This window comes from Haliotis asinina, chromosome 4 (assembly GCF_037392515.1).
Source record: "Haliotis asinina isolate JCU_RB_2024 chromosome 4, JCU_Hal_asi_v2, whole genome shotgun sequence".
Taxonomy (NCBI): domain Eukaryota; kingdom Metazoa; phylum Mollusca; class Gastropoda; order Lepetellida; family Haliotidae; genus Haliotis; species Haliotis asinina.
The window spans coordinates 81,007,284-81,221,864 of record NC_090283.1 but is presented as its reverse complement, the minus strand read 5'-3'; the positions used below and the strand labels follow the sequence as shown (position 1 = coordinate 81,221,864).

General features: G+C 40.6%; 6 protein-coding genes across 8 annotated transcripts; 3 read left to right on the top strand and 3 right to left on the bottom strand.

The window, feature by feature from the left end:
- Positions 1-8,646: 8,646 nt before the first annotated feature.
- Positions 8,647-11,638, top strand: LOC137281188 (serine/threonine-protein kinase PrkC-like). Its single transcript, XM_067812309.1, has 2 exons — positions 8,647-8,692; positions 10,752-11,638. Exons 1-2 carry the CDS (start codon positions 8,647-8,649, stop codon positions 11,636-11,638), a joined length of 933 nt encoding a protein of 310 aa, XP_067668410.1.
- Positions 11,639-17,490: 5,852 nt separating this feature from the next.
- Positions 17,491-18,824, bottom strand: LOC137281187 (uncharacterized). The gene is made up of 2 exons (XM_067812308.1): positions 18,332-18,824; positions 17,491-17,582 (listed from the first exon to the last, which is right to left on the bottom strand). The coding sequence occupies exons 1-2, from the start codon at positions 18,822-18,824 to the stop codon at positions 17,491-17,493; spliced, it is 585 nt and encodes a 194-aa protein (XP_067668409.1).
- A 13,298-nt stretch (positions 18,825-32,122) lies between these two features.
- LOC137281980 (tyrosine-protein kinase RYK-like) lies at positions 32,123-147,705 on the bottom strand. Its single transcript, XM_067813728.1, has 14 exons — positions 147,504-147,705; positions 85,431-85,561; positions 83,062-83,161; positions 81,496-81,630; positions 52,363-52,428; positions 51,962-52,118; positions 47,548-47,630; positions 44,103-44,228; positions 43,062-43,154; positions 40,819-41,021; positions 39,425-39,534; positions 34,961-35,120; positions 33,744-33,880; positions 32,123-32,378 (listed from the first exon to the last, which is right to left on the bottom strand). The coding sequence occupies exons 1-14, from the start codon at positions 147,613-147,615 to the stop codon at positions 32,267-32,269; spliced, it is 1,725 nt and encodes a 574-aa protein (XP_067669829.1). The 5' UTR covers positions 147,616-147,705; the 3' UTR covers positions 32,123-32,266.
- An 8,414-nt stretch (positions 147,706-156,119) lies between these two features.
- On the top strand, positions 156,120-167,907 carry LOC137281978 (spliceosome-associated protein CWC15 homolog). Its single transcript, XM_067813727.1, has 7 exons — positions 156,120-156,241; positions 160,021-160,167; positions 161,989-162,092; positions 163,473-163,573; positions 164,655-164,753; positions 166,535-166,650; positions 166,952-167,907. Exons 2-7 carry the CDS (start codon positions 160,037-160,039, stop codon positions 167,076-167,078), a joined length of 678 nt encoding a protein of 225 aa, XP_067669828.1. The 5' UTR covers positions 156,120-156,241; positions 160,021-160,036; the 3' UTR covers positions 167,079-167,907.
- Positions 167,908-177,325: 9,418 nt separating this feature from the next.
- Positions 177,326-182,351, bottom strand: LOC137281977 (uncharacterized). 3 transcript variants are annotated; one of them, XM_067813724.1, is made up of 6 exons: positions 182,168-182,351; positions 181,293-181,655; positions 180,202-180,522; positions 179,813-179,887; positions 179,463-179,552; positions 177,326-178,824 (listed from the first exon to the last, which is right to left on the bottom strand). In XM_067813724.1, the coding sequence occupies exons 1-6, from the start codon at positions 182,217-182,219 to the stop codon at positions 178,490-178,492; spliced, it is 1,236 nt and encodes a 411-aa protein (XP_067669825.1). In that variant the 5' UTR covers positions 182,220-182,351; the 3' UTR covers positions 177,326-178,489. The 3 variants fall into 3 exon arrangements, with proteins under 3 accessions (XP_067669825.1, XP_067669827.1, XP_067669826.1); XM_067813726.1 differs by lacking the exon at positions 182,168-182,351 and adding an exon at positions 182,039-182,087; XM_067813725.1 differs by lacking the exon at positions 179,463-179,552.
- A 261-nt stretch (positions 182,352-182,612) lies between these two features.
- On the top strand, positions 182,613-187,132 carry LOC137281976 (uncharacterized). Its single transcript, XM_067813723.1, has 6 exons — positions 182,613-182,722; positions 183,837-184,205; positions 184,766-185,065; positions 185,644-185,727; positions 185,888-185,977; positions 186,318-187,132. The coding sequence occupies exons 1-6, from the start codon at positions 182,647-182,649 to the stop codon at positions 186,455-186,457; spliced, it is 1,059 nt and encodes a 352-aa protein (XP_067669824.1). The 5' UTR covers positions 182,613-182,646; the 3' UTR covers positions 186,458-187,132.
- Positions 187,133-214,581: the final 27,449 nt, after the last annotated feature.

Here is a 214,581-nt window from a genome sequence, read left to right as displayed (position 1 = left end):
TCAAGTCAAATATAGCATCACTGTGGGAGGATTCTGGAAGACCAAATAACACTAGATCACAAAGCAATACAATTTTGTATTCACAATGGATTACAGTACTGTATTAGCCTGCATTGCATCTACCTCAATTTAGGATCAAGATAGACTTTTTATACTGCTGCTTCATAGTACCATGATTCAGTAAATTTAGGATTTTCACAACATCTCATTCACATCACCGTGAAGAACGCCTCTTTAACCAACACAGTGTTTATTATAACACAATTCCTACCAAAGTACGTTGTTTTCGAAACAAATGGAAAGTATGTGTAGTTTCTTGTGTATGTTAGTGTAGGTGGGCACCAAGATATGAAACCAACTTTTTGCAGTTGTTGGATTTGATGTCTCACAAAATGTGTACAGTACACTGTATGCCCGTCCCTGTATGGTAATATAATATACAATTTCCAACATAATCTTAAAATATAGTAAATAAATATGATTTTAAATACACTCAATAAAATGAATGGAAAACATTCAGCAAAGCACTATATACGTAGCTCACGTATCGTAACACAGTTCGCCTCGTGGATCCATGCTCCACAAACATTAATACATAACTAGTTTACATATTAAAGGTAATATGCAGCAAAATGGGTTCGTGGGATCCTGACAGTCAGGTTGAAAAGGCTCATCATCAGCTCAGGACCCTCGCCCGCTCTGCACGCAGTCCAGACAGCGAAAGGGACTTCTCCCAGGATACACTGCCTAGTCGAACCCACCAAGAACTTTCCGGAGAATATGAAGGCTCACCAACACTGCAGCTTTATGCTTTAAAAAGCTTGTCATAAGCATGTGCTCCTGGTGGAGAACCTTGACACTCTCTTTATTCTTTATTTATTCTCCAAGCTGACAGAGTTCAAAGTAGAAGTTGCAAAAATTAAATATGTAACACATTGTCACATCGTTACGAAATGTAATGTCACTCTGAAGGTTGGCTGCACAGTAGTGCTGTGTGACTCCTTTGCACAAGAGGTGAATGTACCTTACAGTCACACTGGTGAATGTTCTCTGATCTTCCGTAATCCGTCCATACTCTGGACTGCATGACCGAAGGCATAACACTAAGGAAGGACATCTCAATGTCTGACAGGTTGTGAAAACATACACGGGACCACTATTGATCAGTTCACACCACAACTGATCTCTTACAGGGAGTGAGTTATGACACTGCACGGCAACATGAACACAGGGGTAACTATATGTCAGTCCCCACTTCTCACAAAGATACACAGCTTTAGTGTCTCTGATGCTGGAACATACTTGCACCACAAACGTGGATGAGGTTCGGTATAGGTGGTCTTCCAGAGACAATGTCCATGCTGGATGGACACACAAATCTCTGTGTATCTGTGAGAACCACTGGAGATCTGTATCAACTGTTATCCTATCGGTGCAATAGGAGGAGAGGAACCTCCAAACAGCAGCTTTCACACTTTGTTTCCACGATGCCTTATGTGGAAAGATGTCAGCTGACAAGTAGTATTTAACAAGTTATACTTCTGGAGGAGTCTCATCAGATCAGGAATGAAACCTCTCGGTTGTGCACACGCACCGTGAACGAAGCACAGAAGCCTTGTCAGAAACACCTGATGCGGAAGGTAGGATGCGCTCATATTTATGAGGTTTCCGGCAAATAAGAGTTTATTTTTATCTATCTCTGCTTCCAATGGTAGTAGACCTAGGAGACCAAGATCAGTCCCTGTTCACTTTGGAAGGCCTTGTGTCGTTTTCATCACATGTCTGTAGGTTCAAGCATATTAAAATCTCTGTTTAGCGGAGAGAGTTCCACAATTCACTGCCGAAAAAGCACTGTGGTAGCGCTACTCTCTGGATCAGCTTCAGTCAAACAGTAGGAGACATAACGGATGGATTCCGCCCCTTCCTTGAAATTATGTAAGTATAGGATCTAAGCTTAGTACATGCGTCTAGTGTTCTTTTCATTGAATTAAACCCGTCAGAGAGTATAATGCCGACATGTTTGACTTGATTAACTGTTGGTAGTTCGTCAGCAACAACTTAAGATTTATTGCTAACCTGAATGTAACGCGCTCAGTCTTACTGGGCGAGAATGTGAAGTGCCACAATCTACTGTAGTTTTCTGCGATTTTAAGAAGAGAGCTGAGATTACTGGTACAGGAACTCACCAAAGCTACGTCATCGGCGTAGTATTCAAATCCATAATCAGGACATCCTTTTTCGATTCAGTGATATCCTCCAAGAGCTGATTGATACACAGCATATATGCCTAGCAGACAATACTCCACCCTGACGTACACCTTGTTGAAGAGTGAACCATCTCGACTGCATGTTACCTATCAATACACAGCCCTCCATATCATGGTACAGCTCCACGTCCACAGTTTTCCTTTAACTCCACCATCATACAACTTCTTCTGCAACCCATCATGCCACACATTGTCGGATGCTTTACAACTGTCAGGAAATACCAAATGGATATCTCTGCCTAGCTCTTGGTAGTGTTGAAATGTCTCCTGCAAGTTGAACAGAGACTTTCCTGGTAGGCCATCTTCTCTGCTGTTTGTTAGGGAAACTGTTATCCTGTCGCAGAGCTTTTAGGTGTGGATGTAAGACCATTTCAAAGACTTTCACTATTACGAGGCTTAATGAAATACCGTGATAACAGTTTTGGTCTTTCTTTGATTTGCCGCCTCCTTTATGTAGTGGCAGGATAACGCTACGCTTCCAGGCCCGTGGAATGAGACCAGATTGAATAACACACTTATGTAGACAGCTCAGGTGATGCATCAATGTTCTTCCTGCAAACGTCAGATGTTCATATACTAGTCCATCTGTTCTACCTGATTTTCCATTATTTAGCTACTTGCATATTGTCTCAACTTCGGGAAGTTTGATATGACAGGGATGAGATGTGTCAGCATAGCACAGTTTCCTTATCTCAGTAACCTGATCTCCGAAGCTGTCTGATTCATTTCAGAAGACTTTTCAAAGTCATTTATCCATTGGGATATCACATTATTTGCAGCATGTCTCATGTCTTTCGTGAATTTGTCTTTATTCATCTAGTACTCCTCGAATCATGTTCAGGGCTGGACCATGGCTGGACCTTGGAGTCAAAGACACAGACATGGCAAAGACGTGTAAAACAGCGAGCCAAGCCATCATGTCTTTCAAGATATGCTGTTTGTACCAAGGAACGGCATCCGTTGACAAGTTATGGGACAGTCTCTGTAAATGTATTGAATAATCAACATTTCATGAAGATATTTGGTTTTAGAATCACATGTTGGTGATTGCGAGTTTGAAGTGAGTGGTTCTCAGCAGCAATTACATGTTTTATTCTTATGATAGGCTATTTACACATCGCACATATCAATGTCCCTAGCATTCCTCCTCAAGGCGCTGGTATTTCTTTCCCACGATCATTGGACATCAATGTAAACGTCACATCGCACATATCAATGTCCCTAGCATTCCTCCTCAAGGCGCTGGTATTTCTTTCCCACGATCATTGGACATCAATCTAAACGTCACATCGCACATATCAATGTCCCTAGCATTCCTCCTCAAGGCGCTGGTATTTCTTTCCCACGATCATTGGACATCAATCTAAACGTCACATCGCACATATCAATGTCCCTAGCATTCCTCCTCAAGGCGCTGGTATTTCTTTCCCACGATCATTGGACATCAATCTAAACGTCACATCGCACATATCAATGTCCCTAGCATTCCTCCTCAAGGCGCTGGTATTTCTTTCCCACGATCATTGGACATCAATGTAAACGTCACATCGCACATATCAATGTCCCTAGCATTCCTCCTCAAGGCGCTGGTATTTCTTTCCCACGATCATTGGACATCAATGTAAACGTCACATCGCACATATCAATGTCCCTAGCATTCCTCCTCAAGGCGCTGGTATTTCTTTCCCACGATCATTGGACATCAATCTAAACGTCACATCGCACATATCAATGTCCCTAGCATTCCTCCTCAAGGCGCTGGTATTTCTTTCCCACGATCATTGGACATCAATCTAAACGTCACATCGCACATATCAATGTCCCTAGCATTCCTCCTCAAGGCGCTGGTATTTCTTTCCCACGATCATTGGACATCAATGTAAACGTCACATCGCACATATCAATGTCCCTAGCATTCCTCCTCAAGGCGCTGGTATTTCTTTCCCACGATCATTGGACATCAATGTAAACGTCACATCGCACATATCAATGTCCCTAGCATTCCTCCTCAAGGCGCTGGTATTTCTTTCCCACGATCATTGGACATCAATGTAAACGTCACATCGCACATATCAATGTCCCTAGCATTCCTCCTCAAGGCGCTGGTATTTCTTTCCCACGATCATTGGACATCAATGTAAACGTCACATCGCACATATCAATGTCCCTAGCATTCCTCCTCAAGGCGCTGGTATTTCTTTCCCACGATCATTGGACATCAATGTAAACGTCACATCGCACATATCAATGTCCCTAGCATTCCTCCTCAAGGCGCTGGTATTTCTTTCCCACGATCATTGGACATCAATCTAAACGTCACATCGCACATATCAATGTCCCTAGCATTCCTCCTCAAGGCGCTGGTATTTCTTTCCCACGATCATTGGACATCAATGTAAACGTCACATCGCACATATCAATGTCCCTAGCATTCCTCCTCAAGGCGCTGGTATTTCTTTCCCACGAGCATTGGACATCAATGTAAACGTCACATCGCACATATCAATGTCCCTAGCATTCCTCCTCAAGGCGCTGGTATTTCTTTCCCACGATCATTGGACATCAATGTAAACGTCACATCGCACATATCAATGTCCCTAGCATTCCTCCTCAAGGCGCTGGTATTTCTTTCCCACGATCATTGGACATCAATGTAAACGTCACATCGCACATATCAATGTCCCTAGCATTCCTCCTCAAGGCGCTGGTATTTCTTTCCCACGATCATTGGACATCAATCTAAACGTCACATCGCACATATCAATGTCCCTAGCATTCCTCCTCAAGGCGCTGGTATTTCTTTCCCACGATCATTGGACATCAATGTAAACGTCACATCGCACATATCAATGTCCCTAGCATTCCTCCTCAAGGCGCTGGTATATCTTTCCCACGATCATTGGACATCAATGTAAACGTCACATCGCACATATCAATGTCCCTAGCATTCCTCCTCAAGGCGCTGGTATTTCTTTCCCACGATCATTGGACATCAATGTAAACGTCACATCGCACATATCAATGTCCCTAGCATTCCTCCTCAAGGTGCTGGTATATCTTTCCCACGATCATTGGACATCAATCTAAACGTCACATCGCACATATCAATGTCCCTAGCATTCCTCCTCAAGGCGCTGGTATATCTTTCCCACGATCATTGGACATCAATCTAAACGTCACATCGCACATATCAATGTCCCTAGCATTCCTCCTCAAGGCGCTGGTATTTCTTTCCCACGATCATTGGACATCAATCTAAACGTCACATCGCACATATCAATGTCCCTAGCATTCCTCCTCAAGGCGCTGGTATTTCTTTCCCACGATCATTGGACATCAATCTAAACGTCACATCGCACATATCAATGTCCCTAGCATTCCTCCTCAAGGCGCTGGTATTTCTTTCCCACGATCATTGGACATCAATGTAAACGTCACATCGCACATATCAATGTCCCTAGCATTCCTCCTCAAGGCGCTGGTATTTCTTTCCCACGATCATTGGACATCAATGTAAACGTCACATCGCACATATCAATGTCCCTAGCATTCCTCCTCAAGGCGCTGGTATTTCTTTCCCACGATCATTGGACATCAATGTAAACGTCACATCGCACATATCAATGTCCCTAGCATTCCTCCTCAAGGCGCTGGTATTTCTTTCCCACGATCATTGGACATCAATCTAAACGTCACATCGCACATATCAATGTCCCTAGCATTCCTCCTCAAGGCGCTGGTATATCTTTCCCACGATCATTGGACATCAATCTAAACGTCACATCGCACATATCAATGTCCCTAGCATTCCTCCTCAAGGCGCTGGTATTTCTTTCCCACGATCATTGGACATCAATGTAAACGTCACATCGCACATATCAATGTCCCTAGCATTCCTCCTCAAGGCGCTGGTATTTCTTTCCCACGATCATTGGACATCAATCTAAACGTCACATCGCACATATCAATGTCCCTAGCATTCCTCCTCAAGGCGCTGGTATTTCTTTCCCACGATCATTGGACATCAATGTAAACGTCACATCGCACATATCAATGTCCCTAGCATTCCTCCTCAAGGCGCTGGTATTTCTTTCCCACGATCATTGGACATCAATGTAAACGTCACATCGCACATATCAATGTCCCTAGCATTCCTCCTCAAGGTGCTGGTATTTCTTTCCCACGATCATTGGACATCAATCTAAACGTCACATCGCACATATCAATGTCCCTAGCATTCCTCCTCAAGGCGCTGGTATTTCTTTCCCACGATCATTGGACATCAATCTAAACGTCACATCGCACATATCAATGTCCCTAGCATTCCTCCTCAAGGCGCTGGTATTTCTTTCCCACGATCATTGGACATCAATCTAAACGTCACATCGCACATATCAATGTCCCTAGCATTCCTCCTCAAGGCGCTGGTATTTCTTTCCCACGATCATTGGACATCAATGTAAACGTCACATCGCACATATCAATGTCCCTAGCATTCCTCCTCAAGGCGCTGGTATTTCTTTCCCACGATCATTGGACATCAATGTAAACGTCACATCGCACATATCAATGTCCCTAGCATTCCTCCTCAAGGCGCTGGTATTTCTTTCCCACGATCATTGGACATCAATCTAAACGTCACATCGCACATATCAATGTCCCTAGCATTCCTCCTCAAGGCGCTGGTATTTCTTTCCCACGATCATTGGACATCAATGTAAACGTCACATCGCACAAATCAATGTCCCTAGCATTCCTCCTCAAGGCGCTGGTATTTCTTTCCCACGATCATTGGACATCAATGTAAACGTCACATCGCACATATCAATGTCCCTAGCATTCCTCCTCAAGGCGCTGGTATTTCTTTCCCACGATCATTGGACATCAATCTAAACGTCACATCGCACATATCAATGTCCCTAGCATTCCTCCTCAAGGCGCTGGTATTTCTTTCCCACGATCATTGGACATCAATGTAAACGTCACATCGCACATATCAATGTCCCTAGCATTCCTCCTCAAGGCGCTGGTATTTCTTTCCCACGATCATTGGACATCAATGTAAACGTCACATCGCACATATCAATGTCCCTAGCATTCCTCCTCAAGGCGCTGGTATTTCTTTCCCACGATCATTGGACATCAATCTAAACGTCACATCGCACATATCAATGTCCCTAGCATTCCTCCTCAAGGCGCTGGTATTTCTTTCCCACGATCATTGGACATCAATCTAAACGTCACATCGCACATATCAATGTCCCTAGCATTCCTCCTCAAGGCGCTGGTATTTCTTTCCCACGATCATTGGACATCAATCTAAACGTCACATCGCACATATCAATGTCCCTAGCATTCCTCCTCAAGGCGCTGGTATTTCTTTCCCACGATCATTGGACATCAATCTAAACGTCACATCGCACATATCAATGTCCCTAGCATTCCTCCTCAAGGCGCTGGTATTTCTTTCCCACGATCATTGGACATCAATCTAAACGTCACATCGTATCATCAATCTCAACTCCCTGAGGAGTGTGAAACTCTTGCTGCCACTAGGCGCACCGAGTTTATTGTGGCTGTCTCATGCTAACAAGGTACCCACTTCACAGTTTGGTAGACTGGGACACATAGTCACAGCATTCTGTCCAGGTTCACTGCACGTTGATGGACCCGCAACCAGGTGTTTACACGTTTTCATGTAGCCTCCATCTGGTCATATACCAACGGATTTGTGGGTTATTTTAAGTGCACACCGGGGGTTGTGACAGCACGGAAAGAGTCTGCATACAAAGTTGACTCTAAGGTTTTTAAACCCGGTCACAGGTGGTCTCGATCCCGACACCTCAACCTCCCTGGATCACTAGCCTGGCGCTTTAGCTAGCTCGCCAGCCGCCTAACATCAGCTCGATACATGAATATTTATATATGTACATTCATAAATATTTATATATTCATGTACTACGTATACAAGTATTAATTCATCTCAGGGGAATTGTACGTCTGTACCTATTCGACTTTATGACTTCTCGATCTCAGGTAAGACTGTTGTTGATAATTCTCCTTAACCCTGATGATAAGAAAAGTAAGTGAGCGAGTTTAGCATTCAATATCACGGGGCTGGGATACCAGAAATGGGTTTCACAACATTGTACCCATGTGGGAATGATAACAAGTACATAGTTACACATATCTCCGAGTCATATTAGTGGTTGACAGCCGTGAAGAAATGAGTGCAACACGAAACTAAATTTAGTTTCACACCTTTGATTCCGTCGTCCCACTCAGATGGTTGTAATTGTGTTCTGTCCAAGGAAACCGAAAATTTTACTAATATACCAGGAACAGCATACACACTGAAAGAAGCGTTTTCTTTTCAGTGATGAAAGTGCAAGTCGTTTCCATCACCTTCTGTTTCTCCCTCGCAGGTTAGTATGTACTTTGATCAAACAGATTGATTGTTTATTTTGATCTACTATTTCACATCCACACACACTGTTTCTCCCTCGCAGGTTAGTATGTACTTTGATCAAACAGATTGATTTTTTATTTTCATCAACTATTTCACATCCACACACACTGTTTCTCCCTCGCAGGTTAGTATGTACTTTGATCAGACAGATTGATTGTTTATTTTGATCTACTATTTCACATCCACACACACTGTTTCTCCCTCGCAGGTTAGTATGTACTTTGATCAGACAGATTGATTTTTTATTTTCATCTACTATTTCACATCCACACACACTGTTTCTCCCTCGCAGGTTAGTATGTACTTTGATCAGACAGATTGATTGTTTATTTTGATCTACTATTTCACATCCACACACACTGTTTCTCCCTCGCAGGTTAGTATGTACTTTGATCAGACAGATTGATTTTTTATTTTCATCTACTATTTCACATCCACACACACTGTTTCTCCCTCGCAGGTTAGTATGTACTTTGATCAGACAGATTGATTGTTTATTTTGATCTACTATTTCACATCCACACACACTGTTTCTCCAACACCCTAACTCAATGCTGACACTTTAACAAATAACTCCGAAACTTAAAATATTTAACTTTCCAATGTGCAAGTGCATACAACAATACTCAGATATTCCTTCTAAGATCAACCCTGAACAATTGACTCACTATGTTTGAACTATGTGCCGCATCTGTAGAACTCTGAGATTGGGGGTAGAGATAGACGTCAGTAACATCCGTGGCTGTCGTAGGAAACACGCCATCGGATGATCGGAGTCCTTTGTTTCAACATCATCGTGTCGCATTCCGCAGATAGACGCTCATGGTGTCAGTCATTTGGATGGTCTGGTCTAGATTGAATTAATATCAGACCGCTCTCATAGACAACACACACACATCTTACTAGTTAAATATTCCTTGTAAAATTTCATTTCACCTTGCATGTCAACAAGCAGCCTGGTTGACTGTTCCCCCAAATACAAGATGCTTTTCAAGGCGTCTAACTGTTATTTTAGGCCATGTGTGCACGTATTCGGAATCGAATAGAAAACGTTTTCCAGATTGTGAGTCTTTGCACCAGACCCAGTAATTGTCCACGGAGTTTCATGTAAACTAATGTCGAAATAGAAGACTGTTTTAGGGTCTGCATCCCTGTTGACCCTGTTTTGGGCTGTTTTAGGCTCTGCATCCCCGTCGACCATGTTTTGGGCTGTTTTAGGCTCTCTACCCTGTCGGTCCTGTTTTGGGCTGTTTTAGGGACTCTAAGTCGACACTGTTTTGTGCTGATTTAGGCTCTGTATCCCTCAAATGTGCACAACTCAAATGGGATATGCCGCAATGACTGACTTCGGCCTAACTGGGCATTCAGTAGGATGCTTGAGAGCTCGAGGGTATACAGAAAAGCATGTTTACTCACGAAACACGAATAACTGCTGAAAATATAAGATGAGACTATAGATGACAGTTAGGTCACTCAGTCAGGTATGACCTCTGACCGTCGACTCACGTGGCATTAAACGCATGCGCTGCCTACTGGCACAAGGGGTCCTCTCAAAGACATTTTTAGCCTTATCGCATGTGTTGATCGACAGGACTGGATAATGTTAAATATAAATTAGGACATGCCGTGTCCTTCACTACTTTAATTAGCCTATGAAATTACCATATCTTAGCCGATATCGCTATCTCCCAGCCCAACCGCAACCATCGTCTGCTTCACCCGTCCTGGTTTTGTTTTTGAGACGACCTCCTCCTACCTGTTTCTTTTTATAGTGACAGTGAGATCCCATGGTCGTTACGCCCTTACGCCCGCCATAGTTTCAGCACGAAAGTTATTATTTTTTACGTCAGCTATCGTTTATAATGACGCTCAGTCTAAGTTCAGAATGGACATGTAAAAAGTAGCCTTTGTAATATTATATCATCGCACTCTAATTTGCATAAAGCCATAGTCTGTTTCAGATAAGTCCTGTTTCTGACAGAACTTTTTAACAACCCATTCTCCTTAACTTGCAGTCTCTGCCTTCAACCTTAATACGACAGTCTGTCCGAGAAAGGCAGTACCCCCATCCGTCCTGAACTTTGGTTTCCTCGATGACGGCATCCCCCGTGACCTTCATGAGTTCCCTCCGGTGTTACTGAACGTCAACAATGTACACGTGTTCGACGACAAGGCGGGTTCGGGTGCGCAAGCTGAGTTGTACACGGGGAGATTACTCCACACAGATGAGGACGTCGTCGTGAAGGTGTTCGACGGAGCCCCACTAGAATCAATAATGCATGAAGCAACTCTCATGACGTACCTGCAAGGGGTTCCCCACGTGCCTCGGTTCCATGGCTTACTGCCAATGGGTCCTGATATATTAGACCTCGGTATCGTCATGGAATATATTCCAAACGGAACGACCATGTACGATCTTCTGTTGCTAGGGATGCTCCCAGACTGTGACTGGATAAACATAGCCCAGCAACTAAGTACTGCTCTACTGGAAATGCATAAGCGATACGTACTGTTCAACGACCTGCACGACAAGAACATCGTGGTGTCGTGGCACGGACCCATGCCGATGGTGTACGTCGTTGACTTCGGGGACGCCACCTTCAGAAAAGGGAACTCCTTCATGCAGAACTTTACGCAAGGACCAGGCAATCCATTTCCATCCCCAGAGGCTCACTTCGGCATCACTACTCCCGCTAGCGACGTGTACTCACTAGGTATAATCATGGCCCATATTGCTGATTACGTAAACAACAAGTCTTTCTACACCACAATTCAGCAGTGTTTGGCAAGCGATCCCAATGATAGACTCCCGCTGTACAATCTTAACGATTTCCTAGTGGATTTGTACGAATCTACATGCATGAAGACCTCTGCCATATGGGACTATCAGCTGAGAAGCTGAGAGGCTGCATTGACATCGTTGTGACATCAATAGCTTATATGTCAGTAGTTTACATGCCATGACTTCAATACTTTATATGTCATGGCGCCAATAGTATATGTCATGACTTCAATAGTTTATATGCCATGACTTCAACAGATTATTTACCATGACGTCAATAGTTTATGCCATGGCGTCAATAGTATATGTGCCATGGCGTCAATAGTATATGTGCCATGACGTTAATAGTATATGTGCCATGACGTCAATAGTTCACATGCTATGGCTTTAATAGTTTGTATATGCCGCAACTTAAATACTGTATATGCCATGTTTCAATAGTTTATATGCCATGACTTATATTTATATTGCATTTATATTGCATTTATATTCCGCGCTCATTGCATGTTCGAAGCGCGCATTAAAAATCTAGTTCAGGTATGCTCTTTTAAACAGATGCGTTCATTACTTGTACTTTATATTTGAATGTTTCTACAAATAGTAGCTATTATGGTGATCTACCTTCGGTTGCCGGCGATCTTTAGCCTGGTTTTATATTATATTATCATAAATATTGGTATATTTTAAAGTTACATGCATGTCTGATACTTATAGTGGGATATTTTACAGCTAATCGTTAGTAGCTATTAAAATTAATACATTACCATCAATATGAGCCTCGTGTAATGACTGTATGAGTGAAACATTGGCGACGTGACTATAAATCTTAACTCTTTCAATAGTTGCCATGGCATAACTTCAATAGTTGCCATGCCATAGCTTCAATAGTTTATATGTCATGACTAGTTTGTATGCCATCGTTATGATGCGAAAAGGGGCGGTACCTACTGTGAAATGAGTCTTTGACAAAGGTTTCAGAATCTACCGAAGTGTCACTCATAAATGTAATAAAGACGATGTTACTCCTTCAACTGCAAAGTCTACTGTTCCGCTCATGACCACGCACGCACACACACATACACACACACACACATACACACACAGACACACACGCATACACACACACATACACACAGACACACACATACACACACACACGCGCGCACACACACATACACACACAGACACACACAGACACACACATTCACATACACACACATACACACACAGACACACACAGACACACACATTCACATACACACACATACACACGCACACACACATACACACACACACACACACTTGATGTAGCGACTCCGCTTATTGTGTAGGTGCGTTCTATTCTGAACTGCTCTTATACTGGGGAGATAGGAACTCTGAAGAAACAACCGCGTGTTGGGCGTTTAGTGTGAAGCGGTCTGATTTCACTGTTGTGAAGGTATACCAATTGTCTTCACAAATGTGAAAAGCTTTACACAAAATATACCCACATATTTCTAATGTCTAGGGATCGAACTACCGACCAGTGGCAACGTTTTGAGCCAAATGTGAACAGTGTTTATATGATCTGTTGATTATTTAAAGGATGCATGCGGTATACATCTGATAAACACTTTGGCGTTTCTCTTTTTTTCAAAATATACACCCCAATCAATAAATATTGACGTACTGTTACATTACTATAATAAGTACATGACGTGGTGGCAATACTGAAAACTGTTTGCCGGTTGTATCTGAGCAGATGTTTGCCACTGACAACAAAAACAGGTCAGAAGATGTGTGTGGAAAATAACCAAAGTTTATTTCTTTTTGATGCAACGTGCTCACGGTTTCTCGCACCCCAACCTGCTCAACACAAACATGTTTTGTCCGTGTCCGGAAATCTATGAAAGAAAATTGAACCCGGACGGGTTGTTTCTCAATAACATCATCTTCTATTGGCAAAATGTATGCCGTGGGTGACAGAGAAGAACCTTTCACTACAGGTACCTGTTGCTATGACAGCGGTCACCCAGTGCTGGGACTCAGAGCCGTCTTTGATGTCAAGTTCGTAATTTGTGTCATGCTCCCCGCAACGGGAAATGTTTTGTAGGTGGCCAAGGATAAGGTTGACTCCCATGAAACTCTCTTTTCTGCGTGATTTCATATGAATGCTCATCTCGTTATTGATCTCGGAATATATTAGAAGATATTTCAACACATCGGGTTTCCCACACACACACGCCATGGTTCTGGCATTATAGGCAAGGGCGCGCGTATTTAGTACAACATAAACTCGGTGTCATCAATGAAGGGTCAACCTATCTGTAACACTATTTCTTAAAAGTTGTAAAATCTTCGTTTTTCTTTGATATATATACACACAACTGAATGTTTTGCACACTTCCTCAACAATATGGAAAACTGATCAGGTCATTATTACGTTCTTTAACGTCCGATGCATTCTGTTAGAAATGGCACATTTTGTATTTGTCAATATGGAAATCACCTGTCACTTAATGTCAATGGTTTGCATGTGCAAGTTGCTCTATCATTGGTAAGTGGAGGATAATACACATAAATTAATGCTTTTTACTGTCGTTCACTGTTCAGGTACCTATGGTATTTTAAATCGCTGCTTAAAATGAGAGGTTTTTCACACGTGCTAATAGGCGTCAGGCTATAGGGTTTTTTCAGTCTGGCGGCAGGTTGCTGTCCAGCCATTGGGTCAGTGGAATATGCAGGTCAACCAGGTCGCCCCAGAGTCGCAACAGTCCGAGATAATAGGCACATGATCAATACTACGTTACGTGACAGATCCTTTGCCGCAGCAGATCTTCAGACAGAACACTTTAATGCTTACAATGTTAGGACATTCAGAATCACTGTTCGTCGACGTTAAATGGCAGTCGGACCTCGCTGTCGGCGACCTACGTCACCGGCAGGTGCGTGTGCAAGCACCACTTGCGTGGATATGTGCGCTTTAAAAATATGCTATAATAATAAACGTGAATATGCAGATATGATTAGAATTGTTAAGATGACGTATCTGTATACCACGTCCTTTGTTACTTTGGTATATTAGGCCATAGTTACAGATGCTCCCAAAGCCAATCGGATAGAGGTACCTATATTGTCATGGATATCAATATTAGACATTGATATCACAGATTCGTTCTGTTGGATATACTTGTATAAGTATTGATACAACTGCCCATATCACATAACTATGACACTTGACTCATGTTCTAAAAGACAATCAGCTCAACAATAACCCTTCCACATGCCATAGTTTGGAGGGATGGGTTCGGAGACGATATATTTCGTTATTTCCTGGTTAAGAGCAGTAAAGATATTTTACACTGACCCAAAATGTTCATGCTCTGTAAATGTCTCGACAAACCCTGTTCTGAAATACGGGACTGGGGTGTAGCCTAATAGTTAAAGCGTCCGTTTATAACGCTGAAGACCTGGGTTCGATTCCCATTTCTGGATTCCCCGCTGTGATATTGCTGGAATATTGCTAAAAGCCGACAAAACCATACTCACTCACTGTAATGAACTACACACATTGGACTCGTGCAGTCAGTTACCGACATTCGAAAGTTGTGCTTATCGTAATCTCCTCACGACAATGTTTCTGGCTTTCATTTTAAAGTTCAAAGTATATACACTTTGACTTGTTCTCTGCAAATATTTCAAACAAATATTCGACAAAATGGAAATTGTGGGTGTAAAATTGAAAACAGAAAACAGCTCACGGTCATGCGTACCGTGTGAAGTGCAGGGTAGATCTACCGGATGACGGGTGTTGCAGGCTCAAACATCAAACACACTGCAAATACCGATACCGATAGAACAACTTGTCAGTGGGTCGATATAAAACTGGCCACATAAACATCCGTTCAAGAGACATTATGAATAGTTTCCCGGGTATTATTGTCAAACGAATAGCTCAGATTTCCTGACCCAGATATTCATAGAGGTGTAGGGGTAGGATGGATGGGGGTAATAATATTGTAATTGATTGTCACAAAATGTTTTAGATTTGTTCGTTCGTTTATTATCAAAGACGTCAAGATCATTTTGTTTGAATGCATACAAGCTATTCTGATTCATCTGATTTAAAACCTGTTTATGTCACTAAAGTGTAGTCATGGTCGACTTGGACATTGTATATATCTGGCCCACACCCTCCACCATTAACCACTCGACAACAAAGAGTACCGTACCAAGTAGGTCAACCACAGTAGAGACACATGGCACGTGTTAACAATCAACAGCCTCCTACAACTTCAACTTCTGAAAAATAATCTTGCCACTAGATGCGTGTTTTAGGAGGGGTGTACAGAGTCATACAGGGCGTCAGTAACATATAAACGCTCCATAAACTCGATATGCATACACCGATATTCCATCCCATATTGTGACAAGGGGTTGAGCAGAATCAATACTGCTATGTAACAATACTGCCCAGGGTATCAGAGTTTTAGAATCTTTCTTGTTCGGGTTCATCACCAATCACAGTAGAACGGGGAACGGAGAATTCCAGAATGTGCCCTCTGTTGACTGGGGCGTGGAGTCTTCACACCGATCACGTCTTTACCAATTACTTGGGTTACGTGGACATGTACAACTTCAGATCACATGGTCCCTGGTTCGAATCCAATCACGGGCTCGGGACTGTTATGGTCAAGTCCGTGATATCGACAAGAGTATATGTTATAAGTATACCTACGTTGTAGATAAAATGACAGTGCTCTTGATATTTCATACAGGGCATTCAACGGCTCTGGACAAATTGTTACCCTCGCTGTTTATTCCTTGTAGCGATTTTAAACTCATTTCCAGTAGTTGTACTATCAGTGCGTTTATACATGATCATCTGCTCAAAACAGATGGAGTTGGACTCCTAAGTGCTATCTCTTGCGATGAAGTGCTATATGGGCGAAATACAGTCGATGCCACATTAAGGCTTTACCTCACTCACTCATACAGGGCATTCAGCAAGAGGTCTCTAGAAGTTACATGTTTATACAAAATAATGAAAAGTAAATATTCATGTCACACTCTGAACATAAGTGTTTTTGTTCTGTTTGTTTATTATTAACGCTACACTCAGCAATATTCCAGCAATGTAAACGTCGAGTCAGAACCAGACAATCCAGTGATTGACATCATGAGCATCTATCAACGATGTATACGGTGATATGTATCAACCGAGTCATCAAGTCTGACCCCCTGATGTCAGTAGTCGCTTCGTACAAGCATGATAATCAGTTCTATACCGGATCCTCTCGAATTTGTGAACATACGCTATAAACGTGGCCAAAAACACTATCACAATAAACATGCGACACAGCAAGGCGTTATTACTTCACGGGTCTCCAAGGCCTTCGTGTCAGCTGAACAGAGTCTGGAATCAGAGTATATTAAGTGGAACTTTAAATGTCACTGCATCGCATTTCAATGTGTCCATCTCTACAACGTCCTCTCAACAATCTGTCTCCCATCTTCCGCCCGTCCGCCTTGCCTCACAATAATCTGTCTCCCATCTTCCGCCCGTCCGCCTTGCCTCACAATAATCTGTCTCCCATCTTCCGCCCGTCCGCCTTGCTTCACAATAATCTGTCTGTGCTGTGTCGTGCAATCTTTGTCTCTACCTGTCCTTTTCACAACCTGCCATCTGAAAGTACATGTTACAACAATGAAATACACGCCCACATGTTCGTACAACAACGCGGTAGTAGTTCTCTTTTAATGGATGGCACTAGTCATTGAGTTAGATCGTGACATAACTTCATTCGTATAACAAATTGTCTAAGAAATGTTTGATGTAGAAAGGGGCATATATAATACTGTAGCATGATGTAGGACAACCAGCGCAGGCTTGCAGATACCATGGATAAGAGCGCCATGCTGCACATGTGAATATAACTTCTAGTTTTCACGAAGGAATTTTGAACGTTTAAAAGCAGAAAAGTCATGTTAGCTTACCAGGGCGTACTGCAGCAGGTGAGACTCCCAGTACAGGTACCCACCACGGGGACAGGACAAAACCCTCCCACACAGAACCCTCCACAAGCTGGAACATACAAGACACATGTTCACGTACGCACGCACCTACACACGCCATTCCCCAGTGTTTAATGCATGGTAGACGTTTCAGGCAAGTGTTGACACAACGAACAACATACTGAGTGCTTTCAGAAAAAAGGAAAAAAATGATGAAAAGATTGTGTTTGGAAAAATGTTTTTCAGCTGGAACTATAAAGTGTGGAGTGATTTGTCTAGTCAAAACACTTTGGGTTAAAAGTTACGACACCACTAACACCAACGTATCGACAGAACGGTACGGTTGGGTAGTCGAGTGATTACAGCCATCGGTCGTCGCGCCGAAGACAGGGATTCGATTCCCCACATGGGTACTATGTGTGAAGCCCATTACTGGTGTTACCCGCCGTGATGTTGACAGGACAAATTTATGTTATCGTAATCGAATTGCATAGATGGATGTTCATGCTGTTGATCACTGGATTGGTTGGGGCAGACCCGGTTATTTACAGCCCACAAGCCCGCACGCGTGGAAGAAACATTCCAACGTATGTCATATGTCTCCCGATTCCTGGCAATAATATCGGGTGTGGTTACACAGGGAACTAATGTACACAAGACGTGTCGGGGATGTTTGCAGTGGGATATCTCAGCATCAAAAGTGGCATGCGGTTATCTAACTACGATGCCACTCAGCCTCTAAAAATACTGTGTACATTTTCTTTCTTTTCAGAAACAGTTAGGTTCATAGTAATGTTTCTACATGGCTCGTTAACTTACTCATTCCTGTTGTTATTTCCGCTGATGTTGTTGTCGTCGTTGATTCAGTAGTTGTCGACGTTGACTCAGTAGTTGTCGACGTTGATTCCGTATTAGCCAACGTCGATTCTGCTGTCGCTCCTTCCGTTGTTGCCGATGTTGTGGTGGGCACCGTTGCCGTTGTGGGGGGTGTTGTTGTTGTTGTTGCTGCTGTCGTTGTTGTTGATGGGCATAACAACTCTCTGGCACACTTTCTGATTTCTTCTCTAATGGCGCAGGATTTCAGACAGCTAAGGGTGACTGGCGCCCGACAGTTGCACGATCTGCAGGTTTTCTCCACAGAAAAAATACTGCGACATATAGCAGATGCCGCCTTCTTCACAAAAAGTAAGAAAAACCTTTTTCGCCACGTGAATGCCGAAGATTTTGTCTGTCGCCGCCCGGCGTCGCATTCATGGATCAGCAGAAAACAGACGGCAAGAAGCAGCGCGGCAAACAAGGTGAAGGACTTCATCGTAGCCTTGTAGTTTGTAGTATCGACTGATTGTTGGACTGTACTTTCCAAAACTGGTGAAACTGCCCCTGAACAGACCTATAAATACCAGCACAGCCACCTCCAAGATTACCTGTATAGTCAGTCACCTCCAGCCAATACATGGAGCTTGTTTATTGAAAGGTATCTCCGGAAGAGAAGTGACATCAATGGTTAGAATGAAAGGGCCTTCGACAATGTGTTATTCTGATACCACGCCTACTGTACGTGGGGTCTATTTGGGTTGGGGGAAGGATTGTTCAGACACCTGTACCTGGGGTCTGTATGAGGGGTTGGTCAGATACCTGTACGTGGGTCTGTGTGAGAGATTGGTCTGACGTCAGCCTGTGGCGCATTGGCATCGATTGATCGTTGATACTGAATTTCACTGTGAATTCCTATGCAGGTTCTGTATTGATATGGATTTTGAAAATACGCTCTAGTTTATATCAGTGACAAGACGGCAATAGGGTTTAACACCGCTTTTAGGAACATCACATCATTTAACACCTCAGATCTTTAAACAAACTTCGGGTCAGCATTCATCTCAACTTAACACGAAAATCTTTGAGGTAACAGAAGCGAGTGTTTTGGGTTTTTTTAATGGTACCTCTAAAAACAGCATGGCATGAGTCATGTTTGCCTTGATTATATAGAAGCTGTCATAAGATGGGAGTCGACCTACTGAGAAGTCAGATGGATCATTTGACTGATTCGATGGTATCAAATACCGAACTACATGACCAAAGACGCAGATATCAGTCACTGGATTGTCTTGTCTGGACGCCCGTGAGTGACGCACCGGAACGTGGGGTGATTTTACGAACGTTTTGAACAATATACAGCTGTGCCGCCGTTTTATTAAAACGTTGCTCATGTACCAAGTGCTTCGGACATAACGAACCTACTTTAATGGTGTTTGTTCATCTCTTCAGATTAGTATCTTTTGAGCTTAATGGTTTCGCAAATAACCAAAATTTCGTTTTAATATTTTTGGAAAATTAATCACAAAACATCCGCCGATAATTTTGCTAAATACGGAAACCTTCTCATGGTTCTCCCGTGAAGATCCTTGTCCACAAGGCACGGGCCTTCAGCAGATACATGGTTTACTTTGGATGTTTAACGCTCCATTCAGCAATAATTCCAGCTATAAGGCGGCGGTCTGTAAATAATCGAGTCTGGACCACACAATCCAGTGATAAGAACATGAACATCGACATATGCAGTTGGAGTACGGTGACGCGTCAGTCAAGTCAGCGAACTCGACCACCAGATTACCTTTAGTTGGCGAGTAGCCGAAGACCAATTCTAAAACGGACCATCACTGGTCTGCAAATAACTGTGTCATAAGGAAGCACAGGTAGGTTGGTAACCCTGTCCCGCTGACTCGGTTGTGGAATAACAATTTCCTTGTATCGAAACTCATTTCAACGACTGGTATATCTGATCCACACTCGAATATTTAGTGTAACGTTAAACGAACTGACAAAACTAAATATTCGGGAATGTTCGATAGAGCTGTCCAGTGAAAATGGTCAAAGGAATCGAATTTCTTGGCATGACCTTTCATTACAATGATCTGATGGCAAAATGTTAACACGCCTTGATTGATGAAAAGGTGATACTGAGGAAGTTGGGGTTTGGGTGCTCTACACCGTATCACAGATCTGAACTTGATGATGGTGTTATCTGTGATTCAGTTGGTACGCCATAACAACACAACTGGATTCCACCCACCATCATAGTCGGCGGCTTTTGCTTGGTACGTCTAGGGCGACTTCTAATGAAAGTTTGTACCACGTGAGCCACTTTGTCAGACTTCTGCGCGCCGGGGCGGTCGGGTAGATTAGTGGTCAAAGCGTTCGCTCGTCACGTCTACTCCCTTCATGGTACAATGTGTGAAGCCCATTTCTGGTGTCCCCCGCAGTGATATTGCTGGAATATTGCTAAAAGAGGCGTAAAACTAAACTCACTCAGTCGCTTCCTCACTTGTAGAGAAACACGCTGGACAATGTGGTAAACAGGCAATGGCATCGGCCAGACGTTTTGTCATTCATCTGAATGTTCCCAAGGTCAGACTAAAGTCATATGGACATAGACAGTTCTCTTACACAGCTCCCCTTCTCTGGAACTCACTGCCTCTTCACATACGACAAGCCTCGTCCGTGGAATCTTTCCAGTCTCAACTGAAAACCTTCCTTTTTAAACAAGCTTATGAACTTTAACCCTTTCTTCAGATCACTCTGTCTTCTAGCGCCTAGAGAAATTGCCTTGCAGTTTGATTTGTGCGCTATACAAGAACACTTATTATTATTATGTTTTACAGATTAGAATTAAAATGCAGCAGAGAGGGTTCGGGTGATCCTGACACAGTCAGGCTGGTCAAGCTCATCATCAGCTCAGGGCCCTCGCCCCCTCTACATGCAGCCCAGACAGCGAATGGGACTTCTCCCAGGAAACACTGCCTAGTCGAACCCACCAAGAACTTTTCGGAGAATATGGAGGCTCCCCAACACTGCAGCCTTCTGCATTACCCAGATTGTCAGAAGGGCTGTGCTCCCGGTGGAGAACCCGGGCACTCTCCTCATCTGCGCCAAGAGATCAGGAGGTACCAAACCAAGGGCACCGAGAACAATGGGGAGCCTGACGACAGTGTACTTGGGATGCAAGCGAGACATTTCAAAGGCGAGGTCCGCATATTTATCATGCTTTTCCTGAATCTTGCCAATCACATTGCTGTCAAAAGGGACAGAAAATTCTATGATATAAATAATTTCATTGGTTTTATCAAAAAGGACAAGATCAGATTTGTTAGCTGGAATTCGTCTCAGGCTGTATATTGGCCTATTCCAGAGAAGCTTAAAAGCATCATTTTCCAGGACGCCCTGGACATGTTCAGGGTCGTACCATGGATGGACCTCGGAGTCAAAGCCACAGGCATGGCGGAGACGATAGTAAAAGCAGCGAGCCATGCCATCATGTCTTTTAAGATATGCTGTTTGTGCCAAGCAAGGGCATCCACTGACAAGGTGTTGGACAGTCTCTGTAAATTTATTGCAAAGACGACATTTCATATTGATATTTTCTTTGAGAATAACATTTTGGCGATTGCGAGTGGGAAGTGACTGGTCCTGAGCAGCAAAAAGGAAGCCCTCAGTTTCACATTTGAGACCAGCCGACTTCATCCAGGCGAAGGAGTCGCTTGGATTGCTGTTCTGTTCCACACACTGCATGTACACACGATGCAATGGCTTCTCAGACAGCTTCTCCAAAAAGGACCGACTCTGGGCAGAGTTGGTAAAGGACTTCACCTGGTTTACTCCCATCACTGTACCGTCCAGCAGTACATCACCGTGAGCAAAATCAACTTCAAATTTCAGATTGTGTCCAACAACCTTGGCACGCTTAAAATAGCTGTGGAATTCCTTGCTTTCATCATGAGTCTTGACGTACATCACCAGTGGATCATCCGATAAATAAATATGTGCAAAAGTGCACAATAGAATTCTATCATGAAGAGCTTCCACATTAATCAAACCCCGACCTCCAGAATTGATTGGCATGTATAAACGATTAAGAGAGGAACGAGGGTGGTGTGCTCTGTTATCAGACATGATCCTCCTGGTCAGGCGGTCAAGACTCTGGATGTCTTGTTTTGTCCAATCAACTACTCCAAAGGAATAGGAAATCCCTATCACAGCAAAGGTATTGGTGGCTTTGATCTTCTTTCGAGCATTTAACTCTGAGCTCCAGATTTTCTTTAAACGTGATTTATACTCGGCCCGAAGTTTATCTTGAATCTGGGCATTCTGGAGTTTGTCTCGAACTTGCATTCCAAGATAAGTGTATCTATTATTATTATTATTTTTTTTTTTTTTTACAGATTAGAATGAAAATGCAGCAGAGAGGGTTCGGGTGATCCTGGCACAGTCAGGCTGGTCAAGCTCATCATCAGCTCAGGGCCCTCGCCCCCTCTACACGCAGCCCAGATATTATTATTATGTTTTACAGATTAAAAATTGAAATGCAGCAGAGATGGTTCGGGTGATCCTGGCACAGTCAGGCTGGTCAAGCTCATCATCAGCTCAGGGCCCTCGCCCCCTCTACACGCAGCCCAGACAGCGAATGGGACTTCTCCCAGGAAACACTGCCTAGTCGAACCCACCAAGAACTTTTCGGAGAATATGAAGGCTCCCCAACACTGCAGCCTTCTGCATTACCCAGATTGTCAGAAGGGCTGTGCTCCCGGTGGAGAACCCGGGCACTCTCCTCATCTGCGCCAAGAGATCAGGAGGTACCAAACCAAGGGCACCGAGAACAATGGGGAGCCTGACGACAGTGTACTTGGGATGCAAGCGAGACATTTCAAAGGCGAGGTCCGCATATTTATCATGCTTTTCCTGAATCTTGCCAATCACATTGCTGTCAAAAGGGACAGAAAATTCAATGATATAAATAATTTCATTGGCTTTATCAAAAAGGACAAGATCAGGTTTGTTGGCTGGAATTCGTCTCAGGCTGTATATTGGCCTATTCCAGAGAAGTTTGTAGTTGTCATTTTCCAGGACGCCCTGGACATGCTCAGCGTCGTACCATGGATGGACCTCGGAGTCAAAGCCACAGGCATGGCGGAGACGATAATAAAAGCAGCGAGCCATGCCATCATGTCTTTTAAGATATACTGTTTGTGCCAAGGAAGGGCATCCACTAACAAGGTGTTGGACAGTCTCTGTAAATTGATTGCAAAGACGACATTTCATATTGATATTTTCTTTAAGAATCACATTCTGGCGATTGCGAGTGGGAAGTGACTGGTCCTGAGCAGCAAAAAGGAAGCCCTCAGTTTCACATTTGAGACCAGCCGACTTCATCCAGGCGAAGGAGTCGCTTGGATTGCTGTTCTGTTCCACACACTGCATATACACACGATGCAATGGCTTCTCAGACAGCTTCTCCATAAAGGTCCGACTCTGGGCAGACTTGGTGAAAGACTTCACCTGGTTTACTCCCATCACTGTACCGTCCAGCAGTACATCGCCATTAACAAAATCAACTTCAAATTTCAAATTGTGTCCAACAACCTTGGCACGCTTAAAGTAGCTGTGGAATTCCTTGCTTTCATCATGAATCTTGACGTGCATCACCAGACGATCATCTGACAAATAAATATGTGCAAAAGTACACAATAAAATTCTGTCATGAAGAGCTTCCACATTAATCAAACCCCGTCCTCCCAAATTGATTGGCATATATAAACGATTAAGAGAGGAGCGAGGGTGGTGTGCTCTGTTATCAGACATGATCCTTCTGGTCAGGCGGTCAAGATTCTGGATGTCTTGTTTTGTCCAATCAACTACTCCAAAGGAATAGGAGAGGACTGGCACAGCAAAGGTATTGGTGGCTTTGACTTTGTTTCGAGCATTTAGCTCTGAACTCCAGATTTTCTTTAAACGAGATTTATACTCGGCCCGAAGTTTATCTTGAATCTGGGCATTCTGGAGCTTGTCTCGAACTTGCATTCCAAGATAGGTGTAGGCCTGATCTTCCACAAGATGCTCAATAACTCCTCCCCCTTGTAACTTGACCGATCCATCACTAGTTACCTTGCCACGTTTCAGATGAAGAGTATTACATTTGTCGAGTCCAAATGTCATGCCAATATCATTAGAGAAGGACTCGACAAGGAGAACCTGTTCTTTCAAATTGGTCTCTCCTTTGGCAAGGAGCTCGATGTCATCCATATAGAGGAGATGAGTGAGAGGTGTTGGGGATCTGTGCTGAGGAGGTCCGGGATGGTACCCTTCCTCCCCGTTGAGCAGGAAACTCAAAGGATTTAGAGACAGACAAAAGAGCAATGGACTGAAGGAGTCCCCCTGAAATATTCCCCTTCTGATTTGAATAGATTCCGAAGTCTGCACCTCTCCTTGCGAGTACATCTCAAGTTGAGTCGACCAGCAACTCATTAAAGACTTGAGTAAATCAAGTAGTCGCTCAGGGAGGTCAATACACTGAAGAGACTTCAGAATCCATTCGTGAGGGACAGAGTCGTATGCCTTTTTGTAGTCTATCCAGCACATGGAGAGGTTGCGGTGGTATGTTTTAGCCTCTTCCAAAATCATTTTCTGTACAAGAAGTTGATCCTTGCACCCCCAACATCCCTTTCTCGCCCCCTTCTGCTCTCTGTAAATTATCTCATTGGAAGAGCAGTAACGTGACACGAGGTTTGACAAACACCCTGTGAATAATTTATATTGAGTATTTAGACATGTGATAGGGCGGAAGTTTTTGGGATCCGTCAAGTCTCCTTTTTTGGGAAGGAGTATTGTGCGACCTTTGCAGAACCATGGAGGAACATCACCTGTATCCACAAGAGAATTGAAACAGTGAAGGAGTGGTGCTTGGACACAGGGAAACAGTTTCCAATACCGGTTTCGAATGCCATCAGGCCCTGGAGCTGTATTATTATTATTATTATTATTATTATTATTATTATCTCAAACTTAAACATGTGCAGTGAGTGAGTGAGTGACTTAATATTTAACGTCACATCGGCAATACTTCAGCCATATCGTGACGACTGTTACTTCGGAAACCTAAGTCTCTATCAAATGCATGTCATCTCTGGTTCCACATCATTGTTAACGACGCAAGATGTTTCTGCATATTCCATGTTTCTGCAGATTCCACATATATGTTTTTACATATTCAATGTTCTGTAACTTTACAGGTATGTTTCTGCAGATTGTATCATTCTTGACACTCTGCATGTATGTTTCTTCAGACTGCATGTTTCTGTACACCCCACGCTTCTGCAAACCTCATGTTTCTGTACACCCTCAACATTGTATGTTTCTGCAGACTGCATGTTTCCCTAGACTTCACATGTATGCTTCTGTAGATTGCACATTTCCACACATTCTACATGTATGTTTCTGCATATTTCAGAAACAAGTTTCACACATTGTACCCACCTTAGTGATCAGGTCTTTAGTGTGATGAGCAACTGAACTGACCACTTGGTCACCCAGCAACTCCCCAAGCTATGATAGATGAGGACAGAATTGCACTGTAGTTTGTACTACCATGGCTCCATAAAGCACACAAAGCTCATCTGTGCAAAACAGAGCACATCGCTTTGACGATTGGGTGAACACAAGAAAGATAAGCAGTCATATGTTTGTATATTTTTAATTTACACAACAGTATAAATAACCTGCCACTGTACATGGATGTGAGCACTTTAGCACTGGATGGAAGCGTCTCTCTTTAGAGGCAGCGTTCTAGATGGCTGCTTACAGCAGGGATGGCCATTACAGACACCGACAGACACCAACTCCAAAACTGACACAACTCTTGGTCCCACCTTCCACACAAAAAGGTCCCCAGATATAACTTTATGCCCCTTACAATCGAAGTGAAAGAAGACACATCTCTAACAAGAAGGTACTTATGTCCTCCATGATGTGAGGAAGTCATTTGAAGTCTCCACCACGTGAAATGTACATGACAAGAAAATATAAGCCAAGAGTTGACAAGTTTGTGTTGTAAATCTCTTCCCTGCTGTAGGCAGTAGACTGACAGCAAGCCGAGGAAGCTGGCAGTAGACATATACAATTCATGCAAATAAAATACACGTCATCTGTCTCAATACTTGATTGTCGTCCCAAAGTTTGACTGGAATACTTCTTATAAACAAGAAGTTCAGATCCAGAATCAAATTAATAAAAGTGACAAAAAAAATAGTAAGACTAAGTTTCAAGAAAATTGTGAATTCTCTTCACAGTTGTGACCATTAAATGAAACATAAGTATTACGTGACTCGTTAGGTGAAAGCCTTCACATATAATTTGCATGGGACTTTGGACTATCTTCTTCTCCAACAAGAAGCCTGGATGTGACTGTAGAGAAGCTGGGAGGGTTATCATACACAATGCTGTACAGCAGATGAAAGGGTGAACATCGACAGATAGATATATATGTATATGTATGTACAGTACCCTGTGTCGAGATATGATGAATTCATTGTTTGACAACCTCAGTCAACATCTATAAGGAACCTAAAAATAGTTCTTGCTGAAATGTCGTAGCGACACCTTGCAGTAATAGTAATGAATATTTTAGAACTAAAAGAACTTGAACATAAGAAAAGTGTGATCAACAAGAAACCTGAAACATATCCTTAACAATTTCAGCTTTCATTGACAATATGTAATTGTTGCACTTACTGTGAATGGACATTAACATAGTTTGAACCCAACAAGGAGTGTTACCTGCAGACTACACAACCATACTGGGACATACTCAGTGATTGGCCATACCTCAAAAGTTGGCACACAGTTTTCAAATGTAAACTGATCAAGAGACACAAAGGAACATCTACGTTTCCAACTGTTCCTTCACTTGTGACTCAACACGAACATGACCTTTCAATAACTTACAGGCTGCTCTCATATCTTTTCTAATGCCCTGGTAATAGACAAAACCAGGATTGCAGTCTGTCCTGCTCTCTCAATCAAAGCAAACTGCCATGAGAACTTTTGATATGTTCCCTAGAACAATGCAGCATGAGCAGCCTGTGCAGGAATCATCTAAAAATAGCTACATGATGTTTGAAACCTCTGTGAAGACTAACAAATGTTGACATTGTATATTATTAAAACAATGACACAAAACTTAATGAAATACATTTTAGACAGGGTTGATGATCTCTGCTGCCCTATGCAATAAAATCACACCAACAGTTACACTGTTTCATGTATACTTGATGCATGAAACCAGCCACGCTGATCACATCTCCTGGTTTACATCCCACAAGACCAAGTCATGATCGTTCCAATTAACACAGATACCTGAATCTGAGGTGCAAGCGCCTGAACAACATAACAGAGAAAAGTACTTATTTCTTTCCGACAATGCTCATTTTGAGTGAACAAATGTAAACCAAGAAATATTAGATATGTGGCATCACCAGAATTTATTCACTGTCTGCCAGGGTTCATGTATTCACTGACTGCCAAGGTTCGTGTATTCACTGACTGCCAAGGTTCGTGTATTCACTGATCGCCAGGGTTCATGTGTTCACTCTCCGCCAGGGGTTGTGTATTCATTGACCGCCTGGGACCACCAGGGTTTATGCATTCACTGTCTGCCAGCTTTCATGCATTCCCTGACCGCCAGCGTTCGTGTATTCACTGACCACCTGGGTTCATGCATCCACTCTCCGCCAGGGGCTATGTATTCACTGACTGTCTCGGACCACCAGGGTTCATGCATTCACTGAGTGCCAGGATTCATGCATTCAGTGACTGCCAGGGTTCGTGTATTCACTGCCCACCAGGGGTCGTGTATTCACTGACCACCAGGGTTGATGTATTTCCGGACTGCCAGCATTCGACAAGTACAAGATGCTGGTCATGCATCATGCCAGGGACTACTTTGGCCATACTATATTTGGGATCAGTTGGAAACAATTGTGACACAGACTGATGAAGATACAGACAAACAAAATGTCAGACATTTTCCAAGATGGTGCATGTGGCTGAAGAAGTCTGTAATCATTTCAACTCTAACAATGGCATTCCCATCAAGCACTACATGCTAGAAGGCAAAGAGTCTTCTCTTCATCAATGTACCATCTTCTACATTACTTGTGTCAAGATGACACACGCCAGCTCATCAGCAAATTAAATGAAGTATTTTCTTTTGTCAATACTTAACATCTATTACAGAAACAAACTTGTGCATACTGTATGAAGCATGTCCATACATGTTAACTCTTCATAGCAACAAACATGAGTATACATATCTTGCATTAATAAATCCAACAAAAAATAAAAACCCTGACATTTTTTCAAAAGAAACTGCCCAGGTTTTAAATCAAACATAAATACAAATGATACAAAGTTGTGAATAGATTCTCACAATAAATGAACTAAAACATGGCTTTGTAAACAAACACAAAATTCTAAAATCTTTTAAATTTAACACATTTAGCCTCACAGGCAAAAACAAGTGTGACATTTATTTGTGATCATCCAGTTTGTTGCGTAACATATATTTTGACAAGAGACAGAATAAGTCACTGGAGCTGCTTTACCATAAGAATACAAGACACGCATGAAAACCAATCTGATTTGATTGTTTGCCAAATAACTAGCCTGTTTCAAATTTGATCAGCTGAACAGAATCTTACTACAATCTTGAACTGAACTGAAGGTAACTGTAAAGTCATTACACTGTTTCAGTCTGAAAGGAAGAGATTCAAGATTTAACTCCGGCCAAACATCAAGCATCTAACAAAAGCCTTGTCAAGATAAATGGACATAACATTGTTATCGTCCCCATGAATGTCCTTCAGTAACAAATATCTTAACCTGACCAATCTGTGTAATGAAATGTGTAAAACTCCATAAACGAAGAACAAAACAGGGATTCATATAAAATCATAAAATATACAAGATGTGCTTCTCTAACAACAGATGAAAACATCAATACTTTTCCCTGGTATTTTCATGAGGAAATTTGTTTGTTTTGTTTTGAAAGTTTTGATCTACTGGCATTTTCATGATGTACCTGTATTTTCACTATCCCCCTGGTATTTTCATGATGTACCTGTATTTTCACTATCCCCCTGGTATTTTCATGATGTACCTGTATTTTCACTATCCCCCTGGTATTTTCATGATGTACCTGTATTTTCACTATCCCCCTGGTATTTTCATGATGTACCTGTATTTTCACTATCCCCCTGGTATTTTCATGATGTACCTGTATTTTCACTATCCCCCTGGTATTTTCATGATGTACCTGTATTTTCACTATCCCCCTGGTATTTTCATGATGTACCTGTATTTTCACTATCCCCCTGGTATTTTTATGATGTACCTGTATTTTCACTATCCCCCTGGTATTTTTATGATGTACCTGTATTTTCACTATCCCCCTGGTATTTTTATGATGTACCTGTATTTTCACTATCCCCCTGGTATTTTTATGATGTACCTGTATTTTCACTATCCCCCTGGTATTTTTATGATGTACCTGTATTTTCACTATCCCCCTGGTATTTTTATGAGATATTTTGATCAAAGGAGAAGTAATCACTAACAAATTTCACAACAAAAATATTAACACAGCACTTTCAGCAGTGAAAAGGAGTTGCATAGCATGCCTGGATAATGTTGTGTTGCATAATTCGCTATTCAGTTGCCAGTGATGAGAGAGGAACAGTCACAAACGTGTCTACACTCATGAATCAACATGTCCACATGATGACAGCTGCACAAGGGGGAGTGCACTTTCTTTGGTCGGTGTGCTTGGCATGACATCTACACCCATCACAGCTCAGGGAAAATACAAGGAAACTTGGGCACAACCATATCTGTTGTCTGTTCTACATGTGCAGCATACTGTGACATGAAAACTTTGACTGAGCGTTTTCAGAAGTATCAGTTCATGAAAGACATAAGATTCTATCATAAGTTTTCAGACAACTAAAATACTATTCAAAATACATCAAAACGAATTATCTTGCCTCCACTGTCCAAATGATAACATATAATACTTTTTCAGATCATTTGTTCTTTGAAATAGATTTCAAATGTTTTTCAAATTGAGAGAAGACCAAAGAGTATATTTAAAATCTTCACCAATTCCCCGAGGTATCTCCCGTCCTACGTTTCCAAAACTAATTCATTGTGCTGAGTTAACTCCCCTGCACTTGACTCTCTACCAGCCCAGTTTGTATGAGTTGTGAGAATGTAGTACCAGCTATATTTGATTGTCAGCTAAACACAGCAACACAAGAAGCTGGGGCATTGTATGGGATTTGTTGCAACACCCTACAGCTCCTCACAACTACTTCTGTCTTTTATATACAGTCTATTGTATGATACACACATCGCTCTGATGAAACTGGTGGCTATTATACAAGGGGAATACAAACATATCTATTGGCAAATGTCCACACAGGACTTACATTGTTCCAGATTGCTTGATGACAATTGTTGAACCATTTCCATCTCAATGTCTGAAGCCATGTTACCAAAAACACACATTCCTACATTCCTGTACAACAACCAGTGTCGAATTTCAAAAACTATCCCTAACATTACAATCTTTTGTTTCAACTCTTTCCTAATGGATATATCATTTGAACAATATTGGACAATTTGTGGTTTTAAAACATTGTTCTGTTTGTCCCACCTTTACACCAGCCATCAGTGCCAGGGTGAACACATCATGGGAATAGTAGTCTCGGCATCAGAGTCATTGACGCACACACAACAATCGCGATTCAAGCTCCCCAACAATGTACTCATTCAATGTCTTCAAACGTTCCAACAGAGTCTGTTATCTCTTGAAATCAGCTCATCAGATCTAACACAAAAGCCGAACACGAAAACTCCATGTTGTTCACAAAGATCTAAGCTTTTAAGAATTACATTTCTTGAGGCAAGCACATGCATCAGTCGTCCAACATTCTGTGAAGAAATACTTCAAAAGTCATTCGACAGATACTTGTGGATGCTATCTCCACATCTTCCCAATCCTTGATGTCTCAAGGATGATTCACAGCCCACTCTGGTGCAGCTGAGAACTGATATTTCACAGTAATGTAAGCATTCACTACCTGGTGATTCCTTAGTTTATATCTACAACCTAGAACTCATCAAGTGTCTATATCAATCAGCACTTGGCCCACAGACTTGGTCTGTGTGATGACTCTTCTACTATCACTAGGCCGCATCTGTCTCTTAAAGCACTTAACACGTACATTATGTACACAACCAGTCTAAGTTCACCTCGAATTGCACTGCTCTGTTTGAAAGCTCTGAAACTTTGAGGACTCTCAGGGAATTCTGGCACCCCAAAGGCTGTCAAGAGGATTCTGGAACTTTGGAGACTGTCAAGGAATTCTGGAACTCTGGAGACTGTCAGTGACTCTTGCAAGGACGGTGGATAAAGTCACGGACACACTGTACCTCTGCTGGGTAATGGCTGCCACCTGTCTGGCTGTGGGTGATCTTACACCTTCCACAAACTACTGATGGGTGGCTGCTGGGAGACTGCTGCATAATGGCTGCACTAGTTGAGGGCAATCTCATATCTAGCCAACACTGCAGCATGGTGAGACGTCTCTCCCATTATGTTCCAGATACTCAACCTTCAGCCAGTCAGATCAAGTTGACCATTTCATCCCATGTTGGTCTCTATTGAGATGTAGTCCACAGAGGGGTCCCCAAAAACAGCCATTTCAATCTTCAAGTCTTCATTCCTTTGTCACAAAACAGACCACAAATATTCCAACCAGGTTCTGACATAGTAGAATCTCTGTTAGTAAGAAAACTGGTGAGAGCTTGAGTGTAAATCTGCCTATCACTATAGAATCATCAATGTTGTGACCCTGACCTTCACCATCATCATATGAACCTGCCGAGTGCTGTGTAGAAATCTTGTAAACAGACAAGTAGCTGGTTGAACTTCGGTCTCTCGTCAGGTGACATGGCCCAGCAGCACGCCATGACGGCAAACCTGCAGAGACAGTGAGAGAAGGATTATGGGTCAGAAGTAAAATATATATTAACTGTCAAGTCGCTAGCATTTTATATGACAGCTGATTCAATGGCGTTATATCCCAGGATCACAGTGTTATACCCCAGGATTACAATATTTTGTTCCTTGACCCTGGTCAATTCAGTGCCCCCCAACTTGAATCAAGCCATAAATCACACACAGCAAACTCAGCTTTGTATTTGTTCCCTGAGACAATCATATCATGACATATAGTACATAGTTTAGTAGGTTACATATTGATTTATATCATTGTATGTGCAAAAAAATGACAGGAAAAACTGACATCGTGATGTGTTCTGGTTGGTAAGGGGAGAACTCAAGTTCTGAAACTTGTGGGGCTGTGCTAATTGGAAACCTTCAAGTACTTACAGTTAATCACGACAGTTGTGGGGATGTGTTAACCAGAAACTTTCAAGTACTTACAATTCATCAGGACAGTAACTAGAAACCTCCAAGTACTTATAGATCATTGGGACAGTTGTGAGGCAGTGCTAACCAGAAACCTCCAGATACTTGCCATTCGTCCGGACAGTTGTGGGGTTGTGCTTACCAGAAACCTTCAGATACTCACAGTTCATCGGGGTAGTTGTGGGTTGTGCTAACTGGAAACCTTCAAGTACTTATAGATCATTGGAACAGTTACGGGGTTGTGCTAACTGGAAACCTTCAAGTACTTATAGATCATTGGAACAGTTATGGGGTTGTGCTAACTGGAAACCTTCAAGTACTTATAGATCATTGGAACAGTTATGGGGTTGTGCTAACTGGAAACCTTCAAGTACTTATAGATCATTGGAGCAGTTATGGGGTTGTGCTGACTGGAAACCTTCAGGTACTTTGTAACTCGTTGGGACAGTTGTGAGGCTGTGCTAACCGGAAACCTTCAAGTACTTATAGATCATTCATTGGAACAGTTATGGGGTTGTGCTAACTGGAAACCTTCAAGTACTTATAGATCATTGGAACAGTTACGGGGTTGTGCTAACTGGAAACCTTCAAGTACTTATAGATCATTGGAACAGTTATGGGGTTGTGCTAACTGGAAACCTTCAGGTACTTTGTAACTCGTTGGGACAGTTGTGAGGCTGTGCTAACTGGAAACCTTCAGGTACTTACAGTTCGTCTGGACAGTTGTGGGGATGTGCTAACTCGAAACCTTCAGGTACTTACAGTTAATAAGGACACTTATGGGGTTGTGCTAACTAGAAACCTTCACATACTTACAATTCGTCAGGACAATTATGGAACTGGAAACCTTCAGGTACTTACAGTTAATCAGGACAGTTGTGGCGCTGTGCTAACTAGAATCCATCAAGTACTTACAGTTCGTCGGGACAGTTGTGGGGTTGTGCTATCCGGTAGCCTTCCTGTAGATAGGCAGCCATCTCAAATGGATCTATGTCGGCATAGGGCTGTTGTCCCAAGGTCATCATCTCCCACAACGTCACACCAAATGCCCACTGAAGCAGATCCATAGATGTGTCAATGAATACTTGAAGAAGATCCATAGATATGTCAGTGAACACTGAAGCAGATCCATAGATATGTCAGTGAACACTGAAGCAGATCCATAGATATGTCAGTGAACACTGAAGCAGATCCATGGACATTTACATAAACATTTTAAGCAAATGCTTCAATGAACATTTGAAGCAGATTGATAAATACTGCAATGAACATTTCTGGCAAATCAAAGGACATTTAAATGATCATTTGAAGTAGTGAGTGAGTGCGTTTAGTTTTACGCTGCACTCAACCATATTCCAGCTATATGGTGGTTGTCTGTAAATAATCGAGTCTGGACCAGACATTCCAGTAATCAACAGCATTAGCATCGATCTGCACAATAGGAACCGATGACATTTGTCAACAAAGTCAGCGAGCCTGACGACAAGCATAGGCCTTTTTTGGCAAGCATGGGTTGCTAAAGACCTATTCTACCCCAGATTTGAACATCTGAAGTAGATTCATAGACATTTAGATGCACATGTGTAGCAAATCCGTCAATATTTCAAAGGACATTTGGACATCGATAGACATTTCAAGGACACATGAAAAGTGAATATTTTCAACTATAACTGGCACATGTGGAACAACTGATCTTGATGGCATGAAAACAAAAGAAGGATGCATCCAGTAATAGTAACAGACAACAGGGTCTCATCATGACGACATGTTGCCAATCACGTACAGCAGCAACACACTACTGAAGTAGCAAAGCACAAACCCACAGTTACCTCCCTTGCTTTGTTAAAGCAAGCAGAATAGAATCTGGTTCTATCTCCTGGCACATCTCCACAGTAATGCACCACAGAAACACTGCTATGGTAACATCCTCATCTCCACAGTTACATACCCAGTAACACTGTCATGGTAACATACACATCTCCACAGTAATGTACCCAGTAACACTGCCATGGTAACATCCACATCTCCACAGTAATGTACCCAGTAACACTGCCATGGTAACATCCACATCTCCACAGTGATGTACCCAGTAACACTGCCACGGTAACCTCCACATCTCCACTGTAACCTACCACATCGCTGGCGGGGGAAAACCTCCTCTCCAACAGCGCCTCCACAGCCAACCACTTTACCGGGCGGTTCTCGTTGTCTCCCAGACATGTGTAGTCACTGGGGAACACATCACGTGACAGGGAGTTGTCCGTCAACTTCACAACAAAGTCGCCGTCCACACTGGAAAACAACAAAATCTTGACATCAAGGATATCACTGCCTATGAACAGACATCCCTCGCAAATATCTTACATGGTGTTGTGGGCCAATTTGTCTGTGAACTCGGAATAGTCAATAGTCTGATGCATGAACACAAACATCTTGTTATGACATTCATTATATCAGGTAACTCATGTCATGTCATCCATGTCATCAAGTCATAAGAATCATACCATCACAATGTCATGACTGTTATCACGTCACAACTTTTACACCATCTTAAAACATACCGTACTGCAATCCTGAAATAAAATATATACCATCCTATTATGTGATAGTATCTATACCATCCTACCACCATGTTATAATGCTTATATCATCGAGTCATGGTGTTATAACATCTATAGCATGTTGACATGTTATAACACCCATACCATCCTGTAATCAAATTTGACATTTTAAAGTCCAGACTGATAACTTACTTTTTCTCAGCATACTACTAATTATTTCAGCTGTAAATACTCCAGTGTAAACATAATGTAGCACTTTAAGCATAAGGTGTGGAACAGGGGCATTATGAGTATGTATTTATTATTATCATTATGGTTTACAGATTAACACAGGTATGCATCAGAGAGGGTTTGGATGATCCTGACACAGTCAGGCCGGTAAGGCTCATCATCAGCTCAGGACCCTCACCCCCTCTACACGCACCCCAGACAGCAAATGGGACTTCTCCCAGGAAACACTGCCTAGATCAACCCGACAAGAACTTTCCAGAGAATATGGAGGCTCCCCAACACTGCAGCCTTCTGCATTACCCACATAGTCAGAAGGCCCGTGCTCACGGTTCAGAATCCAGGCACTCTCCTGATATGCGTCAAGAGATCAGGAGGTACCAAACCAAGGGCACCAAGAACAATGGGGAGTCTGACTTACGATGCAAGCGAGACATTTCAAAGGCGAGGTCCGCATATTTATCATGCTTTTCCTGAATCTAGCCAATCACATGTCTGTCAAAAGGGACAGAAAATTCAATGATATGAATAATTTCATTGGCTTTATCAAAAAGGACAAGATCAGGTTTGTTGGCTGGAATTCGTCTCAGGTTGTATATTGGCCTATTCCAGAGAAGCTTAAAAGCATCATTTTCCAGGACGCCCTGAACATGTTCAGGGTCGTACAATGGATGGACCTCAGAGTCAAAGCCACAGGCATGGTGGAGACAATAGTAAAAGCAGCCGCCCATGCCATCATGTCTGTTAAGATATGCTGTTTAAGCCAAAAAAGGGCATCCACTAACAAGGTGTTGGGCAGTCTCTGTAAATAAATTGCACAGTCAACATTTCATGTTCCCATTTTGATTAAGAATCACATTCTGGCGATTGCGAGTTGGAAGTGACTCAGTTTCACATTTGAGACCAACCGACTTCAAATCATCCATGCGAAGGAGTCAGTTGGATTGCTGTTCTGTTGCACACACTGCATGTACACACGATGCAGTAGCTTCTCAGACAGCTTCTCCACAAAGGATCGACTTCACCTGGTTTACTCCCATCGCTGTCCCATCCAGCAGTACATCGCCATCAACAAAATCAACTTCAAATTTCAGACTGTGTCCAACAACCTTGGCACGCTTAAAATAGCTGTGGAATTCCTTGCTTTCATCATGAGTCTTCACATGCATCACCAGAGGATCATCCGATAAATAAATATGTGCAAAAGTACACAATAAAATTCTGTCATGAAGAACTTCCACATTAATCAAACCCCGATCTCCAGAATTGATTGGCATGTATAAATGATTAAGAGAGGAACGAGGGTGGTGTGCTCTGTTATCAGACATGATCCTTCTGGTCAGGCGGTCAAGACTCTGGATGTCTTGTTATCAACTACTCAAGAGGAATAGGAGAGGGCTGGCACAGCAAAAGTATAGGTGACTTTGACCTTGTTTCGTGCATTTCGCTCCAGATTTTCTTTAAACGAGATTTATACTCGTCCCAAAGTTTATCTTACTTTTTTCATTCTGGAGCTTGTCTCGAACTTGCATTCGAAGATAGGAGTAGGCCTGTTCTTCCACAAGATGCTCAATAACACCTCCCCCTTGTAACTTGACCGATCCATCATTAGTTACCTTGCCACGTTTCAGATGAAGAGTATTACATTTGTCAAGTCCAAATGTCATGCCAATATCATTAGAAAAGGACTCGACAAGGAACCTTCCACCCGATAGAGCAGAAAACTCAAAGGATTTAGAGACACACAAAAAAGCAAAGGACTTAAGGAGTCCCTATGAAATATTCCCCTTCTGATTGGAATAGATTCCGAAGTCTGCACCTGCCCTTTCGAGTACATCTCAAGTTGAGTCGACCAGCAACTCATTAAAGACTTGAGTAAATCAAGTAGTCGCTCAGGGAGGTCAATACACTGAAGAGACTTCAGAATCCATTTGTGTGGGACAGTCATATGCCTTTTCGCAGTCAATTCAGCACATGGAGAGGTTGTGGTGATTCGTTTTAGCCTCTTCCAAAATCATTTTCTGTACAAGAAGTTGATCCTTGCACCCCCAACATCCCTTTCTCGCCTCCTTCTGCTCTCTGTAAATTATCTCACTAGACGAGCAGTAAGATGACATGAGGTTTATCAAACACCCTGTGAGTAATTTGTATTGAGTATTTAGACACGTGATAGGGCGGAAGTTTTTGGGATCAATCAAGTCTCCTTTCTTGGAGAAGTATTGTGCGACCTTTGCAGAACCATGGAGGAACATCACCTGTGTCCACAAACAGTGGAGTAATGGTGTTTGGACACAAGGGAACAGTTTCCAATACCAGTTTTGAATGCCATCAGGCCCTGGAGCTGTTTTAGATTTGGACTTTTTAATAACACTTTTCAGGCAATCTGGTGTAATGTAACAGACAAACAACCTAGTTACTTTCTCATGCATTGTATGGTCATAATCACTGACCCATGGTGCCTCCAGGTTAGTCGCTGGGTATAGACTACAACTGTTTCCAGAACCTTTCACTGGCAGCCATGGGAGGCCATGTATCATGCTCATCAACAACACTTGTTTTGAGTTGCCTGTAAAATTGCTTTTCATTATTTCTGACAAGTTTATTTTATTAGATAAATTTGTTTTTCTTTTCCCATTTTTTCTTTCTTTTCTTTCACCATATTGCCTTTTGTTGTTTTGACATGGATTCCCTGATGCTCTTAATTTCAGGCACAGCTCTATCCAGGAAATTTGTTTTCTTGTTTCTGTTAGTTTCGCTTGAAACCGGTTTTTCTTTCTCTGGCTTTCCATTACTACTGTTCTTAGTATTGGGTGATTTTTCTTTGGAAACTGTGTGAAGTTCCTCAAAGGTTCGAGCAGCAGCATAGACACAACAATTTACTTCTTGTAATGAACAGTCCGCAGAAAGTTTCATAGAAATAATGTCATTAAATAAATCAATTTCATTTTTGGGAAAAGATATATTTTTTTGTTTGATTGGCCTCCATTTTTCCAAAGGTATAACAGACATTTCATCATAAATAGAATGAAACAAAATATACACTGCATTTTCGGAAAGATCAGCAACTGAAGAAGAGGAAGTGTGATGGTCCAAAATTTCGGGGCCAGTTGCCTCTAAGGCGGAAGAGTTTGTTTTGGGAAGAGGAAAGAGGTTCACACAGACGTCAATAAGAAGTTTTGGATCTGGTGCCAGTTGAGCATGCAAAGTTTCGTGATGGGCACCAATTGTGGGTTGAACTGGTTCACGGGGCATACGATGTTTAAGCCGTCGGAGTTGGTCTCGGAGATTTTGCTCCGTCAAGCATACATGGGCATGGCATTGTCCCAATGTAGCTTATAAGCGACTTGCCAGTGATACGTGGATTATCAGGCCATCCAGTCGCCATTGCACACTCAAGTAGTGTGGATTTGAGATGTTCTGACCAAGATATTCTTGGTCAGGTTCTGTGCCTTCCCCTGGGACAAGTCCCATTTCCAGTGTGGTTGGTGTCACTACCAGAGGAAGGCTGACTGGGCTGTGGAAGTGAAAGATAGAGTTCTTCTTGATTATTATTATTATTATTTTACAGACTTCTCCCAGGAAACACTGCCTAGTCGAACCCAACAAGAACTCTCCGGAGAATATGAAGGCTCCCTAACACTGCAGCCTTCTGCATTATACCCAGATTGTCAGAAGGGCTGTGATCCCGGTGGAGAACCCGGGCATCTATACCATCCTGCCATCATGCTACGAGATGATGACACTGGACCTAATACAACTGTTGGATGGAAACCAAGGACTAAAAACATTTTTCGATCAGGTACTTACACACAGTTCCTCGTAGCTATATCTTTGTGAATTATTTTTTTCCGATGTAAGTACTGTACGCCACGTATGATTTGTATGGCCATATATACAAGCTGTTGTGTTGAGAGTGTCTGAAACAGAGAAAACAGACATGCCATGGTGAAGATAAAATTAATCAAGAGTTCACATTGACTGTGATCCCAACATGGATCTCCTTGACTCAAACTAAACAAGCAGAGATAGACAAATAACCTAACCACACAATCAGGGATCATTCTCCCCACACACACTAAACAAGATGGGTCGGGGTGGGGTGCGGGCATTTCTTTTAAGATAGGGGTCACATCCATTTAAACAGGGCATTTCCACTTAAACACGGGTCACATTCACTTAAACAGGGCATTTCCACTTAAACTGGGGCCACATCCACTTAAACAGGGCCTTTCCACTTAAACTGGGGCCACATCCACTTAAAGTAAACACCACATCCACTTAAGTCTTTGAAGGGCATTTAGAAGTGAGATACATAAGAATGAAGATTTTTATGGATATCAACTTCTTTATTATGACACTGCTACAAGTTCCATCTCCAAAAAGACATTGTGTTCTCATAACAAAGAAGTTGATATCCATAAAAATTTTCATTCTCACATCCACTTAAACAGGGCTTTTCCACTTAAACTGGGGCCACACTTAAACTGGCATTTCCACTTAAACTGGGGTCCCACCCAATGAAACAGGGGCATTTCCACTTAAACTGGGGCCACATCCACTTAAACAGGGGTATTTCCACGTAAGTAAAGGCCACATCCACTTAGACAAGGCATTTCCATTTGAACTGGGGCCACATCCATTTAACCTGCAGCCACATCCACTCAAACAGGGACATTTCCACTTAACCTGGGGCGACATACACTTAAACAGGGCATTCCACTTAAACTGGGGCCCATCCACTTAAACAGGGCATTTCCAGGTATGTAAAGGCCACATCCACTTAGACAAGGCATTTCCATTTAAACTGGGGCATTTCCACTTAAACAGGAGCTTTTCCACTTAAACAGGGAGGTTTCGACTTAAACTGCAGACACATCCACTTAAACTGGGGCATTTCCTCTTAAACTTGGGCCACATGCACTTAAACAGGGCATTTCCACTTAAACTGGGGCCACATCCACTTAAACAGGGGCATTTCCACTTAAAACAAGGGCTACTTCCACAAACACAAGGGTCAATTCTGCAAAAACAAGGGCACATCCACAGCTCAGAACTGTAGCAGCACAACATGGGGTGTGAGTGGTTATTATCTTCCAGTGAGTTCCTTCAGGCTTAATGCATGACACACGAAACCACAGACACCCCGATCCTGTATCAACTATATTATGTCATACAAGAGAGAAGGGATATGTGATACTCACATATCGGGATCCACACTCTGACATCCGACACTTCAGGAGAAACTTCTTCAGATTGCCCTCGTTAGAGTAGGGGTACACAATGAATGGCTGGCTCTCCCCCTCCACACACGCCCCGATCACAGGGTTGATGTTCGGGTGGATAAAACTCTTCAACATGCAGCTCTCTGTCAGGAACACTTGCACCTGGTCTCCTCTGGCCTGGTCTGTACAATATACAGCGTAAAACATACATCATCTTGCTTCACACATTTATGTCATGTTCTGAATGACTAAGCACTTCTCTATTATTTTCAATGTTCCCCACTTACAAGCAAGTAACATTTTCTACATACCCTGCTGGGAATGCCGAATTCCTTTTGTACTTCATGGTAGTACGTTTTTATCTTGAGTAACACTAAATCATGTACTGAAATTACTGACGTTTTGCAAGTGCAAATCGATGGAAGGGAGATAACTCTAAATCTGTTTTTCTCGTCGTTTGCAGGCAACAAAAGGTTTCTACCTTTGCTCCAAACAATTCAAAACAAGAAGACAGTCATCAATATCTCTTCATGAATACACAGGGACTTGTATCACTTAGAAACGGTGTTTGAAAGACATGTAGGTGTATACATTGTTTTGAAAAAAAATATACAGCGGAAATGGCCAATCGGATGGCCCGAGTCTGTTTGTGCGGATCTGCTCAGTTCACTTGAATGTCAAGGTCACTTATGGATTGCCGGTGATTTTGGTGAAAATGCTTGCTTACTGTCGAGAAAATGACATGTAGATGTTGCAATCCGTTTTCTGACCCGCGGAATGCCGCGGCTGATCACATCCAGCAGAACGCTGGTGCTGTCAACGTGGCAGGAATTAATAAACGAATTTAAAAGGTGAGTTTTCGCCGTATTTGGTGATCCATTATTTTGACGTGAGGTAGCTGTTTTCAGTGATTCATGGCATATAACTTTTGAAATAATGATCCGATTGTGACCGCTCATTTTGTGGCGAAATCATCTGGCTTTTGATACGTTGGCCTTGATGGGGCCTTAAAAGTTTTTTACTCGGGGACATGTAACTTTGATCGAGGAGGGGGTGGTTTCTTTGTTACATCCCTTTCCTTTCATATAGTACTAGGGTAGGGTCCATACACCTATAGTATCATATGTCTTTCGAACGCCTTGTCTAAGCGATACAAGGCTCTGTGCATGAACGTGTCTACTAGTTATGTTGATAGCAAACGTTTTGACAAAGTAGAAGGAAAGTATTGGAAATATTTTATTCAGAATTCCAAAACTACCAAAAGGCACCAGTACACAACCAGAGCAATATATGTGGCAAGTTTGGTGACGAAATATTGAAATGTCTTACAGTTCTGCTCCAGAAAGGAACAATAACACCACATTCCGTCAAAGTCAAATTTGTTGTCATGAAAATGCAGAAATCCAAAACTACTAAAAAACACCAGTACACCATCTACATGATAAGTCTGATGAAGAAATCGTGAGCAGTTTTAACGTTCTGGTCCAGAAAGGACAAATGTGCATGGATGCACCGACAGATGGTGTCCATTTTAATACCCCCCACAAGCATTTTGCGGGGGATAATTAACATTGAGGTGTTCGACAAGATAGATATGTTGTTCCCATGAAGGCCAAGTTAATCTGACACTGTGTTTTCACATCCTCTTGACCCTGTTAATCGAGATTCGGATTATAAGGACACCTTTAATCCAGATCCTGTAAGTCAAGATCCCAGACTGTATTATGTGGACTGCCAGGAACTAGGAACACATGAACTGGATCTGGATTAATGGGGGTCAGAATACAAGAGGCTGGAATGTCAGGTCTGGACTTAACAGCTGATGCTGCAATGCTGCAGTTGCGTGTAGATTCAATTCATGTGGAAAATGTGTCCATCTTGACAGCAAAGACATCATTTGCAGTTTAACCTTCAACAGCTTTACGACTGGACCTACATCTAATTTCAGAATGATCATGTGTCACGGGAAAAATGGGTATTAAATTATAATCATTAAATGTATGAAAAGGAATTTTAGATTTTTTTCATTTGAAACAGTGGAAATCTAGACTTGCCTAATATTCTCGACTTGCATGGGCTGTACTGGATGAACTTGTCTATGTGTCTGTATGACAGACTATCACCAAGATTATCATATCACCAGCGCATAACAACACTAAATATTGTTCTCAGACAGGACACTTGACATACACTTTTCTATATGTGGGAGTGAGGGCACAAACCTGTTAATGTTTTTATGTACACCTCTTGTTCCATGCTGACTTCATTCTCATCTTCTCCAATCAACGTCCCCAGGTAGATACGTCCAAAGGTACCTGAAACGTATCACGTTAAATGTGAATATATCATACATCATAGATGCACGTATATCATACATCATGAATCATTGGTAAAACAAAATGATACATTTGCATCACTCAAAAATCTATCTCTCTGATCCTGAATAGACTATTTCCAGGCTGCCGTCAGGTGGCTAAAATATTGCTGATATCTGCTGAAACATCTTGCATAATAAGTGGACATCCTGGTTAAGCCTTGACAAAGTCTCTTTCACAAGTTGCACACAATAATATTTCAAAGTGACTGCATTCTACAAAGATGTCACTCAGGACCTGTACAGAGTCAACAAGTGAGGCCCCTGCTGTAGTATTTCAGTGATTTCTTGGTACGTCTGCTTCATGTATACGGGGGGCAGGGGAGTCATACGTCCAGGATGTTTCCCTGATCAGTAAAGTCATGGAAACTCCAAGGTGCTGACTGACCAAAAATAACAAGAATCTATAACAAGTATTTGCCACCAATATGGCAATGTCCCCCGCCGCCAAAGAACAATGAAATATTGATAACATTGGCCTTGAAAATATGGTTGAGGTCACCAAAACTGACTGGTGTCTGCATAATCCCAAATGCAGGCTGTCACCAATTTTGAAGATGTTGGGTACAATAGTTCATAAGATATCACGTTTACAAGAATCTGAAAAGTGGCCAAAGATGGATGTACATACAGACGCCACTGAATACATAGTCTCCCACTCCATGTTGTTGCAGGGGACAACAAGCAAAACAACTAGGATGAAAAGAGAATATTTTGTCATGAAAGCACACTGAAGAGTAGAACTCTAGCCTTCCCCATGATAAGCCAACACTCTACCTACTACGCTACCCTGCTCTCCATAATGCTATAATACAGGAATAGACATGCAGATCCTATCTCAGGTTCTGTACTGAAGCAATAAGTGTAAACACAGGTACTGTTGACTGACCCTCCAGGAGAAGTTCCCCCAGTGCTATCCTTTTCCTCTCCACTGCAATCTCACTCAACATGGACTTGATGTCAGTTGGCTTCAGCTCTGTGACGGGTGATATACCTCGCCTAAAGTTGGGAAGACCTGCAACAAACAAGAAGAAGACAAAGTCATCAAAAATCCCCCATAATGGCAAAATATCCTCCGTGAATATGACTACATGTTATGATTATGCTAAATGTTTTGGTGTGTATGTAGGAAAGTGGAAGGAGAGCAATGAAAGGTTTTAGAAGTTCTGGTCTTGAAAGGATCACAACCACCAGTTCCCAATCCCTCTCACACTGGGAAAATAACAATAATATGTATTACTCAAAATGATGTATTTCTTCAAAATGGAGTTTTTCTCCTGATAGGCGGACATGTAGACACATGTTTGCAGTAGTGTATTGGAACAAAACCTGTGTCAACTGTATCTAGATCTAGTGGATCTAGAACTAATCCACATATCAATACCCTGGTGCTATCTGACATCAGATGTTGTCATCCACTTCAAGCTTCATTAATTGTTTGTTTTGAGTGTTGTTACTGCTGACCAACAATATTTCTGCAATACAGCTATGGTCTGTAACTGTGATCTATGCAATTAGAATACCATGATATGTGTCAATTATGGCAGCAAGTCTAACCCTTGAATCGACTCTTACAACAAGCTGAAGATCTACAGAGTTTCACTGTTCTTCAACCGTCCTTCATCAAAAACTTCCTCCACCTTTGTTCTGTTGTACTACAACTGGCAGGGGGCATTGTTCAAAGCAGGCAAAAAGGCAACTTATTTGTCAGCATGATACTACTGTTTCCATACCACTGCTGCGATGTAACTACTGGCATGTAAAGTTTTTATATATCACTACTGGCATGTAAAGTTTTTATATATCACTACTGGCATGTAAAGTTTTTATATATCACTACTGGCATGTAAAGTTTTACATCATGGCATATACAGTTTTTGAATCACTACTGGCATGGAAGGTTTTCACATCATCACTGGCATGTAAAGTTTTAATACATTACTGCTGGCACGTAAAGTTGTTTTTTTACAACACTAGTGGCTTGTAAAGTTTCATATCACTGATGGCATGCAACATTTTTACATTACTACTGACATGTAAAGTTTTTATATCACTACTGACATACACAGATTTTATGTCACTACTGACATGTAAAGTTGTATAGCACTACTGGCATGTAAAGTTTTCACATCACTACTAGCATATAAAGTTTTCACATCACTGGCATGTAATTCTTTTTATATCACTACTGGCACGTAAAGTTTTTTATGTCACTACTGGCATGTAAAGTTGTATAGCACTACTGGCATGTAAAGTTTCATATAACTACTGGCATATACAGATTTTAAATCACTATTGGCATAAAAAGTGGGTTTTTTTGTTTTTTATATCAGTACTGGCATGTAAAGTTTTTGTATCACAACAAGAATATAAAGGTCTCTTATCACTGCTGGCATGGAAAGCCTTATACTACTACTGGCATGGAAAGTCTTCATATTACTACTGGCATGGAAAGTTGTTCCTTGAGAGAGGAGGTGACCATGATAAATAGCTCAGCTAATAGACTATTTCTATTTATTTCTAGGGAATAATGAATAATTCAAATTTTTAGAAAATACTTTATATCTTGTGGGATATCATATTTAAATATTAAAAACCGTATTTCCCTTGAGTTCATATTTACATTTCAAATTTCCATCCAGAAGTGACAATAATTGCCCACATTTTTCAACCAATGAAAGTCCAGTGAGAGCAATATGCATCCGTCCACATTCACTGAGGTCTAATATCTCTGCTGGAAAACTTTCACCTTGTCTCTATTGCAAGTAACAATCATATTGATTTCAATGACAGATTGTACTGTAATTTCCCCATGTAAAATTCAACATGCCTTCTATCCTTTCTGGATGAAAATAACTGTTTCATGATGAATGTCGACATTTCCTCATCTAAAATTCACTGACAAAATTATCCCTTTAAAAAATTGAAACCCATATTCAAATGTCAGAAAGTAGATTTTTTACCACAAGACACCAAGGTGTCAGGTAGCAGGTTAGGTGCAAGGCATGCCTATCTCAATTGAAGCATGATAAAATGTCTATAGTTCTAGAATTAGAATCTCAAAATAATCCCAGTTAATAATTTATTTACTTCTCGGTACATGTATTTGCTCTTGGGCCACTGCACAAGATTTTCAGAATAATTAAATTGTAAATCTCCCATGCTACTCGATGACCCCAACACAAGATTTTCTCAACAGATCTAACCCAATAATCCCGAAACTCAAGTACATCTGATGGCAAAACTTTTAAATATTTTTATGATCACACGAAGCTTTTTGGCAGTGATAGAGTTGACGTGCAGTGGGACAAGAATGAATCTTTGATGATTAATTAAGTCAGGAGTTATCGAATACAATCGTTGCATGTGACACGCATGTCACAGAAACACACTGGAGTTTCAAAACAACTGAAAACACAGCGATGTTATTTCAAAACTAACAGAATCTGCAGTGGATGTTTAACTTGGCAACTGTTATGAAAACAAAACTGCTGAAACTTTTTGTCTGATAGTTTGGGGTAACATGTGAAGAAACTGGGATGAGGCTAAAAGAGTTGCAGTCTCAGTTCCACTTTATAACCCATGGATGGGTACCTGGAAGGAATCAGAGGCCACACATGCAACCCATAAATTAAGTCTAAAGGTTTACATACGCACTGCCAACACAAGGTAATGCTTTCAATCTCATTGTTCCTATCTATCAGCCTGTACGTGGAAGGACACAAGGGGAATATGGGATTTTGTTATCCTAATATCACATGAAAATATAACTGCCATTTTTCAAAACGAAAGGTTTTCACCTTACTTCCGATTCTTTTTTTTTTTCAATAGTATGAGGTTATTTTGCACTTAATTACTTGATAAGACACAAATGTTTGACAGTTGACACTGACAACAGAACAGATACTCCTGACAATGGCAGAGGAAGAAAGGCAACTTCTTTCTGAAGATGACCAAACAAGATTAAATCTCCAAAAGTGCCTGTAAACGAAATCCTTTCGTGCACTAGTTATGTTGGAATATGATATTTGTAAAGCCTTTCTCAAAACGACATTTGTGTTCTGACACCTCTTCTACTCCGCCACTATTAAACTATCAAACATCAAATGTTTGTTCTGCGGCAAACCAGCTGAATCCAGGACACTGTAAACAAAGTCCTGGTGTGACATATCCTGAATCAGAGCTCTGAGACACCTTTTTCCTCGTTTATCACCCCTGTGAAGAGCAGCGACAAGGCAGGTAACTCAAACACAAGACAAATGACAATGTTGGGGGGAGGGGGAGCTTCGTGACCCATGTCATCTGATGTCATGTGATGTGTCATGTGATCCTACCTGCCCCGCTTGCATTGTTTGGCGTGTCGGGGCGGAGAAACGTCTGACTTTGGGCAGTAAGAGCTTGAGAGCTGCTGCTGTCACTGTGAAAAGAAAACAGAAAATATTAGTTTCCAAACTTCAGATCAGATCAATATGCATAAATCTCAGAGATTAAACAATTCCACAATTACAAATTTGAACAGACAAACAATAAAACCAACACAACATCTCTTCATCAATATGTCATTTGGTATTTAACAAGAACAGTGAAATTAACCCTGGTTCCAGATAATTTGTTTGATTGACATTTAAGCAGTTGATGAACAATACGAAAGATATAATACTTTAAGGATAATATTAAGTCACTGTTATCCAGAAAGGATCGCACCTTTCAAATTTCCACCTTTTACATACACATGTTAGTGTTGTTAGTAGTTAGTAGATACTGACCCTTTTTCCAGATACCAAACGCTATTTTCATTTATTTCCCTATTTAAGAATAAACCTTAATAGCTTCACATCTTTTCTTAATCGATTTTACAAAGTCTATTGTGCATTACTTTTGATAAAAGCGAAGGAATGGATACTGAGATCCAGGTTTTATATTTTAACATGTATTTGTCATAAATTTGAAATCACTTGTTCAGATCACACAGTTTTTGAAATTTGACTGGGTTCTGTGTAGTTATACTGTTATGTGAGTGAGTCTGACTTTGTTCTTAGTTTAGCACACACACACCAGTGGAGCATGGTGCTCTGCCTGGAACAATAGACTCAGTGACTAGTGAATTTTACGATGCTTTTAGCAATATTCCAGCAATATCACAGTAGGGGACATCTAAAATGTGCTTCAGACATTAATGGCCATGATGGATATGACACCAGGTATTGTGCAAGATGAGCAAACACTTTAACCACTCAGCTACCCCACGGCGCCTGACAAGATCACTGCCATTTTGAAAGAGGCTGCATAAAAGACCCTGAACATTATGGGTCTACCTTGAGATTCTTCTTTTTGGGAAGGATTATGTCCTGTTATGTAAACCCGAACTGTGCTTCTCACTCTGTAGTAGTCCATCTCTCCTTATCCCAAAATAACCACATTTGAGGTTTTTGTCATGCAGGGACAGGTTTTACTTTTCGCTAGAAAGACCTCTTCCCATGTTTTACTTTTCGTTAGTAAGACCTCTTCCTAGGTTTTACTATATTCTCCTAGCTCTATATGAACATCAACATTCGAATGATATATAACTGTTTGATATCATTTGAAAAGTATCATTCACAATGACGCTCCAAGTGCAAATGTTTTCCCTAGCAAGATTGGAACTGCAACTCAGATCTGTAGCCAGACGCCCTACCACAAGGCCACTGGGCGGACAAAGGAAGTGGGGTTGAATTATATATTTATAGTTACTGTCATTAAATTGATTTTACGTCTGCTTCAGTTATTGAAATGTAGTTTCATTAAATGATCATCTACATTGTAATTACCCATCATTGACAGTATATATGTCAGAGAAAACACTTCTCAGTTTTGGTAGACAATGTAAAACCATCAGGGTCTGGAAATGTTCCTCCCCCTCCAGTTTTACATTGTCTTCCAAAACTACCAATGATCTCTTAACAGTTAAACTAACATGCTTAAATCTGACAGTGCCATGAATGAACAGACCTGATAAAGCTGGGGGTGCTGGCTTATATATGTAAAAGGTGGGCTATACAGTAGGGCTGCACGGTATTACTGGTACATCGGTATATGACAATACATTTTGCAAACGATACATATTGCAATAATATTTCTGAGAATCAATCTATTGGGTGAAGAACAGACAAAGTTTTTTGTGATTATCTTTATCTTTTAAATAAAAATTTCATTCACAGTAATTTTTTTTCTTTGTTATTCAATGAAAAAACGGAATATGTAATACCATGAATTGTATAAAAAATGATCTGTGCAAAAACTTAATTTTGAGATTGGTGTTTTCAGAACCATAAGATATATGTTTAGTTACAAATGTAGAAAATATGATTGATATGTAGAATTAGTGGTACAGCCCGTCAAACGCTTAAGTTCCTGACATATCACAATACATATTGCAATGCCGGTGCCGGAATAGCAACATATCGCAATACCGGTGCCAGAATAGCAACACATCGCCATACCTGTGCCGGAATAGCAACATATCGCAATACCAGTGCCAGAATAGCAACATATCGCAATACCGGTGCCAGAATAGCAACATATTGCAATACCGGTGCCAGAATAGCAACATATTGCAATACCAGTGCCGGAAGAGCAACATATTGCAATACCGGTGCCGGAATAGCAACATATTGCAATACCAGTGCCGGAAGAGCAACATATTGCAATACCGGTGCCGGAATAGCAACATATTGCAATACAATGAATTTGCCAAAACACAGAACTACCATGGAGGCTTGGTCAAATCATACAATTCCATTATCACATCTCAGGATTGTACAGAAGATTCTGTGTCTCATCGGGATAAAAATGGTGACAGCTGTACTATTGGTCAATGCCAGCCATTAATAGCTCTCAACTTGTGCATAAATAAAATGAAGATAGGCATTTCCCCTGGCGTTGGTAACAGTCCCGTCAAGTGCCCGATTATTTAGTTAGAAATGAAACATACACCTTTATGGATTACAACTTCTTGTTTATTACGTTGAGCAACATTTCGATGTAGATTCTCACATCATTTTCAAGCTAAATTGAGCTTGAAAATGATGTAAGAAAACGGTGTAAGAATCTACATCGAAACGTCGCTCAACATAACAAACAAGAAGTTAAACCATAAAGGTGTAAGTTTCATTTTGGACTCACCAACTTCTAGAATGCCCATTAAAGAAGTAATTATTTAGTTCCTTCCTGCCAATAAATAGCAGTTCATCCTTCGGTATAACGCTTCTGGCTTTATCCTACAGTATAACACTTCTGGCTTTATCCCGCAGAGTAATGTTTCTGACTTTATCCTACATTAAAAGCTTCAATTTTACACTACAATCTAGTGATTCAGACTTTATCCTACATTAAAAGCCTTTACACTACAACCTAATGCTTCAGACTTTATCCTACATTAAAAGCCTTTACACTACAACCTAATGCTTCAGACTTTATCCTACATTAAAAGCCTTTACACTACAACCTAATGCTTCAGACTTTATCCTACATTAAAAGCCTTTACACTACAACCTAATGCTTTATCCTACATTAAAAGCCTTTACACTACAACCTAATGCTTCAGACTTTATCCTACATCAATACATTTCTGGCTATATCCTAATGCTTCTGACTTTATCATACAGTTTAACCCTTTTGTCTTTATTCTACAATATAAAGCATCTGGTTTTATTCTACCATCTAATGCTTCTAGTTTTATGATACAGTCTAACACTTCTGGCTTTATCCTACAATTTACCGCTTCTGGTTTTATCCTACAGTCTAAAAGTTCTGGCTTCATCATACAATATATTTGCCTTTATCCCACAGTCAAATGCTTCTGAGTTTATCCTACAATGTAATGCTTCTGGCTTCATCCTACAATATAACACTTCTGGCTTCCTCCTACAAAATACCGCTTCTGGCTTCATCTTACAATATAACACTTCTGGCTTTATCCTACAGTATAACACTTCTGGCTTCTGTATTGTTTACATCGCCTTCTGTTTGCCCATATTTGACCAACCATGTTTCTGATGAGAGAGAGACAGAGTGTAGCATGCCACTTAAGTCAACCCACCAATGAAATGTTAGCTTTGCAGGGATTTCTCATAATTAAACCTTTTTGGAATATTTTCTCCATGAATTTCTAAACACTGAATGACGTTTAATTACAACACTGCTGTTTTCTCTTCAGAAATTATCACCATGCTTGTCATGAAACATTAACAAATGTGACAATTACTTTAATATTTGAATTGCAACCTTGAAGGCTTAAACATAGCATTACCATAGTAATGGATAGGAATGACAAATAGGACATTTTAAAAAAATGTAATTCATTTTTTGTTCTTGAAGGAATTGAAATGACATGCAAATCAGACATGATTTTTCTCAAATTTGATTGGATTTTCTTTACTTTCCTCAAAATATGTTGATTACCAGTTCTTCACTCATGATTTGAATTTGAAAAGATGCCCAAGGTTCAGAAACACACAAAGGAAAATAGATTTGAGAATAATGTTCTTGTTTCATTTCAGCCAAACTGTTTTTATTTAAATATTGTAATTGAAACTTGTATTTTTCTTTCTGTTGATGGTCTTTCAAACAATGTTCTATAGCAGGTTTTAATGACAGGAAATCCCCACAACATGACTACTTACAAATGATGATCCCGCCGGATGGGGGGTGTTAGTAATGACGCTATGACATCACAGACACAGAACACGCACCCAGCAGAATTTTACTTACTAATAGTTCATCCTTTTAGTGTACCTGTCATTGCTCTTCTGTGAATTAAGGTAGTAAACTGCCACTGCTAAGGCTATCAGGAGAATAATTGCGCAGGCACATCCCACAGCTATATAGAAAATATGTGTCGATGTCGTTAAGCTGCCAACTCGGTCCTCTGAAAACACAATAAAATCGTTTCTGAAGAAGTGCAAAATAGCATGTTGCTATGAAAATGAGCGGTTTGACATCTCTATGCTGAGACAGGAACTGCTTTGATCACTTGTGGTTGTCCTGTTGCACTGAACAGATTATCAACTTCCTCTTGGGAAGAACGTGCAAGAGGGAATCTCAACACCATGCATTCAGAGCTCTGGTCATTTGAAAAAAAACAAGGATGTTAAAGGGAGACAACTCCTCACCTGCTTCAACATAATCTTCTTCTCCCTGCGTGAATGGGTAGTCTCTCACATAGGCGCCATCGGTCACTGCAAGAAGAAGATGAACTCAAATACTGATGATACAAGCAACTACTGTTCTATCAATCCAAACTGTTAACTGATCAAAATATGCTGAGTACAACACAGAGTTCCTCAATCTTACTGACTATCAACCATGGCTAACCCACATAGCCGTCATCGGTCAATGCAAGAAGAAGACCAACTCAAACACTGATGATACAAGCAACTGCCCATCTATCAATCCAAACTGTTAACTGATCAAAACATACCAACATAACAGTGTTCTGTGATCTTACTATCAATCAACGGTAACCGAGTTAATGCCATGTCTTGTAAATAGTTAATGCCATGTCTAGCAAATAGTTAATGATTCCATACACAATTTTAACGCCTTATACATGTAGATTACAGAAACAACAAAACCTCCTCTTTAAAATTGTATCTTACTTACATTCAACAACGAAAATTAATTTTTGAGACTGACATCTACGCTATTTTTTTAAAAAGACAGTAGAACAAATCCATCATCCAGCATCTCCATAAATGGACATACAGAAGCCACAAACTGACTGGGACGTCAAATTAATTATAACTGTTATTCATTATACCCATTTTGACCAAAACACAGAGCAAGAAACAAGGGCAGAAAAATGTTTGTGATATATCTATCCATCATTTCCTTACAAGCATCTTGGTTATAAAGACAGTTTACTGTAATAGTATGTTTACGCAGATTCAGGAAAACACTCCTGCAAAGGCTGAACATGAAACTCAACACCATGTTTTACATAAAATTTCAATCACAAAGGATGGATGACATGCACAATGAGCAATTCCATCAGGGAGAGCTGACAATTGAAAATGGATGTTTTGTCAACTTCAACGTCAGTGTCGGTCTTCACGTCCATAACTCTTTGAGCCTGATTATGCATATATTGTAAATGAGGTGTCTTTCCATACAGAATGAACCAGGAGCATATTCAAATATAAAATTCCCTCAAGCCAGCATCAATCAATTAAATTCCTATTGAATTTAAGCATGTGGAAAATCAGTGTTTCTGCTGCTTGAACTGAAACAGATTTTTAAAATTGTGAACTATTGATTAGTGGTTCCTTTTCAAGGCTTTATAGCCATGTAGAATGAAATCAATCTAAAAACATAACCAACTATTGAAAATACCTAAATACCAACTGACGTTCCCACCAGCTGCGGGAGGAGATTATCCCGAGAGCAGCCCTGGCTACACACACAGGGAACCAGTCTCTGAGGATCTCAATCTCACAGTATATGGTTATCCAAGTCAGTGATGCAACAATAAGATGATGACAAAATTACTGTGATGACTTCCTCAATGTTCAAGTCATATGCACCACTTCAAACAGATCGATGTGCATGTCAATAAGTGACACACTGGACAATAAATAAGTCATCCAAATTGCTGTAAAACATCACACTTTGTTAAAGACCATCAGCCATCACAATTCCCTCATGTTCAAGCATGTTGAACATTTTCATGCAATCAATCAAAGTTTAAAGTAGAAAGCTGTATGAAATACTCCGTGTCTTACTTAACATTCCCATCTCATAACTGACAGAACATTCAGGTTTTACATTCACGTCTCATAACTGACAGAACATTCAGGTTTTACATTCCCATCTCATAACTGACAGAAACTTCAGGTTTTACATTCACGTCTCATAACTGACAGAAACTTCAGGTTTTACATTCCCGTCTCATAACTGACAGAACATTCAGGTTTTACATTCACGTCTCATAACTGACAGAACATTCAGGTTTTACATTCCCATCTCATAACTGACAGAACATTCAGGTTTTACATTCCCATCTCATAACTGACAGAACATTCAGGTTTTACATTCCCCTCATCTAACTGACAAAACATTCAGGTTTTACATTCATGTCTCATAACTGACAGAAACTTCAGGTTTTACATTCCCATCTCATAACTGACAGAACATTCAGGTTTTACATTCACGTCTCATAACTGACAGAACATTCAGGCTTTACATTCCCATCTCATAACTGACAGAACATTCAGGTTTTACATTCCCATCTCATAACTGACAGAACATTCAGGTTTTACATTCCCATCTCATAACTGACAGAAACTTCAGGTTTTACATTCCCATCTCATAACTGACAGAACATTCACGTTTTACATTCACGTCTCATAACTGACAGAACATTCAGGTTTTACATTCACATCTCATAACTGACAGAACCTTCAGGTTTTACATTCCAATCTCATAACTGACAAAACATTCAGGTTTTACATTCATGTCTCATAACTGACAGAACATTCAGATTTTACATTCCCATCTCATAACTGACAGAACATTCAGGTTTTACATTCATGTCTCATAACTGACAGAACATTCAGGCTTTACATTCCCATCTCATAACTGACAGAACCTTCAGGTTTTACATTCACGTCTCATAACTGACAGAACATTCAGGCTTTACATTCCCATCTCATAACTGACAGAACATTCTGGCGTTACATTCACGTCTCATAACTGACAGAACATTCAGGTTTTACATTCCCATCTCATAACTGACAGAACATTCACGTTTTACATTCACGTCTCATAACTGACAGAACACTCAGGTTTTACATTTCCCTCATCTAACTGACAAAACATTCAGGTTTTACATTCCCATCTCATAACTGACAGAACATTCAGGTTTTACATTCCCATCTCATAACTGACAGAACATTCAGGCTTTACATTCCCATCTCATAACTGACAGAACATTCAGGTTTTACATTCACGTCTCATAACTGACAGAACATTCAGGCTTTACATTCCCATCTCATAACTGACAGAACATTCACGTTTTACATTCCCGTCTCATAACTGACAGAACATTCAGGTTTTACATTCCCCTCATCTAACTGACAAAACCTTCAGGTTTTACATTCCCATCTCATAACTGACAGAACATTCAGGTTTTACATTCACGTCTCAAAACTGACAGAACATTCAGGTTTTACATTCCCATCTCATAACTGACAGAAACTTCAGGTTTTACATTCCCATCTCATAACTGACAGAACATTCACGTTTTACATTCACGTCTCATAACTGACAGAACACTCAGGTTTTACATTTCCCTCATCTAACTGACAAAACATTCAGGTTTTACATTCCCATCTCATAACTGACAGAACATTCAGGTTTTACATTCACGTCTCATAACTGACAGAACATTCAGGTTTTACATTCCCATCTCATAACTGACAGAAACTTCAGGTTTTACATTCACGTCTCATAACTGACAGAAACTTCAGGTTTTACATTCACATCTCATAACTGACAGAACATTCAGGTTTTACATTCTCCTCATCTAACTGACAAAACATTCAGGTTTTACATTCCCATCTCATAACTGACAAAACATTCAGGTTTTACATTCCCATCTCATAACTGACAGAACATTCAGGTTTTACATTCCCATCTCATAACTGACAGAACATTCAGGTTTTACATTCACGTCTCATAACTGACAGAACATTCAGGTTTTACATTCCCATCTCATAACTGACAGAACATTCAGGTTTTACATTCCCATCTCATAACTGACAGAACATTCAGGTTTTACATTCCCCTCATCTAACTGACAAAACATTCAGGTTTTACATTCCCATCTCATAACTGACAGAAACTTCAGGTTTTACATTCCCATCTCATAACTGACAGAACATTCAGGTTTTACATTCACGTCTCATAACTGACAGAACATTCAGGCTTTACATTCCCATCTCATAACTGACAGAACATTCAGGTTTTACATTCCCATCTCATAACTGACAGAACATTCAGGTTTTACATTCCCATCTCATAACTGACAGAAACTTCAGGTTTTACATTCCCATCTCATAACTGACAGAACATTCACGTTTTACATTCACGTCTCATAACTGACAGAACATTCAGGTTTTACATTCACATCTCATAACTGACAGAACCTTCAGGTTTTACATTCCAATCTCATAACTGACAAAACATTCAGGTTTTACATTCATGTCTCATAACTGACAGAACATTCAGATTTTACATTCCCATCTCATAACTGACAGAACATTCAGGTTTTACATTCATGTCTCATAACTGACAGAACATTCAGGCTTTACATTCCCATCTCATAACTGACAGAACCTTCAGGTTTTACATTCACGTCTCATAACTGACAGAACATTCAGGCTTTACATTCCCATCTCATAACTGACAGAACATTCAGGTGTTACATTCACGTCTCATAACTGACAGAACATTCAGGTTTTACATTCCCATCTCATAACTGACAGAACTTTCAGGTTTTACATTCATGTCTCATAACTGACAGAACATTCAGGCTTTACATTCCCATCTCATAACTGACAGAACCTTCAGGTTTTACATTCACGTCTCATAACTGACAGAACATTCAGGCTTTACATTCCCATCTCATAACTGACAGAACATTCAGGTGTTACATTCACGTCTCATAACTGACAGAACATTCAGGTTTTACATTCCCATCTCATAACTGACAGAACATTCAGGTGTTACATTCACGTCTCATAACTGACAGAACATTCAGGTTTTACATTCCCATCTCATAACTGACAGAACATTCAGGTTTTACATTCCCATCTCATAACTGACAGAACATTCAGGTTTTACATTCCCATCTCATAACTGACAGAACATTCAGGTTTTACATTCCCATCTCATAACTGACAGAACATTCAGGTGTTACATTCACGTCTCATAACTGACAGAACATTCAGGTTTTACATTCCCATCTCATAACTGACAGAACATTCAGGTGTTACATTCACGTCTCATAACTGACAGAACATTCAGGTGTTACATTCACGTCTCATAACTGACAGAACATTCAGGTGTTACATTCACGTCTCATAACTGACAAAACATTCAGGTGTTACATTCACGTCTCATAACTGACAAAACATTCAGGTGTTACATTCACGTCTCATAACTGACAAAACATTCAGGTGTTACATTCACGTCTCATAACTGACAAAACATTCAGGTGTTACATTCACGTCTCATAACCTACAGAAATTTCAGGTATGTCAATAACCAAAAAACTTTACATTCACGTCTCATAACCTATAGAACATTCAGGTGTTACATTCATACCTCATAACCTATAGAACATTCAGGTGTTACATTCATACCTCATAACCTATAGAACATTCAGGTGTTACATTCATACCTCATAACCTATAGAACATTCAGGTGTGTCAATAACTGAAAAAAAATTACATTCGCGTCTCATAACCAACAGAACATTCAGGTTTTATATTTATGTCTCATAACCTACAGGACTTTCAAGTGTGTCAAAAACTGAAAAACTTTACAATCACGTCTCATATCTGACAGAACATTGAGGTGTGTCAAAAACTGAACAACTTTACATTCACATCTCATAGCGAACAGAACATTGAGGCATGCCAAGAACTGAACACCAACATCTTTCAACCACCACCTCATGTGTTTGTTGCCAACCACATCTCACAGTAAGGGGCTGACTGTGGCCAGATTTGTTGTGCTGCCTACCACCCCTTCACGCAGCTTGCTGTGGGCAGTTTTCTGCACTGCTGCCTACCACCTCACAGTGTGCTGCATGATGTGGCAAGCTTGGTTACACAATTGCAGCATTTTTTAGCCATTAGATGTCCATGATGAATTTCCATGCTTAGAGGCTGACATCTCATAGATCAACTTGGCAATGGGAGTTTTAGGATGACTGTTACACTATCTGGCAGCTATAAACACCCACACTGTCACAACATCTAGCTTTGGTTTTAAAGGACCTGTGCACACTTACAGGAAACAATATCCTGTCAACCCAGCATGTATTCACTTCTTCCAGACACTTTCTGCAGCAATGTTATTTTGATAACATAACTGGTATCTGTGATCTTCACATCCCTGCCCATGAAGATCTTCAGAAACCAATGCTTGTCAGAAGAGGTGATCAACGGAATCTGCTGGTCAGAGTCACAGATTTGGTTGACACATGTCATTGTATCCCAACTGCACTGATCAATGCTCATGCTGTTGATCACTGGAGTATCTGGTCCAGGCTGGTGCCATATACAGCTTTAGAGGCTAGTGTCATATAGGTAGAATATTGCTATGTGTGGTGTAAAAACTAAACTCATTCACTCATTATGTCACTACAAATATGGATGACTGAGCACATGTTCTTACTTAGAGTGAATATAGTTTTATGCCACTTTTAGCAATATTCCAGCAATATCACGGCAGGGACACCAGCTTCACACATTATACCCTTGTGGGAAATCAAACCCGGGTGTTGAGTGTGACGAGAGAATGCTGTAACTATCAGACTACCCTTCCACCCCCTCGAGCTCTCCCTTAGGTCCAACGCAGGTGATACTGTTTAATCACAAGTACCCAATGATCACTCGTTTACAACAAATACTGAACACAAATGTGAAGTTATTCTGCTTCATTACTGTAAAAACATCATCTGTCCAACTCAAACAGTAGGCTCATCTTTATTGTCTTCCGACATCATTTTCGACCATTCTGCTAATAAATACTCCGGCGAGTCCATCCTACTGATACAATAAACCAATATTGTTTCAGCTTGTATCATTCTTCAATATCCAGCCTTTGTGCACCAGCACAGTATGCAGATGAGGACCACTTGCTTGGGCTAATGTGTAATTAAGATTTCTACAGATGCTCTCAGATAATCTTGATGTACGTTATTCATGAGATGCTAAGATTAAAATGCAATTAAAGTTGTGAAATGAAATATGAAAATATCTGTATTGGATTTTTGATTTGGGAGGGACATATTTCCACACTGAATTATGGCGGACCCACGTTTGTCTAGACATTTAAAGCAAGCTTTAATTCAACTCATCTGATAGGATAATTAAGATGTTATCAATATTAACAGCACCAAGCTGCTGAAGCTGTCAGGATGGCTACTCATTACCCGCAGTCTCAAGATGAAACCTTTCACCAGTTTCAATGTTATTCCAAACTGAGACAAAGGAACTTGACTTCTCTCTTCCTTCTACACTATAACCATAATATAAAGCAGTATGTCATACTACATAAATCATAAATTGCTAAACATCTCAATGACAAATATTGTGCAGTGTTTCATAATTCAGTGAATATTAGTGTTTCATAATTCAGTGTTTCATAATTCAGTGAATATTATGAAACAGAACCTCTAGTATAAAGTACTGCAATAGTCTTTATGAAATCCAACCTCTAACTACAAACTACAGTACTGATGTACTGTCATCAAATATCACAACTAATAAACTAAAGCACTGCCATCAAACATCACAACTAATAAACTAGAGCACTGTCATCAAACATCACAACTAATAAACTAGAGCACTGCCATCAAACATCATCATTCAGAACTATGATAGATCAGCTAAAATAAACCAAATTTTCTTTGACATCAGACAAGTCCTAGGCTGACAGGTGAGTTAAAACTACAAACCTTTTCCTACACGTGAAAAAACTGGTAAAGTCAAATTTACATAATGTTTCCTGACATCAGAGAGGAAGGAAGTTGACAGGTGAGCAAAAAACTGCCAACTGATCTCCATCCCTCCCCCCATTTCCCCCCAGACAGACAGGGGGTTTACGGGTGAACAAAAACTCCTCCCCACCCCTCCCCGAAACAGGTAGGGGTTTGAAAGTGACCTAAAACTCCTCATTGGCTCTCACCCCTCCTACAGACAAGTGTGAGGTTGACAGGTGAGCTAAAACTCCTCTTTTTCCCTACAAAGGGAACATTTCTGGCAGCAAAGAGCTGTTGTCAGTATTATCAGATGAGTTGTCAGACTCATTCAGTTGAACACAGAAGGTTTGGGCTATTAAGTACATGTGTAGAACTGACTTTGAACTTTGAAACAAAACAAAAAATAAGCAAGCTTACTCCATCCTTCACGTCAAACATGTCGACAGTTGGAGGGGAAGAAAATAGCTATCTGAAAGTTTGACTGATGGCAGAATCATACGGGGCCTTCATCACGAGTGTACTTGTTACCCCTTGCATAACATACTCCAGTGATGTCTTTGTAGGAGGTGTATTAAATAGTAGCTGCTCAAAGGGTATGTGGGTTTGTCAGTGATAGAATGATGTAAATGAGTAAGTTGATTGCCTGACAAGAGTACTGTCCTGGAAGAGGACACCATCAAGGTGTGTATGTACTGTCAACTGCACAGCTCCATGTGCTGGTCTACATGAGCTTGGCTCCATGAGCCAGACCCTATGCGCTGAAAGATTTATAGTTTGTGGAGCCCTAATCACAAATGTCCACCTCAAAACACCTACACCTCCACACAAGTTGAGTTTCCATAAGTCCTGACTGTCTGGAAAGCTAAACTATACTCCAAAGGATGGTTCCTTATACTTGCTTTCTCTTGTACTGTTGTTTCACAAAAGGACACAGTTAAGTTCTAAATTTTTAAAATGTCACACTGGCCACAGCACGAGCCCTCCTGGATTCCGCGATTCCGAGGTTGCAGAACAAACCGCAGAATTTACCTTTCCATGCAGAAAAACGTCTGGTCCATGCAAAACGCATTTTCATGCAGATTCCGTGCAGAATCTGCCACTTTTCTGCCCCGGAATTTGCTTATTTTAAAGATTGGGTGAAACCTGACCGACAGTCGAAACGAAAATTGTCAGAATGTCAGAAGTAGGATCGGTTACACATAAAACGAACTGACACATATATTCTGACAACATTTTCAAAATAATTATGAAAGATACTTTACTAATATAGCAAGTTTAGGCATGTTCCACATAAAGTTAGGTGAATTTGACACTGCAATTATGTTCTCAAAATCGATCATTTTGAAAATGGAAATTATTTCGGATTTCGTTTAAATATAAAATGGTTATTTGCATGAAACCAGAATTTGTTCATCTGCATCAAAGTTGCGAATGAGAGGAGAGAATTAACTTTCAGAGAGAGTTTAATTCTCAAACACAGAAAAAGCTGACGCTTTGTCATCAAGTTTACTCAAAATGTGAAATGTACTATCGACTTAACTTTATATCTGCGTTTGAGAATTAAACTATGAAGGTCTGTATAATGTTTTTTTTTGTTTCTTCTAAATGTTTTGACCGCAGAATGTTTTGCAGATTATTGAAAAATGGGGTGCAGAATTCGCTAAATTTTGCCGCAGAATTCTTAAAAATTTCCCGTAGAATCCAGGAGGAACTGACAGCATTTTACTTCTCCACAAATGCCTTCATTCTCGAAAAAGCCACACAACAACCCAAAATTCAGCCATGGTGCAGGCCAGACTGGAGCCACAGGAGCCATGAAGCAGGCCAGACTGGAGCCATGGAGCAGGTCAGACTGGAGCCATGAAGCAGGTCAGACTGGAGCCACAGGAGCCATGAAGCAGGCCAGACTGGAGCCATGAAGCAGGTCAGACTGGAGCCATGGAGCAGGTCAGACTGGAGTCACAGGAGCCATGGAGCAGGCCAGACTGGAGCCATGGAGCATCTCCCCCATACAGTGACAGCATCTCCCCTATATCTCTGGTCCCAGCATTATCAGCTGATCAGCAGTAATTTGAGTCTGTGGCTATAAGCTTGGCCATTTATACCACTTGCAAGATTGACAGTTACAAATTGTAGTTTGGTTACAAGTCAGAGCGGACTAAAAAACCCTGTTTAAAATTCAAATGAATCTGTCGGCCATACTTTTTACCTGCCAAGACAAGCAATATTAAAAGGCTACCTTTGGCAAGGCTGAAATAAATCACATGAAATATTAGAGGAGTTTGGCACAACTAACATCTTCAAGCCAGCCGCGCTCTTTTACATCCCTTCCGATACGGAGATTAGAATACATGTTTCTTCTCTCACACCCATTAATATTCTCCTGGTCAGGTTGGGACCAGCTGATTGGGACCATGCTACAAAGCCTCTCCCACATTTCATATCGGCCCATTGCTTAGGCAGCTCAGGAAACATGGAAAGGGCTGGCCATTCAAACAACCCCAAACAGTACTTTTCACTTTAAGGAAAATAATTTTAGGATCAAATTCCATGATAACATTTATTTCAAATATTATTTCCTTATGGCAGTGAAATAATTGCTCAAGAAAACATGATTACTACAAATTGTTCAAGTCCTGAAAGCATTCCCTTTCTCCAAGACGATCATATGATTTAGCTGACCTCTCAAATTTGCCTTGTTTGATGAGTGAGTCCTCTGTCTGTCCAAAACACACATCTGATAACCAATATTCTAAATATCTGTGACATATTGGTACAATGACTTCTAAAAGAAGAGTACATTAATTTTTCATACTGTTACCAGTCCTAATTCTACCAAAAAGGACATCAATGTCCATGTCTGTGTCCTTGGAATGTATCTTCATACGTCACGACAGTGTCTGACCCTCCCAAAGATCACAAACAAGGTAATGAGGACACATGTCTGTGTCCATGGTGTCCACATGTGTCTCGATCTGTCAGACTTGCACTGGGAACACATATCTGTGTCATTCCTTGTATGTTTTCATTTGTGAGGTATGTGTTGGACTTTGCTTGAGTTCACCAATCAATGTTGATAAGGACACATGTCAGTGTCAATCCTTGAACGTGTCTACATGTGTCTTCATTTGTGAGGTATGTGTTGGACTTTGCTTGAGTTCACCAATCAATGTTGATAAGGACACATGTCAGTGTCAATCCTTGAACGTGTCTACATGTGTCTTCATTTGTGAGGTATGTGTTGGACTTTGCTTGAGTTCACCAATCAATGTTGATAAGGACACATGTCAGTGTCAATCCTTGAACGTGTCTACATGTGTCTTCATTTGTGAGGTATGTGTTGGACTTTCCCAGAGTTGCCAATAAGGTAATGAGGACACATGCCTGTGTCATTTATTTGAATGTGTCAAGTCTGTGTCTGACTTCTGAGTTATTTAACATAGATGCCAGTATGAATAGCAAAGTGTATAAAGCCTGAAGTAGAAGAAAACATATAATCTGAGTTGAAATTTCCTTATATTTTCACCTTTCCAAACATATGCAAAAGTTTCAGGAGTGCCATTAGCTGCGGTCTCTTCCAAACTCAGACATGTTGAAGATGGGGTAATATTTCAGTGGTTGCACATAGTGATTACCCTGGATAACTTCAGGCAGATGTTCAAATCTTTGAAAAGCTAGCCACATGTGATACTGGCATAGTGAAACTTCCACTTCCTGGGTGTTGATGAGAAGCCCTGTGAAGGTTTGCTAACAGTGCATGGGTTTACTGAGGAGGAGGTTGTCGGTTATCTCTAGTGTAGAGCATGGGGCGATTACACTTGACCTGTGCTAAACATGGCTATCAAACATAGATAAACTCACAGAAAGTATAATCTGTGTGTAAACCAATAACTCCCACAATCTGTTATGGACTAAAGAGAGAACACTTTACCTAGTTCTAATGCAACAAGTCATGTTTAATTTGTGTTAACTGTTGTGCCAAGAGCAGTGAGTTCAGATCAGTTCTGGTCCAGCTCCTTGACAATAATGAACAACATGTCTCTTTAATCCAAATTCCAAGATTCTCAAACTGTGTAGTAACACATGTTTTCAGGAAACTTTTGTGAATATATATGCCGAATCTTATGAAAATGACATGATTTCTTTCTTCAGGAAACATTCAAGGTTTACAGTTTGACAATTTCATACAATGCTATTTAAAAACAAAACTGCTTCAGGCCTGTAAGTTGTAACAGGATGGTGTTCATAAATCTGAAGGATTCTTCCATACCTATACAATAAATTCAAAAACTCACAACGATTTGACGCAGGTGAATTCATTTCATTTCCAAAAGTTACAGTCTGTTACATTTTTGTCTGTCATTCAGAAGCTTTCAGTTATTGTTTTTACATGTTCGAGAACTGCATCTTGATGCTTGTAATCACATGCATTATCTTCCTTTCATCTTTAAACATCTCCCCCCTCCAGGACTTTGTCCACAACTAATTTAACATGGTCTTCTATTCTGAGAGGAATCTTTCTCAAAGAGCTCCTGGCACCGACCTCATAGCAAGGTGTGGTCCTTGGTGAGCAGTGTTGGTTTCAAGTTCTGGTCCTAGTCGCACGCCCTGCATGGAGCTACCAGACTAAATAGCTGGAGGGTATGAAAGGCAATTTGTCTAAAAAAATTGTTTTTACAAGAAATTGAATTGTAGACCACCATGTAGGTACGTTTGAAGCTGTGGAGTATGAGGCCTTGAGGCGGAGATATTGTAGGGGTGAATATAAGCAATTATACCCCCTGACAATCACAGGCCAATCAGAGGCCAATCTGTGTATGGCAGGGCCACACAGGTGAAGCATCATCATTACATCTCATCAATGGGACCTGGCAACTTACAAACACACAAAAACAGGTTCATATGGTTTAAAAACTTCAACATACTTCACAGAAAAGTTTTACAGATGGGAACTGAGGAAATCTTAACACCATGCCAAAGTATTTTTGACAAAAACAAAAACCTCTCTTTAGGGGTACAGTTTCCCGTATGCAGGCTAATATTTATATTGATTCATGTACATATTATTCACCCTTCAGCAGATATGACCAAACATTTCCAAAGAGAAAGCCTACAGAGTTTTACGGACATTATGTCTTGTGTTTTCTATCTTTTTATGGAGATGCTAACTGAAAGTAAGAGTTAGACTTTATAAAACACAAGGAGCCATATACCCTATATGTCAGACAGGAGGAAGGAGTGAATTACAATCCAGTAAGTCAAACTAAGATAAACTTATGCCATGCTGAAGCTGAACTTACAACACTAATCTCTATTAGTGCAATCTTATCATTTAACTGGAGGCTGAATGTTACATACATCACAGCTAACTTCCGCCAAACTGATTTATGTCATTGTCAAGTTCCAGGATAATTCATGCCAGAAAAGATATGATAAATTTGACATGTAATAAATTTTGAGAATTTACCCTCTACACATCTGTGGTATTAAGAACCGTATCATCCACAAAAAGTCTTACCAATCCCCTAAAACAGCAGAACACAGACAAGCCAATGGAAGGCTTTCTTCACATTTATTACTCCATGTTACGATTACTAACACTCCATAAAAATTCATACTTCAATGAAAATCAAGTCATAAAAAGATAACAGTTCTTATAATATTTCTTTGAAAAGAAGGAATGTTTTTACTTAACTGTTATCACCTTAGTAGTAAAAAAAAAATGCACCGCGCTATGAGGGAGTCGAGGTACCTTTAACACAGACCTTATCATATTGGCTTATCAGTGGCCTGTGTAGCAGATTGCTTCCTCTCTGACAAGGCATTGAGACTCAAGTCAGAGGACATCCATCACAACTTTAATGAGAGTCTGGACAAGAGAGAGAAAGATGGCCGCCACATGTTGCTGGCAGACGCTTGGAGCAGACGCAGAGAGCAGTGGGTCATATCAATAATATTTCCACACCTTACATCCCTGTATGTCTATCACTAGCAGTTCCATGTCATAAACAACACAAGGTCTGGGTCATGTGACCGTCATCATGGGACAATGACCGTTGGTGAATGTGATGTAATGTTAACCTCTGAGGAACATGGTGTCATGACAAGCATGGCACTACGTTTCTTGACATCAAATACATTCCCCCAAAAAACTGACCAAATGGGTGATCGGGCATTCAACAAGCTCAAAAAGGTATGGTAAATCATAGCCCCTACATGTCTGGCTCTAAACCCTGTGTATGTTCAATGGTCATCAGCAGTCAATGGACACATGAATACACATGGCCATGTCTAGCTAACTCACAAGGGACTTACTGGAAATTTAAACTTTCCCACACTCACCTACAAAATCAAACAGGCATGCACAAACTAGTTAATGATACATTTACATAAGTGAGAAATAAATACAGTCCCGGGAACTATTTCTCATTTCAGCAATGTGAGTCAGTGTTCAGTACTCCACGCTTAGATGTACACACCACCTGGGTAATTTAACATGATCAGTCATTGAACATTATACCACTTCACAATAAAGTAATGATGTTATTTCATCCGATTCATTTTGTTTTAACAAAGTATTTTTTCAGTTCATGGAGTCTGGCTATCATGGTGGAGCCAATTCCATGCAGCAGACGTGTGTTTGGATTTCTGCCTTGATAGTTAATCTCACAACCAAGTCTCCTTGGCCTGTTGTGTAGCATTAAATTCAGTAAATATCCTTGCATGATTTTAATGATTTCAGTCACAGCTGACTATTGCTTTAAATGAGTGTGATAAATGTTCTGTAAAGAGAACATGGGTATTCTGTGTCTCACTCATACATCAAACCCTTAAAGATGACATCTTCTGATAAAAGACAGGACAGGGCATAACAAGCTACCCTCTGATCTTGGCAGTATCTACAAGTATTTTATCACCTGTACGTTTTCTCGTTAGTGCAGGTATCTGTCTGGTTGGACGAAGCTGTACAAAGGAAACCGAAGGAGAGACTTAAGCAGGGCTCCACCAGATAACTGACTGAAGGACAACATCAACTAATACTCAGGGATAATTCACAGCTTTGACATCATCACACTGACAAGTAGACAAAAATTTCTAACAGTACAGTGTAGACAGTGGACTAACATACATTTTCCCAGAAAAATTAGTTTAGAAACCACTGTTGTCAGACAGAACTTATGGATGTCAACTTCTTCATGAATGTAACACAACATTTTGGAGTATATTCTTACTCCTTAGCCTGACGAAGGAGTTTGAATATACTCCCAAATGTAGTGTTCCTCAAATAAAGAAGTTGACATCCATAAATTCTTGCCTTTATGTGATCCTTGATATAAGTTCAGGACAAAAAAGGGTATTTAAGAAACTTCAGTCTTGCCCTAAATATGGACAGATCCTGTTTCTCACGCTTCTACTTGATTACTCTTAAATGACTTGTGTTGTTCCAACGGACAAGTAAACCCACATCCACTTGCCAAGAGCATGTCCAGTCTTCAGGGGTGTAATAAACCAATTACTGATAGAGTACTAGCACTTCATATTGGCCATCGGACTGCCGGACATGCATGCCACCTTCCCCTTTCTGCACACAGTGTAAAGAAACATGGTGAGTGGATCCCTGACTTGCCCTATAGATGCGCTGATTTACTGCAACTCACTACAAGAATCGTCTCAGTGTTTTAGTGTAGCCACAAGAAACACATGTGTTTAGGTACTGTAAGCTTCCAATTATAAGCCCATCATGTTCCCGGGGCTAATCTCCCCAACACCACGCATCTTGTTAGAAGATATGGCAGCAATATCCATAATGGCTGCTGCTGAGGAACGAACAATTTACTATTGATGTGCCATACTTTCTAAACTTCTGTCAAAAATGTCAAGAGAAGGATATTTTGTATCCTCCAATAACATTCTTGTTGGTGGTGGAACTAGAATAGCACATCTGACCTGATGGGTTTGCCTTCAAACTGATGGTATTACATTGCAAAGTGTATTTACTTTTTCAACTGCCCTTAATCTGTTGTCTGACACACAATATGTTAGAGACTGATACATGCAGGAGATACGCTCCAAGTTGAGTTTAGTTGGGTGTTATGCCACATGGGCATTACCCCTGCAATACAACCACATCATCAAGTCTGAACTTATAGACTCATACACATCCAAACATTGGTTTTCAAAAACATACCTAATCATTACGCGATTACTTACAAACAGTACAAGTCATAGCACCAAACAGGAACAGAAACATGGGGAATAACTCAACATATGAGGAGGACATCTTAGAGACATCACTCAATCACTCAAGATATGAGGAAGTCACAAAAGACAGTCACATGTTTACTCCAATGTTTACTGGTGTGGAGGACTTAGGTCTTCTGTAGATTAATACTGGTATTCGCTCATGTCTAATTCTTGAATCGTTAACAGTAAGACAAGATATTTAATGCATAGCATTCCATCAAGAAACACTAGCAATATTCTATAAACTACAAATATGAACACAGTAGTTACAAACATATAGAAATAAAGATACATAAATGATGTACATTACAACAGTTTATCATATGCAGTATCATGGCATGGAGGCAATACAAAGAATTTATTTTAAATTGTAAAAGTCATGACATATTTTAGAAGTTGTTTCAGGATTTCTACTTCAAAAAAATGTAAAAAAAATGTTCTTTTCTTGAAAGTGTAGCAAAATTTTGATCATAAAAGAACAGTTTGCAGAGGTGAATCCCTTTCTTTGCTATACTTGTTAAAAGATATCACATAGCGTTGTTCATCATCTAAGACATTGCACGTTTATTTGCTATACTTGTTAAAAGATATCATATAGCGTTGTTCATCGTCTAAGACATTGCATGTTTCTTTGCTATACTTGTTAAAAGATATCATATAGCATTGTTCATCGTCTAAGACATTGCACGTTTCTTTGCTATACTTGTAAAAGATATCATATAGCATTGTTCATCGTCTAAGACATTGCATGTTTCTTTGCTATACTTGTAAAAGATGTCATATAGTGTTGTTCATCGTCTAAGACATTGCATGTTTCTTTGCTATACTTGCAAATACTATATTGCACATTTCACAGAGAAAATGTTCTAGTGGGGTTGCAGGTTTTGAATATCTTCCACTTTCAATTGTTGAGTTTATGATTACTTAAACATAGTTTTTGAAAAATGTGACCTGTGAGCTTTGTTTTTACAATGAAATAGAAACTTCTCAAGATTCAAGGGTGGCTTGACAAATCGGCAGGTTCTTAATTTGTTATTTGATGTGGGGGATCACTGAATGAAAGCTTGGACATGTCTGAACATTTTGACTAGAGTTTATTCATGGTAGATACATTAAATTTAGTTGTGCTAATTATTTCAAAAGTTTGCTATATCTTATTAAATTTATGATACTAAATAGGGTTGTTTCTACTCTCAAAGTACACAAGAGCCTCAAAGCATCCACCAGTGACGTAGTCTAACAAATTCCTTCCCTGAAACCTGAATACACCAATCAATCAAACCTGGTAAAGATGGTGTTTGACCTGCTGTCTTTTCAAAAGACGTTAAATACTGGTACTTGTTGCTCCTTTGCCTGGTGCTCAGTATGACAGGGACCAAACCATGACTGTCCAGCTGTAAGTAGACGTTACTTAAACATGTGACAGAAACATGCACGTAGTATGAGACCTCACTAGACACCTATAAAAAACATCAGAGGTCAAGACGAGTACACACCACTGCACTGTCATGTCTGCATGTCACAAGTCAATGTAGAATGTACGAGATATTAAGCCCCTTTTAAAGTCACAAAACTTCAAGAATTTAAATAACAAATGAACTTGACTGGGGATGCCATAAGAAAGCATTTTCAAAATCTGTATGGTGTTTTGCTGATTTTAAATATTCCAGTATAATCCAGATGTGGAACACTAGAGAGTGGCTTAATACATTGTAGCCATGCGGAGACATGAAATAGGGCACATGACATGTGGACAGAAATCTTTTACCACCCCACCATCCCAAAAACACACCAGTCCTGCTGGTTGACCAGTGAGGCAACCAGCCCCTATTTTCAACTGCTTCAGGACAACAACACAAACACCTAGTGACAGTCCTAAAGCAAAGACACAAACACCTAGTGACAGTCCTAAAGCAAAGACACAAAACCTAGTGACAGTCCTAAAGCAATGACACAAACACCTAGTGACAGTCCTAAAGCAATGACACAAATACCTAGTGACAGTCCTAAAACGACACAAACACCTAGTGACAGTCCTAAAGCAAAGACACAAACACCTAGTGACAGTCCTAAAGCAATGACACAAACACCTAGTGACAGTCCTAAAGCAATGACACAAACACCTAGTGACAGTCCTAAAACAACGACACAAACACCTAGTGACAGTCCTAAAACAACGACACAAACACCTAGTGACAGTCCTAAAGCAACAACACAAACACCTAGTGACACTCCTAAAGCAAAGACACAAACACCTAGTGACAGTCCTAAAACGACTCAAACACCTAGTGACAGTCCTAAAGCAACAACACAAACACCTAGTGACAGTCCTAAAGCAATGACACAAACACCTAGTGAAAGTCCTAAAGCGACGACACAAACACCTAGTGACAGTCCTAAAGCAAAGACACAAACACCTAGTGACAGTCCTAAAGCAATGACACAAGCACCTAGTGACAGTCCTAAAGCAACGACACAAACACCTCATAATGGAACATCAACATCTCACGACAGCCGTACTTCGCCACGTCAGCCTCATGCCTGGGCTGAAGTTATTCAATAACACCCGATACTGCCACATCACATTGCAAAATTGATCCCCCATGCTTCAAATATTGCTGAATTGTCTCAAATAACCCTATGACCTGAGTTATCTGCCCCTGAACTACAAGCCAATCTGTTGTTGTCGGGGTGAGATGAGGTCATGTGATCTGTCAGATTCTGTGATGTACAAAGAGGTGGCTCCAAGGTGTGTGTTTGATCTGCAGTATCAGTGATAGGGTGGAGCACTCCCCTACTTTGATGTATTTCATATCTCCAGGAAAACAATCTATGTGGGCTTATTGGGCAGCACGGCTCACCTCAAAGATACGCACTAATGAGATCAGTCTGTACCCCTTAATTGTAATAAGGCTGAGCAATAATTAATATGGCCACTTTGATCATTTTCACACAATACCAATTTGATTTCCTTGTCACAGTTCTTATTTGAGGATATGTTTGAGAGATCTTACAGTATGCAGCCTGAATCAGACTCACACATCTTACAGTGAAAACTAATCAAACAATAACAGCAAAGGAAGTGAATTACATTTGGAATTAACAACTTCAAAGTTGTGTGATATCAATGCAATGAAGACTTGCTTCATTAATCCAAGGCTTTAAACAAGTCACCACAGACCTGAATCATATGATCAGGACCACACAAACAATATACAGCAGGAGATTATTAAGTCCATCTATGCATCTGGGGGATGAAATGGCAGCGTGACTGTTAACCTTCCAGTGCTTCACAGGCAGCTATCACTGGATTTTCCCCAGGGAGCTGAGAAGGAACTGGATAACACACAGTTTTATTGACTGAGTGAGACATAATGCAAAGCTATAAGCAGTCAGTTGGAATACGGCGCATTATGAATTGATTTATCGCTATTTATCCATACAATTCTTTTATGATAACTATCAAATAGCTTTTCCATATTGGTAAAACTATGATGGTTGATAATCCCATCTAGCCAGCTAAAATCCCCTGCAGTTAATATAGCTGGAATGTGACGCTGATGTTGTTGATGTTGTTGATGGTGCATGTACAGGGAAGGTGTTGCCAACGCACGAACCATTTGGCAACACCGTCTCTCCTGATGTTAGTACAGACGAGTCAACTTCAGGCCTCTGGTCCGGATTCAGGTCTGGTATGGGTAAACCATGGAGAGTAAGTGATAAAAAATGTTCTGCTCTTCTTGAAGGAATTTCACAACATGAAAAACATTCTATTGAAATTCTGAAGAAAGCAATACATTGTAGCCCGTGTAGGAAATGCTAGTGTTCTATTACAGAAGGTTCTATAGAATCCCGGACTGAAGTCGGCCTACATTCACAGACAAACAAACAAGACTTCAACAATAACGCTGCAATAAAGTTGATATTGGCACAGAGTGAAAGTTGTAAATACTACTTTTGCTGAGAGACCAACAACAGGGACAATATCAATAGTGTTGGTGCAAGTCAAGGATGAGGGATGAGTTTGCACCACTGGCTGCTATCGTGGTCTGCATCACAGACCCATGCTGATGGACGCACCTGATTAACATCAGCACTGTCATTCAAGTCTCTACCATGTTACATACATAATACAACACAGACACACGTATATCTGCCATGGTTGTGCCCACAGATGACATTGTTTCACTTCAAGGTTCACAACAGTCAGTGCACCTGCCTGGGATTTTCGGGTGGTCTGTTTACTGAGGGAGTGAGTAAAACTTATCAACTGACATTGATGTTTCCATTCAACTAGATTGTTATCCATCAATCATCTATATGAAGACAACCAGCTGAGTTTGTTCTCCAACAACCATCTAGGAATATAACCAGCTGACCTTGTTATCAAACAATCATTCATATGAACACAATCAGCTAACCTTGTTATCAAACAATCATCCATATGAACACAATCAGCTAACCTTGTTATCAAACAATCATTCATATGAACAAAACCAGCTGACCTTGTTATCAAACAATCATCCATATGAACACAATCAGCTAACCTTGTTATCAAACAATCATTCATATGAACAAAACCAGCTGACCTGTATATGACTAAGTAGTCCTACTTTTGTACACTTCAGTATGAATTAAGTATTACATATGACATAGAGAAATACAGTTATCTCACCTTAACATACATATGAATATATTTATCAACAAAAATAAATTCAAATGGAGCCAAGAACAATCCCTAATTTGTGGACTTCCCTGACTTGAGTTGGACTATTGGTAAGCATATTGTCTAAGGTCTGGGAAACATCAGACAACATGGAAAGTTCGCCCAGTAGATATCTCATATGGTGTATCTATTCAGCCAGATGAACTCTCCAAGAACTGGTCCACAGTGACGCTGTGCCCACAGGAACAAAGTCAAAGGTCAAATGTTTGATTGACAAGGAACTGATTGAGGAATTCTGCCTAAGGTAGCAGTTGGGGTGAATTTTGGCTCAGAAGTCATACCACACTGAAATGTAGGCTCCACTACAAACTTACATCACAGGCAGCTGCCAACTCAGCATGCAAATGGTCTCGTGATTTCTTACCAAAACATATTTTTGAAACATCTGAGGAACAAACTAGGTAAAAAATTATGAATAAAGATTCCAAACATGAGCACAATCCAAATTATGACAGTAATTCACAATATGCTACATTTATTATAACAAGGATAAAACGGATTGCAGAAGATAACCATTAAACTGCTGACAAGAATCTGAGTGGCTGAGGGAGATAAGGAACATAGATTTCCGTTGATATTAAGATACCGCTGTCTGAACAACAAGCGTTAACAATTAGTAAGGTGAAACCAAGACGAGAGGTGTGAAATGGCTAAAAACTTGGCCAGGCAATAACGTGTACATGGCATGTTTGTCAACACATCATTTATTAGGTGTCCCCACAGATGTTGGATGTTTCATCACCTACCATCACTGTTCATCTCTGTCTTCCACACACAACTATCCACACTCTGTAAATGGACACCAGTTTAACTCTATAACCTTCTTGGCACTGAAAGGTACTTGAAAAATTTCAAAAACTCTTTTTCTTCTGAATTTCAATAAAAACATGTGTATCTACTTCTACTGAAGCTTGCAGTCAAACTGAATTCCTACTTGATGTATTCAAATTTCAGTGAAATCTTGTAAGTGAAGGAAGACTGATTTTTTTTTAGTGGACATGGGTATAAGAAGGGTTAAGAGTGGGCCTACGATGAGTGGTTAATTGAATTTCACTCTGCAATTTCATGTTTGACACCGCTGTATGTTTGCCAATATCACCGAAATGGTTGCACATCCAATTAGGTGCCTAAAGATTGATTGCATAGTCTGGGAATTCAATGTCTTCAAAATTAAAGGCATTTTTTTCACGACAGTTGGTGAACCTGAATTTGTTTTTTTCCATCATGGAGTAGACTTTGTATGGCACTGACAATTTGATCCATGGAAACGGGGGTGGGGAGTTGCATAGTCTCCAAAGTGTTCAAGGAGATATTTTACATGGCCACACAAATCTGGGGAGGGCCAGGATGAAGAGTGGGTCGGTCGGCTGAGAGAGGGTCTGAACCAGGCAGGAGTGATTGGACATTGATTCACTGCACACGTACCACCCATCAATATTTCAGTACACTCAAAAACAAATCATAGATCTGAGGACAAACACTGACAAGTCCATCTCAAACAAGATAAGTTAGACAACTGGCAAATGGATAAAAACTTTGTGAAACATGAAAAGTAAAAGGTGAAAGGCATGGCTGTAGAATGGCATTAAGCAAGATGGAACGTCTCTAAAGGTGTATGCTACTGTATTTCTGTACAGTGAAGGATGTACAGAGGGAGTGAGTCGGTGAGGAAAAGTGAGTGTGTATGGATTTTTGTTGCTTTTAGCAATATGCCAGAAATATCACAGCATCTAAATCTAACAGAATCTAAATCTTCTGGACACCTCATTTACAAAAGGATACATATATATTCTGTGTATAGAGTGTGAACAATCTATTGAGAGGACTCCAAACAGAACTAGCGTTAGAAACCCGTGAGTTATTCACCCTAGGGAAAAGGCACTCATGGCAAGTCTACAGCAATCTGTCGATGCTTCCGTTCACAGTTGAATAAAACATCGTTTTGAACATAAAACTTTCCTGAACTCAAAAAATACTGCTGGCATTTTAACTGCTTGTAAAACATGCTCTAACAAATTATCTGTTTCAACAACAACACAAAAGATCATGCCTGTATTTGTGGTGAAATCTAAACTGACATTTGTAAACAGCAATTCAAATGCAGTAAAGGTAGTACTGGTTGGCTTAAATGACTTAAACTAATGCTGTGAGTCCTTCTTTAGGGAGATTACCTTGACAGTTAAAGCCCGTTCTTCCCACCGTTATGTTGTTTTATGGGAAAATGCAGACATCTATTATTTTATGCCTTTAACATGACATCCTTAAAAAACATCTGACGAATTGCCAAAGGAACATTTATCCCATAAATGTAAACCTGACATCCGAGAAAAACATACAACAATCATCAAAGGAATATTTTCACCGTAAATTTAAAACATAAAAACATACAACACAAAATTAAAAATTAATATTAAATTTGGATGCATCAGTTCATTTAATGTTGACATTTTCTGTATAACTGACGACACTTCAATAATTTTTAAAAATTTGAATATGGAGTCATTCTAAACCATGGTGACATTTATTCCCAGCTTAAATCGTTTGACTAGTTTTTAGGAAGGCACTGAACAGGCTGATGAGCACAGCTGTTGGATGAGGGGGCAAGTCTTGTGGAACCAGAGCCAGTTTGTACATTGGGCTGAGTCTGGCCCTGTCATCACATAAACTACTGCTAACGAAACACACACAAAACAAACACTCAGTCTCATCCAGCCTTCCTCTGCTGCTTACACGCTACCAAACACTGCTTCTTGAGTTTCAGGCAGCCTACAAACAGGCAAGAAACAGAAGAAGAGGTGTCCAAAAAGTTTGAAAGCAACTTTGTCAGAGGGGTCTGACAGAGGCACTGATGTGGAAACACTGAAGAACAAACAAGTCTCTGTGAGCTTCAGGATGAGGAAATAGGCAGACAGACTCAGGCAGATGGATTCCTGGCAGCCCCTCTGCAGCCACTGTCAAAACACTTCACATCACACAAACGCACAAGAGGGGAGGGGAATAACTGATTGACAGGAGAAGGATGGTTTTACAGCCTTCTTTCCACTTCTGTGGAGGGAGGAAATACTGGGTTGTAGTACGGGTTGGGGGCTGAAAACAATGGCGAGATGGGATGGCATGAGAGAAGGATGGTTCAAGAGGCATTGATTCTACATCCAAGAATAGATAAGGAATTTAAGGAATTGCTGGAGTGTGAAATGGATGGTTCTACAGAACTTATTCTAATTATGGAACAGGAGAAGGATGGTACTTTCATCTCAATTTAGATTGTAGGAAAGGGGAAGGTTGAAGATGACATGTAAAAAGACATGCTCAAGGCCCATGAAGGCTGATTTGATTCTAGAGTGGACACGTTTCATTCCAAAGAGGTGGAAGACAATGGGCCAAGAGAAAATGACAGAATGGCACCACTTTGGGGTCTGCCACTCATATCTAGAAAGTTTCACTAACAGATATTAAGAAGTTTTTGAGTTCTGCTCTGGAAATGAAACACACTTCTCACTTTTCAGAATAGGTCCAAAACGTTTCCATGGAAACCAAGAAAATAATACATCACAAAAACCCGTAAATACCAAAAGGCACCACTTCAGCTTCTGACTGATATATCTACCAAGTATTGCAGAGAAATATTGAACGGCTTTTGAGTTCTTCTCCGGAAACGAAACATACCTCTCAAATTTGAGACTATGTCCGAAACGTTTCAATGGAAAACGAGAAAATAATAAATCACAAAAACTTGTACATAGCAAAAGGCACCACTTTAGATGCTGATTGATATATCTACCAAGTTCTGCAGAAAAATATTGAACTGTTTTTGAGTTCTGTTCCGGAAACGAAGCCCACCCTACCATTTGGCCAACACCAAAATGTTCCATGGAAAAACAAAAAAAATTATAAATGCCAAAAATCTGTAAATAGCAAAATGCACAACCATAGGCTGAGATCACTATATCTATCAAGATGGGTCTAAAAATATTGAACAGTTTCTGAGTTATGCTCTGGAAACAAAATTATTATAGACGGACAGACAGACGCATTACATGCCGGGGGGGATAAAAATGAAAAATGCTATGAATGCTATGTCATATTTTGTGGAACTAGTAAATAAACTGAAGACATTTTTTCACATCATACACTACACTACTGAAAATAGACTCCCCCTTTCCCCACTGAGCACAAATAAATCCAAACACCATTCCAACATGAAACCAACTTCTATTTTTCACCGAACAGGTACTTTTTCCAGAACTGATCAGGCTTTCGTGACAACTTCCCACCAGACACTCCAGTTTCATTGGCCATGATTTGCAGCAGTAAATCATCCTGAATTGGAGTCAGAAGTCAGACTAGCAATCCGATATGAAGGCTTCAGTGACAGTAATCCTCAATCCAACTTCCTCAACAATAGACTCAGGGTAGGGAGGGGCGCAGCGATCATATGCACTGATAGAAATCTCAACAAAAAGCCACATAACATCAGATGAGGCAACGCAGACAAACAGATTACTGGGAGATTTGCAGATTAGAATTTTCCTGAAACCTGAATCATTATATCCAGGAATGCTGGCAACAGAGTCATTTATATGGTCTGCTGGCTACCTCTGTCACTGAACCTGTCTGGTTAGAGAGTATATCCTGTCACTGAGGCAGAGGAAACTGTGAGGGTTAGAGGGTATACATGGATGGTGGGAGATACTGGATGTTACCTCACCTCTATCTGAGGAATACTGCAGGGATAACTAGACCGATGCCTCCAAAAACATCAGCTTATATTTCCCAATGCTATTTCAAGGATTAATGTTTTTCATTGTCCAGATTACAGATCTAGTTTTGAATGACACTGCAAGTGCACAGTGACATTTAATACCATTTTGCTCTTGCTGTTCAGATTGTTTTTTCACTTTATCTGCCAATTTCTTGTCCATATCTTCCAACTAAATCTGTTAATCATTGTGTACTTGTCGACTTGTGAAATGCTGACCTTTGTTAAATGATGCAGCTCACAGACTTGTGATGATTCTGTCAAGAAATTACTGCACCATTTTTATGCAACTGTTATGTATAATTATTTCTGTTATAAAAGCTTCTGTCCACTTGCCTAGAGATTTATAAGCCCACTTCTCGGTACAGACATGCATTTCTCATTTATTTTAAACATGTACTGAAGGAATAATCTAAATATTTCATCTGAAAAAAAGTCTCCAAAAACATTATCACTCACTCTGCAAACATAAATGTCAGTTGAAAATGCCAGATAATTTAATGCTGCCTGGAAATACATGTTCAACTATTTATCACAGAATCAGGGCAAAGAAGTGATTTTCCCAAAGACAGACCACTAACAGAGTCCAAGTTCATACACATACATTATGAAATATATAATATAACATATACAAAAGCATTAAACATGGAATATACATATATTAAATCCGATGCAATGACTTCATAACAAATAAACATTTTCTCCTCATCTGTCTGGTATTTTTTGTTGTAAAATCCTTACCCTAACTTATATAACGTAAGCATAGAAAAATATAACAAAATCAATGATCAAAGCTGCAGAAAACTAATAACTGGATCAGAAAAGAATTAGTAAAATATTTGATTTAACCAATTCAACAGGGAGATAATAGTTTGAAGTAGGGAAGACTGTATTAAACAAGCAGACAGGTCCTCCATCATAGTGAAAGCAAGGGTCTGGTGGAAATGGTGTTCCAGCATGCTGGTCACCTGGATTTGAACCTGGATCACACAAACCAGAGACAAATGGCATCGCCATCAGGACATGAAAGTCCAACAGAGGCCAAAGCTGCCTGGAAGTGAATGATACAACACCTTGCAATCAGTGAGTGAATTTAGCTAACAGAGGCATCAATCACTGTTTCAGTCATGTTGTGTCATGAGAAGAAAGCCAAATGGATGCAGATCAGGTGTAAATCAATCATTTTATGAAAGTGTCAGCTCCATGTCAGAGGGAAGCACAAAGTTGTACAGTTTGTAACAGATCAAGGTTTACAACAAAATATAATCTGAAACCTATAATTGGCAGTTCTTGAATCATCCACATTCTATCCACAACAGGAAGGCACATCTATACCCTATTTAGCATAGATACATAACCTATCATCAGTTTCATAAAACACGACAAGACACTTTTAAACAATCCTTCAGAATCCCACCTCGATCCACCTACTACATACCATACACCAGATACACTCTAAACTTTCACTGCCTATTAATATTTACAGAAAATGCCATTAACATTTTCATGTAAAAAGTGCCTGCGTTTCCCATGAGAATCTCACAAGAAGCATTAACTGTAGAATGAATGCAAGCATACTGCAAGCACCTGTGGCCAGTCCAAGTGTTTATGTATTTGGCAATGGAAGCGTACCGCCTTCCGAAAGACAATGGCACTTCTACTATTGTTTCTTCATAAATAGCTGCCACATGGCACAACACTCCAATGCTCTCGGAAAGTCATTCTTTAAATTTGTCCAAATAAATCGACTCCAGGGAGTTGGCTCAAGGGATGTCATTTTACACAACCTACGACCCAACATCGCAAAGTTTACGTCAGCAAATTTCTGCATAAACTCGTCTGTATTGTTCTGGCAGGATGGCCAAATAGCAGTAAGTTATATAAACAAATACTTGTCTATGTAAAACAATACACATTTGATGCACATGCGTGGAAATTATTAATAGAGGTCTTTGGTAGTGGAAGATTATCGCATAAGACATGTGTTTTGGGAATGATTTCCGCTGTCTCAGCATATATGCCACTTCCTTTTCTGTGTAAGGGGTTTGGACAGACCCGATCACATTTACCCAAGAATATCAGGTGCAGATTTCAGTCTAAACACTCAGTTGAAGTCTGTGATGTGTAAGAGCAGGCACATAACATTTGTCATGCCGTGATTAATGAAGTTCAGATTATGTAACAACAGAAGGTGCCGCAGGCTGACAGATGCTGATCCCAGACCTCTACCCTCATGGTCTGTCAGACCCACCAACACCAGGCTGACAGATGCTGATCCCAGACCTCTACCCTCATGGTCTGTCAGACCCACCAACACCAGGCTGACAGATGCTGATCCCAGACCTCTACCCTCATGGTCTGTCAGACCCACCAACACCAGGCTGACAGATGCTGATCCCAGACCTCTACCCTCATGGTCTGTCAGACCCACCAACACCAGACAGACAAATGGTCACCCTGGAAATGTGTTGTGGTGCGTCAGGCCCATCAACAACATACAGACTGATGTTCACCCTGGACCTCTACCATCATGGTGTGTCAGGCCCATCAACAACATACAGACTGATGTTCACCCTGGACCTCTACCCTCATGGTCTGTCAGGCACGCCAACACCAGACAAGCAGATGTTCACCCTGTATCTCTGTCCACCAACACCAGACAGACAAATGGTCAACCTAGAACTCTGTACTCATGGTTTGTCAGGCACACCAACAACCGACAGACAGATAGTCACCCTTGAATCTGTACCATCATGGTGTGTCAGGCCCACCAACAACAGACAGACAGATAGTCACCCTTGAATCTGTACCATCATGGTGTGTCAGGCCCACCAACAACAGACAGACAGGTAGTCACCCTGGACCTCTACCATCATGGTGTGTCAGGCCCACCAACACCATACTGACAGATCTTCACCCTGGACCTCTACCATCATGGTGTGTCAGGCCCACCAACACCATACTGACAGATCTTCACCCTGGACCTCTACCCTCATGGTCTGTCAGGCCTAACAACACCAGACAGGCAGACGTTCACTCTGGACCTCTGTGTTTTTTCCAACACCATAAAAGATGTCACAAATTCGTGTTTGTATGTGCCTTGCAAGAATATCAGGTATGTTTCAGCATATGAAGAAGGCCGAAATACATAAACATTAACAGTTAATCCAGTGACTGATATCATGAGCACAGCATTTGTGTACACCAACACTATTAAGTCAAGATGTCTGACCACCTAATCTACCAACATTTGGAATTCATGACAGAATGCAAGACTGGTCAGTAAATTAGGGCACCTCTGACAAATCAACAACCAACTGGTCTAACATACAAACTCCCTGTAGGTTGATAGACTGACCTGGAACTGTTATAAGGAGTCAGTCATGAAGGACTAACGATCCATGGAAGAAAAACCTAGAAACAAACCATTCTCTCTTGTTTACAAGAACAAGAAGACAGTGATCCTGTAATTCCACAGTGTCCAACAAAACTGGAATATCAGAAATAAGTAATGTAGAGAAAAAAAACTTACCATACTAGCCTGTGTAACATTCACTCTATTCACTGGAGCTTGCTTCCCAGAAACATATGAGTATGTTTAAAAGTTAGGTATTTACAAGACCAAACGCAAAGTTACAAGACCTGGGCCTACATTTTGGAAGCTCTCTTTGTGCTAATACACTCGTAAGTTAATGTTAATGTATGAAGCCTACAACTATCTTAGAGCTACGAGAGCTTCGAAAATCTAGGCCCAGGGCTTTGGACACACAGCTAATGTAACACACTATCAGAGATGGTTGTCCTACCTTTGATGCATGTTTTCCGCCTCTTGAAGTTGAGTACTGTGAGATTAGATGCTGAGAATATGCTGATGTTCATCTGGATGATCACGTCTACCTGGGCACTCATCTCACCTGTACAGGGCAGACGAACCTGGAAAACTGGAACACAAACTGAACACTTACAGGTAGGTAGTCAGAGGGTGGTTATACAATCATGTTATTAAGATATCGATGCAACTTACATATATTGTTAGGATTATGCGTACTCTAGTACATTCAACACCCATTAGAAGACGTAGGATCCCTGCATGTTGGATGCAGAAATTTGATGAAGGACCCCCAAACTACAATCCAGTGCATCCTTATGGACACAATATTTGAAAATTATTTTATGAAAGATTTCTGAAAAATATGTAAGGTTGTCTGTTTGCCTATATCAGTGGCTTTTGACTTGCTAATGTGATGCAACAGCGGGAAATACCTTGATTTTGAGGCTTTGTATGAATAACATATAAGGCTTTTGATGGTGGGTATCATTTGAGAGCTCTAAACATCAACAATATCATTGTACCCTTGCCAAGAGTATTTTCGTTGTTGTAAGAAGTGATTTTATTGGATAAGGACTGGTTTTTCACGAAGCTTATTCCCCACAGTCTGCTATAAGGATCGTGATTGGTCAAAATTGTACATGTGACCTAAGGCAGGCAATCATATTAAAGCAATAGATATGGACTCCCAAATATGGAAACGGACTCCCGTCAAAATATGCCATGAGTCCCAAGGACTCCCATTTTTGAGGAGCTATGTCAAACCCTGCCAAAGGTCTTTGTGTAAATACTCGGCTTGGACCTCTGCAAAGTGTTACTGAGATCCCATTGGACTATCTCCACCTTCCAGCTTCCAGCTTCCACCTTCCACGAAAGCATCATCTGGGTTCGATTTTGTGCTTGATACTTGATTGGTGACCCGTGAAGGTCCAGGGTCAAATAGGCCTTCAGCAACCGATTTTTGCCGGTGTCTATGCTTGTAATAAGAGGTGACAAACGGTATCGGGTGGTTCAGACACTGACTTGGTTGACAAATGTCATTGAATCCCAATCACACAGATTGATGCTAATCACTGGATTGTCTTGTCCTGACTCAATTATTTGCAGGCTGATGCCAATATAGCTGGAATATTGCGGAGTGAGGCGCAAGACTAAAGTCACTCACTCAATCGCACTGGTGCAACCCAATTTGGTCAGTGCAACTTGACCATCATCTCAGGTTGCACCTGGTGCATGTAGGTTGACCTATCTTAAATCAATCTGTATTTCACTCATGCTGAGAACACTACTTCTGATGCACCATACATGATCATGTTACGTACATGAATATGATGAACTTTGAATTTATTCAACACAAACGTCCAATGAGCTGGAGATGCATTCTATTGGCTCATGGTTGATCCATCAGCTCGTAGGGGATCCTGTCCCTTCCAAGTGATTATTCATTTAGCAGATGAGGGGGAAATGTCACAGCTTAAAACCTGGCAGCCTAACATGCATGAATTCAGTGTAATTAATATGAAATCAATTGTAATTAGTTTACCTGACAATGTGCTGGGTACCTGTCCTTCATTAGATATATTGGCCTCAGGCTGCTTCAGAGCTCGGTCATGAAGCACAGTGAACTTCATTCGGTAAAACATCTGAAACACAGGAGGATGGAATCTTACACTACAGCTCATACTCAGCACTGGAGATACGTGTACGCGGTGATTAAATACACCTACATTTTATACAATGAGACAAATACACACCTATGATCTTGTACAAGGAAACATATCAAAGTCTGTCCAAAATCTACACAGACGAGGAACTGAGAAAGCAACCAGTATTTCCAGCCGCAACAGAAACTTTGCAGCTACTGGCAGCTACTGGCAGCTACCAGTAAATCTACAATAAAGCATATCCAGAGATATGTGTAAACTGACATTAAAGTACACCTATAATTTTTGGCAAATATATGTAGAAGTTGGCAATATAGAAAACCTGGAATTATAGGCATTAACTTCCAACTGGGCTTTCCATGTCCTCACTGCATTAGTAAGACAAGTTCCTTCCCAAGCAATGACTGTGTATTTCACATGCTACACAACCGTTGTATTACACTGGACGTGACACTGCTATTTCCTCATCATGATTCACCAGATCTTGGAATAATAAACATGATGACTGTCAAGATATGTCATTTTTTTATTGGTACACAAGTAAACTGTCCAGTCACTGCATTTCAGACGTGAGGATATCAGTTCATATTTCAAATTATTTTTTTTCTCATATCACTCCCGATATTCTGCAAGTGACCTCCTGGTCCCTGCTGGGGAAGCAGTTAATGTCTTGTTAACGACAATGTCTCCTTCAATCCACTGTCTGCCATGCAATGCCTTACAACTGACATTTGATGACAATCAAAATGTTTGAAGATACTATTTTCCTGATCAGTTGACCTGAAAATATCTTACGAGGAGATGATCACTGAATCTGCAATAAAATCAACTTGACAGCTCATGAAATTCACTCATCTGGGAGGACTCCACAAATGCAATAGTGTGCCAGTGTTTGGAAGTTTGTGCGTCAATTTCACGCTTTGTGGTTTTTTCACTCAAGGCAATAGGCATACTCTCCGGAACAGTATTCCATGATGATCCAAACATGCAGCTTTCCTAATCACCTTTCTGACATTACTGTACAATATGCCATTGTTGTATTTTCTTAATGCATTCTCTCATGACTCAAAAATAAACACAGGCAAGTGAGGGGTGGGAGTACAAGGCATATCACTCCCCAACAGGTCTACTGGGGATGATAACCTGGATCTGGTGAAAACAATATACAGGTCACACAACACAGGTGATATCTCACATATATAAAACACAGGTGATATCTCACACATACAACACAGGTGATGTCTCACAGATACAACACAGGTGATAATTCACACATATGATACAGGTAATATCTCTCACACACAACACAGGTGATATCACATACACAACACAAGTGATATCTCACACACACAACACAGGTGACACCACACACAGACAACAGGCTATGGTCAGGCTAAATAGATCCCACTAAAAACGAATCAGAGATCAAACCTGGGTTGAACACATTCTCTTGACTCCCTCAACCAATAACCAAGGAGTCATTATGGATAACTCATGCAGATGAACACAACACTGCTGATAGTGCAATACATGATATCCCTAATCACTAACTGATAGTACTGATTTACCAAATGTGAAATTACAAGAGTTTTGCATCAGTGCTAAATTATCACTATCTGAAAATCAAAATGGAAAAACTGACTGCGTAGCAAAAATGTGATGTTAACAGAAAGGGTATGAAAGCGACAGTCTCTTGTCAGTCAAGTATCAAATAATTCACTTACAAATGCAGTAGGCATGCCTCGACATCCCCTCTAAATTATCCCATAAATTATTCTCTAGAATCCCATACTCAACTCATTTTGCTCTTGCCCACACAACCTCAAACCCGTAAGCTGACTGGGAAGGTTTGATTGACTATTGTGTCATGTCACAGTCAGCAATATTCAAGCCAGGTCACAGCGACATGTAAACAAAGTCAGACAACAGCATGAGCACACCCAGTGCTGTTTGTATTTAATGACAGGCAATCAACTGAATCCAAGAGCCTGACCAGAAAATTGCAATTATCTCTTTATCGAATAACCAAAATTTTAATTACAGCTATGTGTTGTCTACAACCACTTGTTCAGTCATGAATGAATTACATTTCCCCACATGTTGATGTGTTTCTAGCACTACTGTGGTCAGAGGGCAGGGCAATTACCTCCCTTGCCAACTCCACCCACAGTTCCCAAAGAAACAAGTTTATTACAGGTCATTCTGAAGGTGGGCCAAGCTGAAGGTCAGTAAAACAATGTGCACTTACTGCAGGTTGTTCTCGCAGTCTCTGCCATGTGAAGTAGATTTCATCAATGTCTGGCGGCAATGGCAAGTTGAAGGTCAGGGCGTAGTTATTGATGATGCCATTTCTCACATAATACAGCTCTGCAGTTATACCTGAAAATAAATGGAAGTCATTAACACCAAGGTGAAAATACATAGCCAACTTTTATCAACAGATGCCATGAGACAGCACTTTGTTATAATGACTTCTGTATGTTCCACAAACTATAAATGAGCATCATCTGTAATATTCAATATTGTAACAACGCAGCTGAAAAAAAGATTTACAAAAAACTAAAAACAATATCCAGTCTAGACAATGTATGCAGTTTGATGATTGATTATAGAATCAATCAGTTCAGACAAGATACAATTATTTTCCACTCCTGTCATTTCTCGTAAACAGCCTATCCACAAACTGTTCCTGAAAAAGTCTGTTTTACTCTGTGCCACTCTGTCTCATCAACCTGGTAATATCGATCACTGAATATACCTTCGCTGACCAATGAAGTGTTCTAACATCAACAGGACACGACTGCCACATGATCAACATGTACAATGTCACCTTCTGATAGTCTTTTCATCCTACACTATTGACACATGCCATTGTGACCATAGAATCCCCATCTTGCCTCCACAGTAGTACAGCAGGTGCCCTTAGATCCCCAAAAGACGAAGTGGACAGCAAAGCCCCGCTGAAGGGCATACATCACAGATGACAACCCATTAGATTCAGTCAACACTTTTTAGGCCCAAATCATAAAAACGTTTTTTCTTATACAACCCTGAGTAATAAACAACAAGGCTAGTTGATTGGCATCCCTGACATATGACTGAAGTAACAGTGGAAGTTTCAACATGACTATAATTGCTGGAGAAGCATGTCACCGATGGAGACCAGTTGACAAAATATCCACTCATGATGCCTTTACCATGTCTTGTTTAGGAAGAAATTGGAGAACGTCTTTTAAAAAATATGCAAAACACCTGTTATTTTCTTAGCAATTGAAAAGTCATTTCCCTGAAACCGGGATGAGAATTGATTTGAGGGGGCAGCCATTCCCTGCAAAATTGGATGTCAAAATGTTGATATATGAGAGCCAGCGAACCTCGGGTTGGGTTGCTTTCTTCGGAACACTGCTGTAACAGCCATTTTTATAAAATAACCTATTTGGAAGATGTGCATTGCATCATGGGATTATTAACAGGGCATGTGATTTACTATGCCCTGCGCAACTGTCAAAACAGAAATCTCACTGCAGTCAATGCAGCCAATCAAAGTTTATTGAGATAGTGAATTTGTAGCATGGTGAATAGCACAAAGCATCAAGTCGACTGAAAATGGCTCTATCCCTGGTAATAAAGGAATTATATCTCTGCATGCAGAATGTTAAACGTGTCAAACGAAGACCGTAGTAACAGCTTTCTGATTAATTCTCTAAACAAAGTACAGTTTAAAGCTCAAATTTATTGCAAATGAGGGCCTGTGCGAGCCAATATAATTTTATATGTTTTTATAATTCAGCGACTGAGTGCAGCGTTATCATGCAAGACACTCTGTAACGAGAGGTCTGGGTTTTCCCATCATGCCTTGTACTCACACAGATCGCCATGTGAAGCTCGTATAAAACGGCAAAACCACCACTAAGAGGCTGATGAGGTCTATGCTATACAGCGCCCCGCTGCAGAGAGCCAATGTGTCAACACAAAGCTATGGCCTTTTCCATAAGATATTTGTATATACAGATGGCCCTGAATTGAAAATAGGTTTGCACAAGAATTAAATAATGACAGGGCAATAACTTCCTGCGATAAATCACCAACGGCAAAGTGTTATAGCAATGCAATGCGGAAACCTTCCCCTCTACTGCCATGCATGTCTCCTCAATCTTCTAATGAAATATGATTTCGTTTTATTGGCAACAATGCATTTTCTCATCAATTTATTCAATAAAATCAAATTTGTCTGCCACTCTTTCATTCCATCGACTGTTATCTTTATTGATTATTTTATTGAAAGTTCATACAATGGAGTCAGAAGTTCCTTGTTGGTGCATCTTACAGGGTGCCCAATCTCACAAAATTTCGGTCAATAGATTTACAATCATCTCCTAATAGTGATGAAAAGTTTCACTCGATATTTTCAGAATGGTGTTTTATGTAGAAGGTCATGTTGCTACAGTCAGTCAGCTTATCTTGATGGAGAAACCACCACTACTTGTTTAATGCCTGAAACTTCAGCCTCTTATATACATCCCTCAGACTACAGACAATGCATAACAGAGATCGACAAGGGGCGTAACGGAGGTTGACATGTATAACAGAGTTTGACATATATAACGGAGGTTGACATGTATAACAGAGCTTGACATATATAACGGAGGTTGACATGGTGCATAACAAAGGTTGTCAAGGTGTATAATGGAGGTCGACATGTGTAATGAAGGTCAACACGGAGTATAAGAATGGATGACACAGAGTATAAAGGAGACTGACATGGTGTATAACAGAGGTCGACATGTGTAATAAAGGTCAACACGGAGTATAAGAATGGATGACACAGAGTATAAAGGAGACTCACATGGTGTACAACGGAGGTCAACATGTGTAATGAAGGTCAACACGGAGTATAAGAATGGATGACACAGAGTATAAAGGAGACTCACATGGTATATAACAGAGGTCGACATGTGTACTGAAGGTCAACACGGAGTATAAGAATGGATGACACAGAGTATAAAGGAGACTCACATGGTATATAACAGAGGTCGACATGTGTAATGAAGGTCAACACGGAGTATAAGAATGGATGACACAGAGTATAAAGGAGACTCACATGGTGTATAACGGAGGTCAACATGTGTAATGAAGGTCAACACGGAGTATAAGAATGGATGACACAGAGTATAAAGGAGACTCACATGGTATATAACAGAGGTCGACATGTGTACTGAAGGTCAACACGGAGTATAAGAATGGATGACACAGAGTATAAAGGAGACTCACATGGTATATAACAGAGGTCGACATGTGTAACGAAGGTCAACACGGTGTATAAGAATGGATGACACAGAGTATAAAGGAGACTGACATGGTGTATAACAGAGGTCGACATGATGTATAAGAATGGATGACACAGAGTATAAAGGAGACTCACATGGTATATAACAGAGGTCGACATGTGTAACGAAGGTCAACACGGAGTATAAGAATGGATGACACAGAGTATAAAGGAGACTGACATGGTGTATAACAGAGGTCGACATGATGTATAAGAATGGATGACACAGAGTATAAAGGAGACTCACATGGTATATAACAGAGGTCGACATGTGTAACGAAGGTCAACACGGTGTATAAGAATGGATGACACAGAGTATAAAGGAGACTGACATGGTGTATAACGGAGGTCGACATGATGTATAAGAATGGATGACACAGAGTATAAAGGAGACTCACATGGTATATAACAGAGGTCGACATGTGTACTGAAGGTCAACACGGAGTATAAGAATGGATGACACAGAGTATAAAGGAGACTCACATGGTATATAACAGAGGTCGACATGTGTAACTAAGGTCAACACGGTGTATAAGAATGGATGACACAGAGTATAAAGGAGACTCACATGGTATATAACAGAGGTCGACATGTGTAACTAAGGTCAACACGGTGTATAAGAATGGATGACACAGAGTATAAAGGAGACTCACATGGTATATAACAGAGGTCGACATGTGTACTGAAGGTCAACACGGAGTATAAGAATGGATGACACAGAGTATAAAGGAGACTCACATGGTATATAACAGAGGTCGACATGTGTAACTAAGGTCAACACGGAGTATAAGAATGGATGACACAGAGTATAAAGGAGACTCACATGGTATATAACAGAGGTCGACATGTGTACTGAAGGTCAACACGGAGTATAAGAATGGATGACACAGAGTATAAAGGAGACTGACATGGTGTATAACGGAGGTCGACATGATGTATAAGAATGGATGACACAGAGTATAAAGGAGACTCACATGGTATATAACAGAGGTCGACATGTGTAACGAAGGTCAACACGGTGTATAAGAATGGATGACACAGAGTATAAAGGAGACTCACATGGTATATAACAGAGGTCGACATGTGTAACGAAGGTCAACACGGAGTATAAGAATGGATGACACAGAGTATAAAGGAGACTCACATGGTATATAACAGAGGTCGACATGTGTAACGAAGGTCAACACGGTGTATAAGAATGGATGACACAGAGTATAAAGGAGACTGACATGGTGTATAACAGAGGTCGACATGATGTATAAGAATGGATGACACAGAGTATAAAGGAGACTCACATGGTATATAACAGAGGTCGACATGTGTAACGAAGGTCAACACGGTGTATAAGAATGGATGACACAGAGTATAAAGGAGACTGACATGGTGTATAACGGAGGTCGACATGATGTATAAGAATGGATGACACAGAGTATAAAGGAGACTCACATGGTATATAACAGAGGTCGACATGTGTAACGAAGGTCAACACGGAGTATAAGAATGGATGACACAGAGTATAAAGGAGACTGACATGGTGTATAACGGAGGTCGACATGATGTATAAGAATGGATGACACAGAGTATAAAGGAGACTCACATGGTATATAACAGAGGTCGACATGTGTAACTAAGGTCAACACGGTGTATAAGAATGGATGACACAGAGTATAAAGGAGACTGACATGGTGTATAACGGAGGTCGACATGATGTATAAGAATGGATGACACAGAGAACAAAGGAGGCTGACATGGTGTATAACTGAGGTTGACATGATGTATAATAGAGGCTGACATGGTGTATAACAGAGATCGACATGTGTAACAAAGGTCAACATGGTGTAAAAGAATGGATGACACGGAGTATAAAGGAGACTCACATGGTATATAATGGAGGTTGACATGTGTAACGAAGGTCAACATGGTGTACAAGAATGGATGACACAGAGAACAAAGAAGGTTGACATGGTGTATAACTGAGGTTGACATGATGTATAATAGAGGCTGACATGGTGTATAACAGAGGTCGACATGTGTAACAAAGGTCAACATGGTGTAAAAGAATGGATGACACAGAGAACAAAAGAGGCTGACATGGTGTATAACAGAGGTCGACATGATGTAAAACAGAGGCTGACATGGTGTATAACGGAGGTCGAAATGTATAACGAAGGTCAACATGGTGTACAAGAATGGGTGACACAGTATAAAGGAGGTTGACATGATGGTATATCCATGATTATTACAAAGAGGTTCATGCAAATATCCAGGATGTTTATCTGGTGAAACAGCTGGCATCAACATTTCGCATGACCTTATATCAGTGTGGCCCTACTTCTATTGTTTATGTTCATCCCTCTTTCTAGACAACATCGAAAATACAACAATATAACCACTCTGATCATGTTTAGGTTGCACCTAGTACAGCGCTCGAGGGTGTCGCCATGGGGGTCGGATGTGACCCCAGCTTGACAAATCGATCTACCACAACACATCAGAATGGAAAGTGATCAGGAACAGCTTGACACTATTAGTCAGAGGAATCCATTCAGATGCAAATGTGCGCCTCTGTTCAATGAAAGACTTAATAAGTACAATCATTTTTGCAATGAGACATGCTTCCCAATCACAGATGATATAGAAGAAACAAGGTGCCACAGGTCAGAACCAAAAGTGCACAAACTGTGATGATTTAACAGTTGCCTGCCTACGAAAATACACCCATGGTTTTAATGAAGATAAAAGCTGTCACTTCTTGATTAGTTGCATGTTCTTAAAGAAATATCATTGGTCCCTCCAACTTCGCCTTGCACTTGACTTCACTTTTCATGGAAACCCTTGTGGACGCAACCAGATCAAAGCTGGCTGTACAAACGGAGGCGGCAATGACGACATGGCTACATCACCAACCCATTTCAACAGCAGATTATTTCATCCTCTGTGATTGATACTGTGAACATTCTATTCTCAATTCTAATGTAAAGGACTAATCAATCAATAGGTGGATGTTCGGGTCTGGTGGGCAAACTGGATTGCCCAAAGCAGACATAGCACCAATTTCTCCAGCTCAGAGTCCAATAACATGACAGACACAACCGACCAGAACGAGACATTCATCAACCAGAAAACACCTGAAACCTATAGAAACAAAGTCACACTCCAGACCCAAACTAGCCACAACCAAATCCTCCATTGTTCCTCAGATTAAAGAAATTCCAGAATACTCGCTATACTTAGAGCCACAATTAAGTTCCCATAATACATTTTCTGAAACAGAACATTCCCTCCTCAAACCTGACTGTCAACCACACACAAAATGGACTTGTTCTGTAGCTTACTCAACTCGAAAAATAAAGTCTCTTGGATTACTTTTGCCTTTGCAAAATGGCTACTTTTTCAACAGCCTTTTCATAGTTGTCATGCCAAGCGTTGTTTTCCACTTTGTAAGTGTTATCCCTTTGTTTCATCTTGTGAAATGAAAGTAGGGAAGATTTATTTGCAATGATAGCAATTCAAATTTCCTTCAATCCAATTTCAGTGATTATCCTCTCCACCCTACAGCTGTTAACTTAATGTACTTATTGTACTCTCCACCCCATGCAGTTAACTTATTGTACTCTCCATCCCATGCAGTTAAATTATTGCACTCTCCATCCCATGCAGTTAGCTTGACTGTCACTTGGTAGAATGACACACCTGACAACTCTCTCAGATTGTGTCCCTGTAGATCCCCTTTACAACACTACATCAGTTTTATGGTAAGCAATGAAGAAAACCACACCCAGTCAGTTTAGAGGCAAACGTGTGCCAACCATTAGGAGATCTTGAACAAATTAGTCCAACAATACTGCTCTTTAGCACTCAAGTGGCCAGGCTGGAGGGAAACAGTATTGTAAGACATGTGTTGTCCATGTGGCACCGACTACCAGAGCTGGTCTAACTGTTGGTGCCTCAGAAAACAATGAAAGGTATCAGAGCATGGAACCTCCATTACAGCAAACCCTTTGGCTGGAAGCCATTTTAGTGTATGTCAACCAGTCAGTCATACTAACAATCATTCTTAAAGGAATTCCGACTCACTGAGCCAATACTGAAGATTCAGACATTCAACATAGCGAACTATGGTGTCCTCATGGCCTCATGGTGTCCTCTAACTTCTTGGCGTATGCGGGAGTGTAAGTTATACCCGGTGTCTGTCACTCGTACCCTCATGGTTTCCACACAGATACAAGTTAAATACCACAAAAAATTTGTTGGTTTCTCTGGCAATACTACATGACAGTATCTTCGACACAATGCATCAAATATGGATGATGGAAACTGCTTGCCTGCATTAAACTTTTTGGTTTTCAAACACCTTTGGAGCAGCAGTAAACTGTTCAAATATTAAAAACATGTTTTTGTTGCACTTATCAAAAAATACAGAATCCTCGATTTATTCCCTTCTTCACACAATATATGAAATTATGTTCCCACATCCAAAACACGGGCTTAAGAAGAAACATTACGTTTTGAAGATACAACTTCACCCAGATACTTCCAAAAGTCACATTGACGAGAACTCCGAAACAGGAACACGAGAATCCCATGAGAGGTCAGCAGATTATGAGGACCAAACTTCTCTGGTCAACATTGTTCCAAAATGATGTCATAACAACATACAAAGGTTATTTTGTTCCCTGGTTTTGATATCCCTGAAGAGCATGTACTCAGCAATAAACATTGGCAGATCATCCATCACACTGTGACAGCTATTTATACTGTTTTTCACAACTGCTTTTATGTCTGGCAGAAAGTCTCTGAGTGGTCAGAATCTAATACGATAATGCATTTTGTGGGCTGATCTGTGGAAGGGCATCCTAAAGATAAAAATATTCAATTTATTTCCAATCTCATAACATGATACCATCAGCTATTATTTGCTTCAATGTAATTGTGGAATCATAAAAGTTTTATCTTTCCTTGATAATTTACATAATTCAACAAGTTACATTTTCTTTAGTTGTCTGGGATGCCTCATCATTGAAATAAGGTGATTGCAATTTTCGTCCAACATCGTCCTGGGGCTGCAATTCCTCTCAAAAAAACTATTGCCCTTACTTTCACACTCTCATAGGATGCCACTTGTGATGGAATTGCTATTATACCACATAATAATGGACCCACTTCATAGTTTGGCTACCTAGAAAAAGTTCTGAATTTGAATTAAATTATACAAGTGATTGTTCTTCAACTAAAACAAAGGCTAGTTTTCTGTTTCTGTTATATTCATCAGCCCCAAAGAAATATACATCTCCAGTTGTAGATATTATTCTTGAAAATGATATTAGGCCAAGGAGCTGCCAAACATATATACCATTCACAAAAAGTAGGGGATATTGGATCTACAAGATAGATAAAATGTCAATAGTGAAGCCAAGGAGGAAACAGATGATGAAGAGAGATTGAGGGAAAATGTAACAATTTATTCCATTTCTTTGGAAATGTTTCATCTATATGGATATATGTTGCTTTTTCTCATATCACAGGCAAACTATAGCGCAAATGGGGTTGCGCAGCATACAGAATATGACAAGTCTTCTTACATGCGAGTGAAGCGAGCAAAGATTGGCAAAGTACTTTCCTCGCTTCAAATCGAAAAAAACAATTTTCATGTCAAAATAAAACATCGCAACCATCAAAGGTACTCTTCCATTTCCTCACTTGGCTGTGCTCTCACATTTCTTACTCCATGTTTAGTAATTACTCACATGAAATAAGTTTTATTCAACATTTTAAGCGCCACTCATGGTATTCAGACCATTCTTCGCCTCCATTACCCCTGCCAGCTTCCACTTGAACGGAGTGACGGAACAAGAATAAGCAGAACTTAGAAAGACATACCATATTGCCTAATTTTATCATGAACCTGTTGGAGTTTATTTGTCTGTCATCGTTATTGGTAGAATTTTCCTAACATATATCGCACATAAACACACTTCTGGCGCAATGGATGAATGACGCAGGGGAGGTAACTGTAAGTATTCCATGTAGTATAATACACTCCTGTTCCTTCACTCCGCTGAACCAGAAGCTGAAAGGGGGAATGGAGGCGAAGAACGGTCTGATTTACCATGAGATGCGTTCAAAATGTTGAATAAAAAATGTTTCAAGTGAGTAATTGTTCAACATGGGGTTGGAAGTGTGGAAGCACAACCCGGTGAAGAAATGGGTGTATACCTTTGATGGTGACGATATTTTTCACCATCAAACCGAAGTGAGGAAAGTATGTTGCAAACCTTTGCTCGCTTCGCTCGCATGTAAGAAGACTTGCCATTTTCTCTATACTGCGCAACCCCATTTGCACTACAGTTTGCTTGTGCTCATATTCACTGGCATCAGCTAGTGGTATGCTTGCAAAATGGAATATACCCTACTTATCTTAATGGCATATAAGAACAAGCTCTTAGAAAACTTTAGAAAGCTATTAAAATTGGCTTGTGTAACTTCTACAAAGATCTCCTGCAGTACCAAATAATTCTGTCCTTGTCATGCTAACATTCGGCAAACTTAACCTCTCTCAGTTCTACGCATTATTCTCAAGGTTAGAATCAGCATTAATTTTTAACAAAATTATTATAGAAGAGTATTATCAATATCTGATGCAAGTAAAATATGAACGATATTTCATGCAACAGACGTTCTGATACAGCTCCATGTTGAGCTCTTCAATCACCTCTAATGCTGCTAAATGTGACATCTACATTACGGTAGCATAAACTTTATGTTTTCCACAAGAATCACTAGGCTTGGCTACCAAATGATAGGACACAATTGCATCTATAAAGCTAATATTTCCATTGATACTATCTTCCACGTGACACACAGCTGCATGGTATTCCAGTATCCCGTGATCTCTTGCATCAAACTACATACAACACTAATGCAATAAAAAAGGAAATCTTCTCTATCACAGATAGTTCCTGATACACGTCTGATTCCCGCATGACTTATTACATGAAGCTGGATATTGGTTGCAGCACCCTCTGGTGAGAGTTTACCCTCTGCCCCAGACCGAGGACAGTAGGGTACATCTGCAAAGTGTTTTACAATCAGGGCTTCTTGGAGTTACTTAAACAGTCGTTCAGATCCGTCTCCCGTTTGGATAACAGTTAGAAACTGCTGGGGCTAGTTGTTGTAGCAGAAAGTTCTAGTCTCATTAATCCTGGCCGATCATTATCAAAGTATTGACAGAATACAAAGAAAAGTTCTGGAAGAATCAAGACCTTTATTAGTGAAACATTTACTGCTTTACTGGAAGGATCAAGACCTTTATTAGTGAAACATTTACTGCTTTACTGGAAGAATCAAGACCTTTATTAGTGAAACATTTACTGCTTTACTGGAAGAATCAAGACCTTTATTGGTGAAACATTTACTGCTTCACTGGAAGGATCAAGACCTTTATTAGTGAAACATTTACTGATAAATCTGTCTGCAGGAGTTAGAACAAAGTTCATCTCTCACTGAATATTATTTTGCTGGATACTTAAATCCTGTACCACCATAGATGATGACTGACAGTGCCAAAACATTGGCTCCATCTGTTTGGAATTGTTGCATATACATAAGTTCTGAGATAAGGCTTCTATAGTGATAAACTGTCATCATTAAATCCTTGAGTATTTTTCTCTTCATTCATTTGCACCAATGGCAATAACTACACCCTAAACTGGAATCCTGAAGAGACAAGTACAGTAGGTGAATGCATGCTGGTGAATGCATGTTGGTGACATGCTTGCTGCTGTTAGAATCTTTTCTCATTTTGCTGTTTACAGATACATTTTGATGGCAGTATTTCCATCCTAATAATACCTATCAGCACATTTGGATTGTGATTCTACATATAGAGTATCGAAAATTTACAAACTGTTGTTTATTTGCAAAATTTTTAAGTACACTTATCAAACAATGTCAAAGCTATGTTTAGTTCAATACTTGATGTTCAAAAACTAAAAAGAAATCTTTAATTGGCATTTTGATGTGATACACATAAAGGTGAAAAGTTAATGTTGTCAACATTTTGGAGTATTTTCTTATTCACCCAGTGTATGAAATAGGGTCTGCCCGGCGACCCGCTGCTTGCTAGTTACATGGTGGTCTTACAACATTATTTGATAGCCGGTCCTATACGCCAAATCATTTTCCAAGGGTATATATATTTGACCATGTCATTGACTACAGGAAATATTTTGAAAATAAATTACAACTGTGGTAACTAGATGATGTGTGTATAGTTCATGGTCAATCACACTGTAACTTCCACAGATCAACCTACCCATTTATCCAACACAAAATGTGACTGACTGGTCTAAAGAATACTTTCAGCCAATAGTGTCGTTCTTTCCTGATGGCAGTAGCACTAAATGAATTATCAGTGACCACAACATCATGGTTTTATTAAATTTGCTTTCGCACAAGTGTAAATTTACCTCACTACAAGTAATTCATTAATTACTTTCTTTTAACACCATGTCTCAATTTCCTATATTTAATACAGGGATGGTTACATGATAACAAGGCCTGCAACACCTTTTAGTTATCAGCCCTTTGGGCTTCATGTGTTTTCGTACGAGTTTCATAAACTGATTCACCTGATGAACTTAAGTTCTACCAAAATAAAGAAGCTGATATCAATAAATTCTCTCTTTACCATGAATTTACATCATCAGTGTTTAAATGCAAGTCATGAATCATGATAAAAATTGAACATTGGGGAGGCACCCAGCTAAATATACTATGGAGTAAATCCCAAGAACATCCCTTAATCTTGTACACTGAACACCTGAGACTTAAATAATTACAGGCAGTTTTCTATGTCTTTGCAGTGACAATATAAATAAATCCAGAGTGTGAATCTGCTCCTCTGCACCAGGAGGCTGCTTTGCATGCTGATCATGTCTTGAGAGAAGCAACTTCCACAACCCTCTCTGAAGAAGCATCTGCATCACCTTGTCCAGTTTCTCTCATGGCCAACATGGGGCAGTCGTAAACCTGAATGTCTAGGTAATGGATTCAGTGACTGCCTGGATGCAGATATATCTATATAACAACCATTAGCATAGGTAGGATTACAACTGTAAATTTCACTGTCGAATCACCTTCCTGGTATCAAATCTCCAAGATCAAACGTTTCGGAAGCACCATCAGACTTCAATTAAACACCACATGGCAGTAATAGAGCCTCACTGAGGCAGTTACTACAGAGTTACTTCCCCTTAATGAGATCCAATATGGTTGCTTTAGGCAAGGTATTCAATTTCTTTGAGTATCATCACTGTGAAGAATGTAAGTTCTTCAAGTGAGTTTCTGGTCTAGAAACACAACATTTCCTCAAATAGATTAAACAGATTAGTGTTCTCTTCCTTTCATTCACCCTCAACTTCATTTTGATAAAATTGGCACCTTATGTCTCTGCTAAGATTTAAGACCACTTTTCCACAACTTTTTTATTCAGAATGCTGTTTAACAAATCGATTTTCACCATTTGTAAAATAAGTAACAACAGCACTGTTTCTGAATTCATTTATTTGTTCAAACAAGCCATGATCATGTTTTCATGTGACTCAGTTTGTATGCATAATCCCAGCAATATTCCTGCTCTTTGGGAGTAGCATGTACATAAAAATATCTGGGTCAGACAAACCCATAATTGATATTACAAGCACCAACTTGGGTACAATGACAGACGGCCAAATAATTCACTAAGCGGCATCTGATCCACTAAGCTGTAGATAAAGATGAGCCTACTGACAAGCCTATTCTAACCCCAAATACTGACTGAGCAATCACCAATAGATATGTGTCATAGACCAGAACATGGCCTACATAGAAATCCCTGTCTCTTCAGTCTGTCTATGTCAGCAACAGTCCACTTAAAATCTGCTGGTGCACGAAATTTCTGATATTAATATTTTGCCCAGACAGGCAAATAGCAAGCCATTTTTTTTGTGTAAGCTGTAAGTTTAAAAAGTATAGAAGGCTTTCAACAGCTTTCATACCAAAATTCATGTGTAAGCCTGGGCCTTTCTTTTTATTGTAATGGTAGCTTGCCATTGCCAGAAGTATTCCAGAAATGGATAGTATATTTTGTCAAAAAAAAAGCTAAACATAAAAATTATAAATGACTGAAAATGGAAAAAAATGGGGGCGGGGAGAGAAATACAGGTAGGCTAGTGGTTAAAGTACTAGCTCATCATGCTGAAGACCCTGGTTCAGTTCCCTACATGGATACAATGTGTGAAGCCCATTTCTGGTGCCCCTTGTGTGTGCTGGAATATTGCTGGAGGCAACTTAAAACTAAACTCACTGACTCACAACTGAGAGTATTCTCCCTACATGTGCAATGAAACTGTACCTAACACTAAAGCGATTAAATTGACAGACTGAGGTGAGCAGTGCCCATGTTTATAAAGGAATGAATCTTACATAACACATCTCCATGTAGGTTTTGCTAATGACCAACCTCACCGTGGTATTTCTGTCCGACTTGTTAGTTGAAAATACCTAACAGTGTTCACACACACACACACACTGTGTTTATGTGATTACCGTCACCCCGAGCTGTCAGATGTTGATCTCCTAATAGGGGTAATAGCTGAGTAGTGTGCATTTCCCCACCATAACCACTTAATGCCCCTATTAATCATTATTTGCAAAGGCCAGATGGCTTCTTCGTTTTTGTAGCATAAAGGTTATGTCACTTCTAGACTTCTAATCACTTTGAAATGTCAGAGACGAGCTTTAACAAACCTGTATAAAACTGTTGCATTCAAACACACCAAAACAACACATATAAATGATCAATCCCTTCTTTGCTTGTAATCCAAATTCCATATTGAATATACAGATTAAACTGTGGATATGATGTACTGTCAACTTTTGCAAAGTAGCAATATATTTTGCCAGTTGTTTCATATAATTTTCACAGCTTTATTTCCCTTTAAACCAATAACAATTGTTTCTGAGAATATTTAAGACTGGGTATTCTTTGCATTGACATTCTATTTCTAATAAAAATTTAAATTTCTTAACAATGTAATTCCAATTCCTTCACATTAAATGTAGAGAGACAATCAGTGAAACAACAAACTTTTATCAGTATCATAAACATAATATCACCATGGTAACTGAATAAATTCATGAAATATACATTCCCATAACAACGAATATGAATGAGACATAATATCTAAGGAATGATCAAAAGCTGAGGCTGTGACAAATCAGAAAAGAATTCCAAATATTTTGGCATATTTATACTTTTTGGCAATTGTCAATAGACTCTTTGAAACGGCAACAACAAATTACTGGCAATTCAAACAAGTTAGGAATTTCAGGAATCGCACACACAAACTCAATATTAGTGATGTGGCTGGAGATTCATACAAGTGTGAGGACATCATGCTAACTCTTAGCCTGACGAGGTAAAAAAACACCCAGCAATGGGGAAACAAGCACCAGGTAGAAATGTCTATAGATCCTTGTCACAGGTGTGTCCATGCCAAGATGAGGTTCGGTTTAAAAGGCATGCCATAAACCCCAACCTTTAGGCAATTTGTTTGTTGAAAATGCTGTGACAGATTACGTTTTAGCTAGGCCAGAGAAAGTTTTGTATGTTACAATTTCTTAAATATTGTTTTCATCGTAAACAAGCTTCTGTTCTCAGTCTCATAACGCTGGGACTCCATGACACGCAGATTTATACTGAACCTACTCTAGTCATAGAGTGTATCTCATCATCACAAGTTTCCACTCCACCCCCACACACACAATGTACACTGACCCTCATCACCACTTGACTCCCTGTGTTACCTGTGCAGCTGCTAGTAAATAGGGCTGTGAATTGGTAAATAGTGTTGCAATATCTTGTGATTCAGGTGCACATATTGCGATGTGTACTGCAATATACTGAGAACTTAGGTGTTTTGACAGTGACTGATACTGTATGATCATGTTTATCCTATTTTCTACATTATGTGTTCCTAAACACATATGTCATGGTGCTGTACAAAGAAAAAAATCAATTCCTATCTATTTTAGGAAAATATCTAAACTTAGTTGATAATAGTATGAAAAGGACTAAATGATTAGATTGTACATTATAACTATGTTGTATTGAAAAAACTATAACTGTACTTTCTTCCACCTTGCCTTTATGTATATGCATTGTTTACAATGTTTTTCTTGAACCTCCAAAAGTGCTTCTTTTTTTTTTTCATTTGAGAATAAAAAAGTTTGAGTTTAAGTTTGATCTAAAAAATTTGGTTGCATAATCAGACATTCTTCTTCCTTTTTTCATACAACCTATAGCATTGCTCCATACAGCTTTGTCACTGAACAATGAAGGAAAACATTGGTAGTGAATGAAAGTCTGTGCAGGTATTATTTCAGCCATAAAGATAATCACAGAAACTCTATGTTCTTTACCTAACATCCCTGTTCTAAAGTAAAAGTATTGCAATATGTATCGTTTGAAACGTGCATTGTGATGTACCAGTAATAATGTACATTCCTGGAACTATATACTTTCTGCATCCAAACCAAAGGCCAGAATCACCAAACAGTACATACAATCCCTAAAACAAAGGTTACCTACCACATGTACACTGGAAGCCCCTTTTCCAGTATCACCACATACCTACAATCCCTAAAACATGTCCCATGTACAAAAGTTTCCACATGTACACTGAAGGCCCCTTGTCCAGTATCACCACGTACCTACAATCCCGAAAACATGTCCCATGTACAAAGGTTTCCACATGTACACCGAAGGCCCCTTGTCCAATATCACCACTTACCTACATCCCCTAAAACATTACCCAATATAAAAACTTTTTGCATTGTTTTTCCTTGGAATTCTTGGTCTGTGTTGTAATTCGATAAATTACAGCCCGCCTGCTCGGTTGCCATTTCATTAGGTACAATCATGTGAATATAGTTTTTCTTATTGATTCGGAGAATTTCCACCAGTCAAATGTGCAGCCTTCTTTTTGCTTCTGAGCCTTGTGTATAGCTCCTTGGCTTTTGTGGCCATGCAACCTATGTGGTTCACAAATCAAATTAAATACTTCTCCCAATTATGACAATATTCATTTTTTAACATGCTAGCTTGATTCACTGAGGAAGAAAAATGTCTTGCGTAATGCGGCTAATGCACTTGGGACAATGGTTTCTCTGAAATGCATCATTCTTGCATCCGTTATTCAGAAGCACAAAATTAGACTTAAAAAAGTTTAAGTTCCCTGTGCAATACATTTAGCTACCAACCAATTCTTCTCCAAAGAAATTAGGCACTGAATTTGGATTTTGAAAAATATCTCTTAACACTTTAATTCACATTTTCTTAATGTTGTTTGCAAGTAATGCATGCACAATGAAAAAGAAATATCCAATTATAGCCTATGCTTAATACTATCCCACCGAGGACATGGCAAAATATGACCTCTTAGGCAACATTCTCAGATTAAGGTAGGAAGGGGACATAGATGAGCAAAACTGAGTTATTTTCTGAAACTATGAGAAAATGTCTAAAGCAAGCATCAAAACTATGCTTAATGGCATTCAGAAACAGCAATGTTGTCTGCAAAACTTGCTATGAAAAACTTCTGTCTAACAATCTAAAGAGTGAGAATAAAATCCAAATTCAGATTTTATTATGCAACAGAGAAAATATATTCACAGGAATTATAAACTTTGTGGCAAAAGTAAGTAAATGTGTGCTTAATGGCTTTCAGAAACATCAAAGAAAATCATTATGGTATCAGACAGAAACACTGTTAAAAAGTCATATTACATGCCTCACCCTCCTGGTGGCAGGGCACAGTTGGTCAGCAGTCACATGTCCTCTAATAGAGAAATAACAAGTCTTATAGCTGTAAATAAACCCTAACTGGGTACCTGGTAGGACATTTTCCATTCCACTTCCACAAAGAGTACAGACTTACCAAAACTCTAAACATGGATTTACAGTGTTTGTCACAACAAATAAGTCACACACTTCACATCTCTAACAGCTGTTTACATAAGGGTGGGGGAGTAGCCTTGTGGTTAAAGCGTTCAGTTATCATGCTGTAGACCTCAGTTTGATTCCCAACATGGGTACAATCAGTGTCAAGCCCATTTCTGGTGTGGTCCGCCATGATATTGCTAGAATATTGCTAAAAGTGGCATAAAAGCAAACAGACTCTCCTACTACTGCTGCCATCAATGAATGGGTATTCAGTAGAACATGTCAATCAGTTACCTAAAACTGATGTTGCCAGAACATAGAGTTTTACAATTTTACAGCAGAAAATTCCTTCATACCCCAAACATCGGCAATAACGCTGGCCATAATCAGATGACTACAGAAACCCTCAAATGTGAAATAATGAGACAGTTTGCACAATCTGAATTACAGATCTTATGATAACAACCATAAAAAATCCACACAAACAAATACTATAAAACCAGCCTCATTCACAACTTAGACGTTGCCAAACCGTTTAACAATGATAAATTACAACTTCTATAGTTTGAAGTGTACATCCTAAATATGACGACCTCACCCTAATCTGCATCTGCCTTTCTTTGTCTTTAACACAGGAATGGTAAATATGCCTGGCACCAAGCATGCCAGTACATGGCAGAAAACCAACACCGCTTGCCTACATTTATACATCTGGGAGAGAAAGGAAATTATGCACAGCGAGCAAAAACTATTTTCTGATATTCCCATTATACTTAAATGTGATTTAAAGCTAATACAGAGACTGTGCTTTCAATAGGCAATGCACTGAAAGCCAGCTGGAGAGGGATGGGAGCACACGGATCGGTGCTGCAGTTTATTTCTCTATGTCGGATCAAAGCCGTGAAAGTACACAGTCTGTACAGCGGTTTCCTTCCAGAAGCACTTAGTGACCCAGCAGATATAATGTCACCATTCTTGCCACCGAGCCTACTAAATCAGGAGACATGAAATATTCATAGAGTGATGACTTGTTGCCATACTTTCACTCCACGTGGAGTCTGTCAACACAAACACTCAATGGACCAGAGTCATTTCACGTGATGAATTGAGATATAATGCATCGACCTTGATTTGTTGGTTGTATTTATCAATTTCCTTGACAAAGCTAATAATGATGAATTAAATGCAATAACCAATACATAATTGTACATGCTATTTAGCCTTGCATACAACGGAATCAGATGATCTGGACTGGATGATCTCTGGTTTTGAGGTTATTTATTGACAAGGCTACTCTGTCATGAGGCTTCATGCGATGGTGGGTAGCCTAGTGGTTGAAGGTCATCAAGCCTAACACCCAGGTTAGTTACGTATGTAACACTCGTCTTGATTAGTTCTGCTAAAAATATCATCCAAAGAAATCGCTCATCTTGTTAGAAAGTCTGGACACTCACTGTTTATCAACGATGGCCACACACAGGTCACTTGTTCAATCATCGTTCGTCTAAAACATCATCTCAAAGTAAGATTTTGGCATTTGACACCAGATTTGCTCACCACTGTCACACACACACCAGCGAAAAAACATGTCAGGAATAAACTTTCAAAACTACGGATGCATGGAAAATGGAAATTTTCATGGTTATCTTTCAATGAACAAACTGATGAAATGAGATAACGCTGCACTTATTGTCAGTCGGCAAAGATAAGTTTGTCCCTTACAAGTGTGTGGGCTAGTGATGGTACACCGAGTATTGAGACGTCAAGCCTGATCAGGCATCACAACAGTGAATGTGCCTCTGATAAAACAGAGAGAGACAAGGGAGCAGATATAATACAACTGGCTATTTTTGTATTTTTAACATTTTCTAAATTAGGGACATAGAAAATACCCACATTTTTTAAAAAGGGTGGGCATCGGAATATTTGAGTACCCACTGAAGATCAGTAGTACCCATTTATGACATCCATCATGGGTAAATACCCAGATTGTAAAAAGCTTATCTAGTCTCTATATCAGGATTTTATGACAAGAACCAGTTTGGCAGAGCCCAACAGTATGGGTGTAGGGGCAGCAGTGTTCACGTCTGGTCCACACAAACCCTTGGATACAACAGAGTAGACCACTGTCCAGCCTGGTGCCTACTGAGCCACCATAACACAACATTAACAACCACGATCAGATCAGCTTTGAGATGGACTGAGTGGAAAGCTACAGAATGTGTTGAAGCTTCTTTAGCCTCACTGTGGAACCAGTCAAAAAACAAACTGTACTATGATCAATAGTATGACATAAGTGATACCAGACCCCTCTTAATTTTACACTTGGAAAGTCTGCACCCAAATCCCTGTCCATTAACAGACTGTAGCAACTGAAACAAATTTCGTGTGAAATCGCTTCATTCAACGAAGTCCAATTACAAGGTCAGTTCCAAGTGGAACAAAAGCCTGTTCAGCTATGATCAAATCATAAGTCTTCTAGAAAGTTAGTTTTTTGTGAAGCCCAGGAAGGTCATTAAGTTGTAGTCAGAGGCCAACCTTGTTAATTAGCTTCCATCAATCAGCGATATCCACGAATAGATCAAACAAGTTGTCATTCTTACGCCATTTTTCATAGTCTCACGTCTTCCTGTCACTTTCCGATTTCCAACACACACAGGAAGTCTATGAAAAGACCCAGAATGTAATTTGGATCCTTGCATTAAAAAAAGTGCTTTTAGACTTCCATACGAAAATATCCTACAAGAAATATTTTTCTGCAGTCAACATTTGCTGATTTGTAGATAAAATATCTAAAAAGATACCCATGTTTATTTTGCCTTGGTACATTTTCAGCGGCACTTTTGATGCACAAATGCTACAATGTTGAAAAGTCAAGATTTATCTTTGGATAAAAGCAATATTGTAAAAGGGTATACAAACAATAATACTTAGTAAAAAACAATTTTTACAAATTCCGAAATGATAACGTTTTGCAAATGATTTTAAGTGATACAATGACAGAAAATAATATCATTCACTGAAATATCACATAGCTGCAGCTGGCTTGTCATTACTGTACAAATTTCTGTTTAAACAAGTTCAATTTTAAAAAATTTAATTTCTTAAATAATGATTAAGTGTGGATTAATGAAGAATGCTACAGTATTTTATGTACTATTCTTGCATTAGTTCTCACAAAGGTTTCTACATGAAAATAACTTCTATAGTGCTGTGACAAAGTATTAGAAAAGATAAGTGAGGCCTGATAAACTATTATTAGGAATCTGCCATTAAGTTAGCAGGGGAAACAAGAAACTGGCTTCAATCATAAACCATACAAGTTGCAACATAATATTATTGCAAACATTAAAAAAATGCCCTTGAGGTAAAGATGAACAGTTAAGACATTATTCATAAACTAGACCAAAATATGACTTAATACATTGAACATTGGTAAACACATCCCTGTGATTCGCAATATTCCATTTACAATGGAGCATTCGATATGGGACTAAATACTTGCCTGTGAATCATAAAATCTCTTCATTCAGCAAATATGTGATAGAGGTAGGCACGACTACCAATTTATAACAGAGTTACACCTTTAAACCATGCTACAACCAAGTGGAACCTATTTCAATTTCTGTCTCCACTAAATTCACCAAAAGCATCTATCCATCAACCTGGGTTACCTCCTTGTGCCATCAGCAAGATCATAAACTGACATCAAGATCAATTTGGTCAAATGGTAATGCATACCTTTGAAGTGTGCAGACTAACGAGCTCTACATGTGCCTGTTTACCTACTCTGGGTCGGTGATTTGGCTAACTTGGGGCCACATGATCTTCATCCATATGATCGCTGATTGGGTTATGTGTGACTATTGATCTGTATAGTCCAGTAACAGGAGCAAATGAATTGGGTTTTACACCATTCTTAACAATAATCCAGCAATATCACAGTGGGGACATCAGAAATGGGCTTTACATACTGTACCCATGTGGGGCATCAAACATGGATCTATAGCATGACGAGCGAACGCCTTAACCACTAGGCTACCCTACCGCCCCTGTAATGTGAAGGGCAAGACGATGTTGATGATGCTGGTGTGCATCATCAGATGATATGCCAAAGATGGAGTTCATCCACCTAAAGACCACTGTCAATCCATGACATCCCCACATACAGTGGAACTCATGTTGTTGTTTCCAAATGGACATATTGGTTACGTCTGCTACATCAGTAGTATAGAGTGCTGCAGTGCAAATGAGAGCCCATCACTCTCCTTCAAGAATACCATTCCATTCTTGGTTAACTGGGTGGTGTTACACTTGTACAGCACAGGTACTCACCACATCAATCACTAGACTGTCTGGTCTAATCTCGTTTATGAACGGACTCAAAGTTTTTATAGCACATTTTTTTCATATTACAGATAACTGAATATGTATAACACTGTCTGATAGCTGACATTCTACTGACTTCAGACAATAAAGAGCAGCAGGGTCTAGATTTTCGAAGCGCTAAGATAGTCGTAAGTGACATTCATCAACATTAACTTACAACTATCTTAAATCTAGCCCATGTGTATTAATACTGTGTCAAGAAACAAACAATATTCAAAATTGTGCCGGTCATCCGTAAACTAAAGATGGAGATTTTTACCTCCAAGTTAGTCCAACCTTTACCCCTGTCATCTGAAGTAGTAGGAGACAGTACTGTATACTACATCACGGTACATCACTTAGTACTGCAGTGTTTCTGTTACCATGACAGGTAACATAAGCAAACATGGGACCAGTCACTAATCAATTGACAGGAAATACCCTCCCTCACAGGTAACTTCATTCCCATTCCAGGTCAATAACCTCGAGCACATAACACCTTGAAACTTTCCGCATGGAATGGAAGTATGGAAGAGGTTTCTGTGCTATTTGCGTAAACTATCAAAAGTTTCCAATACTGTGATGATGGGACCAGTGAAACTGGGATGATGTGGGTGGTGAAGGTGACAATGGAAAGTTTCCCATACTGTGATGATGTGACCGGTGAACCAGTGATGATGTGACCGGTGAAACTGTGATGATGTGACTGGTGAAGGTGACAATGGAAAGTTTCCCATACTGTGATGATGTGACCAGTGAAACTGTAATGATGTGACCGGTGAAACTGGGATGATGTGAAGGTGGCAATGGAAAGTTTCCCATACTGTGATGATGTGACTGGTGAAACTGTGATGATGTGACCGGTGAAGGTGGCAATGGAAAGTTTCCCATACTGTGATGATGTGACTGGTGAAACTGTGATGATGTGACCGGTGAAACTGTGATGATGTGACTAGTGAAGGTCTGAGTTAGAATATTGTCCTTCAGTACCCTATTCTTGTCGTAAGAGGCGACTAATGGGATTGGGTGGTCAGGCTCGCTGACTTGGTTGACACACAATCATTAGTTCCCAAATGCGCAGATCGATGCTCATGATCACTGGATTGTCTAGTCCAGACTCGATTGTTTACAGACCTTTGCCATACAGCTTGAATATTGTTGAGTGCAGCATAAAACCAAACTCATGCACTCATTCATTACGGAAAGGTTTTCTGTGCTATTTGTGGTACCACCATGGAAAGTTTCCTATGCTGCGATGAACCAGAACAACAGTTACTCTGCACACCTCGGCAAGGACTACAACAATCAATCAGATGCAGGAAGCCTACTTGACAACGTGTGAACAGGGCACAGGGTCAAAGTCAATACCAAACATGTTACATCAGATTTCAATCTCCTGATTCCTGAAGCAACTTAAAGCACACAGGAACAACACCAAAATTAAATTGAGTTCAAAGATCTAAACACAGCCCTCAAACTGCTTGTTTGAAGTAAATACACTGGAACACAGTGATACCTAGCTGCATTATTTCATCTTCTGGTTTTCAGAACAACAACCTTTCGCCCCAACTATTACAAATCATCCAGAAATGTGCTTCTTCAAAGATACTCCACTCCAGGTTTGTTTTTCTAATTATTTCCACTAATGGAGGGTCGGAATCTGTAATTTCCTCCATTACAATGAAAACAAACTAGGTATGTTGTGTTACAGACTGGCTAGCAGAAAACTTTGTGGAAGTGTATGGCGAGGTCCAGCCAGGAATGAGATGAACACTACTGGTTATGTTAAACCAAATTGTGGAGTGAGTGTGTGGGTGGGTGAGTACGTGCGTGAGTGGGTAGGTGAGTGCGTGGGTGAGTGGTTGAGTGGGTAGGTGAGAGAGTGAGTGGTTGAGTGGGTGGGTGAGAGGGTAGGCGAGTGTGTGAGTGGGTACTGAGTGAGTGAGTGAGTGAGTGAGTGAGTGAGTGAGTGAGTGAGAGTGAGCATTGAGGGAGTACTGAGTGAGTGAGTGATGGCATGGTAGAGGGGGAAAACCTGAACAGGACTGAAAACCACTTGGACCCACAGCTTTTGTTTTCTGCAGGTCCTCATGGCTAACAGCTTTTTCCATCCCCAATAACTAAGCTTATTGTTACATATTAAAATAGAGGACCTACACATTCTGACCAGGACTCAACTATTTATGGTCCTAGGTCCTTGGAGCAAAGACTGATCACAGTTAAAGAGAGTGAATGTTCTTCTAAGCTCTTATCAGCAATATTCTATTTACACCAAGGCCTCGGATAATCGAGAGATTCCGCAAACCAATGCTTGACATCATGAGCAGCCAGCCTCAGTCAGCACCAAGGACTTCAAAGATTGTGACAATATGGAGAATGATATGAGAATATGGAGAATGATATGAGATGTTTCAGCAGAGAAAATTCAGCGAGACAAGCATGGTTGGCGTATGAGATGGTGGCCACCAGTATGGGTGTCTGTGTTGTCTAAGTAAACACCCTCCAGAGGAGTGAAGCATCCAGTTCCTCTTGGGCCTGACTTATCATGTACAGCAGTCACTGTAGCCCCCTGGCACAGCTCCGATTCTGACAGGGTAGAAATACTCCACTGGAGAGACATTTAGGCAGATATTACGCAAACAAACAGTTCAGACAGAGAGTCACGAACTGATGAACAGGCACTGATTATCAAGAGTACATGTATTCTGCGTGCCCAATGCTCTGTTTCTCCAAACAGCAGCCCAGTAATATCCTAACCCAGGAACAACACCGATAATCCTCAACTACTCCCTACGTGAATACTACCCATCTGTTTATAAGAATGAGTGAGTGAATTTGGTTTAATGCTGTTGTGGATTCCCTCCTATCACTGTTAATAAGAAAGAAGGCATTATTCACACAGTTCAGGACAGAGTGAATTTGAGAGAATGAATAACATCAAAAGCAAAAGCAACAGAAAAATTCCACCTACAACAATTATCTCGGCAGACTATTTCTATTGTCATGAATAGTTATCACTGAAATAATACCCTCTGGTTACATCCATCATAGGCAAATTAGTACAGAGTAGTTCATGCCGGTCTGACTAAGGAACAAATATGACTGTCATCATAACCTACCCATGACCTTGTCGGTTACTCATGCTTGAAATCACTGCAAAAGGTTGTCTCCCTCAAAACATGCAGCCTGATCCCCAATCCCCCTCAGGCAACGGCCATTGAAACATGGCCTTTGATCAAAGGCTTGTAGTAAAACATTTTATGATTTGAAAGATTCGAGAAGAAACAGGTCTGGTGTTGTCCTAAGAAGTGCTGGTCCTGAGGCTGACGATAACACAGGTGCCACAGTTCTCAACAACCATCTCATGCCTCCATCCCCAACAAATACCTGTAATTTGACGATCGATAATTCAATGATAGCTTCATTAGGCCTTGGTAATTATTTCATGACAGGGGTTAAATATTCAGAGATCTTTCTGTTGGTTTTAATGGTTAGTACACATCTATACAGTACCACTCATGAGAGTCCAGGCTAGCCATTCTCGAAACATTCGTAACCTTACGAACACCTTCAGCCCATTCTTAACACATTGGCTACGATCAAAGTTATGAATTCTTAGGGCTAAGGACGTTTCGAGAGTAAGGGCCCAGACTCTGACTTGAAAACCCCACAAGGAAGTTTCTCGGCATGGCCAAACCGCACTCTCTCAAAGAATCCAGTGTTTATGTAGTGTATATGATGATTATGTATGTACATAAGTCTACTGTATTTGTCTGTGTAGATATTTTTGAAATAATATTTCACTTGTTATCAATTTCAGTTAAAGATTTTTAAATCACAAACAATATTTACATAAAATTTGCTCACACCTACAAACTCCACTTTTCAAAAAGCAAATAATGAAACAAAGAACCCTTCGTTATCATCTGTGTCACATTGCAACTTCCTTTCTTCAATATCCTCATGCACAAATTACACTTTAATATTCATTTCTCACTTAAATAGCCATGATTATCAAAATCAATTAATTCCTTTTAACTTTTTCATCCCACCATATCAAAAACAAATCTGTCATGTTCACCAAATGCACCATTAATTGCAATTCGGCAACCAGCCATGTTCGCCATACCCCAAGACTCAGTCAACCCTTATATATTCATCTGGCGCTAAAACTCATTTAGCAGTGAAAAAGGTCTTCAGGAATATGAACCAAGATTTATGATGTTTTCTGTGTAAACCAGCACTGTCTACGAATGACAGCTTTATATACCTGCTATAGATGTTTCATAGGGCAGGCACCGCTCCACTCGTCAGAGTCCCGAAGAATTTGTCAAGAAAACCCAAAATGATAGACAAGCTGGATCTAATTAATCAAAATCAAGTCAGTGAATGACAATGAGATGGGCAGATTTTACACAGATGTTTCCAACATGAAACTAGTTTTTTTATACAGTTTATTGATTAAACACAACCAAACGAGATGTGGGCATATCTACATGGTTTGGACAGCGCGACTCCTCGTTCATTCCGCAATAAACCTCTCTCGCCAATTGACTTTCTTATGGTGCAAAAACACACTCTCAAAGCAATTCCATTCCTTCTGAGACAAAATAATCATGAAAATCATACACGAGTTGATGTTTCCTAGATACTGAAAACATAGTTCTAATTTACACCAGCAGAGGCTGGATGTCAACGGAAAATTTATATATGTAGATAAATTCTGAAACTTCCTTCAATTAAGATCATAATGATCTAATGCGTCCCATAACAAGATTTTGTACAGGCCATTTGCTGCTCTTGGTGTTGGTGAACTCTTCATACTTCAGCCTCTCTCAAATCTTCAAAACCACATAAAAACCATCACCGTTACCAGATTTGTCAAATGTCTAGAATAAATGAGCAAATCTACATGTGCCTGGGCAGGAATCAAGTGTGTGATAGCTTGGCAAAAGGATCTCATGTTTTCATAAATGAGAAAAGTTCTCAACTACTTTAAAAATATATAATTCTAAAACAGCACATTAGCAATATTTATGTTATGGTTTTAACTCCAACCATCTGGAAACCGAATATCAAGTTTATTTTTTTTTTCATACAGATGCATGATAATATTGCACATTCTCTTTATTTTAATCTTTTTAACGAAAGTACCAAATCTGTCTCATAATTTCATGGAATTTACAGCCTTGAGTATTTGATTTTTTCTCAATAAGCTGCACAATATGGAAACTAGGCACAAGTGGTTGAAGTTTTACACAAAATTCTCCAGCAACCAATATCCAAATAAAATTGAAACAAACTTTGAGCAAGCATATTGTTGCCAACTGCGGTACTAAATGTCTGTAGTAATGCCTAGATTTACAACATGGCCCTTCAACCATAAACATGGCTGCCCAGGTCTGCCAAGTACACAGTACAAATACTTCAACTTGGACTCCCTCTGAACATTTAGACTTGCACCAGCCCACTGTCACCAGCCCACTGTCACCAGCCCACCAGCCCACTGTCACCAGCCCACTGTCACCAGCCCACTATCACCAGCCCACTGTCACCAGCCCACTGTCACCAGCCCTCTGTCACCAGCCCCTTGTCACCAGCCCACTGTCACCAGCCCACTGTCACCAGCCCACTGTCACCAGCCCACTGTCACCAGGTTAATAGTAAACCCATGAAGATCTGTATTTAGTCTGTTAAGCATTTGAGACTCTGAATAATGTCCACCTGGGTCAATCATTGTTCGGACGCATTATGTCTACTCAGTCACATATCCAGCCCACTCTGTGGTGAAGTATTTCCCGTTAAGAACACCCATTGAGTAAGTCGCTCCTAAATCAGGCATTAATCACAGAGAATACAGCAGCACGTGGACCCTACAGTCACAAGACACAGAACATAATGGGTAAATAATAACTTTAGTCCAAGTACAGTGGTCAGGTCAGGATAGGAAAACAAGACATATGCACCTTACAAATATCCACACATAACTCAACACTGTACAAGAGGTGGCGTCATGTGGTTTTAATTTTTCAACACTTTGGGTTTTTTTCCTTGCTTCTAAGCATGGAGTAGGTGTTATCAGTAAGTGTGAAGGTCATCATACAGGACACAATAATTACAGCTTCCAGCGCCATAGTCTGCTGGCTGGTCAAGGCTTTACTATCCGTTTACTTCCAAAAGCAAAGGTAGTCTCCGTCTTAAATGCACATGTGTCAATTGTCAAACATTACCTGAAACACTGATGTACTGCATAGATGTAAAGTATGCAGCCTCTGCTTTTTTGTAATTTTCCCACATATTTTATGAAAATGCACGACCAAAATGGAGAGAACTTTATCAAATTTCAAAATGACAAAACCATTATTCCAAATACAAATTTGTAACTAAAGCAAATATAAAAGCTTTGTTGTGGGCAACGACAGCATATAGTAGGGAGGGCTCCACTGCATCCACTGGACAGATGTCTGTCTACATGGGAGCCTCAACATGACAATACACCATTAACCATCTCAACCAAACAGTCTCATGCCACTGCACAGCCCAAGTTAGATCAGAGAGTGAGAGACAACTTCATACAATCGCAACTCTCTGATGGCAGACAGCCTTTGTTAAAAGATCCAATATCACTTATTTTCAATGTATTTACAGGGAGATTAGGTTACAGTCGAAAATTTACTCATCCTATTACAACTATTTTGAATCACCCATGGATTTGTGATGGCAAGAATGCACATATCTTTTATTATTAGATTAGACACGGTAAGGTAGATTCTGAAATTGTGAGAAGCTGGAATCAGCCACTGTGCATCATGATAGATGTGTGGGAATGTATGCCAGCACACCTTCTACACCAGGACCTGAAGGGAGTTGTACAAATACACAATGTCATTATCCCATACACCACACATTCTTCTACACCAAGACCTGAAGGAGTTGTACAAATACACACACCACACTGTCAATATCTCACAGACAACAGACCTTCTATACCAGGACCTGAAGGAGTTGTACAAATACACACACCACACTGTCAATATCTCACAGACAACAGACCTTCTATACCAGGACCTGAAGGAGTTGTACAAATACACACACCACACTGTCAATATCTCACAGACAACAGACCTTCTATACCAGGACCTGAAGGAGTTGTACAAATACACATTGTCAGTATCCTACACACAACACATCTTCTATACCAGGACCTGAAGGAGTTGTACAAATACACATTGTCAGTATCCTACACACAACACATCTTCTACACCAGGACCTTAAGGAGTTTTACAAATACACACACCACACTGTCAATATCTCACAGACAACACATCTTCTACACCAGGACCTTAAGGAGTATATACCTATAACATGTCCCAATCATGGTGATGCGACAAACATATCACGAATAGATGTCCAAATCAAGATTGTATAGCCAATATTACAATAATAAATGTCCCAGTCATGATACATGGCAATTACTTACCCATGATACCATACAATTATTGTTGTCTAGGGATTTCAGTGAAACTTTCAAATTAAACAATTTCATTCTGTCAATGATTACATAAGTGATAGAAATTGATACCATTAGTTTTAACAACGGACTCAACAGCTGTGATGTATCATGGAGTAATTTTGCCAATAACACGCTAAAACAGATTCCCTGTAGACCTTCTCAGACCGATCCGTTATTGGATTTATGGTCGGCGCGAGTCTCTAGGTAATACCTCATGAACAATGATGGGACTATAGTATTTTATTGCAGCGCCATATCACATTGACTGTTATAACCCTGACAGTCAAACCACAGAGTGCCATAAGTGTCAGGATTATTTATTCCACACATGCTGACAAACACCCGGGACAGAATCAGCACTGAAGAAGAGGAGTGTAGCTATTACGATAAATGTATAGTGAAGAAGCGGGAGGGTGGGTGAGGGAGCAAAAGAGGAGGGTAGTCACCATCATACATGTGAGTGAAAGAGTCCAGTTTAACAATATTCTAGCTATATGGTAGCAGTCTGTAGATAATCGAGACTGGACCAAACAATCCAGTGATCAACAGCATGAGCATCGAAAGGAACCGTTGACATGTGTCAACCAAGTCAACAAGCTGTAATTCTAATCATATGAAACAAACTTTCATGAGTTGCACATGTAACTAGAAGTTCAACCACTTTATGCTAGAGCAGCATGGTATCTAGTTCTCACAAAACCTTCCCTTGTCACCCCCATTTTTGTGTATAGATGAAATGACTAGAACCTTTTTACTTTAAGTAATTATTTTTTCATCTCCACATCCCAAAAAATGCTTTCCAATAAGCAGCACCTTTGGAGTCAAATATTTTCTGCTTTTGAAAACATCTCCTATTTCTAATTCTTTCTGAAAATAAGAAATTTGATACACCAATAACATAAAAAGGTGATATTTAAGCTGAAATTTTTTTCAAGACTTGTTTATTTCCGTCACCTCTTTTGAGGTTACCACTAAATGAGGATTCATGAAAAATATTTTTTAAAGACATGTCAATGGTTGAAAAACATAGTTTCCCTCCACTTATCAACTGGAAGCATCAACCTCTCCTGGTATGTACCTACACACAATGCAACTCAGACCTCACTGGATGTAGCAGCAATGTCTGGTCTTCACCTGAAGGAATGTTATATGGACCTTGTATCAATCACCATATGGTGCCGAATCAACACTGGCTAGCAAAATGGCACACTGCTTGTGTCCATATATCACAATCAGTAAACACCATGAGCCCCTAACTCTCCCTGTCCCCACCACCAACCACATCCACTCCCGTGGTGCATATCCCTGAAGACTAGTGCAAGTCTACGCCCCACCAACAACCGCCACTGCTGCCCTCATGCAGATCCCTGAAGACTAGTGCAAGTCTACGCCCCTACCAATAACCGCCACTGCTGCCCTCATGCAGATCCCTGAAGACTAGTGCAAGTCTACGTCCCCACCAATAACCGCCACTGCTGCCCTCATGCAGATCCCTGAAGACTAGTGCAAGTCTACGCCCCTACCAATAACCGCCACTGCTGCCCTCATGCAAATCCCTGAAGACTAGTGCAAGTCTACGTCCCCACCAATAACCGCCACTGCTGCCCTCATGCAGATCCCTGAAGACTAGTGCAAGTCTGTCCCCACCAACAACCACCACTACAGTCCTGGAGTACATGATGGAGTTTCATGTGTGGAAAGTTACACATCCCCCACCACCTCCACCCAATAAGCCAGTTCCCTCCACACTGCTACACCTGTTTTATCTCAGACGTTCTTTCAGATTCCTTATCACAACAAATGACAGATTAACGAATGCCACCCACATGATATTATTTTACATGATACAGTATATCAGGCATTGAAGAGACTACATGCACACTTCTTATGTAAGTTTAAAAAGATAAATAGTTGCTGTCTCGTAATGGTATTTATCATATGATTACAGACAGTGCCTGCTGCGTATTACATTTGTCAACTCATTAAGGAATTGTACAGCTTGGAGCCTGCTGTAGGTTATGCTTGTCACCTTCCAGGAATTGTACAGCTTGGTGCCTGGTGTAGACTATGCTTGTCACCTTCCAAGAAATGTACAGCTTGGTGCCTGGTGTAGGCTATGCTTGTCACCTTCCAAGAAATGTGCAGCTTGGTGCCTGCTGTAGGTTACGCTAGTCACTGTCCAGTAAAATGTGCAGCTTGGTGCCTGCTGTAGGTAACGCTAGTCACTGTCCAGTAAAATGTGCAGCTTGGTGCCTGCTGTAGGTTATGCTAGTCACCGTCCAGTTAAGTGTGCAGCTGAATGCAATGAGTAAACATGGTGGCTTTCTGGGAGGACATCTTCTTTGATATACTCTTTGAGATCACCATCTTTACTGTGATTTGGCCACAGAAATCAGTAAGTCATTTGTGTAACATAATCATGATGTATGCAACTCTGAGATACTCTCATGTCTGCTTGATGAGTTTATTTCTTCACTTCAGTTGTTGTCAAGATACATGTCCTAGAATTACTCCACAATTCATCCAGTACTAACCTTCCAGATGCAGAAAAGTACATAAAACCTCCACGAAAGTATAAATCTTAAAATTAATTTCAAATTGAATGTCAGATGTCCCGGGGAATAACTTAAACCACTATCAAATGCATCAGCCAGCTTCAAGGGATTGGACACCTTCAAGGGATCAAACACATTCAAGCGACATAACTAAATAATTAATGTTAAAACACAAAGATCATATTCCCATTGAGGACACCCATAGCCTAACATACCAAATATGTTAACTGAATTTGATCAAATGTGAAGTTTCCCTGTGTAAACCAGCACTCATAAACTTCACCACATAACCTTCAGCTGTGTTGGGGATGTTTGCTGGTCTCTTTAAACCCACCGATCTGACCCCTAGCATGCTGTGCTGCTGTATATAATTAAGGTGATTAACGTATGATAAATGACTTTACCAGTTGTTTCCATAAGTTCTGATGTTTCCGCCCAAACCCTGAACACTGAATATAATATAACACAAAATTCAGGGATAATTGTCTCGCTTTCCCTAAAATCTGCAAACAGAAATTACCGTCTGTGGAAAATTTACATAAAGAATTTGCATCACTTATGAAAACAGGAAATCGTGAGCTATGCCCACATATCCTCTTACAAAGCTATGCTGTATCTCAGAACAGAAAAAATGGCCATTTTTTCAGCCCCCAAACTGGATTTTTGTGATCATTTAGATAGCAGATCCTGTCAGTGTGAGTTGAATTGGAAACACCTCTTTCCAGTTTACATATCTAAAGCTGAATCAACTCAAAATACACCTCTCCAATGCCAAGGGCTGATAAGTGACGATTCAGTGTCATATCTTTTGTTGTTCGGTTCCTGTATAATCCACTAACAATTTTTCAGTCTCATTTGAAGAAGTGATAACCCAACAACTATGCCCTTTGCTAACTTAAAACAGATAAAAAATCTGGTTTATCACAAAAGCAATGGGAATTATTGTGATGAGAGTGTTGATGTCCAATAGACACAGGCCTGCCATAGGACACAGAGCCATTAAACGAAGGGTTGTCTCCCTGCAAATAGTCTTGCACTCAGATGTACATCAACTTTCCCAGATAAACAAACATACAGGACTTTTAGTGTTGCAGCCGTGGACGGAGGTCTTGCTGTAACACAACTAAACTTACAACACAAAAATTTGAGTTTTGGGACTTTTGTTCCTGGAAAGTGGATTCTTCTACATCTTGTTTCAGTGTTGGAAGGATTAAACTGTGACAGTTCAAGATGGTGGACAGGATTAAACTGTGACAGTTCAAGATGGTGGACAGGATTAAACTGTGACAGTTCAAGATGGTGGACAGGATTAAACTGTGACAGTTCAAGAGTGAGTGAGTGAGTTTAGTTTTACGTCGCACTTAGCAATATTCCAGCTATATGGCGACGGTCTGTAAATAATCGAGTCTGGACCAGACAATCCAGTGATCAACAACATGAGCATCGATCTGCGCAATGGGGAACCGATGACATGTGTCAACCAAGTCAGCTAGTCTGACCACCCGATCCCGTTAGTCGCCTCTTATGACAAGCATGGTCACCTTTTATGGCAAGCATGGGTTGCTGAAGGCCTATTCTACCCCGGCACCTTCACGGGTCAACAGTTCAAGATGGTGGACAGGATTAAACTGGGACAGTTCAAGATGGTGGACAGGATTAAACTGTGACAGTTCAAGATGGTGGACAGGATTAAACTGAGACAGTTCAAGAGTGAGTGAGTGAGTTTAGTTTTACGTCGCACTTAGCAATATTCCAGCTATATGGCGACGGTCTGTAAATAATCGAGTCTGGACCAGACAATCCAGTGGTCAACAACATGAGCATCGATCTGCGCAATGGGGAACCGATGACATGTGTCAACCAAGTCAGCTAGTCTGACCACCCGATCCCGTTAGTCGCCTCTTACGACAAGCATGGTCACCTTTTATGGCAAGCATGGGTTGCTGAAGGCCTATTCTACCCCGGCACCTTCACGGGTCAACAGTTCAAGATGGTGGACAGGATTACACTGTGACAGTTCAAGATGGTGGACAGGATTAAACTGGGACAGTTCAAGATGGTGGACAGGATTACACTGTGACAGTTCAAGATGGTGGACAGGATTACACTGTGACAGTTCAAGATGGTGGACAGGATTAAACTGGGACAGTTCAAGATGGTGGACAGGATTACACTGTGACAGTTCAAGATGGTGGACAGTATTAAACTGTGACAGTTCAAGATGGTGGACAGGATCAAACTGTGACAGTTCAAGATGGTGGACAGGATTAAACTGTGACAGTTCAAGATGGTGGACAGGATTACACTGTGACAGTTCAAGATGGTGGACAGGATTAAACTGTGACAGTTCAAGATAGTGGACAGGATTACACTGTGACAGTTCAAGATGGTGGACAGGATTAAACTGGGACAGTTCAAGATGGTGGACAGGATTACACTGGGACAGTTCAAGATGGTGGACAGGATTACACTGTGACAGTTCAAGATGGTGGACAGGATTAAACTGGGACAGTTCAAGATGGTGGACAGGATTAAACTGTGACAGTTCAAGATGGTGGACAGGATTAAACTGGGACAGTTCAAGATGGTGGACAGGATTACACTGTGACAGTTCAAGATGGTGGACAGGATTAAACTGGGACAGTTCAAGATGGTGGACAGGATTACACTGTGACAGTTCAAGATGGTGGACAGGATTAAACTGGGACAGTTCAAGATGGTGGACAGGATTACACTGTGACAGTTCAAGATGGTGGACAGGATTAAACTGGGACAGTTCAAGATGGTGGACAGGATTACACTGGGACAGTTCAAGATGGTGGACAGGATTACACTGTGACAGTTCAAGATGGTGGACAGTATTAAACTGTGACAGTTCAAGATGGTGGACAGGATCAAACTGTGACAGTTCAAGATGGTGGACAGGATTAAACTGTGACAGTTCAAGATGGTGGACAGGATTACACTGTGACAGTTCAAGATGGTGGACAGGATTAAACTGTGACAGTTCAAGATAGTGGACAGGATTACACTGTGACAGTTCAAGATGGTGGACAGGATTAAACTGGGACAGTTCAAGATGGTGGACAGGATTAAACTGGGACAGTTCAAGATGGTGGACAGGATTACACTGGGACAGTTCAAGATGGTGGACAGGATTACACTGTGACAGTTCAAGATGGTGGACAGGATTAAACTGGGACAGTTCAAGATGGTGGACAGGATTAAACTGTGACAGTTCAAGATGGTGGACAGGATTAAACTGTGACAGTTCAAGATGGTGGACAGGATTAAACTGTGACAGTTCAAGATGGTGGACAGGATTAAACTGGGACAGTTCAAGATGGTGGACAGGATTACACTGTGACAGTTCAAGATGGTGGACAGGATTAAACTGTGACAGTTCAAGATGGTGGACAGGATTAAACTGTGACAGTTCAAGATGGTGGTGGACAGGATTACACTGTGACAGTTCACAATGGTGGACAGGATTAGTCTGTCACAGTTCAAGATGGTTGACAGGAATAGTCTGTGACAGTCTGTAAAGTCGACTCACTTTTCAACATCTAAGAAACATTGACCAGTGAAGTGCAAAGTGATATATGTCATGATACATGGATGCCAATATCATATGCATCATGACATCTGTCTGAACATAATATTAGACATGAAGTTAAACTCATTAATCCTTGAAACTATGCCTTGAATTTTGGACTATATTACATCATAACGCTTAACAGTTATGACGTCTCAATGGTAATGCTGCTGTCGCAATGGTACTAGACCTTGCTTGACTTGTAGAAAGCTGAGTCCTCACACTGTAGGTCATTTCGCTACAGTTTCTATCAGTTTATGTTGGAGAGTAATAAAGAAAATAACAAACTCCCCTCCGTGAAATACCATTTTTATTAAACTCGAGAAAGATTTACTAGCAAACAAGTTTTCACTTCTTTGATACCAAATCATTAACTTGTTTAATAAAATGGTATTACACGGAGGGGAGTTTACCATCCTTTATATATCAAATGACATGCTTGTGTAGATTGGTCATGTTACCAAAATGCCAGGCTATCAGCTAGTCTCTGAACTGAAGATATTTTACAGACAAAAAGATCATAGTAAAACAAAATAAAATATAGTGAAAGGGAGCCCTAAGAATTGCCACATTTCTTGGATAAATTGCCTCGGGGTCTGTATGACATACTACCAATGTACTTGCGATCAGTTTTGCATATTTTGCAGATCACATCTGTCTGCAGTCTCATTTGCCGTCTGATCCTTATGCGTATTTGAATACTCTGGCCTTGAATATTGCCTGAACACCAGTTGGTACTCTGTTTATCTACCTTTGTCATGTCATATCTATAGAAAGCACATGGGCGATGAGTTAGTGAAATAAAATTTAACATCACACAATATTTCAGTAACGTGATGACAAGACTGCTTGTGATTAGTAACAGCAAGCCACCATCCTCAATTAAAAATGTATTTGTGCTTTGTGACAAACCTATATTGTAACAATTACACGTTTTAATTCAATATTAGATTACAACAACTGACATTTGAAAAATGCCAAAGATGCTTCATAGTATGGCTATTTGCGAGATACTATACAAGATAGTAGAGATGTTGCTTCACTTATTTAAATGCTACACGAGTAATTACATGAAAAGAAATACATATCTCTTGAATGATGTGATTAATATACAATTCGGTGAAGTGGTAAGTGATAAGTCAGGTATTCAGCTATATACATCAAACAATCAAAGTCCTTGTAATTTTGATGTTAATTGTTTGATTGGCATTCAAGAAGTTGGCGAGTAGATACTGAAGCATACAGCCTTTCAGATGAGAACTTTGTGTTCATTGCATGCAGCAACGTTTTAGAAGAAGATTCTTACTTGTATTCTTACTTGAAACTTGTATGCTTCAATTCTGATGTTGATCTTACAATGTCCATATTTGCAATAATATGTTATGATATCTGCCAAATTCTGATCTACAATATTCACTACCGACTTCTATAGCATTCATTAGTCAAAACGCCCATCACCACATGTTATTCAAAGCTGTGTGAACTTAAAATCATAGGAAAATCAGTGCAGAAGTTAAACAATCTTATTTTTGACAGGAGATAATGGCTTTTCACTATAAATATCAGGTATATTTTCAATATGAAACATATCTGTATATAGTTATTTAGCACGAAATAATACATATCATCAATTATACATAGTTTTCAATCTTCACCTCTCAAAATAGCCGGTCTAAAAGCCCCTAAACCACATTGTTTTCTTTTCCGTCCTAAATGAAGCAAGTCCTTATTCCCTAAGATTTTTGTTTTTGTTCACTACTGCCATTAGCACAAATTCTGGTAAAATGGCAGATTGCAAACAATAGAGTCTGGTCCCCGCCATACTGTGATCAACATCATGAGCATCGAGCTATACAGTTTTACAACATATACTATACTATACAACACGCATCGATCACTGCTTTTCACAGACCCCATGCTAATGGTGTCCCAATTAATTTAAATAATGAAAGACTGTTCAAGGTAACCAAATACCCAAACAATTGATCACATTTTCCCATAATCGAATGCAAATGACTTGGGAACTACAGTTATTGTTGAAAAAGTTGACAATGGACCATATCTGAGAAGTTGTCAGGAGTTGAAAGCACGTTTAATCCTCAGCAAACACACTTCACTTGCTGCATAGTCATGACTGAAAATTTCTTGAACACTACAGGAAGTTTATGTACATTAAATATTAGTTATTACGTAAAAGTACCAAGTCCCATCATATCAAAATAATCTGCAATAACAACCTGAATAGGAAAATCTGAAACATGATATTTTCTTCAGGGTGTGTATGAATAATTAACCGTTTTGTTGAAATTAACAAACTGGTATCGTTATACATCAGTGTAGCGACCATACACCTACATAATACAAATATCGTGATACACTGCCTGAATCAGTTTGTATCAATAAATTATATCACATGAAAGATGATGACGGTCATAATACTGTCTATGAATCGGTACACCCCTGTCATGGACAGCCGAAGAAAAGCTTTTTCTCACTATCAGACTCCTTGACATAAATGAGCAAAGAACCCAAAATAAAATATTAGTTGTTCCTGCTGTGTATGAATCGCTTCTTATGCGCTGACCAGTGTGATGAAATAAGGTCTCAATAAATTCATCATCAGTTTTTTACTCTCATCTCACGTCGGAGACGTTTCAAGTTTCTATCATTTGCTCATTAATGCACATCCTCGTCAGAATTGATTTTATATGTGATGAGGAATTGAATTAATTTGGGGCATGAGCTCTGCACTGTGTCAGCCGAGCTGAGGAAGCACAACATGGAGGGAGGAAGTGATATCAGGTATACCGTTACTCAGTCCAAGAAAAAAATCCATAACTTGAGAATAGAAATGAATATAAATCAAATGGCATCACTTCACCACAAACTAAAACATTATTTCAGCAGACTCATAATCTTTCCTATGCACTTTGAATCCGTTAGTCTGAAACTGTCTTTTGATATCACAATTATTAGATTTTAGTGATAATTTTGAGAATATTTTCTGCAAAGTCTACAGAGGACAACAACATTTCCTGGACACAGACTGCTGAATGAGGCTAGACCGGTTAAAGGCAGGACAATTTGCACTAGACAGAAGCAGCAGCAAAGATGCGATGTAATATCTGACTTGATTCTTTGAATTCACTTAAAACAAAGCTGTGAAAATATTCAAACATCAACATCCATCACTCCACCATGCAGTCATGTAGTAGGGTTAAACAACACAGAAAGCCTTCTGCAACACACTATTTATTCAACCAAACATTATGATTGACTGAGTCAACCAAACCTTCATAGGGTGTAGCGCTCGCATTGCGACACAATTACATAATGGTAACTAATGAACATGATACATAAAAACATGAAACTGATATTACCATTTTGTTTTATATTGTTCTCCAATCTTACCATACTTGTGGCATGATGGCACAATTACTTTCTGTATTTTGTAATTTAAATTCTATTTCTGAATCCCTGGTACAGTCGAGACTCAGCAGCCTGGGAACCGCTCAGTCTGAAGATGAGCAACAATCTAAGGGGGTACAGGTGTAATTGTTACGAAACAAGACAAACCATTCACTCATCATTCACACATAAACAAGATTATTCTTAATTATCAAGCAAATTAATTAAGAATATAACTGATTCAGTCATCTTTGAATAAGCCATGCTACAACGGTGATTTAGAATAAAATTCAGCGGTAGAGATTCTATTCAAGTAAAAACAAACTTCAATACAGTATCTCAATTTCAACTCACTTCTGAACTGAGCAATATTTGGTAAGCTAGAATTGAGCATGCAATAATTGAACATTAACAAATACTTAATTATTACAAATGAAATTGATTTGAAATGAAAGATGTCATTATTGATGGTCCTCAAATTTACTGGGGTGCATGAGTGAGTGAGTGTGTAAGGATCTGCACTGCTCTCAGGAATATTCAAGCAACAAGACCACAGGGGTCACCTGATCAGTTTAACACACTGACGCAATGTCCTCTGGTGACAATAAAGCTGTCTTGATTCAATGTTAAAAATCAAGTGTCTAGATCCTTTCAGTGTTTCTGGTATTTATGTCTTGGTCAAGAACCTTTCACTTATAATCTGAATTTCAAATGATCATGACAGCATAAACGCCAAACATTGTGTTTAACCCTCACATCTCCATATCTGACAGTTAAGTCAATATTGCTCTATTTGGTCATTGCTTCATCAACTCCTCTCAAACAATTTTCTTCCATTTTTTCATGTTCCCAAAATAAAACAGGCAGCTTCAAGTTGTTGGTACAGACAGTGCTATATTGTGGCACACTCCATTGGTAGCAATATACGTATATCCTTGATAAACACATAAATAAGGCATACTTCGTCAGTACTATAAATTACAAAGGTTTGTCTTGTCCTAGAGACATTGACTAAACAAGAAGCAGCTAAAGATCTGGGGAAAAGGTTCCCGTGTTAGTAGGGGTGTTGACCACAATCTTGACATAGCGACAACAGCAGTGTAAGAATGATTCCGTTTATCTCATCAGGAACACCAGGATGGGAAACAAAAGTATGGGTGCCACAATGGCCCATGTCAGCCGCTACAGACAAGATAGAAGATCAGGTGCGAACATCAACCATGTTGACAGATTTACGTTCAGAGCCAGATCACATGACTTCCTGCCAGCACCAGACCAAATATCACAGTTTCTGTAAATGATTTGGAAACACTGCCTGGCCCCAATCGGATGACATTTGACCACTGGTATGTCATTAACCTATGTGGACGGCCCTGAATAGTGTAGTTTGGTAAATCCATGCATTTTCCAGGTGTCCATACACTTCCTGGACACATAACACAGACACCATGGACATCTGCATGTGTTGGTCACACACGCTTGTCAATGCTTTTTCTACACTATGATCTTACATAGAATATATTACCAGGGTTTCAAGAAAGTATAAACATACTACTGGTCTTTCTCCCTGACAAAACAATCACTGGATTGTATGGTCCAGACTTGATTAGTTACAGACAAATTGGGTAATGACATTACAGAACATTGTTTCAGCATTTACAGCTTTTTATGTGAAGTCCAATTTTTTATCTTTAACAAAGCCATCCACTATACAGATGGAATATTGGTGAGTGCAGCTACTAACAACTAACCAACCCTGACAAAACCATCCCACAAAACATATACAGTATTGTGAGAAATATCAAATCTGCTTTCTACTTAACTGATTGAAATGTAAACATATTTTACAAAAAATAATTCATTGTTAAAAATTAGTAGATAATGAAAACGAGCAATGAGAATTTCTTCATGAAACCATGGAAACCTAGACTTGCCACATTTCCTAGACATGCTGGGATACGCTTATTTCAGGGTCTGGATGACAGAAAATCCCTGGGACTATACAGGTACAATAAGTAGAAGTACTGCAGATCAGCTGGGGATTCAATGTCAGAACACTAGACATCAGTCCTCCCGCAACAAAAAGCTATTGTTCAAACCATGTTTATACCAACAGAACCAAGCCAAAATGACCCTTGTAATACAAATACAATTCGCAAATTTTCCTTAAAAAATTAACAATACAAGAATGTTGATGGTGTACAATTACGACAAGAGCCTCCTTCGTGAGAGAGGAATGTTCTGGCTGAGTTAGAGAGTAAGGGCACTCCTTCAGTGGAGAGTCCGCCAGTCATTGCCCCAGTCATTGTAGAGTAAACCTTGAGCCCCTTGAAGGCCCAGTCAAGCAGAACCCTAGGACCAGAGAGATTAAGACGAAGATTAGATTCAAATTGGGGGCTTTTTTCGTTTCATGTTTTCCTCCTCTGGGGGATATTTTAGGGACACACAGAAATTGTGTTGAGAACCCATGAAATGGACACTGTGTTTTGTTAGGGCGTTCTCCCTTTGTTGGAAGAGACTAAATGAATGCGAGTTGGAAAAAGACTTTAGAATTTGTAAATGCAAAGTTCAGAAAATTTTAACTTTTATGATTAAATGCAAAATTGTATGAAATTGTCCCTGAGACCAGGAATGTCACAGGCTCTGAAACTTTAACTCAACTGATAGAATTTTCCAGCAGATATATTGGAATAAATCTGTGTCACAAATACTGAAGTGAGGGTTAGTGTTCCCCCAATTTGGCGAGCATCAGCCCAAAACTGCCACAATACTCTCTAAATCTTCCCCCTAAATGAAACCCAAGTATGGCAGACAGGGCGATGACAGAAATTAATCCTATGTAACATGTGCTAAACAGATATACACCATATTGGACAATTGTTTCAATTTTGTTTTACTTATTTCACAAGGCACCCTTCACTTTTAGTATAAGTTGGAACCGACTCGTGTTTTGTGTTTAATGAAGGAAAGTTTGAAAGTTTTACATAGAAGCTTCTGTATAGGTGGGCAATAATGTCCGATTGATTGTCTGAATTCACTTGAGTACATAAAAATATGTGTTTATTAAATTACTGTTATTGCTGACTGGGAACTACTGAAGGCGAATTTAGTTCTGGTCATAATGGCAGAACGTAAACTGAATATATCACACAGAGTATGTAATATAAAATATGCAGCAAATATACATCCTGTGTCTGTAAATGGATTTTATTTCAGCATCTGCCTGTCCACAAAATATCTTCTGACTTTTGGACAAAGCTGGTACTGGCATCACAGAACTTTGTTTTGATGTTTACAAATTTTACACAAAGTCCTCTTATTTATCTGTAACAAATGCACTTGCTATGCAGGAGATTGATTAAACAAATATATTTTACAGAAAAAAAATTGATACCAAAAAAAAGAAGAGTCATCAGAAGATGACATATCCCCCCCTGGCCTCCATATATTGGAAAGGACAAATCATCTGACAGTTACTTGATGTTTTCTTAGATTAAGTTTGAATCGTTTACATGGATGTCATGAAAAATATAAATGCCATATATCTATAAACAGCAAAAGGCACCACTTCAAGATCTGTCTCATATATCTGCAACAATCTGTTGAAAGATATGAAATGGTTTTTGAGTTGTGCTCTGGAAACAAAGCCCATCCCTCCATTTTGAGACTAAGTCAGAATCGTTTCCATGGAAACTGGGAAAATGATAAATCACAAAAACCTGTAAATAGCAAAGGGCTCCACTTCAGGTTCGGATTGATATGTCTACCAAGTTTTGCAGAAAAAATTTAACAGTTTTTGAGTTTTGCTCTAGAAACAAAACACATCTCTCACTTTTGAGACTACGTCCGAAATGTTTCCATGGAAACCGAGAAAACAATAAATCACAAAAACCTGTAAATAGGAAAAGGCACCATTTTAGGTTCTGATTGCAGAAAAATATTGAACAGTTTTTAAGTTCTGCTCCAGAAAATAAGCCCACTGGACGGCGGGACGTACAGACGAGGCATCGACTATATCTCCCCGGCATGTAATGCGGGGGGATAAAAATAATACAAATGAAAAAGGAGACTTTCCATATTTTCAGAAGCTATGGAAATCTAGACTTGTGTGGACTTTCTTGGAAACATCTGCTTCAAGGTCTCAGGTATGTAGATGGTAAAAGTGTATTTGTGTGTTTTCTGTTAAAACGCCACAGTGACCCTTCATCGCTGTCCAATAGGTTACCTGGGAGAACTATTCAGCACTCTGTATGTGAGTAACAACTGAACACAGGTAGACCTATGCAGCACTCTGTATGTGTGTAACAACTGAACACAGGTAGAACTTCACAGCGCTCTGTAGGTGTGTAACAACTGAACACAGGTAGAACTACGCAGCACTCTGTAGGTGTGTAACAACTGAACACAGGTAGACCTATGCAGCACTCTGTATGTGTGTAACAACTGAACGCAGGTAGACCTATGCAGCACTCTGTAGGTGTGTAACAACTGAACACAGGTAGAACTTCGCAGCACTCTGTAGGTGTGTAGCAACTGAACATAGGTAGACCTATGCAGCACTCTGTATGTGAGTAACAACTGAACACAGGTAGAACTTCACAGCACTCTGTATGTGTGTAACAATTGAACACAGGTAGACCTATGCAGCACTCTGTATGTGTGTAACAACTGAACACAGGTAGAACTTCGCAGCACTCTGTATGTCTGTAACAACTGAACACAGGTAGACCTATGCAGCACTCTGTAGGTGTGTAACAACTGAACACAGGTAGAACTTCACAGCACTCTGTATGTGTGTAACAACTGAACACAGGTAGAACTTCACAGCACTCTGTAGGTGTGTAACAACTGAACACAGGTAGACCTATGCAGCACTCTGTATGTGAGTAACAACTGAACACAGGTAGAACTTCGCAGCACTCTGTATGTCTGTAACAACTGAACACAGGTAGACCTATGCAGCACTCTGTAGGTGTGTAACAACTGAACACAGGTAGAACTTCACAGCACTCTGTAGGTGTATAACAACTGAACACAGGTAGACCTATGCAGCACTCTGTATGTGTGTAACAACTGAACACAGGTAGAACTTCACAGCACTCTGTAGGTGTGTAACAACTGAACACAGGTAGAACTTCGCAGCACTCTGTAGGTGTGTAACAACTGAACACAGGTAGACCTATGCAGCACTCTGTATGTGAGTAACAACTGAACACAGGTAGAACTTCGCAGCACTCTGTATGTGTGTAACAACTGAACACAGGTAGACCTATGCAGCACTCTGTAGGTGTGTAACAACTGAACACAGGTAGAACTTCACAGCACTCTGTAGGTGTGTAACAACTGAACACAGGTAGAACTTCGCAGCACTCTGTAGGTGTGTAACAACTGAACACAGGTAGACCTATGCAGCACTCTGTATGTGTGTAACAACTGAACACAGGTAGAACTTCACAGCACTCTGTAGGTGTGTAACAACTGAACACAGGTAAAACTTCGCAGCACTCTGTAGGTGTGTAACAACTGAACACAGGTAGACCTATGCAGCACTCTGTATGTGAGTAACAACTGAACAAAGGTAGAACTTCACAGCACTCTATAGGTGTGTAACAACTGAACATAGGTAGAACTACAAAGCAGACATTCAACTGTGAGGACATGTCCTGTCAATGTCTGTAATTTTCATAAAATGTTCTTGTGTGAAATAAGGGGAAACCCCCAGCCCATTTGGTGGCTACTATACCAGTCAAAAAAATGTCGGGGATGTTCCATTTTGAGAGCATACCACTAGCCAATGCCAATGCATATGAGAAAAAGTAACATACATCAATACAGATGAAACATTTCCAAAGGAATGGAATAAGTTGTCATATTTCCCCTTTATTTCTCTTCATCATCTGTTTCCTCCTTGGTTTCATTATTTGCATTTTATCAATGTTGTAGATCCACTATCCCCTACTTTTGTAAATGGTATATATAGCGTAAATCTCTGCACCTAAAGTGTCTCACAGTTCCGGAACTTTGTTATTTTCCCCTCCAAAGAACATTTAATGATGCTACAGACTTACACAAACCAAGTGTAAATCTTGCCTACTCACAGAGATCCTTTTCAATTTAAAGATGGTTGTGTTTGCTTTTATCAAAACTATATAGTTTCTGACACAATGGTGTAAGTGATCCCTCAAGTTTAACAAAGTCATGGTCAGAAATTGTTCACCTTAAATTTGAACATTTCTGATTTCAACTCAAAGATGGGAGCAAACTTGACTGCAACATCAATGATACCATTTCTTCAAAAATAGATTTTTATTATGTATTTTATAATTGTCTGCACAGTGACTGCTCAACCTACAGCGTGTGTAGGCTGTAAAATTAGCTGATGAACTCTGGCCAGTTTTGAAACTTTTAATATAATCTGTTGTACACCCACTATCATCTCAAGTCAGCCATTCTATTCAAATGGCATTATCAAACACTAGCTGCTCAAGTCTGGAAAATAAATGAGACCAATTTAAAACTTTTATCACAGAAAATATTATAATGAAAAATATCTCGACCAGCACATTTGCCACCTTTGAGAATTTGGATTAAAACTTCTTTTGAGATACAGAATTTTTGTTTTTCTTTCATTGTAAAGAAAAACGTCTGAAGTTCATTTAGTAACATGACAAGTAATTTATTTGGATGTAAGCCTAATCATACAAGTTGTGTTCACCATGCACAAAGGTATGTCCATTGTCTCGTAGATCCATTCATCCAATCAAATAGCAGGGCACAATACCCGTCGTTGGAGAGGAAAAGCTTCTCCTTGCACTAGCCCCACATGCTCGTTTTGTTTGCCAGTCCGGGGCGGTAACTTGTGATCAATTTCTTTCGCAAAATGGAAAATTTTGACAAGCTTTATCAACTTGCTGTCAAACGTACACAATTCATTTTTCATTAAATCCAAACGCGTTCGAGCAGGGAACAAAAGATTGAAATAATCACAGAAATTCTTGTGTTTCTAGATTCTTTCATGGCTTTCGTTAAATTATCAGCTTTTCATACCTGCTGCAGAGACTACCATGGGAAACTCACTGCGGATATGAAATTTGGAAATTGCCAATAATTGTGTAACAGATATGAAAATAGCCTGTCAAACAGAATGAAATCTCAAAGTTCAGCCTGCATTAGGCAATTAAACCAAATAATTTGTCATGCTGTTAGGAAAATAGTTTTTCTTCAGCTATTGAAAGTCATGTGACTAAAGCGTGCACCGAGTCACATGTGAAGCTCAACTTATTAACTCGTTTCTCAATGATTCAAAATCTGCCACACAACTACTTAGGTGCCAGTCACACTAAAACAAGTTTACAAACATCAAAGACTTTCTACATGAATACTTGTTTATAGAATGCATTAATATCTCCAAAAACACTCCAATTGATACAAAAGTTGGACTGCAGAATTCACTGATTCAATTCCTTGTCTTCCATCTGCTCAATCTTGCAATAAATGTCAATGAGTTCAGTTGAAAGTCTTCAGTGCCCATGTTCCTGTTTCATACAAAGTAAACTGATCGCATCCCTGCACTCGGAGATGAGTTTTTAATGGCAACAACAATATAAAAAAATCAAAAAAGAAATTAATCCGTTTTCTGATGGCGATATCTGTGTCCTGATACTGAGTGAGTGAGTGAGATACAATTGGATATCACACTACCCATGTCGGAGTCTTACAGCAGGATTATACCACAGCCAATCACCATGACAACATGTTCCTGGTTTTGGCAAATTCTGAGAGTTTCTCTACAGTTACCAAAATTGGCAAGTATCCTCAGAATATTCTGGATGGCAAAGTGGAAATGGATGGAAAAACCATATGTAGTGATCTCTCTCTACTAACGCCATTATTTTATTCAAAATACATTCAAAACTATCTTCTATTGTTTCATATTCATGTATACATTTGTAACCTCATCAAACTTTAATTATTCACAAACCTGTAATTTTTCATCTTTATGTTTTACAAACAATTCAAGAGCTTTCATTTGCAATTTACAATGCAACTTACTTGAAACATTCCAAAATGATCATAGGAAATGTTTTTGTCTAACAACATGGAATAAAACAAAATGTTTTGCTTTATAAAAAAAACAAAGTTCACCAAAAGGAAATGAACGCAACCAAAAATGTATTAACTCTGCATAAATTCACTTTGCATACCCCTTTCCTGTGTCAGTCATAAATAATTATTTATATTTTTAAAGAATATAAACTTGAGAAAGACTAACTGAGTAAAACATGCTAGTAAAATTTAAAGTTTTCTCTTCTGGATTCATTCCAACAACAAAATTGTTGTTTGTCTAGAACCAGTCCAACTTCAATCTTGTTCAGAAAGCCATCCAAAAATACAGATGTTATTCAACAACACAAGCACTGTTCAGGAACCAACCAAACACAAAATGATATTCAGGAGCCATATCCCAAAACAGAAATGCTGTTCAGAACTGATACAACAACGCAGCTGTTGTTTGGGAAACCAATCCAACAACACAAATATCAATAAGGACCAATTTTATGAAGTCCTATGTCAAGCCTGAGAGAGGTTGCTGTTACAAACGGCTCTCTAGTCAATAATATTTTTTATGCAACTTACAGATGAAGCTCAATAATTAATGACTTCAGGAGGCAAGACTTTCTTGTTCTAGGAATAATTCTGTTTATGTGTTTCAGCTCAACCTTGCTACTTCACACAACTTCAGAAGTTTCTAGCCAATGTATTTTTATTGCTGCAAGAAGAACCAATGGTTTCTAATTGTTATTCCATGGAAGTAGGGCAGCATTAACATATTTCGCTGATTCCAACATAAACACATTTCCCCATGATCAGCGAAACTTTACATGGTGTTAATTCACTCTGGAGCGGCCCCGGCCAGTCCTTCCTGTCTTCCCATAATGCAGCTCACTGAGCCCGGGGCTAGTAACAACTAACACGGTAATATTTCCTTATTAAATTGGAATATTTACATTCCGTTTCTTTGTAATTTCCTTAATCAATCATGAGCATGAGATCCCCCAAAGCTTCAGCAGCAAACTCAAGCCTGACTTGGGTGAACGATGACAAGAAAATCCAACTGTCGTTCCTGACGAGTCTCACTCACACTGCAAACGATATGACAAACTTGGATTGGATTGTGTGAAAACTCTGTACACTTCCTGGTTAAATGTAATCATCGGATTGTCATGGTATCACTGCAGAACTCCCAAGATGAAATTTAGTGGAAAAATTGACTGACCCTAAGGCCTTGCTCACTATTTGGCCATCTAAAATAGCTGTCACTTTCAACAGAGACCAGGATCGGCAAGCATCAAGGTTACGTATTCCATCAGCGAACTGATGAAGCTGATAAAAACCTAGCCATCAGATCGAACGCAGCTCTGACAAGTGAAAAGAGAGGTGAAAGTTAGATTTTTTATCTAAACTTTGAAAAAATCTTCTCCCTTAAGCCCGATTTTGAAAGCAACAATTTTTTTAAAATATTGTTGCAAATTTGCTGATTGTGTTACCAAAGAGCATCGAAACCCAAACGAATTCAAATCAATTAAAAAGTTGTCATTCAAAAGTGCTCAGTTAATTTTGGCAAGGGATAAAATGTTCCATCATGTGAACAAAAGGGCCGAACACTCATCAGCAGAATGGGGATTGCTGCACAGCTATCCAATTACTGCAATACTGTGATGCTGAAGATACACAGCACTGATGTAGTCAGACTTTAACTGTTAAACCAGTCACCCGAGTCAATGTATATAGGCTACACAGCTCTCCAGCAAGCTGCCAACTTTGTCTTCCCATGCCTTTAATGCCTGCATCCATTATCTCCTGTGTCATTCTATGTGAAAGCTGATTCATATTCTAAACCAAAGTTTATCCCTTTTATCATTATTGTTTGTTTAACGTCACACTATTCCGGGTAAATAGCAGTATGGGAAAAATCAAGTCTGAACAGAACATGTTCTGCCCCTGAGTCTCAAGTCAGTCCCAAGGGCCCAGGGTATTATCATTGTCACTAGTGTACTAGGGAGTATACTGTGCTCCTTAAGGACTGTTCCTTTAGTGTTTGACCCAATGGAGCAAAGCCCTCTCCAAACTTTAGGGGAATGACAAGCACCTCTTGACTTTCATGCTTAATTTCCATCACTGGACATGGTTGGTCTGTGCTATGAGTGAACACACTAATCGCCACACTTCAGACTGAAATCATCCCCACTTTACCAAACCAGTAACTATAAACTAGCCCAATTCAAGGAACCTGCAGGAAAGGTGCTTTTTCATGTTAACAAGACACTGGAGGTCCATCACTCTTCATCAACAACCGCATGAGGACAATATATGGCCAGTCCATCCTTGGAAATTTCAGTTTCAACTTCAAAGCCTTAAGAAAATGTAATCAAATATTACTTTATCAAAACTCAACTTGTCAAAAATGGAACAAACTGCTAGAATGCCACAAAAATGCATTTTATTGGTATAGTAAACATGGGAAAATTTCAGAGATACATTGCTTTCAAATAACTCCACCAAAACACTTAACTGCTTATGAAATTGATCAATTTTCTGACTTTGTCGATACTTCAAGAGATAGTTATGAGTTCTGTGGTTGAGAATGGCGAGGCAACATGATCCGTCCAACTGGACTCCTGCAAGATATCCAATCAATACTAAAACAATTAGGCCCTACAAAAACATTTTGTGCCTAGTGTGAATTTCATAATGGCTGAATTGATGACACATTAAACCAGAATAATATGACAATCCGGTTTGATGGCACAAACTGCTTCAAAATCAATCCTTTACTACTTGTACCATAAATAGAATATTTACCATAAAATAAAACGTTCTTGGTGTCATACTGTCAGTTTCGGATTCTGGGTGCAAACCAAAAGTACTGTCATAAATCTTGTGTTTCCAGTACATTCATCAGATATATAGTGATATAAAAGAAAACATGATATTAGTATAGTCTACTGCCCAGATATATAGTGGTATAAATTAAGGGTGGCATCAGTGTAGTCTATTTACCATGGATGAAGTGATATAAAATAAAGGGTGATATCAGTGTAGTCAGGAGTTCAAAAATCCAATTGCCCTACACCCAGAACAAGTCAGTTTTCAATGCGGGCAGTCAAATAATGGTATCTTACTAGTCCACTGGCTACTAGATAATCCCTGCTTATGGTTTCAAACTACAGATAAACTTCGATTTCATTTCATGACTGCTCAAAATGTAGCTATTATATTTCGCAATGATCATAGTATAGAGTTATCCTTGTTTGCTATTTATCACTTCTTGAAAATAGTCTAGTAAACATCAAATACCTCACTGATTTTTTCTTTCATAAATATGTCATCATGTTACATCACAAAAATCAGGGCAAGAAGAAAATTAGCCAGGATAAGTTTCTTAAAATCACTTGCTCTGAGGCAAGCGGCTTTTAAATAAATTTGGAACACCAGATAGTTCATTCATTCAGTCAGTTACTTCAGTCACCAAGCTAAAACATATCCCCACACACAGTGCTGAGTGTCCAGCAACAGCTGGCCTGCATGGAGACATGTAGGCAGTATGTTTGTGGATTGTTTACTGCAGCAGCTATATGGCTACAGACTATAAACAACTGAGTGTGGACTAGACAATCCAGTGATCAACAGCAGTAAGTGATTCATTACACACAAATATGGGAGTGTTGTCTTAATTTTCCTTGTCAAGTAAGTTTTGCCAATATTTTAAGACTACATTTACGTCAAATAAAGAAGGTAGAACAGGTTAGTGTAGTGTATTAGAGTTTCATCAATGGCCCAGTTTGAACAGAAATGGTGTGTTAAACAAAACAAATTGCCTAGCTTCCATGTCGAACCACACGCTTTAGGTGAGGGATGCCCTGACTGAATTCTTCAGAAGCTCATCTATGAAAACTGCCAGTTGTTATGACACATTAACTGACACACTGGTATTTGCATGTTATAAGTACACACAAATATACCATCAAACATACATGTTCATATTAATCAACCTGTCAAATACCTGAAAGAATGTTGTTTTATGCCACACAATATGAATGGTATGTTATTGAACCAGATAAAAGAGGTAACTTGTCAATTCCAAAACAAGTAAACACATAAATGGAAATAGCAAAGACATGGTTTATATACCAGCTGCAAGAAACTAGCAAAATGTTTTAAACAGCCCATTTGGTGTTATCAATGTCAATTTATTATTTAAAATACGATAATTCTCTCCATAAAACCATTCAGACATGTATCTTAAATTCTCCTTTCACCACATACTCATATCTCCATTTCTGACCTAATTAGCATTATTTATTAAACAGGAAAAAACATTCAAATTTCACTTAATATCAAGAATAAAACTTTCAGAAGAATTTTTAGCAAAAAATCCATAAACAAGAAAATGAATGTGTACTGGGACTGATTCTCACCATGTTAACCAAGAAATATCACAAACATGAGGGACCCAAATCCACACTGGGCCCACTCTTGAAGAATCAGACTTGAAGAAGATGCTAGTTTCTGTCTAGACAGTAAATGGTCCAGACATGGGACTACATTAACTGATTCAGCAACTGAGTCAAATTGTAACCATCACTATTCCCACAAATATATCACATTCTTCATCATATTAAAGCATGTGGCAACCTTTCTTATGGGCAAGGTGAAAATCGGCCCATTAGCTTGAACACCTATCAAGCTTTTATCCACCCATCCACCCATCCACCCATCCACACATCTACTCAGTTGAACAGAAACAATGTTGTGTCAGAATCAGAAATACTCTACCTTAGGACACTGGACACCAAGGTTACCAAGGTTGTGATACACTGTCAACATACAGTGAGTGGATGTAACATATCACCGCCCTGTGCAAACTATACATCTGTTACTACTCCCACTGCTGCCAGTGATTTAACCAGTGCAGTAACAGTATGACATAACATTGCATTATTACAAGTAATTTTGAACCTAGTCATGTAAGTCACTGATGTAGAGACAGCTGCTTGTACCGTCCAGGCAACTTCTAATGTACAGAGTACCGGAGAGAGACCTGGAAAAGACAACCCTTTCAACTGCAGGCTTGCACCCCAGTAATTGCTTGTTCCATTGCAAGTTTGCCATCGAGGATTTCAGCGGTTCGTCTTCGACAAGCAATTTCCAAAGTGGCTTTCAATCACCCAGCCAGATCTCAAAAGCAAACACAATATTCTCAACCCCCAAAGCTTACCAAAAAAGACTGTGATAAGGATTTGATTTTAAAAGTTATGAGCCTCTAGAAACATTGTTTCATTTCCTCAAATATTCCAACCAAAAAGCAGTGAGTTACAAAGGAAAAATCCCAAACTCTCTTCGCTACCATGTTTTTATTCTTCTTCAAATGTCTCCCAGCCAATGCCTACAAAGTACCAATAAGCAGGAAGTTTTGTGCAATTTCCCCCTTGGTTATTCTGAGACCATATTAGCTAGAGGATCGATATTTTCAAGTAAACATCCCATCTCTGTGTTCCGCCTTTAACATTTCATTACGCAACATGAAGACAGATCCCCATTGTCACATGTTTTGTGATGCTAATATCTGTATTATCCAGAATAATCTGGTAATTCCTGAGTCCCAGCATATTATCAAGTTTGGGAATAATTACCTCCATTAAAATATACCGTTTAAAAAAGAAGGGGATATTCCATTTTGTGATGATACTACTAGCCAGTGCCATGCACATGAGAAAAGATAATATGCATGAAACATTTCCAAAGTAATGGAATATATTTCCCCTTAATTTCCCTTCATCACCTGTTTCCTCTTTGGCTTTATCATTTGCATGTTATCAATCTTGTAAATCCAATATCACTGCCTTTTTTTCAATGGTATATATTTAACATGCCCGTGTGCTTGAAATAATTACTTTCAACATGTATTCTGTGGCATGGTGTATCATCAAAACGTTCTGGTCTCATCCCTCCTCTGTCCTACCAACCCATACTAATCTACTTTTCAGCTCTGATATTAAGAGACTCGAAGTTCCATGACACTCAAGGGTTCATTTAAAGAATTACTTACCTTATACAGAACTTTATAAAAGGGACAATATGTTACTCGAAATTTAGTGTGGACAATGACGCATGTAAGCAATCACACCTACACCATGTATTATATTGCCACTTATGATAATGGTGGACTTAATACACTTTGCAGCCTATGTTAAACACTGCATCTACTGGACCTAATGAGTTCCCAGTTACTTTCCTCTAAGGCTGTGAGGTAGTCGGTACTTATCACAAGTTTCATTACTACACCAACACAAGCCTACCAGACTCAGTCTGCAACCTACTAGTTCCAGTGACTAGTTCTGTTACACATCTTAATGGCACCAAAGCTGTGTACGGCCAACTGGGAAATTATTCACCTCCAATAGTTGACCACACTACTCGTTTATCTGAAAGACCAGTGTCATAACTAACCAGAATCAGCCTACAGGCAAATAGCGGCTGAATCTTGAGACAACTTCTGTTGCACACTTTAATGAAACTACTGCCTATAATATTCTGCCAACTACAAAATGATTTACCACAAACAGTTGACTACTTCAGCTGTATCACCAGCTCCATTGACTTCATAATTACTGGACACTATCTACTAAACAAAGAACACAGAAATCTGAAATTTCACACAAGACAGACCTTATTATCTCATAGTATCTGGATATTCTTATTTCAAAACAGTACTCAATCCTTCAGTTTTGCTACTTATGCAAGTTCAAAGTGAATAAAACTGACAAACAATACAAACACAGTAAACTTTATTGACTTGTTAGAACTGGACAAGACTTCATTGAATTTCATTCGCTGACAACCTGAAACTGATGAAAAATACCAACTAATGTTCTAATCAACACATGACAGAATTACTCCATAATTGTGTCAGAATCCACATCTTGGCCACTCAACTCTTCAAGAACATAGCTCAAACCCATCTCAACCTCAACACAGCCCGCCAAACCATAGACAAAATAGGTTCACTTTCCTAAAGATCAAATCCACTCACAATATCTCCAAGATTAAAAAAGTTTTAGGACATAATCAGTGAATCGTGGCCATGAATGAAGTGTGTTTTTCCTGCTTCCAGTTTGGTGTGATCACTTGTGTCCTAGGCAGGGTTTACCGAGCAAGCACTGGTCCTCGGCCATTCCCTCCAACCTAATCTGTGCATTTCTATGGCTGACTAGACCCCAGTTGGTTTGCTCATGAAGTAATCAACACTAAGTAAAGCTTCCAGCGTCCAGAAACTCAGCTCATATTTCTTCCAAGATTTCACTAATTTATTTCGTAAACAGATCTCGACTTGGGCATAAAAGAAGCTTTGGCAGGACAGAAAGGATGGTGAAAAGACGCCCGGAAATTACTCAACTTTCTCCAACAATAATTATCCAGTGACAGTTCCTTTACTGTGTAAAGATTAGATGAGACCAGGATAACTCATCTCGGGAATTTCAATAAAAGGATTATAATTCAAAGACTGGTAAAACACATTATTATTCTGTAGGATAATTTCCTGCAACTTGTTCCTATAGACTCATCGCTCCTGCATACACAACAAACATCGGCACCGCTATCAACTGGGAATATCACAGGAAATATAACGCAAGAACACAATAAAGTTAACCACGTTTCGCCACATCCAATTCCTTTCACATTTAAATCACTTTTGTGCAATGATATTGCAATAAAGAAACTTAAATCCTACTTTCACTAGGCGATATTTGTTTATCAATATCACACGATAAATAAATTTGATTCCTTCCACTGATTTCACTAGACACACAGTCTAATAAAGAACTTAAAATGAAATTACTAAATTAAGTTTCAGGAGGCAAAGTGAAAGAAATACGCAATTCATAACACAAGCACAGCAGCAACTGCACAATAAACTACCATTGACACTTTTGTGAGGTACTACCACGCTCCACTGGATTCCCTGATTCAATGAAATTCAAGCACTAACACGTGGAGAAGATGCAAAGATAGTCTGGCCCCAACAACAGACCCTGAGAACATTACTGGGCAGTGATCAGTTTTTGAGGTGCAGTGTATTGACTTGCGTTTTATAATTCACAGAGTGTATTGATAGATGTCTAGTGTATGAGGTATATTTTTAGTCCTGCATTGGTAAGTCTCTGGGGTGTATGGGGTATATTTCTAGTCATACAGATCTAGTCAAATGTGCATTTTATACCATTTGACAACACATAGTAAAAATTATTACGCATACAATTCTGTTTCCGGTGTCTTTAAACGTGTCTGTCCACATGGTGTTTAATATGCAGCATGTTGTATGAAACAATGGCAAAAATACACATGCTTGCTGGATAATAAGATGTTACATCTATTCTAGTTTTATGTATCAATCGCTACTGTCAGCTTTGCTCATATGTCATGACAGTACAATCAACCAAGACGCAAGTACTGGTACACATATTGGAAAGGATAAGTTGGGGAGTTACACATTGTTGTAAACATTTTTAAAATTATATTCATCTTTGTTTACTTTAATTAAAAGACTAATGATGATTTATTCTGAATATTTGTTTTGTAAATACACGATTCACCTGGACCTCTGCCATTAGAATTTTGGACTGAAGGATACCTCACCTTCCGGTTTTCTGTTGTAATATTGTGTGGAGCAGGATTTATAAGTACTGTACTATATATGACCTACAACTGGACACTATCAGTGGATGAGGATCAGCCATAATACAATCATTTTTAACTGAATCACCAGTAGTTTGGAGCAAAACACATGTAGGTAGCTGATTGTTAAAAAATATATAATTTATTTTCACTATTTCCGGCTTAGTTGAATAACATGTAGCATAACAATTCATAATTATTGTGTCTAAAGCTGTTTGGATGCTAGTTTCCTACACGCATGTCTATTTTTATTTACAAAGTTTGGTTTTTCACCATCTGCTGATAGTATTGGTAGTGAGTGAGTTGCATTCAATGCCACTTTCAACATCATTTCAGGGATACAACACCATGTCAGACACATGACAGCTCATACGACATGATTCAGGACACAAATAACTGACACAATGCAACATAATAGCAGCCAATCAAGCCCTCAAAAGCAGGATCATACCTAAGGGGAACAACTCTTGTCATGAACTGCCTCAGATAACTGAGCCACCCTATAAAACAAATTGTGACATACAAAAACCCCAACTACAGAGGGCTATATCAGTAACATACAGATATCCTAACCAATGAGGTCTATAACACAGATAGTGACATACAAATATCTTAACCAATGAGGGCTATAACAGATAATGACACACAAATGCAGTAACCACTGTTGGCTATAACACAGACAGTGACATACAAATATCCTGACCACTGTTGGCTATAACACAGACTGTGACATACAAATACCCTGACCACTGATGGCTATAACACAGGTAGTGGCATACAAATACCCTAACCACTGTTGGCTATAACACAGACTGTGACATACAAATACCCTGACCACTGATGGCTATAACACAGGTAGTGGCATACAAATACCCTAACCACTGATGGCTAAAACACAGATAGTGACATACAAATACCCTGACCACTGATGGCTATAACACAGACTGTGACATACAAATACCCTGACCACTGATGGCTATAACACAGATAGTGACATACAAATACCCTAACCACTGATGGCTATAACACAGATAGTGACATACAAATACCCTGACCACTGATGGCTATAACACAGATAGTGACATACAAATACCCTAACCACTGATGGCTATAACACAGACTGTGACATACAAATACCCTGACCACTGATGGCTATAACACAGATAGTGACATACAAATACCCTAACCACTGATGGCTATAACACAGACTGTGACATACAAATACCCTGACCAATGAGGGCTATAACACAGATAATGACACATAAATATCCTAACCACTAGGTACTATAGCACTGACAGTGACATACACATATCCTAACCAATAACACAGATAGTGACATACAAATACCCTAACCAATGAGGGCTATAACAGATAGTGACATACAAACACACTTACCATCAAAGGCTATAACACAGATTGTAACACAGACAGTGACATACAAATACCCTAACCACAGAGGGGTCTCTGGGTGCAACCACCAGATAATGCAGGCTATAAAGTGCATAGCTCTGTCCCTGGTGAGACATCAATTGCTTATCTATGCCACGCAGTGTTGGCAGGTTAAACTGTAGCTGAATACTGGCATCAAATATTTATATCAGGCTACAGCAAATCAATCACATCTTCATAAGCCGTTATATGTTTCAGTTTGTTCACATGACCAGCCTATAAAGCAAAATAAAATGACTTCTGAAAAAAATCTGATGAAAAAAGCAGAGATTTTGTTTGTAAAGAAAGGTAAATAGTACCTTTTTCAAATGATTACTTTCTCAAAAAACAATCAAATATCTTTCAGTATGACTTCTCCACCATATTTTCTGGACAGTGTGACTAAAGAGCAGTTTTTGCATTCAGTAATCATGAAGTTGAAATAATTTTTGGACCACTTACATTGAGCAAGATACTTGTAAAGCAGGTAATATTCTTGCAGACATTCTAGACAAAAATCACTGCCCTCACAAGTGACCTGTTCTGAAGCCCCACATAATGCTACAGTGAGGGAGAACGGTTTTATGCCATCAACATGACAGCAGGGAATGCCAGAAATGGGCCTCACAAATTGTATCCACACAGGGAATAGAACCTGGGGCTTTGGCATGATGAGCAAACTCTTTAACCACTAGGCTACCCCACCGCCCCACATAATGCTATTGGTGGGAAGTGGTAGTGAAATAAGGATGCCACTGTCATCCTCCCTCACCCTTAATAAATCGGGTAATCTGGCGACATGACATGACATGTCAGGTGGACAGGTGGACAGGCAGTGGCTGATTTCCTGCCATCCCACCTGAACTGCATTGTTTAACACTTATGTCAATCACATAATGAATGATTGTCTGGTCCTGACTCAATTATTCACATAGTGTTGTCAAACTGCTGGAATATTGTCAAGTGCCTCAATAAACAACACACAATATAGAAAACAATTTTTGTGAGTTTGTCACAAACATCAACTTAAAAAAATATTGCTTGAGGCTCATTTCTTAAAATGTAAATGAAATTCCAAAATAAATATTTAGGCCAAATGTAACTTGCACAAAATATTCGTGTAGTCAATGAAGAGCCCTACACTCAAGTCGGACTACCAGGGACCTACAACATCTACATACATAGCAGTTATGGAGACTTTGATATACATTTTAAAGTTCCAAGGCAAAAAGTGCCAGACTCACAATGTGAGATGCATTTTGCTATTTTGGGAGGATTTTTCCTGCTTGAATCAAATCATAGCGACTGAGTAAAAAACATTCATCAACATACATCGACTGTATTTCTTACAACAGATATATATGATAATCAAATTTCAGTCAGTTTAATCATTCCAACCGCTCAAATCCTTTCCGTCAAATGGGACGCGCAGTGGATATTTTGTGATCCAAATTGTAATAGTAATGTGTACATGATGCACTGTGTTCTGTCTGGTACAATCCTACACAACCAACTGTGTCACAACTCCCAGCTGGTCTCTAGTTCTCAAGCACATCAGCCATCCACACCTTTACATTCCTGTATCCTGGTATTTCTGTGTAAGTGGTCATAATGCATTAATTGCAGAGTATTTGGTGAAAACACATGAGGGATCAACAATACTGTTTCCTGAGGTAACATCTGAGAACAGTAATCTTTGAAAGTCAAACAGTCATTTCATTTCTACCACTATAGACTAGCTTCTAGTTTCAGAAATGAACATATTTTACAGAATAAATAGTTTCTAAATGATGTCCATTAAATATAACTAAAAGACCCAAAGAATCCTCATTTCAGAAACTGTGATCTGTAATCTAGACTTGCCACACAGTCTAGACTTCCATGGCTGCATTGGTTAAATCTGTTTCAAGGGCTGTATGTCTGACTACCAGGACTGGTACAGGTCTAAATATTGGGTTCTTAGTTAAAATTAGAAAAGAAAAAATAAGTGTCTAGAAACTGAACAAGCTGAAAGACATTATTGTTCATTAATGGTTTTAAAATTCAAATTTTAAAAGTGTTCATGGTTTTCAGCTCCATAGATTGTTTCCTTACAGTGTTGACCATGCAACAATATCATATTCAAGTAGTTGTGCCTGTATTCACAATGACACAATCTCACGGCTGGCTGCCTGGCCTCTGTACTGGAAATCACGCCTTAGACAACACAACCCTTCTCATAGTTGCCTGTTAAGAGTTGCGTAAAAAAAAACACTCATCCAAAGCCTTCAGCACCTTGTTCATCACAGTGTGAAAGATGGAAATTAAAAAATAATAAAATTCATGCATGTGGATCTCAACCCAATAAAAATGTTTTAGCAGAAAACCTGCATTCAGTAATTTTCTAAAACCTTTTCAGCATTGATTCAGTGACGACTCCCTACTGGGTAGTGTGTGGGGTTATCCAGCCGTGTACTACATCACTACAAAGAGATCAGGCTTACATGGCCCTCACAGATCCCATATCACAGGGAGAGTTACCACATCACCATCTACAGTCACCACCGACTACCCAGATTTGCTATAACTCTACTTCCCAAACTGCAACAACTCCTAGTAAGTGCTAGATAAGTTCATGATAATCATGAGAAAAGCCATGCAACATTTAATCCATTAGTATGTCCTATTTTCTTTTCACAGCCAAGTTGATCGAGTCAATAACAATAAAATTTCTTTCCCTCAGAAAAACGTGTTAAAGCGAAGCATAAACCTGCGTATTGTCTGGCCCTTGCAACAAACTGTAAACTTAACAGTTGCGTCCATTCTTAAACCCCCATCACAGTCACGATAACTACAGCTCTACACCAGCCGTCATTTCACAGGACAAAAACAATAAAAGTTATGGGCCTCATTTCAAATTTAACATGATTCATGAAGTAGACAATGTTTTGTTAAATTTTCTAAGAACTTAACATAAAAATTTTAACATAAAAACAGACACAAATAACAGCAAACATACGGGCACACAAATACTGGACATGGAATATTTCTCCCCACCAACCAAAGCATACTGTAACCAAGGGTAGATTGCCGAGTCCAGAACATTTTCCCTGAGATGGCAATAATGATGCATAGAGATATCGTCTCCACCTGAACACGCTCCTGTCTACTTCACAGGTGAATATACTAACGATTACCACATTAAAACGTTAACGTTAATAAACAACAGTTATAATAACAACAATGAAAATAATATAAATAATGCAGCATTATATTAACAATCTGAACTGGGACAAGCTGGACTTTCTACATTACCGTACGTATTAAATATTAAGACATTTCACTGAACTAAGCAACTTTCTTTAATACTAACAAACTGTCTGAAGCTCACTAATCATTAAGAACACAATTTCCATAAGAATGAATAATGTACATTTTGAAAAAGGTTGCAATTGAAATATTTCACACCTACATGTAGTTTGTTTCAGTGCACAGAATATGCCTTGTGGATTATTCAAATTGTTTTGATTAATATCAACTATTGCACCGATATATGACCATCAGCAAACCAACATCAAGAGCGGATTTCCATCCTCACGCTTTCAAATCATAACAAACACACTCAGCAGAGGTCGGTAACTACTCAGATATGCACGTATATTTATCTCATCTCTGTAGCATTCCAGTTTACAATATGATTGTTTCAAACACCTAGCATACACATCTTTAGGTTAATCATTTATACTGATGAAAAAGAAACCGATTCAGAGGAAAACTCCAACCTAAATGAGTCCCCATTTAACAACATGTTTCTCATGCTATGACTGTCAGTGTCCAAACAACTGGATTTCTACTATTACAGTAATGTGTTTTCATGTGCAATCACATCTGTTAGTTCCGAATTCCAGTTTTACCCTTCCACCAATATTAAATTATCATTCACTTTTCTACACCATTACAACATGCATTGACACAACAGCAAGACAAGACAATTACAGATATATTACAAAAACAGGACTTGAAAATTATTTTACTGATGGAACATATGAAATAATAAAACATTTTCAAAATAAAATTAAGACATTGATACCAATGAAAATGGTTATACTAATCTTATCTTAAATCGGAATAACATGTATGTCATTTAACCCAACAAATAGTCAACTAGCAGCATATTCATCCATTTTGCCACACACACCATGAGGTGTTCACAGATTAAAACCAAGGGCAACTACTTGAGGAAATCGGCCAATTACAATCTGACTGATAAAGGAACAATAAAGGCCCTAAGGTGATCAATGGAGTCCAAGCAGGTTTATTTGCCCTGCAATTTATTGCTCATTAAGGTGATTGACTCATCAGGTATATCATAGTTCCCTGTCAACTACTGTTTCAGGCTGACACTTTGCAATACTTTCTTAACAGTTTTGCTACTGGTCCAGTGTTGATAAGACGATAAGTTACCTGTAAACAACTGACGCTATTTCAGCCCAAATGTCTTCAAACAGCCTAGGGAATTTACTGTTAGTTTCAAGATGGTGCTTACAGTTAATAACTGGTTTCATATATTGCTCAGCAAGCTCACATAGTGTAGTTTTATAAATCAATGTCATTCAATGATTATTTTGTACAGCCCAAATCATTAAATTTTTCATTTAAATTCAAAATCTTAAATATTCATACTTTAATATCCTTTCACTTTTGGCATCAGTTTGCAACATTGATTCTGCAGGAGGTTTGACTCTTCATCTTGCATTTATTGTCACATGTTATTATCTGACACTTTAATTCAGCAGAAACTCCTGGACGAAACTATGCACGTTAAGGTAATTCCAGGCCAGTTTAATGGAATGAGGTAATTTAGATGCAGGCATTGTCGGGAATATTTCTTATCACCCCCTGTCAATTCAAGATGAGTCACATATGCAATAAAATTAAACGTCAATTTAATTTTGAGAAACATCTCCATCGATTTTAAAGCCTGGAAATTATCAGTAGTTCTAAAACGAACTTGACAGTCGCACACGTGCGTGCGTTTTTTGCTGCACTTGTGTAGACAACGCTCCAAAGACCATGTTTGTGACGTGATTTGAGTTGAAACAAAAATCGGGGCGCGATCAGAGCCATGTAGAGCGCGTAGGGGGGACCTGAGTTCCTATGGGGGTCAAGTCAAGTCAGAGAGGAAAGGGGGGACTAGCTGATTTCAAGTTTGGGCATCTGCAGGCTTTTTCTCTGTGCTCATAGAACAATATTCGACCGCTGATCGCAAGCTATGGGACTGCTCTACTGTCAGAAACAATGTAAATAATCACAAACTTGGCGAGTGCAAACACGGCACATCCGACGTGATGGCTCGATTCTCTTGGAGAATGCCTTCGTCGAAAAACATGGTCAAGACTGATACACAAAATCCATGCTTTGACTTACCCAACAATCGTAAAGTCTCCGCGGCGTCCATATACAGATTCAGGTAGGACATGGAGACACTGAAACATCCCAGGAACACCAAACCCCCTAGGATCACCAAGGAGGGCGGCATTTTCCATGAATATTCTCTAAAACAACCTCTCTCACTCACATCGATTCTGGCACTATTGACATATTGCACCCCCGAACTGTTTTTGCTATTCTCGGCAAACGTCGGTAGTCTCCGTGAGGTCGCGCACCGACCCGGAAATAACCGACATCTGTCATGTTTGCGCTAAAAACATGTGCGTACCGTAGCCATCAACATTCTGAGTATCATAATCTCATTTACTAACTGCTTTTATCTTATCTAAACAAATAATTACTATTTTGAACAAAGTAAATCGAAATTCGGTGATTCGCTTCAAATACTACTCCCCTCGTGTCTAACTACATATGGTGGCTCGCCTTAGTTAACGTTGGCACTGCAAAAATATTCCAAGTTTCGAATGTAAGGTTCGCAAGTGTACATAATCGTGAATTTATTAACAGATCACCAGATACTTATTTTGATATATGACCAGAATACAGTATCTGTATTCAAATATCCTGTTTGTAAGAGTAAGTAATTAAGCAGTGAAAGGCATGGCCAATGTATGTGCCACTTCGTTGCATTGACATAATATTTTGGACATGTCAGTCGCTAGATATGAGTTCACCAAGCCAATTTCAAATGAGTAATATACTTTGGGCATGTCAGACGTGTTAGAAATGAGTTCACCAAGCCAATTTTCAGATGAGTGCAGCTAGTTATTTTATCTTTCCACCAAGAAACACATATATAACGTTTTAACAAAGCAAAATAAATATCGAATAGGTTGGGGACTTGATTTTTTCAAACGAATATGATCTATTTACGATGGGTGAGGAAAAGTGATATATTGATCATAGTTATACGGATGAGAAATGTAAAAAAAATGAAACTAATTCCCATCAGAATACATGAAAGATTTTAACTACAGTTTGTCAACAAACCTACTCAGCATTCATTGTGTGAGGAAACTGAGATTTAATGTCGATTTTAATTTCAGTTATATCATGGCGTGTTATTAATACAAATAAATCTTGTATAACTTGAGACCCGTGAAGATCCGGACTGTAACTGCATAACTGCTCTTCAGTAAGCCATGCTTGTTGGCTGGCCAGACTCGCTGACTTGGCTAACGCACATCATTGTATCCTTATTGCATAGATTGATGCCCATGCTGTTGATCATTGGATTGGATGGACAAGATCTCCGCCGTGTAGCTAGAATATTGTTGTGTGTGTGGCGTTACACAACCAGCCAACCAACCAACTGTATTTTAACAAAGTTGACGGTCTTTCTAAACTGTGCACCTATATACTTTGCGTCAGTATTGTTCTGTAATCATGTAATGTATGAACTGTATAATATTTTCTTTATCCTCGATTAACCATCGCTGCGCATCTCTATTCTGTATCATTGCATGCATGATACACTGGATAAACGAGGGCATGTTTTCTTGGATTGCTGAGTGATGATTCTGACTGTTAGAAAACCTCAGAACTGACTTCGTTAGATGTGTTGAGACTGTCTGGCGCGGAGTTGCCACTGATCCCAAAACACATACACATGCATCTCATGAACACCATGCCAACTGCCCAGTGTCGCGATATATAACCGGCCTCTTTCATCAAACACCCAGTAGTTCACATAGGTATATGCACACACTCGCAGATAAAATGAAATGCACTCTGTTAAAAATACAGTATCTGAGGCCACTGACCTCCTTCTCTCTTGAGAGGTCACAACAGTGATTATGCAAGGCGAGGTGCGACACGGATGTTGGGGCACACATACTTGGGGTGTGTCCTCCCTAGGGACATGCGGGAGGGAGTTCACGTCAAAGTTGAGACTCTTATGCATACACATGTACCCATTTATTTATCATCCCAAACTGACTCACAGTAGATATCGTTGTGTAAGATCAAGCGACATCCACATTGTGGATATCGAAACAACTAAATTGTCATAATGTTGTATTATTATCAAAAATGTTTTGACATCACTGACATTTGACAATGTTATGACGTCATGAAGTTCAAGACATCACAGTGCTATGACCTCATTGATTAACGGCAGTAATGTGACAGATTCACTCTTTTACTGATAATTGATGAAGAATGTTTTTGCTGATAAAATGTCAATTTTGTGTCTTCTGACATGAAATATATGAAAACGTGTCACATCAAAGTTGAGACTCATCATTTATTTATTTATTTATTTATTTGTTTGTTTGTTTGTTTATTGTTTGTTTGTTTGTTTATTTATTTTACTCACCCATTTCGAGTTTAGATGAATTTGAGCCATTGTACTGTTTATTATAATCACAATGTAATTCTTGCTGGACCCTGTCTAAATTGCTCATTGTAAGAGTCGTTCTCCGTTTTTAGTAGACATGGGGTCTGCAGTCTGAGATAGTTCCAAGGGAAATACTCGCGACACGGGTTTCTTCGTTTTTTAAAGATTTATCTGACGTAAGGAATATCGCATTAAGGTGATGACAAATATAACTGAAGTTTTTGCCTTTACGATTCTGCATAGATATGAAACTTAAGTTTGTTTAATGATAACACTCACTTTGTGGTAAACATGATATACGTTTCATCTTTATTTTCAATCTATTTCACGGATAAAACCGTGAAGTGATCAAACTGTCAAATTTCTTTGAATTAATCAAGTCCACATTTAGCAATAAATCTGTCACATTTTACACAATAATTACGCAAACGTTGCTTACCAGTTCTTTACAGTATCTTTTCATCGTTTTAAATCTTGACATATTGAGCATTTCAATTTGATTGCTGGCACTTTTATGTTTGAGACAGATGAATCAACCCAGATGATATTACAGCCGAGCCTAATGGGAACGCTTTGTGGGTTCTAAGGAGAACCTGCATTCTCCCAAAGCGTCAATCCCGTGCTTGCTACATTTCGGATACGGAAATAAGATGACCATTAATAAAGTGAAATAAGATTTTCCTAATAACGAAAAAAATGAAGAAACGCCTTTACATTTCCTAATTAAAGTTTGAAATTACTTAAGAAGTATTATTGAATGTTTCTGAAAGAATCTTTCGTTCAAGAATCATGCAATTGGTCCATATTTTTGTGTGAAATTGCACGGTATGTGAAAGAGTAAACTAGTCTGCTTGCCGCCTGTGAACTCTGAGAACCCGGAGTGGCAGGGTAACTGTCATTTAACTGAATTGAGATTTGAGATATTATTTCTTTCAATACGTCCATGTTGTAAATTGTACTGCTTTTTAATCTGAAGCAGATGGGATACCACAACAAAGATATACATAATTCATGCACAATATTAATAATATTAACTCACGACAGTAATAAAGGGGAATGGTTCCTCCCCACACACATGCAAGATATACACCATATGTTTCAGTATGTGTACAAATACCATTCTCCTGTCCATATTTCATTTTCTTTTTAATCATATCTTTATTGCAAATGAGTTTTAATATATTCAATATGTTTTCCATGCAATGAAACTGTAATGTTACAATCAAACGCTCAAATATTATTTGCTAACACGTATATACAAGTCGATTCAATTTTACCTGTGTGATATTACCTATGTATGGCCGTTATTAACATCAAACGTTTTTCCCACATCACTTTTATTCGGTCCAATAAGAAAGAGGTGAAGATTCATGTAGATATATTTTTTTCTCACAAGTTTTCATCTTTTAATCTCAGAGTTTCTGAGTATCTTAATGAACATCACCTTGCATAACCAGAACTTCCTAATACTCATTGTAGATATGTTAGAGATGCGTCATCGTTAGAATACAGACTAGAGCCATATGTTGTTGATTTCAGCTTATATACACACGGACGACAAGTGCACTCTGTCTAAGCGGAAAATTAATAGATCGCAGAAGCGTATGTTTCTATTTTTTTCAAAAACACATTTGTGAAGACATAATCGAAGAAAAATGCTTCCGTCCGTTATGGTAGTGAAACTGCAAAAAGAGTGTTGATAGATGAATAAGAAAAGGTAGAAACACATTAAAGTGCCAGTGGCAACGCTCAATGGTTCTCCTCGCTGCTCACCAGCTGGGCCGGGACGACAGATTTGCACGAGACGCGCGTTCATGTGTATTGCACGCACCTGTATTTCGTGATTGACGTAACAGAACAGGCATACATTTCACATTTGGGGTGAAACAGACAATTCATCATTATCCGCCATCCCGCCATCATTGGTCTGTTAGTAGAAACAGTCTGCTGGGATAAGAGTGTTATCAGCGGTAAAAACACACACATCTCCAGACGTACTGTGAGGTAGTTTATCCACCTAAAACGTGGTAATTTGTAGGGCTACTGTAGAACTGCATAATGGCAACAGTTACTTTTGAATACTTGGCTGACATGACAGACATCCGCCGTGACCGGTGCCACAGATTTAAATCATGTCATACAATGTGTATTTCTTGAGCAGACATGCTAATCATGTTAGATGGGGAAATCACCAATTATTTTTTTCTGCCGAAATTTTCAATCAGCTGTCATTTCGACATATAGTACATGATACATTATATGAGTCATTTCAAGGAACGAATAAACTTTTGTTGTTTTTTTGGGGGTGGGTGTGGGGGTGGGGGGTTCGGTTTTTTTACTCTTTTAACCATTACATATGAAAGACTTGTCGTTAGTCTTAAGCGGAACACCAAATTCATTCTTAAAAAACTTATCGTAAATTAACACCAAGTGATTAAAAGTTGCCCAACAGTCGTCTGCTTCACTCTCGTCCGTCATCGAAACCACAGACTGGTAATTTATTTACATCCGGTCTTTAATAAAATACAGTTATAACTGCACTTTTTTTCTGATGCTACATTATGTGCACTAGTTTGGAGAAAGGATCTATTAAAAACAAAGACTGAACAACATTATTCAGATGAGTGTGTTATGAGGACAGCCTAACCTATGCAACAATACACATTTTTACAGAACAACTCTCTAATGTATCCAGGTTTGCGTATTTTACAGGAATATATTCACAGCAACTGTTTTTTCTGACTGTGATTAATTAATATTTTAACTGAAAATATTACTTGGGGTAACTCAATACAAATACCACATAACACCTTGTATTAACTAACGTGTCAGCATTATACCCATTTATCTGTCATTTAGAATAACTCCCCTTTGGCTCGACCGTGACCTTGTGAGCCATCGGAGTTGTGAAAATACAGTGTTCGAGAGTACATAAAACATGAGATATCACTGCAAAATCATTTCCAGGGACATTTTGTTTCGCCTGCTGCACTCATCGTATTCGAAGATCTAAATTCCTTGTATGAACTATGTGTTCAGCTTTCAGGATAGATCTCTTAACAAGACTCGAGTACTCTATTTTCTCTGTTAAATACCCAGACCTCTGTTAGTTAGTGGCGTCCACTGCACTGTTAACACACCAGCAAAGGCGCAAGTCACAACTACAGAACTGTTTCCTATAGGCCAAAATCTTCTGTGCTATTATTTTATTATATATTGCACTGTCGGAGCTTCACTTTGAGGCCGGCTTATATTTGAGACCGTCATTGGATTGGAGAAATAAGGTATATACCGCAGGGCCAGAGTTTACTCATGTATTTTATTTCACATTAGGACAACATCAACTACACAGAAGTCAAGAACTTTTAATTGCAACAAGATATTTCCTTTTAAACCTATAAATACACTTTTTAAAAAGTTTAGCGCCTTAAAATTATTTTCATGATAATGTTTTACAGAAAATTGAACTTCAAGACAAACATGTATTGTTTGAAAACAATGACTTCATTTTTTAATAATTTGAAATGTACATATGTATTTAGTGTATTATATATTACCCAAACGATATGAGAAATTCACAGAAGAATTCGCAATCAACCAAATATTGTATGTAATTAGAGAATAGTGTTCCAACAGAGGTGTATAGTCTGTCTTCGCAGTCTTGTAGCGAATACATTACATAGGACTCAAAACACAAGACAAGTGCAGAATGCTCCAGCTCGAGTGAAAAATTCAGAGTTATTTGGCACGTTACTTGTGAGAGGTTTATTTCACAGATATATATTGTTTAAATAACATAATTTTTTGTCTGAGTCTAAAATGAGGACTTACGGAGGATGTCACGTGAGGGAATTAATGATGTAAGCTACGAGCTTGGGACAAACCAATGATTTCACTCTCGGCGTTAGAATGTAAATGTGGCATTACTGTCTTTAAAAATACATTACATCCGAGTTGAAATGGTAGCTAATAATTAGGACATTAGCCTAATGAGTCCAGTGTTGAGTCCAGTGTTAAGTCAGTTTGTTCATCTGGATCCCTGAATCACCGTCATCTTTAAACTAAATATGGTCAAGTACTATATTTGCACTGTAGTTTTATCATCCAAATCTGTCTTCCACAAGAGATATCGCTTGAGTGAGATCAGACGATATCTACTAGGAGATATTGCTTTGGCAGTAGATTTTGCACAAAGCCCTGATAATTCTATGACGTCATGAACTCGATGGCGTCACAATACTATGACATCTGTGCACTGCAAATCTAATGTCAGTGCTGTGTTCAGACATGTACATTTTTCATTGAAAACTGATGAAGAATGATTTTGAATAATAAACAGAATCTCACCCACGTGTCTACTGATATCAATTATATCAACACTCGTCGATAAAGGTAAAAATATCCTCGGATAGCCTCGGATATTTGTTACTTTATCAACTCGTGTCGGTATATTTGATATCAGTAGACACTTGGGTGAGATTCTCTATATTCATGACAATGGCACAGGAAGGAAGGAATGTCGCACAGCATTGTAACATGAAGTTGATAGCCGCAAGAAAATCAGGCAAGTAAATTATATGTTCATGGTAGGTTGTCAATAAACTATAAGTCATGCGTTAATATCACCAAGAAATACGATTACACGTTACTGTAGCCTGGGTCTTTCCTGGTCGCCAGTGCTCGCCATGTCATGACGTTATCAAAAACGCCTTCCCACGACATGACACCAGGTAGACTTCCGGTATCGACTTGGCACCAGTCTGCTGTAACAACATCATTGGGTGATGTAACAACTGAAATCCTACATGTAGAAGATAGGTTAACTATTTTGTCACTTCAGTTTAAGGCAAATAATTGGTATTAGTGTCCGTATTAGGACAGAAGATGTGTAGTAGTTTCAAGTTGGTATGTTATAGCTCACTGGCTTCTATTCTCGATTCACCGCGAAGATAGACTAAATTGTGCCAATAAAAACTTCTTTCGCACATTTGTTTAATTTTTAGAAGGAAAACATACCTTTAGTTGAAAGATATTTGCAAGTAATAGTGACAGTTTTATCACTTGATCTGTTCTGATCCGCCATTGAAATACTACACGCCGTTGTTTGAGTGTTTCTAGTTATTACTTCAAAAACATCTTTCACATACACCTTTAATTCTTATGAGGGGAATGTACTATCAGGTGAAATGTGTTTCCAAGTAACAGTGATAGTTTCATAATCTAAAACAAAATGTTAGGGTGTATTTGAGGTGTGTGAAAAATATGACATATTGCCGATCTGATCTGATCCGCCATTGATGTCTTGTAAAGCATGAGGGTTATAGTTCCATAACTTCTTTTTTTCTTGTTGATCTTATTATTTGACAAAACTGGAAAGGTGTTTTTAAAGGCTTTGTGAAAGTTTTACATGTTATTTTTATGGGCAGTGTGACGGTGTCAGTAAACATTTTGTTAATGTCCATGTCATTCCCCACATGCGATAAGATATCTGAATTAATTATTAATGTAAACAAAAATGTTTCAAAGTAGATTTTTTAAAAGGACAGCTGATGCTAACACGTGTTCTCGCGATACTTTTGCGTCCTTTAACATGTTTTGGGAGGGAAGGTCGCGGTGTATCATTTATTCTTTCATTCATTCACATATGTACTTCTTTCTTTTATTCTTTTTCTTTATTTATTTCATTCATTCACACAATTCTTACTCTTATTTCTTACTATAATTCATTCATTCATTGTAAAATTCGGACTGATACAATAAACTGGCTGAAGTTCTCTTAAACACAACTGAAGTTGCACTGGGAATGAGACAAATCACTGTGTGCGTTGAAGCATGAGGCACACATTAATTAGTACCAATGGTACAGAAAGCAAGCGAGTGACCTATCCCTGTTGTAGAGTATCCCTGGTTTAAGTGAAATTGAATCGCTTCTGTGGAGTAGACTATTTTACTTGACAGTTTTGGTAGCAATATACTTATTGTGTTCTTCTGGTTGAAACATTGTTTCATATATTATCAGCAAGTCTTTAAAGTTATCTCCATTCAATGAAATTTGTATATACATGATACGTTAAAAAGATCTGAGAAACAAAAAGAAAGATCCACGTAGAGATGTAAAATACCTTTTTTATTTAGCCTCACGTAAACGTCACAGTTACACATTGCATTTGATGCATTTGTCATTCCCTTTCAGAATTTTAACAAGAAGTTCACTAGAGTAACGATAAAATGATATAGAAATAGAACTAGTCTTGAGGATAACAGTTTTCCTTGAGAGGCGAAAATGGCCGCCCTGTGAGCTGTGGAACATCAACAAGAAATAATACCACGGAGTTTTTGTCGCTTATGTGGGGACGTATTGATCTCTTGTGATAAGGTATGAATGAGTTTCAGATTAAAAGTTGGGGAAATGTTTAATACCACGTACATTTATGTAATTGTAAAATACACACCCAGTGTTTCGTGTTTAGAATCCGTTTTCAAAGTCCTTCGGATTTCGCGCACACACATATCATGCCACGAAACGACCCGGTGTTCTTTCTTGCCAAGTCTGTACTCACACATTTTGGTGTGGGCAGTTTATAGCACCTCCACCCTTATGATCCTTAGGGTTAGGGTAGTCACCCTTTACGGTCTTTGGGGTTAGGGTTAAGGTCGTTTTACGATCCCCAGTGTTACTGTTAGGATAGGCATTTTACGATCTTTGGGGTTAGGGTTAGTGCTTGGAGTTAGGGTCTGGTGTAGGGCCGTCTCCCATTCTCGCGGTAAACACATATTCTGCGGAAGTGGCCAATGCGTGATACTTAACCGTTGTTTACATCAATGACCAGTAACTAGGAAGTGGCCCAAGTCTGTGAATTATCAAAATTTTGCAGTGTAACGAATTTCAACCAACTTGGAAAAATCGTAACTTTCCCCCTCCCTTGCTGGTAAGATTCCCCTTCCTTACACCTATAAACGTTACTTTCTCGTTGTACCGCGAGAATAGTAGACACCTCGAAAAGTCAGCGGCGGACGACCATGTTTTGCATCGAGCTCAAGTGAGATAATACACTTGATGGATCAAGCAGTTGATAGATGCAGATGTTAGAGGGATGATCTCTTCATTTAAAAACAACAAGCATACATACGAAAAGAACTGTTTAAAATTTTTTTCAGCTCATATTCATAAGTACCGCGAGAACAGGAGATGCCAGTATACCCTTTTCAATGTTTAGGGAATGCTAATGAAATCTGAATAGGTGCGCCCGGTAAAGTGCAGTACTCCCTTGGTATGTCTGCTTAAGGTATGTGCAGGAAAGGGTTCTGTATAGATTACTTTGACTGTTGGTGGTTAAAGGTCACATGCAACTAAAAAATCAAACATAATTAAAACACAATTATCACTCATTCATGACATCTAATGTACATTGCTGCTTGTTAAAAAACAAATAAACAAATTATAAACGTACAATCGCGATTCAAAAGTGCAATACTTGGGCTTAATTCACTCGAAACGAAGCCCGCGGGAGACCAAACCCAGTCATAGCAAGTCTGTGCACTCAAGTGTAACAACAGCTTCCTACTGGCTGTTTCATTTGCTGATACGCTGAGGGATCATTGTGTGTACAGAATGATGATCTGTTTGATGGGTATTTTTTAAGTGTGGCTAGCCACAACAAAGAAAGATTCTTTATGGACAACAATATTTTTTATTGTACTTGATGCGTCATTTCAGTGTGGATTCATTTATCGTCAAACAAAACCATATACACCAGAAGAAGTTGTTATCCATTGAGAATGTATATAGAGATGTCGGGTTTTGTAAATACACGTTCTCTGAATTCGAGTTCGATCAAATCAAAAATCATCTCAGTAGAGATGGTGAACTACTGCGTGGCTGGAAACTGTCATTCGTCCCAAGTACAAAGCAGGACTTGAAACTGACAAGAGTTTGCACCAGTTTCCATCAAATCCAGTCATACGTAAAAATGGATGTCGTTTGTTTGCAACCCACAGACATGAAAACTTGTCATGTGTAGAAGTATAACACCTGCCTAATTACATAATGTGGCAGAGACAGGACTCGGGTGCACGTGTCATAAATCAATTTATTTTGTTTATGGCGTAGGGCATGATAGGTGTTAAGTTCAGACTGCATGTGGTCAATGATTGAAGCTGTGTATTGCATATTGTCTTAAACAGACAGGCAAGTAGACATACAGGTGTCAATAAACCAGACATTGAGCTTTCTTTGTGACAGAGGCTGCTTACCACAAAGTTTTTTTTATGTAACAAGTAGATTATTTACTTGTTTGTGTACACAACCAAGATCAGACTACTGCTCACGACCTCATGCTCCAAGCATGCATACTGTTTCAAGCTCCACGAACCTATTCACTGCGCATGCGTTATGGGCGCAGCGCAGCACAGATGTTGAAACCAGTTTTTCCCCCAGCGCTGGGTGAAATTTACTGAATTTCCGCTTTTTCATCACGTTTTTTTTTCAACTTTATCGGCTGACTTGGCACTTCTCATGATTTGTTTTGGTCAGTGCATACCACAAAGTATGAGAATCTGCAAAGTTGTGTTTTACGTTGCATGTGACCTTTAACGTTGACATCACCCAGTGAGAATTTGACTATAACCAAATGTAAATCGCATGATTTAGAGATACAAACAGCAGCAGTATTTCTCTTTATCTCATTCAGATGAGAATTAATTAAACCAGCATGATTATATCAGATTATTAATCGTAATGTGTTGCGGAAGATAAAAGTAAACAAGCATATTTGTCATTAATTGAATCACTCATTAACCTATGTATTTATACTGGCGTTTCCTATTCTCATGGTACTTACAGATATTGGCTGAAAAAATAATGAAAACAGTTCTTATCGTATGAAAGCTTGTTGTTTTTAAATGAAGAGACTCCCCCTGTTACATCTGCATCTATCAACTGCTTGATCCATCAGGGGTATTACCACTCTTGAGTTCAATGAAAAACAAGATCATGCCCCACTGACTTGCAAGGCGTCTCTGATTCTCGCGGCATCACAAGGAAGTAACGTTATGGAATTGGATTATGAATTATACTAAATTATCGGTGAGGCATAAAAAAATCCGGGGAGAATGTACATTCAAAGCCGTTTATCTGGAAGATTTGGTTACAGTAGGAAATCGTCCGGGAAGCGAGAGGTCCAGTTAACTGGATCAAACAAGCAAAACGTGAAAATTAAATGAAAGCAAATAGTGAAAATTTATTCACGTATGTATATCAGTACATCAACAGTCAATAGCAATAATAGTGAATCATCATAACATATGAGTGTATCAATAATACATGGATGGCAGAACACAGGTTACAAGTGAAGCATGTGAAGCTTGAGGTGGTAACTTATAACTTTGTAACTGATAAATAGGTAGAATCTTAATTCTCAAATTGCATTTCTAGCCATGAAAACATGGCATCAAGGTTATGCCCTCTGCAGAAAGTAAACTTCCGGCTGGTATCAAACGACTTAGATCATGTGGCAGGTTATTATGCAGGACAGCTACATTGTTCTGAACCATAATCCTACTTAACATGTGTTTTCATCACAGATCTTGATGATGAGATGTTCTCACACCAGCCAAATCCTAATTAACAAATGAAGTGACACGTGTCTCTAGTGTTTTGATGGGTAATTAATCAGTTCATTTCAAATGCCTTCTGAGAGATTGAGAATGAACACCCTTGATCATGTGGAAGCAGTACTGACATGACACATACGCATTCACAAGTGCATAGATTTTTCCATGCAGATAATAAGATCATTTTTCAATGGAAAACTATGACAATTGTTTGAAAATTCACTCTCCGGGTGCTGTTTAGAGAGTACAATTACTGGGCATAAGTTTTGTTTCACATAAAAATTGTCCAAAAAGCGGGATTTCCAGATATGCGGGATCCAAGTGAACAGGGTTCGACTGTGCCTGTATGTCATAAAGCTCATTGATTCTAAAACCATGACACTAATTGCCTTGTTAAATTGTTTTGTTTTTTCTTGTATTGTTTACTTGATTGAATCAGGACAAAATGGGTACCGTAATGACACTTGTTGGCAAGAAATGTCTAAGAGGAGCAGCTTAATTATTAAACAGCTGATGATAGGACTCAAGGATTATGTTTTGCAGAGCAATCTAGTTAACCATGACAACAGCTGCCAGACCTACATGGGATACAGCCCGTGGTGGACGGGGTAAAGGTGAAGGTGACTTGAGTGCTTTGTCTAAACAGTATTCGAGTCGAGATTTACCATCTCACACCAAGCTGAAGTACCGGTGAGTGGAAGAAATGCCTGTACACCCGTGTTGAACTCATTTGCTTCCTGTTTCATTCACCTTTATCAATTTGAATTCCTATTGAACCACTGAAATGTTGCATGAAATTGAATATATTTCAGAAAATGTAATGGAAGGAGTTGGTGAAACTGCTAATGTTTGTGGACTGTGAGATATGATGTTGTTGTAGCTGTCACACAATCAGCAAATATTCCAGGCCCGCTCTCAGCTTTCAAGAGATGTACAATATCAATATTTATTCTTGGCTCCATGTGACTATCTTAAACATGCACAATTTGCAGCATTACCGTTGAACAATCTACCAATTTCAACCCTTTGTGAAAAATGCAACTTCATAGTTACACCTATGTGCACCTACTGTATGTGAAGTGAAAATACTGAGTCAAAAAAGAAACTTCACATTCTTTCTTCAGGGCACTATAAAAGAACATGAGTTGGTAAAGTGGTTAAATTGTTATTATTTCACTGCTGAGGTCTGTGTGATGTACTCGATACACTGACAGTGCCACAATCAGTTCCATTAGGCTACACCACCATTCCAAAACATGGTTATACAGAAAGTCAAGTCACAATATGGATGTCAAGAATAGAGATTGGCAGCACGCAACTGATTTCGAATGGTCTGTGAGGACAGTCGACCTCAGCCCTGATAGCCGGCAGAAATCTGTCATGTAGGTGATGTAGGACGATTTGGCAGTCTTCTGCTCATGCTGTCACATGTAGACGACCTGACCTTGGATGATCAGAAGTGGTGCCAGTTTGTTGTAGACGACCTCGCAAGTCATACACTGTACGACGGGTGCATCCCATTGCTCTTGGGATGTCAGTAACTGATCGTCCCACTTTCAACATGCCAACAGCACGTTGACGTTGCACATTTGACAATCGTGGCATTTAGGGTACCGTTAGAACTGTGGTTTAAGGTGTTTTTTTTCAGTTCTTGAGGCCAATGCAAACGTGCAAATGAAGAAAACTTTGATGCGAAGATCACATGATCAACTGCATGTGCAAAGCCTGATTTGGCACTAACGTTATTTGCACGATGAATGAATGTGCTTGAGTGGGTTTTGCTAAGGCTTTTCTAGATTTGAAAGATAGGAATCCCATTTCAGATACACAGATGTATCATCAGAGAATTATTTGAAATTTAAAATTATTCAATATTTTTAAAAATTACATTTTGTGAAGTTTCTTTTTTGACTCAGTATATTTAAGGTTGTGAAGTGAATATTGTTGTATGACTAAGCGTTACCTGTCAACTCAAATACATCATTGAACAAACTCAGTATGTTATTCACCATACTTCATCTGTTGTCACCATGTTACTTCTGTTTACCATGTTCTCTTAGGCTTGACATCATCAGGGTACTTGAAGGTTATCCTGGCAGTGTGCACATGTTTTTTTAAAGGTTTGCTGCAATGTGCCATTCATTTACCTGACACTGACATCCGGCACTTGTACAGTGTTTCAACTTTGATATATATGTATATGGGATGAGGGTTGTACAATCAGGTTTTCATGTCAGCAAGCAGATCATGCTTGCTACTTCCTTAGACTGAGCTCTGTGAAGGGCAGTTGTAGTACATTGTCTAGTTAGGTCAAAACAGAGTGCAGAAACCTTCAGGTGTTTGTTTATTGAGTAGAGTCTATGTACAATGTTCTGCTAAGACCTTGTGTATAAATTCACAATGTTCCTAAAACAGAAATATTACTCACAGTTACAGAACTACAGGTGAAAGATACTCATGTTGGAAATGCACAAACAGTTTTCAAAATGTTTCCATTTTTGTGCCTTTCAGGCAGGAAGGTCAAGGAACTGCAGAGGAAACAAGCAGACGTGACTTCCGCCGTGAACTTGATGAAAGGGAGCGATCTGCCCGAGAGAAGAGAGACAGGAACAGAGGTAAGTCAAGCATCACGTTGACAGACCAGGTGACACTAAGCAGTCTTAGTGCTAAGAGTGTTGTACAGACGATATACCTAAAATAGACCTTATTCTGAGTGTTTCCTTGATGCTATTGATGAATCAAGGTATTCCAAGTCTTTGAACAAAATTAAAACATAGTGTGACCTATCATCAAAGCATGTGGCAAAGGTCAGACAGGTTGCAGAAGAAAACTATTAGTCAGTATAAGTGTATTGTTATGTATCGAGAATTCATTACACAGTTTTTTATCACTTGTATCTATATCAGCCTTCGAGACTCAGAGCCAGAATGGTCCTGTGTTATGGTGAGGGGGGGCATCCGTGGACCCCAAGACCCACGTTACAGTGAGCGGGGCATCCGTGGACCCCAAGACCCGTGTTATGGCGAGGGGGTCATCCATGGACCCCAAGACCTGCGTTATGGCGAGGGGGGTCATCCGTGGACCCCAAGACCTGTGTTATGGCGAGGGGGGTCATCCGTGGACCCCAAGACCCGTGTTATGGCGAGGGGGGTCATCCGTGGACCCCAAGACCTGTGTTATGGCGAGAGGGGTCATCCGTGGACCCCAAGACCCATGTTATGGCGAGGGGGGTCATCCATGGACCCCAAGACCCGTGTTATGGAGAGTGGGGTCATCCGTGGACCCTACGACCCGCGTTATGGCGAGAGGGGTCATCCGTGGACCCCAAGACCCATGTTATGGCGAGGGGGGTCATCCATGAACCCCAAGACCCGTGTTATGGAGAGAGGGGTCATCCGTGGACCCCAAGACCCATGTTATGGCGAGGGGGGTCATCCATGGACCCCAAGACCCGTGTTATGGAGAGTGGGGTCATCCGTGGACCCTACGACCCGCGTTATGGCGAGAGGGGTCATCCGTGGACCCCAAGACCCATGTTATGGCGAGGGGGGTCATCCGTGGACCCCAAGACCTGTGTTATGGCGAGGGGGGTCATCCGTGGACCCCAAGACCCATGTTATGGCGAGGGGGGTCATCCGTGGACCCCAAGACCTGTGTTATGGCGAGAGGGGTCATCCGTGGACCCCAAGACCCATGTTATGGCGAGGGGGGTCATCCATGGACCCCAAGACCCGTGTTATGGAGAGTGGGGTCATCCGTGGACCCTACGACCCGCGTTATGGCGAGAGGGGTCATCCGTGGACCCCAAGACCCATGTTATGGCGAGGGGGGTCATCCATGAACCCCAAGACCAGTGTTATGGAGAGTGGGGTCATCCGTGGACCCTAAGACCCGCGTTATGGCGAGAGGGGTCATCCATGGACCCCAAGACCAGCGTTATGGCAAGGGGTGACTGTACTGGTATATCTGAAGTAAGAGTATTTGTTGTATTGCAGACTCATCCAGCAGCAGCAGCAGCAGCAGCAGCAGCAAGCGTCCTCGTCTGGAACAGATTCCCGCCGCCAACTTAGATGCTGATGACCCTGTGGATGATGAGGTGAGTGTTTTCTCTAGGAAAACATGGCTGACGTCTAATGATGATACTACCCCATTTAGTCAGCTGTTAATTCTGGTAGTCAAACAGTGATTACGTATTATATATGTGAATGATTTTTATTTGCCATCTTTACAAGCGAGATACTTCTTTGGTGAGATAGTGTCTATGTTGAAAGGAATCTCTGTGGAATTATCTCCCTTGTTCAGACCAAGGATATGACTCTCTGTATACCAATGTAACATGTATACAAGGGCTTCTTGAATATTTACAAAATTAAAAGATTTTGATGGTTATAATAATGTATAACTGTCTTTCACCAAGTATGTGTTGGTTTGTAAATTACAGGTGTCAGTGGTACAGCTTAAGGCAGTACACATATCAACACATTTACTGCACAAATGAATACATCTTGATGGAATGATAAGAATGTAACTGTAATTGAGAAGTCATGTGGCATACATTGTTTATTATTACAGTATAAAATCTATAATATCAACAATTAAGAAGTTCTTCCGTGGCATACAGAATTCAGGCAGCAGTTATACAGAGTGAATAAGAAGGGGAGATAATCCTGAAGCTGCTTGATTGGTGTTAGAGACTTCGCCTGAAAGAGTATAAACTGATTGAGGATAAAAGCCATCAAAGTCGTATTTCAAGTGGACAATCAAACCTGCTCTGCAAAGTTTGGTCTTGTCACAATTATGTGTGTGATATACCATTGTGTTCATGAATGAAAACACATGGCCACTTTAGCAAATCTATCTGCTAGGACTGATATGACAAATTTTGACCAGTAGATTCACATTATGCACAGCTTGCTGTCTGGAGGAGATTTGTGAGGACTGTCACCTCTGTGTATTGTCATTACTTTATAAAGCCAACCTTGTCCAACATTGCTTGCTGGGCCTGAGTCACAACTGTTGTCAACAAGTACCTGTTTATAGCCCACATATCATCCCCTGACATTCTGTGTATTCTGTTATTCCTCAGTCATCCTGAAGTACTCTTCAGTACTAGATCAGGACAAGGCAGGGTGAGGTTTTCTTTGAAGTTTCACTCATAGTATGTCATGTCTTGGCAGGATGATGATGACGATTCTGATGATGAGGATGACACTGCAGAACTTCTGGCAGAGTTGAACAAAATCAAAAAGGAGAGAGCAACAGAGAGGGCCAAGATGGTGAGATGTATTTCTAAACTATTGTCTAAATTACCTATGTACATACCAAGGAGAGGGTATTCTAAGTTGGAGAACTTGTTCATAATTCTTTTCTCTGTGAATGATATATATTTAAAACAAACAACCATTGGTACGTGGAAGTTGAGAGAGCAGGTTTACTAGGGTTATCAATTGAACCAGTTTACCACACTTCAGATACATTGACAGGGAATTCCCCAAACCTGCTGTGGGGATGATATTCTAGGAGGAGAACCTGCGAGATTCAGTTCAGAATTCGATCCATGGAGATCAGGTGTAGAATAGTTTTTTAGCAAGCCATGCTTGCCACACACGGTGACACTGCTTGTCATAAGAGGCAATTAATGTGATTGGGTTGTCAGACTCGCTGACTCGGTTGACACATCTTCAGTTCTCATTTGTGCAGATTGATGCTCATGCTGTTGATCACAGCATGGTGTGGTCCAGACTTGATCATCAATGGACCACCACCAGGCCATAACTGGAATATTTCTGATTGAGCCATAAGACTATACTCACTCTCACTCATTTCAGAATTCATGTAAATTTTGTTGAAGCCATGTCAGTGTTATTGATGTTGCTCTTTATGCAATCCTCAATCTGACTTGTATTCATATTGATGACTGCACCAAACAGTGGAAGAGGCTTTCTTTACCTTAGTTGTCCTGAAAGCCATGTTGATGTGACTCTTTAGTAATCTCTACCTTGAACAAAACATTTCTTTGCCCAGTTCGCCTGCAAAATTATTATGATTAAAACATTTGTGCTTGCTTGGTATTAATATCTGTAACCACAAATGTTTGAAGTCCCTAAATCTTCAGCCAGTTTAACACTTATAAGGATTTTACACTTGCAAACATCAATAGAGACTGTGATAAAACTTTATGTATGCAACAATAAATACACTGCAAACACCATGTGATATTTGATTGCCTGAGTTAAGAGAGTTAAGATATATGGTCACATCATCAATGTTTCAGCCATACTGACTGTCTGACCAAGCTGCTGTTTTTCGATTTGTTTCAATATGAAAGTTAAAACAAAAGTGTTTAGGTCACTGATCGTCACTATTCTTGCATGACTTCTTGACAATAGCCACTCTCCCACCCAGCGTTCAGTGCATCCAGTGAGGTAACTTTTCCACAGACAGCTGCCATGTTTCGATTTGTGACATCTTGTCCAGTCCATTCAATATACTCTGTCTATTATAACGTGTCAACAAATATGGGCATATGGGATTATACAATTAACCTTCATTGAAAAGATATTCTACAAGGGAGAAAAAAATTGTGTCTGCCCTTTGTTTGCATACAGGTGTTATGGTTCCACATGCTGTCAGCAATGCCCAATGGAGATCTGACACATCAGGAAGTTGACAATCAAGTCACTTTGATGTATAACTGTGAACTACCATACACTTCATGGTCAAACTTGGGATTACTTGTATGTATAACTCTACGAAACGATGCAAAGAAGACAAAAGGAGGCTTGTATTAAGCCACTATGTTCTGACAACAGACTTAGCACGTTTGTTTACAAGCAAGAAAAGAGTCTGGTCATATGAAATACGAATTAGTCTATGGCAGTAATGTTACGTCATCATGTTGAGTGTGAGACTGGCTCGTGTGACATTATTGTAGGGAACTATGTCACTTATTCCATACAGTTTTTGGTGTTGATGATAAAAGAAATTGCTACTGTTAAGTACTTGTGAGAAATGTCTCCATGTGTTCTTCAAAAGTGACTCTTTCATCTGTTGCCAGGAATCTGAACGCAAGCAGGAGGAGGAGAGGATCCGTACAGAGAACATTCTCCGTGGAAATCCCCTCATTAATAAGGATGGAGAAAAACCTGTCACAGATTTTAAAGTGAAAAGAAGGTATGGTTAATCCTATACTTTTGCATGGTCACAGGTTTCATATGGGAACTGAATACTTTGAGACCTTGTTTTTCTTTAAAAGAAGCTGCAGAACTTTCATTTCATATTTTCTCAGCATACGTTTGTTACATTTAATCATGAACCACCTGTCTTCTTGAAAAGCAATATTTTTTAGAATTATCATGAAAGATCTTATAAAATGTAAACTCTCTGGTCCCGGGCACAACATAGCATCAGCCCTAAGGCAGGTAATCCAACATTGTGTGCGCATATGAGAAGGCTGAGTATCTCTGTGTTACAGATGGGATGACGACGTGGTCTTCAAGAACTGTGCCAAAGGGGAAGAAGAACGCAAGACAAGGGGCTTCGTCAACGATACACTCAGATCAGAGTTTCATAAAAAGTTTATGGAGAAATACGTGAAATAGCAGACTTTTACAAACTTTGATAAAGACTTTGTGTTGCAACACTTTTCATGACTGATAAAACGGGATAATGTTGCTCATCTTGGTTCCATAATTTCTGTTGTGAAATGTGGTTAAGATGGGAGTTACCTGCAGACAAGGCAGCCTGTTGATAGTGTTTTCCTAACGATGGTCATGTGTGGACAAAAGAAATTCAAACCAGATGCCTGTCAAATGAGAAGCTGCATTCTTGGTGTTGTGAAAACAGTTATTTTGCCCTGTCCAGGGGAGATAATCAACACCTTGTCATTTCTATGTGACGGTCACTGTAAACATGTCTCCACCAGTTGCGCGGAGTTCATGGGTCCCTTTAGCATCATATCACAATATTTTCATTTCATTGCTGGAGGAGGACAGTATTTGGGGCGGTGGGGTAGCTTAGTGGTAAAACCATTCGCTCGTCATGCTGAGGATATGGGTTTGATTCCCCACATGGGTACAATGTGTGAAGCCCATTTCTGGTGTCATCTGCGGTTATTTTGCTGGATATTGTATCCAGCCATGCATCAGAATTTGTTTCACTCTGTTACTGATAGGATCTGAAATGGCTGTATATGTACGTTTTTTATACCTCTGTTTTCACTATGTCTCATAACTATCAAAGTATCATCGATGAAAACATATTGTTTTTAGTGTAGTATGTGTACTTTTGCCAACACACATGATGCTATTAATGTACTAGGTTCTGTGAAAGGTCTGAACGTGAGTGTGGCTACTTGTTGAATATTTAGTTTACTGTGTCTTTAATGTCTCTAAGATCATCTGTGTCAAATAAAAGAAACTAAAAACCCTTTGTGAAAGAGTTGTTTGTTGGTAAACAATGATTTGAACCATTTGAACCATTTTATAATCTGAATAGCCAGTCCAAATGAAGTCGGCTTTAACTTTGCATTCAACGTTGTTGCACTAATAGTTATGTCCATGTGTGCACGTGACGCTCAAGGTTGTCGCACTGAGAAGTTCTACAGCACCAAATCAGCATCACTTGCTCCCTGAGCCAGTTGGGGGTGTAAAGAGATGGAGATGTGGGACAGCTGTGATTGGATGAAATAGCATGAGATTTCAATGGTTTATGAAAGTACATCTGTCCAGTAAAACTGATCACATTTCTAAGTATGTAATGCCATTTCTTATGCTTAATGTGTATGACTCAACAACGCAAGACCAGGGTCCGTTGAGGCTGTAGTTCTGGTTTGTTTACTTTAGTTTTGACTGTATAATACAAATCTGGAACAATGTATATGAATGTATAATGTTCCATCAAAAATACCAATTTTATCACATTCAATTTATTGCACAGTGTTTAGATAACAGTTGCTGTGATACCACTGAACATATGAAAAGAACTGAAAATAAATGGATATAAATTAATGCTCCAGTAATGCTCCAGAAATTCTTAGAAGTGCAATTATGGAACACTTTTGGCATCCTCCAAACATAAAAGAAATGTCAGCTTGTTTTACCATCTATGGGACAACTTGCTTCAACTGACGACATCTTGTGAGGCACCAAAATATACACCACCCAAGGGCCTAAAATATGTATGCCTAAATTAGCATGGAAGTGCTAATTCTCACCAGTAAAGTAAACCTACAATCTGTTTGGACTCGAACGTTAATGTGAATCAATTGTACGTGAAATGATTGACACCAACAACTTCTAACCCTGTGTCAAAATATGCCTCCACCAAATAGATACATTCAGCTAAAATAAATACTGAAAGAACCTGTCAATAATTAAACATATTTTTGTTGTTTATTCCTTGTATATAAAATCAATTATAACTAACCTGAAATCCACCAAAGTGAAAATCCTCCACTTGTGACTTTCAAGCCACCTTGCCCAATTGGGAGAAAGACAGCAAGTGAACAAACTTCACACTTTCCAAATGCAGCTAAATTCAACACCAAATCAAGATGCTGCACATCTTCAGCCAATGGAAACCAAGGACAAGACAGCAGGCCTGACCTCATTAAAACTTGGCTAATTTGCATAGGAACTACTTTCAACCCATGATCCAGCGGTGACTTTGAATACATCATTGACTTGTGAAAATGTGAACCTTTTCACTGACAGTTGTATTATTGTTTAAGGCGTTAGGAATTCATCCCAAACAGAAAAAACACAAGACAAGACATGTTAAAATAGTTTATGTTTCCATAACACTTTACAAATACATGTACTGTATTTTGTACTTGTTGCACATTTCCTCCCCAAGGGGAAATGACGTCCTCGTCATTTCCATCAACCTTTTATTACATATGAGATTGTTTGTTTGACCTCTGAAGGAACAGTTTGAAAATAATGAGATTGTGCTATATCACACAGAACAATTACTTTTTCAGGCCGTGCGTTGAAGGACTCTGCGAAATACACTGACCTGATGTCAACCAAACTGGTTGGCGTCGGATTCTACCAGAACGACGAGATAACTGCTCAGTCTGTACCTCCTGAGCTGTCACTATGTACTCGGTTGTTGCCGTTGATTCAGCATCACCGGTTCTCACATCTATAGTATCCTCTGAAGTGGGTGACAGAACACTCGAAGGATCCATAGTTATCACAACCTCATTATCAGAACCAGCTTTATCTACCTCCTCGACAACTCGACAATGACATCATCAACAGAAAAGTGATCCTCACGAACCTCTTCAGGAACCCGCTGCGGCAATGAACTTCACTTTCGTGTCTTTGGAACTGATGCAACCTTTTCCTCTCAAGAGGGAATAAACCATATGGGAAGCAGATGATTCCTATGAAGACATCTTTGCCTACCAACTCCATCTCCCGCTGCACACCAAAAACTAGAATCCTGGCATTAGGTTGTTCAAGCACAACGTACACGTGTTGCTCCCACTTATCTTGTGTTTACCATCGAAGGCAAGAGCACGGACCAAAACCTTGTCTCCAGCATGAAGAGCGTCTCCAACATGAAGAGCGTCTCCAGCATGAAGAGCGTCTCCAGCATGAAGAGCGTCTCCAACATGAAGAGTGGCCAAACGAGCTTTATCGTCATAATTCCGTTTCTGACCGTTTCCTGTGGGATATTTTTTTGTTGAACTAGAAGCTAACTCATAAGATTCCTTCAAACGACCTCTCAGTTAGTCAACATACTTTCACAACGAACACTGTTTATCACCAGTTTCCAACCCAAACGCTAAATCTAGTGGTAAACGAAAATGGTCACCAAACATGAAACAGTGATGAGAAAAGACTGTGGTTTCATGACGTGTACAATTGTATTCATGAACGAGTGGATTGACATAAGATTTCCAATCTGACTTCTGAGATGGTTGCAAGGTAGCCAGCATGTCCAACAACGTACGACTGAAGCGTTCAGTAAGACCATTACCCATGGGGTGATACGGTTTGATGTGTGATTTCTTCATACCTGTGAGAGAACACAATTCCCTAATGATCTTACTATAAAAAATGGCGCCTTGGTCGCTATGGATACGGGCTGGAATTCCATAATGTACAATGAAGTTATTGAAAGGAACTTCAGTCGTTGTTGTTTCGAGTCGCCATGGCCTGTGCACACTTCGTGAGATGGTCCGTAATGAACAAATTATGCTGAAAACCACCTTTTGATGACTCAAGACTCACAAAAGTCCATGCAAACCAACTTTAATAGCTGTGATATCTGTATACTAACCAGCGATGTTTTAGAACCGGTAGGAGTTTTTCAACGTAAGCACCTGGGACAACCATCAATCCAATCCTGCACATCCCTTACCATACCTGGTCAGCAAAACCCGTCGTGTAAAAGGGGATGCAGATTTCTACCAGGATGCCCCATGTCATTGTGTAAATACTCCAATGACTTTTCACGATACAAAGCTGGAAGAACAAGTTGACTGACAGCTTTTCCACCTTTGTCATATTTCCTATGCAACCAAATGAAGGTGACCAAAGGCTTACAAAGAGCAATCTCCACAAAAGAACCAACAAAGTACTGCGCCTTAAAAATAGAACCAGAACGAACCTGTTTGATAACCCGCTGGAGAACCCTATCCTCAGACTGTGCTTTTCGCCAGTCCCGCCTGGTCATGTCACATAAACTGGAACCAGAAACATCACACAATGTGTCAATGACAACATTTGAAGAGCTTAAACACTCAACATAGGGACTAGCATCCACAATGCCACAAATTGCCTGTACAGATTTTGTCGAAATCCTTTCTCAGTGGACTTGTCCCAACTCTTCCACCTGTCCTGGAACCCTTGATAGCGCATCAGCATCCCCATTGGCCTTGCCAGGGCGATACCTGATACTGAAATCATAAATCGTGTTGCAAGCCACCTATGTATGCTTGTCGTAAGAGGCGACTAACGGGATCGGGTGGTCAGACTAGCTGACTTGGTTGACACATGTCATCGGTTCCCCATTGCGCAGATCGATGCTCATGTTGTTGATCACTGGATTGTCTGGTCCAGACTCGATTATTTACAGACCGTCGCCATATAGCTGGAATATTGCTGAGTGCGACGTAAAACTAAACTCACTCACTCACTCACCTATGACCAGTTACATCAAGTTTAGCACATGTCAAAACATAAGATAACGTATTGTTATCTGTGAAAACCATATAATTGAGCCCATAAAGGTAATCATGAATTTTTTTACCATTTGAGTCACAAAAAATCCAACTTACGAGCAGAATAATGTTGTCATGAATTCTTGAGACCACGACTAGCGTAACTGATGACCCGTCTTTTCGCCATTCTGAACCTGATAAAGGACAGCACCGAGACCATTTGTGCTAGCATCAATATGCAATTCAAACGGCAATGAAAAGTCACAGAAACTAAGGATTGTAGGTGCTGTTAATCTGTGCTTGAGTTCTTGAAATGCCTGTTCTTGTGCCGTGTCCCATTTCCATACCACAGTAGCAGAGTTCGTTCGTCTCTTCTTTGGGATGGGATTTGGAAGAAGATCACACAACGACCTGGAAATCTGAGAGAAGACAAACCGACGGCAGTAACCTGCAAAACCCAGGAAACGTCTTACTTCACCAGGCTTATCTGTGATGACATATCCAAAATACGGTAAACTTTGACCATCTGCACTTTTTATCTCAAGAACTGCCTGAAGTGGATGAAGTGGAAGATGACGGAAGTGTTCCCTGTAATGACTTTCACTCATAGTGGAAACTGTAGAGCCTGTGTCTAACAAAGCCTTACTATAGACTCCTTCAGCAGAAATACTCCCTTCTGTTGTCTCCACAAAGCCTTACTACAGACTCCTTCAACAGAAATGCTCCCTTCTGTTGTCTCCGCAAAGCCTTACTATAGACTCCTTCAGCGGAAATGCTCCCTTCTGTTGTCTCCACAAAGCCTTACTACAGACTCCTTCAACAGAAATGCACCCTTCTGTTGTCTCCGCAAAGCTTTACTACAGACTCTTTCAACAGAAATGCACCCTTCTGTTGCCTCCACAAAGCCTTACTATAGACTCCTTCAACAGAAATGCTCCACAAAGCCTTCCTATAGACTCCTTCAACAGAAATGCTCCACAAAGCCTTACTATAGACTCCTTCAACAGAAATGCTCCCTTCTGTTGTCTCCACAAAGCCTTACTATAGACTCCATCAACAGAAATGCTCATTTCTGTTGGCTCCACAAAGACCTGTTGGCAAACCAACACCTGGTTGGGACGGCGATTTACTGTGTGGATTTACGGACGTCAACATTCAACATTCAAGACTGTAGAGTTTTTGAAGAGTCAACCATGTTAGCCAGATACCATGTTAGGAAAGATAACAATGTATGGATGAACAACTTTACTGTTGTGAGAGCGAGACTATTACCAGGCAAGCGACAGGGCTCGATTTAAGAAATGTTAAGCTCCTTGCACAACCTACGATAAAAACCTAGTTACACCAACCAATTTCAGTTGTACTGCTTTCATTGCAATATGTAAATTCTTTATTCATATTTTACCTACTCAAAAGTTGACTTGCACCTAGAAAAATAATTAGGCTGTACCTTGTAGAATGGAGTTGCACCAGTGCAAGTAACAGAGCACCACACTGAGCCTTGAGTAATGAAACATCGCTGTCACAGCAATGAAGGAGTTAGGCTTCCTTACTGCCACAACTCCTACATGCCCCCCAGGAAGATTCCATGTTGCAGAATTACAGATATGTTCTGCACAGACACAGTACCGTGGCTGAGCCAGCTAGTACTTGTTTTGGTACCACGGCTCCAGACAAAATAAGGACTACCATGTGCTAAGATTCACTGGTTTGACAAGTGGAGGATCGAACCAGGGACCGTCCAGTCGGTGATAGGCTGCTCTATCCTCCAGATGACAGAGGCAGGAGATGGAAGTCCACACCTTCAGCCCTCAACGTTCAAAATTCTCGGCCGAACCGTAGATGCGTCACGGGTAGAGGCGACTTATCAGAACCTATACTCAGGAAACATCGATGATGATACTGAGGTGGAACAGCCTGCACATCAGACTAGAAGCTAGTGCATTTAACTTCCCCTTTAGATAAGTGCTGAGCTATTCATCACTTGGTGTATAGTGCAGTGGTGAGTTCATGATTACACATTGAGTAATAAATGTTACAATGTTGTTTTTTTATGTATAAAGTATAAGTACTGTAACTTAGTTGTTCAACTTGAGTCGTTTGCCTTTCCAACAGAATCTACTTTCACCAAATGCATATTGTTGTGGCTTCACGCTGCATTCAGGATTATTCAGGCTATGTGGCAGTGGTCTGTAAATAATTGAGTCAGCATGAGCATCGATCTGCGCAGGTGTGATCCAATTCCATGTGTTAACCAAATCAGTGAGTATGAAGCCATTCCCGTAAGTCGCTTCTTGCAAGGAGCATGGATTGCTGAAGACCAGTTCTAACCCGATTCTTCAGGGGCTTTCATCAAAGGAGAACCGTACATGCACACAGTCCTTTGGCGAACCCTGCCCACACAATTATTGAGAAATTACTGATATCTTCCATTGTTTAGAGATATCGTGAATTGAATTACAGATTTCTCGCATAGGACCCATGAAGAACAGGCTTTCAGGAACCCCTGCTTACCATAAAAGGCGACTATGCTTGTCGGGTGGTCAGGCTCGCTGTCTTGGTTGACATGTCATCGGTTCCCAATTGCACAGATCGATGCTCATCTATTCACAGACCACCGCCATATAGCTGAAATACAAATGTATTGTTGAGTGCGGGGTAAAACAAAGCACCTTCACTCCCTCGTCTTTCGCATAGAGAAACCAAGCCTTGCCAGTTACACTGGGCCAGTTGACGTTATTTCCATAGGCTTACATGTTTCAATGTAGCAAAATCGTAATCATGAATTCAATTTTCGTAAGATTAAAATGAAAATTTTCACATTTCAATCATCCTACCTACATTCACATAATTTCTGTGTAAGCTTCCGCTGTTTATTTATCGAATCGCACCAATTTAATCAACATATGTACAGTGCCGTGAACTCCTTTAACATGGAAGCCTATGGGATTGTACATTGTGGAAGTTGATAAATGTCACATCATTGGTTAAATAGTGGTCGGAGAATTGAACTGATATTATGTGCCCAGAGCAGGGATGATTTCACATTTGCGTGTCAAATCTGACAAAGATCCATCCTAAACTCACTTCATGAAAATTATTTATCTTACACTGAAAGAACATGTAAGTGAAGGGAAATGACGCCCAGTGACCCAACAGCTGGCATGGGTGTGTAGTTTTACATATGAATTGCTGAAATCGGAAATTGGAATATTGATATGAGGATTTCACAAATTCGTGTTTTGATATCTTGCAATCTAATTCCGACATAATCAGCTACTGATATTTTGAAAGCGTGGTTATAGTGTAAAGGCCAATAAGTCATTCTGAAATATATATAGTGCTTCTGGTTACAGCCGGTTATGCTACTGCGGAATCTGCTTCACGTAACAAGCACCTTTTCGAAACCTTCAGCGTAAAGTCAATTAACTGCAATGGTTGGATGATTTGGTATTAGATTTGTTTGTGTTGAATACTTTTTCATCCATCCAGTAATTAAAACAGATAATATTTTCAATATTTAGTTCTTGTTGGTTAGATATTTTCAATTGGGTAAGTTGCATAAAACTTTAGACCATCATGACTTTGACCAGCCGATGGAACGAACACACTTGGTGGTCTGTCTTATTCAGAGGAGACCTCAGATATTTCCACTTCTTGGACAATTGTCTTGTTTCCATGGCAGAATGTGTAGCTGTTGCTGAAATTGTAATACTGATCACTGTCTCAGATTGACAGGCAAGCACACGGAGGTTTAATGTTGTGATGCAGAACGTTGGATCTTCTATCAGGTGTTCAATGCGCACGTAAAATCACCCGAGCTAGCTCGGCGGCCTTTCGGAACATGGAAATCGCTGTATCTGTAGGTGTATTTCTGTGTTCCACAGACGCCGTCGGAGAGCCCTTGATACCAAAGAAATACAATAGGTTCGACGCCAAAAAAGGGTAGATTGTTTGGAGCACACATCTGCCGTTATCTACCTTGAAGACAAGAGACAGGGCTGTGATGTAGGATCAGTGTTTAGTTTCAGTGTTTGGTGAGACATTCGTGCAGATGTTCAGGCATTTGGAATGTTGGCATCTGTTTTGGTATTTTACAGTGAAAGGTGAGAAGGATAGGTAACGCGCTGATTAGATCATTATTTTTATGGCCGAATTCGAGCAAAATTTGTTCTTTTGGAAACTTTAAATTTACATCCAGATTATTCAGATTATCAAGATTTTGTAAGTAACCTCGCCCTAATCATAACATAAGTGTGTTATGAACTCTAAAGAACCAGAACAACAGCTGCAGAAGTCATGATCAGTGTATTGAATCTTAAAAAGTCTATTATTGTTATTGCAGATTGGTGTCTGTGGGACAGGATAACGGGATATAGTTATCTTATTGCCACTAGTTTGTACCGATTTCATTCTCTAGTATCTTATTCCACTGTACACATGTTGAGTGTCTATTCATTTAATTCAAGTAAAGTCCTGTAAAATATTTAACTTTTTTGTCAAAAGGTTTAACATATATGGTTGCAAAGGTTTTGTATTTTCCTGATTGTTTATAAGTTGATATCACGTCTTTTTATTGAGTTAATGTCTCCTGAATATTCCAAAAGGCTTGTTTTAACATTGTATATGTTTTCAAAGATATCATGAAACATGAAGTCATTCAGAAGATCATATGTAAATATAACAACTATGGCATTCCAGTTTTGATAGATTATATTTTCCTGTGGATTAAGATATTTGGTTCTACCAAATATTTTGTGAATCTGCTGCCCCAAGACTAGACAGTAAACCCCAGCAGACAGTCAGAAGATCACAGTAGAAATTGTTGGGAACAAGTGGAACATTTCTTAGATCTGCAGTACACAGTTTAGGTAGCTTTTCAGAAAAATACACCCTTTGACGTGGTTATTATAACATCGTCTTATGACAAGTCTTTTGGGGTTGCATTATTTCTTTTGTATTAGGTGCATTAAGACCACCATCTTTAAATGTGTATATCAGTTGGTCATATTTCACTTTATCGGGTTATTTCCCCATGTACATGTTAATCGAAAACATTTACCATGAAAGTCTTCAGTCAGTTCATCCGGAGAATTAGGTAAATAGGCAAACGAATAGTTTAATGTTGGGAGGACAAGAGATGTCAACGTGGTTCTGTCCAAAGGGGTTAGGTTTCGAGCTGACCATATTGACACACAACTTATAGTTATATCTTAAAGTTATATATCAATTACATCTTCCATATCCACGTTAAACTGTATTCCAATTACATGTGTTCAAAAGCAATGTGTTCGTAGTTTAGATTACATTTCTGCCAATGCTTCATTCTTGAACGTTTCTTAGAACCAATACATATGATTCTAATTTTGTCGCTGTTGACTTCATTCAATCCTAAGAAGCGGGCAAAGAAAGTTCAAACTTGAAGCAGTGCTTGTAGACCGTGTTCCGATCCATCTAGGGCGCAGATAGTATCATCATCGACTTAAAAGATATTCTACATAGCCTACATGAATTCCTTTTATTTCTGCATTATTACGTATCAGTGTTGCGAGAATTTCAACACAGAGTATAAAAGATATGGTGTTAATGGATAACCTTGACGACAGCCCCTGTCCAACCACACACAATGTCACCCACCCGTAGTCACATTACACAGTAAACAAAACACTGTTCTGAAAATTAAAAACATATGGTCAGCTTTAATTAACGGATGGATGCTCATTTAAAAAACCCAAACATCTTCCACAGAATTAGTCGACTACAAAAGAAGGCGTGTAAAGCCAGGTTATGTTGACATGAGGAAGTGTACTGATGGCGTGTAAAACCGGGTCATGCTGACATGAGGAAGTGTACTGAACTTCTTGGGCACTGTGGGCAAATTGCTGTTATTCTACATGTAACTGACTTATGTGTAAAAATCCGTACGTCCTCATTCTTATTTTAACCTTAAATATATTTAGTGAAATAGTGAAACCTACCATCCATGCTAATGTTCAGGAACAATCAGAGAGCTGTGTGAATGGAATGCTGCTATGAACAATCAAGGGAAATTGTGGTGCAGTCCGACAGGTTCATGATAACCGCTGCGTTGTAGATATTCACGTTAAAACGTTGATTACACAACTGTCTCGCTTCCTGCTGACTGGGCTCCGTCTTATTGCACAACTTTGTACAATAACCAGTCCAGAAGTTTGAGACCATCTCATTCAGCTGTTTTGGTTTGTTAAATCCAGTGGGTTGTTGAAGAAAAGCCGCCATAACTCACAGATCCAGCATTTGTGAAAGATGGGGAATGCACAGAAATGTGTTGTTTTTCAACATGGCAGACGCCATGGATAACATTGTACCACTTAAAACTGTTAGTTCCTATTGATATCTGAACCCGATGATAACAATGATAATTCACCAGGTAATTTAGACTACAACTTCAATACATTGTAGAATGAGTTACTACAGTATATACTACAGCATATCCTACAGCATGTATACTAACGATGCCTACAGTACTCACGATGTCAAACAATCAAACTAGTCAGCCTATGTCAACATCCAATTGTAAATTAATAAACCCCACTGTCTCACTTATTTGAGAACTTGTGCTTCTCTAAACCAGGAACTCGCCTTGAGCTGGGACGTGTATCAACATCCGTGCATCACCAATGAGAAAAATCGGATCCAATTTTGTTCAAACACCATGCTGCGCACAGCTCTCCGCCGGGAGTTGGAAATACTTTAGAAGCATATCGTTCATGACATTCGTCTGAAGAACAGCCAATCTTACTATTTACAATGTATGAAGATCTATTTGAAAATGTACAAAATATATACACGATTGGTCTAATCAATCTCTTCGTATACATGTTCATTACTCTCTGACACACTGCTGTCTGCAGTATCTTGAGGATGAAGGCAGCCATCTTGAGGATGAAGGCAGCCATCTTGAGGATGAAGGTAGCCATCTTGAGGATGAAGGCAGCCATCTTGAGGATGAAGGCACCCATCGCGGTATCCTGTTTCATCACTAGCTCTGTCCCGGCCAGGATGGTGACCAGATACGTTACGGGATTGAACGATTATTACTCGACGTCTTCTCCTGTGTCTTTCACTAGGTAACGTATCACTTGTAGCCATAGAGTTCTTTAATGTACGGTGGTGGCATTTACATTTTGGATCTAGAAACAAAAGAGAACTACATATTATTTAAATTCGTTTCCCTGAAAAAATCAACACCCAAGGATTTTCCCCGCATTTCTGTTCTTCGTCAAATTGTAGGCTCCGTGCTAAGTATTATATATTCTATATATTATATATTTTATTTTATTTCTAAATGTCCATCTAACGGATGATGTTTCTACTTATCTTCCTGCGTATTTGCAGAAGTAAAGAACTGAATAATCTTTTTTTGTGATTTATAGTTTTCTGAAGTTTAAACTGAGATGAATATAGACACGCTGTGTGTGTAGATTATATTGTAAGCATTCAAATAAAATGCACCACAGAATGTTTCTGTAATGTTACAGAAACTGCTTTGTTATTTGTTGGTTTCACTCACAGTTCTTTCATGGACTGAGTTCTGGTCGACTACATCATAAGATGAGAATCAATATAACAAGTGGACAGTTGGAGGGCTGATGCATGCATCTCCAAGGGCGTGCAGTCAATACCGTCATAGTAGAGGTTGTATCAGAGTCACAATTAACGGAAATGCGAGTCTATACTATATACATTACATTACATACTTCTTGTGACACCGATACGTGTGACCGATACATGTGACCGATAAATGCAGAATCAATGTAAACATAACTACCCGAGAAGAGGCACAGCGGTGTGACAATCACAACGACAACAAAGGCTGACACAAGAACGTATACAGCCAGCATCCCTCCTCCGTCTCTTTCTGTTGAGGTAAACATTAATAATAAAAATACCACTGCACAAAGATATTTAGTGACATTTAACATACAACTGACACATTGTGTGTCTTCAGATGTGTCAACGTGGAATTAACTGGTATAACAGTACATAGTGATCTCCGTGCGTCTTACAACACCACGAGCTAATTTCGAAATAAGCAAGACTAATTGTGTCGTCACAAGAAGAGAGCCCAGGGTTCACGATGTGAGCGCCCAAGACCGAAAGAGTTATTCTACAGCGTACCTGTCGGCGTGGTGTCCCCTGAGGAGGCAGTGATGTGTGTCGGTGGGGCAGTGGTTGTGGTAGTCACTGACAAGCCTGAAAGTGTATTGTAAAGTGTATAACGTCTTGCCTTTTCAGCATATTCGTGGAGCGAGCGAGTTTAGTTTTACGCCGTATTTGGCAATATTGAAGCAATTAAACGGTAGGTGACACAAAAAATGTGCTTCACACATTGTATCCATGTGGGGATTGGAAACCGGGTCTTCGACCTGACGAACGCTTTAACCGCTATCTACCCCACAGCCGCCTCAAAACCGAGAAAGCTGACCATTATTGTGTATTTAGCTAATTGTGAGTACAATGGTGATAATATCAGAATACACCGTTGATCGGCACCAGTCATTACGTACCAGCCTCTGGAGAAGTGGCGATAGAAGTGGTGGACAAGTTTAATCGTATGATCTTCACGAGTCCCCCAGACCGACATCTGACTTGGGGTCCAGAGTCCTCCATGGTGACGGTGTATTGTTTGGAACTAATACACATGTAAATGCATTGAGATTCTCTGTATGTGCAATTGTTTAATTCTGTATACTCGTGTCCGTCCAGCGTCCACGACCAGGTCGCTGTCTTTGAAGTCCAGAGCCTGTAGCATGTGACGTTGACCACTTCCCCTTCTGTGTAGGCCGACGTGTCCGGTGTAAGGCTGACGGAAATATCACTGGATATACCTAAATACACAGAACTGGGAAAGTTTCACTTTCGCTGTCTCGTTCAAGGATGAAACAACACCATAATGACACACAGTTATTTGTTTGATGCCTCTATGAGTGAGTGAGTGAGTTTAGTTTCACGCCGCACTCAGCAATATTCCAGTTATATGGCGGCAGTCTGTAAATAATCGAGTCTGGACCAGCCCATCCAGTGATCAACAACGGGAGCATCGATCTGCGCAACTGGAAACCGATGACATGTGTCAACCAAGTCAGCTAGCCTGACTACCCGCTCCCTTTAGTCACCTCTTACAACAAGCATAGTCGCCTTTTACGGCAAGCATGGTTTGCTAAAGGCCTATTCTACACCGGGGCCTTCACGGGTTGATGCCTCTATGAAGGGTAATACTATATTCTAATTAAAATAATTTTCTGTAAGCAGTAGATGACAACAGGCTATACGTATGTGGAGGCAAACGTTTAGAGGCAAACATTCCGTATTGTCAACGGTGCATCCGTTCAGGATTTGGAAGCACCGTGAACGTGTGTCCATAGTTAAAAACTGATGTAAGACTGAAATCTCACCTGGGTAAGGAACCTACCAAATGGCGTCGATTTGTTTTACAGTTTTGACCACGCCTCAGCAGTAGAAGGGGGCACTAACGGCAATTTACACCTAGGTCAACATCCATTAGCCATTAAAGTCTAGACTTCAGGCAAAGGTTATGTCACGGAAAGTAAGCAGTGCTCCCAATCACATACTTCGAAACAGCAATGGCGAAACTGACCTTGAATTTCCAACGGAGATGTAACCGGTCCCATACTCGTAGCTTTATCCAAACGTTTTACTGCCATGATGCAAGAGTAATTTCCCTTGTCAAGACACTTGACATTATCCAGCAATATTTGGAAGAAAGCAACTGATGAAGATTTTGTTGTCAAAGACCCGGTGACATTATAGAGTCGATTCGTCATATTGCGTATTATATCTTGGAATAGGACTGCTATGGTATCTTGTCCTCTCTTGAGCATTATAGAGTAGACCTTCTCCGTGCTCGAACCTGTCAGGTTGAGGCTGCACCGTATGGTGACACGGCGTGATGAATCAAGATGAACTGTTTTCGGATGAATGTCGAGTTGAATATAGCATCCTGGCATTAAAAGAATGAATTTGAATCATAACTATGTACGTATATATCAATAAGAATAATTATGACTATTTCCCTCTAAATAGCTAACACACCATGCACTCCAGTATCGTCTCTGTGCTAAACGGTAACTTCCGGTATTTCTCTACCTATATCAGTAACATCAGACACGGGAGCACGGATGGTCCATTCTAGGAGTTGCCCCCTTGAACAAGAAACCCGTGGTTGTGTGTTTGAATCCTGGTCTACCCCAGTTATTTTTCTAGGTTTCTCAGCACCAAACCCGTGCTCATGCTTTTCCTAAAGCAGTAAACGTCTGAGAACTGAAGGTTAGATGCAGCATGACACAAAATACATGAACAATGCACACTGGAACAACGTTAAACCTTGTGTAGAGCAGATCGATGTTTAATCATACTCCTGCAACAGGTAGGCTCGTCCAGATCAGGCCGAAACACTTCAAACTGCCGTTAAACCAAAGTCACATTAAATATATTGTCAGTCGACATACTAACCTCCCCACTGAGTCATTAAGGCGCAAAGCACCACCCGTGACGACAACAACATCGTGCTGTTTGTACTAGGAACAGAGCTTGACTAAGTCATGTAGTGCTTGGCGTCAGACCGTGAGTTGAAGCTGCTAATGGATATGATACCTGGAAAAGCTGTATGACCCAGACCCGGAAAGTAGTTAGTTTCACATGTAAAACTACACAACATTGTTGTGTGAGTCATATTGGTGAGACAAACACTCTATTTTAGATATAGTATCAGATAAATAAATGATAAATCCTGACGACTTGCATCCCCCCCTCTCTCTCTCACACACACGCGCGCGCGCGAGCGCACAAACACACACACACACACACGCACACTAAACATGTTATTCTCGCATTGTATAAGATTATACGTCACAGTATTTTATTTCATTAACTCAACCGAAACCGAAAATAGAAAGAGAACGGCCTATGCGCATGCGTGTTATTGATCCAACATGGCAAGGAAGCAATGCTCTAATATGTATCTACTACTCATTGTATACCTACATCTACTTACTCTACAGATGACATGTAAGTTGTTGAAGTATATCTCACTGTATTAAATATAATCTGCCACTGTCTTGATGCTTTGTTATGTAGCCTCCCGCTTGAATGTTCCATGTCAAAATGCTACTTTCGGTTTTGGTTTGTTAAAAGAAAAGGCAGCCAGTGAAAAAATTATGAAAGATTACCAAATAAGGGATGAGGCATCTGATGAAGGCGATCTGTTTGAGATGTCAGTGATGGCATGTTTAACACAATGATCATGTAGGTCGAACTGTTGGTGTGTGACCGGCCCATATTGCTATACTACTATACAAAAGGGAGACGACCAAATGTAGTGTATATCATACAATATACTCCATCGATACTGAACAACCGTGTATTTATGACCAATCTGCTCATTTAATAATGAATAAATTGTGGTTAAAACATTTATGATACCCACCGTAATATGGTCAAACCTGTGTTTATAAAAGCTATTGTTGTATACAAGCCACTTTTTGTCGGGTACGCATCATATTTTGAGGACTTGCTCAACCCTGTTACAACTATCATGTGTAAACCCGGATGTTTTTGTATGATGGTAGCTCCGTCCCTGGTAGTGTAGAAAACAAGGACAGTCTACATTGTCAGGCATCTGTCGATTGTTGTGTTTCAAGCTGTCAGTTGTAAGCATGTTGTATTGCAGGTTGTACAGTAGAGTTAACAATACACCCGGATGTTTTTGTATGATGGTAGCTCCGTCCCTGGTAGTGTAGAAAACAAGGACAGTCTACATTGTCAGGCATCTGTCGATTGTTGTGTTTCAAGCTGTCAGTTGTAAGCATGTTGTATTGCAGGTTGTACAGTAGAGTTAACAATACACCCGGATGTTTTTGTATGATGGTAGCTCCGTCCCTGGTAGTGTAGAAAACAAGGACAGTCTACATTGTCAGGCATCTGTCGATTGTTGTGTTTCAAGCTGTCAGTTGTAAGCATGTTGTATTGCAGGTTGTACAGTAGAGTTAACAATACACCCGGATGTTTTTGTATGATGGTAGCTCCGTCCCTGGTAGTGTAGAAAACAAGGACAGTCTACAGTGTCAGGCATCTGTCGATTGTTGTGTTTCAAGCTGTCAGTTGTAAGCATGTTGTATTGCAGGTTGTACGGTGGAGTTAACAATACACCCGGATGTGATTACATCTGATACTACAACACCTGTCACTGTCCAGTGTAGCCTCAATGTGCTCTCGTCAGACATCGAGAAGGTGTATTCTGTCATGATCAGAAGACGGGACACGGCCATTGCTGTGGCCTTCACAGACCACAAGACGAAGATGTGCGATGAAAGACTAAAGGCCAGTGCTGTGGTGAACTCCTCCCTCACAACACCGGAGACCTACTTGCAGTTAACTCTGCAAAATGTCACTTGTGATGATATTGGTGATTATACATGCATTATGGCCGTCAGAAAACAACACCTGTCTATGGAGATCATGGGACCAGACAAAGTATATCTAAAGATGTCAGGTAATCAATGCTATCAGAAAGATATATTGTACACCTCACTCAGCTATATTCCAGCAATATGGCGTCGGTCTGTAAATAACCGAGTCTGTACGAAGCAATCCTGTGATCGACAGCATGAGTCAGATTGAGATATAACAGGAATAGGTGTGTCTGGGACGAGTGGATAATTTGCAGAACCGTATCGCAACTACAGATATAGCACGTTTGATCATAGTAAATACCATACATAGACGACAACACTTTTTATACAAATACAAATGTCGAACATATAGAACCTATTTTAAGCTAAACAAATTAGGAGTTTTGGATGTTCCTGTCACATGTAGCCAGACTGCCATTCACCTGTACACAGTGGATTCGTGATGTTAGGCGCAGTATGCACTGAGACCGAGTAGCCTTTCACGGCACTCACAGCATATATGCTATGCTAGTATGCAATGCCTGGTTTTTCTCGTTATATTTTCGTTCATTTCTTGTCAAGTGGATTATCATAGTGTTAAGATAAACACGCTGTATATGGTCAGATATTATGAGGTACCTCCATATCAAAACTGTTTCAGGTAACTCCTGCCCATTCATCGACAGCCTCGTTTATCCGAGACACGGACACCATCTGGAGGACACGGTGAGCGTAACCTGTTTCATGCTGGTGAGAACTAGAGTATCAGATTGGGTATGGACCAACGCGGATGACCACACAGTTGCCACCTCAGAGGAAGGATGCACCTTGGCCACGGGAGGCGAGATGTTCAATTGTTCAAGTGTTCTCCACCATCGGATTTCTATCAGCTCATCTCTGATATGTCGACTAAAGAATTTTTCGAGAAGGGTTCGATTCGATGTCAAAGGCGATGCGACAGGTATCCACAATCATCTGTAAAAGTCGCCTCAGTGTGTTCGGCTCAAAGCAATAATAGAGCATCGAACTTTATTGATAACAACGTGTTACCTGTAGCATGGAGCGACGTTTCGGTTCGAATCCCTGAAACAACAACCCAACCTACACCCTTTGAATCCATTAAGATGTATGTTTTAATGTCCCGCCTCACAATTTCCGATAAAATGCCTCATACATGTAACTGTTAAAGAGTTCAGTTCAATGTTTCAAACAGATGTTTGCCGGTATTCCTAGGTGAGAAACACAGAAAGGTGATCCACCGATCTTTGCCGATCATATTCCGACAAGCCTTTTTGTATGCAGCTCGGCTTTTCTAGGGGAGCGTATCAGTTTGTGTAGTGAAACCTTCAGACACGATATCCGTATATGATTAATAAAAGCACAAAATATGTCTCAACTGAAATTACTCAAGGTCATGGTCAAGGTCATTTGGAGAGAGCAGTAACCGATGTGGCACATTTCATCATAATATTGTTTGTTGTCTTCATGATGTACAATTTTAAACATTAGTGTATACACATGTTTATATTTATAATGCAGATTCAAGAGCCATGATATTTTGGGAAGCGGGAAATGAAGACACATTTAAGATGGGTGAATTTCCAGATCACACAGAAGTACCCGGTAAGGTTTTTCAGATTATTTCAATCCCCTGACTGAAATATACGATTTCGTAGCGATAAAGTCTGATTGAATGTCAGGCTTGTTGCTTTCACTGAAATGGGCACTTTCTTTGTTAAACGTATAAAAAGAAAGTTGATTTATATCTGTGTGCTTCATTTAGGCGTCAGCTGGCTCTGGGCCGAGGCTATAATCTTCCTCTTATGTGTGCTGACTGTGGGCGGAATCCTGCTCAAATACTGGAAGACAATAGGTTTGTATATAGCCACACACCTGATGTTAGTGTTCCTCAATTCACCTCTCTGGCGGCGGGGTAGACTTGTGGGTAAAGCGTTCGCTTGTCACACCGAACACCTGGTGTGATCCCCCATGGGTACAATGTTTGAAACCAGTTTTTGGTGTCCCTCGCCTTGAGTTTGCTGGAATATTGCTAAGGGCGACGTAAAACTAAACTGACTTAATTCACATCATACGATGTACTGCTTCTTTAGTATTAGTGGTAGTTATGGCAGTAGTGAGGTAGTCGGAAATATTTAAAGAGTACGAAAAATAGGTATAATAACAATAATAAACAAAATGAATATTTTATTCAGTCCAAACAGGCAACGCTAACAAGCCAGACCACATAAGGAAGGCATACAACCTGCACTCGAATTGTCGTGAAACGGAACATAAACTGATGGCAGAAAATACGATCGCAGGATCTTCACAAACAAATGAGGACATCACGTGACGTCATCTTTAAACTGACTGATTAATCTGTGGATGATTTTCATTTGTACAATGTAATATAGAGTCATGATAATTCTTGGAGCTTACTGCTGGTAAAATAAACATGCTTTACTTCAATGTCTGCCTTTGGTTTGGCATCATGCACCAAATAGCACCCGCGCCTTTTGGTACTCTACGCCATTAAGAATTAACTCTGAAGCAGATGCCAAGACTTGGTTCAAAGAGAAGAGGATCCTGCTGAAACCTTTCAGAGTGGGTTATGTCCGTGTTTAATATGGTCTCTGGTAAAAACTGAAAACAAACAAATGGAATAAGCCCATTCTGTCCGAGCCAGCTGTCATCCAAAGTCTGGCAACCCCATATATAAGTGACATTTGTTATACATGTCACATTTAAAGTGTCTTATTTGGGGAAGAAATCTGTCCAAACTGATACATCGGGAAGCATGTGAATTTAACGGAAAAAAGAAGACATGTCCATTCCTCTTTTTTACTGGATTCCAAGGGTACAAAATAATGCAAGGAAGGATGTTGCTGGGTCCAGCAATAAAAGAATTACTTTCTCTGTATTCACTATTAAAGGATGACTTTCTCTGTATTTTCTATCAAAGAAATTATTCACAATGAGAATTTGATGGAATTAACACCATGTAGATTCATAAAGCCTCAAGGGATTATTTTGTTTTGTTTTTTAACAATATAAGAAACCGGCCGGTTCAGTTTTGCAAACACATTACAGTTTGCATCTTTGTACACCACGTTTTCACATGAAAGAAGAAAACAGGAAAATTCCTTGATCCATGATTCATTTACAAATAAGCTCGGTGAGAAAAGATTCACTTGCATTCTCTCTTGTCACAACACTGAAAGCAAAAATGAGAAAAGCTGAGAAAACATATGAAATGATAGACTTTGGGCAGGCATTGTGCTCCCCTTCTTGCGAATCAGATTCTGTACGTATATGAATCAGAGTATCTGCTTTAGTTTCCAAAATCAGAACCACGTAATTTTGCCAAGAAGTTTAACCTAGCCTCAGGTATATAGATGGTCCGATATCCTTGAATAACCATCAACTAATCAAGTGGCTTCCACCGATTTAACTACCTGAACTAGTGGGACTAGACTAATGAGGTGAAAACACCAAACGCTCCAAATGATTCTATAACAAAAGGGAGGAATTCAACTGTCTAATAGTACACTTTCCCTATGGTATGGGTAATATTCCAACAGAACAACCCTTTTAGTGTTTACAGTTTACATTTCTGGAGGTACAATCGAACATGCTGATTTTGTTAAGATCTCATAGACTGAAGCCTCTTCTAGAGACTGATCAAAGTTGCAACATTCAAAACACCAGGAAGCATCAGGGATGCCGTCAAACAGCTTTGGTAATTTCACAGTTTGATCCACGTGTGAAAAAAATATGTCCACTGCAATTCCATATTCTGATACAGTGATAAATCGAACAAAAGACTCCAACTGGAGCGAGAATCGGTTTGTATTATCTACAGCGAGAGACTGTGTGTGTGCATGTACAAAATAGTCAGAACTCTAACATCAGCCTTATTATTAGTGTGAACCTCAATTCATGTTTATCTTAATATCTGTTGTCACCTGAACATGGTGCTCAGACAAAACAAATCAGTTATACAAAGTAGTTTGTGTGTCAACGGGTGGATGTAGTCATCGGCTCGTGGCGAATTAGCTCGTGATTTTGATGAACACTACGTTGACGAAGACAAATGAATACGTTGGTGAGACGAAGGCATAGTTTAGTTCAAACTTCTTTAGTTGGTTTCACAAGACATGCCAAACGAGTGTACATGAATGAGGTGAGCGGACTTCCAGCTCAACCCCAGGGCCTTTCCTGCGAGCGGCATAATCCTGCTCGCGGTCGTCCCTACAAAGACAGTCGGAATGCCGGTCTCCACACTCACATCTCGCCTCTCACGTCTCACGTCTCACGTGCAGTATAGATGTGAGCATACATATATATAGTTTTTAACAACAATAGACAGGCAAACATTCAACAATGGACAGATAGAGAAGCTAATAGCACTTCCTTCTACAGCTGATGTGATGACAGACACAGCCAAGGGGGATGACCAATAAAGGCCATAAATGTCATATACAGTAATTAATGGAAGTGACAAAGAGGAACAAGGTAGCTGACAAAACAATGTACTCTGCGGTAGTGATAAAGATCAAGATTGCAGATTGAATAATAATAACTAAATATCATATAGCCTGGTCACATAGTTTTTGGTCAGTAGAAATATTTGGACATGGCTGTCCTGAAGTAGACACTATAACAACTTCCCCCTGTTCCGTAAGGCTTGGACCCCAAGCTTAAATAAATTGAGTTCAAACTGATAGGAGTGAAGCTTTGTAAATACCAACAGTGCGAATCAGTACATAATCACGTTAAAGTGATTCTTGATGTCGTTGACATCCCGTGCAGCAAATATATCTATGCATCCACAGGGGCTTGTATCGCTTTGAAACGGCGTTCGAAAGACATATAGATGTATAGACCCTACCCTAGTACTATATAAAAGGAAAGGGATGTAACGAAGAAACCACCCCCTCCTCGATCAAAGTTACATGTCACCGGGTAAAATATTTTTAAGACAACGTCGAGGCCAACGGATCGAACGCCAGATGATTTCCCTACAAAATGAGCCATAAATGGTCACAATCGGATCATTATTTCAAAAGTTATACGCTACGAATCATCGAAAACAGCTACCACCGCAATTTCACGCCAAAATCATGGATCACCAAATACGGCAAAAACTCACCTTTTAAATTAGTTTATTAATTCCAGACACGTTGACAGCACCAGCGCTGGGCTGGATTCGATCGGCTGCGGCATTTCGTGGGTCGGAAAACTTATTGCAACATCTACATGTCATTTTCTCGACAGTAAGCAAACATTTTCACCAAAATCGCTGGCAAACCTACTCACTTGTCGGCCATAAGTGACCTTGACATTCAATGAACTGAGCAGATCCGCGCAAACAGACTCGGGTCATCCGATTGGCCACTGCCACTGTATATTTTATTTCTCACCAATCGGATGACCCGAGTCTGTTTGCGCGGATCTGCTCAGTTCATTGAATGTCAAGGTCACTTATGGCCGACAAGTGAGTAGGTTTGCCAGCGATTTTGGTGAAAATGTTTGCTTACTGTCGAGAAAATGACATGTAGATGTTGCAATAAGTTTTCCGACCCACGAAATGCCGCAGCCGATCGAATCCAGCCCAGCGCTGGTGCTGTCAACGTGTCTGGAATTAATAAACTAATTTAAAAGGTGAGTTTTTGCCGTATTTGGTGATCCATGATTTTGGCGTGAAATTGCGGTGGTAGCTGTTTTCGATGATTCGTAGCGTATAACTTTTGAAATAATGATCCGATTGTGACCATTTATGGCTCATTTTGTAGGGAAATCATCTGGCGTTCGATCCGTTGGCCTCGACGTTGTCTTAAAAATATTTTACCCGGTGACATGTAACTTTGATCGAGGAGGGGGTGGTTTCTTCGTTACATCCCTTTCCTTTTATATAGTACTAGGGTAGGGTCTATACATCTATATGTCTTTCGAACGCCGTTTCAAAGCGATACAAGCCCCTGTGTATGCATCGACGGTAAGAGAGTGATCATCTTGTCAATTTGACACCAGAAAAATAATCATAAGATCATTGCAATGTACATTTCACATTCGGGTACTGGTGCTTGCCCATAAGGTGGTTGCTGTATGATGTTCCATTCAAGATGGCAGTGTTGAGGGACCATGTTTGCTTGCAATCTCTTCGTTTTGACGTAGAACTTGGGGAATCATCCTTGATACATGATGTTAATGGTAGGCACATAGAGAGGTTTCAAGATCGGGAGTAAGCTAAAAAGTTACTCCATCCGGATTCTAACACCAGTTGTCAACGGGTGGATGTAGTCATCGGCTCGTGGCGAATTAGCTCGTGATTTTGATGAACACTACGTTGACGAAGACAAATGAATACGTTGGTGAGACGAAGGCATAGTAGTAGTATATACAATGGGGGTTCTGGACCACTTTCAAGAAAAGTCTCTACAAAGCCTTATTTAGTAAATAAGGCTTTGGTTGGGGCCTTAGCTCTTGCTACTATTACCCCTACTATAAAAAAGTTGGCGGTAATTACTGTGCCTATGTCACGTTTATATCGATGAAACAGTTTAACGTGAACCGCCTATGATCTCTTTGGTGTTCGTAATAAAAGCTTGCTGGGCTTTTTGTATCCCCTGTTCTATGTACTTTTTTTTCTCGTCCTCGCTGATAGCAGACTTACGAGACTTGGAACGAATATCTTGTTTCATTCCGTTATATTTTGTGAGTTCAGAGAGGATTGAACGAAACTCCTCTTCTGAGATCTTACTATCAGAGAGTGCTGTGGAAATACGCTCACTCACTGTGTTGAGCTTTGCTTCGGCCAGAACCCTGATCTCGTCGTGTTTCAATGCCTTACGATGCAGTCTGCGTGATACCAACTTAAGCGCCAACCCTAACACCCCCGCTATCCCAGCTGTTATTTCAAAACCTAGCACTATAGGTGCAGCCACGATGGTGGTTAACAACCCAACACCTGCAGCCCCTAGTCCCATGCTGGTTGCCATAAGGGTAGTGTCAGCCCCGTCCACGATATTGAAAGCTCTATTGTACTTCTTACATAGTGCTTTCCGCGTGTCACGGTCTTGTTCTAGTTGACGTTTCACATCACATAACTGCCTCAAGCGGAACCCATCTACGGTTTCCAACGTCTTCGCTACTTCCTCTACAACTGGGTACAGACCCATCCTATAATATATATTTTGAAAGATATTTTAATTGGGGTTCAGTTAATACTCTATCAATGTATTTGAAGTCTACAAGTTCTAGATTACTACTCAGGGTAATAGGTGAGAGGCTAATAGACTTTCCTGTTGTAATAAAAACCCCACTGAGGCTTATTAAGCGGTTTATAGGACCCGTGGGGGTATCCTGTTGTATAACAATACAACAATATTTGCTTCTGTGTTCGTCATACCAGTGTATTGACACCCCGGGTAAAAATTGGTGTACTCTTGAGGTGTTTTCATTGTCTAAACCAAAGAAGACTTCTATGATGAGTGTGAAAGGGACTAATATTCTATCAACAAGATATACGCTAAAAGTATTATTGTTAAATGTTAATTTATTTTTTGATCCAGAACTTAACCCCTTTTTTTCGTTACTAGTAGATATCATGTATACTAATTCCTTCTCCGGAATGAAATCCCCGGGCCAGATACCGTTGTTCCTAATCTTAGAGATCTGCCACGTATCTACGTCTATTGTGATATAAGGTGAGGTGAGTGTTAAGTTGATCAGCCATTTAGGCTCTTTTAAATCTGATAACGATACCAGTCTGTACACGTTGTCTTTGAAGTGCAGGATATATAAGGCGTCTTCCTCACCAGGCTGATCGAATCCCTCCGTATCTCCTAGGTCGTTAAGCGTAGTGTTGGGACGATGACTAACCATTATTATACTATTATGATATAATTTCCAACTGGTTTTTTGATAATAGTTCAGGGGTGAACTTCATACCCATGAAGTGTATGTTGGCAGGCAGGAAGATATTGGTTAGTGATATCTTGTTTTCCACGATCACGTTGACCCCCTGCAGACTGGTGTTGGAGTCGGAACCCACCCGCACGTAAACGTTGCAAACTTGATACTGGTGTCGTTTCACCCACCCGAGTTTGATCCCCTTCACGATCTCGACATCATTCCCCGATGGTTCCCCTAGGTAGACTTTGATGATCAGTGTTGAGTTTGCCGGTAGATCCTCTAGTATCTTGACCACGCCTTCGAATTCAGACACCAACTGCAATTTCACGTTTTGTATGGCCGGTTTACTCGTTAGCATGTGGGCTGCCATAGTGTTGAGTGGGCTGACGACTATGCTACGTCTCTGAGTTGGGACGTAAGCCACGAGCAGGGTTCCATTGTTCACGACTTTGTTTAGGTGGTTGTCTTTGTTATCTGTGAACACGTAGGGAGAGACGAGTCTAATATTGAGAAACCAGTCGTCGTTATCGGGTAACAACACCCACTTGTCATCTTCGGTGAAGACGAGCATATATGGCTTGTTTCGGGCGACGGTAGTGCTCTCAACATCGTCTAAGTCAAACAGTTTACCCCCGAACGATGGGTATATTATCCAGTTATTACCGGTGTTGACAAGGGCGTACTTAGTGTTGACTTTTGCTCTTGCGGTATCTACTATATCACTTAGGGCTCCACCGGAGGTGACTTCAACGCGTTTGTAAATGTTGTTTTTCAGTTGAAATGCGTACGATGTACCATCTACTCCGGGAGCGTCGAAACCGCGCGTGTCTCCGAGGTCGGAGATCCCGATATTGACACATTTTTTCACTCCGGGCCCTTGTGCGCTGGTCATTTTACATGAAGCGTTAAGCTGAGGTATCCTATATTTACAGGATTATGATTTATATCTAACACCGATATTGTCAGCTCAGGTATGTTGCCCTGGGTTAATCTCTTATACTGCCGTGGTGAAAACGACTCGGTTCTACCGTCGTTGTATTTCTCAGTTTTCACCGGCACTGCTCTCAGTATAGTGGAAGGGTGACCTCCTTGAATGTTGTACGTTGTGCTCACCTGACCGAGATGAATGTACAGCTCTCGGTACGGTACTAGATCGGGTAACTTCGTGCCTGTGACGGTTGTTGTTGGTTTTATCTCGTCAGGAGACATACCGAGTATCCTCGCTAATGGTCGACCGAGCCTCAAGGGGTTTTTTCCGTTGTTGATTAACACCACTGTACCGTTTGAGTCGTTCATCTTGAGTTCGGCTCCCAGGGGTTTGAAGACCTCGTCGTTTAGAGAGCACACGCTGTAGTAGCCGTCAGTTATCTGGCTGCGAGTTCCACTGACGAACAGCTTATTGTTGCTGACGTTGATGTTAGTCCATTGCGGTAGGTAGGTGATATCGCAGAGTGCGACTTCGAGTTGGCCTGACGTGTTATCGATCGCGTGCGTCAGCTGAACGGCCTCACCGCTCGTTATTCCTGGAAGTGTTATGTACATGTTAGAGTATATATGCTCATTATATAAGAGTTTTAAAATGTTGTTTTCCCCCATGACGATCGTGGTTGCTCCTGAGTTGTATTTCAATGCCCAGCTTTTAGATGTGTTCGATAAGTATAAGCTTTCGGTGACTAACATCAAGGAAGTCCACGCTTGGTTCAACAACCCTATGCAGTTCTGGCAGAATCAATTAAACTTTGCCGTGTGGTGCGCTACAACGGGGTGTGGTGTGGCATTGACCGACACTCGGCGTGGACCGCTGAGTCAGTCTGTGTTCAAGTTCCACGTGTACTACCAGGTCAGACGTATCCTTAAAGAGATCAGCGCCCCCCTCCCACAGGACAAAGCGTGGGACGCAACAAACAACCCGTACGATAGACGGGCCTACGAACGTATTTGCAATGAATTCGAAATAAGCCTGAAGACGGATTGGCGTTTGCCGGGGCTGAATCACGGGTTGGGTATTCCTTACAGCGATGGGCTCTCAGTAAAAGCATTTAAGAAAGATTTACTAACAAACTTTATGAAACGAAAAATGTTTAGTACTGAGAATTTGTTCCATGCATTAGATGATATTGTTCCTAAACCTACCAAATATGGACCAAAACTAGTGAAAGATGCAAGTGATGATTTAATGAAATGAGGTATACTTAGGCAGGACTTTGCTTTGTCGAGTAATGAATGGAGGGATGATCGTATGGACTTTGAAGGTGGTGTTGCTTTCACAATCCAGAAAGTGGAGCAGTCAACCGCAGACGGGTGGAAAATGTTTATGCTGGACACGTCGAAAGGATTCACTTGTACCGGGGTAGTCAGGTTGAACGACTCGATTCGAACGTACGTGTGGGCGCTGTTGGGTGCGCAGTCGATGACGCGTTCCAACATCATCGGTAAGGGAACTGCTTTCGACGCTCAGACACAGTTCGTTTCCAACGTTGAGGATGCTATCAATTCCCCAGTTGATCTCCCGCGGGCCATCGACCGTTACCAAAACGTGTTAGAATACGCCAGATCGAAAGTCAATTACGTGTTCGGCGTGGGGCTGTACATGGCTCCGAGTGATATGCAACTGAGAGTAAAAAAAGTGGTGGGTTATAACAACAAAATAGTCATAGCCACGGCGGATCAAAAGTTGGGTATCAACCCCGATATTAACACCACCTATATCCCACACATCCCACCACGTGAAACGGGTATAGTGGCGTCACCCCCGGAGTCTAAAGTTCATGTGGGGGTACCCCCCACACACCCTCATATTCAGGCTCAGCAGCATATTGATAGTAAAACGGCCCTGGTGGTTGGTGGGGTAGCTTTGGGACTTATTTGGTTAAAGATTTCTTAGCCGCTACGTACACCAGACCCGCCACGGCGACGATGGCTGCCCACAGGTTTTGACTGAGCCACGTGACAGTTTTAGCCAGAGCGCCCAACAACCACGAGACGATGCTACCCAGGATGCCGGGAAGGGCTTCGGCGGCTTTACCAGCCAGTTTAGCTAGGCCTTCCCCGAGTTTTTTTATCCAGTCTTTAACACCCCCACCGCCACTTGGGGTTCCGCCGCCGGCAGGCACCACAGTACCCCCTGTCAGTGACACCACCAGGGTTGATATGATGAAACCCAATGCAGTCAGAATGCTGGCGATGGTAATCCCTTGCTCCCGGAACAATATCCGAATCCTGTCTGCTAACGTGGTGTCTCGGTAGAGGACTTGATTGATGGTTTCCCGCACACGGTTGGTCTGGGATCGAAGCTTTTCTTTGTAGCCGGACGCTGTCTCCAACCAGACCTGCCTTTCCTCTTCAAAATTACGTATTCGTTCCTCGATGGTGGCTTTCATAGACTCGTCATCAGTTTCACCGAGTTTTTTCTTTTCATAGGCGATTTTGTCGTCTATCTCACTCACTTTGGCCGTGCTTTTCCAGAGATGACCACGAATGGTTTGCATCAACAAGTCCAACCCCTTCAGTTCCCGAAAGGTAATTTCGAGGCCCGGGAAGGGCTTGTTCTCGTAGTCGGCCAACACCTTTTCAATATTATAAGTCATGTTTTGAACCGATGTGGCGCCCCTGATGCCTTCCAGATCTTGACGGGCCTTCGGGGGAATCTTAGGTCGCGCGCCACCGTAATTTGTGAAACCTAGTTCCTTGCGGACTAAGTCAATCTTATGTTTACCGGCCAATGTTGATAAGGCAAGCAGTTCTCTCGTGCGTTGAGTCATGAGATCGATCTCCGGGTGATCCTGCAAACGCAGCGTGCCCTCGTTATCAACAAAAAACTTGGTATAGTCTCGCCCCCACGGCTTGATTTTGTCTCTTTCATCAATTGCATTGTAATAAGAGTCGACGGTTTCATTCACGAGTTTGGTCCTTGGTGAGAATGAGATCTTCTGCTTGTTTATATCTTCGACAGCCTGCTGTAGGCTAGTACTGAATGAGGTCTCCTGCTCATCGTATGCCTGGGCACTAGCGCCCCGCATCTCCTCCATAGGTATGTCTTCATCCATTATTTAGTATTAAAAATATATTTCGTTTATATATAACAATGTACGGCAGAAAATTAGATCCTTTCAGAAGATTGAGAGAGCCATTAGGAGCCAGAGCCGTGCGTCAGTCGGTGACCATCACCAACAATCCCAGCAAGATAGACCAGAATCAAACTCTGCTGGCTAGATTTCCAAACCTTGGTGAGAATGACCTCATTGTACCAGGCACTGTTCGACTGGCGTTCAATATCACGTTGACCTCCGACAACGACAAACGCGAGCTAGTGCGGAACGTGGGCCGAGCTATCATCAAGAAAACGACCGTCAAGATCAGCGGTAACGAGGTGCTGAGCATCGATGACAGCGACGTGTTTCACTGCTACACGGACCTCTGGAAAAGCGAGGGAGAACGAGTCAATGATGTGTACCAGGGTATCAGCAAATCAACCCGGTCGCGCATAGGTTATGTCTTCACGCAAGACCAGCAAGACAAGCTATTGGACGGTGAAAAGGCCATCGCTCGAGCATACGGGAATCGATTCTGCGTGCCGCTCGACTTCGAGTTGCTCACGGGACACGCGCCGTTTTACCAGGCCGCGCTGGGTGATAGGCTTGAAGACGAGCTCACGTTTAACGACTATAACAAAGTAGTGCGTACGCCGAACGGTGATGAGGCCAGTTATGCCATAGACAACATCTCTCTGGAGTTCGACATGGTCACTAGCCCGGAGCTGGCCAGGCAGGTTCGAAACCAGTACTCTGGGAAGATGGCCATCCTGTACGATTGCGTACTGAGGCATAGATCAGTCGTGCGAGATAAGAGCGACACTGTGTGGAATATCAACCTGAACGTGCCGGCGCGATCGATGAAAGGTATCCTGGTCATCCCCGTGGAGTATTACGATCCATTCCGGAGGGACAGCGAGAAGTTTTTCAACCCCGAGATTGAAAAGGTGGAAGTGACCATCGAGGGCGTGCAGTAGTATAGGGAATGATAGTCCGAAAACACTTTTCAAAAACCCCTCTAAAAAGCCTCATTTACTAAATGAGGCTTTGGTGGGACCATTAGCTCTTGCTACTATTGCCCCTACTACAAAGCCACGCCATCACGTTTACCGTGACTTGGCAGGCGGTAACACTGTGCCGTACGGTACGATCAATAATTCTTCTCTTACAAATCCCCTACCCGGCCCACCCCTCAAGTAGTACAAGTTAGGTTCGTCGGCTTTCATATCCACTTTATCTATGTTGTAAGTTTTGACTGACCATATAGGATCGGTGGCTCGCTTACGACTATCGCCCTCGTGTTCCCCGGGCTGGTATAGATACCTAACTAAGGCCCTATCTGGTATCTGTTTCTCCTTTCCACGCAATGGAGCAGACGACTCTGCTAACACTGATTTTAGTTTGATAGCGTCTGCCGGTTTCTTACCGGTGAGACGGGTGACTTCATGGTTGATTGCCGACACCACCTTGGGTAACCTCGTGACCCATTCAGTCGATCGTTTTCCAGGGGTGGTCATCTCCCTAGCATACTGATAGCCGAACAAGCGCTCAGCCAAAGTCCTATTAAATCTCTCAACTATGGCTTGGCTGCGATGGGCTCCGGCCGTGCCACGTCTGACCTTTGTATCGTGTTTGGCTAGCAGTTGTGACACGGCACCCATGAACTCCCGTCCGGGATCAACTTGCAGCTCTGTTGGCCAAGTCAGCGGGCTGCGTTTGTATATGCGTTCTAATCCTTTGGCTACTTTGGCCGAATCTTTCGTGGTCAAGGGTTCGGCTTCCTTGTAACGACTGGCTACGTCCACTACGGTTAAGGCATACTTGTACCTCTTATCATGAGGTAGGAACAGTAGGTCTGCCTGGTGAATGCTATTAGGTATGTTAATTCCGAAACTCCTTCTAGGTACGTAGCGTGGCGCCGGCAAATAGATCTGCCACAGGGCTTGTTTTTCAAGCCACGCTTTGGCTTTCTCTGGTGATACTCGTGCTATTTTAGATAGCTTATCTACTGCGCTAGCTCCTTTCCAATATCCACGCGGGCTGTAATAAATAGCCTCAAATTTTTTCATGTCCATACGCGTATGTGTTTATACCATCAATAGCTATCCAACGTTTCGTGTCCATAGGCGATAGGGACGTCTTGTTTATAGTCAGTCCGTATATCTTATGTCCATCACTTCTAAGCGTGTTCATCTTATGCCTAAAGGTACGGGTCTTGAACAGGGCCTCCTTGAATCTGGCGTGTTTGATGTGTTGTTTCACCACATACTTCTTAACCCCTTTAGCTTTTCGGATCTCACTATTGTCGGCTTTCAATATGGAGTACATCTTAGGTCTCAAACCTATGTACTCAGCTATTGGCGTGCCAGCACACTCGTCCTTCATCTTACCTAAGACCTTTTTATTTACCGTGCTGTGTATAGTATGGGTCTTAGGATAGTCGCTGGTGTCGTATAAATCGATGTGTTTTTTCATGTCCTCGTACACGTCCTCGGTTCGAATCTCCATCAGCAGGGAATCCGTGTCAGTGTACAGCACTTCGCACCTGTCGCCGTACTGTTTCTTGAGCTCGTTGTAGTAAAAGTCGTACATCAGGTGTTTGGATAAATCGAGGATACTCATCCCAACGTAAACAGGTCGGTTGAATTTTATGTGGCTTTTCTTCATGTGTATGGCAACTAGGTCGTCTGTGAATATTTTATTACGGTTGAATGCCGGACTGGCTATCAATTTCCTGAGCTTGTCTTCCTCACTAGATCTAACCAGTTTCACGGTTACGCGTTTCCTAAGGTTTTCCATAGTCTTACCAAACACCGAGTTATTCATGAGCTTGTAGAGATTTTTCTCAAAATCACTGGTGGCTTTTTTTCGTAGGTCTGTGTTCATTCTGATGTAGGGCTCCATCCATGGGCTCTGGTCGAACATGAGCACCCTGTGTATTTTGGTCAGCCTCATACCCAATGACAGGTACAGCTGTAGGTTGCGATAGTGAACTATGTACTTGGTTTTATTCATTAAGTTAGGCACGAGTTTTTCAACGTCCGCCACACGACCACCTGACAAGTTATGTTGGTACTCAGACATCCAATCTGGGTTAACCCTCATACGTTCGGGTGCAAGGGGATAGCTGTTGTGCGATGTGTGTAATTCATTGGGATACTCTAAGTCAACTTCGAGGATATACCCTTTGTTCGAATCTGGTGCAATGCTCATAATATCAATGTTTGGTACCCATTCGAATCCTCCTGTAGGTAGATACTGGCTCATGGCCCAGCCGTACAGGTTATTTGCGTCGAGGTAGAGAATGTGATTGGTTGGTTTGTTAGGATCGTAACCTTTCACGTATTGATTATTTGCTTTCGCGTATCGTTTGGATACCATGGAAATCCCACCTCGCAAGCCTTTCTCAATGAATAGGTGCATGTCGTAATCTGTGAGCAATTCTAAATTAACTCCTGTCTTTTTAAGCAAGGCGTCCCACGACAGACCTGGGCTGGTGTAATACCATGCGGGGTCGAGTTTATACTGCTTGAAACATGTTTGCCGAAACGTCTCGAACACGTCGGCTAACAGCAGTACATCTGTCCTCAAGTACAGGTCATGATAATCGCCAAGGTTCTTACAACCCAGTTTATTCCATACGTTAATCGCGTGTGAGTAATCGTCTCGTGAGACGGACGCTTCATTCAGCTTGCTATAAAAGCAGTCGATAGGAGGTAGTCTGGTCTCTGTGAACTTAGCCCAGCTATCCATGTACTCATATGGGTACACACCCTTCCTCATGAGCAGGTGTCTAGTCTCGGCGTCTGTGTATCGATCTGTGATAGGGAAGGTATTGTTGGCCTTGACCAGACTGTCGAGTGACGACAGGAGGAATTGAAACGAGTCAATGAACCTAAGTCCGTTTAAGCTGAAGGAGATGTATCTCTCCATGTTGTTTGGGATGCACGATATATTACCATCGATTTTCGCGATGGCCTGCATGATCAAGTGAGAGTCGTATCCTCTCAAGTTGTGAAAGACAACGGGGATGTTTATTGTCTTAGGATTGATTTTAAGCTTGAGGTTGCACGCGTTGTGAGCGGCGCCTCTATACTTACCAGTTATGTGGCAGTGATCTCTCACCGAATCACCGTTAAGTGGCGAGTCGCACACGTGACAGTTAGTGCTACTGGCGTGAGCTAGCTTGTCGGCTCTGGTCATACGCATTGGAGCGATTTTATACAATGCATTCCTAATAATTTTTTCTTCCTCCTGCAAGCACTTTAGAAACCTTTCAGCCGCGTCAGGACCCCTATACACTACCGGAGCTTTCGTTTCCCCGTCACAACGGACGACAATGTATCCAAACGAACAGGCTTTATGCTCTTGTGTTTTGTGTGTGAAACTCCCACTAGTGGATGATTCCCCAACCACTAAGGCTTCGAAGTCGGCGTATATTATATAAGGCACAGACATTTGGTTCTTGTGATTGTCGAATTTTAGGATATTTTCACCTTCCTTAGGCATGTCGACTCGTATGGCCGTCTGCCCAACACCTTTGCAATCCTCCAGGTGGGATTCTAATAAATCAGCCCGACTGAAACAGTGTAGGCATCGTACACAAAAGTGTTTTTCCCCAACGTGTTTCGACTGGTCGTGCAACAACCGGCTGAGATGTTTTATCCACGTGTAGTGATACTTTTCACCTTTTTGAATCATGAATAAATTAATAACTTGACAATCCTTCACCGGGCTGACCCTGTGTATTATTGTTGTGTTACCTTCGTGTCCAAAGACATTTATAGCCAGATTATTCTGTTTTTCTACTTTAGTGATCTGGGATATTGGGGTGGGTTCATCTATACCATCCCAGTTGAGCCCATCGTCCTGTGGATAATTAGAAGGCCTGTTCGGATTAGTGGCAGCTGGAAATAAGGCTGACCTGATAGCTAACCTCAGGCAATCGTTTCCTCTATTCTTAACATTTACTATAGCTTGTTTGTTCTTATAGTAGGGAGGCAAGGCTAGGTATGACCCACCTCTGAACGGCACGTATTTAGCTATATCTAGATAGACGTTATCGATTTTATCTACAGCCCACCCGGACCCCATGTGTGTGTAGCGTTCTAGGTATTCTCGTATCTGCTGAAAACTATTATCGATTGATGCGTCAATGGTCTCTGCATGTGTGACGACCTCTTGTTTACCTCGGAAGTAAGGCTGAACATACTCAGTGGTACTCCCAACCTGCTTATCGAGCGACATTTTCACTGTGATCTGAAACTTGATACTTCCTAGATTATTTAGTTCCTGGTTGACCTTATCAGCTATCAGAGGCTTGATATCTGTAATGTCTATGTTTCTATCAACACGCATGCGCCAACCTCTCAAATAATTGCCTACAGCGTGCTCAGTGCGCACGAACTGTAGGTCAATAGCTCTATTCTGTCGTAATAATTCTAAAAGCTGTGGTTTTCTCATACGAGAATACCCACCTAAACCCAAATCGTGTGCCTCGGTTTTCAGTTGTTTTACAGTTGGACGTGCTACTGGGGTATGTGATAACAATGTGGTTAACCCGGCTTTCCCCAGTTTTGAATAACCCGTGTATCCAAGCTGTTTCGCTTGAGCTTTTAACTGTTTTACCGTAGGAGGGACTTCTAAACCTAGTAATCTCAACAATGCTGGCTTCCGCATTCTAGAATACCCGATAACACCTCTCTGCTTTGCGGCCCGCTTGAGCTCGCGCACAGTAGCCATAGTGTTTACACCTAAGAGAATCAATGTCTAATTGGTCGGCAGTAACTCTTAAAAAATATTTTCTGGTGGCCGGGTACAATTCTAGACATTCTGTCAAATCGTCCCACGTACCTGGTAAAATATATAGTGTGGCTGTTTCAATCCAGTACTCACCTTGGTTATAGTATTCCTTGTATTCACTTATACTCGAAAAACGTTCTATATGGTATTGAGACGCGATATCCCGCTCCCATTCGAAGGGGTGAGTATACTTAACACCCTCTTTAATCCATACCACGTCCACTATTATCTTAAATCTGAAGCTGCCCCATAAGGCCAGTTCATATTTGAATATGTTTTCCACAGACATAGCTATACGTAGGTGTGTATAATCTCTAATTGGAGTCTATCTTGAGCAGTCGCCTGCGTTCTTTTATGTAGCCTTTTTTATTCTCGTATATGAGTTGATGTCTGACTACGTTCGCTCCGTGAGCTTTACATAAACAGTAGTGCCCTTTAACCCCGATACCACACACAGAACACGTGTAGTTAGGACTTCCCATATGGAAACAACAGAACCCCTGATTCCTGCATTTCCTACCACAGGCCTCGGTCTTCCCCATAAGTATATATTCGCATCGGTATGGAGCGGGTCTCATGTTTACTTATATAGGTATTTTAGTTTAATTGCTTTGCAACCAACGCAGTAGCTGCTATACCCAACACTATGAAGCCCAGTTCACGATTCATTTGTCCCTTGGATGGTGTGTAGTACTGAGTGAGTGTGGGTTTATTGAGCGCTTCCAATCGTTTACCAGTTAGTAGGTAGTATTCTTTCATTGCTTCATCAACATCGTTGAATGTTTGAACGGCATGGTTTTCACGCGTGAGTTGTTCGTTAATAAAATCGATCCTCTGGAGGCGTTTTTTAGCGTACTCAGCCTGTGCTCTTTGTAATTTCTCAGTAGCGAGATCGTGTCGCTTCCTTTCTTCCTGTATTTCAGCCGCGTGATCATCTCGTAGTTTCGAGAAGAGGAAATTACTCCCGGAAAATGCCAGGGCATTCACTAACGCCCCACCGACCATCATAGCTATCGTGGCCATCCCTATATTTATTTCATTATATTATCAGGTATTATTCCTTGTTTTACTAGGATGTCTTTTGTGGCCATCGCCATACCAAGGTTCATTATGAGCATACCCATATCCTGCAGGTTGAAATCTAGCTTGATAGTTGGTTGTTTAAGCACCATTTTAGTCAACCGAGCGTACCCTACTGCTAGACTGGCTACCACTGTGGCGTGGTATGCGTCGTTGACGAACGTTTTCCCCTCAGACATTATGTATATGATATAAAATATTTTAAATTATAACATGATATGCGGGTCGACGGTGGGGGTACCCCCCACACCCCCAACAGTGGGGTTTACCACCTCAGGTACCACCTCACGTCCCTCACGTGTATATAACCACGAGATAGCCAAGGCAGCAGTTACACCTACAGCCAACAACAGTCGGGTTGGATTGGTCACTTTATGTTGGTTACACCACCGTTTTTTACCGGCAGCTACTCTCTTAGGATTCTTCTGTCTGGTTACTGTTGAAGTGGTCTCCACTGTTGGGGGTGGGGTCTCCTCCATCACTGTTGGGGGTACCTCCACTGGGGTTTCCTGTGCAGCATCCATCTATACTATTATTATTATTCTTTCTCTCAAATTGGCAATGTTTTGCCGTGATAATCGCCGCCGTCACTGGAGCCAACAACATACCATATTTGTGGTACAACCCGCAGCTGATAGAGCTCACGGCGTGTTCGATAAAAGGGTCTTTATCTAGGTCTTCCCACAGGTAAAGTCGGCGCTCTGGTGGAATGGGAAGGAAATGTGACACAATACCGGTGTACATCTGGGTCATAGCCGATCCTATTGTCTTTGTCATTTCTGCTCCGAGCCGGGACTCGTATCTAGCGTACAGCTTATCGATTTCTTCGGCTGACATTTTGTTAATTTTATCTGGAGTGTAGTCTCCAAAGTAATGTTTGGCTTTGCCTCCAACAGCCAACGCCACCAGTTTCTCTCGCTTGTCATCAGTGGGGCCTGCGGGCGGCGTGGGGGAACCCTCCACAGACAATTGTTCGAGCAATTCCTCACACTCCATCTTATAATATAACAAGTAAGATTTAGTTTTAACTATATAATACCCGATACAGACAAAACACAGAGAAATGAAGGTTAAGTTGCACACGACAAATACTTCGAATATCATAGCTATATGCTTAGCTTTGCTTAGCTTTAGCTTAGCTTTGCTTAGCTTTGCTTAGCTTTGCTTAGCTTTGCTTAGCATACTATATAAGCCACGGGTTGGTCGGTCTTTAGCACGAGCTTAGCGTGTTTAGTTTCAGCGAGCTGTTTCTTCACCCGTTCCCGTTCTAATTTACTCATCACATCGTTCTCTCTCAAACACTCCTCGAACGAATCCCTATCCTTGCAGTGAAATAAGGCCACCCATCGCGTCTGCTCCCTGAGGTCTTTCAACACCGAGTTGAACTTCTGCGTTAGCACCCAGACGCTGTGATTTGCATGCCGGCCGGAGAAGGCCAGGTACGATAGCATGTCTCTCTTTTTTGTTATCTCGCGATTAGCGCTGCAGTCGTCCAGTATAAACAGCGTCGGTTCCCCTTTAAATTTCTCGTGAAGAGCTTTCAACCAGTCCTGCAGGCGTGTTCCAGGGTCGATTTTGTGTACGTCCGGGTCCGTCATCACCCAAGGTCGCGCGTACGTTTTATTCATGCTCAGAGTAGGGCACATGATAACGATGTTATCGAACACATCCTTGTAGTAACCCTCCAACATATCCAACACGAAAACTGTCTTCCCACAACCAGTCTGCCCGCATATGATAGCGCAGTGTGGGTCAGTGGGTAGTGGGGGGTACCCCTGGGGGGTGTGGGGGTCTCCCCCACTAGTAGATGGCTTGCACGAATCTCCCATTGTCTATATTAAGTTGCGCGTCCATAATAACGTACAGATATAATTTCAACTTACCAGCGGTTTGAGCCTTCTTATTAATCTGGATGGTTATCCCTTCGCTGCCGTTATCTATACGACGCCCGCTACCGTGCAGTTTATCATCATCCGTGGATCGCATGTCCAACCATAGGGCGTACTTGGTGGTCAGGTATTCACCGATCTGCACGGAGCCGAGGTCCAGGTCCTTTGTTATGTAATCCCCCACTGGTAGCTTTTTTATCTCATCCCACTGCTGGTGTGGTCTCATACCATGACTGAACAGCTGGTTGGGCACGCCCTCGATGGTAACTTCCACCTTTTCAATCTCGGGGTTGAAAAACTTCTCGCTGTCCCTCCGGAATGGATCGTAATCCTCCACGGGGACGACCAAGATACCTTTCATCGATCTCGCCGGCACATTCAGGTTGATATTCCACACAGTGTCGCTCTTGTCTCGCACGACTGATCTATGCCTCAGTACGCGATCGTACAGGATAGCCATCTTCCCAGAGTACTGGCTTCGAACCTGCCTGGCCAGCTCCGGGCTAGTGACCATGTCGAACTCCAGAGAGATGTTGTCTATGGCATAACTGGCCTCATCACCGTTCGGCGTACGCACTACTTTGCTATAGTCGTTAAACGTGAGCTCGTATTCTAGCCTATCACCCAGCGCGGCCTGGTAAAACGGCGCGTGTCCCGTGAGCAACTCGAAGTCGAGCGGCACGCAGAATCGATTCCCGTATGCTCGAGCGATGGCCTTTTCACCGTCCGATAGCTTGTCTTGCTGGTCTGTCGTGAAGACATATCCTATGCGCGCCCGGGTTGATTTGCTGATGCCCTGGTACACATCATTGACTCGTTCTCTCTCGCTTTTCCAGAGATCCTTGTAGCAGTGAAACACGTCGCTGTCGTCGATGCTCAGTACCTCGTTACCGCTGATCTTGACGGTCGTTTTCTTGATGATAGCTCGACCCACGTTCCGCACTAGCTCGCGTTTGTCGTTGTCGGAGGTCAACGTGATATTGAACGCCAGTCGAACAGTGCCTGGTACAATGAGGTCATTCTCACCAAGGTTTGGAAATCTAACCAGCAGAGTTTGGTTCTGGTCTATCTTGCTGGGATTGTTGGTGATGGTCACCGACTGTCGCACGGCTCTGGCCCCTAATGGCTCTCTCAATTTTCTGAAAGGATCTAATTTTCTACCGTACATTGTTATATATAAATAAAATATATTTAAATACTAATGGATGAAGACATACCTATGGATGAGATGCCGGGCGCTAGTGCCCAGGCATCCGATGTGCAGGAGACCTCATTTACTAGTTCACCATTGAGCCAACAACTTTTAGAAACAACGGTAAATGATTATTACGAAGGATTAAAAAGTGATAAAAACTACGTTGAACCACAGGGTATATACCATAAGAATTTTTTTATTGATAAAAAGGGTGTTCTACGTCTTAAGTCTGCCCCAAAGGTTGACCTCTTTAACAAGATCAATAAAAAACCACTGGCCTTGTCAACTCTAGCCAGCCGCAATGGTGGTGTTGAATTTATCCATGAACATCTAAACATGCCTGATTACGGTGGTGCAATACCTAAGGCCGTTAAAGAAGATCTGCAAGCTACCAGATCCCACCTCACCACTATAGATGAAATGACGCCAGAGCGTGCTACAGAAGCCTCGGACAGCATAGAAAAACTGTTGAGCACCTACTGGGACAAACCGTTACCGGGATTTGACTTTCCGGTAAGGGAACTGCGCGGCTTAGACGAAGCCGTGAAACGCGTGCGTGGAGAACTCGTGAACAACATGGGGAAACTGAACGAAATCGACGAGCACATCGCTAGGGAAAAAACCAAACTCACCGAAACTGACGACGATGATATGAAGAGTCGTATCAATGAACGACTACGCGATTTAGAAGACGAGAGACGTACACGATTGGAAGCCGCTTCCTCGAATCGTGAACATCTTCGATCCCAGATCAGTCGCATTCGGGAAACAATCGATAGAATACTGAATGAAGATACAACTTTAGCCAACAGGATTCGGATATTGTTCCGGGAGCAAGGGATCACCATCGCCAGCATTCTGACTGCATTGGGTTTAATCATATCAACCCTGGTGGTGTCACTGGTGGGGGGTGCCCCCACACCCCCAAGTGCCGGCGGTGGAACTCCAGGCGGTGGTGGTGGTGTTAAAGACTGGATCAAAAAACTCGGGGAAGGCCTAGCTAAACTGGCTGGTAAAGCCGCCGAAGCCCTTCCCGGCATCCTGGGTAGCATCGTCTCGTGGTTGTTGAGCGCTCTGTCTAAAACTGCTATGTGGCTCAGTCAAAACCTGTGGGCAGCCATCGTCGCCGTGGCGGGTCTGGTGTACGTAGCGGCTAAGAAATCTTTAACCAAATAAGTCCCAAAGTTACCCCACCAACCACTAAGGCTGTTTTATTATCAATATGCTGCTGATAGGTGGTGGAAACCCCCACACCCCCCGGGGGTACCCCCACATGAACTTTAGGCTCCGGTGGTGGCGCCACTATACCCTTTTCACGTGGTTGGATGTGTGGGATATGTGGGGTGTTAATATCGGGGTTGATACCCAACTTTTGGTCCGCCGTGGCTATGACTATTTTGTTGTTATAACCCACCACTTTTTTTATTCTCAGTTGCATATCACTCGGAGCCATGTACAACCCCACGCCGAACACGTAATTGACTTTCGATCTGGCGTATTCTAACACGTTTTGGTAACGGTCGATGGCCCTCGGGAGATCAACTGGAGAATTGATAGCATCCTCAACGTTGGAAACGAATTGTGTCTGAGCGTCGTAAGCAGTTCCCTTACCGAGGATGTTAGAACGCGTCATCGACTGCGCACCCAACACCGCCCACACGTACGTTCGAATCGAGTCGTTCAAGCGTATTGTACCAGCACGAGTGAATCCTTTCGATGTTTTTGAGATCATTTTAGTCCAGGCTGTGGCTGCATCAGGACTGGTTTGTTTTATACAGCTGACATGGATCTTTTCATTCGTTGTGGGGCCTGTAAATGTATGCCGGTTTGGGTTGTATGAACCATCTTTAGAACCGGCATAATATTTTCCGGACCTGTAGAAGTACACGAGAACTATACCGAGACCATGGTTCACACCAGGAAGGCGAAAGTCTTTATTCGTTGGAATCTCAAACTCCCCACAAATACGTTCATAAGCGCGTCTATCATAGGGGTTATTCGTCATACTCCACGCTTTATCTTGGGGAAGAGGAGCACTTATTTCCTTCAATATTCGTCTCGTTTGATAATAAATATGAAACAAAACAACCGCCTTACTCAGTTCGTCTATACCATAGTCTGGTGTCACACCCGACCCTGTCGTCGCACACCACACAGCAAAGTTTAGTTGGTTCTGCCAAAACTGCATTGGGTTTTGATTCCAGTTTACCACCGCCTGCGCGTTATTAACGGACACGACATACTTTTCAAAGATATCAATAAAGGTTGTTTTAAACCCCGTACCATCTGCATTCACCACGATTTTCAAGTGTGCTAAATCCATATTATAATTTATAATTCATATATTATAATATGTACATAACACTTCCAGGAATAACGAGCGGTGAGGCCGTTCAGCTGACGCACGCGATCGATAACACGTCAGGTCAACTCGAAGTCGCACTCTGCGATATCACCTACCTACCACAATGGACTAACATTAATATCAGCAACAATAAGCTGTTCGTCAGTGGAACTCGCAGCCAGATAACTGACGGTTACTACAGCGTGTGCTCTCTAAACGACGAGGTCTTCAAACCCCTGGGAGCCGAACTCAAGATGAACGACTCAAACGGTACAGTGGTGTTAATCAACAACGGAAGAACCTCCTTGAGGCTCGGCCGACCATTAGCGAGGATACTCGGTATGTCTCCTGACGAGATAAAACCAACAACAACCGTCACAGGCACGAAGTTACCCGAACTAGTACCGTACCGAGTGCTATACATTCATCTCGGTCAGGTGAGCACAACGTATAACATTCAAGGAGGCCACCCTTCCACTATACTGAGAGCAGTGCCGGTTAAAACTGAGAAATTCAACGACGGTAGAACCGAGTCGTTTTCACCACGGCAGTATAAGAGATTAACCCAGGGCAACATACCTGAGCTGACAATATCGGTGTTAGATATAAATCATAATCCTGTAAATATAGGATACCTCAGCTTAACGCTTCACGTAACATGACCAGCGCACAAGGGCCCGGAGTGAAAAAATGCGTCAATATCGGGATCTCCGACCTCGGAGACACACGCGGTTTCGACGCTCCCGGAGTAGATGGTAAATCGTATGCCTTGCAACTGAAAAACAACATTTACAAACGCGTTGAAATCCCCTCCGGTGGAGCCCTAAGTGATATGATAGATACCACAGGAGCAACAGCCAACACTAAGTACGCCCTCGTCAACACCGGTGATGACAACTGGAGGATATACCCATCATTCGGAGGTAAACTGTTCGATTTAGACGATGTTGAGAGCACTACCGTCGTCAAAAACAAGCCATATATGCTCGTCTTCACCGAAGATGACAAGTGGGTGTTGTTACCCGATAACAAATGGTTTCTCAATATTAGACTCGTCTCCCCTTACGTGTTCACGGATAACAAAGACAACCACCTAAACAAAGTCGTGAACAATGGAACCCTGCTCGTGGCTTACGTCCCAACTCAGAGACGTAGCATAGTCGTCAGCCCAGTCAACACTATAGCAGCCCACATGCTATCGAGTAAACCGGCCATGCAAAACGTGAAATTGCAGTTGGTGTCTGAATTCGAAGGCGTGGTTAAGATACTAGAGAGTCTACCGGCAAACTCAACACTGTTCATCAAAGTCTACCTAGGGGAACCATCGGGGAATGATGTCGAGATCGTGAAGGGGATCAAACTCGGGTGGGTGAAACGACACCAGTTTCAAGTTTGCAACGTTTACGTGCGGGTGGGTGTCGACTCCAAGACCAGTCTGCAGGGGGTCAACGTGATCGTAGAAAACAAGATATCACTAATCAATATCTTCCTGCCTGACAACATACACTTCATGGGTATTAAGTTAACCCCTGAATTATTATCAGAAAACCAGTTGGAAATTATATCATAATAGTATAATAATGACTAGTCATCATCCCAACACTACGCTTAATGACCTGGGAGATACGGAGGGATTCGATCAGCCTGGTGAGGAAGATGAATTATACATCCTACACTTCAAAGACAACGTGTACAGACGGGTGCCGTTATCAGATTTTAAAGAGCCTAAATGGTTGATCAACTTAACACTCACCTCACCTTATATCACAATAGAAGGAGATGAAGATGAAGATAAATTAATCTCTAAGATTAGGAACAACGGCATCTGGGTCGGGGATTTCATTCCGGAGAGGGAATTAGTACACTTACCACATGTTGGTGACAAAAAAAAAGGGTTAGGTGCTTATCCACCCACTAAATTAACATTTAGCGAATATCTTCCTAGCATATCATCCCCTTGCACACTCATCATAGAAGTCTTCTTTTATAAAAACACCCCACTAGTACACCAAATTTTACCCGGGGTGTCAATACAATGGTTGGACGAACACCTAGACCAATATTGCCGTATTGTTATACAGTGGGATACCCACGGGGGTACTATAAACCACTTAATAAGCCTCCGTGGGGTTTCTATTACAACAGGAAATTTTATTTACCTCTCACCTATTACCCTGGGTAATCTAGATCTTGTAGACTTCAAATACATTAATAGAGTATTAACTGAAACCCAATTAAAATATCTTTCAAAATATATATTATAGGATGGGTCTGTACCCAGTCGTAGAGGAAGTAGCGAAGACGTTGGAAACCGTAGATGGGTTCCGCTTGAGGCAGTTATGTGATGTAAAACGTCAACTAGAACAAGACCGTGACACGCGGAAAGCACTATGTAAAAAATATAATAGAGCTTTCAATATCGTGGATGGGGCTGACACTACCCTTATGGCAACCAGTATGGGACTAGGGGCGGCAGGCGTTGGATTGTTAACCACCATCGTGGCTGCACCTATAGTGCTAGGTATTGAAATAACGGCTGGGGTGACAGGGTTGGTAGGGTTGGCTCTTAAGTTAGTATCACGCAGACTTAATCGTAAGGTATTGAAACACGACGAGATCAGGGTTCTGGCCGAAGCAAAGCTGAACACAGTGAGTGAGCGAATTTCCACGGCACTCTCTGACAGTAAGATCTCAGAAGAGGAGTTTCGTTCAATCCTATCTGAACTCACAAAATATAACGGAATGAAACAAGATATTCGGTCCAAGTCTCGTAAGTCTGCTATCAGCGAGGACGAGAAAAAAAAGTACATAGAACAGGGGATACAAAAAGCCCAGCAAGCCTTTATTATGAACACCAAAGAGATCGTAGGCGGTTCACGTTAAACTGTTTCATCGATATAAACATAACATAGGGGCGATAGCCGTAAGCGAGCCACCGATCCTATATGGTCGGTCAAAACTTACAACATAGATAAAGTGGATATGTACTACTTGAGGGGTGGGCCGGGTAGGGGGTTTGTAAGAGAAGAATTATTGATCGTGCCGTACGGCACAGTGTTACCGCCTGCCAAGTCACGGTAAACGTGATGGCGTGGCTTTGTAGTAGGGGCAATAATAGCAAGAGCTAATGGTCCCACCAAAGCCTCATTTAGTAAATGAGGCTTTTTAGAGGGGTTTTTGAAAAGTGTTTTCGGACTATCATTCCCTATACTACTCGTGCCCAACCAGCTGTTCAGTCATGGTATGAGACCACACCAGCAGTGGGATGAGATAAAAAATCTACCAGTGGGGGATTACATAACAAAGGACCTGGACCTCGGCTCCGTGCAGATCGGTGAATACCTGACCACCAAGTACTCCCTATGGTTGGACATGCGATCCACGGATGATGATAAACTGCACGGTAGCGGGCGCCGTATAGATAACGGCAGCGAAGGGATAACCATCCAGATTACTAAGAAGGCTCAACCCGCTGGTAAGTTGAAATTATATCTGTACGTTATTATGGACGCGCAACTTAATATAGACAATGGGAGATTCGTGCAAGCCATCTACTAGTGGGGGTACCCGGGGGTACCCACAACTACCCACTGACCCACACTGCGCCATAGTGTGCGGGCAGACTGGCTGTGGGAAGACCGTTTTCGTGTTGGATATGTTGGAGGGTTACTACAAGGATGTGTTCGATAACATCGTTATCATGTGCCCTACTCTGAGCATGAATAAAACGTACGCGCGACCTTGGGTGATGACGGACCCAGACGTACACAAAATCGACCCTGGAACACGCCTGCAGGACTGGTTGAAAGCTCTTCACGAGAAATTTAAAGGGGAACCGACGCTGTTCATACTGGACGACTGCAGCGCTAATCGCGAGATAACAAAAAAGAGAGACATGCTATCGTACCTGGCCTTCTCCGGCCGGCATGCAAATCACAGCGTCTGGGTGCTAACGCAGAAGTTCAACTCGGTGTTGAAAGACCTCAGGGAGCAGACGCGATGGGTGGCCTTATTTCACTGCAAGGACAGGGATTCGTTCGAGGAGTGTTTGAGAGAGAACGATGTGATGAGCAAATTAGAACGGGAACGGGTGAAGAAACAGCTCACTGAAACTAAACACGCTAAGCTCGTGCTCAAGACCGACCAACCAGTAGCATATATAGTATGCTAAGCAAAGCTAAGCAAAGCTAAGCAAAGCTAAGCAAAAGCTAAGCAAATGCTAAGTATAGCTATGATATTTGAAGTGTTTGTCATGTGCAACTTAACCTTCATTTCTCTGTGTTTTGTCTGCATCGGGTATTATATAGTTAAAACTAAATCTTACTTGTTATATTATAAGATGGAGTGTGAGGAATTGCTCGAACAGTTGGGGGTCTCCCCCACGCCGCCGGCAGGCCCCACTGATGATAAGCGAGAGAAACTGGTGGCGTTGGCTGTTGGCGGCAAAGCCAAACATTACTTTGGAGACTACACTCCGGATAAAATTCACAAAATGTCAGCCGAAGAAATCGATAAGCTGTACGCTAGATACGAGTCCCGGCTCGGAGCAGAAATGACAAAGACAATAGGATCGGCTATGACCCAGATATACACCGGTATTGTGTCATACTTCCTTCCCATTCCACCAGAGCGCCGACTTTACCTGTGGGAGGACCTAGATAAAGACCCTTTTATCGAACACGCCGTGAGCTCTATCAGCTGCGAGCTGTACCACAAATATGGTATGTTGTTGGCTCCAGTGACGGCGGCGATTATCACGGCAAAACATTGTCAATTTGAGAGAAAGAATAATAATAATAGTATAGATGGATGCTGCACAGGAAACCCCAGTGGGGGAACTGAGGGAAACCCCTCCCGAGGTGACGGTGGAGACCCCTTCACAGGAACCAGTGAGGGAAGTGACCCCAGTGGGGGTACCCCCAACAGTAACCAGACAGAAGAATCCTAAGAGAGTAGCTGCCGGTAAAAAACGGTGGTGTAACCAACATAAAGTGACCAACCCAACCCGACTGTTGTTGGCTGTAGGTGTAACTGCTGCCTTGGCTATCTCGTGGTTATACGTGGGGGTACCCTCCCACAGTGAGCCACCACCCAACAGTGAGCCCCCCACCCCCACAGTCGACCCGCATATCATGTTATAATTTTAATATTTTATATCATATACATAATGTCTGAGGGGAAAACGTTCGTCAACGACGCATACCACGCCACAGTGGTCGCCAGTCTAGCCGTAGGGTACGCTCGGTTGACTAAAATGGTGCTTAAACAACCAACTATCAAGCTAGATTTCAACCTGCAGGATATGGGTATGCTCATAATGAACCTTGGTATGGCGATGGCCACAAAAGACATCCTAGTAAAACAAGGGATAATACCTGAAAATATAATGAAATAAATATAGGATGGCCACGATAGCTATGATGGCCGGTGGGGCGTTAGTGAATGCCCTGGCATTTTCCGGGAGTAATTTCCTCTTCTCTAAACTACGAGATGACCACGCAATACAGGAAGAAAGGAAGCGACACGATCTCGCTACTGAGAAATTACAAAGAGCACAGGCCGAGTACGCTAAAAAACGCCTCCAGAGGATCGATTTTATTAACGAACAACTCCAGCGTGAAAACCATGCCGTTCAAACATTCAACGATGTCGATGAAGCAATGAAAGAATACTACCTACTAACTGGTAAACGATTGGAACCGCTCAATAAACCCACACTCGCTCAGTACTACACACCATCCAAGGGACAAATGAATCGTGAACTGGTCTTCATAGTGTTGGGTATAGCAGCTACTGCGTTGGTTGCGAAGCAATTAAATTAAAATACCTATATAAGTAAACATGAGACCCGCTCCATACCGATGTGAATACATACTTATGGGGAAGACCGAGGCCTGTGGTAGGAAATGCAGGAATCAGGGGTTCTGTTGTTTCCATATGGGAAGTCCTAACTACACGTGTTCTGTGTGTGGTATCGGGGTTAAAGGGCACTACTGTCTATGTAAAGCTCACGGAGCGAACGTAGTCAGACATCAACTCATCTACGAGAATAAAAAAGGCTACATAAAAGAACGTAGGCGACTGCTCAAGATAGACTCCAATTAAATGTTTTACACAAGGAACACTATATCCAACAGTGCGTGAAACAGCCACTTAAGGGTTACCTCCCTTTACTGTGAACCAATTAGACATTGGTTTTCTTAGGTGTAAACACTATGA

Coding starts and splice junctions, on each gene's coding strand:
- LOC137281188 (XM_067812309.1), top strand. CDS start 8,647: ATGAAAGTGCAAGTCGTTTCCATCACCTTCTGTTTCTCCCTCGCAG. Junction 8,693..10,751: donor CTTCTGTTTCTCCCTCGCAG/GTTAGTATGTAC, acceptor CTTAACTTGCAG/TCTCTGCCTTCAACCTTAAT.
- LOC137281187 (XM_067812308.1), bottom strand. CDS start 18,824: ATGAAGTCCTTCACCTTGTTTGCCGCGCTGCTTCTTGCCGTCTGTTTT. Junction 17,583..18,331: donor GGAAATAACAACAGGAATGA/GTAAGTTAACGA, acceptor TGTATGTTCCAG/CTTGTGGAGGGTTCTGTGTG.
- LOC137281980 (XM_067813728.1), bottom strand. CDS start 147,615: ATGCCGCCCTCCTTGGTGATCCTAGGGGGTTTGGTGTTCCTGGGATGT. Junction 47,631..51,961: donor ACTAAAAGGATGAACTATTA/GTAAGTAAAATT, acceptor TTCTTTTCACAG/TGACAGCAGCAGCTCTCAAG. Junction 43,155..44,102: donor GGGGGAACTTCTCCTGGAGG/GTCAGTCAACAG, acceptor GATACGTTTCAG/GTACCTTTGGACGTATCTAC.
- LOC137281978 (XM_067813727.1), top strand. CDS start 160,037: ATGACAACAGCTGCCAGACCTACATGGGATACAGCCCGTGGTGGACGG. Junction 160,168..161,988: donor CACACCAAGCTGAAGTACCG/GTGAGTGGAAGA, acceptor TGTGCCTTTCAG/GCAGGAAGGTCAAGGAACTG. Junction 166,651..166,951: donor GATTTTAAAGTGAAAAGAAG/GTATGGTTAATC, acceptor TCTGTGTTACAG/ATGGGATGACGACGTGGTCT.
- LOC137281977 (XM_067813724.1), bottom strand. CDS start 182,219: ATGTTGTTGTCGTCACGGGTGGTGCTTTGCGCCTTAATGACTCAGTGG. Junction 179,888..180,201: donor CGCCACTTCTCCAGAGGCTG/GTACGTAATGAC, acceptor ATACACTTTCAG/GCTTGTCAGTGACTACCACA. Junction 179,553..179,812: donor AGGGGACACCACGCCGACAG/GTACGCTGTAGA, acceptor TTACCTCAACAG/AAAGAGACGGAGGAGGGATG.
- LOC137281976 (XM_067813723.1), top strand. CDS start 182,647: ATGGCAAGGAAGCAATGCTCTAATATGTATCTACTACTCATTGTATAC. Junction 185,728..185,887: donor AGATCACACAGAAGTACCCG/GTAAGGTTTTTC, acceptor TGCTTCATTTAG/GCGTCAGCTGGCTCTGGGCC. Junction 185,978..186,317: donor CAAATACTGGAAGACAATAG/GTTTGTATATAG, acceptor TATTTTATTCAG/TCCAAACAGGCAACGCTAAC.